At 53.8% G+C, this 282,264-nt stretch overlaps 6 protein-coding genes and 1 non-coding gene across 23 annotated transcripts in view; 4 read left to right on the top strand and 3 right to left on the bottom strand.

Annotated features, from left to right (window-relative positions):
* Window positions 1-108,292, bottom strand: part of PPP1R12B (protein phosphatase 1 regulatory subunit 12B) — a 204,967-nt gene extending 96,675 nt beyond the window's left edge. For 2 of the 10 annotated variants that reach the window (XM_059943491.1, XM_059943495.1), the window contains exons 1-13: window positions 107,882-108,292; window positions 54,477-54,607; window positions 49,492-49,610; window positions 43,306-43,465; window positions 41,993-42,137; window positions 40,889-40,963; window positions 39,085-39,164; window positions 38,222-38,415; window positions 33,474-33,586; window positions 30,305-30,505; window positions 29,245-29,327; window positions 28,137-28,262; window positions 22,233-22,415 (exon numbers count right to left, since the gene is read on the bottom strand). In XM_059943491.1, the coding sequence (XP_059799474.1) occupies window positions 22,233-22,415; window positions 28,137-28,262; window positions 29,245-29,327; window positions 30,305-30,505; window positions 33,474-33,586; window positions 38,222-38,415; window positions 39,085-39,164; window positions 40,889-40,963; window positions 41,993-42,137; window positions 43,306-43,465; window positions 49,492-49,610; window positions 54,477-54,607; window positions 107,882-108,172 (1,901 nt within the window). In that variant the 5' untranslated portion in view covers window positions 108,173-108,292. Of the gene's footprint in view, window positions 1-19,247; window positions 19,360-22,232; window positions 22,416-25,595; window positions 25,773-27,584; window positions 27,626-28,136; window positions 28,263-29,244; window positions 29,328-30,304; window positions 30,506-33,473; window positions 33,587-38,221; window positions 38,416-39,084; window positions 39,165-40,888; window positions 40,964-41,992; window positions 42,138-43,305; window positions 43,466-49,491; window positions 49,611-54,476; window positions 54,608-63,660; window positions 63,730-107,881 lie in introns of those variants that run through there. The other 8 variants (XR_009506602.1, XM_059943535.1, XM_059943523.1 and 5 more) reach the window with 8 other exon arrangements.
* Window positions 108,293-113,070: 4,778 nt separating this feature from the next.
* UBE2T (ubiquitin conjugating enzyme E2 T) lies at window positions 113,071-124,322 on the top strand. Its single transcript, XM_059906337.1, has 7 exons — window positions 113,071-113,123; window positions 121,032-121,202; window positions 121,770-121,839; window positions 122,864-122,969; window positions 123,081-123,179; window positions 123,314-123,391; window positions 123,967-124,322. Exons 2-7 carry the CDS (start codon window positions 121,094-121,096, stop codon window positions 124,090-124,092), a joined length of 588 nt encoding a protein of 195 aa, XP_059762320.1. The 5' UTR covers window positions 113,071-113,123; window positions 121,032-121,093; the 3' UTR covers window positions 124,093-124,322.
* A 9,217-nt stretch (window positions 124,323-133,539) lies between these two features.
* On the bottom strand, window positions 133,540-229,126 carry LGR6 (leucine rich repeat containing G protein-coupled receptor 6). The gene is made up of 18 exons (XM_059906324.1): window positions 228,927-229,126; window positions 203,871-203,942; window positions 201,593-201,664; window positions 198,097-198,168; window positions 169,496-169,711; window positions 164,700-164,771; window positions 149,746-149,814; window positions 147,660-147,731; window positions 147,428-147,499; window positions 146,490-146,558; window positions 145,485-145,556; window positions 144,571-144,636; window positions 143,606-143,677; window positions 143,208-143,279; window positions 141,850-141,975; window positions 140,964-141,124; window positions 137,624-137,704; window positions 133,540-134,780 (listed from the first exon to the last, which is right to left on the bottom strand). Exons 1-18 carry the CDS (start codon window positions 229,124-229,126, stop codon window positions 133,540-133,542), a joined length of 2,877 nt encoding a protein of 958 aa, XP_059762307.1.
* On the top strand, window positions 150,380-150,452 carry TRNAG-CCC (transfer RNA glycine (anticodon CCC)). Its single transcript has one exon. It is a non-coding gene; the product is annotated as a tRNA-Gly (tRNA).
* Window positions 229,127-243,128: 14,002 nt separating the features above from the next.
* PTPN7 (protein tyrosine phosphatase non-receptor type 7) lies at window positions 243,129-252,926 on the top strand. The gene is given in 12 exon segments (XM_059943483.1): window positions 243,129-243,192; window positions 244,035-244,272; window positions 244,274-244,350; window positions 244,759-244,942; window positions 245,230-245,314; window positions 246,456-246,532; window positions 247,647-247,784; window positions 248,072-248,182; window positions 248,823-248,980; window positions 250,338-250,451; window positions 251,243-251,383; window positions 251,544-252,926. Coding segments are annotated over 10 exon segments (1,086 nt in total). The 5' UTR covers window positions 243,129-243,192; window positions 244,035-244,224; the 3' UTR covers window positions 251,337-251,383; window positions 251,544-252,926.
* A 1,096-nt stretch (window positions 252,927-254,022) lies between these two features.
* Window positions 254,023-262,425, top strand: ARL8A (ADP ribosylation factor like GTPase 8A). The gene is made up of 7 exons (XM_059943472.1): window positions 254,023-254,424; window positions 258,656-258,736; window positions 259,033-259,106; window positions 260,215-260,308; window positions 260,513-260,580; window positions 260,826-260,896; window positions 261,356-262,425. Exons 1-7 carry the CDS (start codon window positions 254,302-254,304, stop codon window positions 261,403-261,405), a joined length of 561 nt encoding a protein of 186 aa, XP_059799455.1. The 5' UTR covers window positions 254,023-254,301; the 3' UTR covers window positions 261,406-262,425.
* Window positions 262,426-265,497: 3,072 nt separating this feature from the next.
* Window positions 265,498-281,833, bottom strand: GPR37L1 (G protein-coupled receptor 37 like 1). Of its 8 annotated transcripts, XM_059943455.1 has the most exons (9): window positions 281,701-281,833; window positions 281,176-281,403; window positions 275,306-275,523; window positions 274,044-274,500; window positions 272,208-272,383; window positions 271,461-271,760; window positions 271,127-271,194; window positions 269,107-271,023; window positions 265,498-266,781 (listed from the first exon to the last, which is right to left on the bottom strand). In XM_059943455.1, the coding sequence occupies exons 8-9, from the start codon at window positions 269,878-269,880 to the stop codon at window positions 265,975-265,977; spliced, it is 1,581 nt and encodes a 526-aa protein (XP_059799438.1). In that variant the 5' UTR covers window positions 269,881-271,023; window positions 271,127-271,194; window positions 271,461-271,760; window positions 272,208-272,383; window positions 274,044-274,500; window positions 275,306-275,523; window positions 281,176-281,403; window positions 281,701-281,833; the 3' UTR covers window positions 265,498-265,974. The 8 variants fall into 8 exon arrangements, with proteins under 8 accessions (XP_059799438.1, XP_059799430.1, XP_059799440.1 ...); XM_059943447.1 differs by lacking the exons at window positions 274,044-274,500; window positions 275,306-275,523; window positions 281,176-281,403; window positions 281,701-281,833 and having other exon boundaries at window positions 269,107-270,512; window positions 270,895-271,023; window positions 272,208-273,277; XM_059943457.1 differs by lacking the exons at window positions 274,044-274,500; window positions 275,306-275,523; window positions 281,176-281,403; window positions 281,701-281,833 and having other exon boundaries at window positions 269,107-270,465; window positions 270,895-271,023; window positions 272,208-273,277.
* Window positions 281,834-282,264: the final 431 nt, after the last annotated feature.

The following is a 282,264-nucleotide window of genomic DNA, read 5'->3' as shown; positions in this document are numbered from 1 at the left end:
TACCCTTCCCCTTCGGTAACCGTAAGTTTGTTTTCTATGTCTGTGAGTCTATTTCTGTTTTGTATATAAGTTCATTTGTATCTTTTATTTATTTATTTTTTTTAAGATTCCACATACAAGTGATATCATATGGTATTTGTCTTTGTCTAGCTTACTTCACCTAGTATGATAATCTCTAGGTCCATCCATGTTGCTGCGAATGGCATTATTTCATTCTTTTTTTTATGGCTGAGTGATACTCCATTGTCTATCTGTACCACATCTTCTTTATCCATTCATCTGTCGATGGACATTTAGGTTGCTTCTACGTCTTCGCTACTGTAACTAGCGCTGCTATGAATAAGAAACCACTTTCTTTGGTCACCCATAAGAAGCAACTCCTCATCCTTCAAGTTGTATCATGAGATTGCAGCAATTCAGTCACATCTTCAGGCCCCCATTTCTAATTCTATTTCTCTTGCTTTCTCCACCAAATCTGCAGTTACCTCCTCCACTGGAGTCTTGAACCCCTCGAAGTCATCCATGAGGGTTGGAATCTACTTCTTCCAAACTCCTGTTATGGTGGATATTCTGATCTCTTCCCATGAATCACAAATGTTCTTAATGGCATCTAGAATGGTGATTCCTTTCCAGAGGGTTTTCAATTGACTTTGCCCAGATCCATCAGAGGAGTCACCATCTACGGCAGCTATAGCGTGATGAAATGTATTTCTTTTTTTCTTTTTTCATAAATTTATTTATTTATTTTTGGCTGCACTGGGTCTTCGTTGCTGCGCATGGGCTTTTCTCTAGTTGCAGTGAGCGGGGGCTACTCTTCATTGCGGAGCACAGGCTTCTCATTGCGGTGGCTTCTCTTTGTTGCAGAGCACGGGCTCTAGGCGCATGGGCTTCAGTAGTTGTGGCAAAAGGGCTCAGTAGTTTTGGCTCACAGGCTCTAGAGCACAGGCTCAGTAGTTGTGGCACACAGGCTTAGTTGTGCCGCAGCATGTGGGATCTTCCCGGACCAGGGATCGAACCCGTGTCGCCTGCATTGGCAGGCGGATTCTTATCCATTGCACCACTAGTGAAGTCCCCGAAATGTATTTCTTAAACAATAAGGCTTGAAAGTTACTCCTTGATCCACAGGCTGCAGGACGGATGTTGTGTTTGCAGGCATGAAAACAACATGAGTCTCATTGTCCATCTCTATCAGAGCTCTTGGGTGACACCAGGTGCACTGTCAACGAGCAGTAATATTTTGAATCTTTTTTTCTTCCGAGCAGTAGGTCTCAACAGTGGGCTTAAAATATTCAGTAAACCATGTGGTAAACAGGTGTGCTGTCATCCAGGCTTTGTTGTTCCATTTACAGAGCACAGGCAGAGCAGACGTAGCATAATTCTTAAGGGCCCTAGGATTTTCGGAACGGTAAATGAGCATTGGCTTCAACTGAAAGTCACCAGCTGCATTAGCCCCTAACAGGAGAGTCAGCCTGTCCTTTGAAGCCAGGCACTGACGTCCCCTCTCTAACTATGGAAGTCCTGGATGGCATCTTCTTCCAATAGAAGGCTGTTTAACCTACACTGAAAATCTGTTGTTTAGTGCAGCCACTTTCATGAATTATCTTAGCTGGATCTTCTGGGTAACTTGCTGCAGCTTCTACATCAGCACCTGTTGCTTCACCTTGCACTTTTATGTTATTGAGAATGCATCTTTCCTTAAACCTCATGAATCAACCTCTGCCAAGCTTCAAGTTTTTCTTCTGCAGCTTCCCCACCGCTTTCAGCCTTCATGGAACTGAAGAGAGTTAGGGCCTTGCTCTGGATGAGGCTTTGTTGTTTCTGGTTTGATCTTCTATCCAGACCACTCAGACTTTCTCCATATCAGCGATAAGGCTGTTTCGCTTTCTTATCATTTGTGTGTTCACTGAAGTAGCACTTTTAATTTCCTTCAAGAACTTTTCTTTTGCATTTCCAGCTTGGCTAACTCTTTGGTGCAAGAGGCCCAGCTTTAGGCCTATCTTGGCTTTCCACGTGCCTTCCTCACTAAGGGTAATAATTTCTAGTTTTTGATTTAAAGTGAGAGATGTGCAACTCTTCCTTTCACTTGACTACTTAGAGACCCTCGTAGGGTTATTAATTGGCCTAATTTCAGTATTGTTGTGTCTCAGGGAATAGGGAAGCCCAAGGAGAGGGAGAGGGACTGGGGAACCGCTGCTGGGTAGAGCAGTAAAAGTACAGCATTTGTTGATTAAGTTTGTGGTTTCATATGGGTGTGGTGTGTGGCACCCCAAACAATTACAATAGTAACATCAAATATCACTGATCACAGATATCACAATAATGAAAAAGTTTGAAATATTGTGAGAATAACCAAATGTGACACAGAGACATGAAGTGACCAGATGCTGTTGGAAAAATGGCGCCGAGAGACTTGTTCGACACAGGCTGCCACCAACCTTCAATTTGTGAACAATGCAGTATCTGGAAGCGATAATATGAAGCATAATAAAATTAGGTCTACTTGTACCTATAGCAACGATTCTCAAACTGTTTGGTCTGAGGACCCTTTTATATTTTAAAAAATTATTGAGGATCCCCAAACAGCTTTTGTTTATGTGGGGTATATCTATTAATATTTACCTTATTAGGCAGTAAAGTTGAGAAATTAAACATGTGTTTATTAATTCATCTGAAAATGATAGCCCTATTACATGTTAACATCAATAACTTATCTTTTATGAAAAATAACTAAATTTTCTAAAAAAAAATTTAGTAAGAGTGGCATTATTTTACATTTTTGTAAATTTCTTTAATGGTGGCTTAATAGAAGACAGCCCGATTCTCATATACATTTTTGTATTCGATATGCTGCAATATGTTGTTTTAGTTAAAATATATAAAAAATACCCAGTCCTGCACAGATATGTAGTTGGAAAAGCAAGGAGTATTAGAATAGCTTTTTCAGATAATTGTGGACAGTCTTCTTTGATCCTACAGTCAAACACAAGTGGTACTTTCTTCAAGGTTAGTCGCAATGTGGAATCTGAAATGACGTTAACAGAATTTTCATATTCTGTTATGCCGAAATCCAGTGGTCTATCTTGTACTTTGGATGGAATGTCTTACCCAGGCGTGTCTTTGGTAAAATCTCCCAAATGGTGACACATTTCATTATGCAATAGTAATTTTAAAAATCACATTCTTCAACATACGGTTTAAGCTCCTTAACATCAGTCTTGGCAATGATTTTTTGGATTTGACACGAAAAACAAAAATGAACAAGTGGGACTTCATCAAACTTTTTGCTTCTGCACAGCAAAGAAAATCAGCAACAAAACAATAAGGCAACCTACTGAATGGGAGAAAATATTTGCAAGTCATGTATCTGATAAGGGGTTAATAGCCAAACTAGATAAAGAACTCATACAACTCAAAAGAAAACAAACAACCTGATTAAAAAATGGACAGAGGATCTGAACAGACTTTTTCCAAAGAAGGTATACAGATGGACAACAGGCACATGAAAAGATGCTCAACATCACCAATCATCAGGGAAATGCAAATCAGAACCACGGTGAGATGTCACCTCACACCTGTCTAAATGGCTATTAGATAAGAAATAACAAGTGCTGGTGAGGGCGTGGAGAAAAGGGAGCCCTCATGCACTGCTGGTGGGAATGTAAATTGGTGCAGCCACTCTGGAAAACAGTATGGAGGTTCCTCGAAAAATTAAAAATAGAACTACCATATGATCCAGCAGTTCCACTTCTGGGTGTTTATCTGAAGGAAACCAAATCGCAGTCTCGATCTGTACTAAATCTGTACCCCAATGTTCACAGCAGGACTATTCACAATTGCCAAGATACGGAAACAACCTAAGTGTCTACTGACAGATGAATGGATAAAGAAAATGTGGCAGGGGCTTCCCTGGTGGCGCAGTGGTTGGGAATCCGCCTGCCAATGCAGCGGACACGGGTTCGTGCCCCGGTCTGGGAAGATCCCACATGCCGCGGAGCAACTCGGCCTGTGAGCCACAACTACTGAGCCTGTGCATCTGGAGCCTGTGCTCTGCAACAGGAGAGGCCGTGGCGGTGAGAGGCCCGCGCACCGTGATGAAGAGTGGCCCCCGCTTGCCACAACTGGAGAAAGCCCTCGCACAGAAACGAAGACCCAACACAGCCAAAAATAAAAATAAATAAAATAAATAAATTTTAAAAAAAAAAATGAAGTTGTAGCACTGAGTGCAACTCTTTAAAAAAAAAAATGTGGCGTATGTATGTGTGTGTATACACACACACACACCCGCGCGCGTGCGCACATGTACATACCTAATGGAATATTATTCAGTCATAAAAAAGAGGAAATCTTGGGTTTCCCTGGTGGCGCAGTGGTTGAGAATCTGCCTGCTAATGCAGGGGACATGGGTTCGAGCCCTGGTCTGGGAAGATCCCACATGCCACGGAGCAACTGGGCCCGTGAGCCACAACTACTGAGCCTGCGCATCTGGAGCCTGTGCTCCGCAACAAGAGAGGCCACGACAGTGAGAGGCCCGCGCACTGCGGTGAACAGTGGCCCCCGCTTGCTGCAACTGGAGAAAGCCCTCGCGCAGAAACGAAGACCCAACACAGCCAAAAATAAATAAATAAATAAATAAATAAAAAGCCAGGCATTTTTTTTTTAAAAAAAAAAAGAGGAAATCTTGCCATTTGCAACAACATGGATGGGTCTTGAGGGCATTATGCTAAGAGAAACAGAGAAAGACAAATACTGTACGATCTCATTTGTATGTGGAATCTAAAAAACTGAATTCATAGGTACAGAGAACAGACTGGTGGTTGCCAGAGGTGGGGGGGTGGGCGAAGTGGGTGGAGGTGGTCAAAAGGTACAAACTTCCAGTTATAAGATAAATAAGTCCTGGGAATGTATGCACAACAAGGTGACTACAGTTAACAACACTAATGTATTCGAAAGCTGCTAAGAAAGCAGATCTTAAAAGTGCTCATCGCAAGGAAAATATGTGTGGTGCTGGATGTTAACTAAATTTATTGTGGTGATCATTTTGTAATATGCTTATCAAATCATTATGTTGTATACCAAAAAAGATTGTTTTATTTCAATTATATCAATAAAAAATAATAAAAGTTAAAAAAAAAACCCACATTCTCTAATATTATCTTTGGTCTCAGAACAGTCTTTCCACATTGGGAAGCAGTCAACAGTATCACCCACAGTGACAGGTACAAGTTTTCCAAAGTTCTAATTTCTGCTTTAAATGTTACAATTGGCAACCAGCACTCAGAATGACAGGTTCGCTTGGTTCATTTTCAGGAGAATGTCAGCCACATGCCTACCTCTGAATAACCGGTCTGAGCGGCCACTTTTCAGGAAGAAGTGGTGCCCAGGAGAAGCAGCCAGCCCTCACCTCTCCTTCTCCAACTACAGGTACACTTCTATTACAACTCGCTGGCCACCCTCCTATTATTTACTACACTTTTCCTGTATTTTCTATTCTCCTCTCTCTCTGGGTTTCATTCTGGGTGTTTTCCACTGTCCAATCTAATTAGTTCACAAATCCTCTCTTCAGCTGCTTTACTACAACTGAATTTCTTAATTTGTTATTTTATTTTTCAGTTCTAGCATTTCCATCTTTCCAAAGAGAGGGCAGTTCTCTATTGAAATTCTCTATCTTGTCTTCTATTTTCTTGAACATATTAACTGTAATTTACTATGATTATTTTAAAGTCCACATCTGATAACAATCAATATCTGGGTCTGTTCCTAGTGTCTGTATTTTCTCTTAGTCTTTTGTAAATCAGTCTTATTACGCAGTATGTCTGGTAATTTTTGAATTAATGCCAGAATTTTTAATGAAACAATGTAGTAATAACTTGCAGCTCTGGAAGATGTTGTCATCCTCCAGAGAGGATATTCTTTTCTCTGGCTTAGTTAGGCTAAGAAACTGGTTCTCAAACTTTCATTGCATCAGAATCGCTTGGAAGGCTTGTGAAATACAAATCTCATGAGGCTCTCCCCTCAGAAGCCCTGATTTAGCAGGTGTGGAGGGGGTCTGGGAATCTGCATTTCTGATTAGTTCTCAGGTGACGCTGCTGATGTGGAGACCACACTGTGAAAACCATGGGGTAAGCAAACCCCCTTCACCCACTTTGAGACTGAGCCGCCTGGAAGCTGGGCTTCAGTCTTTACAGAGCTGGCCATGTCTGGCAAGCCCCTCCTGCTAGAAGGCAGCCCTTCGATGGTCGCAGGGGAAGTCTGGGGTGTCCACTGGGGCCCCTGTTTCTGAACTCTAATTTCCGTTCCCTAAGCACTGGGAGACGGCTGGAAACCTCACCCAGCTTCTCAGCCTTGTAGCCACTGCCTCACTGGTCAGTCAGCACCTTGGGGGACAAGCACAGCCGGGTGCTGGGCTCGCCTCCTATGCTTTCCTTCTCTCTGGGATCTGGGTCCCTCAAGTCCTCACTTCCTTACCATCTCTCCAGTGCCGTCAAAGACTTTTTTTTCTTATGTTTATCCAGCTTTTCTGGTTATTCTCAGTAGGAGGGTTTGTCTATTACAAGATATGCCATAGCCTGAAACAGAAGTTCTCAACCAGGCTATATGTTAAGAGATTTTTTTCCTCCACGTGGATTAGTAAACTGGAATTGCCATACATGTCTCAATCCACTGTGAGTTCGGTATGTGTGCCTCTTTCCTTAATAGACTCCTCTTCTCTGGGTGAAGTGGAAAAACCTGAGTCCCCAGACTTGCAAAGCTGCGGACCAGCCCTGGAGTCGGTGAGCACACCGAGGACGAACCGCTCAGGCAATGCTGCCCGGCTCACCAGCCAGCGTCCTCACGCACCACCTCCGCCTGCAAACACGCAGCACCCACTGCACCGCTTCCTGACTGCCGTCTCTTCTCTGCGCCCTAGACAGACGCCACAGTGAGGGCGCGAGCTTCTGCCTGGCCAATCGCACTGCCTGCTCCGGCGAGTTGTACGGAATGAGAGAGATGGAGCTGGCAAAAACAGGTCTGGGGGTGAAATCGAGGGCCTTTTGCCTCACTTGGAGTCTTAAATATTTGAAATCATACATGCTTTTTCCGGAAAAAAATTAGAAAACAGATCAACATGTGAAAATAAAAATAAACTGAATTCTACCACGTGAAGATAAGCCCATTTTTATTCTACTACACGTATGCCTAGATTTTTATCTATGTATGTCTATTCTATACCTATATATAGTATATTATAGTCCATTTTTAATGAATATTATGTATATTACTTTGTAACCTGTGTCAATATATGAAACTTTTACTAAGTTGTAAGAAAAAAAATCTATAAAAACCAAACCCAGAAAACCCCAGTACTTGAGTTTTAAAGGTTTTTGAGGAGGGAAGGAACATTTTCATTCACTTTCGTTTACCCAGGTATGGATTCCAAATTCACAGAAGTGATGCACCTTAACATACGGTTTCCTGGGGGACACACTGCGTCTTCAGTAGAGCCTGAGCCCTTGTACCTTCTAAACCCAGACAGGGGAGCAAACTGTAGTCCTGGAGCCAAACCTGGCTGCCACATCCTGTAAATCAAGTTTTACCAACGACAGCAGCAGAGTTTAATATTTGCAATGGAGACAAAATGGCCTGCAAAACCTAAAATGTATGTTATCTGGCCGTTTACACACAAAACTTGGCAACGCCCGTGCCAGACCACACCCACAGCCAGCACACCATCTGGGCCTCGTGAACCTGTGCATCACGTGGCCCTTCACCGCCCTGAAAAGACGATGGTCTCGGCCCACAAGGTCCTGCGACGGAAGCACAGTGGCAGCCGTGGCTTCACAGCCATCCCTGCTCTGGCCTCCAGATAAAACTAGGCTAACATCCGCAATGCAGTGACAGAGGAAGGGATTCGATGCTGAAGTCTTCTAATTACCACGCCTGTCTACGCTGTTTCTGTCTACTCTGTTTCCTACTCCTGTTTCCTAGAGGGCAGGAAGCATTTTTCTTTGTATTTGCTATGACTCTGAGGTTACATGATCAGTGGAATTCAAACACTTAGCAGAGAATTTAAGCATGACTACACAAAAATAATTTGTTCTCTGCCTCTCAAGTTTACAGTGCTCCTTTACATACTACACAACGGCTAATTTTATCTTAAGAAGCTGTGCAAAATGCCTAGAGCAAATCATCACTGAACATCAAGAAAACCATCATCATAATAATAAAAGACCTAGACTATCTTCTGACAAGTACAGTGTGGTGATAAAGTACCCTGACATGGGAATCAGACCGCCTGGGTTTGAACCCTGGCTCCTCAACTTCCTTGCTAGGCGATCTCGGATAAAACGTTTACGCACTCTGAACCCAAGTTTCTTACGCAGCAAAGGTATCAGCAGCTGCAACAGGTATGAGCAGAAATCAGCAGGGCTGCTGTGAGGACCGGACGGCCTGGCTGTTGCTCTCGCATCACCACCGCTCCTGCTGCACTGTTTCCATCCTCACGTTAATAGCTCCGCGGGGCGATTTGGCAAAGAAAGAAAGGTGCTAGAATATCCATCCCACCTGGTCTAATAAAGAGCTCCCCTTAATTATTTTTCCCAGAAATGGATAATTCATTGGGAAGCGGTCTTAATGCCCATGAAAATATTCTCCATGCAGGTTTGAAGGGCTAAGTAAAATAAAGCTACTTTAAGTAGAAGAACGAAAGGAAAATAACCAAGAAGATTTCCAGGGAGAGTACAAAGCTGTTTTCCCCAGAATGATGAGAGAATAATCTCTCATCCAGAGCCCACTAACAGGAAACTGGTGTTTGGAATAGCTTTAGGGAGTCCTACATTTAAAATCTGTGAAGACAGAATGGTACTTAACGGTTAACTTCAAACGGGGCAGAAACCAAGTTGAGTGTATGTCTTTACAGCACTCGGGATGCTGCGGTCATTAATTACAGAATGCCTACTGGTCCTCTACCAGGGCCTGTCATTCCTCGGACTACATCCTGTGAATGAGGTTGCACAGGCACAGGTACATTTCAGAGAGGTGAGAAGGAACTTCCTAAAGATCAACCTGGAAGCACGCAGGGACAGCTACGGGGCAGGGGATGAGCCAGAGAAGAACAGAGCACGGACCTGTGGCTAAAGATGTTATGAGTTCGAGGAGCCACATGATCTAACTTCAAGACTTCAGGTAGAGAGGATAAAATCATTCCTGTTTTACGGAAGAGCTGACCGAGGCCCAAGGAAACACTGAAGCGCCCACCCAGGGTCACAGCGCTGGCAGGTGAGACCTAAAGGGAGCAGGACCGGCCGCCCGGCCCCAGCACCACACGAAAACGGGCTCTTCACCTAGTGCCACGGCACCCCAGCTGTGTGGATTCGTGCAGCAAGACATTCATTTTTCCAAATCTAGCAACATCAGGAGGGGGGTACTGTCTTATGTTAGGCTTCTCTTAGTGTCCCCTGATATTTTCCAAAAGTCTGCCATCAGCAACACTCCATCTTGGAAAAGGATGCTTTCGTATCTCCAGAGGTTGCCATTCACATGCAGTACAGCCATCCCGGACAAGCCGGAAGGGACAGGTGACAAGAGAGACCAAATTCTCCTGCAGAGGACGCAGCCCCCACGGCGGCCAGGCGTTAGTGCAGGTTTTCCTTGCCGTTTCTAACTAGGAACGGTGTTCCTGGGTTCTAGTGTCAGCTTAGCCATTAACTAACAAGAAAGGCTCTTTCTTGCCTTTTAGGGTCAGAGGGAAGGGAGTGGTTTGGTTTATTTGTTTATACCCTTGTCCTGAAGAGGACCTGGGAGCTAAAGGAAATGCATACCTGCAGCAATACTTTAAACAGATGAAGAAATATGCGGGAAAGGAAAAGAACGGCCAGATACAGCTAGAGTTCTGGGTGGCCGCCAGAAGTCAGGCGCCGCTGTACACATGGTGTCAGGAAGCTCCGCAGGGAGATCCAGGCGGGAAACAGAAACCCGAGTGATGCAGGAGGCGGCAGAGCAGCTCAGGAGGGTCCTGGGAGGAGAAGAGGAGGAAGCCCAGGAAGCCCCAGGTGCCTGCCGAGGCGGAAGGGCTGGAAGAGCACAGAGCAGGGGCGGCGGGGAAGGACAGAGGGGCAGGGAAGACTGGAACCAGAGGCCGTGGAAGACACAGGTTCCAGAAGGCAGTGGCCCATGACCAAGCGCACGGAGAGTCTGCGGTGGAGGCGCCGGACGGGCGAGGGGGCAGGGCTCCGATTCGGCAGGCTGGAGAGGGAGCAGGAGGTGGGGGACAGAGTGGGGTCAGAGCCCTCCCTCGAGAGCGACAGGGAGAGTGGGGTGAGGCGGAGGCCCGGAAAGGAGGGGCTCTATGAGAAGGTGGGAGGACAGGCACGAGGGCAGGTGCGCCTCCGTCCCCGTCACCAGTGAGCTCTTGGTGCTCCTTCTGGGAAGCACTGTGCGCCCCGGCTCTGGGATCCTCCCCAAGGGAAACTCCCTACGCCCAGCACAGAATGCTGGACCAGCCTGATGGCCGCCAAGACGATGCCTCAGTTGGTTTCCAAAAGCCCGGATTCCCCATTCGGATTCCAGAGAGGACGGAAAGCTTTCAATTTACTTTGCTTTCAGAAGTGGTTTCTCCCAAGACAGATACTCACTTCCTTCAAAAAACAAAACATCAAGAGAGCCTAACCCCTGTGCCCACAGTGCCAGCTGACGGTATCGCACGGCCCAGGGGAGACCGGCTTCTCGGACACGGACCGGTGGGGTCAGAGCACGTGGGCTGTGAAGTCCCAAAGACCCGGTTTTGAATCCTGGCTTTGCCACTTACTGGCTCTGTGACTGTGGGCAGGGCCCGTCATCTGAGCCTTAATTTTCTTATATGTATTAAAGAAAATAGTATTATTCGTCTCACAAAGCTATGAGGATTAAATGCATCTAGGGAGTACTGGCGTACGGTAAGCATTCAGAACGCTAATTCTCTAACCCCGTCTACACCTTTCGCATGTCTGAGGCCACCTGAGATGCCGCCACGGCCTCCCGTCTCACAGGGCCCGCCTCCTCCTCCGAGCGCGCAGTACGCCACCTACACAGTCTGCCCTCGAGGGTCCACCCCCCACGCGGCCTCGTGGTTTCCGAGGCGCGTACCCGGCGCCCTCAGTCTCGAGGGCACAAGGCAGGCAGGCCTCTCTCGTGTCGCACCTGCAGTCCTCGCACAGCACTGAACGCGCGAGCAGCAGGACAGCCACCTCCTAACTCCACACGGAGCGATTCAGAAGCTAAAAGGCAACCTCGACGCACAAGCTGTGCACTCTCAGCTGGAGAGCAAACCAGGGCTCTTGCCTGGCAGCCCGGGGGGCTGCCGCCTGCGCCTGCTGCTCTCACGTGAAGGAACGCCACCTGCGGGGACACACCTTCTCTGCCTACACTAGAACACCTGAAGTGGAATGGGGTTGGCGTGCTTACCCGCACCCCGAGCCAAACACAGGACGGGGCCTTGAGGAGCCAGCCTTCTGCGAAGTGGATCAACAGGCGTGCCTCTGCTGCCCCCCTCTGGACACCAGGATCACTACACAGCGGCTTGTTCATCCCCACCCATTTACCCGACTCCTTGCTGAGTAGTGGGCTCTGCGGTATGAAGAAAACCCAGCAGAAAGAGCACCTCCCGGAGCTCCCGATGCAGGGGTGTCAGCTGGACCAGCCCTAAGGACAGGGCCACAGAAGAACACCGGCAAGAGAACCCCGGCTTCAGCCTGGGGCTGGGGGAACGGGAAGGCGGCAGGGGGGTGAATCTCAGGGGCTCGTACGGTACGAACAGAACTCTGCTCAGCAGAGAAGGTGACAGAAGGCTGTCCCAGAAAGAAGGGTCAGCGCGGACATCAAACACGTTCAGGGAACACAAAGCAGCACGATCGCCAAAGATACACAATACAGGAAGGAGAGGAGGAGCAGGGAGAGAACAGTCCAGTTCTGGCAGGCTGGGCAGACGGTCCAACGAGCAGTCTCCCCATGGGGCTGCGATGACGGCCAGCCGCAGGGGCGCCTAAATGCCTGACTCAGCCCCATTTTGAACTGTCTACGATCTGCTCCTCTGAGCAACCAAGATCAATGAGGAAACTTCTTACACGTATGGGAAAACATTTATTACCATTAAGATTCAACCTGATTGGGACTTCCCTGGTGGTGCAGTGGTTGAGAATCCGCCTGCCAATGCAGGGGACACGGGTTCGAGCCCTGGTCCGGGAAGATCCCACATGCCGCGGAGCAACTAAGCCCGTGCGCCACAACTCCTGAGCCTGAGCTCTAGAGCCCATAAGCCACAACTACTGAGCACCCGTTCCACAACTACTGAAGCCCTCGCCTAGAGCCCGTGCTCCGCAACGAGAAGCCACCGCAATGAGAAGCCCGCGCACCATAACGAGGAGTAGCCCCCGCTCACCGCAACTAGAGAAAGCCCGTGCGCAGCAACGAAGACCCAATGCAGCCAAAAATAATAATAAATAAAATAAAAAATAAAGTATGAAAAAAATGAAATAGAAAAGATTCAATCTGACTGTACAGTTTGTAGTAAGCAAAGTGCTTTTACCCAGACCTCAATGAGTTAGTCTCTTCATTTTATAATTTCCTGTTCAAAGGCCAACTCAAGGAGCGATCTATGCCTTCACATACCCAAACCAGCTTCTCCCTGTAATTGCCCTAAATATCTGACATTTTTCCCGTCTTATTTACTTAAAATATATACTATGTAATATTTAAGCTATAAAGGATATAAACAATACAACCACCACCTGTGTACTACTATCCAACTTAAGTATAACATTACTGATACCAGTTTCCTCTTAAAAAGAGATGCATGTTTCTACTTCCTGAAATTCTTAACCGTCCTCTGCCACTCTAATCTCTTGGATGGGATCCTTAAGTCAGCGCACATGTTTAAATCAATTAGGAATAGGAAGAAAAACCAGAATAGTTGCCAACTGGTTATTCCAAACACTGCATCTTATTCTTACCATCCCCCCACCCCAACCATAGCGCCCAAATGGTGTGCGCAACCAGCCAGCTTCCCAAAGAACCACCAGGAAGAGACGCGGACGGAGAGCAGAAGGACGCTCTCGGCCATCAGAGCTGCCAAGCAGACACTCACCTGCGGCTCCTGCCCCTCCAGGCCCAGTGCTCACGGGTGCCCAGCTCGGCACACCAGTCGGCCCGCAAACCCAGAACACAAAGATCAACCTCCTGCGCCTCCCATTTCCATAAAACCGGGAACGGCAAGGACTCCACTGCCAGATCAAACCATCACAGGTGAGAGGTCAAGCACCTCAGACACACCTGCCACACACCTGTGCAACAGCTTTCCCAGAAGCCCAATTTGTTGAAAAAGTGCCCACTCCTCCGGCTGTCCTTCCTTAGTAAACACTAGAGCTCGTTTTGTGAGGTTGTCACAAGCGACCATCTTCTTCCAACATGGGAAAATCACCTGGTATGGGGGGGGCTTGAGTGAGGGCACAAAATTTTGGTCCCTCCCACATGTCACCAACACTCACAGCTCTGAAAAAAGAACCACTTTATCAGAAGGAGATTAACTGTAAACACACGGCTGATAAGAGCTTTGTGCAGCAGGTGTCGGGTGACTGCTGGCTGTACTCTGAAGTGGCTGGGAGCTGGGGCAGAGCCGCCAGAGGCTCTGCAGCTTCAGGCAGCCGGCTTCCTGGCCGCCTCTGGAATGCGTGTGTCCTGTGGGGGGGGGACATTTTTAAGCCGCCACTCCTGAAATGTTAGGTGGTGTGCTGAGGAACTGTGTGACAAACGCCACTGTCTCTGGAAATGAAGAGGGTTCATGTCTCAGCAGCTGTGTTTAGGAACAGAAATACAGAAAAAAGATAATAAGACTTGAAAATTCCAGGCCCTTGCATCTTACTGTAGTAAGTCTCAGCAGGCACCAACCAGGTCTTCTTTCCCAGAACTGCCGAGTGGGGCGAAATGGTCCGAGTGTTATTTTTAAACAGCTTTACTGAGATATAATTCACATCCCCATTTAAGTGTACCATAGTTACGCAATTATCACCATAATCAATTTAAAAACATTTTGATCACCCCAAAAAGAAACCCCACATGCATTATAGTCACTTCCCACTTGGTGTTTTTAAATACAGACCAACAGCATCTTTCCCACTGGCTAACTAGTGCCATCAGATCTGGCCCGTCATCAACTGCAGGACGCACCAGCACTTTACCACCGAGAAAGGGAAGCGGTGCCAATCAGGTGTCAATCACACATGCTCTTTTATCACCATTTAAAAATTACTTACTTTAATAGTTATTGAAAGGGCTCTTTCAGACTTATTTAGACACATTTAGTACCAGCAGTGCACATAACCCAGTAGAAGTAACGTGAGCACCGATGACCAAATGCACACACGTGTGGGGATGACAACTGGCAGTGATGACATGTCCTGATGGCGGAGCTTGTGAGACATGAAAAAAGCGGCCCCCAGAATCAACAGCACCCAACGCTGCACGACATGGCGTGTGCTCAGCGACAAAACAGCAGAAACTGACCTCCTAACTATGGCAAGAAAGGAGTCAAGCAAGCGTAATCTTTAACAGCTAATGGGCTAACATAATAACTAATCATACAAGCAACCCAGAAACCTCCAGCACGGCAATACTTAAGAGAATGTACCGACCGCTGCAAACATTTCACTCTCCTCCTGTTCCTAGTTAGGAAGAGAGAGAACTGCTTATACCAGCAGAGAAAAGCCTGGTAAGCTCAGCACTGCTGCGGGCTCTCAGGGAAAGAAAATACTCATTCCAGAACAAGAACTGAGAGAGGCTGGAGGAGCTTGAGAACCTCTTCTCTAGAACACCTCCTTGAATTGACAACTGCCTGACTTTAGCTTGGAGACAGGGAGATGAGTCAAACAACTTTTAAAAACCATGACTCAGTGTTTAATTACTTGTTTTAAATTTCTGACATTCCAAAGACGATGCCAAATTAATCTGCTGACAGCTTCACTTAGTGGAATAACTACCCAGCTTATAAAGACCCCAAAGGATTCAAGAAGGTCAGCACGTGCGGTATATATGACTCGGCCGTGAACAGACCAAACAAAGCAAGTCGCATGTGAGCTATCTGGGAAAGACAAATAACTTTAGCTTCTTGTAGAGAAAAACTGTTTTGGCCATTTCTACAAGAAAAGGAAGGGCACCAATAAAACAGAAGGTGTAAAATTCAGGGCTGGGGCGAGAGGATCAAAGGCGGGAGCCCGCAGACTCCAACATTAGCCCCGGGAGTTGTTGACACTGTTGACGCTGTTGCTGAGGAAAACCTGGGGCTTTGGGAATGCAGGCAGCTGCCACGCCCTGCGACAGCTGCTGCCTGCCCTGACACCCTGCCGCCTTCTGCCAGTTGCGTGCCGTGTGCCCTCTCCACCCTGCCGTCCGCCAGCCCGGTCAACCCCTGCCCAATCGGAGGACGCTGGTGGTTTCTACCGTCCTCAGGAGCAACCCCAAAATGGGATGCAGTGATCAGAGTGCCATGAAGGCAGAGACTGCCACGTTCGAGGCCACTGATGGAGATGGACTGGCCCCTGGACCAAAACTTTTTGTTAATCCAAAGGAAGAAATGGTTAGTGAGTTCAATGGGGAGGAAAAAGAGGCTTGAGTTATGGTCTCCACTGTGCCTGACTCAAGGTGTGATATCAGGCAAATCACTCCATGCTCTTAGGGCCTCAGCATTTCCATCTGCAAAACAGGGGCATAACTCCTCTTCCTTTCCATCAGGTAAAAGGAACACACTGGTCACAGGGGAGCTTTTCAGAAAAAAAAAAAACAAAGAAAAAGAAAGAAAATTTAAAAAAGGAACTTTGTAAATCCAAGACTGTGCCCTTCTCAAAAGTAATAAACTTTCAGAGGTCCTGCCCTGAGCTTATGTAACAAAATCACAAATTATCTAGAATCCTGCATAAATTACCTTGACTCGCTTGACTACTGTGTCTACTCTTCAATGACTGTGGCCATCTTCACAGACTTACATCATAACAGAGACTGTTGTCCACAGAATTAATTTTTTTTCAAGCTCACCTGCCCCCCACCTCCATTACAATGGTAATTCTTCATCACTCTGGAACTTTGGAAAATACAGGAAAAAATAAAAATAAAATAACAATTACCCATCATCCCTCAGAAAAATCTAGTGTTAACCTCTCCGTGTTGATCACGATTTGGTATCATAATGACCACTTGCATCCAGCCCTGTCTACTGATGAATCTGTAATCATATCTGTAGTTCACAGGCTGAGCGAAGGGCCACCCCCCACCCGGGGAGAGTGGCGCCCGCTCCCTGGCCAGCGCTGCACGTGCCCACTTCCCCCCTCTTCGAACAAAACCGGCTCAGAAAGGGAAAGTCAGGTGTGCCGGTTCCATGGGAAGACCCACACCCCAATGCACGAGCTCTAGTTACCCTGCAAACAGAGATTCTTTCTGAGATGACTTTTCCGCTGGGCAGGTCTTGCTATGGCCAGTTTGAAGACCCATTTGCCCGATGCTAATTGTTTCCAACGGGACCTGTCAACACAGGCTCCAGGCCTCCATTTCCCAGCAAGAGCCAAAATGCTTCCACAAGGAGCTGATTACAGAGAAAGCTGCAGCTTCAAGAGAAGAATTAGTACCCAGCATGCTCTTTCAGAAGGAACATTTAGTTGTTTTCAAAACATGTGCTTTTTTTTCAGCGTGTGTTTGTCTGAAGGAGAAACTGAACGGCTTTAATTCTGTAAAGGCTTAAATGACGTTTTATTTGATCAAGCCATTCTCCGGCTGAAAGCACTCCAGTCCACAGCTCTGAGAGCGGAAGTTCAAGTTTCTCAGCACAGCACAGACAGAAACTACACCATGTGGTTCCTGCCCGCCTCTCTCTAGCGCCACAATTTCCAAAGTATTCCCAATGGAGTACCAGTTAGGTTTCTGTGAAAAAACAAAACTATTCGACGGACACAGAAATCTGGCAACTGCTGCAAATTCTAACCAGCCCCACGCCCTGGAGAGGAGCGATCACCAGGTTTCGGAGCAACCATTTACCTGTGTTTAAGCCGTCGTTTCACAAATTCGCTGGGCCACAGAACACTTTTTTTCTGCATCTAAACCTACTTCACACAAGACACCTGCGGAAACGCTGCACTGGCCTTGCCCTCCTCCCAGTGCCAGGCACAGTGAACTTGTTCCCCGAATTTCTCATGTCCCTCTAAAATACCACCCTCCTGTTATGACCAGCCTCTCAAAACTCAAGCCCAGGCACCTCCTCTGCGGCCCCTTCCCTGCCCCTCTACTCCAGACCCCCTCTGTTCCCACATCAGACACTGTACTGCAGCTTCCGAGCTGCCTTCCACACGGACACGGGCTAGCTTTTCCCTGACCTTGGATCCTTAACGCCCCCGCGCTGGGCACACGGCAGCCTCTCACTAGACGGCTGTTAGACGCCTTACACACGCAAGTTCCCGTAGCAGCTCTCTACCGGATACAACAGTGCATGTGCAACACCTTCTGTCTCAACAGCGACTCCTGATGCACTTACCTCACTGCTCCTCTAGATTGCTTGCTCTATCTTTAGTACAGCTGGTCACTTCTAATTATTGTTACTGTGAAATAAAGTTCATATTTTATGGCAAGACCAGAACAATTCAGACATAAACACATCTGCTCTGCCCTCTGGCCCCCGCTCTCCCCCTTACTGTGCAGGGCGTATCTGCATTTTACGTCGACCAAACCTCCATCGGCAGGAACACCTGCTCAGCCACGAAGAGCAGCGTTCTCCCAGCACCAACAAGCAGCGCCTTAAAGATAACCTTCCTTCTTGATGGGGCCACGATGATGCTCAGACGTGGCTCGTGTGACCCGTCAATAAGACGTCATTTCGCGTACGGCCTTGTGTCTCAAAAACTTATGCTACTGTGCCGTGACCTCTAACGGGCGGAACAGTTCTTGGAGCTTGCTGAGACGTTCTTCCAGGTTATAATCCGCAAATCCGGCTCAAATAAAATTCTCCACTTCTTAGATCAACTGACTAATTTTTGTCAACACCGCCGACTGAAGTCACGGTCTGAGGTTTCTGTCTGCCGCTCATCTGCATCCTGAGCATCTAGACGCTGCCCCGGGAGCTCTCCCTCACGGTGCCTCTCCCTCTCCAGTGTTCCCAGTGTCCTGTGTGAGTTTGTCTCTGGTGGGGACTGTTGCACAGAAATCCCTTGGACCCCAGGTTGAAGATGTGTTTATCTTCAAGGTAGTTTTGAATTTGTTTGTGCCATGATGGCCCCCAAATTTTAAGAGTACAGACCTACTTCCTATGTTAAATTCTTGGCTTGGGCTTTCCAAACTATATGGGTAGTAAAAATATCCCATAAAAGATTTTTCTGACTACAAAGACTACTGTATAACACAGGAAACTATATTCAATATCTTGTAATAACCTATAATGGAGAAGAATCTCAGAAAGAATATATAAACATATTCTTTAAAAAATATATACAGTCTTTTTTTTTTTTAGGTAAGAAGTGGATTGATTGATTTTGGGGTTGCATTCGGTCTTTGTTGCTGCGTGCGGGCTTTCTCTAGTTGCGGCGAGCGGGGGCTACTCTTCGTTGCGGCGCGCAGGCTTCTCATTGCGGTGGCTTCTCTTGTTGCAGAGCACGGGCTCTAGGCACATGGGCTTCACTAGCTGTGGCGTGCAGGTTCAGTAGCTGTGGCTCTCAGGCTCTAGAGCGCAGGCTCAGTAGTTGTGGTACACCGGCTCAGCTGCTCCGCGGCATGTGGGATCTTCCTGGACCAGGGCTCAAACCCGTGTCCCCCGCAATGGCAGGCGGATTCTTAACCACCGTGCCACCAGGGAAGTCCCTATATATATTCTTAAGAAAAAAACCTGCCCGGACTCTTGACACATCTTTGGACCGTGGGCAAAGAACTGGGCAGCCCTTTGAAAATTCCAGCTCTACACAGGTTCTTGGTGATGGATCCAAGCCTAGTCAGGTCCACAGCCACGTGTCTTACATCCACACACGGCACTACACCGGAGCCTCCAGACTCTAGGTCTCATACCACCCTCGGCCACTCAGACCATTCTGGCTTTTGGGGTCTCTTCATTTTTGTCACCTGAGAGTTCCCTTTCATTCTTCTGAACTGAGCCACCCTTTCGTCTGTTTGTAATAGGAACAGGGCCCTTGTGGGCCTGCTTGCCATGCTGCTGGAAGCACCCCGTAAATAAACGTTGAGCACATTCACTCTTTTCCATCTCTTCCAACGACTACCTCAGTGCCAGCTACTGCTCTTCTTCACGCTCGCTCCTCTGCAGTGGTCTCCTAACTGGTCATCTCACATCCATTCCTGTCCATTCTTCCCCTGTCCACTTCGTATGCAATACTGCAACCAGAGTTTAAAAGGCAGAATTTTTAAAAATGTAAGTCACATCAACTTTTTTTTGTCTAAAATCTTCTACTGACAGATGACCCAGAAATTCTACTCCTAGGTACACACCCAAGAGAAATGAAAACATATGTTCATATAAAAACTTGCACATGAATGTTTATAACAACATTCTTCAAATAGCTGAAAGGTGGAAACAATCCAAATGTCCCCAACCTATGAATGGCAAACAAAATGCAGTGTATCCACGTAACGAAACAGTATCCGGCCATGAAAAGAATAAAGTACTGATGCACGCTACAACGCAGATGACTCTTGAAAACATGCCGCTAAGGGCAAGGAGCCAGTCACAGAAGACCACATTCTGATTCCGTTTAGATGAAATCTCCAGAGCAGGCAACTTGACAGAAACAGAAAGTAGATGAGTGGTTGCTTAGGCCTCTGGGGAATGGGCAGACGGGGTGGTGACAGCTAAAGGGTACGGGATTTCTTTTTAAGGTGATGAAAATGCTCTAAAATTGACTGTGGTGATGGCTGCGTTGAACTGGTGAATTACACGCTGTGTGAAGCACATCTCTGCAAAGCGGTTCAAAAAACTCTTCCAGTGGCTCACCATGGTTCTCGGCACATAAACCCACAACCTCCTCGCTGGGGGTGAGACTGCATCACGGAGCCCTGCCTGCGCCGCGGGCCTCACCGCAGACGGCTCTGTCCCTCACTCTCTGCACTCCAGCTGCCACGTCTCCTTCCGGCTCCTCCGAAGGATCGAGCACCATCCTCCGCTCGGTGTCTGCGGTGGCTGCCTGCTCTGCCTGGAACACCCGCCCCTGCCCCTCCCCTGGCTGTTATTTGCCCTGCAGTTCTCACTCGGGCATCACACCCTGAGAGTGACTTTCTCTGATCCCCCCAGAGAAGGCGAGTCTACGGTAGGCGGATCTTCTGTAAGGCACCAGGCACAGCATCTATCACAAGTGTAATTACCGTCGTTCCTCTTCCCTAGCGTATACACCTCGCGGGGGCTCAGACCATACTCGTCAGCTCACGGCTGTTCGGTCTGCGCTTGTCACGGTGCTTGGCAGCAGCAGGTGCTCAGAAAACTCTGGGAGGAATAAACGCTGCTGCAGATCGAGTGACTGAGTCCAACAGCTCTTTATCGAATACTCTCCCAGCTATTTATCTTGTGCCAGCTATATATTTATTTTATTATCTAGTAATTATTTATCTAACAAATATCTATCCCTATTTTGTGCCATCCCTAAAATGCTCTCATCTTGATATACCACATTCATATTACAATTCATTAATATCTTGACCTAATTCTTTTATTCTTACATTTGCTGCTCCTTGAGGAAATACATCCTAGTTCTATAAAACATGTGGCACACGGCTGGTACTCAATAAATATTTGTGGCTTGAATAGAACTTCTAAAACAAAAATCACAATCTGTAGCAGGTCATTGATCACACAGGTTATAAAATTCCCAGAAGACAGTAATTGTTTCTCCAGATTTCTCTAAATAATGGTTCATGCAACCAAATATTTAATAATGCAGTTTGATAAAGAACCTGGTTTACGCATCCTTCCAGGGACCATGATCTTAATGATGAATTTAACTCATTTCACTTGTCTCAGCTCAGAAGGAGTTTTTAAAGAGAGTTTTTTCCCCAGCTAATGAAAGACTGCTTTTGCATTTAGTTTCTAGATGAAACTAACAGTATCTAAGTAACGTCTGAGCTATGAAATACATAGACATTAAATATTGAAGATTGATTTATTAAAACTTTCCTGGCTGGAAGCCTATTAAAAGATGACGACTGTTAGCTCTACAATCTGTTAGCCCAGAAAATGGAATTTCTTCAAGTTTTACGTAAAGAAATGAAAAAAGAAAGGGAGGAAAGGAAGAAAAACACTATTTTTCAACTTAATATCTTCCTTCTATTTCTTCTCAAAATGCATGTCTTAGAGCTATCTTTATAATAAACGAACGTCTAAAAAGTTTAACTCATTGTACCTTGTAGATGAAAAGACACTCTGACTTGTTACACATATAGACACACTCAGAAATATAACACCTCCTTCCTTTGGATATTCAAAATAAAATGAAGTCAAAGTGAAATCTAAATTTTGGTATAAGATTTGACCTCTTTTTCTAGTCTTAAAAAAGGGATAATTATGGCTTCAGTCTTTATGTAGATCTGAAACTCCCAAATGGAATGCATTCTATTTTTACCACTTCTTCTAGTGGAAGAAAATGGCCTGTTCTCCTTGGTCACACCTTCCATGGTCTCTTAATCCTGATGCTCAGAAGGTTCTCTTAGCTTCTGCCTTAGATCTCTCTGAGGTCAGCTCACAGCTGCTCCCACCATCCCTCCAAGGAGCCTGCAGAACAGTTGGCCACCGTCCCTCTACAGTATCATCATGTGCCATCCACTTCCTTTTCTGGTATTCTTCTCAAATTAATCAAAACTGTACATCCTAGCTCTGTTTCTCTGAGCCTTTTATCATACCACTGCTTTTCTTTGCTGCCAGAAGTCATCGTGGACCACCCAGAGCAAAACCAAAGATGCTTCTCTCTGCTCAGGTGCTCCATCACAAAAGGGGGAAATAGTGCCTGACGGTGATCTCTCTCGTAAGACAAACAGAAAGAAGAAATGCCTAGATCCATAACAGAAGAAGTACCTATGTTAACTAATCAGAAAGAATTAAGATCTCCACCAAAAATCTCCCAGAGGCAAAATAGAAAACCCAAGCTGTAACATGAAGACCCGTTTTCACAGAAGTGTGTGCGATTGGGGGAAACACTTCCCGCCCACCCCTCTACCTACTCCCTCAGAGCAGAGCCCCACAAGTGACATCAGTCGTGACCCACCTCCTCCTCTCCCTGGCTTCCACAGAGGAGTCTGTCCCAGGAGTGGAGAGCAGAGCGGCAGCTGTGACCCCATTGGCAGTGCTAGGTGGGGCACGATTCGTGATCACACAGAGCGGGGTGCCGCAAGACACACTGTCTACTGTTCTCTCCGCTGTGGAGTCAGCCTGGGATTTGTGAGGAGGCCTGAAATCAAAAGGACACAAGCAGAAAGAGAGCGGTCAGGCACGCACACGTCAACGCAGTGGCAGAGACAGAGCTTCGAGGTGGGTTTACCCAGAGAATCTTCTTGCTCAGAATTTGTCTGTGGTTGGTCTGCTTTCTTAATTCTGAGCTCTTAAATCTTAGAACAGTGATTACGCTTTCCGTCTGATATCTTCTGCCCAAGCAGTTATGTTTTACGGAAAATATTTTTTACTTGAGATTAGAAAAAAATTTTTTTTTGATTAGCTATGGCACAAGGCAAGATAGTGACACATGCGAGAGAGCTCTGAATGAGTCCTGAGCACCATCTGGTCTCCACACACACATAACAGACACTGAAGTCACTTACGATCACGTCACTGCCCTTCAGTCCCGGGCAGTGAGTGCCTGCGGTGGCCTCACAGCGGACGGCCGTCTTCCTGGATCACCCAGACACACTCGACAGACACTCAGCAACCTCACCTAGCTTAGCAACTGCTCTCTTTCCACGGAACCAAATGCCTGATGGTCCGTATTCATAACTGCAGACAGGAGAGACTGAAACCAAAACTAACAGGATTCTACATGCAACCTTAACTACAGACTTTCCAACAGCAAGCTGTACAATTACATTCATTTACATGAAAACAAGACCTTTGTTTCTTAACAAAGAGTTGAGATCAACCATTGGCTTTCCACCCAAAAAGCTATCATTTGTGATGTCACAGCTTGTTGCTGGGGTAACAGAGATCCAAAATTGATACTCACAGAGATGGGGAAAGAAATGAAAATAATGAATGCTAAAAATCTGGTTTTTTCACCTACTTACAATTACCAGAATGCTTATAAGTAGCTATAAGCTCATTTTCAAATAATCACATTATTATAATAAGCTTGAAAGAATTAATCAGATCATAAAAACCGAAATATGGTACCTAGATGCCAGTATAAAATGAGAACAGTTTTGAAGTGGCATCTAAAAAATACAAGCCACTTCTCCAGAAGCAATTAATAGCTCAGAAAAAAGGTGAAATTTTACATTTATTTTTTAATTTAAAAAATGAAGGCAAATAATTCCTCAGACTTACAAGATGTATGAGCCTATAGGAAGCACTAATGAAATCAGCCAGGAACAAAGCTATAAAATAATTACACTTATCGAAACCTTACATGGAATTCTTTCTAGCTTAATAACATGCTTCGGTCTCTGCAATGTCTTATGCTGGAGAAATGCCAAGGATTTTATTTGTCAAATTACAGAATAGGATTCTTACTATTATTTTGAAATCTATAATTTTACAAGTAGGTTGTTAGGATCAGAACAGAAAAAGCTCCAGAGCAGGGATCAGAGGCTCTGGAACCACCTGGGGCTGAGTGTAACCTCTCCGATCTCTCCCCTGTACAATGGGGATAACGCTGCCTTGAAGTGCAGGGATCTTGTGATGATTTAAATCAAATAATGTCTGTGGAACACTCAGTATAGTGCCCACAATAAAAGATAAACTCAGTGGAAAGAAAATAGTGAAAAAGAAAAGAGCCCCAAAACGCACAAATCTAGGCTCCAATCCTGCCTTGGCTGTTCCTTCCTGGCCGAGTGACCTCGGGCAGATCATTACATTTTTGGTCTCAGCTTCCTCATCCATAAAATGAGGGTAAGTTCCATACACTGGAGGGCTCTTTAGGGCTATATGTAACGCAGCCAGCTGCCTCACCCATGTTCATGGCTCCTTTCCCTCCTTACTAACAGGACCCTACTATTCAGGGCATCAATGTGCCTAGCTAAAAATCTACACTTTTCAAAGCCTCCCTGGCTGCTAGAGGTGGCCAGGGAGACACGAGCAGAAGATCAGTGCGTTTGGGGAAATTCTCTGTTCAGAGGCATTCCCTCTTCGCATACTTCCCCCTTTCCTCCTCCTCCCTGCCTAGAATACAGCCATGATGGCTAGAACTCTAGCAGCTATTTTGGACCATTAGGCAACCCATGGAAATGGAAGCCACGATCTAAACACTGTGAAGCTGAAAGACAGAAGGAACACAGACCCTTTGGTGGCTCTGGAGCTACGTGCCAGCCCTACCTATTTCTGGACTGTCTTAACTGAGAGAAAAAAAATAAACCTTTAAAATAAACCTAGTCAGTATTATTTGGATACGCTGTTATGTGTGAGTAAAGCAAGTCCTGATGTAATTCTGTACGGTACGAGCCCCATGCCTGGCACACGCTGGGGTTCAACGAAGGGTGGCCATTACCATTCTTCCCCAGGCCTCGTTCTGAATTAATCAGTAGCCCCTCTGTGCTTCAGTGTCTCCATCTGTGGGGATAACGTTTACCATGCCTGTGCAAATGGATTGTTATGGGGCCTAGTAAATGTATAAATAATCATACAGTATTATTAGAAGCGGTCCATCATAAGCCACCCCACCTGGCCAAACAAATGAGCACCACTTTTGTCAGGAAAAGAAACCCAGCGACCAGTCGGGCACCAGTCGGGCACCACCACCAGCCGTGTCCTTGCTGCAACACTGGCCTCGATGACATTTTTCATTTTCTTTGTGTCAGCTGTAGAAACAAGACCCAGTGGAGGAGCACCTATGCTGCACCCAAAGGAAAAGGTCTCTGACCACATTCACGCCATAGTTACAAGCACAGCTGAAGTTCTGCTCCAGGTTCACACGACACTCTGCCCGTGCCACCCGTTGGATGAGCTAGAAACCAAGAAGATATCAGCCGGCAACAGAGTGGAGACAAACACACATCTCCTGCTTCCCACAACGGGTGCCGCAAAACACTCACTGCTGGAAACTCTCAGAAGGGGGCTGTAGGAGGCTTCTGGGACAAGAATTAGCGTTCCTTTCGATTTGGGTTGAATGCCATCTTCCAAAAAGAGTGAACAGAAGAGATCCCTCCTGATACTTCCTGGGAAATCAGTATAAATGACGTGTGGGCTGTTTGTAACACGCGATTTAGCACGATAGCAGGGCCCTTACACTGTAACCCAGCTGCGAGAGCTACTGGGAGGCAAGGCCTAAGCACGCCCTACGGTTGCCTGACGAGCAGCTGCTGCCTGGCCGACACAGGTCAGGGCAAAAGCGTCCTCGCTGACTCGGGGACACGCTCCAGGAGTCCGGAGTCTCCAGACTGGAGCCTGCAGACGTGACTCCAGCGGCCCCCAGCAGCCTTACCTGCGTGGTGCACAGATGCAGCAGTGTCTGCACTGAGTGGCGCGGGGCGCAGGCGGCGGGCTGCCACCTGCCGCCCCAGAGCTGGAGGAACCAATGGTAATGAGTGAGGCGGCAGGAGGTGGGTTGCGATTGGCTGAGAGGTAGGGACTTGAGGGGCCACTACGTCCACCACAGGACGCACTGCAAAACAGCACACGGTCACTTCCTTCAGGACACGCTGCTCGCCACCCGCCCAGCAACGCCGCCCCACCCAGACCACGCGCTTAAAGGAAGGTGGATGGAGAGAGGGCACGACAGCTGGGAAGTGGAGGGGCCCAGCCCGGCTCGAGCCGGGCCCGGCAGCAAGCAGGCCTCCGTCCATCACCCCACAGAGGGAAGGCGCGGGGAGGAGGAGAGATGAAGAGCAACAGGAGGGAGCGGAGTGTGCGCGTGGAGTGGGGCTGGGGGGGGACAGAGGCTTTGGTACCAGAAAAAGGGACCCCAACACCCCCGACACAGTCATGCAACCCCAGCTGCTTCCCTGAGACAGAAGCAACACTGCCAAAGCTAAAGTGAGCCCGAGAACCTGCAGAGCGTTTGGAGCAGAGACTCAGGATTAAAGAGTGGAGAAGAGGACAGAGGCCAAAACGCCTTGGGAGGATTTAAAGGTTTAGGTCTGGCAAGTAATACTGTACAGGCAACAGAGGACAGCTTTCCCCTGTCTCAGCTGAAGACAGGTAGGAACCATCTCAACTGCGGCAAAAAATTATTTGGATTAGAATTTTTTAAAAAACTTCTTGACTATAATAGTAATGAAACACTTGAGGCAGGGGTGACCCAAAAAAGCCAGGAAGAGTTCTTCGACAAAAGATGCATTTTACTGGGCTGTTATAAAAGGAATTTCTGCCTAAAAAATAAGAAGGAAACTGAAAATGGAAAGTATCTGAGGTTTGGCATAGTCCAAGAATGACAAATATCTATTCACACTTTCTGTTTGAAACAGTGATTGTGTATGATTCGTTCCTTGTGAAAGATCATAAAATAAGATTTGTAAAATAAAAAAGTGCTTTAGGATTACAGAAGAAAAGCTTTGGAAGTCCAAGGTATAGAGCAAGCTGTAGATATTTTCTCAAACATGCTCACCTAATTAAGCATGCTTCTCACCCTAAAGAGCAGTGTCCCCTCTCCTCTGTTCACCATGATTATGCCAAACGACATCTATGAAACCAAATACTACCCACTCCATCCATCTGCTGATGACTTGGATCCAGAAGGCCACCAACCCTACCACAAAATAACACCAGGCTTGAACATTAAAGATGAAGATGAAGATGGCACCTTCATCTTTCCTAAGTTCTAGAACATTCTTTTCTTAGAGAAGTTTTCTTGGTCTTGGATCCAGCTATAAGGAGTAATAAGTTATCTATTCAGACTAAGGCCTCACCCTCAAAGACAAACAGGCAACAGCCTCATTAAAGCCAAAAACACGGAGGCCGTAGGACGAAGCTTCAGTGACATCAATGAATTGTACTTGCTCACTTTCAAAGTTGAGCCCTCTCTTACAGGACGTATCTGCAGAACTGAAGGGCGTTAAAAGGTGACAGTGGCTGTTTGATTTATGGCACAGTCCCCACATTCCGACATTAACTGGTTGACGAGATTATTCCTATCAAGCGAAAATAGGTTTTGATCCCAAACACACAGTCTGTGGCCAAAGCCTGTGTCTAGGGTAGCCAAGAATCACCTAAAAACCTACTGATGAAGGCTGTGGCATGACAAGGCAGTTGGAGGGGTTTGGTTAAGAGAGTACAAGTGAAGAAAGAATTCAGAGGAAGCAATGAGAATCAGATTCCTCCACATCAGCAGCAAAGTTCAAGTGGAAATATTAATTAAGTGTGTCTTATAGCTTAATGGCTCTGGCAAAGGTGCTTTGCTTGCTGGCTGGTACATGGCAAAGAAGATAACTGCAGAAAGGGGTATACAGATGAGAAAAGGGGAAGGAAACCCAGGTACCTTCTCTGCACCAAACTTGCGAGTTTCATATCTTGATGGATCTGAGGGCCATTAAAGTCATAAAAAAAAAAAACAAAACTCAAGTCCCTAAATTAACAGGCTTCAATATGAAATTTTTTTTAATGCAATTAACATCTGTCCCCATCCTGCCCCCGCTACACCCTTCAGGTCCCTCCCTGCCTCCCCCCAAAGCGTGACTTGAGATGAGGAAGGAGAGCTGGGTGAGGGCAAGGGTGAGATTTAAATTCAGCCCTGCGCAGAGTCTACTCGAAGTCCTATCGGGTTGAAGATTTTACAGGACTGAAAGGATGGAGTATATATTCAGATCTGGCTGTGGGGAGAATGTGGAATTAGCTTACTCTGATTCAGTTAGGGAAAGAAATTAACTTTGATTTAAAATTACTTAAGATGTTACTCCCAAGAAATGTAAAAGCAATTCATTCTTGATTCGTTTTCGTGGTGCTAACTGGGTGTAAACAGGCATGCAAGTTACTGCCCATCTGCCCGTGGCCAGAGTGAAGGAAACCACCGCCCAGCCCTGGAGCCTGGTACCTCTTCAGGTAGGTTGTCACGTAGGTGGAAGGAGCGGCCGTCTGCAGAGATTCGTTCCCCTCCGCTGCGTCCCTCCACAGCTGGCGGGCAGGGGGGCCGCTCCGCACCAGGTGAGCAGCCGACTCTCTGTGGACGCAGGACGGACACAAAACAAAACACTGGCCCTGCCCTCTGTCCAGGGCACGGCATAAACTGGGAGGGGGGCCGGACAGGCAGAGCGCATGTGGCTGCAGAGACAGCAACGGGACCCTTTTCCAGAGATAGGTGTTCGTACACCTGTCTCCCCGCACAGACGGGGGACTGGTTAAGGCTTCCCGTCTGCTTCCTTTTAGCAACTTCAAAGCCAACCCATCTCAGTAGGTACCAAGTCCTCATGGTGAGGATCTAGAGCCCTTTCGTAAGGAGAGGCCACTTTGTTCCTCAGTTAGAAAGCCTGGCAGGTCAGCCCGGTGTGGGTCGCTCAAAGCACGCAGAGGAGGGGCGGGGGAGGCAGAGAGAACGTGCGCCGCAGGTGAAGGCGCCTCCTCAGCTTCCTACACGGAGCGACGCCCAGGAGCGGCCCTGGCACCTCTTCCTAACCACAGCTGGCAACCCGGGGAGGTCCCCCAGGGCAGTCCTTCCCAAGCTTTCACGTGCCTTTCAGCCACCGAGGGGATTTGTGCAAGTGCCCATCTACTTCAGCAGGTCTGGGTGGGACTGAGACTCCGCATTTCTGACGGGCTTCCAGTGGCCCCAGTGCTGCTGGGTGGAGGACCGCACCCTGAGAAGCAAGGCTCTAGCCCAGGCTCTGCTCTGAGATGCAGCGACACCTCAACATTCCCATATCCGTTTTAACTGATGAGGAAGACTTTACTTACAAATTAGAAGTTGATCAATTCAATTAAATAACCACATTTTTAGTGTTCACCAGGGGACAGGCCCTGTCCTGGGCACGAGGAGCACCTGAGACTCCAGTGGACACAGACCCCACAGGCACAGAGCCAGCCGTGGACTAAAGCGAACCCACACGGGAGGGTCGACCTGGAGGGCGAAGCAGCGGCAAAGCGCGGGTTGAGGGCTAGGGGTCCTGAGCGGGAGGACGGCCGCAGGGCCCCCGTGTGCGGAGTACCTGTTCTCCTTCTCCTCCAGGTCGCCGGCGCTGCTGAGCCTCCGCGGCCCCAGTGAACTGAGATAGCTTCTGTTTTCTCTCTCCTGTAAAATCAAAACAAGGAACGCACAGGGAAGGCACAGTACTGACACAGTGTAAAACATTTTGGGTAAAAAAGCAGAACTTAATATACCTATATAATCTTATTTCCAGATTCAATACCAATTCCAGTTTGAGTGGTATTAAAAAAGGTCAGCATTCAAAGGCTCATTCCCAGCTCTCCTCCATTAAAAACCAATATGTAGGGAAATAATTCTCATGGGAAAAGCCAGGACCATCAAACAGGAAAGAGCAGCACAAATTACACCAAGCAGCAGCCCTACAGAGACAGGGAGCTTTTGAAAAGCCACAGACAGCAACTGCACTCTGAAGTTCTTTTCCTCCAAATGCAGCCTCAGGTACAAATGGGCCCCAGAGCTAATCCAGCCAACACACCTCGGGCCCGAGTGTCTCCGGAAACCCAGCACCGAGCGAGGGGTCTGTGGTTAAAGGAGACCCAGCCCCAGAGAGGTGCACCAAGCGAGCCCTGTGAACTCTGGAACCAGAGTGAAGACACAGAAACGTGCTCCTTCTGGATGAACAGTAGATGAGAAGGTAGCCGGATCATACATCAATTAATGAAAAAATGAGACACTAAAATTTTTTTTTCTAAGTGCTACTCTGCCTGAGCCTCATTAGGATTGAATGCCCAACCAAGGAACTCTGCTTCTAAACATAAAAAGAATAAATTACTGTTATTGGTTCAGAGGAACCTTTTAGGCCATATCCAAATCTTCACGCTTCTGACTCACTTTTTTGCCCTAAGTAAGGAGGGTAAGGAAGAATGAACAGAGGGTATATGCCAAAAGGAAAAGGGGTTTCTTTCTTTCTTGGCCAAGCAAATAATAGCAAGCAAATAGCTACACGATTAATCAACATGCCTGTCTCCTTTTAAAGACTCTGTACTTCCAAAATCAAATTAGGGACTAAAGAATGTTTTCCTTTGTTCCCGAGGTTGAACTGTCACGGAAGGAAACTGCACCTTTTCTCTGTTGTCCAGCACAGCGGAGATGCGGGGGCTGGAGGCCGAGCGGTGGATGGACGCGCCCCGGTCCCGCAGGGCCTCCCTGGACCTGGCCGCCTCGCTCAGCACGTCCTGGCTGCCGGTCTTCCTGAGGCCCAGCCTCCACGAAGACGGAGACTCATCTCTGGGCTCTTCCGGCTTGTTGAAAAGGCCGGAGAACTACGAGGGACGAAGCAAAGGAAAGAAAGGTCCTGATGGTTCTTTCCACCCCCAGCTGAGCTCCGTGGGGCGATGTGGGGCGGAGCAGGGAGAAGCACGCGGCAGGCCAGGCGCCGCGGCCCTGTCCCACCTGGCAGCCGCCAGGCCCTGGCAGGGCTCCCTTTCTGCTGGGCCAGAGACAGCCTAAGAGGCTCCCACCTGACAGAGCTGCTCTGAGGAATACAACAGCGGGCTGAGTGCTGACCCAGGCCTGGTGACACGCCCTCTCCTGTCCGCTGAGTGCCTGGGGACAGGACACCTCACCTCTCCAGGCCTCAACATGCCCATCTGTAACCCTCTCCAGGCCTCAACATGCCCATCTGTAACCCTGGCAAAGAGCTTACCCCTCTTATACCACGTGGACACTGGAAAACACAGGGCGGGCCAGGTGTCGCTGTGTTTCAAGGTCCTGTGATGGGACTGCGGTAAGCTGGTGGAAGGTAACACGCACACAGATGCTAAAGGCCACTCCACTCAAATTCTGACTGCTTATTTCAAGACAATGGTTTATCTGATCGAGGGCAGCAGTTCTAAGCATTTCAGATTTCAGCGAGCAGCAAAATTAAAAAGGAAAAAAAAAATTGTACAAGTCACAGAGTTGCCAGTTTTTAAATTTTGCCAGGAGAACAGCTTTCAGAAATGGATTACCATTTCCGGTACCATCATTTCATTAAAAAAAAAAGAGAGAGAAGTAATTTTAACATTAGAAAAGAAAGCTTCATGGAAAGCTTACATTGTCCTTAACCATCTCATCTTGCTATAAACCACAGAAAACATCACAGACTAGTGTCAGCCTGAAGACCAGGCTGGGGCACATCTGGTCTACAGACCATCAGCCGTAGGCCTCTTCCTGGGCCGTGGGGGGCGCTGCTAGAAGCGTCGGTCTTTCTCCAGAACCAGGCCACCTCTACCGCCTGGCATAGTGAAAACGCAATAGAAATGTAAAACCATGCTTAGATTTTTCTTTTACCCGATCATCTGAACGGATATATTTACATACTCCTTCCAGCTTCAGAGAATCAATCCTGTCGGCTCTTTGTAAGCCACCCTGGTTCTGAGGGGAAAAAATGTCTTTCCCAGCATTCTTTTAGCAAAGTGGAATAAGTATGGGTGTGCGTTTGTATCTTTTTTAATTTAGTACTTTTCCTCTTAAAAAAGCAGGCGATTTAGTCACGCGCAGAAGCAAGGGGAGCGTGCAGGACTAAGAGGCTGGACGCTCCCAGAAACCAACGCGCAGCTGAGCCTCTACTTCCTCGTTTCCACAAGGACACCAGAATCCCACCTGCACGTTCACGAGGCTCTAAGAAGATCAGTAAGTTAACATGTGCAGAAGCACAGAGCTTTCCAAGAGCTGCACTCCAAAGAGCTCGGGCCAATTCTCCTCAACATCAAGCCCCCACGCTGTGGGGCGGCGTCATCGCCAGCGAGGAGCCCGCAGCTTCTGAGCGGCCTGGGGAGGCGGCAGGGGGCACTCATGTATTTCAACAAGTGCTTTCAACCTCTGCTCTCTACTCATCATCGACTGTAAAGACTTAACTCAGGAAAGTAAAATGTAACACGAGAAGTAATAAAAGAAGAGCAGCCATCAGAACAATCAAGGCTGGACGCTGGCTATCTTCCCAGCCCGATCTGAGCTTCACATACGCTCACCTCAACTTCAGATACGAAGAAAATAGGCAACTGACAACATTTCCTTGGTCCCAGGTTACTAGGGCCTGTGTCATCTAAACACACTGTAGCCAAATTTGTTTGGTGATGGCTTTATAGTTTTATTTTTTTTTATTAATTAATTTTTTTAAAAAATTTTTGGCTGTATTGGGTATTCGTTTCTGTGCGAGGGCTTTCTCTAGTTGCGGCAAGCGGGGGCCACTCTTCATCGCGGTGCGCAGGCCTCTCACTATCGCGGCCTCTCTTGTTGCGGAGCACAGGCTCCAGACGCGCAGGTTCAGTAGTTGTGGCTCACGGGCCCAGCTGCTCCGCGGCATGTGGGATCTTCCCAGACCAGGGCTCGAACCCGTGTCCCCTGCATTGGCAGGCAGATTCTCAACCACTGCGCCACCAGGGAAGCCCTATAGTTTTTTTAAATATACTGTGGGCAAAGTCATGGACACAAACATTGTGTCCACTCCTCCAAATCCATATACTGAAGCCCTAACCCCCAGTGTGATTATACTTGGAGACCAGGTGGTTGTCTGAGAGCCAGGAAGAGAGCCCTCACCATGAACTGAACCTGCCAGCACCTTGATCTTGGACTTCCGGCCTCCAGACTGTGAGACATAAATTTCTATTAAAGCCACCCTGTTTGTGGTATTTTGTTATGGCAGCTGAGCTGACTAAGGCAGGAATATAAAGATGTGGTACATATATACAATAGAGTATTACTCAGCCATAAAAAAGAGTGAAATCATGCCATTTGCAGCAACATGGATGGACCTAGAGATTATCATACTAAGTGAAGTTAAGTCAGACAGAGAAAGATAAATATCATATGATATCACTCATATGTGGAATCTAAAAGAAAGGATACAAATGAGCTTATTTAGGAAACAGAAATAGACTCACAGACATAGAAAACAAACTTATGGTTACCAAAGGGGAAGGGGGGAGGGATAAATTAGGAGTTTGGGATTAACATATACACACTACTATATACAAAAATAGATAAAAAACATGGACCTACTGTATAGCACAGGGAACTCTACTATTTTGTAATAACCTATAAAGGAAAAAAAAATCTGAAAAGAAAAAGATATATATGTATGTATAACCGAATCACTTTGCTGTACACCTGAAACTAACACAACATCGTAAATCAACTATACTCAATTTAAAAAAAAAAAAAAAAAAGCATGAATGTACCTTTAAGGCCTTTCTAACTGTATGTTACTGCAATAGTGGGAAATATCCAAATTAATTCCAAAATACTCACTCTCCTGGCTGAAGAGGTGGAGGAGGTGCTCTGCGCCGGTGCTGGTGTCGGCTCTGCGGCACTACTCTTGCTTTCAGAGTCGGAATGGTTGACGATGGCTCCCGGCTTTTTATCTGTTATTTAAGACAAGAGAAGCAACAAGTACAAGGATGAAAACCTTATCTGTGTGTATGTGTACTTTTCAGCTAACAGAAAGGGTTTACCCATTATCAAAACAGATCACTAGGGCCATGTAATGCTTGGATTCAAACTACTATGAAACCTCTGGCAACCACTGTCTCTTATAAGAAAACAGACTCAAGTGGAATTCCTGTCTTGAGAGGCGCCAATTCTAATTCCCACATGTAGAGCTGACAACCTTCTCCACACTATATAAAATTCACATATAAAATTCATCAGTAAGTACAAGGTAAGAATCTACTGTTTGGGGGGTTGGGCAGGAAAAGCCAGAGAAGGTACAAGACAGACCTTGCTTTCTAGGCAGTTACAAAAAGAAGAGACATACGATGCAAAATAACCATGGTAACAACACAAGGTCAAAGACGTCCGGCGCTGAACTGGTTGATTTAAATCAGCAAGCGCTCCGGGGGTTCAGAGAAGAGGCAGATCCCCTGAGGGAGGGAACGTAGGGAAGACGCTGTGGAGGAAGCTGGAGGGCACACAGCAGCAGGAGGAAGGGCGGGAGGGACGGTGAAGGGCCGGGAAATCACAACACCCACGTCCTCTGGTCAGGAAAGAGGCAGCCACCAAGTAACAAGGGCTCTTGGGGTCACAACAGGAAATAAAGCCAGAAGGAGGGTCGTGTAGGACACTGTGGTGACATAAGCGGGAGGGGTCCCTCACGGGGCGCTGACAGAAGCCCCGTCTGCCTGCGTCCAGTGGCTGCTGGGCCTCTGGTCCCTGGACTCCAGAAACACAGCCCCAGGGTAACCCCCTCATGAACTACGGGACAGTTTTAAGCCACATCCTAGATGTGGGGCACTGGGCAAGTTACTTAGCATATTTGAACTTCTATTTTCTCACTGATAAATCAGGGACTCAAATTCTTGTCTTGTGAGTTGCTGTACAGATTAGAGATAAAATGTTTTTAAATAGCATAACTCAATATTAAGTCCCTAGAAAACAGTTTATTATTATTAACGTCACTGTCTTTGTGGCTATTGTGAATCCTCAAGGCAGTCTTTGAATACAATCTGAACGTCTCTACCCCCAGGAAATGGACCTCACTGCCAAACCTCACTGACACTGTCACAGGCTGACTCCAGGTGAGTCCACACCCTGTGTGGTACCCCTCATACTGACTCCGGGCTTGGCCCTGTGACTTTCTGTGGCCCCTGGGACATTAGCAAACGGGACACAAGCAGAGGCCTGGAGAGTGCGTGTGCGCGGAGCTTGCCCTCTCTGATGAAGGCTGGAATTCAGCTGCCATGTGGAGCAGGGCCTGGCCTGCCTGATGGCAAGAGACACACGGCCCACTTGCCCCAAACGTCCCGGCAAGCCACCAGGAAGGGAGAAGGCCACCCCTCAGCCACGCACCAACTCATCGCACTCGTGAGTGTGCTGGCACTGCCACACGGACAACAGAGAAGCCGCCCCGGCAGAGCCCTTCCCAAATTACCAACCTGTAACACTGGGTGCGTACAAAGAGTTGTGTTACCTGCCACTAAGTTTTGGGATGGCTTGTTATGCAGCAGTAGATAAGTAATACGTCAAATAAGTAAAAGAAAGGGAAAAACAGAAATCCAAATCAAACTGCTTACATTTACCTCAAAATATAATTAACATTCCTTACAACTACGGTTGTATGTAACACACATGGAAACTGTCATTTTATGAGGCTGCACCTGTGGAGGTTTAAAAAGAGGAGAATGCACTCAACAAGGGCCTGCTCAGTGTGCGCACGGGTGCCAGGCGGCACCTGGAGGTTCAGGCACCACCCGCCCCCCACGCCCCCGCCGGGGTGTGCTGAGCACCGGCCCTGCACAAGGCCCGGCGTCGGGCACCAGGAAGGACGCGGAGGTCAGCAGGACACACGGTGTGTCCCAGTGCTCCCGCAGCTCGCTGGTGGGGGGAGAGCAGAGCAGACGAGAGGAGAACCGAGGTAACGCTAACGCTAAGTAGTCCAAGCAACACAAAGGCTCCGACCACAGCTACAGGAGTCAGAAGAGGTGAGAAAACCTTGTAGCTGTGACGACAGGGCTTCACAAAGGACGCTGCTTTGAGCCGGGCTCTAGTCAGGAGTAAAATGTCCACAGACAGAAGTGCGCAGGGAAGCTCACTGCAGTCGCCAGCTTCTGAGACTGACCTGCTGGCGCCTCCGGTCTCCTCCTCACTCCTGCCCGGCCTTCCTGACGCAGACACACACATCCTCTGGGAGCACCCCTCCTCCACCGGCTCCATCTCACCTCCCAGACCCAGTATGTAGCTCTTCTGTGACAACCCCTCCCCTGGGGAAATCTCGCCCTTGCCCCCAGCGTTAGCTTTCTGCCCCTGCTACTCCGAGGAGTCCAGGTCAAAGTCGGGGGCTCGGGCACACCACCCACAGGTGTGAGACCTAAGTCACCTCACTTGCGGTGTCACTTCCGTTCTAAAAAGTGGAGGCAATAATACATCACCTCGGAGTGGGGGTGTAAGGATTAAATAAAAATGTGTTACGTGTGTCGCAAATTAAAAAGCCGTATACAGGGACTACCCTGGTGGCACAGTGGATAAGACTCTGCACTCCCAATGCGGGGGTCCAGGTTCAATCCCCGGTCAGGGAACTAGATCCCGCATGCTGCAACTAAGAGTTCACATGCCACAACTAAGGAGCCCGTGTGCCGCAACTAAGGAGCCCGCCCACCACAACGAAGACATGGCGCAACCAAATAAATAAATAAATAAGCACTACATAAATGTGAAGTGTTACCATGTTCTGTGAGAACTGTCCCATGTGTAGATGTACTTTTGATGTATTCGTGGGAGGAGGTGAGCTCTGTGTCCTTCTATTCCGCCTCCTTGATCTCCACCCTAAGGTGTCACGATGAACCCCCAAACTCAATGCAGTTTGAACACCATACTAGTGAACACCATTGGCTGCGTTTACCTCTCTCACGTGACATGGGCTTTACTCATGTACACGCCTTCCTAGCCTCCTACGTCCCCGAGATACATTCAGCAAAACGTTCAGTGGATGTGGCTGCCTGTCACGTGCCAGGTGCGGTGCTGAGACCTGGGAGTGACACACTTGGAATTCCCAGCCCAAGGTCGCTGCAACCGAGAGGAATGAGCAGTGCTGGGGTCCACACGGGGTGAGCGCACAGGGAGGGGTCCCTCCTCTGCAGGTTCCCGTACAGGAGAAACCTAAAGAAGGACTCTTCAATCTGGCAGACCCTACAGCTTCTGCCAGAAACCATGCAATAAACATCTGATGGCCAGGAACAAATGCTACAGCATGAATAACTGTTCAGGGGTAGAGCACTCAGGCTCGTCTGGGAACCCCGGCGATCTGGCTTGGATAGCACACACCCGCACTTACAGACGACACTGGAAAGGTCAGCGGGAGCTAGACTACGAGAGGTCTTGAAGGCCGGGCCACAGGGCTTGGGACTCACTCTGCAGGCAGAGTCAGGAAGGTGGTCCTGGAAGGTTCCTGAACAGGAGTGCAGCATCATCAAGGGGTGCTGGGTGTTTCACCCCAAGAGCAACGTGGCGCGGGGCTGCGGGGAACAGGAGACCTGAGGCCTGGGGACACATCGTGGGTAATTCCAGCAGCCCCGGCGGTGCCCTCCCGTTCCGCCAGCGCCTCGGTAGCTAACACAGTGACCCGGCACAGAGCAAGTCTAGATGCTCGTTCCAGACAATGCTGGAAGCCTAAGACGTGTAAGCACCCAGTAAACAATACAAATATTAAAAAGATGAACATGTATAGATTTTGACAGATGCTACACTGGCATTTCCAGAGCAAGCTGTGCCTGCTTAAGAATAGCAATTCAAGACTCAGGGAACAAAAGGTCGTCTCCTACACTACAAACCTAGCTGGGGCCCGTCTGTTCTACAGAAGCAAGGGTCTCTAACTTCCTCTGAGAGACGGAGACATGGACAAAGGCAGTGCTCTCTTGCAACTGAGAGAAACCATGTCAGTAAAGGCAGACCCACTTTACGGGAGCTGGGGCCCAGGAAACAGAAAGAGCTGCACATCTTCGTGATGGGCAGCTGGCTAGGGCAGAGTTCAGAGGGAAACACAGACTTTACTATTGATATAAACTGAATGTGGACTCTTCCCTCTAACTCGGTCCTCTCACTGAAAACACTGCATCTTCTCGCGGACACCAGTCTGGAGAAATAACATGCCGGTGACTGCAGGACATGGGCACGGTGAAATCTTAGTTTATCACGAGCTCCCAATTATCCATGAGAACTACTCTGTGGCAGATGAACCTCTACTCAGCAAAACCCCCATGTCTCTTCTCTAAGTGTTTGCCTCACTGTGTATCAAAACCCCAGGCTAATGTATAGCCTGGCACTCTGACCGTGCTCAGCACCCAACTCTCACCGCTGGGGTTCCTGTCTCGCCACATAACAAACTTAAGAAGCTCCATATGATGTGTATCATCAATAAGAGTCACAAAGGTAAATATGATTTTGTTCCTTCTTCAATCCCCAAATCAGGAATTGAAGCAGCTTCACATAATGGGAAGGAAAAAGAAAAAGACTTGGAGGTTCTGTTTAGGGAATCGGTTCCACCTGAGGGCCCTGGCATCACCTGCCTTGTGACAAGCAGCGACCCGCCGTGCTCTGGGGACAGAGGGTCTCAGCATCACCCGCCTCCTTCTCGGTTTCTGACTCAGAAGCCTCATCTGCACCTTCGTCCTCGTCTGAGCTGGAGCTGCTGGATTCTTTGTTTTCATCCTCCGTTTCTTGGGGCTTCGGTGTCTCCTCCTCATAGAGCATCTTCTCTTTGCTAAATTAAAGATGACAATTTGAGCGTAATTCAGAAAGGACACACCATTTCCTACGCTCACTGGGGATCCGGTATGAGAAGGACAAGTCTATGAAGCTCTGTGTGGAAGCAGTAACAGAAATATATTCAAATCCTCCTTTACATCCGTATTCTTCTGAATCCTGGGTTTTCTGCTGACTAAGCGTTAGTATGTGATTTGAGAGTGTGATGGAAGAAGATCCAGCCTGTTTAACACACAGGAACAAGGAGGGCTATGCATCTTCATGATGAGTGAGCAGGTAAATATTTTTTAAAAATCATTTAACAAATGTTTACTGAGTGTTTCTCACACGCCAGGACCATGCTAGGCAACAGTATGGTGTAAACAAAACAGACACGGCCCCTGAGCTCAGACCTTCTAGTTAGGGAAGCAGTTGGGACTAAGAACCCTTAAGCTGGGAAAAAAGCAATGCACACAGTCTCCGTTAATTCACAAATTTAAAACACGTCCACCCACTCTCAGTGTCCCTCCACAAGTCAATGCCACTCACCTCCTTGCCCCTCAAACATTCCCACGTGTTTAAAGATCATTTGGCTACAAACACGGGGTCTCTTCACTGTATAAATTCTCAAGCTAAACGTGTCACACTCAGCAGGGCTCATCGCATTTCTCAAACCCAAATATCTTACTTCTTAAAGAGTCTACCGTGCAACTTGCTGTTCAGGTCTGACTCAATGAGCTTATTCCGTGTCTCTTTTTCACTTCGAAGCTGGAAATTGAGAAAACAGAAAAAAGGGAAGACGTTGACTATTGGTAAAAAATCAGCAGCCATGAGAAAAACTAAAATGGCCCTGTTACTGGACCAACACCAAAGGGGAGGAGAGAACTGGGGAGAAGGGAAACACATCAGCTGTGTGCTGTGTCTCCTTGGAAGATAATGACAGAGAAAGATCCTCATTCAACGAGAAGAGGAAATCCAAAGCGTTAGAGCTTCAGTGAAAACTGCCCCATCAAATATCCAAACCCAATCGTCCCAAAAAACCTAGGTGTAAAGGATAAAATGCCAGAAGTACCTCTGAAAGAACTCTTTATGATCCATATACTGAATTAAGTTGGCAACGGTTCTAAAGAAGAAGCAGGTGCCAAATGGGAAATAAGCCCTTGGAAAAAACTGTCCGGTACTTAGACACATGCTCTAGAAAAAATGTACTTAAATCCCTGGACCCCAAAGTTATGCAGGGGGCAAAGGCAGGCACCATTCCCAGTAGCATAGAAATGTTATTTAGTGAGGATATTACCCATGTTCAAAGACCGAACCACGCTGGGTAAAGGATACACGAGAACTCTCTACTATTTCCACAATGTCTTTGTAAGCTTAAAAATTATTTCAGAATAAAAAATTTGAGAAACAACAAACACCTAACCATGCAAATTATAATCTTATATTAGGAAGGCTGCTGCTGCTCAGAAATAGATTCCAGCTGCTCATCAGAGGAGACAACTGAACCGCAAGCTGCGCCTGCGCTCTGGGTCTGCAGCTTTCCCAGCCAGCCCTGAAGAAATGAGCATCTCCACTTCCCACTCCAGACGGTGCTGAGCACAGGGGAGGGCAGGACAGCTGATCTGTCCCATCACTGAACCACACGGGTCTTTCATTCAGAACTGCTCTCAGCTTCTCACATTCTCCTGACCTTGAGCTCATGTGCCCTGAGCCACAGCCCATGCAAAGGAAAACACAAGGAAAGCTAGTGATTTTTTTCTGTCCTACTCTGCTTAAACAGGAGATTCTCAAGCCCCTAATGTGATTGACTTTATCCTCCTCACCTAATTACTCCTCCCTCTTTCAGGCAGAGTGTGACTCACTCCCTGTTCACCCGCCCGAGTATTGGCAGGGTTTTCCACCCTGCAGTCTGGACGTGGGTACCATGCTTACATGGTCCTCCTGTGCTGCACTAAGCAGAAGGGCACAGACAACGAAACCATCAAAGATCTAGAAGAGGGAGAAAAGGACTGAATTTTGGATATTTGATGAATGGAATAAATATGAATCACTGACCAAGCACTGTCCAATGCCAAATGTTTTAGTTTTTGTGGGTTTGTTTGCTTTTTAAGAAATATATTCCCCCCTGTAATCGATGTTCTGTCAACAAAGAAGTCCTTTCAGTCCATAAGGAAAAGTTATGAGGGGTCCTCTACCCCTATTTGCAAAAACTTCTGACTTGAACACACCACACTCATTTCCTAGAGCTCAAGGGTAACTAGAGTCGTCGTTGTCATGTTTGCCTTTCAGCTGCTTGAAGGCTCTAAGATAATGAGGAGATAACAAGCGAACTTTAGCAACAACAGTGTCTGGGATATTTTCTTCTAACAGACTGTGGATATTCCTGGAGGGAACCACTGCCATTGCTGGAATGCAGGGACGTCCAACTCCACTCTCAGCGGACAAACTACAGCTGGTGTGGCCTGTGGTGAGGACTGTCCCCCCAGACTCACCACGCTCTGCTTCTTCTGCAGCATCTCCAGGTGCTCCACGAGGCCCTCGTCAGCCACATCAAATGGTGTCTGGCCCTGGCAGAGAAAAGGGGCGCCATGACCAATCGGAAGCAGACGCAGCGATCACGGGACTTTATCAGAGAACTAGGGGATGTCCACTGTATGCCTCTGACTCCAGTGACAGCTGCTTCACTGACTAGTCTACTCGACACCGTGGTAATACCTTCATCTATCACAGAGGAAACACAACAAGAAACAGCAAACCCTAAAATACAGGGCTTTATATTTTGTAAAGCTGGATGGAGGAAATCACCACGTTATTTCTAACGTTTATTGCCTCTTGGCAAATGATCAATTGAAATCTCTACTTGTACCTATTCTAAAATGCTCTTAATTGCTATGATAAATTCAACAAAGGGCTCTTAGAAGCCTCAGAAGGAGGTCCAGGGCATGGGTGCACTAAAGACTAAGTCACAGGAATCATCTCCCTTTAAGTGAGAGAAGGGTTACCTCAGGAAACAGCACAGTTAAGGACCCTAACCCATAATGTGAGAATGAACCCTGCGTCAGGAGAGATGGGAGGTAGATAAGAACATCTACTAAGTAAAAAGCCATGTCTCTGGATTCCTAGAAAATCAGTAGATGTAGGGATAGAAGCTGCAGGACTTCTATATTGCTTGAAGTGAGGCTGAATAAGACTACTTTCAGCCAAACTGCAGGATCTCATCATTATAACGTTTTTTTAACAACTGGATGTGACTAGGGCTCAGCTATTAAGTCTTTGAATTAAAAGTAAAACCAAAATATTTCATAGTTCACCACAGATAGTGGCCTTGGGCTTCCCCACTGCTCATTTCTGCTAAGGGGAAAAATATCTTTTTTTTTTCCCGTTTGTTTGTTTTAGGGGCTTCAGCATAAACAGAATCAGCAGACCGGCTCAGTGGAGCTTTATTTCACAAAGCCAACATGTCTGCGTGGATAACGGGGCGGGAAGCAGAACTACAGCCACCAGGGATGCCCAAGCCTGGCCAGCAAGCCTGGTCACTTAGCAGGGACCTGAAGCCTTTTGTTCCCGAGCCCCGTGAGAGGGTGGCGCTCACTAACCAGTTTGCTCCTGACGTCCATGTCACAGAGGGCTTCTGCCAGGATGGAGCACGCCTCCTTCACCCCCCAGTGTGCGGCGGCATGGAGCGGGGTCCAGCCGTCGCGGTCCTGGACATTGAGCTCATAGCCAGCCTGAGTCAAAAGTCTGAGGAGAAACCCCAAACCAGCCATTACGTGCTCGGTGGCAGAGCTCCGGGCCACACCAGCGGCCACCCAGCTGGCGCTTCAGGCCCTGCCCTGCGCCGCCCCCCGGCCTCTACGGCACAGTCGGTGCCAGCTGCTGCCTGAGAGCCGCCACGGGTAAGCTGCAACCACCCTGTCCCAGAGGCCGCGGCGCTCCCTGGCACACCCGCGTCATACCACGCAGGCACCCGAGGCCGGCCAGCGCCTAGCTCAGCTCCGTCGGGGGGGTGCTGTCAGCTTTGCAGCGCAGGCAGGGGCTTTCGGGCACCTGATTCTCTCACTCCCTCACCAGCTCTCTGGCTGGTCTTCCCCGGACACCACGCTCGCACCTCCGACTCCACGGGAGTACGTGCGGGGGCCGCTCGCTAACGCTAAGGCTACAGCCCAGCTGTGTGCGTGGAGGACCGCGTGACTCTTGAGGCCCTGGCGGCACCGGGCGGGCGCAGGCGGCCTACGCTGTGGGCCTCCAGACGCCGTCCAAGAAACGAGCACGTGAACACGCTGCCAGGCAGAAAGGTGCACCGACACTCACCACGCAGACCAGGAAGCTCGTACTGGGTGGAACACGAGGCAGTGAGAGCATCTGGCGACAAGGACACATGCGGTGCCGCCAGCAGCCCAGGTACCGGGCAAGCCCAGGAGCAGGGCCACACAAAGCGGGGAAGGATGTAAAGGGAAAGGGGAGCAGGCAGAGAAGAGTCCAGGTTCCTCGTGTACGTGGGACCATCCTGCTCCAGCTGGATGCTGCACGCTCGAGACCTATGTCATTAGTCTAACGAGCCAAAGAGGACCAAAAGGACTGCGAGTCTGCTCTGTACTGCATGTCACCAGGAGAGGAGGTGCCAGGGATGCTAATGACGAACTGTGGAGCTGGAAGCGGTCACGCAAGGTCCCCTTCAGGCCAGTCCAGCTCAACTCTGCCTCACGTCAGACCCGTCAGGAGAAGCTAGAGGGCGGTGTGGCGGGAGGAGGGAGGTGAAGAGTACCAGCAAACACAGAAGGAGAGACTGTGTGGCCCAGGAGGGAAGCAGCAAAGAAACGCAGCACAGCTGATGACCTAATCCATCCCGCGTCCAACCAACTCCTCTTCTCCCGGTCAGTGCAGCCCGGACCACGTGCGTGGACGTTACCTGAGGACCTCAGAGTAGCCCTTGGCGGCAGCCACGTGGAGGGCAGTGGCCCCTGAGCGCGCCTGCCTCACATCCTGTATCTTCCCGCTGTTGAGCCACTGGCGGGCGTCCTGCAGCATCTGCTGTTCCTCTGCCTTCCTCGACTGTTCGAGATCGACCCCTGCAGAGACCAGATCCAGACGGCCAGCATCACCAAAGGTCCCTTAGGTTCAAGACACATCCTAAATACAACCACTAATGGCAGTTTAGTCATCAAGTGGGGCAGTCTTCAGATTTATCTTCATTTAGAAGAGCCATGACATTTACCGACTTATCAGTAGTTTACCGACTTATCAGATGGCAGATCCACTAAGGGACCACACTTAACAGTGTTTTCAATTTTAAGAACATAAAAACCAAAGGGGATATAATTTTATATTATAGTATTTGTACAAAGTACACATTTCAAAGTCCTTTTACACGTTATACCATTTTAGTTTCCCCACAATCCTTTGAGGTAAATATAATAGATACTACTATCCCCACTTAACAGATGAGGAAATAAACATACAAAGGTCAGGTGCCTCACTCAAGGCCACAGGACACATCAGAGCTGTCACCAGAACGCTGATATCCTAGGTCCCCGTCTGCTCCTCTTTTCCACTCACTACTCCTTAGGATTGGTATCAAAAATCTTAGTTTCAGGTATAATATACTTTAAAAAATTAACGACCTCTGAAGTTCATCTCCCTGTGTAGGGAAATACGCTGACTGAAGCTATATGCCCTAGAGCCGAGGAGTAGGTGATGCACAGTGAAACTTCCAAGGGAATGTGGATTTTGTTTCCCTTTAAAACATTATGGACGAAATCCCAGGGTGCCTCCCTTTAGCCAACAACTCTGCAACCTCCGTGTCAGTGAAAAGGAGCTGGGCTGGGGTATTCCCTGTTGCGTAAGACAATGACCTGTTCCTAGGACAAACACACCCGCCCAAGGAGTCTCACACTCATTGGTAGGCTTTACCTGTGCACGGTCTGCTCCCCTCCTTCTCAATTCTTGAACGAGACCCTGGGAACTACCTGAGGATTACCTGTCTGATTTGAGGAGATGGATGGGGGGAAGAGGTAACTGATTTATTTTATTTCTTCTTTTTTTTTTTTTTTTACAGCTTTATTGAGATTTAATTGACATATAACTTTGTATAAGTTAAAGGTGTACAACACCTATATATTGCATGATTACCACAGCAGTTATTAAATACCTCCATCACCTCACATAATTACCATTTCTTTTTTGTGGTGAGAACATTTTAAGATCTCTTAGCAACTTTCCAGTATATAATACAGTATTGTTAACTATGGTCACCTGCTGTACATTAGATCCCCAGAACTTGTTCATCTTATAACTGGAAGTTTGTGCCCTTTGACCAACATCTCCCCCACTCCCCAGCCCTTGCAAACCACCATTCTGCTCTCTGTTTCTACGAGTTCTGCATTTTTAGGTTCCACATACCAGCAATATCATACAGTATCTGTCTTTCTCTGTCTGACTTATTTCACTTAGCATGATGCCCTCAAGGTCCATGCATGTCATCGTATATGGCACAACTTCCTTCTTTCTCGTGGCTGAATACTATTCTACTAGCTACAGTATAAATAGATATATATACACATACCGCGTCTTCTTCATCCATTCATGCATACACTGACACTCAGGTTGTTTCCTATCTCGGCTACTGTGAATAATGCTGCATTGAATACGGGAGTGCAGATATCTCTTTGAAATTCTGATTTCATTTCCTTTGGATATACACTCAGAAGTGGAATTGCTGGATCATATGGCAGTTCTATTTTTAATTTTTTAAGGACCCTCCATACAGTTTTCCACAGTGGCTGCACCAATTTACATTCCCACCAGCGGTGTGGAAGGGCTCCCTTTTCTCCACACCCTCACCAACACTTGTTATTTCTTGTCTTTTTGATAATAGCCATTCTAACAGGTGTGAGGCTCAATAGGGTTTTGAGTTGGACTTCTCTGATGATTAGTGATGTTGAGCATCTTTTCATGTGCCTGTTGTCCATTTATATGTCTTCTTTGGAAAAATTTCTATTCAGCTCTTCTGCTTTTTTAATTGGATTGTTTGGTTTTTTGCTATTGAGTTGTATGAGTTCCCTATATATTTTGGATATTGACCTCTTATCAGATATGTGACTTGCAAATATTTTCTCCCATTCCGTAGGTTGCCTTTTCATTGTGTTGATTGTTTGTTTTGCTGTGCAGAAGTTTTTTAGTTTGATGTAGAACCATTTATTTATTTTTGCTTTTGTTCCTTGTGCTTTTGGTATAATATCCAAAAAAATCATTGTCAAGACCAACATCGAGAAGGTCTTCTCATAGGAATTTCATAGTTTCAGGACTTACTTGACTCCATTTTGAGTTAATTTTTGTGAGCATGAAAATAAGGGTCCAATGTCATTCTTCTGCATGTGATTATCCAGTTTTCCCAACACCATTTATTGAAGAGACTATCTTTTTCCCATTGAGTCTTCCTGGCTCTCTTGTTCAAATATTAGTTGACCGTATATGTGAGGGTTCGTTTCTGGGCTCTGCAGTCTGTTCCATTGGTCTATGTGTCTACTTTTCTGCCAGTACCATACTGTTTTGATTACTATAGTTTGTAATCAGGAAATGTGATGCCTCCAGCTTTGCCTTCTTTCTTTGGCTATTCAGGGTCTTTTGTGATACCAAGTTTTAGGATTGTTTTTTCTAGTTCTGCGAAAAATACCATTGGAATTTTGATAGAAATTGCATTGAATCTATATATGGCTTTGGGTTGTATGAATGTTTTAACCATATTAATTCTTCCAATCCATGAACATAGAATATCTTTCCATTTATTTGTGTCTTCTTCAGTTTCTTTCATCAGAGTCTTACGGTTTTCAGCGTACAGATCTTTTACCTCCTTAAATTTATTCCTAAGTATTTTATTGTTTTTGATGCCATTTTAAATGGGAATGTATTTTTTACTTTTTTTCAGATAGGTTGTCATTATTGTATAGAAACGCAACTGATTTCTGTATACTGATTTTGTATTCTACAACTTTACCAAATTTGTTGATTAATTCTAACAGTGTTTTGTTTGAGTCTTTAGGATTTTCTATAATGAGATCATATCATCTGTAAACAAAGACAATTTTACTTCTTCCTTTCTGATTTGGATGCCTTTTATTTCTTTTTCTTGCCTGGATATGACTTCCAGTACTGTGTTGAATAGGAGTGGTGAGAGTGGGCACCCTTGTCTTATTCCTGATCTTAGAGGAAAAGCTTTCAACCTTTCACCACTGAGGATAATGTTAACTGTGGGCTTGTCGTATATGGCCTTTATTATGTTGAGGGACATTCCTCCTACAATCAGTTTGTTGAGGACTTTTATCACGAAAGGATGTTGTATTCTGTCAAATGCTTTTCCTGCATCTGTTGAGATGATCATATAATTTTATCTTTCATTCTACTAACTGGTGTATCACTTTCATTGATTCGCATATGTTGAGCCATCCTTGCATCCCAGGGATAAATTCCGTTTGATCATGGTGTGTGATCCTTTTATTGTGCTGCTAAATTCAGGTTGCTAATATTGTGTTGAGAATCTTTGCATCTATATTCATCAGGAATATTGGTCTAGAGTTTTCTTGTAGTGTACCTATCTGGCTTTGTTATCAGGGTAATGCTGGTTTTGTAAAAAGAGTTTGAAAGTGTTCCTTCCATTTCAATTTTTGGGGAAGAGTTTGAGAAGGACTGGTATTAATTCTTCTTTAAATGTTTGGTAGTGTTCACCAGGGAAACCATCTGGTCCTGGGTTTTTCTTGCTGTTTGATTACTGATTCAATCTCCTTATCTGTTATTGATCCATTCAGATTTTCTATTTCTTCCTGATTCAGTCTTGGTAAGTTGCATATTTCTGAGGATTTACCCGTTTCTTCTAGGTTATCCAATTTGTTTGCACACAATTGTTCACAGTAGTCTCTTATGATCCTGTGTATTTCTATGGTATCTGTTGTAATGTCTTCTTCATTTCTCATTTTATTTATTTGAGTCTTCTTTTTCTTAGCCTAGCTAAAGGTTTGTCAATTTGTTTATTTTTTCAAAAAACATAAAAGCTCTTCGTTTCATTCATACTTTCTATTGTTTTTCTGGTCTCTTATTTCCATTATTTCTGCTCTGATCTTTGTTATTTTCTTCCTTCTGTGAACTTTGGGCTTAGCTTGTCCTTCTTTTTCTAGTCCCTAGAGGTGTAAAGTTAGGTTATTTGAGATCTTTCTTTTTTCCTAAGGCATGCATTTATCGCTATAAACTTCCCTCTTAGAACTGCTTTTGCTACCTCCTACAAGTTTTGGTATGTTGTGTTTCATTTTTGTTTGTTTCAGGATATTTTTGGATTTTTCTTTTGATTTCGTCTTTGACCCACTGGTTGTTCAGTAGCATGTTGTTTAATCTCCACAGTCTGTGAATTTTCTAGTTTTCCTCCTGCTATTGATTTCTACTTTCATACCACTGTGGTCAGAAAATATACTTGGTATGATTTCAGTCTTCTTAAATTTGCCAAGACGTGTATTGTGGCCTGTCATATGACCTATCCTGGAGAATGTTCTGTGTGCACTTGGCAAGGATGTTTGTTCTGCTGTTGGATGGAATGTTCTGTATGTCTACTCGGTCCATTTGGTCTAAAGGATAGTTTAAGTCCAGCGTTTCTTTGTTGATTTTCTGCCTGGATGATCTATCCATTGTTGAAAGCAGGATACTATCATTGTATTATTGTCTATTTCCTCCTTCAGCTCTGTCAGTATTTGCTTAATATATTTAGGTGTTCCGATGCTGGGTGCACATGTATTGTATTCACAATTATTATATCCTCTCGATGAACTGAAAGGGGTAACTGATCTGGAACAGACCAGAATTCCACACACAAAGAGTTAACAGTGCTGCAAAGGTAAGCATACATATGAATACCTCTTCCAACAGAGTATACTCCTTAATGGAAGAGTCAGAAATTAAAATCAAAACTACTATTAAAAATCCAGTTTATTTTTAAAAAGTCATTTGTAAATTGTAACACCAATCTGAGGAGATAAGGCTGAGTGGGACTTGATGGTAAATTAGGCATAAAGTTCTTCAATTCAATAGGACACAAAAACTATACACAGTATTCATACAAGTATTTTCTGCCCTAGAACATCATTATTTTAAGGCAGGGGTCAGCATACTTTCTATTTAAGGCCAGATATTAAATGTTTTCAGCGTTGCAGGACATTTGGTCTGTCACAGCTATTCAGCTCTGCTGTAGGAGTGCAAATGCAGCTTTGGATAACATGTGAGCAAACGGATATGGCCAGGACTGGCCCTGACTGTTCTAAAGCATCATGTCAGAAAAGGTCACTGGAGAGAAATCTTTTGGACTCAACTGCAGATTGTGGGTAAAGTGGTTTAACAGAAAGACTACACATCACTATAAACCACGTCCACACAGTTTTGTGGTGGTTCTAGCAAACGCCCTAAGACCTGTCCTCCCTGCTAACAAGTGTTATTTGCAACTTTTTAAACTAAAAGAACCCAAAGACCTCCAGTAGCAGAATCCTGACCTATTCTCTGAAATGGATTCTTCTGAAAATATAAAATAAGTTCTTTCAGAGTTTATTCTTCTAAGTTAGCTTCCTTACCGTGACAAACTACCAGAATAATTTTCATGATTAGTATGGTTAAAGATCATTTCAGAGGTTGTAATAAATACCTCAACCAGCACCACTTTCAGCTCTCATCAAGAGAAAAGATGCAAAGTCATAAACAGAATTTGGCCAGTACTCAAAGGGACACTGTATCTCGTCCTTTCTTTAGACTTCACAGTGTGAAGCAAAGTCCACACCGTGTACACAGAGTAAGACACGCTCATGCCCCTCCTCAGTCTAACCTGCGTCATCAAAGAACAGTCAGGTCGCCTAACTGCACAATGGGTACACAGCCCCAGAACGGCAAAAACAAGGAAGGACTGGCCCTCCTTTTGGCATCTGGCCTATGCTTGTGTGAGTGTTAAGAGGGTATGTGATGTGGGTAATGATGACTAACACTGTGTGGGTAGACCCAACCTTCCTATCACACTACAGCCCACGGCCCTGCACAGCAGAGCCTCACCTGCCCCTCTAACCCCTTAGCTTACCTTGCTTCTTCACTTGCTGCAGAAGAAGATCCTTCATGGCAGGCTCTTCTGCGAGGTCAGAGGGGACTTCTCCTTCACTGTTCACAACACCCACGCTGGCTCCATGGTTAATGAAATACCTGTGCAGACAAGATACAGAATCAAGGTTCTCTCCCCAGTCTAACATCAGCTTACACTCCTATCCCTGGGGTTCAGTGCAGTGCACGGCCTCTGTTCTGGAGTTTTTAATGTGGTCCCATATAAGGTATTCCACTGTTAATTTCTAACTCCACTAGCCTTCAATAATTAGGATCAAAAGCTTCCCTATTTCTTGGTAAGAACAATGCCTACAAGCGGGATTCCCTTCACACTCATGTTCCTAACCCCACCCTCTCATTCCCAGTGGACAGCAAGAGACTTTCTAAATATCACATGGAAGACATGCAGCCCTAAAGCTCACCCACCATCCCTGGGGTCCAAACACAGGCTCCCAAAAGGACTTACTACACCTGTAATGTTGAGAATGAGAGTTCCCAGAAGACATGTAAAGAAGTAATTCTCACAGAAACTTTCCCAATGCCACATTAAGAGTATATTAAGTAGTGTTGGGGCATGAAAACAGAAAAATAAAGGATGAATTAAAATTTTCATGAATCTGCCTAAATTACGCCTCCATAAAACTCTCCCTTCAACCAGCCATATACATGAAATCTACACTCTAAGAAGAAACTAAATTCCTGAAGAAACAAATTGTTCTATTCTAAATGATTAGATTCTATATTGAAATATAATACTTGATCCTAAAGAAGAAAGGTCTGACAATTTTAATACCTTACATAGATCCTTTTTGATTTTCAAAGTACTTTCACGTAAAATTATATAATGAGTCTTAAACAATTTTATGAAGTAGGCAAGGTGGGTACTATTAGGGGGCAAATGGCAGAGGTTATGCTCCAGTCTTTTGAATTCAAGTCTAGTTCACCTTGGCACTAAATCAAGTTACTTTTGGGCCAGTGAGAATCCCAATTATGCTGGGAGCTCTATCAACTATAAGTATTTAAAGGAGAAAGAAAAACTGTTTAAATTAAACTTCAACGAATCAACAATTCAGTAAGCATGTACTGGTCCCCTCCTGCGTTTAAAGGTACTACATTTTAGACACTGTAGAAGATCTTAAGAGGATAATCAATGCATGGCCACTGTATTCAAGGAGGCAGAGGAGAATCAACAAAGATTACATCAAGACCACGTTTTTGCTTTCTCATTGCCTAGTACCTAGTATAAATAGAGCTTCAATAAATGTTTTTAACTTACAGATTGATTCCACATATATGAACTCATCTCATTTTCGGCTTTCTCCATCTTTCCCTCACAGACTCAGACGGAAACAAACTCTTTCTCCTCCAAGGCTAACGGCTAACCTGCTCCATGTGTTTTCTTAATTGTACTGAGGCCCAGTCCTCTGTCCATCTGTTGCCCCTCATTTCCCTAATCAAGAGCGCCTCTCTTTTGGTTTCTCCCCTTCAGGACAAAGAGGACATTCAACTACACCTCCCCAACCCTGAAAAATCAAAATGCAAATAATATACACGGTAAGCACTCGAGAAATGCTTTCTGGATGGAACTGTACCCTCTACTCCAATCAAACTCAACGCCTCACTGTCCCCAGACACACCCCACTGTCGCTCAGCCTCTCCCACAGCTTGAGTAGTTTCTCCCAACCGATGAAACACCCTCCCCTTCTCCTCTCCCTGCTAGAAACTTCTCATATCTTTCAAGGTCCATTGAAAATGCCTCTGCCTGTTCTCACCAACCACACCTTCCCTCTCCTTCCTTGAACTCCGTCCTCCCCGGCACTAAGTCTGCGCTTCTGTCATGACATACACGGATCTTGATGCAACTGCCCCACCAGGCTGAAAGCTACTTCAGGACAACAGCTGTGCCTTCCTCATGGTTATCACCGTCATGAGGTCTGACACGCTGTTTTTCCTCTTGGCAATCCACAAATATTACGTGAAATAAATAAAACATCTTAGCCACCCTGCTCTGACATCTATTCCATTCTTTACTGGATCAGGCACAATGTCACTTGGGCATACAGGCCCCTGCTTTTCCCTTTTCTGACAAGTTCTTAGACCCATGATCAAGAAGACACATTTCTAGAAAGTAATCTGGTTCAGAAGAGATTCTTCTTAAGTAAGGCTACCTTCCTAAACCATTTTAAGGGTGAGGAGGAAACAGGAAAAACCTCTCTAGTTTCACACTTTTACCTGAACAAGAATCAATATCAACCTATGAGGTAAGATTTTTTAATTTATCATTATTATTTTTTAATCTTTGGCCGCACCATGCAGCATGCGGGATCTTAGTTCCCTGACCAGGGATCAAACCTGGGTCGCCTGCATTGGGAACACAGAGTCTTAACCACTGGACCGCCAGGGAAGTCCCTAAAAAGTAATATTTACTTTATTCCTGAGAATCTTTATAGTTAACCTGAGGCTTCAGAAATATCCATTAGCTCCGTAAATATGCCCTTTAGAAAATAAAGCCTCTGTGGGAATTCCCTGGTGGTCCAGTGGTTAGGACTCACTGCCGAGGATACGGGTTCAATCCCTGGTCGGGGAACTAAGATCCCACAAGCCACATGCGGTGTGGCCAAGAAAGACAGAAAGAAAATAAAGCCTCTGTATTCTTTTTAACTCATCATTGACATAAGGTCTTTTTGCTACTATTCTAAGGGGGGAAGAAAGAAAATGAAACGTGTTCAAAAACTCAGAATAAATTAGCACCCCAATAAACTATAAAGCCAAACTAAATGCTGTACCCTTGGGTCAATAATCTGCTTCTAAGTTAAACACTTACTGGTAATAGAAATGGAAAACATCCCGTTAACTAGCAATAAGCCTGAACTCAAAATCAGGAATAAAGAGCCCCTAAACCTCTTTTTAAAAAATATGTCATACTGAGTTCAAATACAAGACAAAAAAAGGTCATCATAGAACATGGAACAGAATGCTCTTAGATTCTTCCCTAGAAAGCCAGTTTGCCTTTTCTTTGTTTCCACTCCCTCGAAATTTAGAGTTTCTAATGATTCCGGGAATAAGAATATAGAGTTTAAGGTCTTTAAGATACAAAAAGAAAAATGACAAAATGATCAAATGCTAATCGTATCTGAAACACTGTTCAGAGGCCCTGAGGTGAGCCAACCAACATGAGTAGCATAAGCAACGGGGTTCTTTCGTTGTCCGGAAAACGCTGCTGCACAGATGAGTACGTAAGGACGGTCAGGTGGATACCGTCTAAGGGTGACGCACAGCAGAAGGTAAGGAGGGCCGTTCCCACCACCCCACCACACAAGGGGGTCTGGTCCAGCTCACCTTTCCTGGCCAGACTTTCATGTCTGACTACTAATCACCTGTATGCGGAAACAGTAACTCTCACCAATTCATTTCACTCAAGGTAATATTTATTTGGGCAAGAGACACTTAAATTGTGAACTTATTTCCTAAGGAACTATGTTCATCCATAAAGATGAGATAAAGAAACCACTGTGAAAAAGCATTTACAATCATCCTCTGTACTCAGCTTCGCAAAAGGAAGAAAAAAGAGCCTCCGTGGATTACGCCAACACGAGGGGCCCTAATTCCAAGCGTGAGCTCTGCCTGTTACCTTCCAATGGAGAAAAGTGAAATCCTTGAATGTAATGAGATTTGGTAGCTCAAAATCACAAACAAGCCAGCTGAAGAGATAACCAAATATCAGTGATGAGGGACTAACATGTCCTATAAATGTTTCTTAGATACAGTTTTCAAGTGAAAATGGAAACCTCTGAGGCAGCCACCTTCACTCCTGGGCATCGGAACGCCGGCGAGTGGGCTAGGCTGAGAATCAGAGCCCTCCCGTTAGGCCCTGGGAAGGGGCAGCCTGGCAAGAGGGCGCGACGGATTCACGGAACCAGAACGGAGACAGGAGAAAACCGCACTGCTGACTCCTGCTGGCGGTGGGGCCCGTCCAGCCGCCCGCTTTTCAGAACAAGAAGCCCAGTCAACACCAGGGCTTCGGCCTGATCTTTCTCTGGCTCTGACCCTGCCGTTGTCTGACTTCCCCCACTGGGCACCCTCCCCCGGGACACCCGGGCAAAGCAGTTTCTGTGGGAGGCCATTCCCAGGCCTCTGCAGAGCTGTTTGCTGAACAGGAGAAATGTAACGGAGCTCTAATCCTACTGAAAGGGGCCTTAAGACAAGCAACCGGATCTTCAAAGGACCATAGCATATCATGATTTTATTTAGAGAACTTACCTTAGCAATCTACACTTACTCTCATCTAGAATACACTCACTTGCCTCATTTTAAAGATGTTTTAAGTGCCAACATCTCTTTCTATTTAAAAATAACCTCCCTGACCACTCCTTCATTCAACAGACATCAACTTAGCGCCCCTTCCAGCCCAGACACTATGTGGTTGGGATTCTTCTGCCCAGGGAGGGGCCCCGGCTGTGCTGGAGGCTGGTCTCAGTGAGGGCCGGGCAGGGGGGCACGTGCCCCTCCCACCCTTCCTTTGCTCGGATGCTTGGCTCTCACTCTTCTGCTACTACCTACGTGAATTCTGTGACCAGCAGCCAGGCATTCTCCACCTTCATTTGTATTAAGCACTGCTTTTTTTAAAAAAAAAACAATAAAACAGGTTTACAAAAAAGTCCAGAAAAATTCTCCAGGCCTGCCCACATGTGTCCAGCTATAGTCGCTCAAAAAGTCAACCCAGACAGTGCAAGAGACAGAAGCCACCTCTGCATATCCCAACAAATATGAATTACCTGAAAATAGAAGCAAACACAAAATTTCAACTAAAAGAACTATAGATTTAGCAGCTATGTAAAACATATTCAATTTCCTGCTTTTATAGTTTGTAGTAAAGAGAAGTTACTCCTATTTATGAAATTCAAATTCTTAAGAGTGGACGAGAACCAGAGGCTACCCTACAAGCACCGCACCCGTACAGGGACTCACTCTGCTATGTTGAGGTAGCCACAGGACGCTGCTGCGTGGAGGGGTGTCCAGCCCTCGTTGTCCTGCTGGTTTACACTGGCTCCGTTCTCCACCAGAAACTTCACCATGTCCAAATTTTCATCAATACAAGCCTGGAAAGAAAAGTCCATCCATTTACTCGACAAGCACTTACTGAGTGCTACACCGTGCCAGACACTGCTCTGGGCACGGACAATGCAGCAGCGCTGATGAAATACTGATTTCCATTTCTTGCATCCTGATGCAAGTGTCCAGAGTGTGACTTCTCAGCTTTGTGATCTTATGCAAATCCCTGAATTCTTTCCATGCCTCAGTATCTCAGCTGTGAAACAGGTATAATGATATTTAATCTTATTTATAGTGCTGTTAGGGTCAAACGAGGAAAGCGACTTCTAAAGTACTATAAGTGGGTGAGCTCTTTCATCATTATAAAGAAAAGAGGGAATGTTAGGAACCACTAATTTGCCCAGGAATTTTAGAGGAAAATAGTCACATCGGATCAAATGCAACTTTCTCAGTGGGAAGTTGCAGTTTATCTTCTAGGGTTGCTAAACTATCCCCACTTTGGAGAGAAAGGGTGCGGTGATCCTTCAAACAGAAGAAATGTATTTTCTTTTCATGTATCTTCTGAATAGCTGCAGACAATATGGCAAAGTATGTTTGCAGTTGTGGTTGGTTAGGCATCCTTAGCTGCCCAACTCACAGCAACAATTAGGAGAAGGCAGAGAAGCTTTCTGAATAAAGGCTTCAGGCCTACCAGAAGCCTAAAAGGAACAGTCACAAACAGCAATGAGGCCTGCCAAGACCCAAAGGCCATCTGGACTATCTACAGAGTAAAAGGAGGCAAAAAGCCCACACCGATAAAAGTGATCATCATCAAGGCTTAGGCGGATCCAAAACAGCTGAGACAATTCAGGACCAGAAACAAATGAGATTCCTCTTTCTAAAACTTGTCTCTTAACCCCCTCCTTTTCAAAAAAAAAAAGGTTAAAGCTTTGGCTGAGAAACAACTATCTGGATCAAAATGATTTTTATAACGATATTAATACATGATTTGCCTTTTCTGCTGTGTTGACATTTGCACTAACAATGCAAAGCCATGGTGGGGAGAACTCCTGGAGCCTCTGCACAAGTCAAGGGAGGCACCAGGGGGTGCGGGTGCTGACTGTACTCTTCCTGGCCACATGATCTCAAGCAAAACAAAACCCAAAAAAGGCCAGTTTCACTCAAGAATGACCTTGATGGAGCAGTAAACATTATTAATTTTATTAAACTGTAAGTGTTCTTAATATTCTGTGTGACAAAACAGCAGGCACACATAAAGCCTTTCTCCACGTGACAAAGCACAGCGCCATCTCTCAGCAAAAAGCTCCTGTGCATCTGTTTGAGTTGCGAGGTGGACGAGCAGCTTTTCCACAGATGCTGTTTTTCCTCAAAAGAGCAACCGACAGGTAAATTACGATGATTAAGACTTGAAAACGAACAAGGTGAGCCTGTTACTTCAAAGAAAAAAACCTAATATTTGTTGCCAATGATAAAATTTGACCATCCAATTAAAATCAGAATTTTGGGAAACATACCCACTACCATGAGCTTGACAGCTTCCTAATACTCAGTTTTCTGATGCGGTCAATGGGATTATCAACAAATGTGGTTTTTTGATATTATAGACTGAAACGTATTAACATCTGGAAGATGTGCATAACTCAATGAACCCATATTTTCCACATAATCAGATGCATGGTGTGAGAAAATCATGCATGGGTAAAAGATTCATTCAAAATACAAGTTAGACCACTGGATTTTAATATCTCAACGTAAGAAAAGTCCATTGACATGGTTTCAGATTCCACACTGCAACTAATATTTAAGAAACTACTATATACTTACTGGCGTTTTAGTATAGTGCCAAGAAGAATACCCATAATTGTCTGGACAGACTATTAAAATACTCCTCCCTTTTCCAAATAGACATCCATGTGAAGCCAGATGTTCTTTATATACTTTAATCAAAACAATGTATCACAAGACTGAATGCAGACACTAAGAGATTTGTAAAAATGTAAAACAATGCCACTCTTCTCATGCCACCATGACAATGGACTTACCTTACTTTGCTTTTGTTTTTGAAAGTATATAGCTCTTTTCAATTAAAATATGTGATTTATATGAACATATAATGGGTCATTGCTATTTTAAATGAATTAATAATAATAGTATTTTCAAGATTTTTCAGTAATATATGATAATACTTATGAACAAAAGCTCTTTGGGGTCCTGGATAAGTTTTTAGAGTGTACAGGATTCCTTAGATCAAACAGTTTGAGAATTGATGTCTTCAGTGAAATATACCAAGGGATATTTTATGGTGATAATGAGCAACAGTTTAAACAGTAAAAGATTACTGTGGGAAGAATTCAAGCCAGAATTTAGAGGGTAACTACTACACTTAAGAAGCACCTATATCCTACCAAGAGGACTTCAGGAAATCCCTCCAGATAAACGGCGTGTCAATCCCGCTTAGAAACAAAGGATGGATGAAAAGAGGTTGATTCAATCTAGAGGATATTTAATTAGGCAACCTTGGTTACAAAAAGACATCTTTATTCATTTCCCCCAAACCATTTGATACTCTTTTTACAATTAGTGAGATTAGCTAAACATCTCAACCTAGATTTGATTTGATGTCATGTAATATATTCCTCCAACCTGATCTTTTGAGGCCAGACGACTTTCATAGCCAGTATTCACGACAGTCTCTTTTTCAACAAGCAGCTCCAAAAATTACATTTCTTGTATGATGTTTTCTTGGGTTGATCGACTTCTACAAGCTTTCCCCATTTATACTTCTTTACCATGTAAAATATTTCATAACTATTCATAACATTATAAACTATTTCATAATTATGATGATCACTAAATCTCTCATATACTGTATGTCTGCCAGTCTATAATCCCGCAGGGCAAGATTTAACCAACCCCTTGCAGAGTACCTCACTAAAAACTATTAATACTTTAACTGCGAGGATGGAAGAGGACACTTAAAAAAAATTTTTTTTTTAATTAATTTATTTTTGGTTGTGTTGGGTCTTTGCTGCTATGCGTGGGCTTTCTCTAGTTGCGGTGAGCGGGGGCTACTCTTCGTTGCGGTGCGCGGGCTTCTCACTGCGGTGGCTTCTCTTGTTGCGGAGCACGGGCTCTAGGTGCCCGGGCTTCAGTAGTTGTGGCTCGCGGGCTCTAGAGCGCAGGCTCAGTAGTTGTGGTGCACGGGCTTAGTTGCTCCGCGGCATGTGGGATCTTCCCGGACCAGGGATTGAACCCGTTTCCCCTGCACTGGCAGGAGGATTCTTAACCACTGCACCACCAGGGAAGTCTGAGGGCACTTTTCAAAAAGGTGCTAAAGTCCAAGAGAAGAAAATGTTTTAGAGGTTAAGGACACTCTCTGCCCATGTAGTCATAAACTCCTGTGTCAGGAAGGTCAAATGTGCCATCTTGACCTGTGTTAAGCAGCTGGGCCAACTGCTCCTTGCTTGGCTGCAAAATGTATTTGGCTCTGAAAGAACAGCCTGAACACTTAGCCAATGGCCACATCAACACTCGACAGAATTTTGGAAGCCAGTGTTTTCAAGATGATTCTTCACCCTTTGCAGATGATGGCATCCAAATTCCAGAGGCTGAAATAACCCCAGCTAGTCCAGGTATCAAACAGGAGAAAACGTGTCTTTTCTTTTTCCTCCCCTCTTACTTATCTCCCTTCCTTTTCTTAATCTCCTTCACCCATCATAACTTTAGTTCTCTTCCTTTTCAGTTTCATAATTTCTGTCTATGCATCTTGAATCCCTGATACAGTATTTTATAAGAATGACACTGTGAGGATGTCCGAGACAATGACAACAAAAAGCTGGCCTAATCTGCAATGTAATCTGACAAAGCATCAATCTCCAAAGAATCATTTCAGAGCAAATAAAGCAGGACAACAGTGAGGTGATTCCAAACCCCCTCGACAGAGTGCAGGACAGTGTATCGCGAGAAGTGTCAGTTTTGGAGCCAGGCGGACCTGGGCTCGTGCCCCAGCCCTGCCAGTGCGCGGAGTCCTGAGCGAGAATACAACCTGAGCGCCAGCGGCTCACCTGGAGCACGGGAATGCCGCCCACCCCGCAGGCCTTAGTGAGGGTGTAAGGAGATGAGCCCTTGGCAGGGCGAGGGGCACTGCTGTTTTCAAGCCATGGTTTTAACAAGCAGCAACAACTTCCCCAGGAAAAAGCTGAAGTCGTACTTACTCCTCACCTACCACTGCCCTCCAGCTCCAGCGCCCTTTGGGAGGAAGGCAGCTTGGCTGCAAATGTCTTTGAACAAACAAGGTTTGGGAGCCTGTTTGTTAATCTGACTTCAGGAAACTCCCTCCAGGGCCCAGGATCCTGCGGGTTCCTAAGGTCAGGAGCCATAGGACTCAAACAGTACGTCCACAGTTAACTAAAGAGGATCGTCGTCGGGCAGACCGGTCAACAAATCTGTAGGACAGTCACTCTCATGACATATCTTGGAGTGACCGTTCTCTGTTCTTTGTTTTTGGTTGGTTTTTTTTTTCCCTCCAGAAGAAAGAATATGACTAAAGTCATGGGGGAGAGACAAACAGTCCCTGAAAACCTTCTCTACTAAATGAGGACTAAATTTAGACGCCCTCTGCCCAGTCCGTCTGCAGCTGTGCTGCTGACTCACGGGGACTAAGCGGGCAGGATGGGCAGACTCGCCAGCTACGAAAGCCGCGTCCGGGGCCGCGGCCCCCAGCAGCGCGCCTCCACACAGCGCTGCGTGAGCCTTCCCCACACGCGGCTCCTCCCTTCTCTTGAACCGGCAAAGAAGGCTAAGCAGCGTCCTCACGTTACTTCTGACATCAGTGGGGAATTCTTCTTTGCGTTTAACCCTGTTCTTTCTGCTGTGGCTTGTGTCCATTTCTTTGTTTTCCTCCCCTAAAGACACGCAGGCTATTACTAAAGTAACAACTTGTTCTAAGCTCCTTGAGAAAAGGAGATATTATTTAATTATTAGTCCAGAAAGCTATCAGAAAAATTGCCAGGTAATAATTTAAAGCTTCCTAAAATCAGCATGTCACATTTCCCTGGCAATGAGAAGCTATCTCCAAGGAAAAATCCTTGATTTTACCAGTAAAATGGGAAAGAGTACCACAGTCCCTCTACTGTACTTAGTATTGCTTTCTCTACAGCAAAGGCTGATGGTTGACCAGTGCCAGAGTTAATCTGGCAGTGCAGAGGCGGCCTTACAAAACAAAGCCTCCTCCGTTCCCAAAATAGCCTGCAACTGTCACCGCCACCAAGCGCCACTGGTCCAAGCGCTGACCTTGCTGCCGTGTCTCAGGACACTGCTCAGACTACCTGCCCGGGCCCAGAACGGCATCTCCCCAACAAAGTCCCGTCCACCCCAGCACAGGGGACATGCTGACGCTGGTCTTGGGGCAGCGGGACGCCTACTTGTTTGGATTTTTCAGCCCACGCTTGCCTTGATTTCAACAAATCATGCTGACAAAAGTGCTGGGAGATGATGATGCTTGTAATACATTCCCATTCCATACTTTTAACTATTTTGTCCGTTATACTCCCAAACCTGTATAATTCAATAATAATAATTTACATATAGTGTATATAACTCAAAATTTATCTAATTCCCAGAATTATATAATTTCAACTTTATGTTGAAAACCCTAAATGCTTGGAGATAACAGCAAAGAGCCTAATTTTGTTCACAAAAATATTTATCAGCCAAACACCCTGAATCACCTATATGAAATTCTCAAGTCATTGCTAGCAAAGCTAGAATGTAAATCCCACAAGGGCAGGAATCTTTGGCTATTTGTTCACTGATATATCCCAAATACCTAGAACAGCACTGGGCACCTAGGAGGCCACCAAAAGATGTTTGTTGAATAAAAAGAACGAATGCCCAAATGCACAGAAAGTCACATTTTCTATACATTCAGTTGATTCTCGGTTATCTGGATTCACCAAAGACCTCTCTCCAGACTAATCCCACCAAAATCATACAGCATATCCCAGTACCGGCTGGGGCCAGACTGAGGACGCTGTATGTTGCTGCCTCCCATACGTTTCGTTCTGTTCACAGATCTCCGTTCCTTTGATGCAGTGTGTTGAACAGTGGCCCCAAAAAGATACGTCCATGTCCTAATCCTTGGAACTGGAGAGTGTGATCTGACTTGGAAAAGGGGTCTTTGCAGGTGTGATGAGGTTAAGGTCTTGAGGTGAGACCCTAAATCCAATGACAAGTGTCCAACTAAGAGGTAGGCAGGCAGGCAGGCAGGCAGGGGGAGATCTGACAAAGGCAGAAGAGGAAGTGGCAGTGTGACCACGGGGACAGAGACTGGAGTGATGCGGCCACAAGGCACGCCAACCGTCACCAGGAGCTGAGAGAGGCAAAGAACAGGTTTCTGCCCTGGAGCCTCCAGAGGCAGTGTGGTCCCATCAACACCTTGATTTCAGACTTCTGGCCTCCAGAGCTGTGAGACAACAGATTTCTGTTGTTTTAAGCCACGAAGTTCCTGGTGATCTGTTACAGAAGCCGCAGGAAACTAATACAACTGGCGCGGAATAGGAAGTCAGAACCTAGAGAGCCTGCCACGTCCTCACCCCTTGGTACTAACAAAAGTCACAGCAGCGGGTCACCCTTCTTTGCCAGATGAAAACTGGTCAAAAACTTAATTATACCACTTCTTAAGATACAGCTGCATTTAACAGAAGGTTTTAGAAGGTTTTTCAATCAATTTTCAGCCCAAAGAGCAATTGCCCTGGAAGAGCGGACCAAGTGCTTGCGTGAGGCACGCTGCTGCAGGTGCTCTGGCCGAGGACTGGAGCTGAAGCTCGGGGGGCAGCGAGTGAGCGGACTCACTCGTTCGTGGTGAGTCCGCTGTGGACCCAGCGTGTCTGAGCTCAAAGCCCCCTTGCTCCAGCAGGGCAGCCGCGCCGGGTGACAAGAATTCAGACGAACAGATTCAAGGTGATAAAGAAGTCAGTACATTTGGAAATCTCAACCATCAGCAGATCAGCACGAGAAGGCTTTACCTTACTGTAGTTCATACCGCCTGACCCAGTGCTTGAGTCAAACCTTCCATTCCGACCGTGATACAGTGTAACCACTACTGAAGTGAGAACCATTAACAGCAGTCTGCTCCAACAGACAGGTGACCCAGCCACTGTCAGCTCTGTGTGAAAGACTCACAGCCCCACTGGCACGGACAGTTTGGCTCCCAGATGGTGAGAACTATATTTGATTATGTACTCAGTGGTCAGGCAGGCTCTGGACACAGATCTGAGGCCTTTCAGGAGAGAGAGCCAACATAGACAGCAGAAGGAAAGAATTTTCCATGGAGTGTCACACTAAGATTCTTGTTCTCGATAAACTGGCATATTATCCCCAGACTGTAAGTGTTCATAATTTGGGACCAGAGAACACCTTCCTTCAGTTAAGAACAAGTATTATACTGTCTAAGGGTTGACAGTATTTAGATTTCAAAAATATGTTCATTCTGGGTTCTAATACGACATCCTCAAAGTGCCACAAGCCCTAACCCTTCAAATAATGTTTCCCTCAACCTTCCCCGTGCATTTAAATGAAGAAAAGCCCATTAAGTTGTCTTACAGGTATCACCTTGGCAACTTCTGTACTATAAAGGCTATATACAGCTGACCTAACTTTTGTCATCAAGGCAGGTTTTTGAAAAGTCAAGAAGAAGAAAGAAGATGAAGAAAGGGCCCAGAAAATGAAAGCTGCATCTTCTCAAAGCCCATGATTATTCTCAAACAGAAGTTTTATAAGTTCCAGTCTCCAAACCTCTACCTGTCACTCATTGATAATCCTAATATTGAGGAACCATAAATGAGGCCTAATAATTGTGGTAAATCCCAAGAATGAGTTTCTCTCAGATCAAAAGAGTGTATATGGCTAAATCAGCCTGACACATGTATAGCAATAAGAAAGCCCTTGGAGAGATTATCTTCTTACAGATTGTGCACATAAGGGCTGAGGCATACCAAGTCATGAAATGATTCACCTTAACAGACTAGATCAAAAGAGGTTCCTTGGGAAAAGTAGACTATAACAAAGCTGTAGAAGGAAGGAAGGAATGTGGCAGCTGGAGCAGTCAGCATTATGACTTCACATTCTACAGATGCAGAAACTAGCCCAGAAAAGTTAAATGAATTATTTAAGGTCACATACTCAGTTGTGGAACCACCTAAGTTTTCTACCTACCAATTTAGAGGCACCCAAAACAGCATTCATGGGCCACGTTCAAGATACCACTTGGCCCATGGAACTTTTTTTTTTTTCTGGCTGTGCTGTGTGGCATGCGGGATCTTAGCTCCCCAACCAGGGATCGAACCTGTGCCCCCTGCATTGGGTGTGGGGAGTCTTAACCACTGGACTGACAAGGAAGCCCCTTTTGTGTGTGTGTGTGTGTGTGTGTGTGTGTGTGTGTGTGTGTGTGACGGAACATTTTTAATACCTGACACTATCTTCCTAAAAATGACGTTGCTTTAGCATATACAGGGTAAACTGACATTAGTCTAGCTCTGCAATAATTTCATATGAGGAATGTGGCCAACTGGTTGATGTGAGTTGGTCACTCCTGACTAGACTAAATGCAAAACACAAAGATCCCATTTAAAGTGCCTGGGTTACCATTGTTTATTAGCATGAGTCTAGATTAGAAACCTCCCTCATAGCTTGGCTACCTGTCCTAACCGCAGCCCAAGGTCCACCCTGCTGCCAGTTGGCATGTAAACTGCTGTCCCATGGAGAGGGATTTTTCTATTTAACTCCAGATCACTCTGTGCCCATAAACAAGTGTTTCACAAGCCGCAAGAGTATGTATGGTCTGAAAGCAAGGGCACGGGCAATGTTCCACGCTGTCAAGTAAGCCTCAAAAAAGGAAGGCAGGCAATTCTGGGACCTGAGCTGGGTAAGGAGTAAAAGCCACAAAGAAATTACAGGAAGGTCAGACTCTCAAAGTATAAATCAGTACAGCAAATTTTATTCCTAAAAGAAGACATTAAACAAGAAGTTATTATTTTCCCAGCATTTTCATCCAGAGTTTTGCATAGGCAAAGCTACTAATATATTAGTCCGTATCACTTACTGTCATGTCTTCCCACGGGCAGAGTCCTACACGGCAGAGGCAGCAGGGAACGCGATCACGCAGCCCTACCGGGTACGGTGCGGTAGTCTGCAGTGCGCACTATGGAAGTAAGACCGCCTGGTCAAACACCGGGACGACCAATCAGTAGCTCTGTGTTCTTGAAACAAGTGATCTCTGCATGCTTCCGTTCCCTCATCTGCAAAATTATCGTACCAATCACAGTACCTACGTCATGGGTCACAGATGAGCTAAGGTACACAAAAGCACTTAGCGCCCAGTATATAGTTTGATGCTATGGAAGTGTTAGCTGCTACTGTGACTATTATCAGTATATTATTATTTTTGTTTAGTCTCTAAGAGCACAAGAAAGGGCAAAAATTATATACTTCATTTAAAATAAACACAAATATAGTATAAACTCTACGTAAGTTCCAATAGGTGCCAACAGACCACAGAAGTCGGGTTCTGTTAATAAGAAAGAGAAGGAAGTAAATGAGAGGCGGGACTAGAGGAGAGGGAGACAGGGAGACAGCGAGCCAGGACTGGAAGAACAGCTCACAAGGGGGCTCCGGGGCTGCAGCCCGGGCTTTACGAACACAGCAGAGTCACTGCTGTAGAGGCCCATCACGTCTACTGCTAGCACAGGCAGAAAATCTGAGAAGACAGATTTAAGTTGCAGACCTGACACTGACACATCACCAAAGAACAGGTTAAGACTTCATCTTAGTGATGTGTCCCTTGAGTGTGAAGCACTTCTCATTTATTCATGTAACAAACATTTACTGAGGCCTATACTAGGCCAGACATAGTCCTTCGGAAGAGAGGCAGGAATCAAAAATGAGTACGACTTTACCACTCAGTGGTAGAAAAAGTCATTTAAATGATACATGCAAGAGGAATCATACTCGAACACAAAATAAGAGACGTACAGTGTTAGGGCTCAGAGTAAGACGTCACTAACTTTGTCTGGGGGTGACAGGGAGCACCTCCCAAAATGGATATTATTCACCCGCGTCATAAAGGAGGCGTCGCCAGCTGAAAATGCAGGGATAAAGAGAATCAGAAGAAAGGGAACAGACATACAAAGGTCCAGAGGAGAGGAAAAAAAACAGTTTTTTGGAATGGTGAGAAGTTTGGCATGTCTGTACTCAGTGGGGGGGGGGGGGGGGGGGCGGGGCATACATGAAAATCTGAACAGCGTTTCCATCTGCCAGACTGAAGAGTTTGAACTTGACCCTGCAGGCGAATGGGACATGGAAGGAGGAGAGGCTGGTAGGGTAGATTGGCAGCAATGAAGGCCCCGTATCCCCCTATAATTATAGACTTTAACCTTATCCTGAAGGCAGCAGGGAGGGCCTGAGGTTTTGAAGCCAGGGGGTGAGACCATCAAAACCGTCCGAGAGTGAGAACTGCAGTGGGAACATGAGGCCTGACCTGCCGGCAGGAGAAACTCCCGACGGAGACGCCTCTTGGGAACCACAACGGAGGCCAGAGAGGATGAGGTCCTGCGGGAACGTCCTGTCGGTGGAGACAGAGGAGGGATGGGTTTGAGGAGCGCTCCCGAGGCGGAAGGCACAGGGTGGCTGGTCAGAGCGCCGAAGGTGAAAAGGGGTACACAGGCTTTTAGGACCTTAGGACCCTGCGTGGACTGTGGCACCACTGAGCCAAAACAGGGATTCTAAGCAAGTCTTAGAAGTCTTTCTGTGCCTGGTTCCCAGGCAGCGCTGATTTCTCTCAAGGCCTCAGTGACTTCCATGTGCAGCGGGTACTGCCTGCTGCCCTTCCCCTCTGACACCGCCCCCACGTGAGCCCAGGAAAACCAAGGCCAAGCAGCCTGACCTCGCAGCTTCCCCGGCCCCGCAGCTAAGGCCCGGCTGGGTCAGCGTCAGGAGTGCTGCGGCCTGGCCCTGGCAAAGCATTACTGAACAGCAGCCCACAGAGCTGCGGAGCTGCGGTTACGGACCAGGTCTCAGCTGCAGCTGAAATCTCCCTAAAGTCACGTGTTAGTGACAACAGCGGTGGCTCTGCAACTCAAGAGAACACCTCCAATTTTTTCTCTGAAGTTTAAATCTCTGGGATAGGAAAGGAATTGGTAAATTAAAAGCATTTTGTTGGGCCCATGTGGCATTCTAAAAAAAGATTTTTCACATTAAAAATTCCAATTTGAGGCTTTTAAAAAACAAGAACACCTGGCCATGCTGGGGCCAGATTCCCACAAAGTGACGAGCGTTTGGAGCTGAGCAGCAGTTGCCGCCTCCGGGCAGAGCGTGAGCTCCTGACGCCCCACCATCCCCACTGGGTTCTACTCTGCCCGCTACATGCCCTAGCCACTTTCCCCAGATACTGTATCATGAAAACATTCAAACATACAGAGAAGTTCAAAGAACTTCAACTTCCCCCCGGGCTGTAGTCCACCACGAGCCCTGCGCTAGACTTGCTGTATCACACACCCACCCCTCACCGACTAAGACCTTCGTAACAACTCCCCGAAACCCTTCACCTTGCATATCATTAACTAGCGCTCAATGCGTGCGCACAGCCTCATTTTCTTTTGAAGTAGGTTCTGCACACGGGGAAAGCACACACCTTATGTGCTTCACTCACTGGGGCTGGACAAACGTCTGCACTCGTGCTGCCCACCGCTGTGGGTGTCTGAGCTGCATCCCTGAGGCATCTGACCCCTGACACAGAGGAATGCTTTCCAACTTGCTCTGACCTCTGCACTGCCTGTGGCCAAGGAAACGCTGGCTATGAGCAGAATCATAGTTGACCTTTCTTAAGGCAGCATCTTATTTCTGCTGGGCCTTAACAGACCAAATCTGGGTATAATCAATTTTTGTTGTTGTTGTTTTGTTTATTAGAAGTATTGTATTTTTTCAAATTGAAGTACAGTAGGGAGTTCCCTGGTGCTCTAGTGGTTAGGACTTAGTGCTTTCACTGTCGTGACTCAGGTTCAATCCCTGGTTAGGGAACTGAGATTCCACAAGCTGCACAACGGGGCCTAAATAAATAAATACATAAATAAATTGAAGTATAGCTGATTTACACTGTTGTGTTAGTTCCCTGGTTTACAGCCAAGTGACTCAGTTATACATATATATATTTATATATATATTATTTTTCAAATTCTTTTCCATTATGGTTTATTACAGGATATTGAATATAGTTCCCTGTGGTATACAGTAGGACCTTGTTGTTTATCTATATTATATATATTAGTGTGTGTATGTTAATCCCAAACTCCTAATTTATCCCTCCCCCCCTCCCCTTTGGTAACCATAAGTTTGTTTTCTATGTCTGTGAGTCTATTTCTGTTTTGTAAATAAGTTCATCTGTATCATTGTTTTAGATTCCACATATAAGTGGTATCATATATTTGTCTCTGGCTTACTTAGTATGATCATCTTTAGGTCCATCCATGCTGCTGCAAATGGCATTATTTCATTCTTTTTTATGGCTGAGTAATATTCCCGTGTGTGTGTGTGTGTGTACACCACACCTTGTTGATGGACACTTAGGTTGTTTCCATGTCTTGGCTATTGTAAACACTGCTGCTATGAACATTGGCGTACATGTAACTTTTTGAATTAAGAGTTTTCTCCAGATATATGCCCAGGAGTGGGACTGCTGGATCATATGGCAACTCTATTTCTAGTTTTTTAAGGATAATCAATTTTGCTGATAATATAAATTCACTATTGGGGCTCCAAGAGAAGGTAATAGCAGTTAAGACTTCAGAAATCTAAATAACTTTTTTTTTCCTGAAAGCATCAATCTAAATAATTTAAGAAACATGGCCTATAGTCCAACTCTCAGACTGCTATGTGCTGGAGGTAAGGCAGTGGAGTGAATAGTACAAATCAATAAATAACACAAACATCCCTTGAGGCCACACATGGAAGAGTTAGCCTCCACCCTCTCTGACTAGCTTAGTGGTATTGCCAAGGTAACAAGGAGAGCTTCTGTTATTTACTGGTTAAGAGAAGGCATTACTAAGCCCAGGAAAAGATCAGGAATATCAAAAAGAAACCTCATGTTCCAAAGGTAGAATAATGCACAAGTGAAAACCTGAAAAAAGGATTAAAAATTTACTTAAGTCGAAGACATAGCCCTGCTATGCAATGGCGTCCCTTTATGGAAATAAAAATGAGAAATGTCCCTGTCTCCTTTGATGGCAAGTGCTTACTTATCTGTAATCAAACCCCAGACTCCTGAAGCACTTGGCGGGCAGTGCACCCAGGATTAGGCAACCCTCGCCAAGGTCGGGTAGGTCAGCCGCTGCTGCAGACGTGTTGAAGGTGAAGGGCAGCGTGAGCTCTTTCAACAGGTCTCCATCAACTCATTCGTGGACGGGCCGAGCCCAGGCGTGAGCACGGGCACATCCAGGACAGAGGTGGAGGGCACATTTCAGAACAGAAGTGGGGGCAGCACAAGGAACGACACAAGCAGAAGATCCAACACAAATGCCAGAGCCCAGCCCGATCTCTCCACAGCGAAGTTTCCTAGCTGTAAGAGAGCGAGCACCAAACTGGACCCTCCTCTGACCGCAGGGTTGATGGGAGGACATGAGAGATAACAAATACGAAAGTAGGTGTTTAAAAAGGTTAGTACATAAATCCAAGTACTGCTGTTAACACACGGTCTTTGTGTGATTTTATAAAACAAAATATACTATGAGGCTCCATTGATTTAGAGCAGGGGATGGCAAACTTTCTCTGTAAAGAGCCCGAGAGTAAGTATTTTAGGCTTTGCAGGCCACATAGTCTCCCACAAACACTCAACTCTGCCTGCAGTGTGAAAACAGCCATGGACAATACCAATGAGGGTAGCTGTGCTCCACAAAAATTTTATGGATACTGAAATTTAGATTCCATATAAATTTCACACCACAAAATATTGTTCTTCTTCTTCTTTTTTCAACCAATTAAAAATGCAAAATCCATTTTCAGCTTGTAGGATGTACAAATCCAGGAAGTGGGCTGGATCTGGCCTGTGGGCTCTAGTTTGCTGACACCCAATTTAGAGCATTGGCCAGAAAGCTTGAGTTCAAATGCCAGCTGTGAAATTTAATGGCTCTAAGGCCCTAGGTAAGTTCCTTCTCTCTGCCTGGGCTAGCTCATCTTTAAAAGATGAATAACACTAGTATTTTTCTCACAGTGTTGTTATGAGGACTACCTGACTTCATATGTGTACAGAGGTTGGAACGGGACTGGTCAATGTACCCGCTCACGCATGTTGCTACCAGCTATTATATGCCGTTACCATGACAAGTCTCCAAACGTGCCACATTTCCACACAAATCTGCACACGCATTTCCTCTGCCTGGAATGTCTTCCCTGCTTAGAGCTTCTACGTGGTCTCAGTGACCTAGTCCACACATCACCTCCTCTATGAAGCCCGCCTTGCTGTACCTCCCATCCTAGCAGACTCAGTTACCACCACCCACGTCTCCAAGCGCCTTGCATCTTATTGTACTTATCGCTGACTGTCAACTTCCCCACCAGGCTAAACTCCTTCCAAGGAGACTGTGACTTACTAAGTATATCCCCAGGCCTTAGAATAGCACTCTACACACAGAAAGCATTCAATACACATTTGCTTAATGGTACCAGTAACTATTTAGAATGTAACCTAACACATCAAGCGTAACTAGGATAGAAATCTGCTGGTTATAGGGCAAATGTGTGACTTGAACCAAATACGAAAACAACTTCTAATATCCTACTTTAATACAGTCAGTCACGTTAACCTTCACCCCCAGGCACGTCCGGTGAGCACACAGTGTGTCCTGGCACCGCTAGCCGGGAGCAGAAGTGTCAGCGTCCACGCGGTGACGATCACAATACCAGCTTTAGGTAATTCAGAAGTTCATCTCCCACCTCAGTCTACACAAAGTGATCTGTGTTTGGTACCAGGGGAGAGAGTGGGTTGAACAACGAACTCTGAAACGGCACCAGCGTAGCACTGCACATGGCAAAGAGCAAGAAGGAAACGGGGAACCCTTTTCTGATCCTACTCTTAAACTCGTAAGGAAATAGTGATCAAAAGGCGTCACCAAGGCCACTGAGAGAGGGCTGCTTTCTGAGCTAGTCAGCACCACCACGCCTCGCCCAGCAGGCCTGGGGAATCTGCCCCTCTGCCCGACCTCTGCCAGGCAAGCTATGTGCTGCACCAGACACAACACCCCTCTGACGGAAGCGCCCCTGTCCCCGGGAATGCTGGGCTGCCCGTGCGCCTGGCACACCGTCTCTTAAAGAAGTCAAAACTGTTTTGGAAGAACAGGTTGGTGGGGGAGGGACTTCAAAGTAACTAAATGATGAACATTTCCTGAAAGGCAATTTAATGTCATCAAAATCAGTCAAATGTTGTAACAACTATGAAGAGAGTCCAGTGAAGACCCAGATCACCGTATACCAGGTGACACTAACATGATGTCACACGGAGTAGGAGCCTTTCATTTTCTAAGTTAACGTCACATTTCTAAAATCCCAGCTTGTTGCTGTGGAAATGACATTACAATTTGTCCTCGGTTTTTGTGTTTTTGCTTTTTCTGGTGTGTGTATGTGTGTGTCTGTGTTTGTATGTATGTGTGAATGTGGTGTGTGTGTGTGTATGTGCGTCTCTGTGTCTAGGTCTGTGTGTGTGTGTAATGTGTATGTAGGGGGGTGTCTCTGTGTGTGTATGCGTGTATATGTATGTGTAGGTGTGGGTGTGGGTGTGATGTACCGACTCAGAACTGTCAGTTTCTCCAGAGGTGTCTTTCCTTCTTTTAGGCCATGAGATCATATCCTATGAAAATCTGCTGAATTTAAGGAACAGAAAACAACATATAGAAGATATTTCTGTTAGGACTATGCTGAATTCTTGTCATTGTCATTGTTATTACTATTATTATCAATATCATTTTCTTCAGTGCCTGGAAACGGCTTCATGTATAGTGTCTGAACATTGCTCAATCTGGACACTCTGATGATTGCTAATTCTTAACAAGGTAATTCTAGACACATCATATCAACAACTTTTTTATTCCAATAATATATTACTGTAATAAAGTTGATCAATAGGATTGGGTTTTACTGTGTTTTAGAGCCAGATTAATTTCAGTGGAATAATAAGATATAAGTAAATTATAATATAATGCCATTCATTTTACCAAAATATTCAATATTTAAATATATTCCCATGGGTCTTCTCAACAGTCCTCTAAGGAAGGGAAAGGTTGGCAAATAATGTTAACAATGGTGACAGCAGCCAATATTTTTTGAGGACTATTTGAAGCTGGGCATGTGGACAAGAGATGGGAAGAGAATGGAGTGAAAAGAAGACCTAGCTCCAAGCTTTGAGACATTCCAGGGTGCACACCTTGAGTCTGGTGCCTTAGACCACTCGGCCATCCTGACACGCTGGGTGAGACATTCTAGCCTTTAAAAACCACGTAGAGGGCTTTCCTGGTGGCGCAGTGGTTGAGAATCTGCCTGCTAATGCAGGAGACACGGGTTCGAGCCCTGGTCTGGGAAGATCCCACATGCCGCGGAGCAATTGGGCCCGTGAGCCACAACTACTGAGCCTGCGCGTCTGGAGCCTGTGCTCCCCAACAAGAGAGGCCGCGATGGTAAGAGGCCTGCGTGCTGCGATGAAGAGTGGCCCCCGCTTGCCACGACTGGAGAAAGCCCTCGCACAGAAATGAAGACCCAACACAGCCATAAATAAATAAATGAATGAATTAATGAATGAATTAATTAATTAATTAATTAAAAACAAAACAAAACCATGTAGAAAAGGACACGCAAGCAAGGAAGGTGCAACCAGAGAAGAAAAGAGAGAAACACTGATCACGGAAGCCACAGAATCAAACGGTTTCAAGAAGGAAGGAGAGAGTGGCTGATGCTGCTGAGCATCGAGTGAAACAAAGAACAGAAACGTCAGCATCAGGCCCACCCACAGGCCCCAGGTGCCCTCAGCACGAAGTGCTTCGACGCAGCAACGAGGCAGACGTGAGACAGGAATGGAATGAAGAGTGAGTGGAAAGGAAAGCACGGCTAAGCCTTGGAAAATACAGCTAAGAAAGGGAGGGAAGAGACAGGGTGACAACTAGAGGCTGGGGAGAGGCTGGGGGGGTGTTACTGTACAATGGAAGAGGCCAGCACGGTTAATGTCATTTGGAAGGGTCCAAATAAAAGGAAAAGGTTGAAGAAAGACTGAATAGTGTTTGGTTGTGGAGAAAGGTTCTAAAACAAAGATGGAAGAATTAGATGGAAGAAACACCTTTGCCACTGCAACAGGAGGGAAGGAACAGAGAATGCTGTAGACAAAGGCAGAGTGGTTTGGAGGTGAAAAGGTAAGGAAATTCTCATGTAATTTCTCTGTTTTCTATCTTATCTGTGAAACAGCAGTAATAACCATAACAGTAATGGAAGTGGTGGCGGGAGTAATCATAATACTGGTGTTTATCATATTAAATATTAATCTATTTAATTAATATATTTAGTCAATATATTATAAAAGGTACTAGTAATTAAATATTTAATATAATGATTCGATGTTTATATAATTATATTTTATATAATGAACAGAATAGTAATTATTCTAATAAATAGTAATATAAAACAATATTAACCAGTTAACTTTTTAGTACTATGGGTTAAGCACTGTCCCATACGTTAATTCATTTAATCCTCCTAGAAAGCTTTTAAGGAGGATATTATTATTATTCTCATTTCTTAAAGGTTAAACAACTTGCCCAAGGTCACAGGCTAAAAACTAAGACGACAGCATTCAAACCCCATCAGCCTGCCCCTGAGCCTCCTCGCTGAACCAGCTCTCAGTCCAGCACCCCCACAGCCCCGCGTCAAAGCTCTTTAAAGAGCTCTATTTGGGGCAGTGCTGGAGACAAAAGCCAGGTGGGAGATGCTGTGCTGGGAGGCAGAGCAGTAGGAGGCGGCAGCAGCTGTGGAAGAGAGAGGACGAAGCGCGGTGGTGAGAAGGGCAGGAAAGCAGAGAGGTGTGAAATGATCTTTTCAGGGAAGGAGTGGTGAGCTGACCAGAGAAAACGTAGCAGCATTTCCAGACAATGGTAAGGACCTGTTTGAACTTGGTGACCATAAATGTAAAGTGGTAAAAATCTGTATTATTTTGTGATTTTTCCACCGCTTCAGTGGAACCAAAGAGAAATCAGAGACTTGGGTTCATCCAGAGTTAGGACGTTACCAGATAAATTCAAACATTTCAGAGATAAAGGAGTTTAGGATTCAGGGAAAGCATTACAGAGTGCACACAGAATCTAAGCAAGATAAGAAGGGAAGCTGATGTGAGGAGAGATGGGGGAGGAACTGGGAGTCCCAATAAGAACTAGGTTATAATGGGAGTGACTGAGTCAGCAACTACCGTGATGGTCAAAAAGCCAGGTGCGGGCTTCCCTGGTGGCACAGTGGTTGAGAATCTGCCTGCCAATGGAGGGGACACGGGTTCGAGCCCTGGTCTGGGAAGATCCCACATGCCGCGGAGCAACTAGGCCCGTGAGCCACAACTACTGAGCCTGCGCGTCTGGAGCCTGTGCTCCGCAACAAGAGAGGCCGCGATAGTGAGAGGCCCGCGCACCGCGATGAAGAGTGGCCCCCGCTCGCCGCAACTAGAGAAAGCCCTCGCACAGAAACAAAGACCCAACACAGCCAAAAATAAATAAATAAATAAATAAATAAAAATTTAAAAAAAAAACACGCCAGGTGCTTAGAGGAAGAGCAGTCTAGGTGAGAACCGTGTTGGGGGTGACTGGAAGTGGGTGACAGAGCAATGCGGAGGGATAAGTCACCCAAAACGAGGAAGTTAAGAAAATAAGAGGCCAGAGTGTCCGATGGTCTGCTAGTAACTAGATGGAAGTTATGAGTTGTCTTTGATGAATGAGGGGTAAGAAGATGGCACAGCTCAATGGCATGCAAATCAAAGGAGCAGAAAGTATTTTATTGTTACAAGAGGTACTGAAAGTAACGCTCAGGAAGTGATAATGGGGAGGAACATGGGTACCAATCCTCCTCCCTGACCCTGAGTTAGGTGAGATATGAGAATAAAATCACTTGATGGGGCTTAAGTGTATGTCAGCAGGGTTCCTAACTCCCAGCCCAAGGGTCTATCCACTACCAGCTTATACTACAGCCTTTTTCCTCCAACTCATTTTTTTTAAAGTAATCCAGTAACATAAGAGTATATTTTTATTGTAAGAATAAGAAAAAATGAAAACTATCTACAGTTTGGTGTATATCTTTCTAAAATGTTGTCTAAACAGTTATATACTTCTATATGGACAGATTTTTCTCTTTTAGGATTTTTTAAAGCATAAATAGGGACATATTATATGTATTTCTGTGCACTTTTCTTTCACAATATTTTTATAGACCTGCCATGTTAATACAGGTCTATGCAGGTCTACCTCTTTTGTTCACAAATGCAAAAGATTGTCACGCTATGAATATATAATTTATTTAACCATTCCCCTATTTATATAAATTTAGTTTTGTTCTAATTTTTTCTCACTAAAACAACAAATCAAAGAACATTTCTGTACAAACATCTTTCAGCACATGTGCCAGTGTAAGGAAAGAAAACTTGGGGGCCAAATAATTTGCATATATTTTTATAAATTCTGCCAAACTGCCTTCTGAAGAGGCTTTAACATTCACAAGACAGTGTTTAAGAGTGCCCAGTGTCTCAACTCCATACCAGAACCCACATTTGACAGAACCAATTTTTAAATTTCTATTAAAGCTTTGAACAAAAATAATGTTTCAATTTGCATTTTTCTGATTAATAATGAAAGTGGGCAGTTTCTCGTTTTTTTTTTCAACAGCTTTACAGAGACACAATTCACATACCATACAACACACCCACTTAAAGTACATAATTCAATGGTATGCTTACTTTTCAGCATTTTGTTTTTTTAAGTATAGTCACAGATAAGTGAATCCATCACCACGGTCAACTGTAGAAAATTTCTGTCACCTCAAAAAGAAAGTCCATAGCCTTTAGTTGTCACCCCTCTACCTCCGAGATTCCTTCCCCTCACCCCTAAGTAACCACTAATCTACTTTCTATCTCCATAGATTTTCCTATTCTGGGCTTTCATATGAATGGAATCATACAATATGTAGACTACTGAGCCTACGTGCCACAACTACTGAAGCCCGTGTGCCTAGAGCCCGTGCTCCGCAACAAGAGAAGCCACAGCAATGAGAAGCCCGCACACTGCAATGAAGAGTAGCCCCTGCTCCCTGCAACTAGAGAAAGCCCGCGCGCAGCAACAAAGACCTAACGCAGCTAAAAATAAATTTTTAAAAAAAATCAGTTGATCATAGATGGATGGGTTTCTTTTTGAACTCTCAATTCTATTCCACTGACCTATATGTCTATCTTTGTGCCCATATCACACTGTCTTGATTACCATTGCTTTGTAGTAAATTTTGAAATCAGGAAGTGTGAGTCCTCCTACTTTCTTTTCAAGATTGTTCTGGCTATTCTGGGTCCCTGGCAATTCCATATGGATATTATGTCATATATTTGTTAACCATACAAATAGTTGCCCATTTGCAGCCTTTCTTCATTTTTCTTTTGGATAGTTATTAAATTCTTAAAAATTGCTTGTATGAACTCAAATTCAAAAAGATACACGCATCGCCATGTTCATAGCAGGACTATTCACAATAGCCAAGACATGGAAACAATCTAAATGTCCATCAACAGATGAATGGATAAAGAAGATGTGGTACATATATACAATGGAATATTACTCAGCCATTAAAAAAAAAACAAAATGATGCCATTTGTAGCAACATGGATGGACCTAGAGATTATCATACTAAGTGAAGTAAGTCAGAAAGAGAAAGACAAATACCATATGGTATCACTAATATGTGGAGTCTGAAATATGACACAAATGAACCTATCTACGAAACAGAAACAGACTCACAGACACAGAGAACAGACTTGTGGTTGCCAAGGGGGAGGGAGTTGGGGGAGGGATGGAATGGGAGATTGGGGTTAGCAAATGTAAGCTATTATATACAGAATGGATAAACAACAAGGTACTACTGCATACCACAGGGAACTAACGATATTAAATATACTATGATAAACCATAATGGAAAAGAAAAGAATATATACATATATGTATAACTGAATCACTTTGCTATACAGCAGAAATTAACACAACACTGTTAATCAACTATACATCAATTTAATTAAATAAACAAATAAAAGTTAAAAAATAAAAAAATTGCTTGTATGAAGAATTCATTTCTCTTGATATTAATCCTTTGATCATAAACCTTTTTCCTAATCTGTCATCTGTCTTTCAACTTTTTTTATGATGTCTTTTGTCATACGGAAGTTCTGAGTTTCATTTTGCTCAGGAAGCCCTTTCCCTCCCACCCCTTCTTTCCTAGTTATAAAAATATTCACCTGTATTTCCTTCTTAAAAACAATTTTATATATATACGCACATGCGTGCGCGTGCACACACACACACACACACACACACACACAGTTCTTTGATTCTTTGGAATTTATTTTTGTGGATGGTGAGAATTAGGGGCTCTAATTTTTCCCCCCAAGTAAAGAACCAACTGTCCCAACACCATTGATAAATCAGTCCATTTTTGTCCTATTAATTTGAAATGCCACCCTTATCAAAATTAAATTCCCATTTGTACTTAAGTCTGTTTCTGGAATCTCTATTTCTTTCACTGATCTATAATATTTATCTATTCCTGTATCAGTACTATAGGATTTTAATTACTTTACTATAGGTACTATGTTTTGGCATCTGGTAGGGCAAGACCCACCTCATCGGGCTTTGGGGAATTTTCCTGGCTATTTTTGAAGACATTCTGATTGACTCTTTCAGATAAACTTCAGAATTATCTTGCCAAATTTTCATGGAAATTTTGATTATGACATGCCAAAGTCTTTATTTAATTAAGAATTAAGCAGAAAGAAACCCTTTCTCTTTTTGAGACCAAGTTTCACCTTTCTTGCTCTGAACATTTTTAAAAAGCTCAATGAGACAGCCTACATAAATAGTACTAGCCCACTCTACTTTCCAGAGCACCAGCTAATTTTACTTGTTAATATGCCACACTGACATGGTTGACAGTTCTTAAGGCTGAATGGCAATTCAAGGTCTTAAAGGAATTTAAAGTATCTGTTTTCAAAGGCTATGGTAAAGGCCAAGAGCAAAGTCATTTTTCCGGGTTAGCCGAGAGGGCAGTGGAAAGACCAGAGCAAAAGCACCAAAAAGCTTCTGACAGAAAACTGACAACTGCGTGCGAACACAGACATCATCAGCTCCACTTTCTCAGTCAACAGACTGTTTGAACTGGCCTTGAATGTCTCCTAAAACATCCTTCTCCCTGGACTCCTATTGCGCTTCTTCATGCCTTTTCATTTAAAAAAAAAAAAGGATGCCATGAAAAGTTGTGTAATTCCATTCTTCTAATTGCAGTTTGGAAAAGACCTTAGGGAAAGATATGCCTAGAAATGTTCTCGTGAAAATGGCCCTCTTGAAGACCAGTATATTATAAAAAGCAAATGGCAGTAAGATAAATATATCGCCCTTAAAAAACAAACAAAAACAAAAAAAGTGTCAAGGTGTTTGATACAATAGCACTTAAGCCAATTCTTAATTATTCAGTGCCTTAAGTTTGCCAACAAAGAGAGTCAATGGAACATGCTAAATACACAGGAACCCATTAAAGTATTCAGATTTACAGGTACATTTCTGAAATCAGTCATGAATAATACTGTAAATAACAGGTCTTAAGACACTCATAGCTCTCATAGCCACAGAGTTCTCCCTATTGCAAAAATCCCCCTCCCCCTATTACTACAGTCCCTTCCTCCCTTGCAAAAATCGTTTTGAATAGTCTCTCCTTATTAAAAGAAAAAAAAAAAAAAAAAAGCAGCTCTTGGAATAATCATTTAAACCATCATAATACTAACCAGAGGAAAAAGTGGCAATTATTATGACTGAAATAGAAAATACATTTAAAGGATCCAAGGGGGTTTTTCCCCAGATGTTCAGTCAGAATTAAAAAACAAAAACACCTAGTACAACATATAAAACTTCTTCCACTAAGAAGAAGCCACAGGGAACAAAGAGCTGCTACTGCATGAAATACCTGCTGAGGGAGCACGGCCGCGGGAGAAGATGTACAGGGTTGAGATGAGATGCAAACGGAGCCGCGCAAACATGAATTGTTGAGACCCAGTTGTCTGGCGCGAAGCTAGGAAGGTTTTCTGCAACAGACGTGTCCAATCCCCTCTTGACTTCCATAAAGCTTATGTGAAGTTAGTCACGCACAAGCCCCAAACATCAGGCAATATGCTCCCCGGGCTTTGATATTTTACAACTAATCACTAAGAATTCTATGCAGCACTGTTGACATTGTCTGAGAACACCAAGTAATCGATTTGGGAACCGTGTCAGTCTTGGCCTGAGAAGTCAGTGATATAGAGAACCTGACAGTAGCTGGTGCAGATGAGAACGTGGAGCCACAGAGACTTTCAAAGGCAGTTGGGAGCAGTGTAAGTTGGTGCAGCCAATAACCTGGAACAGTGCTATCCAGCGAAGGTGCACAAACATTTGATCTTTCACATAAATCCCAGAAAAACCTGAACACATTTACACACAGAACCTCGTACAAGAAAGTTCACATAGCATTATGAGTTTTTAAACTGTGTTTTTACAACAACTTCATTGAGATGTAATTCACAGACCATAAAATCCACCTTTTTAAAGCTTACAATTCAGTGCTTTTTAGTATATTCACAGAGCTGTGCAACATCCCCATCTATTTCTCAACATTTCATCACCCCAAAAAGAAACCCCACATCCTCAGCAGTCACCTACCATTCCTCTCTCTCTCCAGCCCCCGGCAAATACTAATCTACTTTCTGTCTCTGTGGATTTGCCTGTTCTGGGCAGTTCATACAAATGGAATCAATACATGGCCTTTTGCATCTGGTTTCCTGCTTCTTAACATAATGTTTTCATGATTCATCCACATGTACCACATATCAGGATTTCATTACTTTTTACGGCCAAATAATACTCCATTGTATAAATACACCATACTTTGTGTATCCATTCATCAGTGATGGACATTTGACTTGGTTCACTTTTTGGCTATTATGAATAATGCTGCTATGAACATTCATGTACAAGTTTTTATTTGGACATGTGTTTTCAACTACCTTGGATATATGCCTAAGAGCAGAACTGCTGGGTCATATTGTAACTCTATGTTTAACACTTTGAGGAACTACCAGACTTTTTTTCAAAGTGGCTGTACCATTTTACAATCCCACCAGCAAAGCATGAGGCTTCAGTTTCTTCCTGACCTCACCAATATTTGTTATTGGCCACCTTTTTTATTAAAACCATCCAAGTGGGTGTGAAGTAGGATCTCTGTGGGTTTTTTGTTTTTTTTTTTTTGATGTGGACCATTTTTAAAGTCTTTGTTGAATTTGTTACAATATTGCTTCTGTTTTATTTTTTGGCCATGAGGCATGTGGGATCTTATGTCCCCGACCAGGGATCCAACCCACACCCCCTGCATTGGAAGGTGAAGTCTTAACCACTGGACCGCCAGGGAAGTCCCTATCTCTGTGGTTCTGATTTGCATTTCAACATTATGTTTAATAGCAAAACAAAACAAAAAACACACAAACATTATTTTGAAAACAACTTACATGTCCATCAACAAGAAAAGTAAATACATTTTAGCATAATCATATGCTGGGCTACCATGTGACTATCAATGTGAAGATGAATGAACTAGTGCTACAAGAATCAACACAGACAAATCTTACAAATGTAATATCAAAACTGTAAAAGCACATAGCAAAAGGATATGTAGAATATGATGCCATTTATATAACTTTAAAAATATGTAAAACAATATTATAAATTATTTGGGGATACATTTATATGAGGTAAAAATATAAAGACATATTTAACTATATTGTTAATAGTTTCTTTCTTAAGCTGGTTGGTGGCTACATGGGTATCTGTTATATTATTTTCTCTAGTGTTTGAAAGGGTTTATTAAAAATAGTAAGTCAAAGAGAGGAAAAGTCTGGCTATTACACCTGGCCCTTCTGCATGCTTTATACTGCTAGCAAATACACAACCAAAGTTTAAGCTCAGGAAACAACTGAACATAGATGGTATCTCCTAAGACTTCTCAGTTGAATGAGAAAGAATCTTAAAAAGCAACAGGGCTTCCTCCTATCCAAACCCTAACAGAATCTGTTATCCCACACACTTTTTAAAATATGACCAATTTCATTTTGTTTTTTAAAATATGACGAATTTCATTTTGTTGTATAACTATCTCTACATAAGGAAATCAGTCTAAAAAAAATTCAGGTTATCAATAAGATTTAAACTTTATTGATATCACTATTAAATAACATAAAATATTCTTGGATTTTAAGTACACATTTCACAATCAACCTTTTTAAAGTTCTCGAAGAAATTCATTTTCCCCAACATAATATGCTTTGTTTTTCGAGTCATTCCAAGTTGGAAATTGGATTGTTTAAAAAAAGTCACATCACCTAAATTAACAGAATAAGCTTAACACAGCTTGGAAATTTAAAAATATAATTCCTGCTGTATCTTAATTGTGTTGGTGTTTACACAAATCTACACATGTGATAAAATTGCACGTAACTATGCACATACACACACACACACACACACACACACACTCAGTGTACATAAAACTGGTGAAATCTGAATAAGGTCTATGAATTGTACCATGTCCATTCCATGGTTTTGATAATGGAAAATAGTTATGTAAGATGTTACCAGTGGGAAAAAATTGGGTGAAGGATATACAGGACCTTTTTGTATAACTTCCTATGAATCTACAATTATTTCAAAATAAAAATTAAAAAAAAAAATTCTTGGGATCTGACATTAGATACTGAGAAATAATCTGCCTACATCTCTCTGAGCTCTGCATGAGACTCCTTTATCCAGACATTTTTCAGTCCCATAGTTGTTGGTTTACAGATTCCTCAAGTCCTTTGTTTTTTTGTTTTGAGACTAGTATAATTCTTTTTTATTGGAGTATAATTGCTTTACAATGGTGTGTTAGTTTCTGCTGTATAACAAACTGAATCAGCGCTACAAATACATATTTTGCTGCTACCCTAATAATTCTGGCCTTTAAGCTACTCACTGTCCACGAGAGGGTGAGGAGAAAGAAGAAAGGTGAAATTCTAATAATTTTAATATGCTACTTATTCACAGATACCACAAAGGAAGGGTTGGAATGATTAGATTTCCCTTTCTTAGGCTATTCCCAGGAAGCATGGACAATGCAATACTGACTATCCTACTTGGAAGGAGTCTTGAAGCTGGTCCAAAAGCACAGAGAAGGATACGCTGCTAAGCTAGATGAAGTTTTTCCATTAGCTCAGGAAAAAGACTAATGGAAATTCACAAGTCATCACTGAAAGCCCAGATAAGCAGCAACCTGGCCAGAAAGCACTGCCCCCTGAGTCTTGGCTGAGGTACGGGAGGCACACACACTCTCACACAACCAAAATAAAGATCATCAAAGCCACCCCAGCACTCATTAACACACAATACTGGACTCAGATAACCTGAATTAGGTTTAACCAAAAGGTGCATTTTCCCCCTTTTCTGTAAGAATAAGATGGGTTATCAGTACTGACTTCTGCTCCAATAAAGTTCAGAGAAGAAACAATTACTGTTTTACACTGAATAAGTGCAAATATCTTCAGGGCCCCTTGGGATTTTCATAACCTGAAATGCATGCATGTACGTATATATGTAAATTGGTAAAATCTGAATAAGGGGAATGCTATTAAGAAACAATTTATTAAAAAAAAAAAAGAAAGAAAGAAACAATTTATGGGGAGTTCCCTGGCGGTCCAGCGGTTAGGACTTAGCGCTTTCACTGTCGTGGGCCTGGGTTCAGCCCCTGGTTAGGGAACTAATATGGTACAAGACGCATGGCGCAGCCAAAAAAAATGCTGGATAGGTCTTCAAAAAAAAAAAAAAAGAAAGAAAGAAACAATCTATGTATACATCAATAAAAGATAGCATCTATGAATAAGATAAAGAACAGGGCTAGTCATTAGTAAAGCAACTAATTGCTTTACAAATTCTAATGCTATCAGTGCAATCCAATTACCCTAAGTGACCATGTGAGACCCTGATAAAAATGAAACAGTGACTTTCAAAGACTACATAATAGATACTTCAGACCTCAGGCCTTCAAGTGTTAGACCAGAGCAAATGTGACTCAAATATGAAGAATTCATATTCAAAAGGAATACACATAATCATTTCTTTGGAGAAGTAAGAGGTCTTAAAAGGGATGCACTCAAGTTCAGAGAAATAATCAGGACAGGAGAAATCTTGGAATAAGTCAGTAACCAAGCAGGCTACAGCAAAGCAGAGGGAATGCCTCTACTGACACCATGAAAAGAAGACCAGGAAGGACAGAACCAAGGGACAGGGAGAGTTTGAGAGCATAAAGCTTCAGAGCTCTGCTGTCAGGGGAAGAAGGGGGTGTATCCACTCTATAGGCGGATAGAAACAAGTACAGTAATCCAAAATTCCATTATGTTCATAGAAATTATTTGAAACACATTTTCCTCCTTATTTACAGGTCACATCAAAACTGCTTGATACATCTCTCCACTGGGGCCACAGCAGCCCTAGGCTGGAAACACTAGGTAAATAATGAAACTACTTCACCCCCACCTGAGCCTTCCACCTGCCAGTGTGACTCTGCAAACTTTGGACTTGGCAGACAGCCTGCAAAGCTCAAAGGCTCTGTGTCTCCAAATCTTGATTGTTTGGTAGTTGAGCAGAATTTACAATAATTAAATTTATGCATTTGGATGCTGACTTAGAGTCAAGTCCTAAGCTAATTTTTTTTTCCCATTGTTTAAAGCGAAGCATCTTGGGAATTCCCTGGCATTCCAGTAGTAAAGACATGGCACTTGCACTGCGGTGGCCCAGGTTCAATCCCTGGTCAGGGAACTAAGATCCGGAAAGCCATGCAGCCAATAAATAAATAAATTAATTGATTAATTAAAAATAAAACATCTTGGGACTTCCCTGGTGGCGCAGTGGTTAAGAATCCGCCTGCCAATGCAGGGGACACAGGTTCGATCCCTGCTCTGGGAAGATCCCACATGCCGCGGAGCAACTAAGCCCGTGCACCACAACTACTGAGCCTGTGCTCTAGAGCCCGCGAGCCACAACTATTGAGCCCGAGAGCCACAACTACTGAAGTCCATGCGCCTAGAGCCCGTGCTCTGCGACAAGAGAGGCCACCGCGATGAGAGGCTTGCGCACCGCAACGAAGAGTAGCCCCCACTTGTCGCAACTAGAGAAACCCCGTGTGCAGCAACGAAGACCCAATGCAGCCAAAAATAAATAAATAAAAAATAAATAAATTTATTTTTAAAAAATGAAACATCTTATATTTTTATTTATGTATCTTTTTTGGGGGGGGGCTGTGTCGGGTCTTAGTTGTGGGGCACGAGGGATCTTTTGTTGTGGCATGCAGGCTTAGTTGCCCTGCGGCACGTGGGATCTTAGTTCCCCAACCAGGGATTGAACCCGCGTCCCCTGCGTTGAAAGATGGATTCTTAACTGTTGGACCACCAGGGAAGTCCCGAAACATCTTTTATTTTAGCAGTAACAAATAAAATCTGAGAAAGCCACAATCCAGGCAATAAGTTATCGTTGACATTCATGCCTAATTAAATTGTGTTAAGATGGGGCTAAACAGATGCAAAATAGGAATGTTCTGAAGGCACTACCAGAAACTATTAAAAGCAGGATAGGGTAGACATGGGCCTCCTCATCTTTGGCCAACAACAGTAGTCATGAAAATGCAGCATCCAGTCAAGGCTTCCAGTCAAGATGTGGTCAGGCTTCCAAGCACACGACCCCCAGGGGGTCTGGGAGGGAGGTGGCATTCCATCACCCTGCTCTTCGTGAGTGAGACCCCACAGGAAAGGAATGGGACAATTCCCTCTGGTGAATGTGTTCAGAGAAAGTAGGTAAGATGTTCTCACTCCAGCTAAACTTTTCTCACATGATTTAGTTGCTTCCCCAAGTATCCCATCAGAAAAACATTATGATTTCTAAGACTGCAGAGTCTCTCTGCCTTCAGGTCAGCTTAACAATCTATTCCAAATAGCTGAGAAGGTCCTACAACCTTTTTGAAAATTCAGTTTAGAAAACTGGGGTCTAACTTTATCTAACCTACGCTAGCTGGACTTTACATCCTTAGGGAATAAGGAAAAATACAGACCTGAAGCCCTGTAGTGACCAAGGACTTGGGGGGATAGTGATGCTTACATACTAGTCTTATCTCCTCTGAGAGATGGAGATAACTGACCAGAACATAATAGGAAGACTCAATTCTAAACCTCATCAGAGGGAATTCCCTGGCAGTCCAGTGGTTAGGACTTGGTGCTTTCACTGCCGGGGCCGGTTTGATCCCTGGTCGGGGAACTAAGAGATCCTGCAAGCCGCACAGCACAGCAAAACAAAACAAAACAAAACAAAAATCACATCAGAAAATCAAGTTTTTTAGGATTTTGACTTTTCTGTTTTTCTATTTTAAATGCAAATGCACATCCAAGTTCTCTGCAGCACGTGATGTTCCTTGTTACCAAGAACCGTGCCCGACAAGCAATAAAAGCTCAATAAACATGTATCTAAGTAAATGCCTAGATGAATGAACGACTGAACAACACCTCTCTCCTTCTTTAGCTTCCGCAGTGTAGTAACTGGCTCCCGGCTTCCCCTCTGACAGCTCTTCCTCTTCCTTTCCTCAATATGCAAATTCCCCAAGGGCAGCCCCGGGTCTTCTGTTCTCCCCGACACTGAGAGAGCCCATCTTCTTCCAGAACCTTCCCAGGCACTGATTCATTTTTTTCAAGCAGTGTGCTGGGCACTAAGGAGAAAGGATGGTTGAGACGCGCTCTGCGGGCAGGGGCTCGTGGCCTAGCACAAGACAAGGCAAGGATGAATCTGTGGGAGACACTGTCACATGCGGCTGCTAAACCAGTATCACGAGCAAGATGCTATGAGAGCAAGAAGGAAGGATAAATTCTGACAGGGTTGACGTCACAGAGGAAGTGACATCTGAGCGGAGCCCTGAAGGATTAAGAGGGTTTTACAGGTGTAGAAGGGCAGAGGGGGCAACTAGGCAGAGAGAAAAGCACGAGCAAAAGTTCAGGAGGAGTGGGTGGGCAACGGTGAGGGATAACCTTGCAGGCCTGTGAGCGTGGCTGGGGAGCAGAGGGAGAGAAACTGGTGAGACAGGCTGGAAACAGTTTAGATGCCACGTTGTTAGCCTTTTTACCTGCGTTCCAAGGGTTTCAAAACAAAGCTGCATCAGAACTGCCTGGGACGCACGGTAAAAGTACAGATCACTGGGCTGCGCCCCAGAGCTACCGAACTGGAGTCTCCAAAGGTAGGGCCAGGCATCCATATGTTAATGAATGCTATGGTGTATAGTTAGATTTAGCAACCACTGAAAATGTTTTAAATAAAAGTTGCATTATTAGATTGGTATTTTAAAGATGACTCTGAAGGTACTACTAAAATGGACTGTAAATGTGCAAAATTAGAAAAGGGCAGACCTACAGCAGACTACAGTAATGATGCACTCATTTATTCCACAAGCACTCAGAAAACATGTGCCTACAGTTCACAGGAGAGAGGACAGCCCGAACAGGGTCCCGACAGTGTGAACGGAGACATTTAAAAGACAGAACTGGCAAGTCCTGATGATTCAGCAGATCACAGGGGAAGGCGGAGAGAGAGCAAATCCCAGTTTCCATCAGTGACTCCCAATGTGGATAAGCACAGAATAAAGGGTCCCTGGGTCCTACCCCAGACCTACCGAGTGAAGGGCTTTGGAGGGTTGGGCTCAGGAGTTTCTGTCTTCAACACGTGCCCCTGATGATTCTCATGCAGTCAGCCAGGCAGCAACGTGGGACAGACAACTGGGAACCGATGTCTTAGATGATAATTTCCTCCCCCGAGGACAAGACAGGAGGAACAAGTTTGTGACTGGCATGAAAACAGTTTTGCTCTGGAAATACCAAGACTGAGATAAACCTGAGTAACACATCTAGATCATGATGTCTAGTGGACAGTTAGAAATATATATCTGGAGTCCAGAAAAAAGATCAACTATACAGAGGTCAGGGTTGGACAGATCTGGACACCATTCGTGCATAAGCTATGGATGAGGCCCTGGGAGTGGGTAAGGTTACAAATGGAGAAATGATGGACGGAAAAGTGGGCTGAGAATGGACATCTGGGAAGAGAGTGGGCAGTGGAGGGTTAGAGTAAAGGAAGTGCAGGAGGCTGATTCAGGAGGTTAGAGAAGGGCTGGGAAAGCAATGCTTCAGAAGCCAAAGGACAAGAGTTTTCATTGATAAAAGGAATCATGTGGACAAAATATTATAAAATGGTCCAAAAGGAAAGAAACTAAGAAGAATGATAAGGTGAGGCATTTAGGAAGTCTGTGGTAACCTTTAAGAAAGCAGTTTCAGTAGAATGGCAGGAATTAATAAACTAGAAGAGCAGTTATACACCACTTCTTAAAGAGAATTTGACGACAAAGGAAAAAAAGATGAATCAGTGGCTTGAAAAAGAGAGAAAGTTCTTTTGGAGGCCATTTTTATTTTAAGAATGGAGACAACTTGAGGTGTTTTAAAGAAAGGAAGGAGAAAGGAAGGGAGAGAAGCATGGGGCACGTGATAAGAGATGGTGGACCGAGTAACATTCCAGATGAGGCAGGGAGGGTGGTACCAGCCTCTAAAAGGAGGCTGGAAGGAGGAATGACAACAGAGAGGGTCTGGAGGGACAGACAGGAGCACTGAACATGTCTTTTTTGTTGTTGTTGCTGAGTAAATGATGATTAGGTCACCATCCTTATTAGGAAAGAAAGTGAAGATGTGGCTGGAGCACGAAAATGAGACGCGGAGTCCCTGGGGATGATGAAAACACTGGCGGGTGGTAATGAAGGCCCAGAGGAGGGCATTTCACTTCATTTAACCAATACATATATAAGCACTCTTGGTGGCAGGCAGTGTTCTGAGCACTTCACATACATTAACTCAATTATTCCTCATAATAACTCTATGAGTTTGAAAGGCTCATTATCCTCATTCTACCTATGGTGAAACAGGCACAAAGGCTTTAAGGGACTTGCCTAAGCTCGAAAGTGGCAGGACCAGGACTGAAATCCGCACGGTCTGGCCCCAGAGCCCTGCTCTTGACCACTCTGCTGCTTCTTCAATACAACATCCATACGTCTGTAATGTAGCCAAGAGGAAATGGGATAAACTTCATCTTGCGCTCTGAGAAGGTTAGGAAAGCAGGACTGGGAGGAGGCAGCATAAGTGCTGTGAACAGCACACACTAAAGGAAGTTGGGGTCACTTATGAAAGGATGGTTGTAATAACAGTGGACTTCCCACCAGTCCAGCGGATTCCGACTTCAAAATACACCTCAGCCCCTAAACTCTTCTCCGAATTCCAACTGTTCAATGCACCTTAGTGGTCTGGCATCTCACAATCCTACCTCAAGCTGTAAATGCCTGAAGCTAAGCTCTGCTTCTGCCCCACATCAGCTTCCTCGTGCCTTCCCCATGTCTGTCACAGCACAGTGTAGAGAAAAAGCTGCACCAAAGAGGACTTTCTCACCATTTTTCCCCAGCACCTAGTTCAGTATCTGGCACACAATGGATGCTTAATAAATATTTGTTGAATTTCAGTTTATTCTCCAAATCTTAAAATTGTCTCTGACTTTGGCTTCTCCTGCTTTCTACATCCAGTAATTCTCAACATCCTGTGTTTTGCCTACATGCCTACTCATACCTTACTGTTCTCTTAACCCCTTTTCACCATTGCTGTAGAAGCTATTCTAATAAGCTACTGTGCATCTTAATTTTTGCTTCTCCCTCCTCAATCCAATACAATCTTACCAAATTAATCATTTAAAACACTATCCTTCTCACATTACTCTTCTGCTCCAAAATATTCAGTCTCTTTATTCAAGAAGCAGTTATGAGATGCCCAACCTGCCAGAAACTGTGCCCTTTCCAACTGAAAGTAACCCGTTTCCTCAGAACACCCACACTAATTGTCTATTCATCCCAGTTGCCCCGTCTTACACAGCTAGTCCTTATTCTCTCACGTAATAACGTCTCATCTCACCCGAAGGCACACAAGTTCTTGAGCGGGGAGGGTGTCTCTTTTGCTCTCCCCACTGGACCTGTGGCACGCGCGGGGCACAGAGCAGCCCTGCTGCTCCCGGCCAGCAGCGCCCAGCGCTCAGGAAGACAGCAGACACATCGCCCTTGATGGGTTCTGGTTTGGTCCATCACCCTATTTTAGTATTTGATGTTTATGTTATATTGAAAACACTTTAATGATTCTTTCCATATTACTTTACTACATACAACAACTTCCAGGGTAATTTTTATATCAAATAAAGACTAATTTTACTTAATTCACATATAATTTCTAAAAGGATGCAAGTCTTTTATCTTTACGTACAAGACTGAATTTACATTCCAATCCCCAAACTGTACTAAAAAAAAATCTGTTTTATTCTTATTACAACTCTCATATTTGTATCAATTCATTCAATTTAGAGTTTGCTTCAAGCTGATATAAAAGCTGTAGTACTTCTACTACAGCAAATCGTCTGAACTTTGCAAAAACTTTCTATATCAGAGACACTCCTACAGCTGTACTTCTCATGTTGACATACTGCTTGTAGGTCAAGGCTCTAAATTCTGCAATATTTTTAGCATCTAAAATCCTGCTTTATGCTCTCCTCCTTGTTCTGCTGGTCTTTAAAAGTCATAAGAACATGATATCCAATTCCTAATTATCTCTAAGACCTAACCAAGCAAAGTTTAACAAAACAAAAAAAAATCTAAAATAAGAATCAATTATTAAGAAAGAAAATCATATACTTTGCAGCAAAGAAAGTTATAAATAGGAACCCAAATTCCAATTCTGATTATTCTCATTAAATTAGTCTCTGGAACAACTCACTGCTCCTCCCTTGCCACCACCAGCTTCTTCTCATGAATTCATTCACTGAATAAATAGTTATTCCCAATGTCTAAAACTGAATAGATATTATGGTGGATGTAGCTAACATAATGGTGAATAACTCAGGCACAGTCCCTGGCTTCTCAGAGCTTACAGTCTGGTTAGGGGAAGACAGACAATTAAATGAGAAACTATAAGACCATATGTCAAGTGCCATGACAGGTAAGCTATCAGATACCAAGGGAAAGCATAGGAGAAGCACCTAACATGGGAAAACAGAGTATGGGTAAGCCATGGGGTGGCGGGGGCGATTAGAAGCAACGATGTTGAACCTGAGACCTGAAAGATGGGCAGGCAAAGAGGAGAGACAATAAGGTTGGGAAAGGGGAGACAAGAGAACACACCATAACTGAGGGAATGAAAGACAATCAATGTAGCTGAAGCACAGAATCCAAAGTTGGGAATGGTGAGAAGGCGACTAGAGAACAGGGCAATGACAACCACTTAAGGGTTTTAAGGGAAGTATGGAATGTTCAGCAACTCTTGGCTGAAGTATAGGAAATAGAGGAAACAAGAGGAGAAGCAGGGAAACCACTCAGCAGACTATTTCTATTACCCAGGTGAGAGATAAAGGCTTGGACTAAAGTAATGAAAAAGAGACCAAATGGAAGCAGACAGACTCTAGAGACATTTAGGAGATGAATCCGCAGGATCTGGTGGCTGGAAGCTCATGAGAGGACCATGTCTGTTTTGTTCCCTGCACACCCTCAGGCCTAATAAGCACCTAACACACAGTAACTGTGAACAAACGAATCAAGAAAAATAAGGAGCCACAGATGTTACCCAGGTTTCGCATAACAGCTGGGTAGAGGGAGGTGCCATTTACTGAGAGAGGAAACACAGGAACCCGTGAAGTATGCTGGGTTTGACGTACCTGTGAGCCATCCAAGGACAGACAATGAGAATGCAGGTGGATGGCCCTTACAAAGCTCAGGAGAAAAACAGATCTTCCTGGAAATGTTAAATCACGGCAGCCTCAGTGGCTCAGCTAAACTACAGTTGATGACTGGCACTTTTCTGGGGGGAAGAGGCACTTTTTTTTTTTTTTTTTTTGGCTGCGTTGGGTCTTCATTGCTGCATGCGGGCTTTCTCTAGTTGCAGCGAGCGGGGACTACTCTTCATTGCGGTGCGCGGGCTTCTCATTGCGGTGGCTTCTCTTGTTGCGGAGCACGGGCTCTAGACACGTGGCTTTCAGTAGTTGTGGCTTGCGGGCTCTAGACACGCGGCTTTCAGTAGTTGTGGCTTGCGGGCTCTAGAGCGCAGGCTCAGTAGTTGTGACACACGGGCCTAGTCGCTCCGCGGCATGCGGGATCTTCCCGGACCAGGGCTCGAACCTGTGTCCCCTGCATTGGCAGGTGGATTCTTAACCACTGCGCCACCAGGGAAGCCCAGAGGCACTTTTAAAGCATACTATGTGTGACATGACTCCAATCACCTTTTAAACTTCCCAGGGTTATTAACTAATGGCTCTAACATCAAAGGTATCAAAAAATTAATATTCATTCCTGATCTTAGAACAGTTAGCAAATAATCTTTCATTTCTTGACCAAGGGGATGGTAACTCAGGCCTTTGCTTTATAAAAATCCATTGATTATATATTTTTGTTTTACATATACTTTTCTGTATGTATATTAAATTTTGCAATAAAAAAGGTTTTTAAAAACCTTAACAAACTAGAAATAAATTGCTTAAATTAATCAAAAGAAGCTATTAAAAACAAAGTAAACATCATATTTAATGGAGACATATGAGAGACATCCTAATTAAAGAAAGACAACAGATGGAAGATGTCTTCCATCACAATTATTATTCAACAACACTCTTTGAGGTTCTGGTCAAAAAATGCAGACCAGAAAAGGAAAGGTTTAAACTTTAGAGTTTTTGCAACAAATGGTGCTGAGGCACCTGGATATTCGCATGCAAACGAATGAAGTTGGATCTCTACCTCACACCATATGAAAAACTAACTCAGAATGGATCAAAGACCAAAATGTAGTAATTAAAACTCTAAAACTCTTAGAAGAAAACACAGATGTGAATATTTGTGACCTTGGATTAGTCAATCATTTCTTAGATATGATATTAAAAGCACAAGCAACAAAAGAAAAAAACAAATAAATTGGACATCATCAAAATTTTAAACTTTTGTGCTTCAAAGGTTTAAATATTGGGGGGAAAAAAAACACCATCATGGTTCATAGATGCTAACATCTAACTAGAAAAACCAGCACTTGATAAAACTAATAAATAGAGTTCAGTAAGGAAATCAAATAAATACTATTTTTTAGAAGATTATTTTTATTTATTTACTTATTTATTTACTTATTTATTCATTCATTCATTCATTCATTCATTCATTTATGGCTGTGTTGGGTCTTCGTTTCTGTGCGAGGGCTTTCTCTAGCCGCGGCGAGTGGGGGCCACTCTTCATCGCGGTGCGCGGGCCTCTCACCATCGCGGCCTCTCCTGCTGCGGAGCACAGGCTCCAGACGCGCAGGCTCAGCAATTGTGGCTCACGGGCCCAGCCGCTCGGCGGCATGTGGGATCCTCCCAGACCAGGGCTCGAACCCGTGTCTCCTGCATTGGCAGGCAGACTCCCAACCACTGCGCCACCAGGGAAGCCCAATACTATTTTTAAAAAACAGCTTAGGACTTCCCTGGTGGCGCAGTGGTTAAGAATCCGCCTGCCAATGCAGGGGACATGGGTTCGAGCCCTGGTCCTGGAAGATCCCACATGCCGCGGAGTGGCTAGACCCATATGTCACAACTACTGAGCCTGCGCTCTAGAGCCCGCAAGCCACAACTACTGAGCCCACGTGCCACAACTACTGAAGCCCGCGCGCCTAGAGCCTGTGCTCTGCAACAAGACAAGACACCGCAATGAGAAGCCTGCGCACAGCAACTAAGAGTGGCCCCTGCTCGCCACAACTAGAGAAAGCCCACACACAGCAGTGAAGACCCAGTGCGGCCAAAAATAAATAAATAAATTAATTAATTTTTAAAGAAACAGCTTAAACTGGTTAGATAATATGAGGAAAATGCCATTCAGAACATCAATAAAACAACACAATACTGTCTGGGCAAACGTGCCATCATTATGTAAGATGTTAACAGTAGGGGCAGCTGGGTGACGGGTATACAAGCTCTCTCTGAACTAGCTTTGCAACTTTTTGTATCTCTAAAATCACTCTAAAATAAAAGGTTTATTTAAAAAAAAAAGATAAGAACATGACAAAACAAGCCACGGACTGGGAGAAAAATATTTATAATGCATATCAAAACAAGGACTTTTATCCAGAAAATATAAAGAATGTCTACAAATCAATAAAAAGACAAAAAATGTTTTTAAGTGCAGAAGATTTGAACTAGACACTTCTCTCTCTCTCTCTCTCTCTCCAAATGACCAAAAAATTCTGAGAAGGTATTCAACATTATTAGTCACTAAATGCAAATTAAAACCACAATGAGATAACAATACACAAACACCAGAATGACTAATATTAAAATGACTAAACAACAACAAAAAAAGACTGACATTATCAAAACTTAAAAAGGATGCAGAGCAAACAGAACTCTCATTCATGGCTAGGATAGTGTAAAATGCCTCAACCACACGGGAAAACTGCAAGCTGTTAATAAAGTTAGAATTTTACAACTCTGAGACCCAGCAATTTCATTCCTATGTATTTGCCCAAGAGAAATGAAAACATGTATCTATGAAAAGACTTACAGAACAACATTCATAACAGCTTTATTCATAATGGCCACCAACAAAAGAGGAAATAACCCAAATGTCAATCAACAGGAGGATAAGCAAATTGTGGAATAGTCACACAATGGAATACTACTCAGCCATACAAAGGAATGGATAAACCTCAAACACATGTTCAGTTGAAGAAACCAAACATAAAACAGTACACACAATATAATCCATTTTAAGAACAGTCAAGACTAATGCAGAATGATAGAAATCCTAAATATGATTCCCTGGGGAAAGGAGGTTCGAGAGGAACTTCCAAGGACGATGAAAATGTCCTGTTTCTTGATCTGGGTGATGGGCACATGGTTGTATACACTCTCAAAACCCATCAATTATAGACTTAATATCTATGCATTTTTACTACAAGTAAAATATACCTCAATTTTTAAAAATGAGAAAGTGAGGAAAGTTCATCTGTCATTTTTAGATAGGATGGCCAGGAAATGCTTCACTACAAAGGTGACATTTGAATAAAGACTCTGCAGAAGTCTAAAAAAAAAAAAAAAGCCAGCCATGGGGATATCTGACGTAAAAGGATTCCAGGCAGAAGGAACAAGAGATGCAAGGCCTTTTAGGGAGAGCAGCAACTGGGGTTCCTGAGAAACAGGGAGGCCAGTGTGGCTGGAGTGGCAGCCGGTGTGACAGAACAAGGGGGAGACAAGTTCCGAGGGATAACAGGGGATGAGATCATACAGTGCCCGGTGGGGCACAGTAAGGCCTCATTAAAGTTTGTGGTCTTTGTCTTAGGACTAACGGAACGTCACCCAAGTGCCTCCTAAGAATCAGGCACTGAGTTCAGATAGCTTAACACAAAGCTTAGGTAAGTAGCAAAACCAGGATTACAAACCAGGTATATCTGATTCCAAAGCTCATAATCTTAATCATTTTGCAATAGTAACTCAACATAGTAATAGCCAATATTTATTGAGTGCTTCTTATTAATATATTTAAGCTAAAGGACTTTATATTGGATCTCCCCAGTCATATATTGTATTACAAATGGGTTACAAGTATGACACAAAGATCTTTTGAATGAAATTTTGTATTGCTATTAAAAAATGTTTTGCAACCAATCAAAATTTTTAAATGGTAAAATCATATTTAATTTGTATGGCTCCTTCCATAAACTTCCTAAATTTAGTAACGATAATTCTGCTACATAGTCCACTGCCAGAGAGCATGCTACAGTGAGTCCACAAAATAGCCCTTTCTCTTCCTATTGAATCATTTTAATCTATATTTTTATTTTAGTCTACACTGTTCAACATCAGGGAAGATTTATGTTTTGCATGCACATGTAAAATATTTTGTTTTTCTACTGAATTTGCTCTAATTTTCCACAACTTTTCTAACTAGAAGATACGTATGGTTGTCATGATTGTCATCATGATCATCAACATCATCATTATTGATACAGCTGATATTATCAGATGTCCTTAAATAAAACATAACTGATTTTATTAATTTCTTGATTGTTACTTCTTGATCTGTTTACTTATTAATAGATTTTAATGCCAACACAACATTGTAATCAACTATACCTCAATTTTAAAAAATAGATTTTAATGCTAACAATTAGCCAAAGTCTGGTTTTTAATAGATTCTCTTATCATGATATATTAAGAAACTTAATGAATTTTTATACCAAACTCCCAAATCTCCACTTTACCAAGGGTGCTATACAAATATTGTCATTTTCTGTGTATGCCACGACATGAATGAGGCCTGGAAGCAATGTTTTTGGCATTATCTCACATTGAGCAAAGGCAGAATTATGTAAGAATCAAAGCAGCGAAAGAATGCAAAAAGAAACCTCCCCCTACAAAATAGTATGTACCTAAGAGGTCTTTTGAAAGTAAACAGAAGGTCTAGATGGAGAGGGGAACCAGGACTTCAGAAAAGCAGTGTATCCTAGGTAGAAAACCAGAAGCTTCTGAGTCAGACAGATCTAGGTTCCAAAACGGCATGACCTATGGTATCTAGGTTAGGGCAAATTGTCTTCTCTGATTCTACTTCCTCAATATTAAATGGAATAATACCATCTACCTGGTGGAACTGTTGAGGCAAAGATAATAAAAACAGCAAAATGCAGTTCAACAGTGTACACTCAGTAAAGAGCACTTATTATAGTTATGACACACCGTGAGTTCTACCAAGTTAAAATATTTGTAAAAATTAACGTGACCTGGGAAAGAATAAAAATAAAAACAGTTAATGTGTTAAGGTGGTATTTGTACTAATGAATTGTTTTTTCTTTTATATAATTTCGTTTTAATGTTATGTTCCTTAGCAGTAAATATACAGATGAATAAATCAAATGGGAAACCAATACTTAAAAGAACTCTTAGATTCATTTTCTGGAATGTGAATAATTATCCCATGATGTTTCTATTATATTGAAGTTTTTTAAAGAGAAATACAACCATATGGTATCATCCTTCTTCAAAAGTTCAAAAGGAGTTAGAGAATATTCTGCTTTTTCTTGAAGTTATCTTGCAAACAACCACATTTTCAGAGACAGAAAAGAATATCAAGCAGAAACTTGATTTGTCTTATAAATAAAACATTTCATTATATTTTATTTCTGTTCCATGCTTATGGTATTCTTTCAGCTTCTTTCTCTAGGCCTCAGATTGCTCATTTGTAAAAATGACAGAGGTGGATCAGATGTTGTCCTCTAAGGTTCTTTGTGCTATGGTGTCCTAAAACTTGATAATCCTATAACAAAACAATATATATGGCCAGTCCTGGAACTCTGCATTCAAGTTCCCCCCTAACAAGTCTTTTCCCCTAGTGGTAGCCCCCAGAGCTGAAGCCATTACTGACTCTTACCCCTGAGCCAGTGAGGCCAAAGGGAGCTGCAGGGCTCTTCCACAGAAGAGACAGCAAAATGATTAATGATTTGGAAACTGATCTTAAATTAAAGGGATGGGTATTAGATCAGAATAAAGAAGACTGGATTAGAGAAGGCTGATTATCTAAAAATGTACAAAGGCAAATTGTAGATAATGATCAATACTCTTTCTCCACTTACTATGAACAGGGTAATAGGAAATGGATTCAACGCTAAACAGGAGCAATAATGGACCAGACTATGTCTTTAAACCTGTGAGTTTCCCAATCCCTGAGGGCAGGGACTATGCCATCTTTGTATCCCAGCAGCTACTATAGGATCTGGCATCTAAGAAGTACTCAATAAATACTTGGCAAAAAAAAACCCCCAAAAAACTGAATAAAGGATCATTTAAATTTTTAAAGATCCAAACCACAAAAGTGCGTTATGGAGACAGAACAGGAAATTTCTCTTCTTTTGATATTAAAAAAGAAAAAGAAAAAGAAGATACAGTAATAGCCTTCTTAACAATAATGTAGATACTGACTTATGCTTCAAAGTTATTTCCCATTCAAAACCCTTGAGCCTTGGTGATCCTGTCATGGACGGGCTTTAGCAAAGAAAGAGCTTAAGCAAGGCACACAGCGTCTCTTTGCACCTGACAACTGGTGCCAACCATGACCATGAGTCCGTGCCTGCCATAAATACCCACTGAGCACTGAGAGCACTTCCCAGCAGGAAGACTCTCCTGATGCCAGTCCAGTGCCCAGAGCCCAGCGCGGCAGTCGGGAGATGCGAACGGATGGGCCTTTTCACCTGGCCCCTGTGCGGCAGGAGCTCTCCAGCAGGGAAGAAGGCTCTCAGCAGATGGAAAGCAGCTTGGTGACCCTTCAGAACCATTTCCATCGCCCCTAGTGATTTACAGTGAGGTGAGTCATTCTTCTGACCTCATTTTTCATGCTATTTACCATCAAAAGGGGACAATCTAAGCATGCCTCAATACAAGAGTCATGATCACAAAACTGTGAAGCTGCATCCAAAGGACCCAAACATAATGTGTTTGGCACTTTAAAGCCACATCTCATAGCTAGGCCAGCCGACTTTTAAAATGAATGAATGAAAGAATAAAAATAACTAACTAAAAAAAGACACCTAGCAAAAATGCTGCAGAGAAGCAGAAAGAAAGTAAACCTGCTTCCCATGAAATGCCCCATATAAATAAAACATAGTTTGTAAAACAATACACCCTGCTGTGAAATTCCCATTCAACTAGAAGGGCAGACCTCTCCTTGCCGACCAACCCAGTCTCCATTTGAATGTTCCAAATGTCACTTCCATTTTCAAAGATGAGCACATCATCTGCCCACAGCTGACCGATACACCCAGAATGGACACTCCTCTCTTCCTGCCTCCCCCCTTATAAGGCAGGGCCCTGGGAAGAAAGTCTCTCTTCTCCCTGTACAGCCAATTTACTCTAATTTTTAGTTTTCTTTGGATCCCTTCCTTCGAAGTTTTATGATGAAGCTCAAGGGCTGGTGGTGACCTTGGGGGGCAAGAAACCACAGTACTGAACTAGAACTTTGAACAATATTTCAAAATAGGGGGAACTTCAGCTAAGAGTTAATGAAACAGATTTGAAAAGGTGATAAAGTTTACCCCACGGTCATCGTCACTGACAAATCTTTACACACGAAGGCACTGATCTAAATTTGCCGAGCCCCACGTCAAGCCGTGCAACAGTCAATACACTACACTGACCTGTATGAGCCACTTTATTCACAAGGTTCACAACTTACATGCTTTGAACCGATCTTTGGTATCCCAAGTAGAAGGTCAACACAGGGAGATGTGATGATGATTAGAAGAATGTATTGATTAATAGAATTCAGGTCTAGTCAAGACTGGCTTGAAACTTCAAAATTCTGTTTAGGCCACCAACGGCCACTAAACCACAAAGAGATAACAACTTGGTATTAGGTACCTCCTGATAGAAGTATATACCACCACTTATGATGTACTCTTGCCAAAAAATTCAAATCTGAATCAGATCAAATCTCTGGATCTGATCATCAGTTTATAGAAAATACAGGAGACAAAGGAACATGTTAACATTATAAGCATGCAGTCAGCAGAATCAAGATTGTGGGAAACTCTACAGTACAAACAATTCAGTTTTCCAACAAATAAAATGCAGAGGAAAAAAACGAGGGGGAAACTATAGATTAAGAGAGTCTTAAGGTACCTATGAACCAATGCAGACCTTATTTGAATAAACCAACAGTAAAAAAAAAAAAAAAAAAAATTCATGAACCACCAGGGAAATTTAAACACTACTGAATACCTTATGATTTTAGGGAATGAGTGTTCAATTTTCAGGTGTGTTAATGAAATTGTAATTGTTTTTATTTAAATTCCTATCTCTTACAAATACATATTAAATATTTACAAATAAAATTATGTGATAATTAGGACTGGCTGTAAAATAATCCAGTATATTGGGGATGGGGAGCAAAGGATCTAAAAATGAAACAAGACTGGGCATGAGTTGACAACTTTTGAGAATTCATTATACTATTCTATTTTTTTATCTTGAAATATTCCATAATTTAAAAATTTAAAAACAAAAAGAAAGTGGGTCACTAGACCAAAAATTCATATGTAAAAGCCAGATATATCATGGATGTTCAGAGCGTGACACTGTAAAATATTTTCCGAAAATTGCATTAGAACATGATTCCAACAGATCGCCACAGTATTATGATGTTTAAGTATACTAAGAACAAAATCTTTTATAAATTCTTACATAAACTCATTCCGTAAGTACAATGTAGTACAACATTGCATCAGAAACTACATACAGATCAATTTTCAATATTGAAAACTAAGGCTTCAGTTTTCCAATTAACTTGACTTATGAAACAAATACAAACTCTGCATGCCTGATAAAACTTCAAGCCCCCCAAATTTACTCAAACTGGTTACAATCTAAAATCTAAGAAACATTTTTTAAATTATACTTCAAAAGCAGAAGAAGAAATAAATTCAAAGCCAAAAAAAAAAAAGGCAACAATTTGAGCGACCTTCGATTAGTAACCCAAATGAGCTTTCAATTCCTTGCCTTACATAAAACTCTGGGTCAAGATCGTTTACCTGGATTTATTGAACCACTAAAGATTAATTAAAGATCTCAAACTTCCCTCTTCCACCATCTTTAGGAAAATAGGATGATTTTCATCCTTAAGTATAGATGAAAACAGTTGCAAATACTGATGAATGTAATACTCCACTCCAACCTCCAAAAGCCAGAATGCTAAAATAGAAAATCACTACATGGGACTTCCCTGGTGGCGCAGTGGTTGAGAATCCACCTGCCAATTCAGGGGACCCAGGTTTGAGCCCTGGTCCGGGAAGATCCCACATGCAGCCGAGCAACTATGCCCCGTGCGCCACAACTACTGAGCCCACGTGCCACAACTACTGAAGCCCGTGCCTACAGCCCATGCTCCGCAACAAGAGAAGTCACTGAAATGAGAAGCCCACACACCACAACGAAGAGTACCCCTCGCTCACCCCAACTAGAGAAAGCCCGTGCGCAGCAATGAAGACCCAATGCAGCCAAAAATGAAAGAAAGAGAGAGAGAGAAAGAAAGAAAGAGAAAGGAAGGAAGAAAGGAAATCACTACATTGCCAATTTCCTATTATAAATGATAATAGTAACCAGCTATTCTGGAGGGCATTCCCCAAATTCTATTTAGATTCTAAGATGTATCAATTGCTATGTAACAAGAAGCACAGAGTCCAGCACATCTATTCATTCAGTAAATGAATGTCAAAGAATAAACAGCAGATGAAACAGTTTGCTGGCACTAACCTCCCTGTCACGGCTCCGCTAAGGCTGCCTTCCAGCGACAGTGCTAATGAGTGGGAAATGGGCCGAAGCAGAACTGGGAAATAAAATAACCTAAACTAGCTAGTCAGCCCTTCAGTAACAGGAATGCAACCTTCCTGCCAGGTTTAATATCCTAAAATATTCTTAACTCATAAGTAATGAAACCTCTTGAACTAACCAGAAACCAGCCTTTTAGGAGTCTTCTCATATATTTTGGGCCCTAATTTACAGTTGTAATCACACTGATGGTAGATGTTTCTTTTTTCCCCCTTCCAAAAGTCAACAGAAAGACTAACTTAAGTTATCCTTAATAGTAAAAATGTGATATAATCTCCATGAATAGTCCTCAAAACACCTTCCCACTGAAACTGCTCTTACAAAAATTATAAATGACCAAATCTAAGTTTTTTTCAGGCCTCTTCCTCCATTTCCTTTTACATTATTGACCATTCATTCCTGAAACTCCTCAGTATCACTTGCTTTCTTGGTGCTCCTCTGCATTAGTTTCCTCTTGCTGCTGCAACAAATGATAATAAACTCAGTGGCTTAAAAGTACACATATTTACCGTCTCACAGATCTGGAGGTCAGAAGTCTAAACTCAGTCTCACCGGCCAAAATCAAGTTTCTGGCCGGGCTAGCTCCTTCTGGAGGCTCTGAGGGAAGATTCTGTCCCCGTGTCCTTTTCAGCTGCGACAGGCTGCCCGCCCGCCTTGGCTCTTGGACCCTTCCTCCACGGCTCCAGTCTCATTTCTGCCATCACATCTCCTACTACTGACTGTTCTGCCTCCCTTTCACAAAGAGCCTTAAGACTACATTGGGCTCACCTGGATAATCCAGGCAACTCTTCCCAGCGCAAGACCCTAAACTTAGTCACACCTGCAAAGCCCCTGTTACCAGGTAAGGTAACACCCACAGGTCCTGAGGATTAGGACTGGGGCAGCTCTGAGGGGCATCACTCAGCCTACCACCTACCCTACAGCTCCAACCGGAACTTCTGCCTCCTCTGCTGCCACCGAATTGTGCTTTTTGCTCCCCTCTTTCATATTTTATCCCATCCTCTTCACACTCATCGCTTCAACTCTCACCTTTATGCTAATATCCAAGTCTCTCATTTTAAATGTGAGAGAACCGGAGCCTAGATGGGAGGTGATGACTGGCCTTGAATCACACAGATGTCGACAGGATATTTCTATGTGGATGTCTTCAGAGCAGCTCAGTCCAATGCGGGACTGAATCCTATTCCTGTCTGAATAACACAAGTCTCTCAGACTCAGGCTAGAACTGTATTACACTTTTCTCTTCTCTCCTCTATTCTCTCAGCTGGTTCTTTCATCTCTGTCCCTCCATCCATTCTGAAATCCAGTTGCAGCTTCCTATTCCTAAAACCCTGCTTTGGTTGGGTTACCTCTCCTGCTCAAACCCACCGTTCTCTACTAAGGACTGCATGCCCCCATCCCCACCCCTCCCGACACGTCCGTGCCTACACACCACACCCATTCCTACCTCTCACCCTGAACTGCCTTCCTCTGTCCCTCCACTTAGGAGTGAATCATAGAACGTACCCCTCTAAAAGGAATTGTTTTTTTATTTACTATCTCCAAACCAGACTGGGTTCCTCGACGGCAGAAACTGTGCCTATCGGCAGACATATACAGTAGTTCCCCCCCTTACCCCTGGTTTCACTTTCCTCAGTTACCTGTCATCGGAAAATAACAAATGGAAAATTCCAGAAATAAGCAATTCCTAAGTTTTAAATTGACCGCCGTTCAGAACAGCTGATGAACTCTCCCGTCCACCTGCTCCGCCCCAGTCTGTTCTGTCCAGAACACCCAGTCTGCGTACACTGCCCACCCGTCAGTAAGGAAATAACAGTACCATGGACCCTTGAACAGCAGGGGTTTGAACTGTGCAGGTCCACTTATAGGCAGATATTTTCAATAAACATGTACTACAGCACTAGACGATACCCAGGTGGTCGGATCCACAGATGCGGACCCCTGGCAATGCAGGACCGGCTGTGAAGTCACACACAGCCTTTCTCCGGCAGGGTCAGCACTCCAACCCACCCGGGGTACGTACATACAGGGTTCCACACTGCACACGGTTTCACGTGTCCACTGGGGGTCTGAGCTTAAATAAATTCCAGCTCTGCCATTCATTACCTGTGTGACCCTGGGCAGTGTCTCAGTTTCCCCATCTCTGTAAAATCCAGACATATCTCGTGAGTTCTTCTGAGTATTACTCACGAGTTAACATAGCAGAAGAACACAGAACAGTCCCTGGCTCAGAGTAAATACCATCATAAACAGTGGGAGCTATGATCAGTACTTTTACCACCTACTGCTGCTGCCACTACGATTACTACTAGTATTATAACTGTCATTGGAAATGAGTCACCACTACATGACTATTAATATGGCTTAAAAAAAAATAACACAGAGTACTGGTAAGGACGGGAAGCAACTAGAACTCAGACACTGCTGTTTGGAAGCAAAATGGTGCGGTCATTTTGGAAAACAGCTTGGCAGTTTCTTTTAAAGTTAAACATTCATTACCACGTGACTCAGTTGCCCCACTCCTAGGAATATAACCAAGAGAAATGAAAAATTATGTTCACACAAAAATGTGTACGTAAATGTTTATGGTGGCTTTATTCATTATTACCCAAAACTGTAAATAACCTAAATGTCCTTCAACTGGTGAACGGATAAACAAACTGTGGTACATCCATACGCGGAACATCCCTCAGCAATAAAGACCAATGTGCTACAGACACACACAACAACATGGAGGAACCTCAACACACGACAGCAAACGAAAGCAGCCAGATTCAAAAGGCTCCATACTGTGCGATCCGTCTACATGGCGTCGTGGTTACAGGAACAGGGAACTGAGGACGGGCTGCCAAGGGCTGGGGGTGGGAGGGGGAGCTGGCTACCAGGAGCACGAGGAAACCTTGGGGGTGACGAACATGCTCCGTATCATGACTGTGGTGGTCAAACAACTGTGTGCACTTGTCACAACTCACAGAACGCTACATTTTTAAAAGGTGAATTTTACTGTATGTAAAGTATACTTTAATTTAAAAATATGTAAAAATAAAAATAAGCAAGGACTTAATTTTAATTTACCAATAAGACCTGTCCAGCCCTCTACCTTTAGCAGAACTGTGCGTCATCTACACACGACTACAGCTTGGCTACTGGAAAATACAGAGAAGATTCCAAAGCCCAAATGATAGTATATAGCTACTCTACAGGACTTTAAGAATGGGGAAAAAAATTTGGCCAGGGAACAAATAGAAGTCACTTGCAGGGCTTCGCTGGTGGTGCAGTGGTTAGGAATCCACCTGCCAATGCAGGGGACACGGGTTCAAGCCCTGGTCCAGGAAGATCCCACGTGCCGTGGAGCAACTAAGCCCGTGCGCCACAACTACTGAGCCTGTGCTTTAGAGCCTGTGCGCCACAACTACTGAGCCTGCACTCTAGAGCCCGTGAGCCACAACTACTGAAGCCTGCGTACCTAGAGCCCGTCTCCGCAACAAGAGAAGCCACCGCAATGAGAAGCCGGCGCACCGCAACGAAGAGTAGCCCCCGCTCACTGCAACTAGAGAAAGCCCGCGCGCAGCAACGAAGACCCAGCACAGCCAAAAATAAATAAAATAAAATAAAATAAATTAAAAAAAAAAAAGTCACTTGCATCTGTACTCCCCCAACCCATTCCCCCCAAAAATAACCACCATAAAAATAAGCCTAATTTCCAAATCTGGCTTTGAGTTCCATTATGGCACGGCAACTTGAGACAAATACTCATAAGGCAAGTGGCCAGGTGGCCAACATGTTCTGATGCCTCCTATTAACCAATGTGAAGAGGTAAACTACCAAAATGACTCAGGATGACTGTAAGAAAGACTCCAACAGGATTTTCTTAATCCCAGATTACCTTGCTCCCCAACACTAAGCAAAAGTCACCAATATACAGGATAAGTCCCTTCACACATGCAACTATAAGACGAATAAATAATGAACTTGGAATAAAAGAGAAAAGGTTAAGAATACAAGTTTTATTCTAGTTATAAAATAAACAAGTCATCGGAAACAGACTCACAGACTTAAAGAATGAACTTATGGTTACCAGGGAGGAAGGGTGGGGGGAAGGATAGTTAGGGAGTTTGGGATTGACATGTACACACTGCTATACTTAAAATGGATAACCAACAGGGACTTACTGAATAGCACAGGGAACTCTGCTCAATATTATGTGACAAGCTAAATGGGAAAAGAATTTGAAAAGGGAGTGGATACATGTATATGTACAACTGAATCACTCTGCTGTACACCTGAAACTATCACAACATTGTTAATCAACTATGCTCCAATACAAAATAAAAAGTTAAATAAATAAATAAATAAATCATGGGGATGTAATGTACAGCAAGGTGATTACAGTCAATAATATTGTAGTGCATATTTGAAAGTCGCCAAGAAAGTGTATCTTAAAAGTTCTCATCACAAGGGGAAAAAACTAACTTTGCATGGTGACTAGATTTATTACAGTGATCATTCCACAGTGCACACAAATATTGAAGCAAATGTTGTGCACCTGAAACTAATATAATGTTAAATGTCAATTACACCCCAATTAAAAAAAGAATACAAGTTTTATTTTATAAGTTGGCACACATACATACTATTTGAAATTGAACTGAACATGTAATCATCTTAGTGTTCTTCTGTCTCACTCTGAATATAAACTGCTCTGCCTTTCTTCCTTCCCTCATCTATCCCTACCTCCACCTCTCTTCCAGGGAAATAGATAACTTTCATTTCCCTGAGGATACAGGGTCAGATTGAGGCAGCTCTAGAATGACAGAGGCTACTAGGAGTTGAATTCCAGTCTGGGGTGACCCTGAGGGTCCAAACGTGGACTCTGAGACTGTTACAAAACCAACCTGAATTCTAAGTCAAGCACAGTATCATTCTAGTCTCCTAGGTATCCCTCCAAATGAAGACTGATCAGCCTGGCCTCGTGTTAAGATCCACGTGTACTGACATTGGTGTCCTCCCCACACCCGTGTAAACATAAGTGTCAATATAATACACTCTGAAGGAAGAGCAGGCATCCATTTTAACAAATCCCAGAAAACCTCCTTTCCAAAAGCAAGCACTTGCCCCCTCAGTAACCTGATAATTTGGTAGATACAGTTCTAAGAGCCTGTATCTGGACCTACAGTACCCAAGATCATAATGCTAAGGATACAAGATAGGTGCTAATAATCGACCTTACAAAATAAATAAACAAATAAAAAGAAAATTTTAAAAGTACCAGCCCACACAGAATTATTAGCCCACACTTCATGCCCTGTAATATATACACATAAATGAAACGGGTACTCCTCTGTGAGCAAACATGTGCTTCCAAGGTTATATAATCAGATTAACGCCCTTTTCATTGACAGCTCTACATACACACCAAATCTTAACTTATTTGCCCAAGTTTGGTTAGACTGCATCAGTTTCCAAGGCTTTCATCAGAGTAGTTCTAATCTTTGAGATACTTCTTATCCCAGTCTATTTCAAGCATTATTAATAGGCCCCCTGGAGCTTATCTTTGACTCAAGCACCTCGTGGAAGAAGCAAAGGCTGCCAAGAAAGAAAGGTCTCTAAGTCAAAAGTAGCATCAAGGCACCACAACCTGAAGTGCAAAACATCTACTATAACCTTGTGGGAGAAGAAAACTCATCCCCCCAACATCTTCTGGGAGTTTCTTCCAATGTGCTCAGGTAATAGTGCACAGCTGGTCAAGAGGCTGCGGCCAGAACAAGAGAGATTGGAAGCAGTCATCCTGATAGTTCACATCACACTTGTACAGCAGGTGGGTATTTTAACTAAGTAATTCAGGGAAGTGTACCACTCTCCGCTTCACGGGACAAGCAGTCATTCACTCGATGGCTGTTCAGCCTCTGGCGGCTCCAGCCTCACATTTCGAAAATAATCTTGTATGTATCTTCAGAGTTCTTCAGACATGGGAGAAACATATTGTAACTCTGCAGAAACTGACTTGTAAAAGGATTCCTGAGCCAATAAACGCCCCTGTCTTGATTCAAACAAAGGGACGGTCTCTCAACATAAGGTTTGTTTGACCTCACATCTTCAAGCAGCCTAAACTTTAGCTGAATTTTCTAGTACTGAGTATACCTGGTCAACTCAACTCACCACCAGCCCTGTAAATAGGGAGGAATGCTATAGTGCACTGGCAGGTGTTTCAAAAAATTCCACAGCTGTCATCTCCTTCCTCTCCTATTTCAGGAGATTACGGAACGTGAAAGAATATTAACTGAGAGAAGTTGCACTTCACAATCTAGGGTGGTAATTAAGAGAGAAAGAAAGACACCAAGGGACCAGTCTCAGGAAAAGGGGTCAGAAAACTGCTTTCCTGGTGTGGGAAGGAGACCTACCAGGAGTAACCTCAAAGTAGGTGCTTTTCTCAGGGCATTGTTAAAATGTGTGTGGTAAGGGCCAGACTCAGCTAGCAGAGTCACCTTAAAAGAAACAGGGCTACTGAGTTATACTCAGAAAACTGTGCTTCAATAAAGAACACGTGGACTAGAAACAGGTTTCTACTCCTCTAGCCTCTAGGACCCCTTCAAGTGTTTTCTTTCAGAATCTACATCCCAAATACATCTGAAAAGTAAAAATTCATCCTCTCAAAGAGCTCAGAAATTTAAAATAATGCACGTGGCCCTCCTGAAACACAGAAGGACCCTGTGATCTATGCCCCCCATGTCCTCAGCCTGCCTTTTGTCTGTGGAATAACTTTAGTCAAAGAATAAGTTTAATCAGAGAAGTGACAAAATGCAGAAACAAAGGAAAACAGTCAAAGGAGACCAAATAATAATAGTTTAGTCCTTAAGCATGGTCAAGGACCTTCAGTCCCTCCTCAAGGGCTATAGATAATATTCTGAGCCATATCCTGTGAGCTGTTTACTTTGTAGATACTGAAACCCCCGCCAGCTGGAAGAAGTTAACTACATGATGACCAGGCTGTAGCCATGACCTAAGCTGCCACAATTCTGAGAATCGGCCTCAAGAAATGGGAACAAACCGACCCTGGAACTGAAGCCTAACTGTACTTAAAACAATCAAGATGATGCTGATGAGACCACCAATGACCAATTTGAAGATGACCATCAGAGCTGACTGTGCTGTCTCTGCACATAGCCCCCTCCCTCTGCCTGTAAAAGCTCTTGCCCCCTGACTGTCGGTGGGGGGAGTCGGCCTTTAGGCAGGCGTCCACCCTCCGCCCCGCCCCCCTCCACTTGCTGGCATCCAAAGTAAAGCAAACTTTCCTTTCCACCAAACTTGCCTCTTTATTGGCTTCTGAGCGGCGAGCGGCCGGACCCCACTTTCGGTTACACTCTTTGTGTCCATCTTATTTATATTCAGCTCTTTATTAGGTGAGATATACAGCTCTGGAGCTTAAATCTGAAAAATCCATGCCTAAGGGCAACTTCTAGCCGCTCTAATCTCGCACAAGCAACAATTTTCTAAGCTTCAGATTCCTCAACTGTAAAACGGTTATTATAACACTACCTGCCACACCTACTTCAAAGGATCACTGCTGAGATTACATGCAGTAAGACATATAAAATAATTTTTAAACAGCAAAGGACTACACAAATGTTGGTTGCTACCTTAGCTGGGGCACGGTTAAGAGCATGAAGAAATGCATATAACAGAGTGAAAAGAAGGTTCTTTTATCTGAAAAAAAAAAAGGACTGCAAACGTGGTGAGGACGACTTTTAAGGTACTGGCTAGTATGTTCAGGGAAGTGGCATGACGCGAACTTGAATTATTATTTAGAAGTGGATTCTCATGCCAACACATCCACTTCGCACAGACAGCAGAAGAAGGAAAACAAGAGAGATTAAGAGTGGGTGTCCAGCTCCCGGCTCACCGAAATAACTGATGGAGTTCCACGTGGAGAGGGAGGGTGGAGTTAGTCATGACAGCCACACAGAACATGGTTGCATAAGAGGGGGAAAGTGAAGGTGTTCGCACCAAGCACAGAACTAACTGTCAAGTTACCCACAGTCCACAGATTACAGCCCGATCCGGGGCGTGTCATTTCCACAGGGGGCTTTAGGGGAAAAGAAAGAAAGAAAGGCTATTCCACGAGCATCAAGCAAACCAGATGATTCCGCAGGTTGGTTCTCCGCCGGCGGGGGTAACGCTGGCGGGGAGAGCGTGAGGTCGGGGACTCGCGAGCTGGGCCCGCGGGACACGGAAGCTGCCTTCGAACCATCGCAAACCAGAGGACGCGGAACGGACCCAGACCCGCCAGCCCCGGCCCGACCCCGGACTCGCTCCCGGGAGAACGGAAAGCCGGCTTCCGAGAGGGCACCGGGCAGGCGGCGCGGGCGCGCACCGGGGGACACCGCGCCGACCGGGGGCGGCGGGATGCGGACACTGCCGAGCGGCGGGGACCCCTGCCGCAGGGGGGGGCGGGAGGCGGCTCAGCCACCGGCCCCGCGCGCTCACCTGGTGCAGGGCGGTCAGGCCGTCCACGTTGGCCGTGTCCACGTCGGCGCCCCGGGCCAGGAGCCGCCTCACCTCGTCGGTGTCCGCGCTAGAGCAGGCGGCCAGGAACACGGCGCCGTCCTCGAAGCGGACCCGCGGGCCCCCGCGCTGAGCCTGCGGCGGCAGCCCCGCGCCCGGCCGGTCGGCGGGCTCCTGCTCTGTCAGCGAGCCCCGCCAGCGCCGCAGCTGCTCGGCCCGCCGTGCCCGCGCCGACTCGGCCCGCTTCCCGCCCAGGTGCTCCATCTCCGCCATCGCCGCCGCTGCTGCGGGCCGCCGCCGCAGCCGCCGCCAGGCGCCTCAGCCGGGAGCGGAGGGCGGAGACCCGCGCGCAGCCATCTTTACTGCTCCGCTGCCCGCGCCGCCCGCACTCCCCCGTGGCCTCAGCACGCAGGCGCGGCGGCGCCCCGGAGGCATCACGGGACCTGTAGTAGAAGATCCGCGCGCTCCCCATCCCCCGGGCGCACCGGCGCCCGACGGGAACTACAAGTCCCTGGATGCATCGGGAAAGAGGCGCGGCCCGGGTTGGGGGGGGGGGTCCCTGCTTGGCCCCGGACGCGCGGGGTCACCTCTGCCCCGAAGCGGGAGCTGTCCCCCGCCCGAGTCACCTCCGCGGGCTTGTTGGGAGTCGTAGTTTATTCTTGTTCTGACTTCCAGCTAATCTTGGCTCCCTAATTATCACGTCAGTCTTTTGAAGTGGAAAAGGGGTCGGCAATTATCCCTACTTTCTATTGCGGAAAAACTGGACGGAAAGTACCCGAAACTCTCAAAACAGTGTCCTGGTTGTAAATCCAGAGCTTTATTAAAGTTGTAATTTAGAACGCATTAACACATGGCCCTGAAGAGGTCCTGGGAATGATGCTCGCAGGTATAGTGGGAAGCGCATTCAAGTTCAGTTCTCCTCCCAACATGTTACTTGACTTCTCCGAGCCTGATTTGTAAGATGGGAATAATAATACCTTAGGGAATTCCCTGGAGGTCCAGAGGTTAGGACTCGGCGCTTTCACGGCCGGGTGCGCCGGTTCAATCCCTGCTCGGGAACTAAGATCCCACAAGACCCGGCGCGGCCAAAAAATTTAAAAAAAAAAAAAAAATCTCACAGGGTGGTCGTGTGGAACGGATAAGATAATACATGCAAGGATATCTAGTACTATCTCTGTGCGTATACCAATTCGCAATAAATATTAATTTCCCTTCTCTCTCCTCTTCTACTCTTTTCATGGATCTTAAGTTCTTGGGAGGCATATGTGGGACATATGTCCCGTCTTCCATGATTTTTTTCCCAAAGCTACAAAAAAATACTATGGTGCAAACACAATATTGTAAGTCAACTATAGTTCAATTAAAAAAAAATACCATGCGCATCCTAAATTCCTAAGGCAGCACGCAGGCCATTTTCATATTCACAGTGAACTTGGTTATTAAAACCTGTCAGGTTGATTTAGTAACTTTTAACTCCCCAGGGCTTTAGCCCTGGACAAAACATAACTGTGTTTTCCATTATGAAAGAGAACATATACAATTATTAGGTTCTTTGAACTTTCCTGTATGGTTGAAGTTTTTCATTTAAAAAAATGTTGCAAAAACGATTAGGTCGTTGTAAAGGGAAACTTTACTATGTTCTATCATGTGCCTCAATTTCCGCTGAGACAAGCCAAGAATCAAATGAAAAGGGACATATAAATGTAAATTATTATGTCTAATAATACTACGTCTATCCATATATGCTTTAATTAGGTATCCTTGAATTCTTTATAAATACTAATTAAGTCATACATCTTTTTTTTTTTTAATGTTTATTTTTATTTATTTATTTATTTATTTATGACTGTGTTGGGTCTTCGTTTCTCTGCGAGGGCTTTCTCTAGTTGCGGCAAGTGGGGGCCACTCTTCATCGCGGTGCGCGGGCCTCTCACTATCGCGGCCTCTCTTGTTGCGGAGCACAGGCTCCAGACGCGCAGGCTCAGTAGTTGTGGCTCACGGGCCTAGTTGCTCCGCGGCATGTGGGATCTTCCCAGACCAGGGCTCGAACCCGTGTCCCCTGCATTGGCAGGCAGATTCTCAACCACTGTGCCGCCAGGGAAGCCCAGTCATACATCTTTGAGAACTGTGAAGAACAATGTGCATAAAAATAAAAGATGTAATACTGTATACTTTATATAGCCATATTTTCCTTGCATTAATTTAGTCACCATAGAACTTCTCATGCCTCATCATCTATTGGAATTAAAAATTCTGTATGAGGTTTACTTTATAACTTGTCAGCATGGAACCTCTTCTTATTCCAACTCAGCCTCTTGCTAATAATTAAAATTGCTCACAAGGTCTCAAATAGAACCGTCCCTATAGAATAAAAGAAATATTGATATTAAACAAGATAGGAGATAATACTCAGCTAGGAACCTAACCCTCTTCAAGAAACCATTATTAGCTGAACTCTGCTAGTCTGGCAAGGAAACAAAAAAGTAAGAGAAGGGCAAGTTTTCAGCAAATCGCTGAAATCTCAGGAAACAGATCTCTGACAGCAATCCACGTGCACCATTTTAATATTACGATCCTGGTACACAATATCGGCTCAAAAAAAGTATGTATAATTGGACCATATATTTTACATACTGGTTTTCTAATAAGGATTTTTAAACTAGGGTAAAATTTTCATGGCTCGATAATGTTATATTTCTTCTGGCTGTATTCTTTTCGCATTCAGAATCAGGAAAGAAGAAACATCTGGTTCCAGTTGTAAAAATAAGCTAAAATTGGCCAAGTCCAAGTTAAATCCATACTTTCCCAAGAGGTATGAACTTAAATTTCAATAGGAAGAATTCAGTCTCAGTACTAGGAAGTTCCAGGTAGTACTTCCTTACTGTATCTATTTTACTTGCTTTTTTCCTGAGGTAGTAAGAAAATGATACCCTCTTTGGAGATTTTAAAGAAAAATATAAGTAGTTAAGTTCCTTACATAGTTTAAGTGCAAACCTACCTGGAAGGAGATGAATCTTCCAGCTATGTGATTACGGAATGCAGTGATAATTATTATAATCTAATTAATTTAACTAGCTCAGCCAAAAAAAAGTTATGCCACCAAAAAAAAAAAAAACAAAACAAATCAATCTGTGTATAATGATTTGAAAAGCTTTTCAAAATTAAAATCATCTAAGTTTTATTCTGAAACGTCTTCCCCCAAGCAGGGCTCTCTGAGAGTAAACTTAAACAATAAACTTATACAATTGTTTACTACCATTAAACAAACATGAGAGTTTAGATTTCCTAAATATTCTAGAGAAAAAAATATTTTATATACAAGTGAATAAATCCTGACAAATAATCCTGTGTATAGGTAAAACATAATTTTTGTACTTTTTTCTTCCAGTTTTACTGAGATATAATTGACATACAGCACTGTATAAGTTTAAGGTGTGCGCCATGATGATCTGACTTACATACATCATGAGATGATGACCACGGTAAGCTTGGTGAATAGCCATCATCTCATATAGATAACAAAATAAAAGAAAAAGAAAAAGCTATATTTTGTGATGAGAACTCCTAGGATTTACTTTCTTAACCGTCATATATAACATACAGCAGTGTTAATTATATTTATCACATTGGACATTATATCCCTAGTACTTATTTATCTTATAACTGGAATTTGTACCTTGTGACCACCTCCATCCAATTCCCCTGCCTGCGGTAAACCACAAATCTGTTCTCTTTCTCTATAAGATTTTTTTGTTTGTTGAAGCATAATTAACCTATAAACTACGTCAGTTCCTGGTGCACAACATAGTGATTTGGTATTTTTACACATTACAAAACCATCACCACAATTTTTGAACTTTTAAATGTACTAAGTGCACCAGCTATGATGCACATACACTGTTGTATAAAGTGAGGAAACTTTTATTAAATAATAATTTCCCATACACTTAAAACATGAACTACAAATCAGAATACTCCATTTTTTAAAGCAATGACACCGGTACAGTTTATGAAAACCTTTCAGCGTGGCCTCTGTTCCCACCAGTTAACATACCTCCCTCTAGTGGACAAACAGAGACTGTACATTTAGCCTACGGAGTTCTTTCTGTTTTTCTTTTTTCTTTTATCCAATTCTTTCGGTTTGGCTTCCAAAACTACAGGTCTGTGCTTGTTTTATCATACTATCTCTCCTTTCCACCAGACTCAACATAGTGCCTGGTTTTTCTAAGAGACATTTTAAAGACTCGATTCTCAGAAAACCACCCAAGAAAGTAATCAATTTCAGCTCCGAGGACAGAACTGTAATTGTGACACAGTTACAGTTGGGGTGGAAAATAAGAGAAGACATTGAAGAGATTAAAGTAGAAAATATCAGTACTAAAATAAGCAGCCAACTCCAGAATTAAGACAGAAAACACTTCCCCACAATGAGTAAATGCTAACAGTAGGTGCGAACCCGACAGCTAACTGGACAGTAACAGGATTCCTGTGTGATTCGCAGCTCCCCGCGTGGCTCACTCCCACAACCGACGTGAGGCCCCGGGAGCGCCGCCGACCGTCCTGGAGAGCGCAGGTCTGCGGGGCAGAGAGGACGCCCCACGCAGCGGTCACCGGGAGCCACGGCTACTGAACGCAGATCTGGGCCGAACGCACAAATCCCGCAGCGGTCGGACTGTACCGGTCCGCAGGTTTAGGAGGACCGGCCGCCCCTCCCGCGGCCGGAGCAGGAGGCGAGGGTGGGTACGGCCTCCGGCCGGCAGTGCGGTCCGAGCACGACGGACGCTCCCCGCGCGGGAAGCCAGGGCCGCCGGGCCGCGCGCCCCAAGTCGGAACCCGGCTCCGAATCCCCAGTCCCTCAGATTCCGTTGAATTCCCGGAGCGCCCTCCGCGGGTATGACTGTCCTGGAGCGGCAGCCCCTCCGCGTGAAAAACCCCGACCGTAGCCCCTTCTCCAGATCAGATTCTCCCGGTTCCTCCTACCGCGCCTCTCGCTGGGACAGACGGAGCCAGAACCGAGCTAGTCCCCGCGCGCCGCGCCCCTGTTCAAAGCGCGTGGGCGGAGCCCGCTCGGAGTCCAGCCAATCGGAAGCCGCGCTCCTCCCGGGCAGCGCTCCCGACCAATCACACCCTCGCGGGCGGGAGGCGGGGCGACGCAACCGTCGAGCTCGTGCAGGCGCGGTGCAGGCTGGTCTGTGCCGCTGCACTGCGAGGGGCGTCAGCGCAGGTGAGGGAGCGGGTCCTCCGGCTCTTCTGCAGAGAGGCCGCCCGCGGGGGTCTGCGGTGGGTGGGTTGGTGGCTTTCTGCCTGTCGGGGGACCTTCCTCTTCTCCGACTATCGGCTGTGGAACGGAGGCTCTGGATGGATGTCTTGACAGCCGTGGCGGGCGCGCGCCCCCGGCCTGTCTCCCTGTCCCCCGGCCGCCCCAGCCATCTAGCTGCCAACACCACGCCCCAGCGGCCGCCCCCTCCCAGCCCCCGGGCCTCCCCCATCCCTTCCAGACATGCCCCTCCCCCCGGCCGTCCCGCTACCTCCTCTCTCTCCCCTACACATTCTCCCTGCCGGCCCCGCTCCCCCGCCTCCTCCCTGCCCCCTCAGACGTACCCCTGCCTCCCCCCGACACTCTATGACTTGTGCATATTTGTTTTATTGTCATTGATTCCCAGTGTCTGCTTACTGAGAAAAAGTGGTGAGGATCAGTATATAAAAATAGTGGTTAATTACCTAGTAAAGTAATTGGTCCCATAGATGATGGTCTTAAAGGTGTGGCTAAGGAAATTTGGAATAACTTACATGAATGACTGTTGTAGTGTAATTGATTCTATTTAACGTATTAATTTGCCTGTAGTATTACCAGTTCTATTTAAATATTTCTGAGTGTGTCAATTGTGGAGGAGCAACAGCCCTGGAGATTAGAAGGAGAACCAAAGGACCCTTTGTGTTTGCACCCCAGTTCAGGAGAGTACCTTGACCCAACCAATACACAAACTTAGTCACCTTTAAACATATGGTTAAGATAGCTGCCTCAATTTAAGTTTATGATTATCATAAGTTGCTATCGTCCTCCTAACTACAATCTATGACCACCAGGTAATCTTCTGATTATAATTAGTTTTCCAAGTAGGAATAACTTAGGGAGAGAATATGTGGAGTTAAAAATTTTACTGTAGTTTTACAAATTAATAAATTGACCTTTTAATTAATGTTTAAGTCTTTGTGAGTGAGCTTGGCATGAATTAGTACATCTAAGCCCTATCAAATCTAGGTTTACTGCCAAGTTGAAGTTTTAGACTACAAAACTGAGAACCAGATCCTGAAATGTGACCTTTTCCACATATAAGTGAGTGAGGTCATACAGTATTTGTCTTTGACCTATTTCACTTAGTATAATGCCTTCAAGGTCCATTCATCTTGCTGCAAATGGTAGGATTTCCTCTTTTTTATGGCTAAATAGTATTCAATTGTGTATACATCCCACAACTTCTTTAGCTGTTCATCCATTGATGGATGTTGTTTCTGAGTCTTGGCTATTGTTAATAACACTTTGAACATGAGGATGCAGATATCTTTTCAAGTTAGAGTTGTTTCCTTTGGATGTATTCCCAGAAGTGGAATTGGTGAATCACTTTATTTCTTTTCATTGCAGAATGATAGTCCATTGTATGGACATTCCCCGTTTCGTTTATCCATTCTTCAGTTGACAGACATTTGGATTGTTTCCATTTTTTGGCTATTATGAATAATGCTGCTGTGACCATTCATGTACAGATTTTTATGTAGATATGTTTTCAGTTCTCTTGATTATATACCTAGGAGTAGAATTACAGGGTTATAAGTTACTCCTTGTTAACTGTTTTGAGGAACTGGCAGATTGTTTTCCAAAGCAGCTGCATCGTTTCGCATTTCCACCAGCAACATATGAGGATTTGTGTCTCCACATCCCTCGCCAACACTTACATGCTGTCTTTTTGGTTATAGTTATCTTAGTGGTTGTGAAGTTACAGCTTATTGTGGTTTTGATTTGCATTTCCCTAGTGACTAATGATGTTGTGCATCTTTTCACGTGCTTATTGAATTATTTGTGTATCTCTTTGGAGAAATACCTATTCAAATCCTTTGTCCATTTTTTAATCAGGTTGTCTTTTCATTATTGAGTTATTTATATGTTCTGGATACAAATAAGTTCCTTATCAAGTGTATGATATGTAAATGTTTTCTCTCCTACTATGTATTGTTTTCTCACTTTCTTTTTTTTTTTTGGCCGTGCTGGGTCTTCGTTGCTGCACGGGCTTTCTCTAGTTACAGAGAGCAGGGGCTACTCTTTGTTGCCGTGCGTGGGCTTCTCATCGCAGTGGCTTCTCTTGTTGCGGTGCGCATGAGCTTCAGTAGTTGTGGCGCACGGGCTTAGTTGCTCCACAGCATGTGGGATCTTCCCGGACCAGGAATCGAACCCGTGTCCCCTGCATTCTTAACCACTGTGCCACCTGGGAAGTCCCTCACTTTCTTTCTTCATGATGTTCTTGAAGCACAAAAGCTTTTAAGTTTGATGAAATTCAGTTTATTTTTTCTTTTGTCTCTTGTGCTCTTGGTGTCATATGTAAGAAGACTTTGCCCAATGCAAGGTCGCAAAGATTTACTCTTATGTTTAATTATTTTTCCATTTTATCTCCTTAATTTTTGCCAGATATAGAATTCTAAGTCAACAGTTTTCTCTTTCCATATTTTAAAGATGTGGTTCCACTGTCCTCCGGCATGCATTGTCTCTGAGGAGACATTTGCTGCCTTTTTTCCTTTGTTCCTCTGTACATAATATGACTTCTTTTTCCTCTTGATGCTTTTTAAACTTTTTATCACTGGTTTTCTGCAGTTTAATAAGGATGTGTCTTGGTGTTTTCTTCATGTTTCTTATGCTTGTGGCTCCATGAGCATTTTGAATCTGAGTTTATAGTTTTCATCATATTTGAGAACTTATTGGCTGTTATTTCTTCAAATATTTTTTCTCTCCTCTTCCCTCTCCCAACTCAAGTCTGTTTAATGTTATCACTAATATTCTGTTCTTTTTTAATTTTTCTTTTTTTAGGACATACTTATACTAAAAACTTATTTATTTGAATTGAGATTTAACTGGGCATCCTGTATTTTATCTGACAACCCTGGTCTGGACTCCCTTGGGACATGGAATTTGCAAGCGCACCATTGGCTCTGTTCTTATGGGGTTTATGCTATTAGAGAAGCTGTCAGGATAGGGTTATGTTATTAGAATTCGGGTACTGGACATTTAGCAGGGTGAGCTGATGTTACATCTTCAAGCTGTTTTTGTTGAAGTTCTTACAATTGGTCTTAGAAAACTGGGATTTCTCTTGGTAGTTAAGAAATCTTAGTTGAGGGGAAATGAAACCTTGAGAAGCTGGAAATAGGGCACAACCTGGCAAACTCATTCAGGTAGATCCAGAAATTCTTTTTAAGGGGAAATAGGATGCTTTTTCCTATAATAACTTACTGTTCTCATTCTATAAATAATATAATCATTCTAGAAAAAAGTTTTAAAAGAAAGTTATTTATTCATAGTCACAGTGATCCAGAAATAACCATTAGTTAGTTTTTAAACAGAAAAATCAAGCCATTTCACTTGTTTTGTCTTATTTTTTTTTTTGTCTGTATTTTTAAAAAGTTGAACTAGATGATCTCTAAAGTCCCTTCAGTACTAAACATGTCTGGTGGATAAAACATACAATTCTTTAATGTGTTTATCTGACGTTTGTGCTGTCTGATCACTACCATGGAAGTCCTTGATTAAGGGTTTCACAGTATACACTTTTATCTGATGTTCTTGTATGTGGAATACTTAGAATGCTTATTGCCCTTATTCATCCAGAATGTTCTTACTACATATCTTTCAACCATTCTCTTTTGTGAAAGTTTAGCAGTATAAAATAATATGTCATTTAAGACAGTAACTCATAGAAGGGTCTGGTAGACAAACCCGCATATCCATATAAGTGAATTTTGGTCTTTTACATCTCCTTCACCTTGCTTAGGATGGGCAAAGATGTGAGGAGTGCTACCATTCCTACTGTTAGCCTCTGGGACACCCTCTTGACACTCCATCCTCGCTGAACATTTAACTTACGAGATCTTTAAGCTCCTTGGCAACTGACGGGCAGCCTTAGATTAAGTACTCGGAAGCCAGAGGTTTCCGTGTCCCCACAGGCACTTGATAAGGGTCTGATCATTTCTTTATGGTTTTTTACACTGTTTGGTTTTGGATTGTATTTATCACTGTGTCTTAAAAATCATTAATCTTCTACACTGTCTAGTCTGCTGTTAATCCCATCCATTATATTTTTAATCTCAGACATGGTGTTTTTCATTTCTAGACGTTTAATTTGCATCTTTTTTTTTTTTATATCTTCCATGTTTCTTCTTAACATGCTCATGCTCTTCTCTACGTCTTGAACATACAGAATATACTTACATAGTTATTTACCATCCTTGTCATTCTTGCTATTCTCCTAACATGCCTAGCCTAGGTGTGGTTTTCTTTGTATTTATCCTGCTTGGGTAGCTCCTATCTTCCTGGGTTTGTAGATTGTTATTTTTTTAATATTTGGAAATTTTTCACCCAGTATTTCTTACACTTTGACTGTATAAAATAGTAATAACAATGCCTTGTTGGATTTAAAGAAAATGATAGAATCAAAGTAGAAAACAGTATAAGTCAACAGTGAAGGTTGTGATCAGAGTTAAGTCATTCTAGTGTCTTTGTATTGTTTGGGAGGAGGCTAATGGTAACTTTAGACTTGAATGAGTTAAATATGCATGTTAAAATCTATGTGGTAACTTAAGAAAAAAATACAAATATGGTTTATAACTTTCAAGCTAGTAGATGGGAAATGGAATGAGAAAATAAATCAACCCAAAAGAAGAGGAAAAGAAAATTAGAAAAACGACAAATGGAAAATATAAAGTAAGATATGGAAACATATAAACATGTCAGTAATTATGACTGTGGTAGGTTGTTTGCAAAGATGGCCATCATTCCTCCCAACTCAGGCTGTGTGCCCCTTTTCAACGTGACTTTGCCGGTCCTCCCATCAGAGGTGGAAGAGAGATGAACCACCCCAGCTTAGACCTCCCAGTCCATTCAGCTGCCTGTAGAGCCCCCAGATGACTTCAGCCACATTGGTAATCCCAGACAAGACCAAAAGAAGTATTGTTAAGCTGAGCCCAGCTCAAATTGCTGACCCACAGAATTATAGCAAACAAAACGGTGGTTGTTTTTGTTCACTAAGTTTCGAGTGGTTTTATGATAATCGATAACTAATATATTGGTAAATGTAAATATATTAAATATATCAATTAAAAGATAAATATTTAAAGACTGGGTTTAAACAATCCAGACATATACAAGAGGCACATCTAAAGTGTAAAGGTGCAGAAAGGTTGAAAATAAAAAGATGGAAAATGATGTCTCAGCAAATACCAACCAGAAGAAAGCTGGAGTAGCTTTAACATGAGATACACTTTAAGAAAAAGGCATTACCGGGGAATAGAAGGGCTCTTTGCTAGTGATAAAAGCTATAATTTGCTAGGAATATGTAGCAGTTCTAAATTTGTGTGTATCTAACAGCTTAGCCTAAAATATATAAGACAAAAATTGATAAAACTACAAGGAGAAATTAAGAGATTTCGCATCAGAATGATCTACTCTCAATGAACATCACTCTCGTTACTGATAAATCACAGAGGAGGGAAAATCAGTAAGGCTGGAGAAGATTTGAGCAACACGACCAGCACACCTCTCTAGTGGGCGTGTAGAGAACTCTGAGCCTGTAACTTTGGGGCAGTCTTACTTATAAGCACACCTGGGACATTTATGAACACTGACTGCATGTTTTGCAATAAAGCAAGACTCAACACATTTCAAAGGATTTGGAAAGCTACATATTAGAAATCAATAGTAAATACAACTCTGAAGCTCCTGCATGTTTGATAATTGAGAAACCTGTTTCTAAATAAATTAAATCGTAATGGAAATTAGAAAATATTGAGAATAGAGGAATAAACATTCTACATATCAAAACTTTGTAATGCACTGGTACTTAGAAAGCAATGTATAGCATTATATGTCAAAATTGAAAAGATAACTCTATATAAATAAATGTAAAACAATGCAATAGATAAATTTGTAGAAAAATTTAACTTGCCAAAATTGACTCAAGAAGAAATAGAAACCTTAAATAATGCTGTAATATTTAAAGAAATTGGATTTGTAGTTTAAAATCTTCTCACATTGAAAACGCCATTACCAGGTATCATTCTGTCAAACATCTTAGAAACCGATAATCTCCCAGATTCTTCTATAGGATGTCAAACTAACTCATTTCAGGAGGCCAGCTTAACTTTGATAACTGATGACGAAATTAGGAAGGAAAACTATAGGCCAGTCTTACCCATAAGCAATAGTGTTGAAAGTTTTTCCTCTAAGGTTAGGAATAGGATAAGAATACCAGCTATCAGCTCTTTTGTTCAGCATTGTACTGGAAGTTATAGCCAGAATAGACGACAGGAAAAAGGTTAGAAGGGAAGAAATAAACTGATTATTCATGGATGATATATGTAGAATTACCAACCGCAGCCCATCTCCCAAATAGATTCATCATTAGCATTATAAAGTTTTGGTTAAAAATCTACTATATTTACATATATCAATAAGAAATGGGGAGAAAATAGAGTTTTAAAAAAGATAAAAATATAAAGTACTTAGGAATGAATCTAACAAAAGGTAAACTCTTTATAGAGAAAATTATAAAACTACTGAAAAGCATCCAGAAAGACCTGAACATAGCATGTTCATGAATTGTAGGACTCACTACCATAAAGATGTCAGTTCTCCCAAAATTGATCTGTGGAGTCAGTGGAATTCCAGTCCAAATCACAGCAGCTTTCTATGTGTGTGTGTGTGTGTATGTATATATTTGTAGACTTTTTAAACTGTTCTAAAATTCATATGGGAGAGCAGAGGACTAAGAAATAACCAAGGCATTCCTGAAGAAAAAGAACAAGGGGGAAGAACTCACCTTCCCATATACCAGGTCTTACTAATAATCTACAATTAAAGCAGTGGGGTATTGGCTGAAAGATAATACAGGTTGATCAGTGAAACAAATTCGATAATGCCAAAACAGGGCCATACATGTATGGAAATTTATGACAACATCAGCAGGGAAAAGATGGACTTTTCAATAAATGGGACTAGGACAATTGGTTTTTCATATGAGGGAAATAATTCAGACTTGGACCCCTACTCACACTATACACACAAATTGATTACTAGTGGATCGAAGACTTAAATGTGAAAGTATCTGAGTTTGGAGGTAAGGAAAATTTTCATACACAAAAGTGTGAATATTAATGTAATTGATTACATTAATATTATGTATTTGTCAAAAATGTCATGAATGAAGTGTAGAGACGGCAGCAGACTGGGAGGTGGTGTTTGTGACTCACCTGTGGAGCCAGAGGCGGCCAGAGGGGGGAGTGGGGCTGAGAAGGGGGCAGGGGCTTGTGTTAGATGAGAGAGATGTTGAACTTGTTTGAGTGTTGACGGGAAGAAGGAAAGAAGATTGGAAATACTAAAGAAAGGTGAAATTGACCGAGTGGACTCTGAAGGGTTGAGAAGTACGTGGATTCCAAACTACGTGGAGAAAACCCCAGACCTTGAAGCATTAGTTTATAAACCTGTCGTTGGAGTGATGACTGTCCCCCGTCACTGCCCTTGCTCTCCCCCCACAGCTAGTACTTGACCGTCCGTTTCTCTGCTGGGCACCTGAGGACGCAGTGGTGAGCAAAACTACACCCAGGCTCTGCCTCAGTAGTTAATTATTTATCGGTGGAGACAGACATTAATTTAAAGCATGTAGAGTCTTTGTAGAAATTTTTGCATTGTTTTATACTTTATTTTTTTAGATGTGTTTGCTTGAATAGATAACTAGAAGGAAATAGAAAAAACTCAGACTCCCATCTCAGAATAGAGATTAATATGAGGACTTTGTCCTTCAGTGAATTGAAACCGTGTGCTAAAAACTGGGGTCACTGTTACTGACCCTTTCGTGGGTGCCCCTTTTCTCCCCAGGGATCCCAGCCAGTGTTGAGTGCGGCGCCGGGAACCGTGTGTGGGTGCTTCTCCCTGGGGTCATGCAGAGAGCATCCCGTCTGAAGAGAGAGCTGAGCCTGCTGGCCGCGGAGCCGCCCCCGGGCATCACATGCTGGCAGGATGGGGACCGAATGGAAGATCTGCGAGCTCGTAGGTGTTGCACCAGGCGTGACGGGTCACGACCCTGTCAAAGGTTGTGCTGAAGTTTGAACACCTGTGTGTTCTTCTAAAGTAGGGGACAACTGCAAGGTCAAAGTGCCCCGCCATCTTTCTACCTGATTTGTTTACATTTATAAAAGGTTTCCATGACATTTCTTCTTTGGCCTTTGATTCCATCTTTTACTGATTTGTAAGCCAAGATCTGGGTATCAGCTCTGAAGCAGTGTTAGTACCAAAGCTCACCTTCTCAAATATCTGTGAGGCCAGATGGGAAACGTAAGTGTTCAGAACACTGCGTTCCAACCAAAGCAGAACTGCAGGTTGTATGTGATCTGAGGCCAGCGTTGTCCACCTTCTGTTTTGATCTCCTGTGTATTCTTTGTTTGACACCAACTTTGGGTACACTGGTACATTGCATGGGGACTTATTAAGCCCTGAGAGAGTTTCTGTCCCAGACCCAGCTTTTCCGTTAGGACCAGACTTCATTAGGTCCATGGGGTGTGGTAATTCAGATCATCTGATTACCTCTTGACGTTTTGTTCTTTTTTTTCTTTTAAGAGATATTAGGTGGAGCAAACACACCTTATGAAAAAGGTGTTTTCAAGCTGGAAGTTAACATTCCTGAGAGGTCAGTGTGAACTATATCCTAAATTTCCAGGGTAAAGCGCAGTTACTGGAAGACAGCAGTGTCGTAGAGTGTTGAATGCAGGAGTTAAAGGACCTGGATTTTAATCCTCGTCTTACCATGACTTAATGTGACCTTGGGCAAGTTATTTCATGTCTCTGGAGTTCGATTTCTTTTTCTTAACCCTGAGCTGGATCACATCTAGGCCTCACCCCCACCCCACCCCCTGCCCGTCACTGTAGTAAAATATACATAAAATTGACCGTCTAAACCGTTCTTAAGCACATGGTTCAGTGGCATTAAATGCATTCACATTGTCATCCAGCCGTCCCCCTCATGCATCTCCAGAACTTCTTCGTCTTCCCAACCTGAAACCCCGCACCCATTAAACACTGGCTCCCCCGGCACCTGGCAGCCACCATTCTCTCTGCCTCTGTGTTAAGGCCCTTTTAATACAGGTCTCCCGTAAGGCTCTAATCAGGGGAGTGGTAGCTGTAGTGTAGTTTGTGATTTGTAGACAGCTGTTCACCAGGCCAGGCTTGTTACAAGTCCTGAGAGAAGCAGCTCAGTAATCACGGGGGGCGTCAGTTCTGAGACCGATAGGGATTTTCCAAATGCAGTGTATAAATCAAAATTGGATCCTGTTTTTCAACACCCATCTGTAAAAAAAAATGGGGGGAAAATTGAGGAAATCTGAGTAGTAGATGATATTGGAAAATAGTTTTTATATTTTTTTCACAGGTCTACTGATAGTTTTGCAGCTCTATAGGAGAGGGACCTTATTCTTAGGAGAGACATGCTGAAGTATTTAGAGGGTGAAGGGGCTTGATCCAGGTGGTGGGTATAAGAGGGTTTTCAGTACTATTATTTCAACTTTTCTACTGTTCATAAATTTTTGTAATAAAAATTTGGCAAGAGCAAAGGTTTGCCTCTCAAAGGCTGTCGTCCTCATTAGTCACCAGCAGCTGTATATAATGTAAGAAGCAGTATTATAGTAAACCTTCCGTATTCTCCTGCGCTTTCAAAGGTACCCATTTGAACCTCCTCAGATCCGATTTCTGACTCCCATCTACCATCCCAACATCGATTCCGCTGGAAGGATTTGTTTAGATGTTCTCAAATTGCCGCCAAAAGTGAGTGGTGGGAGCAGGGGCGACCCTCTCGCCTTCCGTGGTGCTCGGCTCTAAAACCTCTGTTAGAGAAGCACGTTCTTAGGGCCGCTGTCTGTCTGTCTGTCTGCCTAGGGCGCCTGGAGACCGTCCCTCAACATCGCGACCCTGCTGACTTCTGTTCAGCAGCTCATGGCCGAGCCCAACCCCGATGACCCGCTCATGGCCGACATCGTAAGCGCCCCCGGCCCCCCCGCTCGCGGCCTGCTTTCCCCACGTCCTGCTCTCCGTTGGGGAGGGTCGCGTAGCGGCTGCAGCTTGGTTACCAAGTCCCTTCTCTCTCCATTGACTCTCTGCTTCCATCTTAGTCCTCAGAGTTTAAATACAACAAGCCAGTCTTCCTCAGGAATGCCAGGCAGTGGACAGAGAAGCACGCGAGACAGAAGGTAGGGTGTCTCTACAGCTCTGACTGCACTCCTGTTGTTGCTCTGTTAAGCGTGAATGTGTCTGTGTGTGTGTTAAGTGTTTATTAGATGTGCCAAGTTCGTACTGGACACTGGGATGGCCGGTTGATCTCCTACCGCAGCCTTCTACATCATTACTCAGCAGATAGCTCAACCGGCTGCTGCAGCCCACCCACGCCACCACAGGGCAGCCGAGGTCTCTTGTTTAGGCCAGAAGGAGCTCTTTGCAGGAGTCGGGGAGGGGCGGGAGGGGACATGGACGTGGAGGAAGGGAGAAGGAGAAACGTCCCCGTTTTACATTGATAGTTTCCTCATTTAACAAAAGACAAACTTGAGGAGCGGAGATGAGCACACGGGGTTTTCGCTGAGCTGTCCCGCGCTTCAGGCTGAGTTACGCAGCAGTTAGGGTCACTTGTGAGAAGAATTAAAAGTTAAACAGTACAGAGGATGGGGGAAGCTGTTTTCGGAGAGAATGTCCTATCCAGGAGGCAGCAGAGAAGGACCTGGGAGAATAGTCGGTGTGAACCTTGTGCTCTACCCCGCCTGCTCCTTTTTAGGCTGATGAAGAAGAGATGCCTGATAGCCCCCCCGAGGCGGGTGACTCAGAAGGACACAGCGCAGCACAGAAAAGGAGAGCCAGGCACCTGGGGGGCATAGAAAAGAAATTTTGCCCTGATGTTTAGGGTGGGGTTTGTCCTGGCCCGTCTTAGTTAATACGTTCTTTGCCAGCGTTCTTTGCCAGCGTGGTCCAATTTGCTTACATTTCTGGAATGTTTTTCTTTGTATTTGATGACATTATCATTTTTGTATCCTGTGAAACAGACCTTGTGTATTTATATGTTCTGCTCTACATTGATTCTCTGAGTGTAGTTTGTTTTATTTAGCTCATACATATGTATTCCAAAACTTGTAAACCTGGAAAATAAATAATCACTTAGTGTTTAGTATGTGTTTATCCTGAATGTGTGTCTGGGAGCAAACTGGCCAGAGAGCTATACAGTAAGAAGGTGAAAATATTTGGAATTGTCCTTTATTTTGCCAACTCACCAGCATCACTCAGGACACTGAATGATGGGCGTGGGGGTCGATAGCCTTAGAGACAATTCAGTGACCGTCACGCTTCCTGGATTCTAGGTTTTCAGAAGTCTTAAACACAGTGTGGGGATAAGGTAATTACCCTTCTGTTGACGTTTCTTGCAGCTTGCGCTTTCTGTGACTGACTTACATGGCTGTGGTATAACTTTCGTTTGTTCAACAAATAGTGACTGAACACCTGCTGTGTGCCAAGTGTTCTAGAATATAATGGTGAGAAAATCAGGCATGGGATTAACCAGATAATCGTACAGATTTACATGGATTTTCACAATCCTTTCTGTCTCTAGCTTCATTTCACAGCAAGTACTAAGGTTCAGGCTTGAATCCCTGCTCGTGACTTTACAGTACACTTGGGCTTGTGCTTATCATTCTGTTTAGATGACGGAGAAAACAGATTTGGGCAGAAATCGGCTGAAGTGGAACGAGGTGCCGAGTGAGAGCAGACGTTGGGGCCGCCTAGGCAGAGAAAGAGACTGTCATGTCCCGCCCGTATCCCAGGCTGGTAGTCCTGTGCCAGGCTGGGCACCGTGCACGCAGAGTGCATCCAGTGAGCAAGCAATTTCCCTTCATCCACTGCGGAACCGCCCTGCGCTCAGCAGTGGCCCGCCTTAGAGCACAAGTGGTAGCGACAGACGACAGCGTCAACCGAAAATGTAAATTTCCTCTGTGTCCCCCCCGCCCCATTTCATAAATTTCCCACTTCTACATAATTCTTGAACCCATTTCTCAAAATCAGCTACTGTTCTCTTGTTAAAGCCCAGGAATTAATTTTGTTCCAGTCTTGTCTCCTATACTTTGGCACATTTAAGTCAGATTTGGGGTTTCTAAATGCCATTAGTGTATCAGCCAGGATGCTTTCAGCTATGAGATCCAGCTGGCTGGTGATAATACCCAGGAAGTTCTCTGCCCTGTTTACCGGGAGTTGGGGCCAGGGCGGGCGTCTGGGTTGGTGGTTCAGAGGCTGTCTCTCGCAGCTGCCATCCGTCCTCACCGTCCCCTCCCTCAGCTTCTTCCCCTCCTGGAGTGACCAGCAGCCCTCAGGGTCGTGTGTTTCTTGTTCACATCCAGCGGCGGTGGAAAAACCAGCCGCTGTGGCAGGGAGACACCAAGTGCTGATGGTGCTGATGGGGGTGCAGGCCAGGTGTGAAGCGGGATGGCCTTAGGGGTTGTTGTGGGAAAGGACAAGCCCCCTCCACAGCTGGCCACCACCAGGTCTCTCACCTGCACTGCCGTCACGGCCGGTACCTTGTCCCCTGGCCTCCAGCCTGGACCCTCTGCGGTCCATGCTCCTCACAGCAGCAAGAACATCTTCAGATGATGAAAAAGCCAGATTGCACCTCCTCCTGAAACCCTCCAGTGCCTTCCCTGAGCCTCCCCTCCCCGCACACCCTCCGCTCTGTACACCGCGCTGAGCCGCACTGGCCCCCTCCAATCTCAGCACGCCAGCCCCTCTGGCCTGTGCCGTCCCCTTGACTCTACCTGGACCGTGATGGTCTCAGCCCATGTAGCTGCCCTGGGACGCCCTTGTCCGGCCCCTCTGGAGGAGCCGTGGCCATTACCTGGTGTACCTCATGGCCCTGTACCCGTCTGCCAGTGTGTCCACCCCAAGTGCTGGGACACAGTGGCCACAATGGCCTTTGCACTAATTGCAAGAAATACCAAAGCCAGGAGTCATTAGAAGCCATCCCTCCATCTCTGGGTTGACAAGTACAGGGGCCTTGGGCAGAGAACAGGGGTGAGAGAAGAGGGAGGTGAGGAAACCCAGCCCCGCCCCCAGCCCAGGGAAGGACAGAAAAGCATCAAAAGCATGAACACGGGTCCAGGAGACCCTGGCCCGGCCCAGGCAGTGCTGCTCGCCAACTGTGCGCCCCCAGAGCCCTGCTCAACCTCTCCACGCTTTGGGTTTGTCCTGTAGAAGGGGGGGACAGTTGTGGGGGCGGACCGGGGTGCTGCACCCAGAGCGCCCAGCACGGGGCCGACCCCGCGAGCTTAGCAGGGGCTGGGGGCAGGGACAACGCTCCAGCCACATAAGGCCCCAAAGCGCTGCTTGCCAGGACAAGCAAGCTGCGCCGTTCCCCCGAGTCGGAGAGGAGATGACGTCGTGACTGATCCCAGAGACCCTGCGGATTCCGAGTATCCTCTCCTGCTGCCCCTGCGGCTCCCCACATCTAAGTAGGAACAGATCTTAGCACCCACCTTGCGGGCTGAGGCTGGAGACTAGCTCTTTACCCTTCGGCTGCGGCGGGAATTCGGCACAGACAAATAAAGCTCCTTTCCCAGCCAAGTTATTCTTCCATCAGCAAGCAGCTCCCTGAGGTTGCCCTGTTTAGGTTGGGGCAGCCTGGGGGAGGGAAGGACGGGGGCAGGGGGGCCGGGGGGGGGTGACCCCCGGGCTGACTGGCCGCTGGGAGGCTTGGATCCCACACAGGGAGCCCGGGCGGCTGTGAGAGGCGGGGTGGTGGGCGCAGGTCTCTGTGCCCAGAAGCTACGCCTGCACTTTCTCCTTCTGCCCAGTCAGCATGGCTCCTGCCGGGGCCCCCGAGCGCCCATCCGCACCAGCTCTCAGCCTCCATCAGGTGACAGGTCCCCTCGGTTTCTCCCCCTCGTGGGCTTGCCTCTCCCCCGACCCCACCTCCCACTGGGCCGGACCTCCGTCTTCCCACCCATCGCTGCCTCCCTTTAAGCAGGACCTTGCAGCTCGGCTTTGGAGAAAGACCTGCTGAGCCGCTTTCCCCCAGACCCCCCATCAGAGGCGGCTGCCCTGGGGGTGAGGTTGAGTCTCCGGGTTCTCCCCAGACCCGGAGGTGTGTTTGAGGGACCACCTGGACACGTCCTCTCTGGGGAGCCCCCAGCTTCCCCCTGCTGACAGCTCACCAGCCACCTTGGCCTGTGCCAGGGGATGCTCCTCTCTCGTGGCCCGGGGCCCCCGGCACCGTCACCCATGGACCCCTGCGAACCCACAGCCTTCCTGCCAGGCTGGGAGCCCAGGTTGCCAGCCTCCTCGGGAGCAGCTCCTCTGGGGACCCTTCCTCTTCCTTGTCAAGTGTGCTCAAGGCTGAGCCAGAAGACAGCTCAGAGCCCCAGTTTCTCCTTGGTTTTTGGGTTAAGTAATAACATCTAACATCTCTCAAGTACTTACTAGGTGCCAGGAACTACGCTAAGCTCTTTACATGAAAAATCTCCTTTAATCTTTTCAATAACCTTCAGAGCTCAGGTACCATTGTCATTTCCATGTTACTGATAATGAGACAGAGAAGTCAAGTAAAACCTCAGGACAGCGGGTTGTCAACGGAAGGTCTGGGAGCTGAACCCAGGCTGGACCAACTCCACGACCCCATGTACCGACTACACAGACACTGTTCTGGCTTTTGTGCATCTGCCCCTCGGCCCCGGGCAGCTGTGGGGTGGTGCCTCCTCCACCCGATGAGGAGGGGGCGTGGATGCTCCCGAAGGCGTGTCCCTGTGCTGCCGCCTGACGGTCCTGTGATTCTGAAGCCACCTGTGAGCTCCCAGGGGAGAGCCTGCAGGGGTCAGGTTCAGGGAGGAAGCCAGGAGGCTGGTCTCCTGCCCCTCCGTCCTCCCCCTCCACCCTCCCCCTCCTCCACCCCTCCCCCTCTGCCCTGCGGACCCCCTCCCAGCACCACTCTCCCCACCTGACAGCCCACCCCGCCCACCCTCCTTGCCCGTCCAAACCCCATTCACGGCTGCCCTCTTCCCCCAGGGGTTGCTAAGAGGTGAGTGGGTTTACTCCGGGCTTTGGGCGGGGGGGGGGGGGGGGGGTGTTGAGAGAGGGGTCTTCTCTAGCCGAGCGACAGATCTTACACTCGCACCCGAGCAAAGGAATCATCGCTTCACAAACCGAGGGGTCCAGTCATGCTTTCCCCAGGTCGCTGGGAGCCCCGGAGATGGGAGCCCGTCCTCGGACCCATCGCGGTGGCAGAGAGAATAAGCCGAGAAGCCGGGGTCACGGCAACCACTGGACCCGGAGCCGAGTCCCCTGGCAAGCCGCATGCATTAGGGGGCGGTGGGGGCAGTTGCTGAAGTGGAATCGATGTTCCCAGAAGGAGGAAAGCGGCCACTGGGCCAGAGCAACAGGCACCCCAGGCACAGGCCCACCCCAAGGAGAAAGAAGCCACAGGGCGGAACTTCAGCCACCTTGGTCCCTCGGAGGGCTACTCCCTAGACAGAGGGGCGGGCACGCGGCGGCCCTTGGGTCTCACCGCTGAGGCCTCTGCGGCTCTGCCTCCTTCTGACGAGGCTGTGACAACAGACCCGAGGCTGAGTGTCAGGGTGGCCCTTTTCGGGAACGGGATGGCTTAGCTCCCATCCCCCTACCAGACGGCCCCTTGAGAGTAGGGTCTGCTTACATGTACTCGTTTCTTTTGATTTATTTATTGTTTTATATACGAGATACTTTACTGGGCACCTTTTTAAAAAAAAATCTTTTGGCCGTGCCCAGCGTCATGTGGGATCTTAGTTCCCCAATCAGGGATCGAACCCAGGCCCCTGCAGCAGAAGCTCACTGTCCTAACCACTGGACCTCCAGGGATGTCCCAGCACTTTTTATAAATTATTTTAAAATTCTTTTAACAGTGTTTGAGATTATTATTCCCATTTTATACATGGGGAAGATGATTAACCTGACAAAGTTCAGTCAACTAGTAGGTGGTTTAGCTGGGATTAAACTCTAGCAGGACCCCCACAGACCTGTCCACACACTGCCCTTCAGGGGACCAGGGTAGGGGCCTGGCCTGAGTGGTCAACCCATCAGTTGACCTTTGACCTATGATTTGGCCTGGTGGAGAGAAGGATACCCGGCTAGTCGGATTCTCACTCAACCTCTCAGGACGTTGCCTCGGAAACCCCAAGAGAAAGCAAGGCCACCAGCCCAGGAGCTGAAGCGAGGGATGCACAGTGGGGCCTCGAGGGAGAGCAGGGCTCACAGGGAGGCCCCTGGAAGCAGAATTTATGAATAAACACAGACCATTCGTCAAAAGGAGCTACGAGGTAAAGAGAAGATGTCGTGACTTGTAAGTGGCCTTTGACCCCACAGGTCCGCTTCTGGGAAGGTACCTCACGGGTGTATGACAAGTGCAGTGAAGGACACACGGCCAGTGGCTGCAGTGTCGTGTGTAAGAGCAAAAGATCAAGCAACTCAAATGCCCACGAAGGGGGATGAATAAAGTGTATGCTCCATCCACATAACAGGAGATCAGCTAGGATTCTTTGAAAATGAGAGCGTTTCTCCACTGATACGGGCTGTATTAGTAGGTGAACAAGCAGAAGCAGAAGTGCGGTACGCTGTGGTACGACGCGTAAGAACATACATGCTTGTTGTTTGTGCAGGAAAAAACTCTGGAAGGGTGTAGAAGAAAACAGTAGTGGTGGTAACCAGTGAGGGTCAGGGACGGTGGCAGGGTGCGGGCACGGGGGGACAGTTGAAAAGATACGTGCTCTTCAAAACACGTGAGTGTATTACAGATACTTATCCAAAACTAAGGAAAGGAAGGGACACGGACGAGGTTGCTGACGGGGCAGGGCCGTCGGGGGAGCTCACCCTCCCCCATCTCAGCGCAGCCTCACCCCAGCCCAGCCCTCGGGCTTCAGACACGTGAGCCCAGCCCCGCGGCTCTTCCTGGCCTTCGATTTGCTGAGATTCTGCCTCCTTTCCTGCTCCACGCGATTTCCTTTTAAGAAACACCCTTCCTCCCAACCCGAACAGTGTACGGAGGGCAGCTGAGCGGCCTCCCCGGCGGATGGGCCGGAAGGATGCGGGTCGGAGCTCCATCCTGAAGGCGCGGCGTGCACCGCTGTTCTCCCAGGAGGGAGTCGGGCGACGGCCGGGGCGGCTCATCCAGGGGTCGCAGCTTCTCCTGGAACCCAATCCGTTTCCCCCACCCTGAGAAGGGGCCCACCGGATGGTCTTGGGGACACCATCCCAGCCTGAAGAGAGGGTGGCGGAGAAGATTCCCAGGGCAGAAAGTAGGCCGAGACGGTCAGCCAAGGACAGGAAAGCGAGCGGAGTACTTGGGGTTCGCAGTGTCAGGAAGGGTCAAGGGTGCTCAGAGTCTGAGGATAGAAACCCCATGGCTCGGGCGTTCTCTCTAACCCAGTGCCAGGCGCACAAAGGCGCTTAAATCTGGGTGGGCGGGGTGACCCCGATCGCCCCTCGGCTGTGCCCCGACGCCCCAGAGCCCAGGGGACAGGGCACCCTCCTCTCTCAGCGCAGCCCCCGCCCCGTGCCCACAGACCCACCAGAGAGAAGAGGAGAGGGGCCGGGGGACCCGGGGGCTTCACTGGTGCTTCTTTAACAGAAGGATCCGATCGATATTCACAGCTCGGCGAGCCCGGGGCCCACCCGGGCGGGGTGCACCAGCACAGAGGCCAGAATGGGTCAGGGTTCCACGGCCGCGCGCCGTCCTCACCTACTCGGGCCTGCGGGGAACCGTCGTCAGTCCTCCCCGCTCCCCATCCCTGGACGGGGAAAGCTGGGAAGGAGGTTCGAAGCTTGAGGTGGTGGGGGCACGGCAAAGGGAAGGCCCAGCCTGAGGCTCCGTAACCGCGGCCTCGCACCCAGCCCTGAGCAGGGGTTTCCTCACGGTGTGGACAGAGCTGCTCAGAATCCTCTGCTGCAGGAGGTCCGGGGAGACGGGTGGGCACTGTGAGTGTTCCACGGCGGGACTGTCAGAGGCCAGGGCGGCAGGAACCAGCACCTCCACCACCACAGCCCCTGGGACGGACTCTTCCCCGTGGGCACCATCTTGGAATATGTCATCAATCCAAAACAAAGGCATCTACATGCATTGAATTATTTGGCTTCTGATGCTGAGTTTAATCGATGATATACCTATCTTCATAATCTTCTACTGATCACAGCGGAGAGAACCAAGGATTGACACACCGACTTGCAGGAAAGCCAGGCGAACACGAAGAAACTTTACTTCACCTCTCGTGTTGGGTGAACGTACAACATCTACGAGGCTTTTGAATAATAAAAACAGTTCCTGGCAAACACCTCTCCTGCAACCAAAAGGTGGAGCCCTGGCCGATGACCAGCTGGTTGGGAATAGAACACAGACAGCGGTGGGGCTGCCCTCGAGCTTGCAGCCCTGAAGCCCCAGCCCCTCCTCGTGGGAGAGGCCAATGCAGGTACGGGTCCCACGACTCCTGGGCTCCAACGCAGGGCCGTCCTCCCCCCGGCCCACCCAGCAACAGCTCCGACTCCGGGGGGACGGTGGTCACACAGGGAGGGGCCTGGACGGCTCCCAAAATCACACCCCCTTTGCTGTCCGTCCCTGGGGCGTCTCAGAGAACTCCTTTCTGACATAAGAGTCACTACTTCTCAGCACCAAAGTAGAGCGACCTGCTTCCACGAGAGGCTCCTGATCAACTCCGGGAGGTGGAGAGACCGGGGTTCTCACATCACCGGCTGACAAATGAATCCACCACCACTGGCGAGCGCCTGCCGGGGCTGGCCCCGTGCCTGGGCCCTGGGGCTCTTCTGTGGCACCAGGGCAGCACGTCTGGCTTCAGAGCCTGGGAGAGGCCAGGCGACTCAGCTTGACTTAGAATGAGATTGAAAATGTGCCGGTTCCACCGTGGTCCCCACCTCATCCCTCCACCCCACTGGTGGCTTTGGCGACTCCTGTGAGAATTTCCACTTCGAGGGGAGGGCAGGGAGACAAAGAGACACTGGGCCGCAGGCCATGAAACTATCAATAGAAGGACCTTCCCAGGCCATCCTAGGAGCGAGGCCCTAGGGGGCTGGCTCAGGACCATGACAGCGCTCGGGGAGCGCTGGGTCCTGCTGGGTCCCAGATTCCGACTCCCATCCCGACGTGGCAGATGTCGGGGTGCCCTGGACAGATCTCACCCTCTTCCGAGCCCCGGCTCTCACTCCTCATCCTGTATTTGGGGGCAGGGAGGGTGTGCCCTGGTAAAAAGTAAGGGAGGGAGGCCACGACGGGAAAGGCAGAAGGTCCCAGCCAATCTGGGGCGCCCAGGAGTCCCAGGCCTGGGTGACGCTTCCTGCAACCCAACACGCAACACAAATATCCCCCCAGGCGCTGGCCAGGCGCTCCCTGTGCCCCCTAGAGGGCAGGGCCTGGGGCACAGAGGAAGGGCCAGGCTTGGGGCAGAAGATGGCAGACGGAGAACCACAGGAACCACAGGAAGGCAGCCGGGAGCCAGGAACCCTCCGTCGCACGAGGGCGGAAGCTTCTCTGGTGGCTGGGAGCCCTTCCACCTGCCCCGTGCCGGGGTCTGAGGCTGGAGCACGGGGCAGCAGCTCACTCCCCACTCTTTTCAGGGCAGGACAAGAGGGACAAGAAGGTCACATCTGGTTGACAGGGTCCAGCTCCCAGGACCGGGCTTTCAGGACTGGTGGCCTCTTGTGATGTCACCAGGTGGTGCAGAAGGGGGCCCCTGGGAGAGACGAGGGCTGGTCTGTGAGACGCTAGTAGATATTCCACGAAAACCCAACCGGCAAACCAAAACCTATTGTTCAATAGTTTGGGGAACTGGCTTAAAGCAAGTTCAACAGATCTCACTGCTGTGGGATTCTCCTGTCTCTTTACCACACTGACGTGCACCCTGAATCTCTAAGAAAGGGGTACAATGTCCTATTTTCAGGACCTTATTTTCACAGGAGTCTTTCGAGCGGCATGTTCAGGACCAGTGGGGCACAGAGCACATGTGCATCCAGTCCCGGAGCAAGGGGAGACGCCCTGGCGGCCCCTTCTTGGCCTCTGTGAGGTCCCCTGCCCATCGCACCTGATCCTGGGCCGCTCGGGCCCCCACCCCCGTCACTGTCCCCTGCTCCTCTCATTTCCCTTAAGCGGACAAACGTCCAGACCTCTGGTCCTCAGCCTCAGACGCGACAGGGAAGAGGCCAGAGCAGGGCCGAGGGGAAACCAGGCCAAGGACACACAGCGGTGGCCTGGGAGAGCAGGGACATCTGCCGGGGTTTATTTTACAAGCAGCGTCCTTCACGGAGGGGGCGGGAGAGGAGGGGCGTAGGGGAACGGAGAGGACATTTACAAGTGTGAGGCCGAGGCAGAGCCCCCGGCCCCCGCCCGGACTCCCCCCGCTGGCACGGCCCCCTCAGCCCCCCGCGGCTGTCCGCCGTCCATGGCGGGTGGCCGGTTCCCAAAGCGGGTTCCCTCTGGCTCCGCAAAGTGGCTGCCCTCCGGCCGGGAGCCCCCGGGCTGCTGGCAGGGGGCAAGGGTCACGGAGGTGAAGCCGTAGGTCTCCAGCCCGGGGGGCCGGCCCGCCTCGGAGGCCTCCAGGATGAGCTCCACGTCCGAGAAGGCCACCAGGGCCTGGGTGGAGTCGCAGGAGCTCGGCTCCAGCTGGCCGGCGGCCTCCAGGGCGAGGGGCCCCGGGGCCCCGGGGCAGGGCCGGAGCCGCCGCAGGTCCTCCCGGAAGTGGGGGCTGAAGAGCAGGTAGAGCAGGGGGTTGAGGCAGGCGGGCAGGGGCAGCACCAGGAGAAGCACGGACTTGACAGCCTCGGGGGTGACGGGGAAGAGGCCCAGCGCGGACGCCAGGCTCAGGAAGGCCACGGGGCAGTAGAGGAGCCCGTCGGCGAAGGTGAGACAGGCCACGTGGCGCACGGCGGCGCAGTCCCACACGGCCTCCAGCTCGGCCCTGGGCAGGTCGCAGGAGAGCCTCACGTAGGCTGCGGCCACCGCCAGGAAGCAGATGGCGTTCAGCATCACCAGCGCCGCGGCGAAGCCCAGGGCGGCCGGCCGGCTGTCGGGCGGGGCGTACGGCAGGCAGAGCGGGGAGGCCCCGTACTCACCCACGGAGGCCAGTGGCAGGGCGGCCGCCAGCCCCGCCAGCACCAGGCAGCCCAGGGCCCCCGCGCGCAAGCTGCCCGGGGCCGGCGCCCTCCCTCGGGCCCGCACGCAGGCCACGGCCACGCTGCAGTGCACGGCGGCCAGGGTCAGCAGCAGCACCGAGGCCTCGCAGCCCAGCACGGCCAGGAAGCCCGTGGCCCGGCAGCCCGGGCCCGACTCCCAGCGGGCGCCGTACTCCGCGAACCGGCCGAAGGTCAGCGCGTCCACCGAGGCGAGGAGGCCACACGAGAGGCCAGTCAGGGTGTTGGCCCCTGCGATGGCCCCCACCACGAACTTGACCGGGGGCAGGGGGCCGGGCCCGGCTGCGGACAGGCTCAGCAGCACCAGCCCGTTGCAGAGCACGGAGAGCAGCACAACGGCCCACACGGCCAGGCGGACGCCCCAGCTCTCGAAGAGGTGCTCGCAGGGCTTGAAGGGGCCTGTGGGAGAGAGGACCGGACTCTAGCCTGGGGCCCCGGGGCTGACACAGCCTCATCCACCTGCAGGGCAGCGCTGCCGGCCACCGGGAGTCTCAGGACTCCTGGTGGGTCTGGGGGAGGAGCAGAGGGGACACAGAAGGAGGGCTTCTTCCACCAGCTGCAGGGGGTGGACACCAGCCCAGGACACAGAGGCACAGACATGTGAGAAACGCACACACGGTGCAGACTAAGGCAGCACGGACCAGCCTTGGGAAACATCAGGCAGAGCAGCCCTCCGCACGGAGCAGCGTCCAGAAGCAAGGAAGGGGCAGGCTAGCCTGGAGGAGCGGCCAGGGCAGCAGCCCTAGGGACAGGCTGGGGCCAACCCGCAGAGCGGCACCCAGGGCCCCGCCACGAGGAGCCTGGCCAGGTGGGCTCTCCCTGGTTCCTCGGCCACATTTAATGCTCACGACCGGGTCAGTGTTGGGGGCAAAGCCTCCTGAGAACATCAGAGGGCAGGCGGCCCCTGGGGTTTTCCCGTCTGGTTCTGCACTGGATGCGGGAGAGCCTGGCGTTGTCCATCTCTCTGTCCAGGCCCTGTCCTCAAACCACCTCGTAACTTTGGACACCTTTGTTTCTTCATCCATCTTGACCTTGGACTCCTGTTCTTCAATGTGCTGCTAAGTGGCTTGGGGATTTGAGAGGATTTGTGACAGCTATTTTTTAAACATTTTTTTTTCTGATTACCAAATAACAGATGCCAATTGTAGAAAAACTGGAAAACGTAACATGGAAAGATTAAAACTGCTTGTGGTCCCGCTCCTCAGAGAAACGCATCATTTTGCTATGTTTTCTATCAGTTTTAAGAAATACGTATAGATTTTTTTAACTACATTGGGACTTTACTGTATATAGTTTCTCATTCTCTCTTTTAAAATTTATTTATTTGGCTGCGTTGGGTCTTCATTGTGGTGCGCGAGCTTCTCACTGCGGTGGCTTCTCTTGTTGCGGAGCACGGGCTCTAGGTGCGCGGGCTTCGGTAGTTGTGGCACGTGGGCTCAGTAGTTGTGGCACGTGGGCTCTAGAGCGCAGGCTCAGTAGTTGTGGTGCACGGGCTTAGTTGCTCCGCGGCATGTGGGATCTTCCCGGACGAGGGACTGAACCTTTGTCGCCTGCATTGGCAGGTGGATTCTTAACCACTGCACCACCAGGGACGTCCCATAGTTTCTTATTCTCTTTTTTAAGTTAAAGTTTTATCATGCACACTTTCCCATATTGTTATATTACTGAAAAACATGTTTTAGATGTCTGTGCAGTGAATATGGGTGCACCAGAATTTATCTGGCAATTTGTATGAGCTATTGTAAAAGTGAGTGCAAGTTGGGTTTTGTCTTTTGGAGCTTCCCCTTTCACGTCATCGCTGCTGATCACCGGTTTTCAGAGGCCGCGTGAACACGCACCTGCCCCTCCAGGTGCGCTGGTGCGCTTGCCGCTGCGGGCACTAGAGGGCGCGCTACAGCCGCGAAGCGCGGGGCGCGTGTGCTGCGGGGCCTGGGCGGGGCTGGGGAGCTGGCGAGAGGGACGCTGTCCACTGCCTTCCACTCGTCCGACGGTTCCCGGCCCGGCTCCCGTGGCCGCTGCTGCCTCCGGGGCGGCCTGGGGCTTCACGCTAAACACAGAGGCTGGGCTGGACCAAAGGGGAATTCTATTTGTTTCTTGACAGCAAGATGGATTTAGGGGAGACTGAAGGAGGCTTCCTCAGCCGTTAAGGAGCGGACAGTGCTGGAAGGAGCCCCCCGGGACACCCGGTGTTTTACGCCCTGGAGAGCTTTACCTACGAGAGACGGCACCCCTCCTGGGGTGGAGTGGGGAGGGATGGAGAAGGGGGCCTTGCAGGGTGCTGCCCCTGCTCGAACTCTGCGGGTCTCAGACGAGCCAGCCCCGCACCCCCGCCCTGAGCAGTGGGGTCTCTTCACTGAGAGAAAATTTCCTCCTGGCTGCATAACCTCTGGCGATTCGTAAATGTCGCTTTGACTCCCCTCCCCTCCCCCCTCCCGCTCCCCGCAAGCAGCCACCGAAGGGGGACGACAGCCCCTTCCCCAGGAATGACCAGAAGAGGCTGAGCTCACAAAAGAGTTGGGGGCTCCGGAAACGGAGCAGGACCCTATGGTCCTCCCCACCCCCATGTCCTCCGCCTGCCTCTTGTCGGTTTTAACCAAAGAATAAGTTTAATCAGAGAAGTGAGAAAATGCAGAAGCAAAGGAAATAGTCAAACAGGACTAAGTAATAATAGTCATTGAGCAAAGTCAAGGAGCTTCAGTTCCTCCTCAAGGGCTGTAGATAATATTCTGAGCCATGTCCTTTGAGCTGTTTTATAGATACTGAAACCCGCCCCCGCCAGCTGGAAGAAGTTAACTACATGATGAACAGATTGTAGCCATGACATACGCTGTCACAATTCTGAGAACTGGCCTGAAGAAATGGAAACAAACCGACCCTGGAACTGAAGACTAACTGTACTTAAAACAATCAAGATGACGCTGATGAGACCACCAGTGACCAGTTTCAAGATGCCCGTCAGAGCTGACTCTGCTGTCTCTGCATGTAGCCCCCTCCGCCTATACATCCCTGAAACGCCCCCATAAAAGCTCTTGCCCATTGATTTCTGGTGGGGGGAGTCAGCCTTTGGACATGAGTCCACCCTCCCCCTCCCAGGTTGCCAGCCTCCAAAGTAAAGCAAACTTTCCTTTCCACCGACCTTGTCTCTCGAGTATTGGCTTTCAAAAGGCGAGCAGCTGGACCCCACTTTCCGTAACGCTCCTTCCCCAGTCCCTGCCCTCCCCCACCCGAGGCACCCCTCTCACCTGGAACAGGGCTGCACTGGACAGTGGGGTGTGGCCTGGGGTCCTCCATCTCCAGCTGGAGCTCGTCCGGGTCCACATCATCTGAGGGGAGACCAGAAACTGGCTCAGACCCTGGTCTTGGTGTGGGTCAAGCCCCACCTTTCTCCAAAACCCCACCCTTCTGAGATGTTGTCCCGATTCACCTGCTGGGCACGGGGCCTCCCAGCGGCCCTGCACAAATGTTTCTACCCTCGGGGGCAAACCTCTGGTCAGCTCCCTATTATCCGCCTGTGGCCCTTTACACCTAAGACCTGCTCTTCCTATAACTCAGACACCGAGTGCCCCCATGTCCTCCCAGGCAGCTGCGCAGAGTCAGGGGAGGCTGCCCTGCTGGTGGGGGCCCTCCACACGGGCCGGCCCACCGCTCTGACTCCGTGTCCAGCCGGGAGCCCTGCACACTGCAACGGACAGAGCAGCGAGCGGGACGCGCTCGGAGGAGGTGGACCGGGGACGGTGACGACGGCCGAGCCGCTGGGGGTGCTGGACTCGGGAAAGGCAGGGTGAGGGGAGGAACGCCGTCCTCAAAGGGCTGCCGGCCCGCAGGCATCATTACTCCCCGACGTGCTGATGGTCCCGGACGGCAGAACAACATCCACACACGGGTCACAGAAGGAGGCAAATCATGATCCAGAGGGAGAAGTTCTGGTTCTTCCTACACAAACAAGCTCCCACCATCAGAGTGTCCAACAAAGAGGTCGCGTGTGCTGAGCGCAGTACCCTGTGCTGGGCGTTGGGCACAGGTGGGGGGCACGTGGGGCGGACGAGACGCGGCCCTGCTCTCGAGGAGCCGTGGCCACGTACGCTGCACCCATGAGGCGGCCACCTGGCGCCAGGGCTGGGGCTCCCCCAGCTCTCATCCTCCAGGCCCTGCGCCTGCTGAGTCCTCATCCCCACCAGCTCACTGACCCTCCGCACAGCTGCAGGAGGCAGGCAGCCCCGGGCATCATCGGACAGGTGAGGGAACGGCTCCTTGAAGCGAAGACCTTGCCTTGGGTCTCACAGCCAGTGAGCGACAGAGCGGAACTCAGACCGAGCCTGGCTGGGCCGCAGAGCCAAGGTGGGGGGACGGGGAGGCGGTCGGGGGAGCTCTACAGATGCACGCGGTGTGCGTAACTGGAGAGAGAGACTGGAGCAGAAAGTCTCCAGTGTGAGAAGGGCGCTTCTCTGCTGCGTTAGCAGAGAGACTAGATCATCTTTAACCATCCTTCCAATTCTAAGTCTAGGCTCTGCCATCCTGTTAGTCTGAGAAAATAGGATTAGAAGGCAAATCCCTTGTTAAAGAAACTCCAAACGTGTCTGAATCAAATGGCATTATTTTCCTTATTCGCTCTTGTGCTGTTTCTTAAACCAGGGCCTGCAGTCTCCAGGGGGGTGGACATCTCAGGGGCCATAAGTTCTTTAAGAATATTGAAATGATAAATGATAACTAAACCAGTTTATAGTTTATAAAGACAAAACTCTCTCTTGCAGCGATAACTCATCATTGGGAGATCCCCCTCGAGGCTTGTGGGATCTCAGTTCCCCGACCACGGATTGAACCCGGGCCCCTGGCAGTGAGAGCGCCGAGTCCGAACCACTGGACCGCCAGGGAGTTCCTGGAAAGTTTCTGGAGTCGGGGTGGGGTAGGCGGGGGAAACTGCCTCTCCTGGAAGGTTAGGGAGCCGGGCCAGCGGGCTCTTCACCGCGTACAGGCCAGGCCCAGGCAGGCGACCGCTTGTCACACTTGTCCCCGCCTTCAGCTCACGTGTCTGCTTCCCGTGCGGAGCCTCCCTCCCACTTAAAGGGTAAACAGTTCAGGTGGGAGCTTTCCCTGGAGGCAGGGAGGCCCTGTGGAGCTGCCCATGGCCCGGGCGCTGTTGGGTGGGCAGGGGGCCGGGCTGTGCCCACAGCCTAGCATTCCATCCCTCGCCACCTTTCCTGCTCTGCAGAACGGAGCTCAGCAGTGCTTGGAAATCAAAATGCCCGGATGAGAGGCAAGAGCTGGGGCCCGTGGACTCCGTCTGAGGCTGTAAGGTCACGGCCAAAGTGCTAAGGACCGCTCTTCACCGAGGGGGAAGCGGGATACGGCTGTAGCCGCGGCCCTGGCCCCCTCCTAGGCTCAGCAGCTCCTCAGGAAGTGGGGCCCTGCCCTGGTGCCGTTATGGCAATGGCCGCCCACCATCCCGATGCCCTGTGGTTCTCCCAGACTCCGGCCTGGTGGAGTTTCACTTTCAGGAAGGAAGGTTTCCACTCCTCCTTCCATCCCTGCGGAGTGGACGGCAGACACCCAGACCGCCCCGGGGAAGCTGCTGCCCCTGCCGGGCCTCACACTCTCCCGGGAGGGCTCCAGTCCCCTTCGCCCGCCCACGGCGCCTCCTGGGCTCCCAGCTACACTCCTGCGTGTCCAGCCAGAGGCCCCTCCCTGGGCAGCCACCGTGGACGGAGGGCACACGCTTCTGTCTGTGGGATCTTCAACGCTCCCGACGGCCTGTGGGGCGCGAACGCCGCTCCCGGTTTACGGATAAGAAACGGAGGCTCCGCAAGGCCTTGTCCGCGGTGACCCAACCCGTGAGTGGTCTGCTGGAGTTAGAAGCTGGGTCCGTCTACACTGGCGTGAATGTTCTTACGCGTTTAGATCGGATCTTTCTGTTTAGCTTCTGCACTGACACATTGTGAAGAGGGACTTAGAGGCTGAAGGGAAACCCCAGAGTCGGGGCCCTTTCCCCTCCCTCCCGATTCTGCTCGTGCTCTGCAACAGGGGGCAGGCCACGGAGACCTTCTCTCTGCCCTTCATCAGAGACCCCAGCCCGTAGGTGTTCCCCTCTGGCCTCCCCGAGAGGCCCCCGGGTACCAGGGCCTCTGAAGTCCCTGGTGAGACAGTGGGGCAGACGGCGGGGGCAGCAGTGACCCCCAGCTGCTCCTTTCGGCTCTGAGACACAGCGTGAGAGGACTCTTTTCCAGAAGCAGGTTTAACTTAATTGACTTCGCCTGACCCCGCCTGGCTCGGGCTGATTGGAGAACGCTGTCTGCTCTGAGAGCGCCCGCCGCGGGGCTCGCGTGGCGGGGCGGGGGGCGCCGTGGAGGCGCTGCGGCCCACGAGGCCCACCAGGACAGGGCTGCCACGTGAGCCACGGCCTGGGGAGCGCCCTGGGGGCCACGGAGGGCTCGGCAGGCGGGAGGCGTGTCTGCCGTCAAGCCCAGCGCCGCCCTCGTCTCCCGGGCCTGCGGGACAGGCGTGAACAGGGGCAGCCCCTGCCGGCCCCCCTCGGGGTCCTGCGCCTCCTCCCTCGCGTCCCCCCCACGGCCCCCCGGGGTCACTCACAGCGGCTCTCGGCTGGGCCGGCAAGGAGGCCCACGGGCGTTTTGGGAGCGTCCCGGTCGTCAGGGTGAGGGCCGTGGGGCGCGCGTCGGCCCAAGGCCTGGAAGAAGCGGGCGCAGACGCCGTAGGAGCAGCACTGATAGGCGTAGGGCACCTCCAGGGTCCTGGGGGGCGGGGGAGACGGCAGCTGAGCCGCGGCGGGGGGCCCGGCAGCCCGCCCCCGCCCCCGAGCGCCCCGCTGGCGGCCCCCCAGGCTTCTCCCTGAGGGCTCTGAGCGCCGTCCAGCCCCCTCCTCCCTCATCCAGAGGCCCGAGCCAGGCTCCGACGGGCAGCAGCCGGGCCACGCAGCCTGGGAGCTCTGCCCCTCCGGGCGGCCTTCCTCTTCCCCTCGCGAGGACACCGGGTTCTCCTGGCGCCCTTCACCCTCGCCCTCCGTGAGGCCTGCGCCCCGTGCCTCTGGGCACGTCAGAACTGGGTCGGCGCCCTGCGGGTGAGGCCGGACCCCCATTGCTTTGCAGCAGACAGAGCGTGGGCCACACGGGCCGAAGGAGGCCTGGGGTCCTCGGCACCAGCCAGGGCTGAGCGGCTGTTTTCTACTCATCAGCACCCTGGGCTCGGCCCTGAGTCCAGGCGTGGAAGCTGCCCAAGCAGGCAGGGGGCCTTCCCACCATCTCACTTCTGTCCTCGCCAGGGTCCCCCAGGGCTGGGATTGGGAGAGGGAAATGCTACACGGGGATTGGGGGGGAAGGGGCCCTCCCCACTCAGGCTTGGCCAAACTCTGGGCCTCCAGGCTTTTCTCGGGGTGAGGCCCTGGGCTTCCTCCTGTCCCTCCCGGCCCGGCCACTGCCCTGAGGCAGACCTCTGTAGGTGTGGGGACGGGAAGCCTCACCTCAGTTTGGGGAAGCTGTCCTTGGGGAAGGCCTGGGACAGAGCCCAGTTCCCTTTGAGCTTCAGATGCACCAGGCCCCCAAGCCCGGCCAGGGGCAGCGTGGTCAGCTGGTTGTCCGTCAGGTCCCTAGGACAGCGGATGGCCAGGGTCACTGGCAGTCGGGGGGTGGCTGGAGGCAGCCTGTGCTGAAGGCGTGGCCAGCGTGCCCGGGATGGGAGCCAGAGGAGAGGAGGGAAGGAAGGCTCGGCAGGAAGGAGCGCGGACGCCGGGTAGAGGCGGCAGGGCCGCCAGGGCTCCGTCGTCCCCGCTCGTGGGACCGCGGGGGCCGACTGCACGGGGCTGTTGGAGGTGACGCCACGCCGTCCCAGCTCCTGGGTCACACAGCCGCTCAGCCACAGCTGCCGGGCCCCGTCTGAGTCCCACCGGAGGCCCTGTCCGCCCTACCAGGGCATCCGCCTGCTGTGCCGGCCCCCGGCCCCCTGCTCTTCTGAGGACGCGGAGGCCAGAGCTGGGACTGAACAGCGCGGCCGTCGGGCCACACGCAGGGGTTCGGTCACCCGTTCTGTTTCAGGGCCAGCTTAGCAGCCAGAGGTGAAGATGTGCATGGCCCCCCCGGCTCCCCTGGAGAAATATCAGAAGAAGCCAGGCCTCCAAACCAGACAGCGCGGCCACAGGCCGGCGGCGTGGAAACGGCCCGGGCTGGACGTCAGGGAACCGGGCCCCGTCGCCAGCTCCCCGTGAAGCCGAGGCGTGTCGCAGGTCTGCCCGAGCCTCAGTGGCCTCATCTTTCAAAGGGATAAAAATACCCATCCGACCGATGTGGCGGGAGCAGAGCGAACGGGCGGGAAGCAGAGGTGAGAGTGTGGCCTGGAGCCCAGAGAGCAGGGCTGTGAGCGCCGGGGTCCCGGCCCCTTGAGTGAGCACCCACCCCCCGCAGGCCAGGGAGCACCTAAGAGGGGAGGGGCAGGGCTGCGCGGTCTCCAGTAGACGCGCCCTCGGGACGCAGCGGAGAACGTGCTCCGCGGTGCGCGGCGGCCCCCCAGGCCCCTCCCGGCGCTGACGCCGGGCCTGCAGCGGCCCCACACGCTCCCCGTCCACATCCGGTGACTAAGGGACCCGGCTGCCCGGGGCTGAGGCTGCGCGTGGCGCTGCAGAGCTCGCAGGGGTGGCGCCTGCTCGTCAGGCCCCACGTCTGTCCAGGGGGCTGGGAGTGCCGCCGAGGCTGGAGCCACGTCCCCAGCATGTGTGGCTGACACCCACGCGTGTCCCACCCCAGGCCGGGCCCTCCTGCCCCCGCTGGGCCGCCCACAGGCCCACGGTGCTCCAGCACCCAGGAGGAGAGAGCAGTGGACACTCACAGCTTGACCAGGGAGCGCAGGGTCACGAAGGCCTCGGGGTGGATGGACCGGATGGCGTTCCAGCTCAGGTCCCTACGGGCAGAGGACGTGACAGGAGGGGACAGTGACACATGGAGGGCCCGTCGTTCTTACCCTGGGTCACCGACACCTGTGCCATGGTGCGGGCATGCAGGGAGGCTGCCCCCCCCAGGTGCTGGGTGTCCTCACGGGGTGCAGACGTGCAGGGAGGGCCCCCCGGGTGCTGGGAGTCCCCACGGAGTGCAGGCGTTTAGGGAGGGCCCCCCGGGTGCTGGGGGTCCTCACGGGGTGCAGGTGTGCCGGGAGGGTCCTCCCCAGGTGCTGGGGGTCCCCACGGGGCGCAGGCGTGCAGGGAGGGTCCCCCCACCCTGGGTACTCACAGGGCCTGCAGGGAGGTGAGCTGGCGGAAGGTGTCAGCTCTGATTTCCCAGATGCGGTTGTGCTGGAGGCCACTAGGGCAGCGAGAGAGGCTGGATGAGCCCAGAGGCCCAGACACTGCCCCCACCCCGACCCCACCCACTGGGAGGAAGAAAGGACCCAGCCTGCAGAATCACCAGAATTAAAGGGAGCATGGGGGATGTGGTTGCCTTGGGTAACTGGGTCAGGAGACAAAGCTACAAAGCTGTCCCTGTGGCCCCGAAGGGAGTGAGCTTCCAGGGTTCCCACCGGGCCTGGCTCCCAGCCCAGCTGGCCTCACTCCTCGGGCCCTCCAGACCCTAGTCCAGCAGCAGAAGGCTGCCCAGCCCCTGGCGGCCCCAGAGGGGCCCAAGCTGGGAGGCAGAGCTCAGCGGACGGGCTTCTGAGTGGGAGACGGACCCTGGGCCTCGGCAAAGGCACAGACCCTCCTTCCTTCAGTGTCAAGGCACCAGGACAGCCCTCACGCCCCCAGCCCTGCCTGGTCCCAGGGCGCAGGCATGGAGAGCCGGAGGCTCTGTCACTTGGGGAAACAGGAGCTGGGTGAAGGGAGCTCGGAGAATCTGTGAAGTGTTTCGGTCCCCGTGGAACCTGCAGCCCAGGTTTCCCTCCCAGACACGAGTGTGCACGTGCGTGTGTGCTTACGGAAACCGAGAGCCTGGGGCACTTCCAGTCCCCCACGGCCACCCCATGTCCAGCCCACCCGCCCCTCCGCTGGCCCTCATCACTGTCACGTTTCCTGCTGCCTTGACACCCAAGGAGCCGCCTCGAGACTGCTTTTGGGCACCATCTCCTGGGCTGTCACTACGAGTCATGGCCTGTCCCGGCCTCTGCCGAGCTCCCAGCCCTGACCTCAGGGTCAGCAAGCCCAGGGAGGGGAAGGTCAGAGTGCTGGCTGGCCCCGCCCTCAGGCCCAGTGCCCCAGACTCACATTTCCTCCAGCTTCTGACAGGCGTGCAGGCTGGGCAGCCCCTCGATCTGGTTGTGAGACAGCTCCCTGGGGAGAGGGGCGCGGGCCGGTTAGGGGAGCTGGGCCTCAGGGACACGGCTATGGACCTCGTCACCCCGGGCACTTCCCTCCAGCCCCCCGCTGGGCCCCTCCTCTCTGCAGGGCCCGGGTGGGGCTTCCTCATCCATATGAAGGCCCAGGGGACCCTGGGAGGGCCCCGGGGTCAGGGAGCAGGAGGTGAGAGGGGCACGACAGGGCTACACTGGGACGAGCCAGCTGGCCCAGGCTACCCAGGCGGTACCACTGTCACAGTACGGAGCCGACGCCCCTAGGGATCCCCCGGCCCAACCCCTCATCCGACTGAGGCACACAAAGGGGACAGGACCTGCCCACGGACACACAGCCTGTCGGTGGCAGGCTGGACACCCGTCCAGGGCTGGCTGTGCACATCTTGAGCCAGAGGCTGTGGTCCATGGTGAGCACCTCAGACCCGAGTGAGACTCAGGGGACAGGAAACTCCCTGCTCCCCATAGGACACTTAAGCTCCTCCATGGTCCCTGTATAGACTCGGGTAACCTATTAGAGCCACTCTGGGGGGACCTATGACGTGCCGGGCGCTTCCAACCCTCCTAAATGCACCCACGTTTTGCAGATGAGAAACCCGAGCTCAGAGACACAAAGGGGGAGGCGGGGTTCACCGGCGGGAAGTGGCAGAGCTCAGCCTCAGCCCCGGGTCTGACTTCGAAGAAGACTTAGGCTTTTCCCCAAACGGGAGAGGGCAGCCCACTCCCCCTCAGGCAGGTCTCAGCCCAGGCTGCCTCTCTCCAGGAAGAGAGTGACCAGGGGACGGAGGCCAGAGGGACCTTGCCAGGCAGGAGGGCGCGGGAGGCACTCACAGGACACGGAGCCTGGGCAGCTGCTGGCACATCCCCGGGGGGAGCCGCCGGAGGCCCGCACGGGTCAGGGTCCTGCGGGGAGAACGGAGCGGGGCTGGCACCGACCCGGGCCCTGCCGTCCCCAGCCCCCTCCCCCCGCCTCCCCTCTGGCCTGACACTGACGAGGGAGCACAGAGCTGACAAAAGAGAAGTGGGGGGCACGGGGCAGGGGGCTGCAGGGAGAGAGAGGAGGAGGTGGGTTGGGGTGGACAGAGGGGCACGGCCGGGCACCGCCTGGCAGGCGGTCCTGCAGCCAGACCCTCCCGCCCTCCCCTTTGTGTCCCCCCACGTCTCCTGGTGTCACCAGCAACACAGGGGCCGGACCCTTTTCTGCTCCTCGTAGGAGAGGGGGGCCATGCGCAGGCCGTGGATGGAAACTCCAGCCCCAGTGGGGCCCTGGGAACCAAGCCCAGAGCCCGTGCCCCGTGCCTGGGGCAGGGAGGATGCCGGGGCACCCGGGGCGGGGGCAGTGGGCTGCGAGCAGGTTGCAGAGCGGCCGGGCTTGGGACAGGGTGCTCCGGGGAGGACGTGAGGCCAAGGTCATCCTCGGGGAACTACTACTTCCCTCGTGGAGAATTTTCCAGCTCTGGGTGTTCGTGTGACTCTTCTGCTCACTCTCTTACAGTGAATCGAGGGCCTGCTATGCTCTGACCCCTCCCCCCCAGGACACAGTGGAAACCAGGAGGCACAGGAGGTGGGAGTCACAGCCCTCCGGCCGCTCCCGGGTCCTCCGTGCACCTCGGCTTGTGGTTAGGATCTCTGAGAAACCCCAGGCTGGGAAAGCGGGGAAGAGCAGCCCCTCCCCTGAACCACCTGCCAGCCCGGTGGGAGCGGCCATGGGCCCCGGGGCCGAGCCGGGCAGCCTCTGGGCCCGGCTAGAAGCCACAGCAGAAGGCCAGACAACGGGGACCAGAGTCTGGGGGCGACGGGGGGCGACGGGGGATTGGGGGGCCAGCGTCCACTCACAGGATCTCCAGACTGGTGGTGCCTTTGAGATCTGGGAACCCCTGGATGTCCGTGGCACCATTCAGAGATCTGAAGATAGAGCACCAGGTGCTGAAGGGGGGTCAGCTCTCAGGGACCCCCCCCCACAGGGACCCCATCTTCTGGGGACACCATCCTTCCCCGGCCTCCCTCCAGTGACCCCAGCTGCTCAGGCCCTGGTGGAGGCTGGACGTCTAGCAGGGTCCAAGCTGCCATTTCCTAGGTCAGCTCCACCCAGCCTGGCCGGACAGAGCCGGTCACCTGGCCCCCAGCCACCTGGCCACCCGGCCACCCAGGCCCAGTGTGCACGAAACACAGGCAGGGACCGTGGGACTCGCCCCGTTTGAAAGGCAATGGCTTGAGTGCTTCCGGAAAGGTGTTTGTCTGCTGGGGTTGCTCGTTGGAGCCGGGAAGCGGGTCTCCCCTAAGTGTCACCTGCCGGGGTTTCCCCCAATGGCCACCCCACCTCGGGGGACCACGTGGGCCTGCACGCGACAGGAGCCCAGCAGGATGGGTGCCGCCGGACCCTGAAGAGGACCCTGGGCTCGGGCCTGAGCGGGGGAGCCTGGGGTCCAGCGATGAAACATACGGATGGCACCAGCCTCAGGGGTGAGAGTGGGGTGCACAGGAAGGTGGAGCTTGCACCCCAAAAGACTCAGGGGCGTCCCTGTGCTGCTGCGTGTGGAGCGTCACCTGCAGGAGGTTTTCTGAAGACGTTGCACTTGGGATGGGAATTGAAAGAGCGGGAGAGATGAGGATGCCTTTGGGTGTCCAAGAGTCACAGGGTGTGGCTCTGGGGGCCCCGGAGAACCAGAACCTTGCCAGGTTGTTGCTCCTTCAGCTACGTGAGCAGGATCCTGACTTGGCGGGATTGGCGGGCGGGGGGTGGTGCCAGAGGGCAGGGGGAGGCACCAACTCACAGGGTGTGCAGCCTGCGCAGGTACCGGAACGCCGACCTCCCCACGAACTGGATCGGGTTGTCATAGAAGTGTCTGCAGGAAAGACACCGAAGCCCTTCATTCGCCCTCCCGGCTGGACCGAGGCAGGTGTCTGCTCTCCCCTCTCCGTGGAGACCAGCACGCAGGGAGCCCCTCTCCAGTTCTGCCTGCCAACCCTGTCCTCCCCCAACAGGCATCAGGAGCAAGGACTCACATCGTCTGCAGCAGAGGGTTCCCCAGGAAGGCCTTCTCGGGGATGGCCTTGATGTTGTTGTTATGGAAACCCCTGGGGGATGACACGGGCGTCAGGAGGATGCGGAGAGCGTGTGGACGGGGACAGGGGACCCCAGGACGCTCTCCGACAGCCAGGCAGGAAGGCCGTGGGCCCAAAGGGACATCAGCCTGGGGACGCCAGTTCCACATCTGCCTGTGACCTTCCCTCTTTGCTCAACGACCCGTGGAAAGGAGAGAGGGTGAGCCTGGGCGGGGGGGGGGGGGGGGGGGGGGGACTGTGAGGGCCACTCAGGGGAACAGGCTGGGCCCAGACCCCAAGGAGGGCAGAACCCTGGAGATCCCCAGGAGGGAGCTGAGGGTGCATGGGAGGAGGAAGCGGAAAAACAGGGGCCCCCGGAGGAGAAGTGGTCCCCAGATGGAGCCAGGCTTGGCCTCAAGGCCCTGAACTGAGGAGCCGAGCCCTGGGGGCGGGGGGGCGGCGCAGGGGGGACGCCCGTGACCGTGGAGGAGAAATGGGGGGCGAGGCCCCCACCGGGCGTCCAGGCTCCAGAAGCCGGGAACAGTGCATCTGGTTATCGGGGAGAACAGTTCAAAGTAAGTGTTGGACTGAAAAGCACAATCCACGCTGAGCAGCCCCCTCTGTCGTCCTTTTTTCACCAGAGACCCCTGGTTTCTCTGTGTCTTCCTGGCCTCTGGGACCCCTCCTCCCTCCCCTCATCACTTCCACGCTCATTCACGAAATTCACCTCCAGCCAAGGCCCACCCAGCCTGCTTTGTTCGTTCAATGTTCCTGCGTGAATTTGCTCGTCACACGTGTCTGATCACCCCCTTCGCGGCCGGTGCTGAGCCCAGCTCCGAGGGATTCAGAAGTTTACGAGACAGAGCCCGTCCTCAAGCTGCTTCTCCCAACAGACGTGGACGGACACACCCCACACGTGTGCCTTCCTGCTCCTGCTGCCCCAGGGCTCTGCTCTCTCCCCCAGCTTACGTTTCCTGCCCCCAGGCCTTTGCACACCCTGCTCCCTCCACACCCTACAGACCGAGTGAAACTTCTCCCTGTCTTTCCCTGCTCCAGGGGAAAGGCAGGCCTTGGTGATTCATTGGCAGTGGAGGGCTTGCAGCCGTTTCTCACGGACCCTCCCCTGCAGCTGCTCCAGCTCCCCTCCTGCTCCCCGGCGTTCACACTGTCAGCCGTCTGGACCAGGTGAGGGGGTGGCGTGGGGTTGGTGCTAAAGGTCCCGGGTGGCAGTGAGAACAGATTCAGTGCTGCCTGGAGGTTTGGGCTCTGGTCATAAACTTCCGCTGCCTTAACTGGTCCCGCTCAGCACCACGCAGATCCCGTCCTGCTACACGGTGGCCCCTCCTCTGCGAAGGCTGTCTTCCCACTGGCTCAGCGTCCCTCTGCCTTCTCACTGTCCCATCGGCTCTTCATCTCCACTGTTCTTCCTCCCCCATTGTCGCCTAAACCCCATCCATCCTTTAAGGCTGGTCTCAGACATGTTAGCCCACAGTGCTCTTTCTGTGCTCTCTGGACACCCAGACCGTTTTAGCTAAGATTATGTGATTTAGGGTCGGAGTTATATGCCAACCCTGAGCTGCTCTGTCCTGCCCCTGTACTCTGCATCCTCGACAGGCCTGCGGCCCTAGGGGACGGCTGGTGTCTGTCTCACCCCTGGTTTGCATTTAGCAGGAGCAAATGCATTTTAGAATAAAACGAGCAGTGGCCGTTGGGGGGTGGGGCAGAGCCAGTTCCTCGCTGCCCCACTAGGACAGGGGACTGAGGAGGGACCCCAAGACACAGACCAGCCCCCCGCTCTTGTCCCCTTACATCTCTGGACACACCCAGCCAAGACAGGGGGGTGCCAGGCAAGCCTAACAGGCGGGGCTGGGGCTTGCTCTCCCCAGGCTGGAAGGGCCCAGCTCCGCGGATGACTCAGCCCCAGAGATGCTTGGAGCCCAGCAGCGAGGCCTGTGACTGCTGACCTGGGAGGTCGGGACCTCAGGAGATGAGGGTGTGGGGGACCCTTGGGCACAGAGGACACCCCAAACCCCACAGAGGAGCTTACAGTTCCTGCAGGCGGCCCAGCGTCCGGATGGCCACGGGGAACTCGTGCAGCTGGTTGTAATTCAGGTCTCTGGAAAGAAGGCAAGACAGTCGCTGGAGGGCAGTCCCCAGGGCGTGTCAGAGGCTCCGGGAAACGGACGCTGGCTCTGGGTTGGCTGGAGAGAGGGTCTGCCAGCCTGCCGGGCCCAGGGCCAATGTCCGGAACACACTTTGGGCTGTTCCTCTCCCATTGCTGCCCCCAGACCTCGGCGGGGGCCTTCCCGGCCACAGACCTGTTTTGAGGGGACACTTAGGGGTGGATAGTGGAACCAACTCTCTCCAAACAGCCCCCCGGGCTGAGGAGAGTATCTCAAGCCTTTGGAGACACCAGTGGCTGGGGAGGGGGCCTGGGGAGAAGGGGGCAATTTTTGACAACTTGTCACCGGCACGAGGGATTCTGGAAGCTTCCTCAGGTGACCATCTTGACTATCTGTGGCCTCTGCTCTCATCTTTTGTAAAAATGGACAGGATGTCTTACCTTCTGGTGGTGGTGTGACAGCTAATCTTTATTTTCTCTCACCCTTTTCTGCATTTCCCCCTTTTTTTTAAACAGTGAACATATATCATGTGTATAATCAGAAAACATTGGAGGGACTTCCCTGGTGGTCCAGTGGTTAAGACTCTGCATTCCCAATGCAGGGGGCCCGGGTTCGATTCCTGGTCAGGGAACTAGATCCCACGTGCATGCCGCAACTTAGGAGCCCGCCTGCCGCAACTAAGACCCGGCACAACCAAAGAAAGAAAGACAGAGAGAGAGAGAGGGAGAAAGAAAACATTGGAAATGATGTTGAAAAGTGATAGCAACCCAGGTTGTCGAGGGTATGGGGAAACAGCGGTCCAACAAACCCTCAGTGGGAATTTAAACGTGCACAACCTTTTAGGCAAAATTTGACAGAGTCTTTTCAAATGAGAAGGTTCACACTGAGTCACTCCACTTCCAGGAATTCAACCCACAGAAAAGTCTGCAGCCCGGGGTGCAGATATTTGTAAAAGGAGGCTCGTCACAGCAGTGCCAGGCATTGTGCCCTTCACGGCGATGCGGCTAAGGGCAGGAGGAGACATGCAAGCGACCAAGAGCAAAGCTGATCGTCCTCGGAGGAGACTGAGAACCCAGCTCCCACATGGCGGGGAAGCCCCGCCAGAAGAGGGGTGCGCATTTTGAGGAGTGGAGACTGGGAGTGGAGGGTAGGTAAGGGCGACAGGGACTTTTAGAGGATGTTCCCCACCCCCCGCCCCACCAAGAGACTTCAGGACGGATGTCGGCTTTCAGAGCTGTAAAGCTGGCTTCTGTCTCACTCAGTAGCCAGTGCCTCGGCCCTACGTAGGATGCGCCTGATCTGGGAGTGCCATCCTGGCACCTCTACAAGCCGGTGGCTGTGAGCCAGGCTGGGACCTGGGCCCCTTTGCTGCAGTGCTGGCACCTGGACACATCTCTTCCTCGAGCCACAAAATACAAAGAAACTGTGTGGGACTAAAAATAACCGTGTGCGTGCACAGTTGGGGCAAATTCTGGACAAAAGATGCGAAGAGACCAAAAAACCCAACTGCCACCTCTGAAGAGCCTGGAGCAAAAGCAGGGAACTGCGCATGCCCCCTGCGCACACCACCACCTAAGGGGTGGGCAGACCACTTAAGCTACCCCTCTGGCCTGACCTCTGGACACACCCCTACCCTCACCCCACAAAAGGAAGAAGCTCGCCCCCCTTTCAGAGAGCGGGCCAGCACGGGAACCTGTTGTTTGTCCTCGCTCCCCACTGCTGCAGCAGGGGCCCCAGTAAGGCCTGGCCTGAGATTCTTGTCTGGCCTCTGATCAATTTCTATTGATAAAGCAGGCCAAGAACCCTGGTCGGTAACAGCTGGAGCACAGGGTCCCTGCTCTGGCAGGGGAGGGACGGCTCAGGGGCAGTGTCCTCTGGAGCCCCCAGGATGACCCCAGCCCACCTTTCCGGCCTGTGAAAGCCCCCCTTGCCCTGACAGCGTTCACGAGGCCATCCAGTGCCGGGACAGGGCCACAGGGAGGCCCTTTAATTAGTGACTTGCAGGTTTTGTGGTAAATACAGGTCAACACAGAGAAAATGACAGATTCCTCTGCATGGCAGGGTCATGACACCTAACAGTCCACAGGCAGAGCCAGGCGCCTGGCCCAGGGGCCAGAGGGGCAGTGTCAGTAGAGCTAGGTAATTGGCCCCTGACACACACACACAGACACAACTGCCGGGTTCCGCTCAGACTCCCCTGGTGACCTCGGGTAACCCCTGCTCTGCTCTGCTCTGCCCTGTCCTTTAGGCAACCAGACACCTTCCCCTCCCGTGTGCACACCTGGACTCGCTCAGAGAGGCCCCCCGGGCCGCATGAGGGGAAGGTGAGCCGAGGGCAGGGGGTTTGCAACGCACCTTCCTGAGACCAGAGGTGCCGCAGGAGTTTGCAGATTCCTGGGGTTCTACAGGGAGCGGCAGAAGGTGCCTGGAAAATCGGGCCGACAGGGTTGGGGATGGAGGCAGAGGCGGGGTAGGTGAATTTTTTTTCTGACCTTTGATTGTGCAAACGATTCACCCTCCCGTCTCAACGTCTCCAAATCCAGAGCCCCCTTCAGCCTGGCTCAGCCCATCCAGGAACCCTCCTCTGCTGCCCCAGGAGAACTAGATTTCCCACAAGTAACACGGGAGCATCTTCGCTCGGACGTCTTACTACTGCAGCATCATCTTCAGTGCAAAGGCCCGCCAGGTCTGGCCCCAGAGCTTCTGCTCACAATTTCATCCGCCTGGGACGCTCCAGGCGTCGGCACGGCTACTCCCGCCCTTCCCTCAGGCCTCTGCCCAAATAACCCCTCTTCAGGAGGCCCCCTCTGACCCGCTGGGCGCTGTTCCCTTGCCCTGTGTGGTCGATTGGAGGTGGCCCCGAGTCTCATCATCTTGCAGCATAAGTGAATCACATCATCACGTCGCGCACCTTAAACTTACACAACGTCGTATGGTGGATTACAGCTCAATCAAGCTGCCCGGAAAAGTGGCCCGAGTCCCCTGCTGCCTCGCCCTCCCGGCTCCCGGAGACTCGGCAGTGCCCAGCGGCACAGGGTGCAAGTGACATGGGGCCGCCCCGTCCTGAGTCACAGGAGCCCTCACAGCCTCTGCGTCCTCTGCGAGGGCCCTCACCACGTGTGAGAGCCCGGCTGGCCTCCCGCAGGACGAGGGCCGCGTGGAGAGGGTGGGTGGCCGGCACCAAGGCCCCACGCGCCCTGGCTGAGCCCCAGCGGAAGGCAGCTTTGTGACGGGCCCGCCGGACAGATCAGCAGAAGAGCGGCCAGCACACAGGTTCACGAGAAATCACAAATGTTGTTTTAAACCGTTAAGCTTTAAGGTGATTGTTATGCGACAATAACAACGAGATACCCTGCTTTCTTTTTCCTCATGGAACATGTTGACATCTGACAGATGTCTGTTTATTTTCTTCCCACCAAACTGGAATGAAAGTTCCTTGAAAATAGAAACTTGGCTGTTTTCTAATTGAAACCCCACAAGGGTCCTGGCACAGAGCAGCCGCTCAACAAACACTGTTGTCTGAGTAAGTGAGTCAGTGAAAGGTCTAGACAAGTTGATTAATGAGAAACATTAATGGGCTCTTACAGGAATCTGGAGTATTTGCGGGGACAGCCTTAAGATGCCGAGGTTGATGTCAAGAGGCACCAGACAGTCCTGAGCGGTACCCTCAGGGTTGCCCGGGGCCAGAGAGCCTGGGACAGGTCCCCTGGGACCTCGCCGTCGTTGAGCCCTTACATACTTCATTGGACTCATGTCCAGCAGCCAAATTGAGTGGTTCCAGCCCTCCTCGGTAGTTTCTGGTCAGGAATTTTACCAGGAACGGTCTGACAGACAGTGGGGAAAGACATGTGGTACAAGGCACATGAACTAAAAGGCTATTTTTGTAGAAAAATGTGGGAGAATAAAAATGGTGCAAATGTCAAAAAGAATTCTGCAAACCACATGCCAAAGAGGTAGCCTGATTTTTTCCAACTGGATGTCTACACAGATTCAAGGGTAACTGCCACGCCCTGCTTCATCCGGGCCGCATAGATGTCACCTCTATCTCACCTCTGGTCTAACGGCCCAGGAACGTCCCCGCAACCCTCTCTGCCCCCGAGGAATTCAGTTCAGGGCAACAGGGGTTTGTTGCTGGCCCCAAACACACAGAGAATCCGGCTGGGTGGAGCGGGAGGTGCAGAGACGGATGGGAGACACCCCGTCTGGGCGGCGGGATGAGCAGGATGTGGCGGGTCCCACGAACCCGACACCAGGGCCTGTGGAGATGGAGATGCACGCGGCTGAGAGACAGGGCTCCACGGGGATGCGGCCCCTGGACCAGGTGCAGGCAGCTGGAGGGACATCAGGGCAGAGAGCACGGTCTGCAGAAGGCGAGGGGTGGCCTTCGGGGCAGAACAAGCAACGCAGTTCGGTTGAGCAAAGGGCACTGTTTCCAGGTGAGGCCGGGGCAGGGGCCGGTGCGCTCTCCGGCCTGAGCCCCTGCTCCAGGTCGCCCCTGGGACAACCTCTCCAGCACCAAGCATCCACCCAAACGACCTCTTGTCCCGCAGCTGCCTCGCCGGGAGCTGCCCCCGTTACACCCTTGTTACAGTCGAGCGAAGTGAGCACAGAAATCAAAGAAGGTTCCTGACCACACCCAGCCGTCAACTGACCAAGGCGGAGAGCGCTGTGTCCCCCCAAACCCACCCTCTTCTCCCTCCGCAGCCACGCTGCCCGTGCCACAGCCCCTAGCCCCGTCGGCCACGTAAATGTATGACACGTGAGTAAAATTAAAAGTTCAGCTATACCGGCCACACTTCAGCCGCTTGGTCACGACGTGTGGCTGGTGGCCGAGGTGTCAGAAGCACAGACGGAACCTTCCCATCATCACGGAAGTGCGGTCCTCTGTAAGACGGGGCGCAGCCAGGTGCGGGCATCTTCCCGGCTCCCTGCAGCCGGCGTGGCCACGGGACTGGTCCTCCCCTCCGAAGGCGGGCAGCAGTGACGCCTGCCGCCTCGAGAGCAGGGTCTACAAAGCAGCCAGACTGCCCCCTCCACGGCCTCGTCACCCTTCTGCCAGCTGGACGCCCAGCACAATGAGGCCCTGCGGATGGCAGGACCCCAAGAAGCCGGATCTCTGCGTCACCACACGGAGGAGGGCCACCTGCCAAGGAAAAGCGCCTCCTGGGGCTACTACACGATCCAGAAATAAACTCCGATTATGTTTGAGCTATGGTTCATGCTTTGGTCTATTGGGGACAGCAATTTAGATCTCATTCCACTGACCTGGCGTCACAACCGGCCTTGAACCTGAGTCTGAAGCCCCCACTCAGCTACTACACACCTGCCAGAAAGACGCTTCTAAAATGCAAAGCTAATGCTGTCATCCTTCTGAACGCTCAGAAAAGGCTTCTCACGACTCACAGAACAGCGTTCGGGTGCCTTCCTGGGCTCCGACGCCTTGAGCGATCTTTCAGCTCCACCTGCCGTCTCACCCCCTCCTGTGTTTAGCTGTGGCTCTTCTGCCCTCAGCCCGACGCGCTCTCCCCACATCCTCAGCTGTCAAAGCCCTAGACATCCTTTGAATCCAACCCAGTCCCTGCAGTCAGAACGACTTACTCACTCTTCCAGAACTTTCCTGGTGTTTTCTCCAGAAACACGGTCAGGGTGAGATGGGTAATAACGGTGGTGGTGGCGACCATAACGGTGATGATAATAATAGTAATTACTGTGTAACAGTCATGGTTCTAGGTGACTTCCTATCGTAATTCATCTCATTCCCACGCCAGCCCTTTGAGGCAGGTACTGTTATCACCTCCATTCTGCAGGAGATCAACTGAGGCACAGAGGGAGACCATCCCTGAACCACAGTTCTAGGAAAGGAATCGCCAGGGTTGTAGCCCCAGCTGTTGGCGTCCAGAACGGGGTGGTCCGGGTACACACTGTCTCCCACGTGAGACGGGAAGCCTGTTGGCACCAGGAAGCAAATGGATTCCCTTGTGGATTTCCCCAAGCCCAGGCACCGGCCACGTGCATCAACGTCTGCTGTCAGGGTGATGGTCTGAGCCCCCTGCGGCTGGCCACGTGGGGCTGCGTCTCGGCCCTCGGGTCAGGCTCTGACCTGCAGGCTCCTGGGGACGGCAGGGAAGGCCTCCCCTGGCATGAATCTTGATTCTTCCGTCGCAGGTGATTTACGATGCCCTAAACTTCAGCTGGAAAACTCATCCGTGGCTGCAGAGCCTATTATATTTAATAACCCAGAGTCAGCCAGAAGCCCAGGAAGAGGGAAGTGTTCTGTCTGCAGCTGGGGAGGGCTGAGGTTAAAGAAGACCCGTTCCCAGCTCCAGCCGGAACTCGCTCTAGAAGCGCAGCTGTCTGTGGCTAATCCTCCCCGTCGTCTGCTCAGCCGTCCCAGCCACATCCAGCCAGGACCAATGGTGTCGTCAGCAAACGTAGCTAGGAAGGCGACCCCAGCCCCGTGACGCTCCAGGACCCGCAGCCCCGGTCTCTCCTTCCATCGGGCTGTGAGGAAACAGCCACTCCTGGGAACCCCGGGAGCCTCGCTGTGTATTCGGAGCACAGAGCTGGCAGGAGTTTACTGTCATCTTGTCCAGCCCCGTCTTTCTATTGATCAGGAAACTGAGGCTCGGAGAGAAGTGGTAGATCTCTGCCCGTCAGAGCCAGGCCCCGAAGCCAGTCCTGCTGGCTCCCGGGCCAACATGGGCTCTGTGCTACGCAGAGTGTGTCCCGCTGGGCTCCAGGTAGCAGGGCCAAGGGCAAGGTTTTGGGGAGACTGGGAGAGAGGGTGAGTGGAGGCGGAGTCAGGTTTCCCCAGACGCTCACCGGCAGGTGACTCCGAGCTGGAGGCTGGGGTCTTCTGTGAGTTTTCTGCTTTAGTGAGCGGAAGAGGTCTTGTCATCTGGGACCAGCAGCGCCACCCTGGACCAGTCACTGAACTTTGCTGTTTGCTTCCTCACCCGTAACTCAGGGACGCCCACCGCACAAGGCACTCTGTTCACCTGGTCCAGAGCCCGCACGGGAGGTGCTCACACAGTGCGATTCTCTCCCTCTTCCTTTTCCTGGACACGAGGCTCCAGAACAGACAGCGCACACACAAGTTGGTCTCCACTTTCCACAGCCATCAGGAAAGATTAGTATCACTAACTGGGTTTCCACCTACACTTTCATTCTCAAGGCTAATGTTTGTGTTTATCACCAGATCACAGGTAAAAGCATGTGGAGGAATGTGGGGGCCCAGCTCCCACACGAAACACAAAACCCAGACACTCGGAGCCACGTTTACCTCCCAAGGCCGGTAGGGAAGGCGGCCAAGCGCGGTGAGCACCCTGCAAGTCCTGACTGCTGAGCCCGGGCCCCAGGTCTGACTCCACACACTCGGGGCAGACGTCCTGGTGAGCCAGGAGCCAACAGAACTTCATGACTAACAGCACTGCTGTACTGTCTAAACAGCCTGCCGACCAGGCCACCCATTAACTAATGCAGCAATTAGTAAAACTGTCCTCAGTTTCCTTGGAGAGACGGGCATGCCCTCCTTCCCCTTTCCTCCACCCACACCCTCTTCTTTGCCAGAAAGAAACCCCAGAATGTCCCTGATGCAGTAGCGTGGCTGATTTTAATGCAGCTGTTGGTTCTGACACTGAGACTATATGCTGCCTGCCCTCAGGAGGCGCCGGGGATCGGAGAAACCCAGACTGGGAGGGAGGTGAGCGGGAAAGTCCAACCCGCCCGGGGTCATCCCTGGGATCCCGGTGGCCAGGGCTCTGCCTCTGCCTCGATCCCCTTGCCCGGCCGCCGCTGCCGGGCTGCCCTGAGGATGAAGTTGCCGTCCTCATCCTGGGCTAGAGCATCCCCTTCGCTTCCTCCTTGGCCCCCACCCCATCCGCCTGACGACCACCTGTGTGTAACCTAAGTCACGCTCCACCTCCGGTCCTCCCGAGTTCTTTGGGTCGAGGTTTATAGACATTTCACATTCTCACCACCCTCCCCGGAAAAGCCTGTCACTCTAAGATATGATACTCAGAGCAGGACCGGGTCCTGTAGAAGTGGGTGGGTCCCCGTGGGCAGCACCGCCTCACCTGGACAATCTGGACGCTGGGCCCATCCATGCAGGACACCGGAAGGCTCTGAGGCGCTCCTGGTCACAGCAGAATGCAGCTGGCCTAAAGGCGGGGCCCCGAGGTCCGGGCCACAGGGCTTGTGGGAAGGGGACCTCACGTCAGGCAGGGATGAGGGACCACCCCCGTGGGCATTTCTCCAAGTTAGAGAGCTTGGGGCACCTGGGCTACCTCCTGGGCTGTGGATATTTAAGTCTGGTTCGGCGAGAGCCCTGGGTACGGGTGACCAGAGCTGGGAAGAACCTTGTGGATGAGATGGTCCATCGCTCCCACAGCTCAGAGGGAGAAGCTGAAGCTCAGAGAGATGGATTTTCCAGGGGCCACAAGCCCATTCGTCTGTTCAACAAATACCTGCCCAGCGCCCTCCCTGCGCCCGGAGCCGTGCCAGGCGCTGCAGGTACAAGAATGGACAGAGCGGGGGACAGACCATGGATGACGTCGATCAACGAATAACGAAGACTATCAGATTGTGGAGAAAACTAAACAGGAAAAGGAGAATGCCGGGAAGAAGTTGCAAAATGGTGGTGGAGGAGGACCTCACTAGAGAGGTGACATCTGAGCAAAGTCTTGCAGGAGGCAGATCATTGTGGAAGGAACATTCTAGACACAGGAGGCAGCCAGGGCAGGGGTTGGGAGGCGGGACATACTGGCGTTTGCAAGCGCGCACTGTGGTGGAGCCGAGCCAGGCAAGGGTGAGGCCAGTGGGAGCAGGGGCTTGTCACCCGAGGCCAGAGTCGGACGGGGAGACACTGAGCGTTTGGACAGAAGAGCAATTGGATCGGATTTGTGTTTCAAGTCCCTGTGGCTGTCGCGTGGGTCGCAGACTGCAGAGTGACAAGGATGAGACCATGGCAACAACCAGGGGACAGACTCGGGCAGCCTGGGGACGGGGGCGGGCGTCAAGCGCTCAGACCGTCACTGTGAGCTGAAGACGCAGCTCGGATGCGGGACGTGACAGGAGAGCAGTTGCATCACGCAAGGTCCAGCAAAGCTGCCTCCGCAGAGCTGGGGAGACTTCCGGTGGGGGGGCTCCGTGGGGGGCTCTGCTGGCACGTCGGTCAGCATCCAAGTGAGCACGTCAGGAAGGCCTGCGGGCGTTAAGTCTGGAGTCCAGGAGCGATGACCTCCGTGCTGGCGGCATCGGCAGATCCATGGGACGGGAGAGGGTGGGGCCCGCGGAGGACGCAGAGGGAGAGGAGCCGAGCCTTGGGGTCGCCGGGGTCAGGAGTTAGGGTGCTGGGGGCAGACACGCTGGAATTAGTGGTAAGTTAAGAGGCGCTCAGGACTCCCGGCCTAGAGCCCCGTAGTCTCTGTGATGAGGGCTACGTCTTTCTTGCTCATAAATGTTCCCCCGGAGCCCACAGTGGGGGCCTGGCACATACTGGACACCCAGTAATATTCACGGAACCAGTGAACTAAAGAAACAGAAGGAGGAGGGTGGTGATCCTCGATTCCTGCCGGTGCCTCCTGCCCACGGGCCCTGGGGGCCAGACCTCAACTTCCTAGTTTCCTCTCCGCGGCGTCCACCCGGGAACCTGCTGCCCAGAGGTTCCGGGCCCTCCACCCGCATTGCACACCAGCTGGCCCGGGGGCTGGGGAAGCAGGACGCTCAGAGCCAGCGGGGAGCAGTGATAAGCGCGCTGACCTTGCCTGCCCAGCGCGAGGCGGCGGGAGGGTCTGCCCTGGCGGGGACGACTGTAACAGCCGTTCTAGCTAGGACACAGAGCAGACCCAGCCGGAGCTCAGTTTTCTGCCTGTCAGAAGTCATTAGTGGTTCTGCGGGAAAAGCCAGAAAAAAGAGTTTTATATGGAATGATAAATTCTTCTATAAGCCACAAACCCCCACTAATTTGCAGTTAATAAACCCACAAACGTAAGATGATTAAAAACTGGCGAGGAAAGGGTTCCTCAACTCCTACAAGGTTGGCCTCAAGCGGCCGCGGGCCTGACAGGCTGACGTCGGGCCAGAGGCGGGAAACCCTGGGCGCCGGCCAGCGGGCAGCTGGAGCGGATTGACCTGCAGCCCCAAACAGACATGTCCAAGTCCTGACCCCGGGAATCTATGAACGTGACCTCGTTTGGAAAAAGGGTCTTTGCAGATATAATTAAGTTGAGGATCTTCTCAAGATGGTTGGTTTACTGGGGTGGGCCGCGGAGCCAGTGGCAAGGTCCTTATAAGAAAAGGATGCTCGGAGAGGCCGTGTGAAGCAGAGGCGGAGACCGGAGGGAGCACTGACCAGCCCAGGGACACCAGGGACCTCGGCAGCCGCCAGACGGTAAGAGGGGCACCGGGCAGGTTCCACCACAGACGCTCAGAAGGAACCAACCCCTCCCACACCCTGACTCTGGCCTCCCGGCCTCCAGAGTTACGGGAGAGTACATTTCTGTTTTTTGTTTTTTTTTTTAAAGCCACAAAGTCTGTGCTAATCTGTGATGGCAGCCGCAGGAAACTAACGCAGTGGCTGTGCCCTGGCTGACCGGGAATCCCCGTCCACCCTACAGAGGAGGTGCTCACAGCTCGGGCCACCGTGAGAGGACAGCCGCGGACAACACTCTCCCTGCTGCCTTCTGACACAGCGCTGTGGGAAAGAAGGGAGTGAGGGAGACAGGGAGGAAGGAAAAGAACATTCATTAATTAAGGGGGAGGAAAGGCACACTGCTGTCTGTCCATCATTAAATGGGACGACAGGCTGGAGAAGCCAACATAAATTAAGCACCCACAGGGTTCCAGGGCTGTGAATTTCACTACACGAGTCGTAAAATATCTCCCCCGTTTTCCACGTGCGGAAACTGAGGCTCCTGAGAGCTCAGGTGACTTGCACGTGTCACACGCCTGTAGCAGAGCCAGGGTCTGAATCCAGGTCCACCAAGTCAAGCCCAGTCCCTGGAAGGACCTCCGTGGAAAGCCGCCTGGTTGTCCATTCCTGGCCTAAAGCTGACCGTCGGGCCCAGGACTGGGAGGTGGCGGGATGCTTTCAGGACCCAGTCAAAGCCGGTTTAGAGCAGAATCTGTTGGCCTGGGTGGTTTCATTGAGGCGGAGACAGAGGGACACATTGCAGCCTTGGCTGCTGGTGAAGTAAAAATGTTCTGCAGAAGCAGATCCCTGGGCCGCCTGCACCAGAGGAGGTTTTACACGGAATGTGCAGTTTTGGATCATAAGGCAGAATCTTCTAATCTCCGTCCTGCCCTGCAGTCCTCCCAGACCTCTGCTGGATGCTGGTCCTGATCTAGAGAGGGAGCTATAGCCCGGAGGTTTCTGTTCCTGCCGGGGCCCCAGGCTCCCCTCTGAAGGGGGGAGGTCCAGCCAACCCCGGGGGCTCAGTCAGTCTGATGCGTTTAATGAGGTTATAAGGCGGCCCAGAAGCCATCACCCAGGCCCGAGGGAGGTAAGGCGCTGTTGTCCCCAGACCCCTCCTAGCCCAGCCCCTCTGTTCTAGCTGAGTCGCAAACCCCAAATCCCCAGATCTGGGGGGCTGGTGCGGGGCGGTGCTCAGGTTGTAATTATGTTTGTTGGGCCTTTTCTTTTTTGCACAATTTTATTCGTAACTGCAGCTGGGTCTTCCAGGACCATCCGTGACAGTTCTGAATAGCAGCCCGTGGTCGCCAAGCGTGATTTCCAAACACTGACCTCAGGGCCTGGCGCGCCTGGTTTGGATCCCTGAGACCTCCCCGGAGAAACTTCCCAGGGTCGCTCTGGGTCACGCTTTCTCTCATTTCTCAGCCCAGGTACCGGGAAGTTCCGTAACTGGTCTGAGTTCACAGGAGCTGGCACTAAATGGAGCGATGTATCAGGAGGCCAGAGGCTCGGGTTCCACCATCACTTACAAACTGTAGAAACTTGGGCATCTCACCCCAAATCTCTGGATTTGGTCTGATCTGGAAAGTGGAGGAAACAGCACTTGGCAGGCAGGGCGCTGGCCCACCTCTGATTCCGAATTTCCCGCAGGGGCCGGGCATCCTCATTGTGGGAGCAGAAAGGAGGTGTGGGTACAGGATAGGGTCTGTCCTGTCTGCCTCCAGCTGGGCTTTCCTGCAGGGTCTGGACTGGCGAGGGCCGCGTGGGGGGAATGGCAGCCGCGTCCCCACAAGCCCCTCCCAGCGTGATCAGACTTCCTGAGCGCGCAGGAGGCCTGCACCCACCCACCCACCACCGGGAGCCTGCGTGCTTTGTGCTGCTCAGCGGGAGGGCGGGACGGCAGCCCCGGCCCCGCCCCTGCCCCTGCCCCTGCCCTGATCGCCTGGGTGTGCAGGCCGTTGGGGAGTAAAGGAGCGCCTCAGGGCGCATGTTTACCTCGGTTACCCCCGTGCAGACGAGGGGTGAAGCCTCCTGCTCTGGCTGACCCGCTGGCACGTGCAGCACCGGGGCTGGGACCCAGGCAGCCTAGCCTTCAGAGCACAGGTCACAACAGAAGCCGCGTGGCCACGGGTGTCCCCATGCTATGCTGGGGCCCCGCGGGACTCTGTGTGTGTGTGTGTGTGTGTGTGTGTGTGTGTGTGTGCCTGCACCTGGCCCCTCCTCCCCAGGTGGAAGGGTCAGGCCACAGACGGAGCCAAACCACAGCTCAGGCAGGAGGGTTTGATGAGAAGGGTCTAAGTGCAGAGATGCCGCCCCAGGGAGACTTGCCCTTCCAGAGAGACGCGCACACAAAAGCTCCAGGGTAGCCGCGGGGCTGTAGAGCAGGCCAATTACGCAACAATTCAAGGTTTGACTACCTCTCCTTCCCCCTTTCATTCTCCCAGCCACTCCCCCCTCTAATCTGGCTGCCCCTCCGGCCCCCCCAGCGAGCTCTGGGCGATGGAGGATAAGAATGCACTCTCCCCCTTTTTACTGGGAGATCAAAAGTTGGAAGAAGAACTCAGCCCTCAGGGGTGGGGCGGGAGGGTGCTGAGATCAAGGCCCCGGAGGAGCAGGGGGTGGGGCGCGGCTGTTCCCCATGGGGTGCCACCTCCGTCAGAGCTCTGCACAGGGCTCTCCTTTAATCCAGCGTCACCGAGGGTGGGGAATTGCAGATTGGGTCCCATGGCTGGGAGACTGGGTGTTACTGCCCCCGGGTGGCTGAGGCCGGGCTGCAGGCTTTGCCCCCGCGGTGCAGGTCTCTCAGCCTTGGCCTTCCCGTCTGTAAAGTGGACGCAGGCCCTGGGCTTTGTGCACTGAGCCAAGCACTGCCGCGGATGAAAGGAATGGGCGCCAGCGGCACCGGCTCTGAAGCTCAGCCAGTGCCAGCCGAGCCCAACGCCCTGCGCTGCCACCCAGGGCTCGCAGAGAAAGAATCAAGCAGCGCGCCCCGACCGTGAAAAAACAGCGCTCTCGGCTTTTTAGAGGTGCCAACCCACGCCCAGCATGTGCCCCCTCCCCAGCTGACTTCCCGGCAGAGCTAACAGCCCCACCCGGCCCCCGGCAGCCGCACTGGCCTCCCTGCTGCTCTCTGGGCGCCAGGCAGCTCCAAACCTGCCCCAGCACTCCGTATCCCCCAGGGAGGGCGGCTGCGGCCCAGGCCTCGAGGGGGTGCTGGCCACCCCTACATCCGGGGCCCCAGGCACCCCGCACACAGCAGGCTTGCACAGGTCACATGTGGCACAGAGACTGGGCACTGGCTGGGGCCTTCGGTGTGTTTTCTCAGTTAACTCCCCAGGTCTGCTCTGTCCCCACGGAGGGTAACTCCAGGGGGCCCCGCCAGCTCCCCAGACGTCCATTTCCCAGCATGTGACCGAGCGGCCTAGACTGTCCCGTTTAACTGTCCGGCCGCCCGCGACAGCTGGCGGGGGGGTTGGGGGGGCACGCAGCCCAAGCCACACGCAGTGGCAAGGAGATGCCCAGCTTTCCTGACCCCAGGCTGGGGCACCCCGGCCCGCCGGGCATCAGGTTGAAGGTGGAGAGGCTGGAAGAGCTGCGCCCCATCCAGAGAGCCCAGGACAGCCCCGAGCTCTGGTCCCCGCCTCCTGTCCGCTTCCCTCTGTGGCCACAAAGGCAGACAGCCCAGGCCCCCGGCGCAGAGGCCCCAGCCCAGGCCTCCTCCTCAGGTCACAGCTTGTCTCCCACATTTTCTCCTCTGCTGCTTCAGATGCCTGAAAACCCCTGCCCTCAGGAATGACACTTCGTGTGTTGGGGGGCGGCGAGAGGACCAGCACCGTGAGTCGGGGGCTCACCCTTGCTGGCCTGGGCTCCTGCTCCGCCCCGTGCCCTCCCAGGCCTGCAGCCGGCGGCTAAGGTGCAGCCCCGCCCCCTCCCGTGGGCCGGCTGTGGGCTCCAGGGGGGTGCATCCAGCCCGCTCTGAGGGGGCCGCGGGACCGCAGAGGAGGTGCTGAGGGCTTGGGTGCCTTCTGACCGCAGCTGAATTCCAGGACGATGATGGGTAAATAATGTGGCTTTTCCAGAGTCCACAGCTTGGGCGCTGAACCGGCGCCTCCGGCCAGGCTTTCCGCGAGTTAGAGCAGCCGGAGACCCTCCCTCCCAGCAGCCGCTCTCCCACGGTGGCGGGGGGGGGGCTAGGGGGTCACTGCTGCCAAGCCAGCCCCGCCCCAACCCAAGCCTTCCACTTCCAGGCTCAATATCCTCATTCTCCTCGCAGGTCCGTTTCTGTCTAAAATCTCATTGTTTTGGTCTCTCTGCGGGCAGTGCCACCCTGAACTCCCGGAGGCACAGCCCACACCCTGGAGGAGGAGGGAACCCCCTGGGAGCAACACTCCAGAGAAAGGCCACGTCCCAGCAGCCCAGTCCTGCCGCTTCCCCCCGCCACCCCACGCCAGGACTCCCAGCACTCACAGAGTCTCCAGGTTGTGCAGCCCCTCGAAGCTGTGGGTCCCCAGGTGCTGGATGTGGTTGTTATGGAGATGCCTGTGCGGGAGGAGAGCCAGGTCAGGACAGGGGCTCACAGCATCGGGCTGGGGCGGGGAGGCAGGTGCGCTTGCGGCGGAGGCATGGACAGTGACCCCAGCGGGTCAGCCTGTGCCTCCAGGGACAAACTGACGGGCCAAGAGGGACGTCGGAAGCCACAGTCTCCAAGGCTGGTGGCCAGGGGCTACGCCGTTCAGACTCCCTATCGCAGGAAAACACCAGAGGCGCTCCCCAGGCCGAGGCGAAGCAGGCTCCCGCCAGCCTCCCGCCAGCCTCCCGCCAGCCTCCCGCCAGGCTCGAGGGGAGAGGCCCGACGTCGGGGCCCCAGCTGGGGCTTCTCCTACAGGACCCAGCTGCCTGGGTCAGTGGCCAGACGCACTTGTGGGAGCCGGCAGCAAACCACTGCAGACAGCGTGTCACTACAGGTGAGCTTTCTGTTACAGCCGGCGTGAGCTGTGAGCCAGCCTGGAGATGGAGACGGGTGAGGCCAGGGGCGCCAAGGAAGGCTTCTTGGAGGCAGTGGCCCCGCGCGCAGGACCACAAGGTCGGGGACGCGGGCACGCCAGGGTAGGGCGCGCCATGTGGAGGCGATGTGAGGACAGAGGCGGCCAGGGGAGGGGGTGAGGGCTTGACCGGAGCACATGTGGGGAGAGAGGCCCGAGGTCAGTCTGGGGGACTTCCAAGGTCAAGAGCGAGTTGAAAGTAAGTGAATGTTCTTCTCCCAATTCCTAGTGAGATGAGCAAAAATAGCAGAGACAGGACCCCTGCCCCACCCCAAATACTACGAGTAGCAGCAGAGCAAGGGCAGAGACACAACGTAAATAAACAGCAAAGACTATGGCCAAGGAAACGTTCTGGGCTCCTCATCGGAATCTGAACTGGTGAGAAAACAAGATCCTGAGAATTCTCCCTGCAGTCCCCAAATCTGAAGAGAAGCGGCTGTGGATGTCCTTTTCCCTCCCCATTGCTGGCTTCCCAGGGAAGAGAGGAAGGGAAAGTAAAATGAAGGCTCCAGGCTCCTCATGCATTGAGGAAACGACTTGAAGCCCAAGGGAATTCCTGTGTGAAGGGAGCGAACTCCTGCATTTACCACAATCTGACCCTGCGAGGGACCAGCCCTACCTGCACCAGCGCACTTGGGTACCCACAGGCAGGTGGACCCTCATTTACCCACCGCTCTGGCCCACAAACTACAGCCTTGGGGGAGAGCTGAGGGGGCCAAGGTGATGCAGCTGTCCCAGCAGAAGCCAGAAAGAGAAATCACATGGCAATTGTGCAAACATACAACAGGAAGAGCAGAAGAGAGATGCCCAGGCCAGGTGAAGTCCCAAGCCTAGAAGAAAACGTAACAGATGAACGAGCAGCAAGACATTTATCACAGCTGCCTTCTGCTGCAAAACAACCTAGTAAAACATTTCAAAGACCGCATTTTTAAGTGAAGGAAAAAATGACATTGTAGACTAAGGAAATGAATTGAGGACCAAAAATACATCAGTAAAAAACCAGTCAGTGGGGCTTCCCTGGTGGCGCAGTGGTTAAGAATCCGCCTGCCAATGCAGGGGCCATGGGTGGGCTCAACGACCGGATCCCAACTGGTTCCCAGATCCCTGGTCCAGGAAGATCCCACATGCTGTGGAGCAATGAAGCCCATGCGCCACAACTACTGAGCCTGCGCCCTAGAGCCCACGAGCCAAAACTACTGAGCCCGTGCGCCACAACTACTGAGCCCACGTGCCACAACTACTGAAGCCCACGTGCCTAGAGCCTGTGCTCTGCAACAAGAGAAGCCACCGCAATGAGAAGCCCGCACACCGCAACGAAGAGTAGCCCCCGCTCGCCTCAACTAGAAAAAGCCCGCGCCCAGCAACAAAGACCCAATGCAGCCAAAAATAAATAAATAAAATAATAATAATAATAAAAAGCTAGTCAATAAGTTTGAGACAAGGAACAGTATAGACACTGCTGGCAGTGGAATGGGTGTCAGAGAAAAAGCCTGAGCTAAACTGGTGAGCTGGGCTGCATGAGAGCGAAAGGCTAAAACAGCTAGAAACTAATCGATGTGAGTCAACACTGGGCTATTGATGTCTCTGAGGGCCAGGATCCAAAAATGAGACAAAAGACGTATTCAAAATGTAACACAAAAGAAAACTCTCTACAATAAAGAATGACAGGTCAAAAGCATACATTGTTTCAGGAAAATTGGATGCAGAAAATTCCACACTGTGTCAATATTCTAGTGAAGCTATTAAAGTTCAAGGATTAAAAGACATCTTCAGGAAGGAAAAGGAAATCACGTACACGGGGAAGAAATCAGACTGGGCTCCAAGACGTTCAGATGGAAAGGCAACAGGCAGACCCCATCCTACATGGTGGGTAGGGCCGGGGGTCTTGAGAGAAGGGGGTCCTTCCCCACCTGCTCCATGCCCAGGAGGCAGACAGACCCACCGCAGGGGCTTGGATTTGATAGAGAGAACACAGCCCTGGCTTCTGGGAACGAGCCCCTCCCCTCCATGCTTCCTCCGCTGTCACCAAACCCCACTTTCCCGCACCTCCCGCGGAAGCTCATCTCCGTCCCCACCCCGTCCCCCAGCCCCGCCAGCGCCTCTGGTCCACAGCATCTTGCAGCCCAGGCGTCCAGACGACGACTCGGTCACCCCAGGCGTCCCGAGCCCCTTCTGCAGGCCAGTCTGTTGGGGCTGACGGTCCAGAGGAAGAGATGAGACCCCACACAGGGCAGCACCCTGTCCAGTTCAGCGCCCCTTGCTCCCCTCAGGGCCGCGCAAAGCAGCCTGACCAAGGCCCAGGGTTCGGGTTGAAACGAAGCCCCTCTCCACCGGCTGGTTGCCTCACGCCTCTGGCCAGATCCCCGTCCGCCCACCTTCTTCCTCTGCCTCTGCGCTTTCCTGCAGCTCAGCCCTCGGTCCTGGACGGCTTTCTCCAGCCCGCTCTGCCCTGCAAGGTCACCGGCCACGGCAGCCTCTCTCCCCCGTCCCAGGGCCGGAGGAGTTGAAGGGCAGGGGCAATGCTTCTGGGCCTTCTCCTCTCTCAGCATCGTGGGCCCCTGGGCCCCTCTCCTCCTGTGCCCGGTGGCCCCCCGGCCCCTCCTGGATCCACGGTAGCCGAACTCCCCCACTCGCGCCCCCGACCTTGGCCTCCCACCCTGTGAAAACCTCAAGTCGGATGGATTCTTCCTTCACAACGTCCCTCAGGGCCATGCCTCTGTCTCCTCCCTAAGCTGGACTTTGCCTCCTAGATCCAGTCTCCCCTGTTCCCGCCCATCCTTCAAACCATACTCCCAACCCCCTTCTCGCCTCCAGCCTCCCCTGCCCCGCGAAGGCCACAGCCAGACTCCTGCTCTGACTCTTGAGTCCCCAGACTCATCTGCCCGGCCTTCTCTCTGGCCAGACTGGCGTGCTCGCCTCAGCCAACACCCTGACGCCCCCATGTCTTTGCTGACACCTGCTTGGAGCCCCTGCTCCTCACCTGTCTACTCTAAGCCAACTTTCCGGCCCAGGACGGCCCCCAGGCCAGCAGGCCCCCCGCCCCGTTCCCTCCTCCAGCTGCTTCGGCCGCCCTGAGCCCCTGAGACGAGCCTGACTCAGCGTCCGGTCCCCTCGGCCTGAGTTAAGCGACAGCGCTGCCGTCCTTCCCGCCAGCATCCTGCTACTGGGACTGGCCCGCCAGCCTCTGAGGCAGCGGCCGGCTCTCCACCCCCGGACTCCGCAGGGCCTCCACGGGGCTCCGTACACCCTCCGCTGCTCACTTGTCGGGGGCCCATAGTGAGGCCCGCATTTTCCCAGTAGTCTTGTCTCTCAGAGACCTGACGCCGTTTATCCCCAGGGAACATCACGATGTCACAGGGCATCACCAAAGCTGGAATCAGCCGCCCCATTCTGCTTAGCCGCTGTCAGTACCCCCTACTGGCGCTCAGAAGGAGGACCGTGTGGCCGTGCTGACAGAGGATGTGGTTCAGGAGGATGCTGGTCCCGCCTCTCCAGTCTCCCAGGACAGAGAATCAGACAAACTCATGCCTGCTTCTTCATCTCTCAAACGGAGCCAAGCCTCATCCACTCCCTGGTTTGGAAAATCATACCAGATTTCCAAGAGCAGGGGAGGCCTTATGTCCCCACAGCAATTAGGATGTAACCCAAAGCAATCACACGTGACCTCCAAGCCCTTGGCGACTACCCTGTGAACTCTGCACCCCGAAGTTCCGGCGTGGGGAGGTGGGGGGGCGAGGACAGAGTTACCCCCGGGCTCCAGCTCCTGCCAGGGATGCTCTCTCCCAGGGAAGTACCTGACGGGGCTCTGCTGCCCAATTACAGCGCTGGCTTCTCTCTCCTTCTCCAGGCCTGGGGATGAGGTGAGTTTATCCCACCCCTGTGCCAAAGCCCAAGACTGCATCCACCCATTGCCCGATTGTCCAATATGGTGGAAATCATTCAGGAGATTCTTGGCATGCGTTCCCATTAGTGCGGTATAGTTGCAATATTTGCACATAATAGCAGAGGGAATCGCTGCTTAATTCCTCTCTTCCAGCCCCTCAGAGCACTTCTTATGTCGCCTGGCCTCACAACAGCCCCACGGGGTCAACAGGAGATGGTCATCCTCACGTTACACGGGGAACCGCAGGCCAGAGGTTCGGAAACCTCAGGGACACAGCCAGGAGGAAGCCGTCCAGGGTGGACACGCCGCCGTCCGGGTGGGGGAGGGGTAGCACTCACAGCACCACGAGGCTGGACAGGTTCCGGAAGGCGTGGTCGGGGATGTGGCCTATGCGGTTCAGGGCCAGGGTCACGGCCTGCAGGGCGCGGAGATTGCCGAGGGCCCTGACGGGGATCTCGGAGAGCGCGTTGTCGTCCAGCCACAGGTGGCGGAGGGAGGACAGCCCCTCGAAGCTCCTGTCCGGGACCAGGGAGATGAGGTTGGCATCGAGGCGCCTGGTGGAGAGAGGGGAGGGTCAGTGCTGTGCCAGTGCAGCCTCCGAGGTGCCTGGGGATAAGGGGCCCCGGGGCTCGCCTCGGCTCCAAGCCGCAGCTTTTGGCCCTTTACGCCCTGCATTCCCGTCGGTGACCCGAGGCTGCACCCACAGCCCGGTTGCGGACAACACTGCCCCCCGCCACGGTCAAGCCCCTCATCTGCGCCGCGGCTCCCCTGCTCTGCGGACGCTGTCCTCCCAGCCCCGTCCACTCTGAGGCCGGATAACAGAGATGTCCCCCCATGGACACGGGGGACAGCCCCTCCCTGGACGCGGCCAAAGGAAACGCCTCCTCAAAACCACCGGCCGCTCCCGACTGCTCGGCCCTGGAGACCCTGCTCCCCGGCTCAAGGGCCCGGGGGTGGGACGGGGCTCCCTGCTTGGCTGCTGGCCTACGGGAGGCTCCTGGATGTCAGAACAGGCAGACGGCTGGCGGGCGGTCCGGGCTGCCCACAGCCACAGGGCCCACGGTGGCAGAGGACTTCTGACGTGAGGTCTAGGCACCCTCGGCAGCCAGCAGGACCAGGAGGCAGCCCGTGCCAGCTCTTCACAGCTGTGCCCAAGCCACGATGTCCTTGACCAACGTGCCTCCTGGTCCAGGGCTCGGGCTGAAACCCCATCACCCCATGCAGCTGGTCCCACAGGGACGAGACAAGCTGGCCTGTGGCCGTGGATCTGCCCCTGGACTTTGCTGTCTTGAGGGGCTTTGCACTGAGGCCTGGTCCTGCGCGCGGGCAGATGGCACCTATGTCATGGAAACGCCAGCCCTCAACCACACAGGCCCGAAGGCCCCGTCACGCTGACCCTAAGGAAGACTGGGCGGTGGCGGAGGTGCCTTTCTTCCATCCCAGCAGCACGAGCCCACGTGTCGACAGCCGGCAGTGCTCCTGTCTGTTCCCTGAGCTGTTGCACCCGTGTCCCTCCCACCCCCGGGAGAAACCCCCAGGCTCACCAGCAGGGGAGCTGTGAGTGAACAGGCAGACACCGGAGCCTTGCACGGGAGAGCAAGCCGACCAGGACAGGCCCCGAAAGCTGCAACTAGGAAAGACCTCCACCCACGTCAGACCTGACCTGACGGCCACAGGCCCTTCCGTGAGTGCCTGTCACTCGGTCACTGTCGTCAGACCCTCGATGGTCTGACTGTGCTGGTGACCTGGGGACCACAGGTGGGAACAGACTCCAAGAGCCTCGCCAGGATGGCCTGGTTCAGAAGGCCAGGATGGGGCCTGGAATCTGTTTCTAAAGAGTGCCCTAGATGTTTCTATGCATAGACAGTTTGGAAAGTGCTGGATAAGCATCGGCTACAAAGAGGACGGTGTCCCCGCCCTTCACAACTCAGTGGGAACGTCGGAAGATGGTTCCAGCGCAGTGTGATGGCTGGGGAGGCATTAGGAGTGGCCTCCAGGTGGAGGTGATGTTACGTGGAGACCTGGCCGACTAGGAGGAATCAGCCAGTGGAGGAGGAGGGGGGCGTGTGGGAAATAGAGCATCTGGAAGGGGACCCAAGCAGCCAGGCCCAGGCGGGGCTTCAGGAAGGGCAAGGGGAAGCTGGAGGGAGCAGGGCAGGTGCAGCCGGCGGCGAGGCGGGCAGGGCTGGAGCTTGAGGGCCCTGCGAGCGATTCTGTGTTCTGTGTCAGGGAAACGGGAAACGGGGAGCCAGGGAGGGTGGTAAACAAAGAAGGACGTGGCCAGGTTTCTGGTGTTGAGAAGGGGCCAGCCTGGAGCTCCTCACTCCGCCCCATCCACCATCTCCCGCACCCTGCACTCACACACCGCCTCTCCACCCCATCGAGCAGGCTCGGCCACACCGGCTCCATCATCGGCGCCCCCCCCCCCCCACCGCCTCTGGCCCCGGGCATCAGTGGTGCATCAGATCTTCCTCTGGCAATGTGGTCCACAGACCGTAAGCTCAGCACCACCGGGGAGCTGGTCGGAAAGGCAGAGTCTGAGGCCCCATCCCAGACGTTCTGGGTCAGCACCTGAATTCTAACCTCCCAGGTCACTGGTGGGGTCGTAAGCACATTAATGTCTCCCAAGCACCGAGCCAGGCCCTCCAGAGCTTCTGACGCTCTGGTCGGCGGCAGGGACAGCTGGACGGGAGAGGGAGCCTGAACGGGGAGCCAGACGTTTCGTCCTGTGGTCAGTGCTCGGCTGGCCCTGGGGCCTTGCTCTGGGGTTCAGTCACCCATCACTCCAGGCCCCGGGCTCCAGCACCCCCTCCTGGGTACGTCATCTCCCGCACCCTCCACGACACACCGTCCACAGACAGCGGTGTCCTCAAACAAACAGGGGAGCGACCCCCCAGCCTGGGGCTGGCCGAGCCGCCAGTGGCCGGAGGGGACCCGGACAGACCTTCCTAGCAGGCGTGGTCTTGCTCCGACACCCGTCCCACCATGGTGAGACTCTCACCATCATCTCGCTCCCGTCCACAGAGACCCCAGCAGATGTCCGGAGGCTCCTCATGGTCCTGGGGAGACCCCCAGTGGGGCAGCACCTTGGTCCCAGCTTTCCCAGAGACCGTGGGCAGGTAGCTGAGCCCTGACTCCCACTTAGACCACATAGACCGCAGCCCCACAAATGGCCTTAAGGAAGGTAAGATTCAGACCAGGACAGTGGCGGGTGGGCATCATGAATGAGGGCCTCAGGCAGGGGGACACAGGGCCAGTGTGGATGCGAAGCGGGCACGGACTTCATACTCCCTTAGAAGGTCAAATCCATAAGCCCCCCTCTCCCCGTGGGACACGGGGGGTCCAGTGGGGCTGTAGCCTGGCTCTCGGCCGCTGCCTTTCCAGGGGGCCTGGGTCCCCGAGGCAGGGGTGCTCCCCCTCCAGTGACAACCATGACCCCGCAGTGTCATTGCTCCCACTTACGAGCCCTTGTCCTAGGCCAGGTCGGTACCAGGCGTGTGATCGGCGTCCTGGCAGCAATGCCACGAGGGGCTCTGAGCACCCGTTTCACAGAGGGACCAAGGTCGCTAGAGAGCTGGGGTTCCACCCAGGTGTCTGAGCCCAAATCCACGTGCCTCACCCCCTGCGACACCGGTCCTGGGGGCATGAGGAGGGTGAGGACCTGAGCGCCCGGGGAAACGTCCCGCTGAAGGACAGAGGACAGAGGCGGGTAGCCGGACGCGAGCCAGGGCTGGGGCCGGGCAGGGGGACGGCCTTCACTCGGTGAGCTCGGCGTCTGAGAGCTGCCTGTGTGTGCGTACGTGTGAGCACACACGTGTGTCCTCACACACGCCTGTACCCACTTTCACAGGTCCCCACGGCCCCGATTAGTCCTCCTGCTGCGTTGGGTGCAGCCCAGGGGCAGGAGGGCTGAGAAGGGCCACCTCTCCCTGGTCGGCCCTCCCATTCGCAGGGAAGGGCTGGGCTGGACCACAGAGAACACCCCGCCTCCATCCACAGCTCACAGGCTTCAGGCGCGGTAGGCGAGAGGCGGGGGGCAGCTGGGAGCGGAGGAAGTGTCTGCAGCACCTCCCACCCTGCCCCGATGCTTGGGGACAGGGACGTGCCCAAGGGGGAATCCAGCAAACTGGCAAGTGGAGGAGCTGGGACAGTTGTGGGCGAGGTCGGTCAGGCCTGCGCCTGCGTCTGGGCGGGCCTGGCACAGGTGGCCTCCGTGTGGGCCATGGACCCAGGGCAGCAGGGTTGGATTTCCCACACAGTAATCCATGTTGTCCACTTAAATTTGAATTTCGGGTAAATAACAAATCGTTTTTTGTATAAGTAGGTCCCATGCAATATCTGGGACAATGCCCAGTTAAATTTGAATTTCCAATAAACAGGAATAACTTTTTAGAATAAGTAGGTCCCGTGCAGTATCTGCACTTTATGTGGCAGCTCTCACCCTGGGGGGTCCTGTGAGCATGGACTTAGCCAGCAGGCAGATGGAGTCACAAATCCCTCATTTAACCTGTTGGGCCGGCCTCCTCAGCTGTATACGTTGACGACCCGCCCATCCGAGACTACTTGGAGGCGAAATGCACACAAGACGCACAGCTCAGAGGCTGCCCCCAGCTGCCTCTCTAACAAGGAGGCCAGGCCGTGCAGAGGGGCGGGGGAGCCCAGGGAGGGGCTCGGCACCTGGCGACCGCAGGCCCTCCTGTGGTTTCGGCTGTGAGGACAAACCCGCCTTTGAGGTGGGTCCCCAAGGCGCCCAGAGAGGAGTGGGGAGGGGGCAGAGAGGCAACGGAGCAGCACCGGCTTCCACTCCCCCTGCCCCTCTCCTGTGTGGGACGGCCCCCTGCCCCCAGGAACCTCTAGCCCCTGGGGACCCTCCTGCTGCCCCTGCCCAGCCCCTGGCAGGCTGGGTGTCTTCCAAGCAGCTCCCACCCCTCAGTCTGGGTTCCGGCTCCCGGGTCCCGTGCTCGAGGGTGGCCGGGGGCCCCTGCTCTGGGGAGGGGAGGCAAGGAGCTAGTCCAGCTCTCCGGCGGGGAGGAAGAGGGCAGTTACGCCACGGAGCCCTGGAGTAAAGCCAACAGCCCGAGCTCCCCCTCCTTCTCCCACGGGGGCTGGGCTCCGCTCCCTGGAGGCTGCTGGCTACACCAGGCAGGCCAGCAGGCACCTCACAGGCCGGTCCGGGCCTGCCTGGGCTCTGGGGAAGCCGCTGAGCCTCTCCAGAGCCAAACCACTCCCCGCGCTCCCCCAGGAGGCCAGGAGGGAGGGCTGGGCCCCTTCTCTCCAAGCCCCACAGGCGGTGGCCTGGTCCCACAGACAGAAGGGGAGGGAGGAGAGACCCCAACTGGGAGCAGGAGAGATGGAGGTGGGAGCTTGCTCACCGACAGTGACAGAGACCCGGAAGAGCAGGGGTGTAGACGCAGATCCTGTTCCCTGGGAGCTTGAAGGAGCCGCCCGCCCCGCTCAGCTCACCAGAAGGGCCAGGAGCCCAGAGAAGGAGAGAGAAATGCCCAAAGCGGGTAAGCGGCAGGGCTGGACTCAAGCTTAGGGCTTCTTTCCACCAGCCTGGGTCCCTATAAGGACTGCACGTCTCTGAGCTGCAGGAGGCACATTCCTATCTGGAGACCAAGGACGCTTACAGCCCGCAGAGCACTAGATCGACCGAACAGACCCTCTCTGGAATTTCTTTCTCTAATCCTTCCTATGTCCTACCAGATCTTAGTCAAACTCAAGACAGAGGGACAGATTCGGGGCTCCGAGTGGACCATCAGCTGATCCACTTGTTGCCACCAGGTATCCATTCAAAAGGCATCAGGCGTGGTACCTGCTCCCTGAGCGCAGTCCCCAGGGAGGGTCCCCTGGTCTATTCTGCCCCAGTGGCTGCAGGGTCGCTCCAGCTCTGAGCCGCGCCACGTGGAGGACCAGCGGCTGTAGGACAGAGCCCTTAGGAGCAGAGGGGGACTGAGACCCCTGAGGCCCAGCGGGCCCAGCAGAGAGGATGAAAAAGACAGGTGAAAGAAGGTGAAAATAGAAAGAAAGCAGCCACTTTGGACCCGGTGACCCTGTGCACGAGGCAGCCATTGACACCAGGGGGACCGCCGGGAAGGTGAGGGCTCGGGGACAGACTGGCACCTGCTGAGCCGCAAGGACGTGCCTGGGCCTCCCGCAGGCACTGGGCCCCAGTCTCCCACGTCAACACCGCCGCCAGTGCCGGCCTCCAGCCTCCAGCCTCAGCGGGAGGGCATGGGGCTCCCGGGCGGCAGGCTTGGCGGAAGGGCTCGTCCACCTGGGCACCAAGCAGACACGACCAGCTGTCGCCCAGGTATCTCTACACACGGACACTCTCCCCGCTCCCTGGGAGACCGCAGCCTGCACGGCGCCCCCCCCCCCCAGAAGGCCTCTGCGCTCTCCCAGGGCTCTAACAAAGCCACTACCGCAGCCCCCCAACCACCAGGCTCCTCAGATGCCCCTCATCACAGGAGTCTCAGTTCAGCCGGTAAGTATCAGTCCCTTACTCCTCGATTCCATCGGAGTGGATGAACTTCAATCCCGATGGACTGAGACATTCCATCCAGTGGAGTGGACGGAACCCGCTAAGCGCTCATCAGCGCCGACTGCTAGGCCAGCCCTGGGCTCGTCTCTGGGCTCCAACGTGAGCTGCACACAACCCCTGTCTGGAGAAGCTCTTAGACTATTTACTTTATTATTTAACGAAGCAACACAAAAACCTTAGCCAGCGTTTCCTTAGAGCTAGTCGTCACCAGGCGCGCTAGTATTTCACATACACTTGCATATTGAATCTCCACCCCAGCCCTGTGGAGTTGGAAGCTCGTACTTCTCACCTTGCCTGCAGGAAAGCGGGCTCGGAGGTGAAACCGTGCGTCTGACTCCAAAGTCTGTGGCTCCAAACCCACGGCCGGTACTTGGTCAAGTGAGCCTGTGGAAAACACTCTGCAGCTGGGACCCGCCCTCCGCCTGTGGGAAATCCAGTAAGGCCTCCCAGAGGAGGTGACATTTGAGCTGGTTCCCAGGGGAGGAGTTTTCTGACGGGCGAGGGGGCGGGCGCCTCTGGTCCCCTCTGAGACAGCACGTCTGATGCCGTTGCCCCCGGGGCACCTGCGGCTCTCGACCACCTGAAGGGAGGCTGGTGAGCCTGAGGAACGGAGCCTCTACGTTTATTTCATTTTAATTGACACACGTGCCTAGCGTTCTGTAGAGGCTTCAGGCAGCCAACCCCACCCCCGGGGCCCACAAGCCTTTCAGGACGATTAAAATTTTACCACTTGGACACTATTCTTTTTTTAAAGAATGGAAGTTGCCGATAGTGTTTTTAGAAATCTGGCAGACATTATTAGGTAGCCTTTTAATTTTAATGGAGATTATAGCTTTTTGAGAGAAACTTGTGGGAGTGGGACACAGACTTGGAATGCAGGGAGCTTTGGGCAGAAGGATGGGAAGGACGCCCAGTGTAGGTGGGAGGAAGGCCAAGGCCAGCTCTGGACCTTCGACCATTACCACGCTTTTCTCTGATCAGACGGGAAGACCCCTGGGGCCATGGGCTGTGTCCTCTCCCTGCAACTTGCCAAGTGGGCATTCAATCTGTGTGGCTTTTGTTTGTTTTGATGGAGTTCTGAGTGCTTCCAGCACTGTTCATAGGACTGCCTACCGAGAAGAGACCAGTCACAGGGTGAGAGCTGAAAGGGATCCCCGCAACCAAGGAGGAAAGGGGTCAAGGTCACAGAGTAAACAGAGGGCAGAGCCAAAGAAGGTGGTTGGCATGGAGCCAGTTTCCCTTCCCTCCTGCCCTGGTCCACTGGGGAGCGTACGGCACTCACCCTTCTCTGCCCCCCAGACAGGGCCCGGTTTAGCCTCCCAGAGACCCCAAGGCGGACGGCCGCTCCTGCCCCGCGTCTTGGCCAAGGTCTCGTGAAGAGCTGGGGTCCCACTGCCTGGCCTCCCAGGGTGTGCACGACGCTGAGTCCAGAAATGAAAACTCTTGGGGGTTGGAACCCCGAGCACGCCAGCGGGAGGAAGCGGCCTACCGTGACGGACAGCGTCGGGGGGCAGAGCAGACGCTGACGTCTAGGCCCCCAGAAGCTTAAAGTCGAGCTTTGCTGCAGGGGCGGGGGTGGGGGTACAGGAGACGGAGCCTTAATTAATCTCTGTGTCCCCCCCGCAGCGGAGGGGAGGGTTAGGGCAACACCGCTCACCGCCTCTCCCCACACAGGAAAGTCTGCGTCTGTCGGAGGACGGTGGTTTCATTAGCTCTGATTTATGTCACCTAATGAGATCCTTCCCCTCTCACTGTCAGCCTCTCAGCAGATCAAAGGGAGGATATTAAGACAAAGCCAATTCCAACCAGTCCTCTGAGCTCTGCTGATGCCCGAGCCACCCTTCCCCTCCACCCGCCAGGAGAGTGACGGATGGGCGAGAACCCCAGGAGCGGAGAGAGCTTCCTTTGTGCACATCAAAGGTGACACCTGAGCCTTCCTCCAGGCTATTCCGCGTGTTTAATCAGCAGCAATATATAAAAATAATTACCTGCCCTCCATGGGGGAGGCAGGGAGGAGCCCCCGTGTGCAGCCTTTCCCAGCTTCCCCTGAAGACACAGACCTACAGATCTGGGCAGAAGGCCAGCTCTGTGGGTGACCGTCCCGGAATCCGGGGTGGGGACTACACAAGGCACCCATCCACGCCCCCGCCTCCCGCCGCTGGATTCCAGACAGCAGGCTGGCTTCGGTGGGCCTTCCTGGGCCGTCTGAGAGGCGTTAGCCGGTCCTGTGGCTGCCTGGGGCCAGGGCGCCTGCCCTCGGCAAGGAGCGCTATGGCTGGTGGGGGAAGAGGCAGACGACCCCTCCAGGGAGGGGCAGAGATGTCCGAGGTTCAGGGAACACGAGCAACACCCCAGTGTCTTAAGGCCATCCCACCAGGCTCTGTAGTAACAGGTGCCATGGAAAAGGGTGCCGTGGGGGATGGAAAGAAGATGCCGGTTCTGCGTCCCTAACCCAGGGTCCAGTCGTCCCTCCTCCCGAGGGCCCCTGGCTCCCCGTGGACCAGTGTGGGAGCCGGGAGGCCACAGCTGCGTGGGGTCAGTCCTTTTCCCCCAGCCCCTACCTCCCGTCCCTCCACCGACCCCTCTGTCTGTCCGCCCATCTGTCTGTCTGTCCATCCATCCATCCACTCACACAGACTAGAGAACCACCCCCGTGTTCTGGGCTTGTCTTCCTCCTGCACAGTCACCTACGGCTTCTGGCCAACTCCGAACTCCTTAGCTTGGGCTTCAAGAGCCCGCCCCCGGAATGACTCTCTCATCAGCCTCATTTCTCAGAAGGGCCCCCATTCTCCACTTCACATGGGAAATATGCCTCTCTCCCCACTTCCTGTCCCGAGTTCATGGTGTATTCATCTCTGCACCTCTGTAAAGGTTGGTGCCCTTCCTTGCCCTAGGCTCCCCCTCCACCCCCTCGGGGGCCCCCGACACCCATCACCTGCTCGGGCCTCACGGATTGACCCGTGAGCACCCCGCACCTCTGCCCGCGCTGAAGCCCTCGACACGGGAGACTAGCCATAGGCCTCTCCCCTGGCCCAGGAGACAGGTCAGATACTCCAGTAGTTCCCAGTTAAAACAGAGGAAAATGTAACCACCTTCCCACTACAACACCTATGAGACACAGAAAAAGACGAAACCTTAGACCTTGACCAGAAGCCACACTTAACCAGAACCTGACATCTCTGCCGGCCCTGAGGTCAGTGGAACTGAGGAAAACAGCCAGGAATGAGTGGTCTTCATCTGTTTTGCTCTGTGAAACAGAGGAGCCCCAGCCTTAGATGGAAGGCGGAAGGCACGTCCCCCCTTCCCCGTCTCTTCGGAATCGCGTTCCAGAAAACGGCACAGCCGCCTCCCCTGACTGTGTGAGCGACGCGTTTTCAGGCAGCCAGGGCTCCAGCCCCCCCCCGGCACCCCAATCCCCACTTCCGTGTCCACTCAGAGACCCCGATTCCCGAAAACCACACGGCAGGAGGGAGGGGCGGGGGGCGGGGGCGCCTGCACCCTGGGAGGCCAGGGCCATCGCGCAGGAGGACAGCCTGAGTCAGGCATCTTGCGACAAAGCGGTTCTGGCCATGGCTCCACTGTGGCATCACCTGAGGAGCCGTTAAACCTCTGGTGCTTGGGCCGGACCCAGAGCCCCCGAGTCGTCGGGTCAGGGTGGAGCCTAAGCACAGCACCGTTTAACGTTCCCTCTGGTGCGTCTAATGTTCAGCCGGGAGCAGACCTTCACACCCTGCAGTCCTTGGCCCAGGGAATCAGAGAACCACCCGCTGGGTGAAGTGGAAGCTTCCACGCGGGACACCAGAGCTACGAGCCCCTGCTTAGGTGCTGAAAATCGGCCTGGGGATCACACACACCGACCTGTTTCTCATCCGTGTATCTGAGAAGGTGACTGAAACAGCCCCGGATGATGGAGAGCCAGACCGTGGGGAATCCACGTTGCCTCCTGGTGACAAACACCATGTCCCGATGAGATGCTGTCTCCTTAAAGATCAGGGGAAGCAGGACTCAAAGGGACATTCGTAAACCCACTGTCACAGCACGATGACAGCAGCCAAGAGGTGGAAGCAGCAATCCAACCGTCCATCACCGGATGATGGGTAAACAAAATGTGTACGTACACACAGTGGACTATTATTCAGCCCTTAGAAGGAAGGAAATTCTGACACCTGCTACCACGTGGACGAACCTTGAGGACATGATGCTGAGTGAAATAAGCCAGACACAAAAGGACAAATACTGTGTGATTCCACTTACATGAGGTCCCTAGAGTAATAAATTCACAGACAGAAAGAGGAAGGGTGGGGGCCAGGGGCTGGGTGGGGGGCTGGGGAGTGAGTGCTTAACAGGTGCAGAGTTTCAGTTTTGCAGGATGGAGGGAGGTCTGGGGATGGATGGTGGGCACGGTGACACAGTGATGTGATGCACTTAATGCCACTCAACTGCACACTTGACTATGATTAAGATGGAATATTTTATGTTATATAGACTTAACCACGATTTTTTTGGTTTTTGTTTTAAATTTTTATTGGCGTATAGTTGGTTTACAATGTTGTATTAGTTTCAGGTGTACAGCAAAGTGCATCAGTTATACGTATACATACATCCACTCTTTTTTAGATTCCTTTCCCATATAGGTCATTAAAGAGTATTGAGTAGAGTTCCCTGTGCTGTACAGCAGGTCCTTATTAGTTACCTATTTTATATATAGTAGTGTGTATATGTCAATCCCAGTCTCCCAATTTATCCCCCCCCTTACCCCCTGGTAACCATAAGTTTGTTTTCTACATCTGTGACTCTATTTCTGTTTTGTAAATAAGTTCATTTGTACCACAGTATTGATAGTTTGTGTATAACCACATTTTTTTAAATAAAATTCTTTGAAAGAGAAAGAAAGAAGTTTAAAGCAACAATTTTTTTAAATTCTGAAGAACGTGAACATGATAATAGCATCCTGAAACCCAGGAAAAGATCAAATCTCTAAAAATAATTTATTACTAGAATGAGAATAAAAACATCCTCAATAAGGTACAGGAAATGATGACGTCGGTGGAACAGGAGCAGACACGCGTAGGAGAGAAAAGGCGGAGACAGAGGAACAACAGCACAAAACGGGGAATAGAAAGGTACACTTCAAAGACAAACTGAAATGTGAGTGGAGCTGGGTGGGCAGGGAAGTTGCAGGAAGGGAAAGTTGAAAGAGCAAAACTGGGACATGCGTCCCAGGTGAGAGCGAGCGGAACCAGCACCGCAGAGAGTCAATCGGCCGTGAGAACAGGATGGGACGCTGCCCCTGACGTCACAACACAGGTCAGAACAACGAGACCAAAGTCATGAATGCAGAGATCAGACGGGCGGGAGAGAGAATTCAATCTGAGCTTGAGCACTGCAGGTATTCAGAAGATTAACCCACAACGCACGAAGCAGAAGCACAACACAGCTATAATTTTTAAAAATTCTTTGAAGCTGAAAAAAATGTATTTTATAAATGTTTATTGTGTTCCAGGCAAACTGAAGGAAAAGTGATTCATACCCAGACACATGCTGGCTAAACTTTAAATTGTAAAGATAAAGGGAAAAACTTCCACAAGCATTCATAAGGAAGACACATGCTCTTCTCTAAGGAAAAAATGATGAGGGCAACCTCCGAATTTTCTGGCACACCACATGCCAGGGGAAAACTTGAGCTACATCGACAGGATTCTGAGAAAAATACATAATGATCCATGAATCTTATATCCAGTTATTTTGACATTTATATGTGAAGTCCACAAAAATATATTCTCAAATATGTAAGGGATCAGAAAATGTACTGAATGGGATTTTTTGGGCCGGAGTTAGGTGTAGCCTCATAAAATAAAACTAAAGGCCATGTTATAAAACAAATAGATGAGCAAAATATAACAGAAAAATGGACTGGAACTTTCCTTATCAAACATTAAAATACCAAAAAAGAAAAACCAAAACAAAACCCCAAACATTAAAATACCTAATTAAACAACTATTTGAGCTTATAAATAAGTACAGCAAGATTGCAGGATTCAAGATCAATACACAAAAATCAGCTGTACTTCTACACACTTGCAATGACCAATCCAAAAGTGAAATTGAGAAAACAATTCATCTTTAGCAAGTGGTGTTGGGAAAGCTGGACAGCCGCATGTAAATCAGTGAAGTTAGAACTCTCCCTCACACCATACACAAAAATAAACTCAAAATGGCTTAAAGACTTAAATATAAGACATGACACCATAACACTCCTAGAAGAGAACACAGGCAAAACATTCTCTGACATACACCGGACCAATGTTTTCTTAGGCCAATCTCCCAAGATAATTGAAATAAAAGCAAAAATAAACAAACGGGACCTAAACAAACGCACAAGCTTTTGCACAGTGAAGGAAACCATAAACAAATCAAAAGGGCAATTTACAGACTGGGAGAAAACATTTGCAAATGATGCAGTCGACAAGGGCTTAAATTCCAGAATATACAAAGAGCTCATACAACTCCATAACAAAACAAACAAACAACCCAATCAAAAACTGGGCAGACATTTCTCCAAAGAAGACATACAGATGGCCAACAGGACATGAAAAGATGCTCAACATCGCTAATTATTAGAGCAGCGGTTCCCAACATTTTTGGCACCAGGGACCAGTTTCACGGAAGACAACTTTTCCACAGATGGGGGGATGGTCCAGGTGGTAATATGAGCGATGGGGAGCGATAGGGAGCGGCAGATGAAGCTTCACTCACTCGCCCACCGCTCACCTCCTGCTGTGCGGTCCAGTTCCTAACAGGTCACAGACCGGTACTGGTCCGTGGCCCTGGGGGTCGGGGACCCCTGTATTAGAGAAATGCAAATCAAAACTACAATGACGTATCACCTCACACCGGTCAGAATGGCCATCATTAAAATGTCTACAAACAATAAATGCTGGAGAGGGTGTGGAGAAAAGGGAGCCCTCCTACACTGTTGGTGGGAATGTAAATTGGTGCAGCCACTGTGGAGAACAGTATGGAGGTTCCTCAAAAAACTAAAAATAGAACTACCATATGATCCAGCAATCCCACTCCTGGGCATATACCTGGACAAAACCCTAATTCGAAAAGCTACATGCACCCCTATGTTCACAGCAGCACTATTCACAATAGCCAGGACACGGAAGCAACCTAGATGTCCATCAACAGATGAATGGATAAAGAACATGTGGTATATATACACAATGGAATACTACTCAGCCATAAAAAAGAATGAAACAATGCCATTTGCAGCAACATGGATGGACCTAGAGATTATCATACTAAGTGAAGTAAGTCAGAGACAAATATCATATGATATCACTTATATGTGGAATCTAAAATATGATACAAATGAACTTATTTACAAAACAGAAACAGACTCACAGACATAGAAAACTAACTTATGGTTCCCAAAGGGGAAAGGGAGGGGAATAAATTAGGTGTTTGGGATTAACATATACACACTACTATATATAAAATAGATAAACAATAAGGACCTACTGTATAGCACAGGAAACTATATTCAATACCTTGTAATAACCTATTATGAAGAAGAATATATATATGCATATATATGTATAACAATCATTTGCTGTACACAAGAAACTAATACAACATTGTAAATCAACTATATTTCAATAAAAAAAGAAAACAATTCAATTTACAATAACATCAACGCAAATAGGAATAAATTTAACAAAAAGTACAAAGTCTATACTTTGAAAACCATAAAACATTGTTGAAAGAAATTGAAGAATATCTAAATAAATGGAAAGACATATTCATGGACTGTTAAAATAGCAACACTCCCCAAACTGATCTATAGATTCAACACAACCGTTATCAAAACTCCCAGTGCCCCCCCTTTTTTTTTTTTTGCAGAAGTTGCCAAGCAAATCCTAAAAATCCATATGGAAATGCAAGGGAGACAGAATAGTCAAAACAATCATGAAACAGAAAAACAAAGTTGGATGACTCACACTTCCTGATTTCAAAACTTACTACAAAACTGCAGTCATCAACACTGAACGGTGTAGGGACTTCCCTGGTGGCGTAGTGGTTAAGACTCCGAGCTCCAGGGGCCCGGGTTCAATCCCTGGTCAGGGAACTAGATCTCACACGCATGCCGGAACCAAGGAGCACGCCTGCCGCAACTAAGACCCGGTGCAACCAAATAAATAAATTAATTAATTAAAAAAAAAAAAAACTGGATGGTCTATAAGGATAGATGTATAGGTCAACTGAATAGAACTGAGAATCCAGAAATACATTCATACATTTATGGAAAATTGATTACAAACAAGGATGCTAAGACAATTCAATGGGTGAAAGAACAGTCTTTTCAAAAAACAGCCTTTGGGGTGATGAAATGGTTTGTTGAACTCTCCATCTGCATACAAAAGAATGAAATTGGACCTCTATCTCACACCTTATACAAAAATGGACTCAAAACAGATCAAAGACCCAAAACTATAAAACTCTTAGAGGAAAACGTAGCTATAAATCTTCCTGACCTTGGATTAGGCAATAGTTTCTTAAACAAAACAACAAAAGAATGAAGAAGAAAGAAAACACAGATAAATTGGACTTCATCAAAATTAAAAACTTTTGTTCTTTAAAGGAATATCAAGAAAATGAAAAGACAAGACTCAGAATGGGAGAAAATATTTGCAAATCATACAGCCGGTAAGGGACTTGTAACTGGAATATTTAAAGAACTGTTACAAATCAACAATAGAAAAAGACAATCCAGTTTTAAAATAGGCAAAGGATCAGAACAGAGGTTTCTCCAAACAAGATGAACAAATGGCCAGTAAGCACATGAGAAGATGCTCAACACCATTAGTCACTAGGATGTGTAAATCAAAACCACCACGAGACACCACTTCACACCCACGAGGAGACTATAATTACAAAGACAGTACCAAGTGTGGACACGGACATAGAGACATTGCTGGTGGGAAGGTGAGATGCTGCAGCCACCTTGGAAGATAGTTTGGCAGGTCTTCAAACGGTTGTCCATAGAGTTACCATGTGACCCAGCAATTTCACTCCTGGTTATACACCCGAGAAAACTGAAAACACATCCACACAAATGTTCACAGCAGCATTATTCACAAAAACCAAAAAGTGAAAACAACCTAACATCTACCAACTGGTAACAGGTAAACAGATCGTGGTCTATCCACACAATGGAATATTATTCAGCCATCAAAAGGAATGAAGTACTGATAGATCCACGAATACACACATGGGTGACTCTTGACAACGTGCTAAGCGAAAGAAGCCAGACACAGAAAGCTAGGTTTTGTACGATTCCATTTATAGGAAATGTCCAGAATAGGCAAATGCAGAGAGAGAGAAAGTAGATTAGAGGTCTCAGGGGCTGGGGTGTGGGGGGCGAAGATGGGGAGTGGCAGCTCACGGGGATGGGTTTTCTTTTGGGGAGATGAGAATGTGCTGGAATTAGAGAGTGCTAATGGCTGCACAAGTTTGTAAACATGCTAAGAACACTCAACTGTCTACTTTTAAAGGGTGAATCTTATGCTGTGAATTATATCTCAAATTTTAAAAGTACTTAAAGCTAAAACAATTACCCCAGTGCTATGTTAGTACAGTCTCGAAGGAACAATAAACCAGGCCCCAACACAATTTGTAAATATTTAACACATCATGAAGGATGCGTGTGTTTGTGAGGGTATGTGGTTTCAGAGAGAAATGCAGACAAGTTAACAAGCATCGCGTCTGGGTGGTAGAATTGTGGGTGATTTCTATTTTCTTTTTATTTTCCGTATTTTCTAAATTCTCTACAATGAGTCAGAACGAAAACAAACATGTTTTTTAAAAACAAACTGTGTCAGTGTATAATTAAGTCCCAGGCTCTGTTGCGCTCGGCTGGGGATGGCGCCTGTGTGGGGCAGGGCTCGGGGAGGGGAGGATTGGGGGTGAGCAGGAGAAGCCTCATTCCCTGGGGCCCCCTCTCTGGGGCCATTGCTGTGGTCCAGGCTCTGCCCCCCACGGCCTCCTCACTGGCCTCATGGAAGGGCCGGCCCTCGCTGCAGAGCGGCCTCCTCCAGGCTGCCAGCCAGGCCTGCACCAAGGCTGCCTTCTCCAGGTCCAGCATTGCCCCCAGCCCCCCAGTTCACAGCCACTTCTCTGCTCAGCCTGCTCCCCTCCCAGCAGGGCCGTCCTTTCTCTCCGCTGCTCACCTTTCATCCTACCTTTGAAGCCCAGCTCGGGCGCTTCTCCTTGCGGGGCTTTGCTGCTCCTCCAGCCAGGAGGGACCCTGGCATCATGAAGCTCCTGCTCATCTCAGAAGCCGGCTGCCAGGCCCCCGAGAGCAGCAGCTCTGTGACTCAGTGTATCCTAACGGCCACAGTTAGACTCAGATGCCGGGGGTTCTCTAAAGCCCTAAAAGCTTTGGGCATTTATTTCGAGGCATTTTATGTTCGATGACAGTGTGTCCTTCGGGCCCTTGCTCTTGGCTCCAGGTAGATTCACGGTTACGCTGCCAGCCCAGCGATGCCCCCTTTCACTTTGGACCAAACCAAAGACCGTGTTGTCTGGAAACTATGACAAGATTGACGCGGAAAAGCTCCCAGTTCCCATTTTATGAAGACCTTAGTTTGGACCAACTGGAGATTATCGTGGCCGCAGAGGATGAATTTGGGTTTGCAAGGCCTGATACGGATGTGGAAAAGTTAACACGTCCACAAGAAATTGCAGATCACACCGCAGATAAGAAAGACGTACACGAACAAAGTACCAGACCTCTTCTCCACTGAGAGAGGACAGATGGTCCTGGGAGCGTCTGGACATGAGAACACATTGGTATTTAAGCTCCCCAGGTGTTTTGCCCTTTAAAAGTAAATCTATGGAAAAGGAGAGAAAAAAAGAGAAGAAACTAGCCATCAAACTCCTCACCTATGCAGAAGAGTGGAAGGACCTGCACTTCAGATGAGCTCAGATTCGAACCCCAGCTTGGACGCTCGTGCCTGCACGGACCTGCTGTGACCATGTCCTAACCTCCACCTGACGGTCACTCGCTGAAGCTGGTGTCTGACCGGCCTGGTGCGCGTGCTGACTGCCATGGAGGGAAAGCGGTGAGGGCCTCACACTCCCTCCGCACAGCGGCGACCGGCCCCTCAGGAGGACCCCACCTGGTTCTGCAGCAAAGCCTGACGGGGGTGAAGGCCCACCGCTCCAGCCCCCACGGTCTCAGGGTCCCTCACGTGGAGTCTGCCGGCCCCATGGGTCGGTCTAATAATAAGCCTCATCACAGCAACGCCCTGCGCGTGTACTTAGGACCCTCCCGGCAGGACACAGAGCATCACAGGAAGCTTCAGGGCTGTCACTTTATCATCCCCAGTTCGCAGCTTACAGAACCACAGCTCAGTATATGCAGACAACCTTCACCTAGAAAGAGGTGGAACTGGCTTCCAAAGACAAGCAGCAGCGATTTCAGAGAAAGACCCCAGAATCACACACACCCCTCGCAGCTGAAAGGAGACAGAGCCTCTGGGAGCCCCCAGCCCAGCCCAAGCCCACACGCCGTCCACCCAGGGTCGGCAGATACGTGAGGCCTGGCCGAGGGGAACGTGAGTGGCCACTGGCCATGCCCCCCGAGCCTCACTTCCCTTCTCCCTCTGACTCCCAGGCTCCAAGTGGCTGGGGCAGTCAGATCCAGGACACCGGTCAGGTCTCACCAGGGAGAGATGGGCCAAGAAGGGTCCTGTCTGCCTGGGTCGGCATGGACCAACCTTTCTCAGAACTCTCCAGACTTGCCAGAAGGTCATCACTTAGCATCCCATCCCCACCACGCGCCGCCCTGCCCCCCACTCTGAAACAGATCTGTAGATAATACCTAAAGGGTATTTAGTATGTCTGTACCCACACCCTGCCCTCCCCACCGATCTGAATTCTGATTATGTTCTCCTCCAGCCCCGGCAGCCAGTAGCAGCTGGCAGGCACCAGGTCAGCACCAGCAAAGACAAGAGAGCTCTGCCTGGATCCTTCCTGCTCTGCTCTGCTCGGGCCAGGGGGGCCAGGGCCTCCCCTCCTGCCGTCCTGGTTGTGAGAACTGAGGATGCCTGGTTCTGGTACTCAGTGTACTCAGCAGGCTCAGAGTCAGATGGAATCAGTCTAGGAGGACTTCCTGGAGGAGGTGTGTTGCATAGATTCAAGCAGTAGAGAGGCAAATCTTGGCAGAAAGGAAGAGGAAAAGCATCCTAGCCTGAGAAACAGCTCCAGCCAAGGCTTGGAGGTAGGAGAGGACAGGTTCAGGGAGCTAGGGACACGACAGGGTAAGTGACCTGGCTGGAGCGGGTCGAGGGCAGGTATAGGCACACCGACGTGAAAGCAGGTGTAACTCATAGGAAGACTTGTCCTGCTGGCCCTGAGGTCTGTGGTTTCTGATCAGAGGAGCAATATTATGAAAGTGGTGCCATCCAATGACCTGGGGGAGCCTTGGGCCCACCCTCACCTGGCCCCTCTGACCCATTCCACCCCAGCAAGCAGCAGGACTAAGAATCGGGGAGACAGCTGGCTTCCAGCACCGCCACCCCCGGCCCCCAGACATGCTCTCCCCCTCCGTTTCCCCCCACTCCAGATGTTTGGAGGGAGGATTTTACTGCAGGCCCAGGTTAGTAGATGTGCAGCTGAGGGGCCAGTTAACAGGGCCAGAGGAGCACGCTGGGCCTGGGGCTGGGGCTGGGGCTGGGGCAGAGGCAGCTGCGGCGGCCTAGAAGGCCTGGGGGCTCCCTGAGGAGGCCTGCAGCCCCAGCTGAGGAGCAGGAAGGAAGGGGACTGGGAGTGGGGGGTCCAGCCTCCTGGCTCCCGGCTGAGATGCATCGCATCCAGACACTGACTCTTCATTCCCACCCCTGCCCCAACCCTGAGCTCCGGAAATTATGACCCTCCTGGCCCAGCCGCTTCACAGAGTAAGGCCCCCATTGCCCACAGGGGCAGGGACCACCCCTAAGTGGCAGGTAATCCTAAGTAATGTCATTCTTGGCTTTGGAAGGCATTGCGTGGCTTTTTAAAAAAAATAACAAGTTTATTTCCCACCTCTGTTTTATTTGGGCAGATCCATGCACTAACGTGCAGATCCTGACAGCACACGGCCAGGGCCCGCGGCAGCGTCCACGCCAGGCCGCGACCGTGCTCTGCTGGCTCCAGCCCTCGGCTGCTGTCATTCCCTGACTCCCTTCCAAGCTTGGCCTGTCCTCCGCCTCCCCCGACAGGGACAGTGGAGGGCAGGAAGGACCCCAGGACGTCCTCCTTCCTCAAATTCCTGGGTGTTCTGAGGAGGCTTCCAGAGGAAGGCGGGAGCAGCAAGTGTTGGCAGAAAGACGGTCCACTTAAGAAGCAGACACACCCGAGTCTAAATTCCAGCTCCCGTTCTTACCCCTGTTCATCCCTGGCCGGGCTGCCTCACCTCTCTGCCCCCTTCTGCATCCGTTTGTTCATACGTTTATAAGCAAAGATGCCTGAGCGCCCGCATGGGCCAGGCACGGTACCAGCAGCGGGGAATCCTGAGTGACAGGAGGGACAGTGTCCGCCCTCATCAAACTCAGAGGGGACGGAGAAGGGAAGTAAGAGGATGACAGCAGGCGAGCGGGACGCTCTGGCAGTGCGGGGTGGCGGGGCCCTGCGGGAGTGATCGTCGGGGCAGAAAAGGCTTCCTGCGGGCAGCAGGGCCCCCCCGAGGCCTGGGCAGGGGAGCAGGACGCACGTGCTCAGTGGGTCTGCCGGCGGTGGCAGGGTGGCGCAGGTGGCACGCCCTGCAGCTCAGCAAGGAGCTTTGTCCTCAGGGTGTCGGGAGCCACGGGGATTTTAAGCGGGGTGTGTGTGCGTGTGACACGATCAGGTTTGTGTTTTAAGGTCCGTCGGACTCAGAGTGGGGAAGATCGGGATGAGTCCAGGACGAAGCGGGGGACCGGCTGGGAGGCTGCTGCACCCCGGGCAGGGGCGATGGCGGGCAGTGATGGGAGGGTCAGGGCGGCCGCCAAGTCGTGGATCAGGAAAGTAAGTGACGACACAGAGGCTGGGGCTGGAACGCCCTCAGGAGGGGCGTCGGGGGTGTTCAGCTCGAGGCCGGCTTGGCCACCCACGCGAGGCTCCACCGGCAGCCCCCGCAGCAGCCCAGGCTGCAGGCGTGGACTCGAGAGGGACGAGGAAAGAGCCCCCAGGAGTCTGACATCGATAGGGTGGCACGGGCTGGGGGCCTGCAGAGAAGACTGAGGAGAGGCCAGTCAGGTAGAGGGAGCTGAGACCCCGTGAGACAAGGGCTGGGAAGAGCCTGCTGGGCTTAGGGAAGGTCTGGACCTTGGTGAGAACCACTGTGCGGGACCGGGAGCCGCAGAGGCCAGCCGGAGGTGACAAACGGAACAGCGTGTGCGCTGTGAAGGGGGAGTGGTGGCTGGAGGGGCCTTGGAGCAGAGCCTCCGAGATGGCACCAGAGCCCAGAGCCCTGCAGCCCACGGAGGCACTGGGGTGGTGCCGTCACCTGGAGATGCTCAGAGCAAGCCCCTTCCCGCTTCCCCTCCCTCTGCTCCCACCCTCTCTCCGCCTCTCCTCCCGGTCTTGGCCCAAACTGCGGTGCCTCGGCTCCGAGGAGAGGGATGGGCCAAGGTCACTTCCAGCCCCAGACAAGTGCTGCGTTCCCCGCGCGGGGCATCGTTGGGGGGGGTACCCTGAAGAAGTCTCCGGAGGGCGGGCGTGGGAGGAGCCGGGGGCCAGACCTGCCCCTTCTCTCGGGGAGACAGGGCTCTGTGAGGGGCTGTCCTCTCCAGGGCTGCCAGGGCCCCTTGAGACTCACTCAGCTGGAGACACCGCGGCCCTCCCGCCCCTCCCCACCACCCAGACCCCTCCCGAGGGTCCACAGAGTCCTCCAGACCAGGTCCCGCCAGAACGGGACGGTTTTATCTCGGGGCAGGCGGAAGGAGGAGTTGGCTGCAAGTCCAAACACAGGTGTTGCGGCCAGGGAGGGGGGGCCGCCACTTTGGCCAGAGTCCCGGGGGGGCCACATTCCAGAACCACTGATCTTAGAGCCATCTGGCCAGAGAGGTCACAGCGGCTCGTAAAATGATGGTCCCCTTTCAGAAAGGAGCGAAAAAGCATCTGCAGGCCTGCCCCCATCTCGCTGGTGACGCCGGGCGAGTCCCCTCCCCTGCCTGGACCCGGTGACCCGCCGCCTCCGCCTGGTACTCTGAGGCCCTGCGCCTGGGCGGGCAGCCTCCACCCTGCGGCCTCTGCGGCGGCCCGAGCAGGAGCCCGGGCACCTGTGGCCTTTTCCGGCTGGCGTGCAGACTCCCACACGCCGGCGAGCGGCTGGCCACCACCTGGGCGCCAAAGGCCAGGAACAGGTGGACGATTACTCACAGACTCTCAAAAAAGATCGCCCCTTCCCAGCCCCTGACCAGTCTTCTCTCCCTGGACGGACGGACAGATGGACGGCCGCACGGTCGGGGAGTGGGGGAGGGGTGCAGCCAGCGGAAGGCTGGCGGCCGGCACACAGATGCCGTCCCCACCTCTCCTGGCTGGGATCTGGCCACCCCTCACCTCCCTCTGGGCTCTAAGGCTGCAGTGGGGTAGAATTCTGAAACGAGGCTGTGAGCTCCCAGCAGACACACTGTTTACCAGTTCTGTGATCAACACCCTGAACCTGCATTCCTCATCTGTAAAATGGGGATCATGGGACGTCCCCCAGAGATCTGTCACCAGGAGTGAATGAGGTGACGTCTGCTGAGCATTGGCCTAGATCCTGGTACCACAGCGGGCGTTCAACAAGCCTGAACCACAAGTGTGATTCTCATTACATACACTGGGGTTCACCTGGTCTTCATCATGTCCACCAGCTCTGCTTCGCTTTTCTACACCGACTTTCCATCACATTCACCTGCCCTCACTTTTCTGTCTCAGAAGCTTAAGTCCATGGTGTATGGGTGAGGAGGGGTAGGGATGGGGGTCTAGGTGTGCGATATTCCCACGCCAAAGCTCGAGCTGCTGAAAGGCAGGGTCCTCATTTTACTATTGAGCTCAGGCATTTCAGGCACTCGGCAAGGCTTGAATAAGCAAGTGAATAGATGGATGGAAGGATGGATGGATGGATGGACGGATGGATGGGTGGATGGGTGGATGGATGGACGGATGGTGGGTGGACAGATGCATGGATGGTTGGTTGGATGGATGGATAGATGGATGATGGATGGATGGGTGGATGGAGGGAGGGAGGAAGGGAAGATGGATAAATGGATGGATGGATGAACACCAGGGACTGGATCTCCTCTTCCCTCCAGATGTACCCAGAACCCAGGCCAGATCTCCACACTGGCGTCAGCTGCTCAGGAAGAGGCACTAATGCAGGAGGGAGGAACCTTGCCTCTGTCATCTCCCCATGGGGGAGGGGGGGTCACCCCACTTCTTGGCTCTGCCCGGGGCCCATGTGCACCTCATCTCAGTCTGAGTGGCCAGCTCCCACCCCCACCCTGGGTGTCCCTGCCTCTCCCAGGTCTCTCAGGCCTAGGCCTGTAGGAGCTCCACGGGGCTGAGGAGACCCACAAGGGCCGAGGAACCACGCTGCTCCTTGGTGGCCCAGCTTGGGCCAACTCTCTCCCAGACCAGCATTTATGGCTGAAAGAACCCTCACAGGATTCCAGGGCCCAGCCCACGCGGACACTCTCCTAGTTCTCCGGGAGCCAAATCACCCGTGTTGAGACCGTCATCACACGCAGGGGGCTGCCCGCATGCCCGCCCACCCACCCACCTCGAAGCAGCCTCTGCCCCAGACGCATGTAGTAATCAACTCCCGGAACCTTGGGGAGATCCAAATACAGTAGCATATAATCATGGGGCCCGAAATAGCCGTGCCAGGGAGGCCATCTGCCACCTCGTGGTCCCTGGGGACCCCTCGGTGGGCCCCACAGCATGGCCGGGCTTTGGGCTTTCTCTGGCCGGCAGGCAAGTTGGGCGGCGCTGACCATACCCACTGGATCACCCGAGAGCTCGGGGCAGCTCGGGGGCTCGTCCATGGCAGACCGGGCATCGCCATGGTCACAGCCGCCCAGACCTCCAGGCCCATGTCCCACCTCCCGCTGTGCCGGGCCGTGCGGGGCACACGCCGCCCCCCTGCCCAGCTGACTCATGGACCGCCACCCTGGCCGAGCCTCTGGTCTCCTTCTGACTCAACGCCCAGCTATCACCCTGCCACTCTCCGCGGGACCCTCACCGGCCCTCTGTCCCCCTCACACCCCTGGCTGGGCTGGGTGGTGCCTCCCAAGAAGGTGCACTGTCATCCTAACTCCCAGAACTTGTGGATGGAAGAACCGTATTTGGAAGAGTCTTTGCAGGTGTAACTAAGTTAAGGGTCTCAAGGTGAGATCACCTGGATTATTGGGGTGGCCCTAAACCCAGTGGCAAGTGTCCTGTGAGAGACACGAGCAGAGAGGAGGGGGCCTCGTGAGGACGGGTGATGTGGCCACGAGGAACGCTGGCAGCCGACAGCCATGGGAGGCGGCTCTGAGGAGGACCCGCCCTGCTGACACCTTCACCTTGGCCTGCGGCCTCCAGACCGTGCAAGCGTCCGAGTCTGCTATTTGAAGCCGCCCAGGGGGCTTGGGGGGGTCCCTTTCGTCCATAACTGGCTCTTACTCTTCCACGGGCATCAGAATCCACTGGGGTGGGGGGCTCGTGGAAACGCGATTGCGGGCCGCACCTGCAGAGGTTCTGATTCAGCAGGTGCGGGCGGGGCCTGGGAGGCCACGTCTGACAGGTTCCCAGGAGGTGCTGGCGCCGGTGCCCAGGGACCCCGCCCGGAGAACCACTGTGCGACACGGTCCCTCCAGGCGGTGTGAGCCCTCCTCTGCCTGGGCCCCTGCCCTGAAGACACGGTCCTTGTCCCCGTGATGCCCTCCTCCTTCCCCCGGCGCTCAGAGGCCTGAGGAGATGCTCCCCCGAGGGGCCGCCTCCCACGCACAGCCGGCTCCGCCTCTGCGCCAGTGGGAAGCCGCAGCCAGGCTCCCCCAGGCCCTGTGGGTCAGCGGGCTGCAGTGCGCGTGCTGCTCCTCGCGCGGCTGGGTCGGCGCTGTTCCTGGCGCCAGGGTGCTCAAGCTCTCCACGAGTCGCGGCTTACCGGGCACAAGCAGCCTCACGGCCTCTCCTGAGGAGCGTCTGGGGTCTGATCAGCACCAGGGGTCTCTAGGGATCCGTGGCCATGCCAGAGTGTCAGCAGCCTGGGCTCACCTGGCAACCAACACCGTCCACGTGTCATGGACCGAATGTTTGTGTCCCCTGAAATTCGTATGCTGAAGACCTGACCCTCTTCCATACGATGGAATTAGGAGGCGAGGCATTTGGGAGGGATTAGAGCCCTCACGAGCCAGGAGAAGGCTTCTGCCCATCTCTGCTCCCCCAACGCGAGGGCACCGTCTGCAGCTCGGAAGAGGCCCTCACTCACCAGAGCTCCACCACGGGCCCCGATCTCAGCCTGCCAGCCTCCAGCTGTTAGAAATAAACTCCTGTTGTTCATTTAAATAAACTCCTGAGCCACCCATCTATGGCACTTTGTTACATCAGCCCAACCCGACCTCACCCAACCCCAGAATCCCAGGGTGCAGACAGACGCAGGCCAAATCAGCGTCCGTGGGCATCCTCCAGCGGGGCACACGCTCCAAGGCCAGCCCTGGGAGGAGATGCACTGGAGACACCATGGTCCCAGAGCCCCCGATGGCCCACTGCCCAGGGCTCATCATCTGCCCACTCAGTGCCCTCAGCATGGCCCTGGGGGGTGGCTGAGTGTCACGGCGTGCGCGTGGACCCTGGGCTAGGCTGCCTGAGCTTTGACCCCGGCTCTGCTACGTACTGTGTCACTTCCACCGAGTCCCTGCACCAGCTGTGCCTCAGTTTGCTCATCTGTGACATGGGGTGACGAGGTTAGCGGTCTAACCATCCCAGAGCCGCAAGGTGAAGTGAGGTGTGAGTACCAGCGGCTCACACACGGAAGGGGCCGTAAGTGCTGGTCATCATTCGTCTGGGGGACAGCTGTCCCTCAGAGGAGGGTCAGAGATATGGAACAAGGGGGGTCTGCTCAGAAGCCCCCCAGGGAGACCTGCGATCCCTGTCCTCCAAGAGCCTGTGCGCTGGGTGGCATGGCTGGGCCACTTTCCTCCTCGCCCCACAGGCAGGTCCCCAGGAGACAGGCATGTTTGCAGAGGGACCACCCACTGCGCCAGCCCCCAGAGACCAAGCATGCGGCCGTCACAGGTGACTCGGGCAGGGGCGCCCTCCCCGCCCCCTCCCCCTCCCTCCCTCAGCACAGGCCCCGGTGTGTTTCAGATGGCGGCTGCGCTGGTTCTGACGGGGGTCTCGGGCTAGAGTCCGCACCGCCCTGGACTCGCTTCCCCGGCCCGGCAGAGAGCGGCGGTGTCATGGGGCTGCCCTTGTGGTGACGTGCTCCCCCCGGCGTGTCCAGGACGGGGCTGTTTTCTGTTTTCTCCCCTAATTTAGTCCTGCCATGGGGCCTTCCTGATGCCTCTCGGGCCCCACCCGGCCCAGGCCTGAGGTCTTTCTGGGCTGTTCTCTGCTCTTCCAGGGACTCCCCTGCCACCCCCGGCCCTGCCTCACCCCCACCCAGTTTCTCTTTTCCCCCAGGCTCCTCTGGCTGCCGTGGTTTCTCTTGGCCGTGGCTCAAGCCTGGAGTGACGCGTCTGGCACGGCCACCCTCGCCCTCCCACACCGGTCGGGGAGGAAGCAAGTGTATGCAGGGGATGGGGGGGTAATGGGGGGGCCAAAGAGCCTGGGCGCCACGTCGGGCTGCGTGCCTGGGCCCATCCCCCGCCCGCTCCCCCCACCCAAACCCACTTCCTGTCCCGTGGACCACGGGACGGAACCTCCATGGACGTTCCAGGAACGTCCGTGGGAGTTTGCCCAGGGGAGGCGAGGAACAGCCTTCCCGGGGACCTGAGCCCCAGGGGCCTGGCTGCTGCGGACCTGCCGCCCCCAGTGCCAGCTCTGACCGCGGGAGGCCCTGACCCGCTCGGAGCCTCTGTCCCCTCATCTGATGGCAGAGACGGCCACTGTCACAGGGGCGCGTGCGGACGGAATCGGATCACGTGGGTGTGGCGCCGGCACGCGGGGCGCTCGACGGAGGCCGTTCCCCCCTCTCCGCTCAGCCCGGCAGACTGGGCCTGCTGCTCCTGAGCCCTCCTGGGTGGAGGGGCCTGAGTCAGGTGGACAGCGTCTCACTCTGATGGAACACCCACCAAACAGAACCTTCAGGTAGGGTGACGCCCCCCTTCTCCCCAGCACACGCGCACGCACGCGCGCACACACACAGAGGCACGTGCACACTCCGATGTCCTGCAGGCAGAGTGACCCGCGCTCCATCTTATACCAGAGGCCTGGTCACCCCTCCGGCAGGTACCGCAAACCCAACATGTCCAAAGGAGCCTCGGCGTCCCCCTTGCCCTGTGCCCTCCCTGGCTCATCCCCTGGGGTTCACGACTCACCACTCGTTCAACACGTTCTCACTAAGTCCCCACCGCGGGCCAGGCTCTCAGTGACCGGCCTCTCTGTCCACCCAGGTGTCCAGGCCAGAGAGCTGGCGGTCAATGCGACTCTTCCTCTCCCTGGGCGCCCGCGTCCAGCCAACACCACCGTCCCCAGGAGTGACAGTGGTGGTAGTAGCCCCTCTGTGTCCTATCGAGGCACACAGACCCTTTTACTGAAACAGGAGAAGCACACAGGCCAGGAGGCTGCAGGCCTTACAGGGAGTAAACGAAGGAGCTGCGATTTGAACCCAGGCAGTCTGAGCCCAGAGCCCTGACAACCAGGCTTCTTGATACTCCCAGAGCCAGTCCGCTGCTCCTTTAGCCACTGCCCCCACCTCTCCTCCGGCCCCGTCACGTTCCCTTGGTGTAGGAGCCCGGCTCCGGCTCCCCGTCTCCAGGCTGTCCTCCTTGACTGCCGCCAGGGTGATCTGCAACGATGCAGACTCCGGCTGGAGGTCCTGTGACGGCTCCCCAGGGCCGTAAGCATAAAGCCTGAATCCTGGGCCGCAGGGCCTCCGTGTCTCAGAAAGTGCAGGAAGTGCCTGTGCGGCCCAAGTGTGTAAAAGACAAGACCCTCAGGGTCCCCAAGCAGGCAGAAGACGCAAGTCACAGCGGAAACGTTAACCTCAAAGTAAGTGTGAAGACGTCCAGTGGAAGTCTCTTCCCCCATGGAAACCTCTTTGAGGCTCTGGATGAAATGTCCCGCTCTCCCCCGACCCCCCATTTCTGGCTGCCCCTATTCAGTGGGCGCCCCAGCAATAGTCTGCCCTGGGGGGGGCTGGGGCGCAGCACGGGCCCTCCTAGCTTTTGACCCTTGACCGTGGCCTCGAGGGGCACACCCGGCCGCCTGCCCTGTTCAGCTGTGGCCTGAATGGAGGGAGAGGAGGTGACGGGGCCAGAGGCCCAGCACGTGCAGGGATGGAGGGGGAAATGGGGGGAGGGGGAGGATGGGGGAGCGGGGCCAACGGGCAGCTGGGGAGAGTTGGGTGTCTGGGCAGAGAGGGAGGAGACTAGCCTGGGGGTTGTGACCCGGCCCCCTCGGCCGGCCCTCTGTGCACGGTGGGTCCTGGGGAGGGGAGGACAGGGCAGGGACCACTGCAGGACCCACAGGCCAGGACACCAAGGCCTTTGTCTTGACACCGCACGTTCAGCCTGCCTCAGTTTCCCCCAGCTTTGATTCCCCCCAACTACCTATGTCCTCTCCCATCAGACGTAGATGTACCTGAAAATTCAGTTGGTTCAGGCGGCATGCATTAGGCCCTACTACATTCCAGGCCCCGCGGTGTGCACCCAGCTCCTGCCCAGAGGACCACGGCGGCTGGTCCCTCACCCATCCCCCCTGCTTCTGCTTCTGCCCTGGAACCACGACGCCCCTAGTGGACAGGACAGGAACTGCAGCATTCCATGGAGGGCTGGACGGGTCACCCGGGGCCAGTGAGTCTGGGACGCCGGGAGACGTGTGTCTGAGTTTGAACGCTCCCCCGCCACCAAAGCCCCGGGGTCGGAGCAGGCGAGCTGGGGGAGACAGTCCCTTCCTGACGCTTTTCTAGGGCGGCAGCCTCCAATGCCCACCCAGGCTCCGCGGCAGAAGGCCAGACATCCCAGGACGGCGGCCCCGGGGGCCCCACCCAGGGAGGTCCCATCCCCACAGTCCTCCACAGGGTCTGGGTACCTTCCTGCCCCGAGATACACACGCGCACGTACACATGACATATGACGATGACAGCCCCCTCAAGAAACAAAAGCCAGGAGCACACTGTTGGGATGGTGGGTGCAGGGAGGAAGGGGCGCCCAGGCCCGCCCCCAGCCCCCCCCTCCGACTCACAGAGACTGCAGGCTCCGCAGTTCCCACAGCGCCTCGGCGGGGATCCCTCCCAGCAGGTTGTTCTGCAGCATCCTGTGAGGGGAAGAGGCGGCTTGAAGGACTCCCGCCCGCCTGCCACGCCGGAGCCCAGCCTCAGAGCCCAGAGTCCTGTCCCACCCCTCCCTGGCTGGAGGTCCAGGGCGCTGTGCACGGGGCTGGGAGAGTGCCTCAGAGGAACTCTGGGGAAAAGGCCGGGTTGGAGAGGACCCTTGGAAGCAGAGGAGACACGGCCGGGGAGCGGAACGCGGGATCCTCTGGCCGTCTGCTCTGGAAGGACGTGGGCAAATGCACGATCTCCTCCCCAGGCCTGTTTCTCCGTCTGCAGCCAAGAGGCCGGGGCTTCTTCGGGGAGGGGGAGGATGTGCAGGGCCCAGGCAAGTCTGCCTTTGTGGTGTGCGTGTCTATAGAGACAACCTGAGGCACCCAGATCGGAGTGTCAGCACCATCTGGTGACGCCATCACACATGACCCCACAAAAGCAGGGACATGCCAGCCGGGCACACGATCCACTAGGGAGGCTGCCCTCCTGGACCCGCGGGGCAGTGAGTCAGAGAGCGAGAAGGGGAGAAACTGGGGTCTGGGGCCTTCAGGTGGCACTGCTGACCCCAGCCAACCCCGGCCACCAGAGCTGTGCTCAGAAAATCGAGGAGGCCACTCCAGGGCCTCGGGGAGTCCCCGAAGCCTCAGGGCCCTGGGCAAGGGTCCTGCTCGCCCGGCCGTAAGGAAGGACCTGGGTGGCCACTGCCACCGGAACGTCCTTCCCTGCTGGCCTCTGGAGAGGAGGAGGAGGGGGCACGTGGGGCGGGCCCCCCCGGGGGGTCAGGGAAGAGCCGGGGGCAGGAAAGAAGGAAGCCGCCCCACCCTGACCCGCACACCCACTGGGCGCTCCTGGGCCAGGTACAGCCCCAGGAACAGCACCTACTGCAGGGTGGGCTGCTCTGGAACTGGGAGGGCCCTCCAGGGAGACCTACTGTGCGCCGGTCATGCCGCCCACCCTCCCTCTAGGCATTACCCCATGCAGGAGCTCTGGCCACGTCTGCCCCTCACCTGCCCCGACGGGCACAGGGCAGGTGCCCTCAGAGGTCCAGGCATCTCCCCACACACCTGGGGCAGAAAGAGCTGTGGCTTCCCTGAGGACAGCTCTGGTGGGGGGCAGGTGCGGGCAGTGTGTCTGGGCTCTCAGCCTTCAGGACTCTGCAGGACAGGGATCCCCACCTACGGTCTCAGGAAAAGGCATGGGGCAGGGGCTGACCCTCTTGACCCAAGCCTGGCCAGAGCTTTGGAGAACCAGCGCAGGAAGGCGGGGACCCTAGCAGTAAGACTTCCAGGTCGGGTGTGGGGCTGGGCGGGAGGGACAGGGGAGGGGTTCTGCCACAGCTGCTCAGAGAGGATCAGAGAGGGAGCCCCCTTTTTTGGTCCTTCGCCTCCGGAAGGGCAAAGGGGAGGCAGAGTGTCCTGCAGGGACAGCCAGGCGTCACCCACCAAAAGGAAGATGAAGTTCAGACAGGGGCCCCTGGAGCAGCTAAAGTGACCGCCTCCCAGCACATAAAGAGGTTATCATGCTGATGGCGGGCTTTACTGCTCTGTTTTTCTCGCAGGTCTGAAAACAAGTAAGGGAAGGCACTGCGGAAGGAGAAACCGTGGCGGACGCCAGGAAGTACTTCTTGCCCAGATGCAGGTGGAATCCCTGCTGTGAAGACGCTGAGTAGGCGGGCACCTTCCCCGAGACCACCCACCCATCCCTGAAGCAGAGAAGTGGACAAGAAGGCTTTGGGGAACTGGGGTGTCCTCGGGGGGCAGCTGGGGGGCAGTGGCGGTGGGAACGGACAGCCCGGCTGCCCTCCTCTCCAGCCGCAGCCTCTCCTGCCACCCGACCTGCTGGGCCGCACCGTGTCCAGAGGGCGGGGCTGCAGCTTCCAGGAGGCTTTGATCAATTGCCTGACGCAGGCGAAGAAGAAAGAGGCTCGACCCTAAGCTGGGGGCTTAGGAACAGGACGCGAGTCTCACATCTTCTAAAGGCCCAGCAGACAGATCCCCCGCTCACCAATCCGGCTGCAGGTCTGGGCCTGCCGCTGGGCACGGACGCGCCACCACGCAGGCCGCCTGGGCCACGTCTGGCTCCGGGGGCCTCCCCATCCCCGGGGAAGCGATGCTGGTGGGAGCGGGACAGACAAACCGAGAGAAGAGGCAGGAAGGACTGAGGGCCGGCAGGATGGGAGAGCAGGGTCTGCAGCAGAGCGGAAGGAAGGAGGGACAGAGGCAGAGCGCCCACGGGCAGAGAGGGAGTAGGGCAGCACGAGAGGCCAGAGCCCTGGAGCCAGAGGCCAGCAGTGCCAGAGTCAGACAACGTGGAGAAAGGAGAAGGCTTGGAGGTGGTCTGGGGGCTGCTGACAGGCTGGAAGCCTGAAGCTCACAGGCCAAGTGGGCAGGGCCACTGCCAGCCTATTAACAACTTGGAGCCAATTAGAAAGATATTCCTTTCTAGATGGAAGTAGCCCCAAGGCTGGCACAGGGCTAGATTTCAGCCCCTTCTCACCCCTCAGGCGATGGTCTTGTGCAGTGAACAACCTGCTCAACTGTACAAAGAAGACCTGCAGGTCAAGTTGGGGCTGAGGAGGCAGGACAGTGTGGGAGCGGCTCACCACTTTAGGGAAATTTCAGATGGTCCAGGATCAACACCCGGGCTCCTCCTCTTCTTCCCAAGCCAGTCCCTGTGGTGACGAGCCCTCCCAAGGAACCTCTCTGATCCACCCTCAGACCCTCTGCATCCCCTTCTCCCACCTCCTTTCACCCACACTCATCACAAGAGCAGGAGTGGGGCCCGGGGAGGACAGTCGCAGTTGGGACAAGGTGAGCTGTGGACTGGGGTTGGGGAGAGGGTGCCGTAGCGTCCCCTTTTGTCCAATAGGCTGTGGGCTCAATGGAAGAGAATAACACAAGGTCCTTTTCAATTCTCACTTTCCTTTTGCTTCAGGGGCAGAGACGCCTAGGAACTGGAGGAGGGGAAATGTTTGCAGAGAGAATGGGACGCAGTGCTGTAGCCAGAGACCAAGCCTGGGGCTCGAGAGGAAGGGGGTCCAGAGGAAACCAGAGGAGATTCCTCCTCTCCAGAAACTGTCCTACCCTCCTGGCCTGAGAGGTCCGGGGGGCACGTGGGTCTGAATCTGACCTTGACCCTCAAAGACCTGTGCTAACGGGCACTATTCACGTTACGGAAAGGAGAGGAGGTCACTTCCCTACATTGTGGCCTAAGCATCAGGTGCTGTTATACGTTTGTTTACAAATCACAAAGTTTGTTACAGACAGGGCGAAAGCAAAGACATGGAAATAATTAAAATGAAAAGTGAAGATAAGGAAATGAGCAAGCCAGTGGCAAACCAAGACACAGGTTACAAAACTTCCATTTGCCCAGAGTTCTCCAGGCTGCATCTCCATGTAAAGTGGGACTTGGACTTACAGGATTTTCAGGCTGTAGAGACCAGAGAACGCCTGTCCCGGGATGTGCGAGAGGCGGTTTCCAGAGAGACGCCTGCAAGTCAGAGAGAGGGGCCGGTGGGTGATGGCGGCAGGGAGCCGGGCAGGGCGGTGGCCCTGGGTCAGCATCCTGGGCTGTGGGAGGGAGGCTGGTGGTGTAACTGCACTGCTAACTGCACAATGACCCTGCAGGGGGCCCACTAGGACCCCCAGCCTTCAGAGGAGGAAACCGAGGCTCGGGTCACAGAGGGTGCCTGGTGTCTCCCCGGACCCGATTACCACTAGGCCCACGTCCACCGCGTCCATCCACAGCGCTGACCTGCTTACCCACCATCCCCCTGCGTCGTCTCCCGTCACCAGTGGAGTTAGATCAGACGGGCGTGTCTGGGTCTCCCTGTGCCCTAAACTACACAGACAACCCCACTAGTCCAGAGGGCAGGAAATGGGGTGTCGGAATTAGTCTAACCCTGTGGTCTAATCAAGCGTTTCCACGTTTGTCATGGGTGACCATCAACTCCAAAAGGAGCAAACAGGACGGAATACGCCGATGCACGTCCTCAGTGCTAAGCCTGGCGGAGCAGAGTCTGCTGAGGACAGAGCAGGGTCTCTTAGGCATCACTGGGCGCATCGGTTCTCACTGAGAGGCCTGCCGATTGCCAATGTGGAAATCGTGCTGACACAGCTCAGAAGCCATTTTTAAAAAATATCTCTCTACTAGGGGACTTGCCTGGCGGTCAGGTGATTAGGACTCTGTGCTTCTACTGCAGGGGGCACAGGTTCGATCCCTGGTCGGGGAACTAAGATCCCTCATGCAGCATGGTACGGCCAATAAACACACACACACACACACACACACACACACACACACACACACTGAGTCTTTTTATTTGACATTTGTTGTTTTAAAAAAACACATGGAAAGGCATCGTGACCTTTGGGTTGCCTAGGTGGGCATCTTGCCTCTAAAACAGGCCCAACCCCCTCCCGGGCAGAGGAGGATGGAGGCCCAGCAGCCCCCAGGGCTCAGGCTGTGCCCGTGTCACCAGCCCAGCTCCTAGGCCTTCGTCCTCTTTTCATTCCCACCAAGCTGGGCCCCTCCACCTCGACGGCCCCTCCGCTGCCTCTCACTCTGTCCCTTCCTTTGAGAACAGCCTTCAAATTCCTCCTTGGAAGGCGTCCCCACCCACCCTGCCCACTCGCTGACGTGGCGAGCCCGGGTGCCCACGCCAGGCGCCCTCTCGTCTGCTCCGGGCAGACTGAGTGCACCCTTGGGGGGCCGTGTCTAGGGCCAGGGTGAGGAGGGCTGTGCAGGAGGAGTGGGTCAGGGCCAGGGGCCCCCAGTCTGAGAGTTTAAGCAAAGCCGGTAGAGCCCCAGGATCAGTGGTGATGCCCAAACAAGAACCAGCAGGCTGGGGGTCGGGTGAGGAGGGGGGCAGGGTTGGGAGCGGGTGACCTGGCTGCCTGCAGGGGACAGTGGACACTCTGGCCAAGGACATGACTCTCTCACGTGAGGCACTAGAGCACGAGGCCAGCCTGCAGGGTTCCAGGCCATGGGGAGGGATCAACCAGGGAGGACTTCCTGAGGGAAGTGGGCCTTGTGTTGGCCCTGACAGAGTGGAGACAGAGATGGTGGGCCTGCTGGGCTGGAGGGGAAATCTGCTCAGATGCAGGAGGGCTCCAGGGACGGGCAGGGGGACGGGCCTCCCTGGAGCAAAGCTGGCCGGGTGGGCTTGGGCCAGGTGAAGGAGGGTCCTCGAAGCGGCTCCTTTGGATTGTGGGGAGCCAGAGAAGGCCATGGAGCTGGTAAGAGGCACCCTGAGATGGGCAGAGTGTGTCAGAGAGGAGGTAGGTGGTCTGTCCTTAGGGGCTGGGGCGGCCCCAGGGGAGGGGACGTCAGGGCAGCAGCAGCAGCAGCAGGGATAGGTACGGGGGACCTTCAGAGGAAGAGCCACCAGGACCTGGGGAGCGGCCGGCGGCCGGACACAGGGGGCAAGGGCAGGTCAAGGATGACCCCAGGGAGAGGAGCAGCGTTGACAGAAAGCCGGTCGGCTTCAGGGCGAGAGAGGCTGGATGTCCGAGTTCCTCTGTCCCCACTGCCCGCCTCGGGCCCACACCTGGGCAGGTGGGGATGACCCCACTCAGAAGAGCTCCCCAAGGCCGTTTCCACTGGCTCCACCCGTCCCCCTGGGGACCCCCAGTTCCCTGTGTCAGAGGTCACAGTGCCCGCCTCCAGCCTCCGCGTCCCCCCCCCATCTACTCACAGCTCCTCCAGGAAGCGCAGGTTGAGGAAGAGGCCAGGCCGGAGCTCCGTGAGGTTGTTCATGCTCAGGTCTCTGCGGGAGAGAAGGGCGCGGGCAGGCTGTGAGCTGCGTCCTCCCCGGGCCGTGCTCCCCGTGGCTCCCCCTGCGCCTCCCTCCTCCACCCTCCCTCCACGGGACAGGCTGTGATGAGGGCCACAGAGGAAGCCGACCCCGTCGGGGATAGGCCAGAGAAAAATTCAGAGGATGTCAGAGCAGGACAGGGCCAATCAACACGCAGGATCCCTCATGGACGTTTTACCCGAGACCACCGCCACCCCGTGGGCTCCTGGAATCAGCCCCAGACTCACCAGGGGGTTGCCTTTTACTCAGTCCCTGAGCCCGTGGGATTCCACAGCCCTCTGAGGCCTGCAGTCTCTCTCCTGTTGTCTCTCCCCCAACCCCAGCAGGCTCCTTCTACTTTTCTCCAACCAGAGGGCCTGGCCCCTGGTACATCCCTGAGGAGTCCCACCTTAGACCAGTCTCGCCTTCCCATATTATCTGAGAGACCCTGAGGGTGGTTTCTGTGTCACTGCCCTCCAAGATACCCTGCACACAAAGGAATCACAATACTGTGGTGTGTAACAGCTGGCGTTTACTGGAGGCCCACTTTGTGTCAGGCACAGGCTAACCTTTATCCAAATACAGTAAGTCCCCTACATACGAACCTTCAAAGATGCGAACGTGCGTTCGCATGTCCAGTCACATAAGTTAGTTCACGCATCTGGTGTACATTGTCACGTGCGTGCATCCTCTACAAGTGGTTGTGTTTTTGTGTACTTTGCAGTACTGTATAGAGTACAGTAGTACAATACCTTTATTTCAAGCCCAGGATGTCTGAAGGCAAGCGTAAAAGCAGCGGTGGTGTAGCTGGTACTGCTAAGAAGCGCCAAGCGATAATGATGGAAACAAAAGTGAAAATAATTGAGAGAGTGGAGCGAGGCAAAAAGATGTTAGACATCACTCATTCTTATAACATGAATCGTTCAATCATTGGCACGAATCTAAAGAACAAGGACAAGATCATGGAACATGTGAAGTCTGCTGTGCCGACGATGTTGACAAAATATCCAAGAAGCATGGAAAAGTGATGGAGGAGATGGAGAAACTTCTCAGCGTGCGGATGCAGGATCAACATCAGCGCTGAGTCCTGCTCAACTTAACGCTGATTCAAGAGAAAGCTAAAAGCCTTTATGAAGACTTGAAGAAGAAACACGGCAAAGAATCAGAGGGCACATCTTTTAATGCCAGCCATGGCTGGTTTCATTGGTTCAAGGCTAGAGCCAACCTTCACAACGTAAAAGTAAGTGGAGAGGCAGCAAGTGCAGATAGGGTAGCTGTCCAGGAACTTCCTGAAACACTTTGAGAAATTATTGATGATGGTGTGTATTTACCCAACCAGGTTTTTACTGTGGATGAGACACAACTGTACTGGAAGAGGATGCCGGACCGAAGTTACATCAGTAAGGAGGAAAAGTTGACGCCTGGCTATAAAGCAGCAAAGGATAAACTAACTATTATTTGGTGGCAATGCTTCTGGTGATACGAAGCTGAAGCCTCTCTTAGTTTATAATTCAGAGAACCCAAGAATCCTTAAAAACATAGCCAAGGGCTCTCTTCCTGTTGTGTGGAAGCATAACCCCAAATCCTGGATTACACAGGCCACTTTCCAGGACTGGTTTTTCCTCCACTTTATCCCAGAGGTAGAGAAATATTGCTTGGAGAAGGACATCCCATTCAACATTCTTTTGCTGCTCGACAATGCTCCGGGCCACCCCCCATTCATGGATGACTTTCATCCCAACGTCAAAGTAGTGCATCTGCCACCGAATACTACATTGCTTATCCAAACTATGGACCAGGGAGTTATAGCGACTTCCAAGAAAATTATTTACATCACACTTTTTGTCAGGCAGTAAAGGTGAATGACAAATCAGGAACAACCTAGGGACAACTTTGGAAGGACTATAACATCTACAAGACCATAAAAAACATTGACTTTGCATGGTGTGAGGGTATGGCAGTCACCATGAATGGGGTTTGGAAGAATCTTTGCCCACAGTTCGTTCATGATTTGTGTGGATTTGAGAAGGTGGATGAGGAGTCTGAAGAGGTCTTCAGCAACGTAGTGACCCTCAGTGAGAAGCTGGAGCTAGATCTGCAAGAGGACGACTTCACTGAACTCCTTGCTGTGCAACACGAGGAGCTTACTGATGAAGACTGATGGAATTGGAGGCCCAGAGAAAGGATGAAGAGAGACAAGAAGAGGAAGAAGAAGTAACTGAAGAACTGAAGAGATTCACGATGCAGGAAATGGCAGGGGGATTTCTCTATTTGAGGAGGCAGTGTCAGTTTATGAGGCACAGGACCGACCCAAACGTAGAATGATACAAGAAGGCTGCAGCAAGCTACTCAGAATGCAATCCAGTGCTACCTTGTCATCTATGACGAGAAAAAACAGCTACTACCCAGACATCACTGGATCGTTTTTTCAAGAGGGTGGATAGAATTGAATCCAGCAAGGAACCAGAACCTGTGCCATCAACGTCAGGCGTGAGTGAAGTTGCAGCTTGCCCTCCGTCTCCTATTGCTGACGATCCTTCAGCTCTACCATCTCCCACCTCCTCTCCCTCCTCCAGTCAGTAACTCTTCTTGCCTGTTCACTCGATGCCAGCCCCTGGATACCAGCTATTGTACTGTAATATTGTCCTTTACAAGGTACTGTACGGTAAGATTAAAAATGTTTTATTTTTTGTGTTTGTTTTTTATGTATTGTTTGTGTGTAAAGTATTATAAACCTATTACAATACAGTACTCTATAGCCGGTTGCGTAAGTTGGGTACCTAGGCTAACTCTGCTGGACTTACAAATAAAATTTACAGACGCGCTCTCGGAACTGACCTCGTTTGTGTGGAGGGGGACTTACTCTAATCCCATTTAATTCTCACAACAACCCCAAGGTGGATTCCAATGTTACCTCCACTTTACACTCAAGGAAGCAAAGAGGAAAATGCTGAACATTTCTAATTTGAATAAGATTAAATCTATTTTCAAGGGAAAAAAAAAAAAAAAAGAAAGCAAAGAGGAAAAGAGCGCTGAGGTCAACTCTCTCCTTGGTTTACCTGCCAGACCTCAGGCTGTTGATCACTATGACCCTTGGTTCCCTCATCCGTAAAAATGGTTGAACACCGCCAGACTCCTAGGGTCCTCGTAAGGATTCAACGAGCCAGGGCTTACAAACCGCGTAGCAGCGCACACACATCAGTCCTGCCCCCCGGTGACCTGTGGGGAAGCGCCCCAGCCCAGCAGGCCTGCGGTAGGCAGCAGGGGTGACCTCCGCCTGCCGGCCCGGCCCTGCCCCAGCGTTTTCCCCCCAGTCTGCGCCCGGGCAGCAGCTGATGCTCGGGCCGCACATGTGCGTCTCGTACACTTGGGGTCCCTCCTGTCTCAGACTCCGAACAGCTGCTGCTCGCCTCCGCCAGCTCCCCCCGCCTGAGGGCACAGGGTGGCCCCAGACCAGCCCACCGTGTGGCCGGGCGCCACCCGCTGCCCTTCCTGCAGCTCCCTCCGCCCCAGGGGTGCACTTTCACTGCAAACCCCAGGGTCTCCATTTTCACAAGGAACGCGTGTGACGTGTGTGCTGGAGGTAGGGTGCGGGTCAGGGGCTCGGGGCCCAGCTCCAACCTATGAAAAGGCTGTTTAGGCTCCAGTGTTTTATCTCCGGTGAAGCCTGGCCTCTGGTCGCTACGTGCTCTGAGGAAGGAAGAATCGGGGGCAGGTAGAGCCAAGGCACCGGCAGGCTCCCGTCCTGCTCCACATGGGGACCGAGGGGCCGTCCCGGGCCTGCCCGTCCAGAAGGAGGGCCGGGCGAGCTGTGGCTGCTTGGCTGGCGGCCGCAGAGCCACAGGGTGCGCTGGATGGTGGCGGGAGGGGACGGTGAGGCCACGGGGGCCCAGGCCACAGACCATCCTGCCCGGGCCCGGCGCACAATCAGCCCGGCAGGAAGGCATGAGGAGCCACAAAAGCAGGTACCTCTGAACACGTACCCCGAGCATCTCTGGACGTGTCTCCACAGGCGCTCGCGGGCATGTGACTCAGGCCCCATCACTCAGCCGTCGCCCCGGGGGCCGCACCTCAGAGGCTCTGATGTGGCTCCATGCCCCCCCCGGCCCCCCCCCGCGACGAGCAGCCTCATTGTTCTCCTCGGGGAGGAGGGGGCCTGCACTCTGCCCGCCCCGCATCCTGCCCGGGACAGCGCCCAGCCCAGCTGCAGGGCTCCGTGAGGGGCAGGACGGGGGTCCGTCGGCCCTGCAGGAAAGGGCTGGGGCTGGCACCAAGGAAAGGGGGGCGGAGGAAGACGTGGAGCCGCGGAGGGAGACGCAGCGGGGGCTCCAGGCCCAGCCGCCGGCCTTGGGGACCAGGGGGCTGGCACGCGGGCCTCGGGAGGAACCTGCCCTCGGGAGCTCTGACCCGGGAGTCCGGTGAAGGTGGCGGTCCTGGGGGAGGTCACCCCGGGCGCCCAGCCGTCCTCGCCTGGACCAGGGCAGGGAGAGGGGCGCGGGCCGTGCGAACGTGTGAGCACTGCGAGCGTCAGGACTCGTGAGCCCCTGCAGCGCCTGTCTTGTGAGGCACCGGGCATGCGTGTCGCGGGAGGGCACGTTTGCGGTGTATTCACGAACGTCACAAGCATTCTCCAAGTATCCACACGTTATCAAGACAGAATCTCTCTGGGAGAAACTCACCCGGCTCGACCCCTCGGGTGGAACTCTTTTCGGCTGTGACCTTGGGCGAGCGGGGCTCCGTCCCTGGCCGGGAGGGCGCAGGCTGCTCGGGGGGCTGCTTGGGGCCCAGCTTGTGGGTGAGCTGGACGCCGAGGCCCGGCCTCAAACTCTGCCCCACCGCTGTCGTCCCGTGAGCTCAGCCAACGCGCGTAGACGCACGCACGCACGTTTAGACGCACGCACGCACACGTACACGCACACAACTGCTCTCCGGGACGGGCTTTGTGGGTGCCTGACCTACAGAGTTACACAGAGGGGCCCAGTCGGAAGGGCACGCTTGGTTTAAGTCTGAACACTTCTGGACGCGAGGCACCATGTTTCGTGGCGGGCACTGCCCGCTGCATCTCTCAACTCAACTGCAGGGGCGAGAGGCTGGGTTGCAGCCCCACCCCGAGGCCTCTTCCCAGCAGCCCTTGGGGCACCCAGGGGGGCTCTGTGTGCTGGGCTGGACACAGCCATGGGCAGGGGGACAGAGAGGATCGATGAGCGAGGCTGGCAGCCCGAGCACAGGAAGCGTTTTCAGAGCTCGACCCTGTGTAGCAAGTGGACCACCAAGGGAGCCGGGAGAGGCGGCGTCGCCGTGGAGACCAGGAAGATGCTGGGGAACTGAGGGGCAGAGAGCAGCAAGACCCAAACCTGGACGGGGTGGGGGGTAGTAGGAGACCCGCCCCCAGGGCCATCTGGCTGACACCCAAGGGCCCTGGGGGATTTGTTCTGTTTGCATTTTTCCTATAAGCGGGAGAAACAGCAGACGGCAAAGCCCCTGGGTCCTGCTGGGTGGGCCTGGGAGGAGTGTCCCCACCGGTTGGAAGAGAGACCAGGAATCAGGGCCCATCTCTGCAGCCAAGTAAAGAGCGGCCAGAGTGACCGGGAGATGAGCCCCTGTCCCCAGGCGTGGCTGTGCCCCAAGGCCACCTCTGTGAGGCCCTCCCAGCACCCCCCGCCAGAGCTGAGCAGCGTCCTGCGTCCTACGCGGTTTTGTTCAAGCTCCTGCAGGGGCATTAGCTGGGCTCCTGCTGTGTGCTTGGTGCTGCCCTGCCCCCATCACCACCCAGCGCAGCACTGATGAGCCCGTGGGCCTGGCCCTGCCACGTGACACCTCCCAGCCTCTGTCTTCCCATCTGTGAAATAGGGATCACGATGTACTTGCCTCACAGGAGTTGGAGTGAGAATTACATGAGTCATTAAACTGTACGAGTTAGTAAAATAAACTCAGGGCTCCCTCAGCATGACTTCTTATTAATGTGCTCACCAACTGAATTATGATGATCAGGACACAACGCCCCATGTGGCCAGGAGCTCCCTCAAGGCAAGGACTTACTCTCAGTGCTTTCTGCAGCCTCCAGGCCTGGGGGTACCTGGCACACAGGGGCTGCACTACACACCGAGTGAGTGACCACAGCCTTGCCCGGCCTCTGCGCCTGTGGCTGGCAGCCCTGGCACTCAGAGGACACTGGCTGACCTCCTGTGTCACTAAGAGGCAGGTGACAGGAGAGAGGGCTCGGATCTGGGGTCAGGGGCCTGGTCCAGTCAGACCCACCTCACCCTCCCTTCCAGCCCCCCAGATGGCTGGTTTCCTTTCCGACGGGCGGCTGTGGGCTCCGAGTGCCAGGCTGGGGGGGGACACGGACGGCGCGGGGCCAGCTCCAGGCCCAAGTTCACAGTGTTGCTGGGGAGCGTTGTTTATCACAGAGCGACGAACCCCTCATTTGCACCCTGCTCCCTGGTCACCAACCGCTCCCGCCGCCGCTCTCCCTGTTGGGTTCTAAACTGTCCGTCCGGACTCAGAAGGGGGAGGGCAGAGAGAGATGGCCTTGGGGGCAGAAAGGGGGGTACGTGGGACGCAGGCGGGTCTGGAACGGAAGGCGCCGAAGACAGGGGGGCTCACCGTGCACGCGGGGCCGGCCGAGGGCCTTGGGGCTCCTGCATCCCGGCCCGCTCCGCAGCGCTGGGAGCATCTGCCAGTTACTGTGACTGCCCAGAGCCCCTGCACTTCCAGACTCCCCTGAATGGCGTCTGTGCTCCTTCAGTCAAGAGGGGAGACAGACACCGAGGGGGACCCAGCCCCCGAGGCCCCGCGCCAGCTGATGGAATGGGGGCTAGAATTGCGTCTCCTGAGGACGGCACGTCTTCCTTGGTCCCCTGACTCCTTATCAGGGGGACGGGTACTGGCTGTCTTCTTGGAGGCTCCTAACTAGTCGACACAGAGTTCTCTCAGATTTCTGCAATTTTCACAAATTTCCCAACAAAGGAGTGGCTCCAACCAGGGCAAGAGCATCCACCATCACACACACAACAGCACAACCTCAGGCTCACAGGCCTTGCACAGACCCCTGTGTGAGAACAACACTGTATTTTTAAATTGAAGGGCTACTGCTTGATTCTGCCCTGTCTTGGCTCCGCTGTTTGTAAGGACATCTCCAGCCTGGCTGGGGGGGCAGGAGGACTTGAGAAGGAGGCGGGCGGCATGGGGGATGGGAAGACAGACACCGACGGGAAGGGCTGGCACCTGACTCGGGAGTCACTGGGGGTCCCCATGGTTTCTAAGCCAAGACCAGGCTTGTGCAGGTCAGAGGGAACCAGGGAGAGACGGGGAACCCAGAGCGCCGTCAGGTGACCTGGTCAATTCAGGCGGGCGGGGGGCACAAAGCAAGGGAAGGCGACATTCCTAAATGTCATGTGAGAGGGGAAAGGTAGGGTTTTTTAGCGCTGGGCTGTAAGACCACAGGAGACAGGGAATGTGGCTCACGGTAGCGTGATACTTCATCTATGGATTTGTCTCCTCAAGCTGACGGCAGTGAAAGGAGACCAAGGCCAGGAGAGATGCCCCCCACTTAAAGATGCTGCATTCGGGAAATCGAGGTTTGGCACCAACTTCAGGCCAAACCCTTGTTTCCACCTTCTGCTTCTTGGAAAAGGGAAAGTGCCAGCTGGAACACCAGGTTGAGGGTGTGGGTGCCCGGGTGGGGTGAGGGAGGGCAGCCTCGGAGGTGGAGAGGGTCCCGAGCCTGCCCTGACCCTCAACCCTGCAGGGGAACCCCTTTGTTGGGCAGCCGGCCGCTTCAGGCTAAGGGGACTTCGCTGTTCTGCCAGGCAAAGTGGCCAAGCTGGGGTGGTCCCAGAGACCCTGCCCTGATCAGAGGTATTCCCCCTGCCCCGGTGGTTGGTCCTAACCCTCCGAGCCACGCTGTGTAGGCCAGCCCTCCACCAAGCCCAGAGCAGGCGAAGGCACCGCAGAGCAAAGATGGGACAGGCTGCTTGTGTGTCTGCTTCCCCTGCGTGGGTCCCTGCTGCCTGCCCAGCCGAGCCCCCCACGCAGAGAGGCCGGAGGGTGGTGCTGGGCCCAGTCAGGGCTGCTGTGTGCAGCCCATGAGCACAACGGGCCAGAGGCTCCGGTAGCCGCACAGCTGGCTCTGCCCCTCCCCTCTGGAGATGGTCCAGACCTTCACCGCCCGTACTGACTGTTCACATTTCAAGTCACTGAAAGTAAATCAGAGTAAAAATTCGGTTCCTCGGCTGCGCTGGCCACGTGTGTCTACGACGTGCGTGTCCTTGGGTGTGTCCTTGGTGTCCTATCAGCAGCACCCGGACGGCCCTGCAGTTGGCCTGGACCGTTTCCCTCCCAGCTCTGCCGCCTGCCAGCTGTGTGACACGGGGCAAGTGACTTCGCCTCTCTCTGCCGCAGCTCCTCCCTGGTAAAAGCACTTTGCCAGCGTCTGGCACTCGGTGACCAACCTGCCGCCAAGTCTGCCGCTCACCGCGGCCCAGCTCGCATGCCTCCACCCTCCAGCCTCTCACGCCACCGCCCAGCCGTGTGTCATTCAACCAGCATTTATTAAGCGCCTACTGAACACCAGGCACTGCGCCGGGTGCTGAGCTGCCGGGTCCAACAATGCGGGGTTCCTGCCCTCCGAGCCCAGTCAGGTGGGACAGTGACAAAAGTGGGCGGTGACAAGGGCTGGGCCCGGGGCTGGATGTTACATGCCTGGGACTGACCTCTGACCTCTGCGGGCTCCACAGAGACTGTCATCGCCCGGCGGGGCTGGTCCCCACAGGGCGGCGGCCAGGCACCGTCCTCGTCGCACACAGCATCGAGGGCCGTTTTCTACGCAGCGCAGAGGGGTGGGCTCCCCACATGGCGGCCCTGGCTGGGATTGACCTGGAGCCGAGGGTCCAAAACTGCTCCGGGACTCGGTCCTGCCAAGCTCAGTGCCCTCCACTCACCAGCGTCCTTCCAGCCCTGCTCTGACCTCTGCTCCTCCGTCTCGGGGTGTGGAGGTGCGAGGGCGGGAGTTCTGTCCTCCCTGTGGGCCTGGAGCCCCTCAGAGAGGAGGGCGGGGACGTCCCATGGGATAAGAGCTCCCCAAGGGCGCCCAGGAGCAGGGAGCAGGGGCCGGAGGACCACGGCAGCCCCCGGGGTGGGAGGGAGTGCGCTTTGTGTGCGGAGCTGCCCGCAGCCAGCCCTGGCCCTGTTTGTTTAGCTGAAGCGCTGTCCTGCGGCCTTTATTTCACCAGATAAAGAGGCGGGTGTGCCTGGGGGGAAACGGGAGGACGCCCTCTATTCAGAGTCGCCCCCCACCCCACCCAGCTGGAAGCCTTCCTCTCACCTCAGGACCCCTTGCCCCCTTCTCATCCCAGCAGCTGCCCTCGTCCAGCCGCCACCCTCGCCCAGCCTTGCCCATCACGGCCAGATGGCGCTCTCAACTCTCAGCTTGAATCTAGCAGGAAAGAGCGGACGCTGGACGTTCAGAGCGTCTAAGAGCCCCCTTTGCTGGGACGGACCCGTTGTACAGACGCGGCTCAGGAAAGCAAGGCCCCTCCGGGGCCACCGTCCCGGGTCCGGCCCCCTCCGTTTGGGTGCCTTCTGTCGGCTCTGGCACATCCTTGGCCTCATTTAGTCTAATCCTTTTATCAGGCCGGGAGTGAAGCCTTCTTTATTCCCTTTTAAGTGAAGAAAGGGAGACTTGGAAATATCAAGTTACTGCCCGTCTAGTCACAGTAAGTGGCAGAGCCAACCCTGCGGGGTTGGTTCTGTTGAGCCCAGCTGGGTCCCAGCCCGCCCAAGGCTGAAAGGCGTGGCAGTGGGGTGGCAGCTCGGGAACAAAGGAGGGGATTAGGGGGAGAGAGGAGGGCCTCTGTGTCCCGCTCCCCCAGCTGCCAGGACCGGTGGAACTTTCCGGAGTCCGGCCCCCTCCTCCAAGTTCACCTGGTCGGGCACACCCTTCTCTCTCCACCCAGGGAGGTCCCGCCTGCCTGCGGAGCCTCACCTGTCCCTCCCATCCGCCCCTGAGGCCCCGATGCCTGGTCCCGGGGCGTTTCCTGCCACGTTCTGCGCTGCTGGTCACCTGTCCACCACCTTCGTCCTCCCCTCTGGCGGGCACTCCGACAGCCCGCCCTCTTCCCCAGCCCCACCTGTCTGGTTCATGGACTTGCAGGAAGGCTAAACCACTGTCTCCACTAGCATCCCCGCCCAGGGAGGAGTCCTGCCTGAGGTCCAGCCTTGCTCCCTCGTGCTGCGGTTGCACTGACCTTTTCCCCCGGGTAAAGTAGTTCGTGGGCTCTGGGGCCAGACTGCCGGGTCTGACCTTGGCCCGACCACTTCCCAGCTGCTTGATGTCAGCAAGTTGCTTTTCCTCTCTGTGCCTTAGTTTCTGCACCTACAGATGTTATTCAATAGCCCCTCTTCAGGGAATTGCTGTGCAGGAGGTCAGCCCTGCCCACCGGGCACACAGCATCCCACCCTCACCGGCATTCACCCCAGGGCCTTCATCTGGAGAAGCAGCTCTGCAAGGTTCCATCAGAGAGGGGGTAGGGAGGGCATTCTGGGTCAGCCCTGCCCTTAGGAGACACCAGCTGCTGCTTCTCTCTGCAGCCTCCAAAGTGTGCCACCTACCTCAGCCCTGATCTTCTCATCTTTGATCTTCTGATCTCTGGCCAGGGTCCCCAGCCAAAGGCATTCCTGTCTCCTGGCCTCCTCCAAGGAGAGGCAAAGGGCTGGGTGCCTCCCGGTCCCCTGGGCTCCCTCCTCCCTGTGCTGTGGGTGTAGCCAGGACTCCCACAGAGGCCCTGGGACCAGGATACAGCCCGGTCCCTTTGGGGGGTGTCTGAGGGAGAAGGGTCACAGGGATGGGCCGCCACTGGGCATGGTGCCCTGGGCCGGACACTGCTGGAAAGGTGCCTTCAGCTTGGTTCCTGCTCCTAGCACCCACGTGCAGAGCCGAGCCGAGCACGGGAGGTGTGTGTCCCCGTGTGCACACAGGGAAGGAGGAGGGCACACCCTGCCCTGAGGAGGCCAGTCTGAGGACACCTTCAGACCACAGGCACAGCTGGACAGAGCCAAGGACGTTAGTGTCGGAGGAGTCCCATGCCTGAGGACCAGGACACAGTCAGGGAGGGCTTCCCGGAGCAAGGCCAAGAGGGACAGGGTAGCCCTGAGAAAGTGGCTTGACTGAGAGTTTTGCAAAGGGTGGGCCTGGGCTGGGCTGCTTAGGGTCGCAGCGAGAGATGCTGCAGTGGGCCGAAGAGTGGCCCTCAAAGAGATGTGCCCAAGTCCTGATCCCTGGGACCTGTGCGCCTGACCTGACTTGGAAAGGGTCTTTACAGTGAAATTCAGTGAAAGATCTTAAAATGGAGGAGCTTCTGGGTGGGCCCTGAATCCAATGACAAGTGCCACTAGAAGAGACACAGAGACACACGCAGAGCAGGCAGTGACGAGGTGACAGGTGGTGGTTGGAGCGATGCGGCCACGAGCCCGGGAGCCGGCAGCCCCAGGAGCTAGAGGGGGCTGCGGTAGATGAGGCCCCGCTGACACCTGGATTCCACAAGAGAGTCATTCCTGCCGTTTTAAACCACCCGGTTTGCGGTGCTCTGTTATAGGAGCCACTGGAAGTGATGCAGGGAGCACGGACCACAGGCCCCTCCCACGCCTTCCCCCGCCCCGCCCCGGGAAACACACTCGCACCCCTGAGCTGCCTCTAGGATCCACTGTGACCCCAAGATTCCACTCCTGGGCGTCCGTGCTCACCAGACACCCATCCAGAGCTGCTCACCGCAGCCCCACCTGTAAGGCCCCAAATTGGAGGGCCTGTCCGCACGGCCCGTGTCCTCCCACAGTGAGGACCGGGCAGCAGTGGGAGTAGCATGGATGGATCTTCAAACACGGCGAGGGGGAGGGACCGACACAGCAGTGCTCCGTCCACGTAAAGTCTAAACACAGGCGAAAGGTGCTGGGGCTGCTGAAGCCACGGCCGGCCGGGGTTGCCCGGGGGGTGGGGTGGCGGGGGGAGACCGGGAGAGGCGGTCGACGCTGTTTTTTGGCCTGGGTGCTGGTTGTGCAAGTGTACTCAGCTTGTGGAAATTTACCAGGACACACTTGCCACATGTACTCTCTTCTTAAATGAAAATAAGTTTAAAAAATTAGGGGCGGGGCGGGGCGGGGGGGGGCTCTTTCTGAAAGTCCTCCGTGAGCCTGGTGTCGGCTAAGGGCTCCCTCTGGATTCCCTGGTTCTACTTCCCGGCCTTTGCCTCGTGGGGCTGAAATTGCATGTGTGTTTCCGTGTGTCTTTTCACCTCACTCATCTGCACATCCCCTGGCATGCAGTAGGTGCTCAATAAACACCTGCTGAGATCTGCTGCACAGCCAAGGGCACGGTGTTCTCAGGCTCGCCCCAGAGGTCCCTGGCCATCGGTCCCAGCGCCCTGGATCATCCCAGGATCCAGTAGGACACACCCTCCCCACTGCTGCCCCCTCCCCTGTGCCTGTCCCCACCCAGCACGTGCAGGGCGGTACCCTCTGACCCACCAGCCTGAAATCTATCCCGACACAGACTCGGACCTTCGGAGCCAGACACACAGTGCAGACTCGAGGACCAGCAGCCTCGGGTCCCTAGAGCGCTCTCTCCATCCAAGCCTGCATACCTTTCTTTGTCTTAGCTTGTTGGAAACTGGATGGAAACTTTCAAAAGAGGTTTTCTTTTTAAAGAAATGGTAAAGGGAATGACTAGGAAAGGCAAAAGCTTCTAAGTGGCAGGGTTTATGGGGCAGATGTCTCACTCTCATGAAACCCAAGCCGGCCGACGGGCAGCTTAAGTCTCGGCTCCGTCCTCACCGCAGCCGTCTGGGTGGACGCCACACCTCGGGCCTGCCGTAGAGCCAGGCCAGCACGGCCCCCAGCTGTGAGGGCTGCCCTCCCACCCAGCCTGCCTCTCAGGGGAGCACGTCTGCTCGGCTGCCACACCTCCCGCCGCTACCATTCACGTGTTCATTCACTGCTTCACTCATCCCAGCAATGTTCTTGAGCACCACGTGCAAGGGTGATACCAGCCCTGCTTTCCTGGGGCTGCCAGCCTGGTTGGGAAACAGACGAGTGAACGGGAGTTAGACCCAGGGGGGCTGAGTCCTAGGGCAGAGCCGGGAAATTTCCCGGAGAAAGAGAAGTCTCCGTCGGCCCCGCGTATCCTAAATCAAGCTGATGCTTCCGGGGCTGCGGGCTTCTTGCCTGAAGCCATTTCTTAACCACATCCTTGCAGTCAATCACAGTGATAGTCACGGGGCGCCACCTAAGTACAGATTAGGTAAAAGCAGAATCCCGGGCGGGGCGGGGCAGGGGTGCAGGCAGTGGCTGGCCAGCTGACGGTCTGACTTATTCCAACGAGAAGCTGGAGGTCGGTGCTGGGCACACTTCAAAATGCAGATGTGGCCCCAGCAGGTCTGGGGTGGGCTCTGAGCCTTTGCACTCCAGATGCGTCCCCAGAGGAGGAATGCTGCTGGTCTGGGGACCACGCGTTGAGTAAAAGGCTCTAGGATATCCAGGGCACTAGATGGGATAAATCTCCTTTACTCAACCCCTCAGAACCACTTTTTCAATCACTTTTTTGCTAAGTATTGAGCAGACTGACCCATGAAGACATCCAGCTGTGGCCTGGCCTGGACAAGGATGGCCGGCGGAGGGGCCGGCAGAGGCTGGGATTCTGCGCCTGCTCCACCCTCCAACCCCGCCCCCTCCCACGCAGTGGGGTCGCCAGGCGTGGTGGTTGGCTGCAGGCCGGAGGGCTGCCTGCAATGCCACGAGATTCCCACGAGGGGCAGGCCCAGGCCTTCAGCCTCCCCAGCAGCAGGACCACCCAGCACCCCCGTCTCCGGGATCCCTGGGGACCACCCAGCACCCCCGTCTCCGGGATCCCTGGGACCACCCAGCACCCCCGTCTCCGGGATCCCTGGGACCACCCAGCACCCCCGTCTCCGGGATCCCTGGGACCACCCAGCACCCCCGTCTCCGGGATCCCTGGGACCACCCAGCACCCCCGTCTCCGGGATCCCTGGGGACCACCCAGCACCCCTGTCTCCAGGATCCCTGGGACCATCTCCAGGGTTGCCTCTCTAGGCCCGCTGCACCCCCCCCCCCACAACCCGGTGCCTCCAGGGCCAACAAAGTAGGAGTAGCTGCCCCTCTCTCCCCTCTGAGCAGAACAGGAAGGAAACTGGAGGTATCATAGCAGGAGGGCAGAGGGACAGCAAATTCCTGGGGTGTCCACTCTACAGCAAGCAGAGGGGTCGGGGGGGGACTGATCTGTCTCGGGGGGCACAGCCAGGCAGGGGCAGGAGCTGCCGCAGGGCTTCAGGAGGGCCCCCAGGCCCAGCTTCCAAACCCACCCCTGGCATTCCACTCTGCCCACTGCGTCCCACAGGCTCCAGGGTGTCCTCAGCACGGGGCAGGCCAGGGTCCGGGGGGCCCAGTACTGCCCGGCCCCACTCCCCACGCTCAGCAGGGACCTGGGCCCACAGCACGGTGCCTTTGCGCCCCCCATCCCTGCGCCAGTGTGGGTGGTGAGGCTGATGCTTTCTGGCGGGTGGGAGCAGGGCAGGCACAGGGGGCGGGCACCCTGGGCTTCTGCATTCAGAGCAGGGGAGACGGCGCGAGGCGAGGGCTGGTGTGGCGTCGACTGGCGGCGGGGCGGGCTCGGGGGGTTCCTCTTTCTGCTGGCTGCCGGTGGTTAACGCGGGGCCTTATTCTGGCTGGGCGCACAGCCCCGGAGGTGCTGGGGGTGGCCCTGCCTCATCCCAGCCCCGGGATCTCAGGTCTCACTGGGGGACGCTGCACCTCTCAGGGACCGGGGCCCCTCCCTCACCTCGGCCTCACTCGCACCCCTCCTCCCACTCCGTCCCCTCTGCTTCTACAATCTCCTGGGACGCAGAACTACCCACCCAGCAGGAAACAGGCCCAGAGACCAGAGGACTTGTCCTCAAGCTCTCAGCAAGCTGGGGGCAAAGACAGAACTGGAGGCTGGGGTGTCCTGATTCCAATCCCACTGAACAGAGATGCGCCCAAAGCTGCAGCCGAAACCGGAGGAGGGCCCCGTCAACACCCCCATTCTTCCCTACCATGCAGCCCCGAGTGTACCGCCGCAGGAGGGGGGACCCGGGAGGGGAGGGGGCCGAGCTGGCCGGGCTCTGCAGGGTGGCGGCAGGGTGGGTGGACTGACACAGCCACTTGCTGAGTCCTTGTCTCCCCCTCGTTTGTGGTGGGGAATTGTCAGTGTAATACCAGTGCCCAGCACGGCCGGGCGCTACTGAGTATACACTTAATAAACTGTGGGATAAATAAGACCACGTCAAGTGGTTACCGTGTGTCAGGCACCTTTCCAAGCGCTTCCGTATATTAACTCGTTAACCGTCACCCCGACCCCACCCCGTTCGCACGGAGGCCTTGCCCACTGGAGCCCGACACCTGGCCGGTTCACAGAAGCGGGGGTGTGCGGGGCTCCCCCAAGCACAGCAGCCCGTGGTCCCCACCCGGCAGACGCCACTCGCAGGCCAAGGAGCCCCCCGCAGTGATGCCCACTCAGGCGCGTCTGGACAGGGGCTGCCTCCACGCGCGGCGTCCCTCAGAAGGGGCGCCCGCCCCATCCTCCAGCCCGTCCTGCCCGAGGTCATGGTTCATCGGGGCCCTGGGAACAGAAGCAGAGGATCGGCAGCCAGGGTCCAGGGCACAGCGCGGAGGAGGGGACTCACTTAAGTTACCAACACCTGGGATGGGAGGCAGGTGGAGACCCTCATTCTACCAACAAGGGCAGGACCAGCGCAAAATAAGCATGAGGCCCTTGTTCAAAAACTGTTAAGACCTCTGAGGTGGCGACAGCAGAGCACTAGCCCAGGATGGCTCCTCAGGCGGAAGGAGCACACCAGCAGCCAGCCCGGCTGCGGGGCGGCCCAGGTCACCGGCTCACCAGCGCTGGCTGGTCACCGTGCCGGGAGACCAGGTCCTGAGTCTGCCCCAAGGGGCCTGAGGGCGGGACCCGCCTGTCCCCACTCCCTCCGGCTTTTGTCCTTGACAATGGTCCTCCCAGCCTCCTAATCAGCACCCACCACAAAGGCAGGGGATTCCTTTACGGCCCTTGCTGCCTCGGTGCTCACAGCCCCAGACACGTGATCCACCTCCCGGTCCCCAACACCCACCCGGGGGCCCCAGACCTGAGCGGGGGGAGGGGAGGATGAGGGCAGTTCCTGTAAGTGCCGCTCATGCCCCGTCCAGGGCGCCCCCTGCAGGTGGAGGCCCAAGCCGGGTGGGCGCGCGTGTCTCTGTGTGTATGTGTGTGTCTGTGTGTGTGTCTCTATGTGTCTGTGTGTGAGTGTGTGTGTAAGTCCGTGTCTGTGTCTGTGTGTATGTGTGTGTCTGTGTGTGTGTCTCTATGTGTGTGTGTGTGTGTGTGTGTGTGTGTGTGAAGGGGGGTGTGATGTCCTGAGGAGAAGCGCACCAGGAGTGAAGTCCTGCCTGTCTGAAGGGGGAGGCCTGGCCCCGCCCTGAGACCCCCCCCCCCATATGAGAGACATCAGGAGCCTAAATCAATGAGGCAGGTGGACAGACGGACAAACAGATGGGCACCCCCTGAGCAGACGTGGGCGGCGATGCAGCCTGGTAGTTCTCAGGAAGGGAACACACCCCCAGTGTCAGCTCTCCGTCCCCCAAGCAGGGCCTGCTTGACACACGCTTCCTTGGGGGAGGTGGGGGAGACGACCGCCTGCCTTGCAGTGACTCCCCCAGGGCCTGCACGGGGGCGGCGGGCAGGCATGGGCTTTGCCCCTCTGTGCCCGCCCCCCGCCGCTCCTGCCCTGGACCGGCCTGCCGCAGCGTCACCCCCGCACAGGCTGCATGACGCGTGCCCTGGTCTCATCTCCCCCGAGTCCCCCTGCCTCAGCTGAGCGGGGAGCAGTCCGGCCCCACGAGGCTGGATACAGAGAAAGCCTTCGGCTCGGAGTCCGGGCAGACGGGGATGCTCAGCCCCGGTCCGCGGATGAACGAGTGAGTGAAGCTTCGCTTCCACCACGGCCGGGGGTGGGGGCGGGCAAGGGCTTTACCTCCGACCACTGGCCAATGGGCCGGGGCTGGGGTGCTGCAGCACAAGGGAGAGACGTCTGCAGAATGCGCACAGGTGCTCACGGCACCTGGGGCTTAGCCACCGGGACGTCCCTGCCCACTCAGCGTACTGCCCTGCGTGCGAGGAGCGTGAGGCAGATCTGGACTCAGACAGGTCACCTGGGGAGGCATCCGTCCCTCCTACAGGAAGTGTCAGGGGCCCTTGGTGGCGGCTGCCTTTGATGCTTCCCAGAGCCAAGGGTAACTCAGGTCGGGGGGCAGGCGGTGATTCAAACTTGCAGATCGCTCAGGGCATTGGAGTAAACCTTGATGTTCCTGGTGCCCGTAGGCCCCTAAGAAAGCAATGCACTGGGCTGGGGTGTAGATGGGGACGGTGGACCCCCTTTGCACCTCTGCTCCCCGTCCCTCCAGGAGGCCAAGTCCAAATCCCTGACACCCTGCCCGCCGCGCCATCTGGACACCCCCAGGGCCGCCCACCTCCTCCAGCACCCCAAAGGCCAAGGGGGAGGGGAGAGGCTGGGGGCTCGTTCCAGATCTGACTCTCTGGTCTTGCTCCCAGCAAAGCCCCGGCCGCAGAGTTGCGGGAGGACCAGGGCGCTGCAGGTCCGCCTCGGCTTCTCACCCCAGTTCCCCCCGGGAGGCCGGTGGGCGACGGCACTGAGCTGGGCAACTCCCCCATCCACGGGAGCTAAGGAGATGGAGGCCAAGGACAGGCAGGGGCAGCGGGCCCGGCAGCGGGCAGCACCGGGGCCAAGACCCGACCCTTCCTGCTGGCCAGGTGTACACCAGGCTTTCCCACCACAGCAGGGCCTCCGGCTGTGCATGTGCCAGGGGCCCCCAGCCTGGCCGGATGCTGCCTGGAGAGGCTGGACGATCTACCCCAGCTGCCGAACGCCTTGAATTGTGGTCGGTTGTTTTTTCTTTTTTTAATGTGCCCTGAGGAGAAACAGGCAGAAAGCCCTGCTCTGGAAGGTCCTGCCTCGGGAGGGACGGACGAGGCCGTGGACAGAAGGCCAGCTGCCCTTGCCTCTCCCGGGCTCGTCCCTCCTCCCCCCAGAGGGCCTGCCTTGCCCGCGACCGACCCGTGTGAATCTCCCGTCCACCAGGGCTCAGGCTAGGCCTCTCCCCTCCACCCCCAGGGCCTTCCCCGACCAGCCCGTCCTCTCACTCTTCCGAGGCCCGGACCCCGCAGTTGGTCCCCCAGACACACCCCCATGTCCACCAGCTCTGGAGGCCACAGCGGGCAGGAGGGATAGGGGCCGCCGCTGACTCTTCCCGAGAAAGGAAAGAAACAGGCTCTAAGGGGCTGCTCCAGAACCCCTGGTCTGCCCCACGAGGCGGCGTGCACGTGGTTAGGAGGCGGCAGCGGCTGAAATCCCAGCGTCAGCAAGCGCTGGCTGGCGGCCTTCATGGGCTCCTGAGCAAGGGGCTCGGTCTCCTCACCTGTAACATGGGGATGAAGCTGGTGCCTCCCTCAGGGGTTTACACGCTTAAATGGAGGCAGTAAATGCCGACTGTTACCCTGACAGGTTAAGGCAGCGCCACCAGCGTGATGGCAGCTGCCCAGGTACGTCTGCAGGGCTCCAAGAATGGGCCCTCCCAAGATCTAGTGTTTTCCCGAAGAAACTTCTGGACTTCCTGGGAAAGTGCAACCAGGAAGGCATTTCCACCACCCGCTGGAGTAGAGAGGGGAGACAGAAAGGCCGGCGCGAGCTGCTTCCCTGGCCCCAGCCCCAGGCTCTACACTTCACAGGTACTCAGAGGGGACCCCGATCCCCAGGCCGTGGAGAGCTCGGGGTACAAGCCCCCCTTGCTGGCTCTGGGGAGGAAGCAGGTAGCGGCAGGAAATGGGACCCAAAGGAAACCTCGGCTCCTGAGGCTCTGGTCTCAGGGCAGCCAGGGGCAGCCCCCGCCTGCCGCTGCCAGCCCGCCCGGGGCCCACGCTGGCAGGGCTCTGGGGGGCGCAATGCCAACCCCGAGCTCTCCTCCCCACCGTGTCCTTCTGCTGCTTCCAAAATAACTCTCTGCTCTCTGCCCAAGTTTGGCCTCTTGGGTGGTTTTCTTCTCCTGAGACCTGTTCTCCCATGTCTGAGGCGGGAAGACAGGCCTGAATTACCAGAAATTGGGGACCACCCCCTTTTACCAAGGGGCTAGTCAGCACAGAGGGGCCCCTACAGTTCTGAGAGCCCCCAAGTCAGCGAGTCCGTCTCAGTTTGGCTCAAAGAACTTGTCTTTTCCAACGTGGGGGCCGAGGGTTGGAAATTTCTCCTGCACTCCCGTCCCTTGTACCTTCCCAAGGGGCCCAGAGCCCTGCTCCTAAGGTCACACAGCCGTTAGGGTCCTTGGAGCCCCTCAGGGCGTGTCCCAGGGCAGAAAGGGAGCCAGATGCCTCGGCCCGTCCACACCTAGCTTTCCTTGTGCTGCACCGGAGAACCTGCTCATTCCACGGAGCTCGGTTTCTGGGGAGAAGCTGGACTCTCCAGACAGTAGTCACCTGGAAGTCCAGACTTTTCCTCTTGGAAGAGTCCCCACAGGTGCCAGGCAGGCCCATCTCCTCCAGGGAACCCTGCGAGAATGGTCACTTCCTCCATCCCCCCCTCCCCCCCCACCCGCCTGTCCCCACCAGGAGCCCAAGAGCAGAATGGGCTCCAGGGAAGGTCATTTCCCTGAAGGTCAGTGGGAGGGGGCTTGATTAGTAAGGAAGGAGGGAGAGAGGGAGGGAGGTAGGGAGGGAGGAAAGGAAGAAAGAAGGAAGGGGGCTTCCCTGGTGGCGCAGTGGTTGAGAATCCGCCTGCCAATGCAGGGGACACGGGTTTGAGCCCTGGTCCGGGAAAATCCCACATGCCGCGGAGCAACTAAGCCCCGGGCACCACAACTACTGAGCCTGCGCTCTAGAGCCTGTGCCCCACAACAGGGGAAGCCACTGCGGTGAGAGGCCACTGCGGTGAGAGGCCCGCGCACCACAATGAAGAGTAGCCCCCGCTCGCAGCAGCTAGAGAAAGCCCTTGCGCGTGAAGACCCAACGCAGCCAAAAATAAATAAATAAATAAATAAATAAATAAATAATAAAATAAAATAAGTAAATTTTTAAAAAAGGAGGGAGGGAGGGAAGGGGGAGGGGAAGGAGGGAAGGGGAGGGGAGGGAAGAGGAGGGGAGGGAAGGGGAGGGGAGGAAGGGAGGGGAGGGGAGGGGAGGGAGGGGAGGGAGGGGAGGGGGAGGAAAGAAGGGGGGAAGGGGGGAAGGGGGAAGGAGGAGGGAGGAGGGAAAGGGGAGGGAGGGGGGAGGAAAGGCAGCCCTATGGGGCTCCAGAACTTAGACTCTGTCTCCCTAAGTCTGCGCCCGTCACAAGCAGCTCTGTTACCCCTCCTGGGCCTCAGTAGGTCCTTTGCAGTTGAGGGTTGAGAAAAACAGCACCCTTGGTCAACGTTTTAAAGCAGTCACAAGGCTTTGCCCCTTTGTCCCGTGGCTCCTCCCACCACCCTTCCCAGTGAATGCTGTCGGCGTTTCCATTCTCAACATGAAGAAAGGGAAACTTTGGAGCGGGTGAGTGGCGGCCAGAGGACGCGCAGTCCGTAAACCGAAGTGCTGAGACTGGAGCCCAGGGCTCCGGCAGGGCCTCCCCGTTGGGCACCCGGCACCGTGCCCGCCCTGCCCGCTGCCTGGTGGGCACGGTCCGTGCGGAAGCCGTCGGGTCGAGCCCTCGGAAGGGGAGAGGCGGGGCTGGCAGGGCGGCCGGGCGACTTTGCTCTGAGAGCCGGGCTTTCTTCTCCTCTGCCCACCACCCACCCGCTGAGCCCGCACCGCTGCTGCCAGAGCCCAGAGGTTTCCTTTTTCTTTTGCCCGGGGCTGCTTCCTGCCTTTCCTTTGAACTGGGGTGTTGGTTCCCCGACACGCTCGCCCTCCTCCAGCGACCCCCCGACACTGGGCCTGCCCCGTGATGGGCCGACCCCGTCCCCCACCCCCGGCTCTGCTTCATAGGAAGGCTGGCACCCAGTCCCTAGGGGACCCTCCTCCTGGAGCGGCTCCCCGCTCTCCCCGGGGGAGGTCCTGAACCAGGACAGGAGGCTCAGAGCCAATCTCTCCTGCGTCTCCGGCCCCGTTTCTCAACAAAACCTGTGCGCATTGTGGTCTGGAAATGTTCTGGCACGGGCTGAGGGTTAGAACTCAAACCCCGAGTTTGTGGGGTGGGGAGAAGCTCAGGCTCTTAGAATCTATTAGAAAAGGACACTGAGGCCTGGCCCGGAAAGGGTGGCCTCTGAGGTCCAGAATGAGAAGAGGCCCATGGATCTCCCAGACGCAGCCCGCAAGGCCGCTGTCCTCCCTGGAGCCACATGTTTCTCTGCTTCTTCAGACGACAGACCCTGCAGGGACCAGCCGCTGCACTGGGGAGCGGGCTGGGGTATCCCACCCGTTGCTGCCTCACCACCCCCCCCCCACCGGTCCGTCCGCACCTGGCCAGGAGAAAACTAAAGCCTCTCCAGGCCCCAGAGGGCTCCTCCCGGCTCCCTGCAGCCACTCTCTCCTCTCTCATCCCCCAAAACACAGACGCGCCCATCCCGCACTTCCCACAGTGCTAGCCCCACACTTCCTCCTCCAGGAAGACCTCCTTGACTAACACTTCTTGGCCCCAGTCACCCTAATAACAACACCGCTAACACTGGGCTCTTCCCAAGGGCCGGACACTGTGCCAAACCCTTTACGAACGTTGCCCCAGTGAATGCAGACAACAACCCTGTGAGGCAGGCGTGAGCTCCGTTTACAGATGCGGAAAGTGGCCCAGGTCACCAGCTCGTGATGACTGCAGTCCTGCTCTGCTGTGACCAGCACCTGTGCTGGGGCCCCCGCTCTCCCCAGCACCCTGCCTCGTCTCATCACCCCCAGGCCGCGATGAGCAGGACGCCAACTACCCAGAATCTACACACACACCGCACGTGACCTTTCATCAAGCTCAGCGGTCGTCACAGCAGCCTCACAGGGAGTGAGGTCCCAAGGAGGCAGTAAGCTGCCTGACGGGGGTCGCGGAGTGGGGGTCCCCCTTCGCCCCGGCGGCAGAAGGTGAGGGAAATGGGTACTGAGGGGTCAGTGCAAGCGAACAAGGGTGATGGAAACGGGTGCTGAGGGGTCAGTGCAAGCGAACAAGGGTGATGGAAACGGGTGCTGAGGGGTCAGTGCAAGCGAACAAGCCTCAGGCCTTCTACAAGCAGCTCGGCCCCCCACTCACTTCCTGTCTCTGCTCAACTTTGGGGGCAAAGGAGGGACTCAGAATACTACCCAGATTCTCCAAGTCAGGGATAGCCCTGGGTATTGCCAACAACACATGTATATCTCTGTCCCCTCGCTGTGTGGACGTGGGACGGGATAGAGCAAGGGCCACCCCACCTTCCGGGTGCCCCAGAGCCGGGGGTCCGTGTCTCCCAGGTGAGTTCCAGGGAGGACATCCAAACCCCCATGAGTCCCCACGAGCCTCACTGAGACCACGGGTTGGAGAGACGCCAAGGGCCTGGGTGTTTGGTGTCGGTCCCTTCAACCCAATCAGCCGGGCATCCGACCCTGAGGGAGTGTCGTCTTTGCAGGTGAGGGTAGAGCAGAGACGCAGTGGGACCAAGAGGGCGGGGCAGCAGTGGGCAGCTCTTTGCACTGGCTGGGTGTCTCTTGGAGCCCGGAGTTCCTTGGTGCCCCCGATGGCTCCATCTCTGGCACCTTCTGAAGGTCATCAAGGGCACCCTCTGACCGGCCGCCCCCTGTACATCCACGTGTTCTCATCTGACCTTTCACCTTCTCCTCCATGTCAGGAAGACGTGTCCACTCCCTCCCACCCCATCCCCAGTGTTCACAGCTGGCGGGACCCCGAGCCCCACCCGGAGCAGCCAAGCACTGACTGAGGCCGGCACCCCGCGGTCGCCTCCCCTCCTCCCACCACAGCCTGTTCCCTTGGGTGCTGCGCTCACCCCGGGCGCCATTCTCCTCCCGTGTGAGGGTTCAGGCACTGCTCGTTACGTGTCAGGCACTGTGCCGGGGAGTTTACATGACACGTCGCCTCACTTAATCTGCCCACCACCCACTTGTCCCTACGTACAGACGAAGACCCCGAGGCTCAGAGGACTTGGGTGACTCCGTCGGGGGCAGAGCTAGGAAGGCGCCAGGGCTTGGGGGGCGCAGACGAGAGGCCCTGCGGGCCCCAGCATCCGATGATAGTGTGGGCCGTCCCCGGCCAGAGCTGGGCCACTTGGGGCTGGACTGGCATACCCTCACTTTGCTGAGGAGGGAAGGGGGCGGCCCTCACGCCCACCCTTCCTCGGCGCGTTTGTGCCTGGGCCGCCCTCCAGAGAGGCAGAGAAAGGAGGCCCACCGCCCTGCAGAGACACCCCAGTCACCACCCAGACAAGACCCTGCGCGGCCAAGGGGGACCCTGCGTCCTCCCCTCCCTGCAACATTCCAGGGCCTGCTGCTCAGGTCCCCAGGCCGCGTGGGACCCTCCCTCCTGCCCTGGGACGCACAGGCTGAGTCCTGGGAGAGAGGGGCTTTCTCAGGTCCCAGGGAGACTCAGGGTCGGCTCAGAAAACCCCAAATGCAGACGTGACAGCGCCAAGGGAACTGTGGCGAGACGGTGGGGACAACCCTCCAGCAGCGTGGATTCTGACGGCGACACTGTCCACTTTGCCCCACGTCCTCCTGAGACAGGATGGCTCTGGGGAAGGAGGTGGGACCAGTCAGCCCCTCAGCCTGGAAAAGGGAACTTTCTCCTGCTTCCCCAGAGAAAGGTTCCACAGAAGTCATTTCCAAACTCTTTTTAGCCACAGAACCCTGTCTTCAAATGAAACAAGGTCCTACCCACCTCACTCACACACATGTAAAACAGCTAAAGGGGCGCTGCCCTGGTCCCATTTAGTTCAACAAATACTTGCCTGACTCTAAAAACTAGCTCCCGCTTCCTCAGAGCCCCCAGGCCCTGGAGCCCAAAGCCGCAAAGCTCCGGGACCCCACCTCCGGGACAGATGGCCCAGACTCTCCTCCTCCGAGAAGAGGCCATGGAGGCCCAGGCGGGGCTGAGCCAGGAAGGTTTCCTCTCCCCAGAGCAGGGGGGAGGCAGGTGGTCTGGAATGTGCGCTCACTCCCTCCTCCTGCCCGGGTGGCCAGGCCAGAGCCCCCAGCCCCCAAGCCCTGCGGGGCAGCTGCCCCCAGTAGGGTCCCCTTCACACATCATCTCACCCCAACTCAGACTCTAAAAACGGCTCTCTGGTTTTCAGCTTGGCACTGCCCACAAATTAGTGTCTCCAACACGGCCTCTTGGGACGTGACTTCAGGGAGGCCCCTGGGGAGCCAGAGGCCTCGGTGGAGGGAGACGGAGCCAGCAGGTCCGTCTTGGAGGAGACGAGAGTGGGTTAGTTCCCTCTCCTGGCTTCTGGGACCCCCACCAAGGCCACCCAGCTCGAGTGACTGCTCTGCTCTCCTTGCCACGGCCGGGGACAGACAATCTTTCCCCCCACGGGGCCCCTCCCCTGTCCTCCACTGAGTCCCGGCCACTGTGCTGGGCGCTGCTCTGCAGGAGAAGAAACCAGCAAGAGGAGAAGGGGCAGCTGTCTGGGCCCCCCTGCTCGGGGCCCGGAGACCCACCTCTCACCTAGCCTGGGCTCCCACCACGAAGCCCCGAGACAGGGGCCAACTGGGAACCAGTCAGGGAAGCCCGGCCTCACCACTGGCCTGGCCTTCAGCCTGGGACTGTTCTCCCCGCCACGGCCCCGCAGTCCAGGACGGGGCAGAAGACGCCTGGGCCTCGGGGCTCCAGCTGCGCAGGTGCCCCAGACTGAGGCCGGCCCGGCCTCCGCGCGGCCAGGCGGGCTCAGGGAGAAGCGCGCGGTACTCACAGGTAAGCCGTCAGGGGGTCCAGGTCCCCCGGCACCGCCGAGAGCCCGCGCTCAGAGCAGTCGGCCGACAGCATGATGCCGTCCTCGTGGCAGCGGCAGGGGGCCGGGCAGGCGGGCCGCGGGCCAGGCTGGGGGGCGCACGGGGAGGCGCAGAGCGCGGCGCAGAGCCAGAGGGCGCGGAGCCCGGGTGCGCTGGGCATCGCGGCGGCCGGGAGGGCGGCGGGCACCGGCGGCGCACAGTCAGAGAGGAGCAGGCATCGCCGCGCGGTCTTCGCTCCTGGGTTTCACGGGTTGGGCTTGGCAAGGGAGGGCGACACGGCGGAGGAGGAGCCAAGGGAACTTTCTCGCCTCTCGCTCCCCTTCCCTCCTTCCCTCCGAGCTGGCAGGAATTTCATCCAGGAAAGAAAAAAGCAAACAACCCGGAGAGCGGAGAGCGGGACCTGCAGGCGTTTGGGCTGCGGGCTCAGGACCTTGTGCCCGAGGGGACAGCCTCGGGGCCACAGGGGATCGGAGGAGCGCCCCGGAAGCACCTTGTTTGTTCGAGGTCACCCACTTGGGGGGGAGCAGCCCCAGAAGTGCAGCTCGGGGTCACCCTCCGCACCCTGGCTCCTGGGGAGGGGAGCGAGGGGTTGTCTCGCCAGGTGAGCCGTGAAGGGCCGGAGCCGCGGGGCGGGTGGAGGTCGGGCGGCTACAAGGAGGAGCCTTCCAGCCGAGCCCCAGGCCCGCCACTAGAGAAGGTGTGACGTTCACCCACAAAGCGTCTTGCACGCGGCCGCAGTCAGGTGTGAGCCCGGGAGCCCCGGACCCTGCACCCGGGATAGAGCCAGGCGCCCGGCTGGGGGACGCGCCCACCTGGCGGTCCTGGCCGGCCTGAGTCGGCAGGTCGGCGCCACCTGGAGGCCAGTCCGGCAGCTGCAGCTCCACCAGCCTGAGGCTGGAAGGGCCAGGCCGGAGGCTTGAGGGGGAGAGACAGTGGCTGAAGCTGGGCTCATCCCGGCGCCGGGCCAAGCCCGGGGTGGAGTGAGAGCCGGCCGCGTCTCCTGACCTTGCTGTCCCCGCACGGTCCATCCTGAGTGTACAGCACCAGCCTGGAGGCCTCAGGGCAGCAAGGGGCCCTTCATCCAGGACCGCCACCCCCCAGGGCCACTCATCACCTCCCTCCCATTCTCTGCTACTGCTCTCACCTCCCGGGCCCCAGGGGCTGCACGGCTGGGCCAGGAAGGCGGGAAACCGACCCTTGGCCTCCGGGGGGTGGGGCTCGGCCCTGACGTAGATGAGCCCCCAGGGAGGCCTGGGTGGTCCTCGTGCACGGAGGGCCGGAGAGACCACAGGGGCACTGCCTGCCCCCCAGCTCGGCCGTGTTCCCGGCCTCACTCCCCACTCGCTGCGGCCCCCTTGCAGTCTGGTGCAGGGGCCCTGCTGCCCCCTCAGCAGGGGCGGGGCCCGGGGGCCCAGAGCAAGTCTCCAGCCGCCTACTGGAGGGTCGTTATGGGCCAACTCCGACTCCTGATAAACGTGTGTGACCCAGCCCGGGAGGCCCAGGTGAGTGGGAAGCCTGCCTCTCCTCCTGCTCCACAGGCCCGCGAGGGCCCTCCCGGCCTCCCAGCCCTCGTCTTTCACGAGGAGCTCGGGGTGGCCAAGGAGAGCCCTGCCCCCTCCCCGATTCGGGGTCTGACTCCTTTCGGGGCCTCCTGCTCTGGTTTGTCCAGGCTTTCCGTGTCCCCCAGGCCCTCTACCGGGAGCAGCTGGGGCCCCGCCTCTGGCACCAGCCGTCCACGGCCTCGTGGCCGATGAGGGGACAGATGGGCCATGGGTGATGGTGTCGCCACGGTGAGCACTCCTGCCCTCCTTTCTGCTTCTCCTCCTGGTTTTCCCTCCCCAGACTCCCGCACTGTGGTGGAGCGAAGGAGGCCGAGATAACCCGGCCGCTCTGGCCACGCAGCAGCGAGCCCCCGGCGCCTGCCGCCGGCGGCGGAAAACGGGAAGGCCGGGTCGCAGGGGGCAGGGCCAGGCCGGTCCTGCTGCACACAGGGCAGCGGCTGTGCCCCCTCGCCCCGAGTAACCGGCTCTGAATCCAGGGCTCCCCCGGACACTAGAGGCTAGATCTGAGGAACTGGGAAACCGGAGGGCGGGGCTGGGGGCTGCCCGCCCCGCGAAAGCCACCCGCCAGGCCCCCCCAGCCCCGCTCCTGTTTCCCACCAGGCCCTGGCATGGACGGACAGAGCGCACTCGGCCTCTGGCTTGACCACATCCTCTATTCCCCGACTCGGCCCCCTCACAGCACGGGGCCCGGCGCGCGTGCAGGCTGCCCTCCAGGGGAGCCAGGGCCGAGTGGGCCTGCGGGGCGGCCGCCGGCACCAACGCAAGCCAGCCCGTCCACAAGCGCGCTGTTGAGACAGTTGTAGAGGTGGATGAACTGCTCCTGGGGCAGAAGGGGAGGACGCAGCGAGGGCGGCTGGACGGTGCCGGGAAGGCTCCCTGTCCTCCACTGAGAGCAGCGGCCGGGCGCCACCTGGCGGCTGCCCGAGTGCAGCGGGGCACAGCCCTCCCACCGCACCCCACTCCCGCCCCTTCCCTCCCACGGCTAAGCCCGCCCCCGCCCCCGTGGCCTCTCACCAGCGTTGGGGTCATGAGCCCACAGGCCTGTGACTGCTGCAAGGCCACGGTGACGACGTCCACGAAGCCTGCTGCAGCAGCTGGTCCATGGCCAGGAAGGTGCCCAGCTGGGCCACACCCTTGCTGCAAAGGACCTCGAGTTGGAGGGGCCCCTGGGGGGTGGGGGCAGGGCCGGGTGCCCAGGCAGGCACGTGGGGAAACCCAGCCTGGGCCTGGGGACCGGGGAGGGGCGCCGGGCACGGCCACAGCCAGCCGGGGCCCCAGTGGGCAGGGGCGTCGGGGGACAGATTCCCGAAAGACGACGTCAGGGCGGAGCGAGGAGGGGGCTGTGTCCTGACCCTCACCCCGAGCCGCGGGGCAGTGAGGTCTCTGCCTGCTCCTCCCGGGCCCCGTCCAGCGGCACCTGCAGTAGCTGAGCAGCGTGCCCGGCTTCTCCACGCCCCGGGAGCAGCACTGGCCCACGGCAGCCAGGACGGGCAGCAGGGCCCTGGTGGGGAGCTCCTGCCCCGGCTCCCCGCACGGAAACTGCAGCCTCTGCACCGGCCGCTCCTTCCTGCTCCCGCTCTGGGCAGAGACGTCGGCACCGGTGCCTGGAGGGGCCGGGACCGCTCCGCGGAGCCCACCCCCCCCACGGCCCTAGCTGACACGTGTGACACTGAGGAGGGTGCAGGGCCAGCCTGCAGCACTGCTCTCAGCCACCCAGCGCACGGTCTCCGCGTCCCTGGCGACGGGCTGTGACTCCGTGGGCCAGAACTCCCGTGGCCAAACCGGGTCAGGGCTGCTCGGCCGGCCAGCCCATCCCCACCCAGGCCCTGGTCACACCACACCCCCATCCCAACCCCCAGGCATCCCACCCTCTGCCCCTGTTCCCTCACCTTCTCCCGGGAGTCTGGCAGGCACAGGGAGACCAGCACGCGAGCCCCGTGCTCCCACACCAGCTCCCAGATTTCTGCGGGCCCCGGTCAGCATGACGTGATCGCGGCCAGAGGGCCCGCCCTGCAGAGCACAGGGTGTCCCCTGCCCGTCTCAGCTCTAGGACCCCCAGCCCCCCAGCCCCAGACCAGGAAGCACCAACGGCCCAAGGGCATGGTCTCACGGGGAAGAGCCAGGCTTCGGGCATCTCTGCAGCAGGGCCGTCCTCTGCCGGAGGGGACCGCTCGTGACAACAGCCGTCTGCGGGACGAGGGTGAGGGTGAGGCCGCCAGAGGTCCCAGTCTGGCCGACGCCCGATGCCCGGTCCACCTGCAAGCCCACTGGCACTCACGGGAGGCCGTGCTGTCCTGCCCACGGCTGGGAGAGGGCATCGCAGAGCCCGCCTGGTCCTTGAGGGCCTGGAGCGGGAGCTGGGGAGGGTGACCGGCAGAGGGGCACCATGAGACAGGCCGCAGAAGTGGTGGCACGAGGGGACCCCGCGTCGTCGTGCCGCCCGGCCCGCAGCCACCTCGTGCTCCCCCAGGAAGCCAGCGTTGCCATTGGCTGCCCGCTCAGAGCATGCCCGGGCGAAGCTCCTCACGCGGATGGGCTGCGGCCTGGGCGGGGCGCGGGCTGTGTCGGGGGTGCCGGAGGCTGCCCAGCTCCCGCTCCCGGTCTCCTCGGCCGGCCCTGCGTGGACGGAGTTGGCAGCCTGTTGGTGGGAGGGACGGGGACCCTGCCCCCCACCAGACAAGGTCCCCGGAGCTTCACGTACTCAGAGGTGCCGGGGCCCCTTCCAGGATCCTGCTCAGGAGGCAGCCGTGCAGGAAGATGTACTGGCTCTGGGGGGTGGGGGACGGGAGGCGGTCGGCTGAGGGACCGTGGCCCAGCCGGGAGACTTCCAGGCCCTGACCAGCCAGACGGCCCGGGGCAGGCGAGGGGCTTTGGGGAGCCTTCCCGTGGGGCCCCCCCAACCCCGCATCAGAGCTGGCAGGGGCCCACCCACCTCCCACCCCCCGCACAAAGGGAAACAGAAGCCCCGATAGGAGGGTGAGTGTCCGAGCCCCTCCCCCGGGTCCTTCCCTGGCCCCTGGGGACGCTGTGGCCCGGCCGTCTGCCCCACCCCCTCTCAGGGTCCGCAGCCCACCCGCCTTGCCCTTATGGGGTCTGGATCGTGAGGGGCCGGTGCAGGCGCAGCCGAGCACACCGTGTGGAATACGTCCACTGTATCCTCCTCCACCGGCTGACAGGGCCACAAAGCTGCCCGAGCGGCCCACGCCTGCGCTGCGGGTCAGAGGGCCCAAGGCTGTGAAGGGGGGCCCTTCCCCACCCCACCCCCGCCACCTGCCACCTGCCTCGCCTGCATGCACCAGGATGGGCCCTGCGCCTCGGGCGGGCCGCGCCTGCTCCCGAACCGGGTCCACAAAGGCCAGCAGGGAGCTGGGGGTCTCGGGGACGCCGTGGTCTGGCCGGGTGGTGGACTGCAGCTGCTTCACTGGCCGCTGCGGTTGATGGGCAGCCTGGAGGTTGGGGGGCAGAGGAGCCGCTGCTCTGTCCCCTCCTAACCCACTGTCCTCTGCTCAGCCCTCACTCTGTCACCAGATCTTGAGGGCGGGGTGGTGCCCCCCACACTGGGATGCTCCCCTTGGCTCCTCCAGCCTCCCGGGGAGTCTGCCTGCAGGGGGCCCAAGGGGGAGGGGGGCACTGCTGCCCCAGGAGGTCACAGCCTGGGAAGGCAGATGGGGCCCAGGGGTCTGGGGTGAGCAGGGGCCCTGAGCCGAGAGCAGGGCAGGGCAGAAACCGTCCCTTCTCAGCCAACTTCGGATGACCCTTAGCCTTCCCTGTGCTTCCCTACCCTTCCCTAACCTCCAACCTCCGGGGCAAGGGGGAGGCCAGGGGCCCAAGAGGCGAGCCGACCTTCCAAGGAGTCACCCCTCCTCGCTCGTGGGCACACACGTGCTGCAGCTGGAAGTCCCTCATGGTCCACTCGCCCTCGGGCTCCTCGGCCAGGAGGTGGACGGTGATGTGACCGTGGGTGACAGGGGTGGCGTTGGCTGGCCAGTAGTGCTCACATAGCACTAGGGCCAGAGGGTCAGAGCGGGGTTGGGGGGCAGGTGTGGGCCCTCCCCATCACTGCCGCCCCTGCTGTATCAGCACCTCCCACCCATCCGTCTGTCTCCGCCACCCCGCTTGTCCGGAAGCCTCTCTCCCCCGGCCCGGCCCCAGCACCTCCACCCCCAGACCTCTGTGTGACCCCTGGGGCTTCCAGGCAGCTGCCGCGCTCCTGTGCAAACTGCATGGCCTTACTTAGGACCACCTGGCCTGGCCTCACCGCTCCAGCTGGAGGGGCTCGAAGGTGCTGTCCCAGGGCCCCGCACGGAGCAGGGCACAGGCGTGTTTAAAGCAAGGACGCAGACTGGGCCCGGAGCAGGAGAGGGTGGACTCGGTGAGAAACAGCAGAGGCGATGGAGGCGAGTCCAGCTGGGAGCCTGGGTACCCGGTCTCCTTCCCTGCCCCATCCTGGGCGGCCTCCCAGACCCACAGCTGGTCCTGTGGGGAGAGCCTGCCACCTGGTGGCCACCCCGGGGGCTGTGGCACGCTCACCCGCCCGTTCTGCATGCCCACGGTCGGCATGACGACCACCCGGACCTGCTGCTCCCGCACCAGCCGCCAGAAGTCCTCCAGGGTCTTCTTTAGAGGCCCTTGGGTGGTGATGAACCCCTGCGGGCGGGTGTAGCCCTGGGGGTGGGCAGGATCACGTTAACTGGGGCCCAGCACACAGCCATGCATCCCACGGGTGATCTCCGGGAGTGAGGACTTTGTGTGCAGGCCGATACGTGTGCACACACGTGAACACACGTGCACAAAGGACTTGGAGACAGCCCCACCTCGATGGGACGATGACAAGGCACTGATGGCCCTGAAGTAGCCTCCCCGGGCCACCCCTTCACCACCCGACCCACACCACCTGCGTTTCTCCCAGGGCTCCACTGCCCACCCAGCTCCCCCAGGCCAGCACTCAGTCCCTCCTCCAACAGCCCCATCTGCCTCTCCTGCCTCCACCCGATGATCCCGCCCCACTCTGTCCACATGTCCTGCCCGGCTCTTCTCTGGGTCTGTCCAGCGGCAATGTCTGCCTCTCTTTCTTCACTTATCAGGATTCTGCTCATCCTTCAAGAGACCAAATGCCCCCTCCTCCAGGAAGCCTTTCTTGATTCCTAGGTGGACTAAACGTTCCTTCTTCACGTGCTCTGAGCACCATACGTGTGCCCTTATTACAGCACGTGTCATGCCGCGTGGCAGGTGTCTCACACACACACACACACACACACACACACACACACACACACACCTCCTGCTCCTTTGAAGGTGGGAATCCGCGTAGCCCAGCCCTGCCTCCTGCGGTCCCAGCACAGTGACCAACACACAAGCTGGCGGTCTTCGTGGACGGCTAGGGCAGGACAGCGTGTCCTGCAAACCGGGCCCCTCCCGAGTGGACGCCGCAGCCAGCCCGCAGGCGGCTCTACCGGGATGACGCTGGCGTTGACGTAATCGGAGTGAGGCTCTCCGTCCAGCGGGGTCAGCCTGACCCGGGAGTGGCCATCTGCCGACGGTAAAAGCCGTGCATTCAGGGCGGGCACATGCAGCCCCTCCTCCGGGCCGAGCTCCGGCCCCGCACCCCCCTGCCCACCGTGCTCGCAGGGCAGCACGTGAGGGTAGCGGTTCTCGGCGGTGCCGGCAGGGTGCTCGGCCTGCAGCCTAGGCTGCTCCTCGCCCACCTCCCTCAGCTCCTGCAGAGACGGGGGCCGAAGCAGACCCATGTCACCCCCACACCGGGGGGGGTCGTGCACAGCTGGGCTCCCCCAGAGCCTGGGGGCGGCAGAGGCCTCACCTCGAACGCCTGAAAGCCTGCTGGGCACGGGCGCTCTTGGCCTCGTAGCCCTGTCGGAAGCTGTGGGCAGGGATGGGCTGGTGGGTCCACCTGGGGGAAGAGGGACGAGTAGGCGGCGGCCCTGGTGTGCAGAGTCCCGCCCTGGGTGCCGCGAGGGGGTGGGCCGCACAGCCGGGTCACCCAGGAGCTAGAAACCAGCCCTGGGCTCCAGGGGCCAGAGAGAGGGGGCAGGGCAAACAGGACCACGCTCGGAGGAGGTGGGCATGAGTCTCTGAGGCCCCGTCCCCGGGTCCTGAGGATGGCTCTGGGCACAGCTGCTCACGGCACCGCTCAGGGTGCGGTCAGCAGAAGGAGGAACAGGAGCGATAGAGCGTAGATTACAATCCAACATCGGAGAGAAAGAAGGAAAAGGAAGCGACTTGGCCTGAAACCGTCCAGGTGGTCAGTCGGGGACCGAGAGGACGGGAGTCTGGAGGCAGAGGCTGAGGGCCCGGGAGGAGCCGGGGGCCCCTGGGAGCAGGGTGACGGGGGTGTGACAGCGGCTGAGGGAGGACTCGGCTGGCGGGGCGAGGGACGCAGTCCCCGGGAGACCCCGTCATCACCGAGCCTGTGGAGGGCGGGCCGGCTGCCCCGCTCCACGGGGGCCGCACGCTCACTGCAGGCTGTAAGCTGCCAGCTCCCGGGAGCACAGGTTCTTCTCCGACCTGCAGAGGGTGACGGGGCCTGGGAGGCAGCCTGGGGCTCCCCCAACACGCCGGCCCGGCCCTCCCCGCCGCTCACCTCTGCCCCTGCACTCGCCTCCAGCACGGCACCAAGCGCAAGGACACCGCCCGCTGCGACGCCCACCGCTGCTGGGAGGGGCACTGCCGCCCGGGACACGTTGGCCCGGGGCTCTGTGGACGGTGAGGGAAGGGTGAGCTGGGCAGCCCTGACCTGCCGCCCCATGAGACATACCAGCTTCCCCGGGCCTGAGACCCCCTGGGTGGAGGGCGCAGTGACAGCCCTCACCCCGCAGAAGGAAGTCCCAGATGCCGAACCGAGGCCAGAGAAGGCTGCCAGGGGGACCACCCTGGACGGGCACCGAGAACAGCCTGCGAGCCCTCCCCGCCTCCAGCTCCTGAGCAGGGCCCACCCAACACCCTTTAGGACAAGAGGGCAGAGGCCTGGCCCCACGCCTTCTGCAGCTGCTCTGTCCAGTACGGTCGCCACGCACCCCTGGGCTACTGTGCACTTGAACCAGAGCGGCTCCAATTTCAGATTTGCTGCAAGCATAAGCTACACACAGGATTTCAAAGCTTTACTGATTTTTAAAAAAGGATGTAAAATATCTCATTAATCATTTAAAAAAATCGATCATATGTTGATATGATATTTTTAATACCTTGTTTTAAATAAAATGTGGCTGAGATTAATTGCACCTGTTTATTTTTCTCTTTTTAACATAGCTACTAGGAACCACAAATGTGGTTCTCACTTGCGGCTTGCCTTGTGTTTCTACTGGTCAGCGCTGCTCCAGAATCCGGCGGCCAGCCGGGAGCAGCATGGCGGACGGAAGCGTTGCAGGAGGGTAGACCAATCACAGCAGCAGCAAACCGTTTCCTCGACGCCTGTCTTACCCACTACCCCCAGCCCACCCAGGCCAGGGCTGCCACCAGGAGCACCTCCTTCGCTGGCTCTGGGGATCCCAGCTCTGTTAGGCAGGACAGGTCCCCCGCTGGTAGCTGAGCCTCAGAAGGGAGGTCCCAGCACCAATCCCCACCCCAGGACCCAGTTGGAGTCCTAGCTGGGTGCCCGCCTACCTGAGAAGGCTGAGAAGGAGAGGAGGGTCTCAGGGCTGTACCTGGTAAAGGCCGCAACACTGAACCTGGCACAGAGGAGCAGGACCTCTGAGCAGGAGCAGGAGAGAGACGGCCTTGCGGGTGGGCAGAGACAGCTGGGTCCCCGACGCCCCACCCTCCGGGAGAGGAAGGGGTGTCTGACCCTCCACGCGCGGAGGTGGACCGGGCCTCTGTGCTCCTGTGCGGAGGGGTCCTGGTGATGTGGTGGGGGTGTGTGTGGCTGGCTGCTGGGTGGATGGACCAGCTATGAGTGTGCGTCCCCTCGTGTGTGTCGCTTGTGGACATACACAGGCGCGCGTCCGTCCTAAAGGCCTTGAGTCCCAGTGATGGTAGGTCTAGAAGAGCCCTCTGGTTTCACGCCCTTGTCCCCCAGATAAGGAAGAAATATCCAGGGAGGGAAGAGCCCAGGCCCCAGCGTGAGGAGGGGAGCTGGGCTTGAACCTGGGACCTCCGACTCCTGCTCCCGACCCCCTAGGATGCGTGCTTGCCTCCCCCCCTCCCCTGCCCCCCGCCCCCTCTACCTAGACCCCCTGCCCCTCCCCCTCCCGCCCCCACCTGGCCGCAGGCGCTGCGAAGGCCCCGGGCAGCCTCCCCGAAGTCAGGCCCCTCCAGCCTGGAGCCAACGACTCACCTGGAACCGCTCCCCCAGAGCAGCCACCCCAAGGCAGCTGATGCAGGGAAAGGAGGGAAGGGAGATGGAGGAAAGGAAGCGGCTCTGGGCCCGGGAGCAGGCTCGAAGGCGGGGAGGCGGACGCCCAGCCAACAGGCAGGTACAGAAAGTCTGAACAGCTAACTGGCTTCCTGAGGACCCTTCTCTCAGGCCGTCTGGCAGGGAGCGCGGGCCTGCACGGGGACCAGCCCCGGCCAGAGCCGGGGGCTGCCTGCCCGTCCCAGCTCTGCCCAGCCCCAAACCTCAGAGCCACCCACCGGCCTCTGGATGGGGGCCTGGAAACTCAGCACTGCAGCCCCATCAGATTTTCCAGGCCGCGCGCGCGCGTGCGTGTGTGTGTGTGCGCACGCGAGTGCACACATGCTCTTTCAAAAGGGCTGGGGGTGGGGAACAACTAGGGAAACTGATCTGGGGCCAGTCTGGCCAAGAGGAGGGGGAAACACTGCACCTTTGGCCCTCCGCCTCACCTGGGCACCTCACTTTGGTGGACCCGCAGAGGCTGGAGAAGTGGGGTGGAAACACCCTAATTCGGAATCTAAGTAGAAGAGGTACAGCAGGGCACGGTCTTAGGTAAGGGGTGTGGTCTCAGACTGTTCCCAAGACTTCCCAGAAAAGGGGGTCCCGTTGGGGACAGCACAGACCCCTCAGCTAGTCCTATGGACGGAGCCTGGCTGAGGCACCTGGCCGTAGGGGCACACCTGTCAGCCCCCAGTCAGACTGGGGCAGCCTTGGGCTGGGGGGCAGGGGCGGTCTGGAGAGAGTGCTGGAAGGTCCCGACGATAGAAGCAGTCTCCCCAACCCAAGGCTCTCCATTCAGCAAAAAAGTACCACAAGGGCTGTGTCTCCTCCCAGCAGCCACTCCCACAGACAAACCCACATCCTCCACCGAGAGAGCCCCGGGGGGCCTCCCGAGCCCTCGAGCACCTTACTGATTCCTTCTGGAGAGAGCCAGCCAGAGGCAGAGGCCGGCAGGGGACAGGTGCAGGCCTCCCGGCTCCCGAGTGCGAACCAGCCCGTCTCCCCCGCTGCTGCCGGCAGCCCTCCCTCTTCCGGCCCCCCTTCCGCTCCCACTGCTGAAGCCTGGCCTTGGGCATCTCCCACGCCCGGGAAGGTAGTCCCCAGGAGGAGAAGGGCAGGGTGGCTCTCGTGGCCTGTCTCCCACTCTTCCTCCCACACCCCGGGAAAGGTCCCCAGGGAGCGGGCAGGCCTGGGTCCCTCTGACCAGGTTGTCGCGTGGGGCGAGGGCCTGTGCGTGCCGGCAGCCTGGCCGTGCGTGTGGCCTGACAGTGCACACAGGCAAGACTTGTGAGCCATGAGGGTGCACACACCTGCCCGAGTGCACGTGCTCGTGTGGGATCCAGGGACGTCAAGGCGGCAGGCGCCGGGTGGGGCCGGAGCAGGAGGGCCTCTGGAGAGAAGGGCCGCGTTGGGGAACACACGTCCATTTCGCTGGCTCTGGGCTTGGGAGGGAGAGGCCTCCCCTCTGTCCTGAAGTCCTCCTACAGGGGCCTGAGTTCCGGCAACCCGGCAAAGAACGGGGCTCTTCCCGGGAGGCCCAGGGCGGCTGGGCCGGCCTACTCGCGGGTCCTTCAGCCGGGGGCTGAAAAGTATGGGAAAGTCCCCACACCAGCCGGCACCCAGAGGTGTCAGGAAACTGGGTCGGGTGGGGGCTGGGTGTCTGGGGGGCGCCCAGAGCTGCTCGCACCTCCCACCAGCCCTCCCAGCCGGGCTGTCTGCGGTGTCCTCCTCCGCGCACATCCCAGCTCTCTGTGTCCCTGTCTCCCCTACGCAGCCAGGGACACGCGGCATGGAAGTCGCCTGGGCTGGCCCAGGATCTGAGGGCTGTGCGTGGGGTGCCCGGGATCAGGGCTTCTCCGGAGAGGAGCGGAGAGGAAGGCGGGGAGGGGCGCAGGACGCGGCCGGCGTGCAGAGCCCCCACGGCTGGCCCAGTCCCTGAGACCCCTGCCTTGGGGCTTTGATCGGGGGGCAGCCTTTGACCCCAGGGCGAGCAGGTGGGAATTCCCGGCACACCTGCCCCTCTGGGGGGCTCCGGACCCTGGGGCTCACAGCTCTGGAACCGGGGAGCAGCTGCAGGGGGACAGTGAGCCCCAGGCAGCCCTCCGCGTGAAGGCCAGGTGGGGAAAGGGAGTAGTGAGGAGGGGGACAGTTCCGGCGCCCTCGGCCCTCCCAGAGCCGCTTCTCCAGCTGACAGCTCTGAGCGCCCCAGTTCCACCTCCTGACCGATGTGGGAGGGGCGATCCTCGGCCCCTGGGGAGGGCGATCCTGAGAAGGAGCCCGGGCCCCGGGGAGGAGCAGTAACTGCCCAGGCTCAGCAAGGGCGCAGCGGCGTCTTCCTGGCTTCCTGCACCCCAGACCCGGCTCTGGATGCAAGTCAGCAGTTGGAGTGACGGCCCGAGAGCTGTGGGGGGCAGGCTCGCACCAGGAGAGGGGGAGGCTCCGGGACAGGAGTCACTCCTGGGGCATACAGGCCTTCTCCTGCTCCCAGCAGCCTGGATGGGGCAGAGCCCACCCCCAGACAGGGCACAGCGGGGCCCCCAGGCCAGGCTGCGGGGCTGTTGCAGGGCTCTGTCCTCTCTGAGGCCTGTGGCGGTGCCGCCCCCCGCCCCGCAGCTGTGTTTGCACCTCCAAAGATGTCCAGGCAGTTCTGAGCGGAAAGGGGCGAGGGGTGGGCAGGAGGCAAGGTGACTATCTGCCTACCGCAAACACACCTAAAGGGAGCTGAGAGACTCTCGGGGTCTTGCCTAACGCCCAGACACTACCCACCCCCCACCCCCCTTGCCCATTTCCTGGCCCCCAGCTTCCTTGCTCTCCACCCAGGAGCTCAACCTCAGGCTTCTCAAACCTGGGAGGCAGGCATGCTCCCAGCCAGAGGGCTCAGACCCTAAGAGCCTGGGGGCGCAGGCAGAGCAGTTTGGGGAGGGCTTCGCCCGCTTCCTCCTCCCCACCCCTGCGGTACCCTAGCTTCCTGTTCTCGATAACAATCAACAGCTTGCCCCAGAGGGGGTGGCCCTCTTTCCAATCCCCTCCTGCCCCCCTTTTGATCCCTAGGCACCCCCCATCCACTAGTGGAAACACTGACGGGGTTGAGGGCCAGCTGAGGCAGAGGTCACAGCCCACAGGTCCACCCAGGTTCCTGCGCCCTCCTCCCCGTCTGGGCACCAGAGCCAAGTGCTTCCTCAGCTCTGGACCTCCTGGGCCCCAGAGGGCCATCTTGTTCTCCACCTGGAGGCCAGCCCCTCCCCACCGGCCCCTCCTGCGTGCCCACCCCCGGGCCTGTTGTACGTCAGTGCTTTTTTGCTGTCACCCTTTGATGGCTGAATCAGAGAAGTGGGTGGAAGGGGAAGGATGGGATTGTGGGCGCCGGGAGCGGAAGGTGTCGGGAACGTTTCAAGGTGAAAGAAGCCGAGCAGGGAGCCAACAGGAGGCCCACTGGTGAGGCAGAGGTGGGCCAGTGGGGTCTTGGACTTGGGCACCCCCCTCCCCAGGCCCAGGCTTCAGGCACCCCAGGGGCAAAGAAGACACAGGGGTCCCCTGGTGTGAGAGCCAGAGGCTGTCCGCTCTCCGTGGGTCTCTGAGTAGACGTCAGGGTTCTGGGAGGAGGCCTGGGGGGCGGGCCTGGGAGACGGGGAAAGCCCCGAGACCCTCCTACAAGCTGTCTTTACTACCGACTCCCAGGGCAGCTGGCCCGGCTCAGGCCAGAGGCGGCTGGGCGCCGGGGTGTGGCTCAGGGCCTGGGATGACCCTTCTGGCCTGGCCCGAGCCTGTCCCCTTGGGGAGCAAGAACTCCTGCCTTCCCTTGCCCAACCCAGTCTGTGCCCACTTCTGTTTGTGCCTGGCACGATTCCCGCGGCTTGAAGGGGCAAGGGCTTCCAGGGCGAGGCTCCGAGGCAGAAGCAGAGAAGTGGAAATCAGTCTCCGGCCGAGGTCGGTGGGAGCAGGAGTGCCCGGGCCTCTGCAGGGCAGCCTGGAGCTAGGGTCGGCTCAGCCCTGCCCCACGAGCTGGCAGAGGCTGGACGCACCCAGGACCTGGAGGAGGGGGCCGGGTGGTCAAGAATGGCCCGGCGCCTCGGCCATTCCCGGCGAGCAGGGCCAGGCCCGTGGCGAAGGTGCTGGGACACGGCCAGCGGCCCCCAGAGGGGCAGAGGCGGGAGGCCGCCGACCCCTGGTGGTGGCAACAGGCAGCTGGGGCGTGCGTGGGTGGCAGCGAGGAGGGGCGGAGGGAGGAAGCTGGCTTCCTGAAGCCTTCTCAGCCCTCAAAGACAGACCAACAGACAGACAGACAGCTGGCAAGAGGCGCTGGGGGACACAGCTGCTTCAGTAAGTACCTGAGGGGGGCGGGGAGGAGCCCCGCGGGCCAGGGCTGTGCGAACCTGGGGAGACAAGCGAGGGCGTCTCGGAGGGGGATGAGCAGGAGGGTGCCCGGGGCCACGGTGCCCGGCTGGGGCGTGGGTGCTGACCCCCTGATGTCCCCGAGGGGCGGGCAGGGCCCCGAAGGGAGAGGAGAGGCGGACGAGGCCCTCCTGCTGCGAGAGCCTCTCTGCCCACTCGGCGCCCGGCCCGCTCGGCCCCTGCGGGCGCGGTGACCCCACAGCCCCTCCCCGACTCGGAAGCTGGGACCCTGGTCTGGAAGATGGGGACTGTCCCCCAGAGGAGGGCCCCCCACCACCTCTGCGCCCCCTCTTGTGCCCCCAGCTGTTGCCTCCCCATATGCGCTGTCGCTCAAGGGCTTGGTGAGGCCATTTCCTGTGACGGTTACCGAGGCGGGCTGGGGGGGGGGGGATGGGCAGAGGAGGAAGGAAACACCCCCAGCCTCCCTCCTTGGACAGAGACCCCAGAAGCCAGGATGACCCTGGGGCTGGAAGTGCCAGCAGCCGGGTGAGGGTCCCGCTGGGCCAGCAGCCCGCACGCCCGGGGCCCTGGCTGGCTCCAAGGCTGCAGGAGGCCTCCACCTTCTCGTCCAGAGGAGGCCCCCGTACACCCAGAGTGGGTGTGTGTGAGCCCTTCTTCCATCCAGAACCGCTATATTCCCCCCTCGCCCTCCCTGACCTGGCCTCCAGCGTAGGGCTGGGGCAGCGCCCCGCCCCGCCCCCTCCCCCCAGATTCCTTCCTATCTTCACCCACCGTCTCTACCTTTCATCTTGCCCTTACTCTAAACACAGGCTGCCGCCTCCCGGGTGCCCCTGCAGAGATCCTGGCCTTCCCAGGGTGAAAACACCGCCACTTCCTGGGGAACGGAAGACACCCCAGTGAAAACAGAGGTGCCAGAGGGCAGAAAGCCGGCCTGGGCCAGGCAGCCCAGAGGTCAAAGCTCATGGCCGAGTGAGCCTCCCCTGGGCCCAGCCCCCCAGCATGGTCCAGGCCTGCGGGGGGCACTCCAGAGCACAGCCGCCAGCCACCCGTTCCCCTGAGGGCAGCCATGACCCAGCTTCCACCTGACCAGGCGCCAGCCAAGAAGCACGTGCGCCTGCAGGAGAGGTGAGACCTTTTCCGGGAGGGGTTTCCCTCCTGCGGGACCCTCACCACCTCTCCAGGAAAAGGAAAGCAGATGTGCTCATCTGCATGTCATTTGCATGCCCTTTACCTGTCTGGGGCACAAGCTCTGCGTCAGCCTCGCACCTGCGCCCCAAGCCCCAGGTCGGGTTGAGCACCCCTGGAGGGGGCCGGGGCCTCCAGGCCTGGATACGGGTCGGAGCTTTAGGGGCCGGGCTGGGAACAGGAAGTGGGGGCAGCAGCTCTGGCTGACAAGGGGTGGGGGTGCACAGGGCCCGGGCCTCTGGGGCAAGGGGAGACAAGGAGCCGCCCCCCAGAGGTGCCCGTAACAATCATAACTGTCAGAGGCTGACCGCGCGTGGGCTCACGGGACACTGGCCGTCTGTGCTGCAGGCGCGGCTCCAATGTGGCTCTGATGCTGGACGTGCGGTCCCTGGGGGCCGTGGAGCCCATCTGCTCGGTGCGCACACCCCAGGAGGTCACCCTGCACTTTCTGCGCACAGCCGGGCACCCCCTCACCCGCCGGGCCCTGCAGCACCAGCCACCCAGCCCCAAGCAGCTGGAAGAGGAATTCTTGGTAAGAACGTGGGGTCCCCTCCGCATCACTGCCCTTCTGAATCAGGAGAGCCAGCTGGCACCACTCTACCCTGGCCTGCGGGCCTGTCCCCTTTGGGCCCTTGGGAGAGAGAACCCCGGGGTCTCCAGGAAGGAACCCGCCCAGGCTCCCTCCTCTGCCCTCCACCACATCTAGACCTGCGTCCTGATGCCAGGAGGGAACAGCTGGGTCCCAGCTCTACTAGGAAAGGTGGAGGGAGAGGAGGCTGGAAGGGGGTTCGCTGTTCACTTGCTTCCTCCCCCCGCCAGAAGATCCCCTCAAACTTTGTCAGCCCTGAAGACCTGGATATTCCTGGCCATGCCTCCAAGGACCGATACAAGACCATCTTGCCAAGTAAGGACTGCAGCAGGGGCCTGGGGCTGGAGGCGTTCAGAAGGCAAAACACAGCCTCGGCCAGGAGAGAGCTGCCGTCCGCAGAGGCTCTTCTTCCGGCAGAGGAATGCCCACACCCGGGCCTGGCTGGGGAAGGGGAGCCGTAGCCACAAGCAGCATGAGGATAGGACGGCACTGCCCAGTGTGACCCCAGGAAGTCGGGCTATGGTGTTCTTATCCCCATTTTACAAATGAGGAAACCAAGTCACAGAGAAGTTGTGTAACCTGCTGGAGGTCACACAGCCAGTTGCACCAAACCTCCTTCCTCCTCTTCTTCCCACGTGGGAAAGGGCCCACACAGGTCTGCGGGGGGAGAGGCCCCGTCAGGATGGCTCCCCGAGAGGGGGCTGGAGGATCTCAGATGGAGGCAGCGAGGAGGCTGCAGATGGGGGTCCCGGGATCAGCACCTCCTGTATTTCAGAGGCAGGCACAGGCCCTCTGAGCACGAGGCCCGGGGACACTCTCCCCCTCCCGCTCCGCTCAGAGCAGCCTTATCTGGCCAGGCCACCTCCAGGAACCCCCAGTCTGGAGGCCACAGCCCTCTGCCTGCCTGGGCCAGTCCGGGGGCTGTTAGCGCTCACGGAAGGGGGGGACTGCCCTGCTCCTGGCCCCGAGGCACCCTCCGTCCAGACCAGCTGGCCCTGGGGAGCCTGCTTCTTCATCCGGCTTGGACTGGAGCTGGGGAAAGGCCCCCTTAGACGGCCAGGCTGACTCGCCTTGGGGTGGAATGAAGCCTCAGCTCCAGCCCGGCCTCTCAGGAGACAATGTCTCTTTTTCCATTTGCATCGCTATGACCCTGTTCTGCGCCTCACTGATCTCCAGACTAGAATGTCGTTCAGGAACGGCCCTCTCCTCGCTTGTCCATCCTGCCCAGCACCAGCCAGGGAACCTTCCCAGTTACTTCTGTGACCATGGCCCACTGCTGGTCAGGAACATTCTGTGGCTCCCTTCTGCGTGCATATGAAATAATGCCATAGGTATCGGCCACCTGCTATTCGCAGGTGCCGTGACAAGCACAGGACTCTCCTCTCTCTGGCCCTGCGTGAGTTTGCTTCGCTGGTCACCTTTTGACCTGTGGTCTCTGCTGATTTTTACTTCCTAGACCCCCAGAGCCGCGTCTGTCTGGGCCGGGCGCAGAGCCAGGAGGACGGAGATTACATCAACGCCAACTACATCCGGGTGAGTCGCCGGCGGGGAAGCGGGGCTATGTCCAGAGAACGCCCAGCACGGCTGGTGGTTCGGGCACCTGGTGTCCCAGCTCCGACCCACGGCTGCCACGGCCCTTCCGAGCCAAGCCGGTGAAAACAGGCCAGGACGCCAGGCGGGAGCACAGAGCAGACGTCAGACGCCGGAAGGAAGACCCCGGTCTCCTTGGCGCACCCCGTCCTGCGGCCCCTGCCAGCCTCACAGCGCCGAGGGCGGCTCGGGCCAGGCCCAGCCTGTGGCTCCCAGGTCTGCACGGAAGGTGCAGCGCCAACTGGGGGCGCTCGGCCGGCTCCCTCCCCTCTGGCCTTCGCTGCTCCAGGCAGCCCCTCCTTCGTGGAGACGGCTTCAGTCAAGGAACCGGGAGGCGGGGAGGCCAGGTGGGCTCCATCCCCAGCGTCGGCCCGCAGGGGTGGGAGGCGGCAGGTGCAGACTGCGCCCTCTAGCGGCTCAGAGTGGGTGGGACCGCGGCCGGGCGCCCCGGTGAATAACCCGCAGCCGGAGCCGCCTGCGGGGGAAACGCGGCCCGGTGAAGGGGGGGGGGGGTCTGGATTTCACCGTCCCTTGAGGAGCAAGAAGCTGAGGATCCTGAAGGGGAGAGGAAAGGCTGGCAGGAGTGTGCTACGCCTCGCTGCTAAATATACAAAGTAGCATGTAAAAGGGAAACATCCGCTCAACAAATACTGAACTGTTTTCTTCGCCTCTTGCGCTAGTATTCAATAGAAAGCAGCGGGGGAGGAAGGGAACGTTCACAGAGGCCCTGAAAGATGCTAGACTCAACCCAACACACTTCGTAGAGTCTGGTCTGCACCACGTGCTGCTGGATGGCCATTACACCCCGTTTACAGACCAGAAGCTGGGAAACTCGCTCTCGGCTGCACAGGCAGTGAGCAGAACAGGGGTTGGAACCGGATGTTCTCACTCAGAGCCCGTGTCGTGCCCACCATGTGGCGTCTGGTGTGTGTGTCTGTGACGTGTGTGTCCGGGCTGCACGGTCCCTGGCTGCAGCCTGAGCCCGGCACCTGCAGGTCTGGCCGCCCCAGGGCCCCGGCCTCACCGGCCACCCTTCCCCGGCCTCCTCCGCCTGCAGGGATACGGTGGGAAGGACAAGGCCTACATCGCCACCCAGGGCCCTATGCCCAACACCGTGTCAGACTTCTGGGAGATGGTGTGGCAGGAGGAGACGTCCCTCATCGTCATGCTGACTCAGCTCCGAGAGGGCAAGGAGGTAAGAGGCTGAGGCGCGGTCCCTGGCGAGCCCAGACGGAGAGGCTGCACCCACCTCCGCAGCCCCCACCCCTGCTGGGGCAGCTCGGGGCAGGGGCCTCCCCTGGGAGCTGAGGACACCTGTCAGTCCCTGAGACACGTGGCAGGGAGGCCATCCCCAGCCAGAAGCAGGGGTGGGGGGCACTTTATCTGCAGGTGTCAAGTTCAGGACAGCCCAGCCCTCGCAGCTGGGGTCCCCGCTCCCATCTCTGCTGCCCTGGCCCCTGACTCCCAGCTCCCTCCCCCCAGAAGTGTGTCCACTACTGGCCCACGGAGGAGGAGACCTACGGGCCCTTCCGCATCCATGTCCAGGACGTGAGAGAGAGCCCGGAATACACCGTGAGGCAGCTCACCATCCAGGTACCGCCCTCTGGTCCACAGGGAAGTCGGGCCACCCTCACTCTCTGGAACTTCCCTGGGAGTCACAGGCAGGTCTGCTCAGGGAAACCTGCTTGAACCCACATGTAAAGAGCTGCTTGGGACTAGAAGAAGAGGGATGTGGGTGCCGCCCTCCGGGAGCCTCTAGTCCAGTAGGGCAGCGCCAACGATCCTGTGGGAACCGCCAGGAAGGCCCAGCGGTCTGTGCCAAACGCCCGGAGGAGGGGGCGGGGTCCTGGAGTCACTGCTGGAGGAACCGCGGGCCGTTTGACAAGATGCTTAATAACTTGAAAAAGTGCCTAAAAGCGCTTCTGTTATTGTGTAGCGTCTTCTGCTCCCCAAAGCGTTTCTCTGTCCTCCGCGCATCATGGCCCCATTTTCAAGGTGAAGAAAGTGAGGTCAAGGGAGTCACCCAAAGCCACGTGCTGGCTGGAGGCAGAGCCAGGACTTGAACTTGGGTCTTTCCGCGCTCCCCAGAGAGCGTCCGAGGAGGGGGCGGTGGCGCACAGTGAGCTGGACGAGGCTGGCGTCTTCTGCTCGGGTCACTCCAGCCCCAGCCCCAGAGAAGAGGACGGGCGGTGCCCTCATCCTGCCCCTGTTCTCACGCTTTGTCCCCACCCAGCACCAGGAAGAGCGCCGGTCAGTGAAGCACATCCTCTTCTCGGCCTGGCCTGACCACCAGACCCCAGAATCGGCTGGGCCCCTGCTGCGCCTGGTGGCCGAGGTGGAGGACAGCCCAGAGACAGCTGCCAACACCGGGCCCGTCGTGGTCCACTGCAGGTATGTGCCCCCTCCCCCGGAAGCCCTTCCTCCCCACTGGGCCCCTCCTGGGAAGGAGTCTAAGCAGAGCAGGGCCGGGCAGGCCCAGGTCTTACTTGGACAGGAATCTCTAGGTCATCCAGCAAGTGCTCTGTCCTTCCCTCTGGCTGCACAACCTGGACGTGTGGGCTGGACACCCAGGCACAGTCCAGAGAGGCAGCTCCCAGTCTGCTGAGGCAGGAGACGAACATGATCCCCGCTGTCAGGAAACGCATTTATTCACTCATGAATGTTTACTGAAAACCTGGTATTGCCAGGCACAGTGTTAGATGCTTAAGGAGACAGCTGTGAACAAGACAGTTTGGTTTCTGCCAAGTTTTATGGTCTGGTGGGAAAGACAGCCAATGAAACGAACAGGACGCAGCATGATGAGAACATAAAGGGGACTGGGGGGGCGGGGGGCACAGAACAAAGTCGCCCAACCCAGACTTTGGCCAGAGAACGTCTTCCAGGAGAAATGGCCTCTAAGCCAAGCTAAGACCTGAAAGGTGAATTAGCCAAGCGAAGATGGTGGGTGGGTGGGTGGGGGGGGGGGAAGCATGCCAGGCAGATGGAGCAGCACGTGCAAAGGCCCAGAGGTGCAGTTTAGAGACTGACATGACGCTGGGAGCAGAGCAGCGAGTAGGGGCCGGATGTCACACGGGAAGGGGGCAGGGATGAAAAAGCCTGGAAGATAAGTGACGAGGGGCCTCAAGGGACTGGCTCGGAAAACTGGATTTGCCAGTTACAAAGAATACTTAGGCCACAGGGTAAGAAGTGGATTGGGGTGGAGTCAGGGGTGATACAGGGGACAGACTTAAAATAAGGAAAGCATTTGGGATACACATTCCAGCTAGAACACAGCGGCCAAAAGCACAGGCAGAGGGGTCTGGAAGCCCCTCCCGCAGGTGCACCCAGACACAGTGCTGGGAGGTCAGGGGCTCACAGGGGAAGACTTCCTGAGGAAGGGAGGAAGTCAAGGGCACGACAGAGCACAGGGGACAGGACTGTGGGCAGGACCGAGTCGGGCAAGGGCGCCGAGCACCAGCAGCTGTGAGGACGCGTCACGGTTAGGGGAGGGCGTTCCGCGGGGTCATCCAGCCCAGCGTGGGCCCTGCCAGCAGGAAGCGGCTGTCCCCCACTGAGCAGGAGAGAGCTCCTCAAAACGTCCACAGGACCCGAGGGCGACCTGGACCGGCTTTAGGGTGAGGCCAGTGAGGGATGCAGACGCCTCCGTGGCCGCCCCCCACCCCGTGGAGGCACCCCTACTTCCCTTCTGTTCCCCACCCACCCGGCCCCCTGTGACCTCCCCGCCCCCTCCCTGGACCCCCGGACCCAGCGCAGGGATCGGCCGGACTGGCTGCTTCATCGCCACCCGCATCGGCTGCCAACAGCTGAAGGCCCTCGGGGAAGTGGACATTCTGGGCATCGTGTGCCAGCTGCGGCTGGATAGGTGGGTCTGCGGCCTGAGCGGGGCACTTCACCACCAGGCACTTCCTGTGGGAAAGGAAGGGGCCCCTTTCGCTTAAAGAGCTGTTCTTCTGCAGCTCACACCCTGGCGAGAATCTAGAATTTTAGCTCTCTGGCGGGGGGCGGGGGGGTGGCAGACGTGGGGCGCCTAGAGTTAAATAGGCCACCCTATGGATTTACCCGAGCTTTCAATCTCTTCTGTTTTTTGTCTCTGTTTTTCCAAATTCCCTCCTCAGGGGAAAGGTGGGGGGAAAGAGTACGGTTGGTTCTAGAAACGAGGCGGCCATAGGCGATGCACAGCAGCTCACTGGATTTGGAGACAGAGGACCAGGGTGCATCTCACTGAGCTGTCACCGTGTTTCCCTGGGTCCCCATTTCTTTATCTAGAGAGAAACAATGGCCCTTTCCCCAGAGAGCTGCCATAAGGAACGCGTTAACGGATGTGAAAGTATTGGGGGAAGACAAGCGCCTACTATACACATATATAGAATTATTACTTCTAAGGTTACCGGGAAGAGGAAATCTTGGGGCTCAGGAATGTTCCTGGCCCAGCCTGGGGACTCAGGGGCTGGTTCTGCCCCAGGAGCTGAGGGGCCAGAGAAGACCCCTGCCCGCGTGGGCCCCTCCTACCCCCCACCCCAGGCTGGGGAGGGCGCAGCGGGAGGAGTCCGCTGCAGAGAGGATGCACCTGGAAGGAGGAGCCGACAGGCCTTCGGGCAGGTCAGGCTCTCCCCTCCGGACCGCTGTTCACGGCCTGCGTGCCTCTCCCCGCAGGGGGGGCATGATCCAGACCGCGGAGCAGTACCAGTTCCTGCACCACACCTTGGCCTTGTACGCCGCCCAGCTGCCAGAGGAGCCCAACCCCTGACCCTGGCACCCTCCCCTGCCCAGGGCCGCTTCCCTGGGCCTGGGAAGGTGGGTTTGGGAAAGTGGGCCTTGTGACCTGGGGAACCCCCTGGGTGGGCATGGGAACAGGGTGCCCCTCGGGGTGTGTCTGGGGTCACAGGAAGCTGGACGGTGAGGACAGGGCTAGACACTGGCTCTTCAGCACTGCCCACTCCCCTGCTCCCTGCAGAGGCCCCCAGTGGACACCAGGGGCAACCCCCCCTGTCCCTCCGAGCTTACAGCTGGCAGCTGACCTTGACAACAGAGCTGGGGAAGAGGCCCGGGAATCCTGGTCCCTGAAACGCCGTGTGAGCCTCAGTCTCTTCCTCGGACGTGGACATCAGGTGCTTTACTGCCACCGGGGGAGAACAACCAGAGGAGCACCTAGAAGCCACTCCGGCTGTACCCCCTTCCTGGGGCTGGCGAGAGAGTGACCGCAAGATCACCCCCAACCCTGGCCCAGCCCGAGAACAGGCCGATGACCTGAGCTGGGAAAAGCCTGGTGCCACCTTGGCCAAGTCCTCAGCATCCTAGCAGGGACTCTGCCTCTTCACCCACATCTGTGAGGCTGGACACCCCCCAAAGGGAGCAAGGACCAGACTACCCCTGTGCCCACACGAGTGTCCGGGGAGCAGGCTATGGAGGTGACCTGGTGGGACAGCTGAAATCTCTAGAAGAGGGAAAGTGTGCGGACCCCTTGGAGGCCCAGACGGCTGCCCCTGCCTCCGTAACTGCCGGCCACCCACCCCAGCTACTCTCCAGGGAGGCCCAGCATCTTCTGCCTGCCTTCGGACCCCAGAAGGGACTCCGAGTACCCAGGGAGGACACAAGAGACGAGCAAGGAGCCGAGAGCACTGCCTGACTTTAGATAAGCAGCCCTGCCATGGCCTCCTCCCCGCAGAGCACGCCTGGATGTCTGGCTGTTGCCATGAGCGACCCGGGTTAAAGCACCTACACGGACCCAGGGGCTCAGGCTGAACCCGGACCCCCCCAGAGAGCTAACTCCCCTCCGCACCTCACATCCACACGATGTCCAGGGCCCCCCAGATCTATCTCAGGGCTGACCACCACACCCCAGCGAGGCGTCCAAATCCTTCGTCCTTGAATCCAAGATGGGCTGCCCATGGGGAGGAAGGCAGGCACCATCTTTCCAGGTGCTTGGCCCCTGGCGGCTGCCTTTGCCGGGGCCAGTTCTCCGAGGAACCCCCCAAGGAGCTGGGTCCCAGAGAACAGCTGGCCTTTCCCTCAGACAGCGCTTCTGGAAAACATGCAGCGTCGGAACCGAGGGTGACTTCCTTAATGCTTCTGCTGGTCCTCCTTCCTCACCGCCTGGGAATGGGCTCACCCCCTCCTGAAGCTTTCCTGCCCTATGAGAGGCACTCCCGGTGCCCGTGGCGCTGGGTGCAGGGCCATCAGGCGCCTGGTCCTCCCTGAGCTCAGACCCCACAGGAGGAAAGCCACCGCACGGGTGGCAGACTCCCCTCCCTGGGCGCTGTTGCCCCAACCCTGTCCCAGAGCTTGAGGACAGGCTCTGAAGAGTGAGCAGGTGGGAAAATAAAGACTTCTCAGATGATTGAGTCATTCCTTCTTTCCCTCTTCCTCTCAGGCCTCTGGAGCCTCTTTGCATCAGTAGAGAGAGTAAGAATTCACAGACCAGGAACAGGCTGCCTCTCTACCCCAGGACGTGCACTCTTACAGCCCTTCCAGGGACACATGAAACAAAGTGACACTGGAGTCAGTCTGGGAAACGGGCAAAGGTGTTCCTTAGGCACTAGAGAGGGACTCACAAAGGGCAAGGACTAGAAAGACCATGTAAGTTAATAACTTAATAACCCAGGATATTGCGCAGGGCCAGGACTTTGTGATACCTCCACTCTGGCAACTGATCGTTCGGGGTCATCTCGGCTGGGCTTGGCAGATACGGTTGACATTGAAACTTTATGCACCTTTGACTAAAACCACAGACGCCACGTGAGTGCCTGTGGAGGCCAACTAGGAAGGCACGCCCAAAGCGGGGTGTGGGATCGGGGGGTCCAGCAGCCCCGAGGTTGGGTCCTCCCAGGACCAGCATCTCCGCAAGCCCCACACCTCCTACCGCCAGCTCTCCTGAAGAAAACTTTGGTTTTTACCAAAACAGGCCAACTTTTTTCATTTGCCACAAACCTCCCTCACGGGGAAACCCCCCCCCCACCCCCCCCCGCCCAGGACTCTCTCTGTTTAGTATCATGGTGGTCCCAGAAAAAGTCACTTTGGGCCAGAGGCTTCCTAAGCAAGTGGTCCTGGTACCTCGTGGTTAACAAGGCCTCACAGGTGGATGTTCCCTTCCACTGGGGCTCCGGTACCGAGAGATGCTCAGAGGCAAGGACTCAGGGAACAAAAGATCTTAGAGACATCGTCCCCGCGTCCTGGGAAGCCACGGACCACCCTCCTCCACCCTGGAAATGTTCCCGCTCAACGGGGCCCTCGCCCACCTCGGGCCCACCGCCCTGTAAGAAGGAAGCGGGTGCCAATCGGGGCGCGGCAACCCGGGAAGGCGAAGAGCAATCGGAGCTCTTTCCCCAAGTGCCCCTAGCGCACAGCAGCCCGGCCGCCCCGAAGCCCGCGGGCGCCCCGCCCAGCGCACCCGCAGCCCGGCCCGCCCGGCCCAGCCAGGAGGAGCGCGCTCGCTCGGGGGCGAGCAGGGCCGGCGGCCGCGCGGGCGGAGGAAGAGGACGAGGAGGAGGACGACTGCGAGGAGGACGGCGACCGGGAGCAGAAGGACGCGCGGAGGCCACACCCATCGGCGCGCCGATCCGGCAGCGAGTCGTCGGCGGCCGCGCGCTCCAGCCGAGCCTCCGCCCGCACCGAGTCTGGAGCCGGGCCGCACCGGGGAGGGGCCGCTCCGGCCGCAGCGCGAGGGCACGAGGGGCGGCGGGAGGCCGGCACCGGGCGCGGCCGGCGCAGCGACCATGATCGCTTTGTTCAACAAGCTGCTGGACTGGTTCAAGGCCCTGTTCTGGAAGGAGGAGATGGAGCTCACGCTGGTCGGGCTGCAGTACTCGGGCAAGACCACCTTCGTCAACGTGATCGCGGTACGGGGCGCCGGCCGGCCGGCCGGGCCTCAGGTCCCCGCCGCGCCCAGCCGAGCGGGTCACCGCCTGGCGTGGCCGGCACGGCTGGCGCCGGCGGGGAGGCGCGGGCCCGGGCGCGCGGGGCCTAGCACGGCCCTGGGGACCTGGCGGCGCGCGCCCGGGCCGGGATGGCACGGCCGGGCGCAGGGGCGGGGGACGAGGGGACGCGGCCCGGGCCCCAGGACCGGTGGCGCCGAGGGTGTCACGAGGCCAGAGGGACCGCCGCCCGCGGAGACGGGCCTCCTCCGGCACCCGCACCCTGGCGCATGACGGGGCGAAAGTGCAGGGCCTGCCCGTGCGGCGCGCGGAGGGTCGCAGGACGGATGCCCGCGAGGCTGGGGGAGGGGGCCCGGGCCGGCCCGGCCCCACCCCGGGGGGTTAACCCCTCCTGGCCGGAAGAGGAAGCCCCGGTGCTATTGATGGGGGATGGGGGGGGGAGGGATCCCTGGGGGGAGTGGAATCAGCAGAGGCCCTGGGCTCCAGCCCAGACTCCTTCTCCACGGGGAACCTCTCCCCGACCGTGGCGTCCAGCTGGGGGTCCGGGGAGGAGGCACTGCATCCGGCATCCTAAAGGGAGCTCGGAGTCCCGGCCTGGCCCGGAAGTTGCAGGGCAGGAGGGGGTGCTTCGGACCCAGAGGATGAGTTGGAGGTGGAGGGGCAGGTCCACTCTGGGGACACAGGGAGAGTGGCTCTGAGGGCTTTGGGTCATCAAGACCGAGGTGGGCAAGTGCAAGCCTTTCAGCGCCAGGGCAGTGGTGGGGAGGAGTTAAAATCTGCCTCAAAGAAAGGGGAAGATGAGCTCTCTGGGTGTTTGAGCTGAGCTGCAGTAGCGGCTGTGGCCTGCATTTCTGAGAGGGCTGGGCTGGGCATGTGGGGCTGAGGAAGGCTTGGGCAGAGCTGAGGTGTCTGGGGACCCGGCCCTCGTCCGCAGACGGGGGTTTCTGAGAGCTGTGGGGCGGCCGTACATGACAGGGGTCAGCAGAGAAGTGTGACCTGCCAGCCTGGGTACCTCCCCTGCCTGCATCCTGCCCACCCTCGAAGAGAAGGGTGGAGGGAGACTGGGGGGCAGGTACCCCATGATGGCATGTTTGAGCACTGGCTTCCTTTCCCAAACATGTTTGCGATGACCTCTGCCCAGGGGCTCCTGGCCGCTCACCCAGCAGGACAGGCTCTTCGGGCCCAGGCTGGGTTTGTTGGCACGATGGTTCCTGGGCTCCCGTCTGCCCAGGCTCTGGCCCTTGGTCGCAGGCCCCTGGTTAGACCTGGCGTTGACTTGGGCTCCAAAAGCAGGAGCGCAACGCCTGGCCTCGGGTCCTGCGGGCCTGTGGCTTAGCTCCGAGGTGCCGAGATCTGGGAGCTGTCTCCAGGGTGAGGCCGAGGGGGGACCAGTCGGTGCTGCTGCTGCTCTCGTGGCTCAGCCTGGACATCACCTCTGGCCCCCAGGGAGTCTCTCCTCCTGGAGCGTTTACAAAGCTGTGTTCCTAGGCGGGGATCCACAGGAACCCAGGCGGTTCCGTGTCCTGGTCGTGTCCAGAGAATGGGATGCTCTGGCAGGTCAGAAACGGAATCCAAGAGTCACAGGTTTCACTGCCAGGGTCAGGAGTTTCTGAGGGGTGCAGCGAGGGCTCCCCTCCCCTAGCTGGGCCTTCATCTTTAGGACATAAATTTGCCACCTCAACTCACACATCCTAAAAGTGCAGCCTGGATTTCCCTAGAAAGAGGCTTCTCCAGAACACCCATCCCTTGTGGGCTGCAGTGGGAGTGCCCGAGTCTGGGTGAGTCCAGAGTTCTCAGCTCCTCCAGGGCCACAGCATTTCCGCCCACCAGTGTATGATCACAGTGGAGTATCTTTCAGAAAGAAATGAAGAGTCAGGACCCCGGGCTCTGTCCCATGCCCACCACTGACCTTCTGAATCCCCTTTGCCTCTTCTTTTGGCCTTTCTTTGTCTCAGCTTTTACCCATTTGGTTTTTTCCTACTCATTCTATGAGTCCGACTGTAAATAGAAATTGAGCTTATGTGTAAGCTGCTCAGCGGGCTAATGTGAGCTGGGAAACATCACAAAGAGACTCTCCAGTGCACCTGAGAACCCAAAACTCACTTTCTGAGTTCTGAAAAATTTGTGCTGCCAGAAAGTAGGAGATGTTTTGCCCGAGGGAAACAAGAGGACCATTTTCAAATACTTCCAAGTGTAAAAGACTGTCCAATGGAAGAACTAGTTTTGGGGTAGACTTGGGAAGATGGATTTTTGACTCATTATAAAGCACTTTGGAGTGTTGGAGCTGACCCAGGAGGGATGAGCCAGAGGGCATTCAAGTTTGAGCCAGGGGTTCCACCGGATGACTTTAGGGTTCCTGCTGACCTTGAATGAGGAGCTTGTGAGATCTGAGGCCTTAGCCGGGAAATGAAGTTGTGACTGGTTCCAGCTTAGCTTTGATTCACAGCTGAACTGGAAATACTGGGGCCGGGGAGCCTGGCTCCCTGAGGGTCCTCCTGGAACCCGCCTTTGTCCAGGATCAGATTCTGCCAGGCTAGGCTTTTCATTTCTAGGGGAGCCTGTGAATGTTCTGGGTTGCCAAAGAGCAATGATGGTTCCTCATGTATGGAAACCATTTCCAAGCACTTTGTGAGCCCTATTTGCCAATTGTTAGGAAACCAAAACCCTTTTCTGCCATTTCACAGAAGGAAACCCTGAGGCCCAGAGAGGTCCAAGTGTCTTGTCCAAGCTCCTCCACGATGAGTGATAAACAAGAGCTGGGCTTCCTTCCTCAGGCTCCACATTCTTCATCTGCCCGGTTGGGGATGGAGTGGGCTGGGGTCCAGTGGGTGCCCCATTCCACCTGCACCCTGCTGGGATTTGTGGAGTTAAACCATACATGGTTCTCCCTACTTAGCCAAAAGCAAAACCTCCTCAGGGCACTACCTTTTCCTCACGTTTCCTCACTTTTAGAGGCTCTTGGACCCTTTTGATATCCGATAAAAATCAGAGACCCTTTCCCCAGAGGCGTGTACATACAAAGAAAAATGTGCACATACAGATTGTGTGCACTTTCAGGGGGTCTCCGAAGCCCCTCTTTGGCCTCCAGGTTAGGAACCCTCAACCATCTTATCTTGAGCATCAGGTCTTGAGCATTCAGTGCTCACATCCGAGGGACTTGGTGAACGAGCTCAGGTGATTCCTGAAGATAAAAGGGAATCAATCCGTCTCACTGGGGTGGGGTGGGGGGGGTCTTCATTCAGACTCACAGGCTCTGAATGAGAAAACATCGTGTCCTACACTTTGGCCAATGGTCAGAGCCCCTGACCACTTTGTGTGGCCTTAGGCAAATTACTCCTCCCACCTGGTAGAAGACAATGACATGGTAACAGAACAAGGCTGTCCCCTCAGGTTCAAGGTTAAGTAAGCCCTATCTCCTTCAGCCTGCGTCTGGGGGAGAAGCAGAGGTGTCCTACATGTGAACGTGGAGATGACCTTGGGCGGAGTTTGGTCTGGCCTTAATAGAGGCCTGTGGCTAGTTTAGAACAATCTAGAGATCTTAGAGACAATTTAGAGGGGAGACGTGAGAATTGTTAGAATTTGAAAGTGGGTTATGGGAAACGGGATTACGGTTAACTGCTACTTACTGGGTGAACATTCACCAATGTCAGTGTAGACGTGGCTCCTCTCCCGAGAGCTCTCAGTCTAGTCGGGGTGCACGGTGAGGAGTACCCATCCTACAAATGGGTACAGTACAAAGAAACCCAGAAGTTGCTTGCTGCGCATTGCATTTGGGGCGTGGCTGACTTACCGACCCTCAGTTTGATGTGAACATTTACTACCGCGTGAAAGTGTAAACCTAGATTGTTTAACGTGACCTGCTCCACCGGAGGCTAGATACAGAAAGGGGGCTCTGGTCCAACAGAGAGGTGGGTTAGACCTCAGGAAGGACTTTCTCCATCCTGGTCGAGCGACTTCGAGGGGCCTCTTTGTCACAGGGGAGCTTGGGTGTGAGGTGGACACCGGGCTTGGTCAGGGCCCGTCTTGCTTGAAAGCAGGGGGCGCGCGGGAGCTGCCCGGGACCCCGGGGCGCCTGAGAGGCTCCGGCCTGGCCTCTGCTTCATTCCCGCAGCCTTTTGGTCCGTGGCGGCCGCGGACAGCGCATCTGGGTCCTGGCGATTTTTGCCCCTTTTCCAATTCTGACTCTTCCTTCCAGTCGGGACAGTTCAATGAGGACATGATCCCCACCGTGGGCTTCAACATGCGCAAGATCACCAAAGGGAACGTGACCATCAAGGTGCGCAGCCGAGCTGGCCCCTGGGCACAAGCCCACGGCCGCAGAGGATGTGTGTGCGTGTGTGCACATGTGCGCGTGTGTGCACGTGTCTGTATGTGTCGGGCCCCCGGAGGAGAAGCTAGAGGAAAGCAGAGGCTTGGGTCCGACCGGATAGTTGGGGAAAGAGCTCAGGTAGGCTTAGGAGTCAGGGACATAGGGAGAGAAGGAATTCCGTTGGGGCAGGCGGGGGGCACGTGGGAGCCGGGATGGATTGGGGGCCTGCCTGCTGCTGACACCCGCTCACCTCTCTTGCTCAGCTCTGGGACATCGGGGGACAGCCCCGCTTCCGCAGCATGTGGGAGCGCTACTGCCGAGGAGTGAGCGCCATCGTGTAAGTGCGCAGCAGGGCCGTGGTCGTTGGCAGGTGACTCACACCTGTGTGCAGCTGCCTTTGCTTTGACAGACGCTCTGGGCGCCCACCGGCCAGTCTGAGAACCAGAGGACTGACCACTTCATGCTGAAGCATCTGTGTGTCCCTCCTCATCTCCCTGCCTACCCCCAGCCCAGACTCACCCCTATCCTGAATTTTGTGTGATTTAGTGGTTCATTCCCTTGCTTTTTTTTTTTCCTTTCATTGTTGGCCGTGCCACACAGCTTGTGGGATCTTAGTTCCCCAACCAGGGATTGACCCCAGGCCCTTGGCAGTGAGCGCCTAGTGCTAACCACTGGACCGCCAGGGAATTCTCTCCCTTGCTTTTTAAAAATAATTTTATCCTACGTATGTATGTGCCCAAACAAAAGATCATTTAGCTTTCGTTGTTTTTAATCTGATTTTTAAATTTAAAGTTTTATGTATTTTTATTTTTTTATGCAGTTTTTAAAGGTGACACTCCATTTACAGTTATATCAAAATATTGGCTCTATTCCCCGTGTTGTAAAGTACATTTTTGTAGCCTATCTTACACCCAGTAACCAGATATTTTTTTATTATTCTTATTATTTAAAAATTTTTTTTGCCCGCACAGCATGCAGGATCTTAGTTCCCAGACCAGTGATGCAACCCTTGCCCCCTGCAGTGGAAGCTCCGAGTCCTAACCACTGGACCGCCAGGGAAGTCCCCAACCTGATTTTTTTAAAAAGCATTTCGATGCAGGAAAGTCTTCTGGGGCTTCCTTTGCTGTTTTCGCCCCCTTGTCTAGCCAGCCCTGCCCTGAGAACATAAGCGGGTCACTCTGGGAAGGACTTAGGTCTAATCCTATGGGGCCCAGCGCTGCCACGGGAGCAGCAGCTTCTCCAGGGGTCTGGGCGATGGGACAAGGGCAGGCCCAGCGGCCCCTGCAGGTTCTCACGCCCATCCGTTCAGAAGGCGTTCTCAGAGCACCTGCCTGAGCCGTCCCAGGTGGCCTGGGGACCCCGAGGGGCGAGCCGGAGCTGCTGCAGCTCCTCCCCCCGCAGCCCGCAGCCTGTGGTGTCAGCTTGTCGCCACCCGCCGCCCCCAGGTACATGGTGGATGCCGCTGACCAGGAGAAGACCGAGGCCTCCAAGAATGAGCTCCACAACCTACTGGACAAGCCCCAGCTGCAGGGCATCCCGGTCAGCCCCGAGTGGGGCGGGAGGGTTGGGGGCTCGCCGGGAAGGCCCAGGGACCGCTGGGGGCGGGTGGGGGGGTAAACACTGCTGGCGACAGGGGCTGGAGAGCGGGGTGCGGAGGCAACGGGGCTGCGGAAGCCAGCCCCCCTCCCGGGGCAGCCTGGCCGTTGCTGCCCTGGACCGAGCCCTGCCCTCCCTTCTCGGCAGGTCCTAGTCCTGGGCAACAAGCGAGACCTCCCGGGAGCCTTGGATGAGAAGGAGCTGATCGAGAAAATGTGAGCTGGCGACTCTTCCCTGTCCTTCCTCCCTGCTCCCCAGACTCCCAGGCGCCAGAGCGGAGGGCTTGTTGTTGCTCTCGGTGCCCACCGCTTGGTGGCGCTAGAGCGCGCCTGCCCGAGCCCCGCCCTTCGCCCCCATCCCCCTCCCCGTCCCTCCATCCCCGACCGCCCCTGCGCCCGGTCCCCGGACCCCAGCTCCTTGCTCAGTGGCAGCCTCAGCAGACAGCTCTGGTCTCCTGCAGGAATCTGTCTGCCATCCAGGACCGAGAGATCTGCTGCTACTCCATCTCGTGCAAAGAAAAGGACAACATCGGTGGGTCTGGGGGCGTCGCTGCGCTCGCGGGGAGGGGGCAGGAGGGGAAGGCATCCGGTGGCTCTCTCCTTGGAGCCCAGAGCGCCGTGGCTCTCCTGGGCAGGACAGGTAGCGGGAAGCCCCGATCCTGATCATCACGCCAGCTCTGCCGTCAACTGGTGTGTGATCTTGGGCAAATTCCCTCTCCTTGGGGCTCACTCCCCGCCTGTGACATCGCAGGGTCGGACCCTTCTGGTCTGAGGGACTCGTCCTGTGGCTCCGTCTCTTTCACCGCAGCCAGATGCCCTTGCACCCATCAGGGGCTGTTCGGAGCTTGACAGCTGGAAGCTGGGCTTGTGATGCTCTTAGGGTTGACCCTAGCTGCAGCGCGCCCCCTCCCATCCCTCCGCCGCCAGGTGTATGCTCTACCCTCAGGAGAACCAGCCCTGAAGCCCTGTAACCTCCTCTCTTGCCCCGCAGACATCACCCTACAGTGGCTTATCCAGCACTCAAAGTCACGGAGAAGCTGAGACTCCGGCCCCGCCCCCTCGGACCAGGGACCGCCCTCCGGATCTGAAGCCGAGCTCCCGCCCCCTCCCCCTGCCGCCCCCCCAAGCCCACCCCTCCTTACTTGGTATGGGGAGGGGCCCTCTGGGGGTCCCAGAGTCCTGTTCTGCTGAGGTTTGAACTCCCGATTTTATTGTAAAATAAATTGCTCCCCTCCGGTCCCCTAACCTCCCCCCTCCCCTCTCCCTTTGTCTCTCCGCCGCCCTGCTTCCCTCCCCTCTGCAGCCCCGCCCCACAGCCCCGCCTCCTCTCCTGTCCCGCTCCCTGCTTCCCTTTCCCACACTCTTCTGTTATTGTCCTGTGTGTACAGTATATATATGTATATATATTTTAATTTTTTAATTTAAGCAAAGACTAAAATCAACCATTTGATGCTGCAGGGGCCAGTCAGGATCTGGGAGGGGGCGGTCTGGAGAGAAGGAGAATAGCGGGGTTAGCTGGGGCCGGTTCAGGTCAGGAAAGGTAAGGCTGGCACAGGGGCAGGTACCAGCTCAGGCACGGGTGGCCGTCCCCACGTCCCGTTTGTCTCCACTTCCCAGTCTGGCCTGTCTCCGCAGTGTTTGAATGTCACAGGCTGACGGGAGCTTCCAGAGACGCCCTTCTCCGCCCCCAGCCTCAGCATGGCCACCAGGCTCAACCAGGCGCCGGAGACCGGGGGCGAAGGGGCAGGAGGCCAGCGCCCTAGCAGCCCCTCCCGCCTGTTCCTGGCTCCCAGCTCCTGCCCTTCCCTGGGCCCTCACCTCCACGGGCCACCTCATTTTCTGTTCTCATTTTGCAGAGTTGCACAAGGAGAGAACTCAGCATGGGGGGTTGGTTCTTTGGGTTTTGTTTTCTGTTTGTTTAATTTAATGATTTGTAAAGTGATGTCCCTCTTCCTTTTTTACACTTTTCAGCTCATATTTAACCTCTGTTTGGAAAATGATTCTTGTAACTGTACATTTTTTTGCCTCCTAACAACAAGAATAAATGACAATTTTGTGTTGGGGGGGTGCGCGGTGCGGGTTTTTTTTCTGTCCACAGCCCGGCAGGCTGGGGACTCTGGTCCCCGACCCTGGGCGCACCCAGCCGAAGGGAGGCACGCGCTCGCCCGGGCGCACAATGGCCCTTCACAGAGCAGCCCCCGCGGGCGTGCCGGCTCCTGCCCCGCCGCCTCCTCCTCCAGTCGGACTCTGCTGTGTCCCCAGCTCTGAGCCAGCAGCTGCCAGGGGAATGCAGGGGGTCTGCGTCGGGAACTGCCCGGCTGCACCCGGTGTGTGCGGGACGGAGCCTGCTTCCTGGAGTCTGGCCAGGCCCCCACCTGCAGCCAGAGTTGGCGGAGCCGGTGAATTGTCCTGGGCGGTGCGGGGGCAGTGCCGGGCCTGCAGAGCCCACGGCTTACCACCCTTGGCTGCTCCTCTGTTGGTGTCCCGGCTGCTGGTTTCCCGGGAGAAGCCGTGCCCTCCCTTCCCTGCCCACCCCCGGCCCCTCCCAGCCCACTCCACCCCTAGAGCTGGTCCCCTCTGCCCGCAGCCGTGGCCTCGGAGCCTTGCGCCCTGTTTCCCAAGTCCGGGGCCATCTTGACCCACTTTTACAGTAAGCCCCGCCCCCTGGGCTCCCCTCAGCCCGGAGATGGAGCGGCCCTGCGGAAGGCTCCACCCCTTCTCGCCGCACCTCTGCAGGGAGGAGGCCACTTCCACGGTCCTGGGAGCAGGGCCTGCCCTGGTGGCTCTGAGCTCGCCGGCCCTTCCTTGGTGCGTCCTCTTGGCGCCTCCTTGTGGTCATCAGAACCGCAGGGAGGAATGGCCTGCCTGGAGAGGGCTTCCCCACTGCCGGGGAGTTTGAGGAGAGAAAGCAGATGGAATTTGGCGAAGGGAGCTAGATGACTTTAGGTTCCTTCCAACCCCTGAAGAATAGGACACGTGCCCCCTGGTCGAGGAGGTCGAAGCTGGGGCCGGGCTGTCCCCTGGGCTCTCCTGGCTGCTGAGGTGGCTGGAGATGCCATGGCCTGGGAGGCTGGGACAGGACCAACAGGCACTGGTCTGGCGAGCAGGATGGGGAGCTTCAGGGATGACCTGCCTTTCTCGCCTCCTGCCTCCTGCGTCCTCTGACGAGATGAGACAGGATGGGCTGGTCACCAGCAAGCAGGCACCCTTCTGCCCCAGTGCCGGCACCCAGCACACACAGCAGGTGCTTCGTAGGACAGACTGTGTGTGTATGTACACCATCCTGGGGGGGGGGGGGCCTTTGCACTGCCTGGCCAAGCCTGCTCTGCAGTTCTGGAGGACTGAACCCCCAAAGGGAGGGAGGGAAGGAAGGTGCCAGGCATCAGGCATCGTGCCGGGAGCTTTATGTATCTTGTCTCATTCGATGACTCCAGGCCTCTGTGAGGGGGCGTTATTCCTGTTTAACTGATGGGGTCCAGTAACTGCGTCCAGTCCGGCCCAAGGGAGGCAATTCTCAGTGCAAGGTGCACATGCTGACGGGGTCAGGGGGGCTCAGTGGGTTGGCCCGTCTCCCACCTGGCTGACATCAGGGCTCAGGGTTGGTCCCCTAAAGACCCAACTCAAGTCCACTGCCCACCACTGCCAGGCTGCCCCCACACCCCAAGCCCAGGACCCCTAAGCAACAAATGCTGCATTGTCCCCCCAGCTGGCCTAGCCGGAGAGACAGTGGCTCTTTCCCAAGGCCCGCTGGCCTGCTGACTAATCCTGCAAGCCACTCACGTTGGCGGGGCCCAGGGCAGCGGTGGTGGCAGGGCCTCGGAGCCGCAGGGAGGGGCAGGGGCCGCTTTGTGGCAGAGCCCCCAAACAGGATGCGGCGGTGCCCCCTCCCCGCCCCCAGCCTCCCATCCTCAGCCTGCGCGTCCTGCCTTCACCCTGGCCCCCCTCCTCCATCCCATAGGAGGCTGCTGGTGCATCTGGGACTGGGGTTGGGGTGGGGGGAGAGAGGAAGTCAGGGGGAGGGATGCGGAGGGAAGGGCCCTGGTCACCTCAGCACTGCAAGCCTGCCCTTGGTCTCCTCTCCAGCCTGCTCCCCCCACCGTCTTAAGTTGCTGCAGACAGAGCTGGGGGCTTTGGTCACTGTGGCAGCGGTCGGCCGAGAAACGGGTGGGTGTCTCTCCAGCACAAAGAGTGTGCGCCCAGCAGCGCCATCGCCTAGCAACGGCCTCCCTCTCTCTTGGCATCACCCGTCCTGGGGGTGGGTGCCAGGGAGAGAGAACAAGGCCATTAAGATCCGCAGGAGTGGGGGAAGGAGGCTTGGGTCCGGGGCTGAAGCCAGTGGGTATGGGTGGGGTGGCCAGAGGGGAACGGAGCCCAGGGCACCAGGCAATGCCTGTGCCTCCCTGGCCCTGCCCTGGGGACCCTCCCCGGCCCTGCTCAGGTGATCCAGGCAGAGCTGGCAGCAGGAACTCCGCGGGACCCTGAGCTGCGCTTCAGATGGGAAGGGTGGGCTTGCAGGACAGAGAGTGGTCTGTGGCCTAGGCCGAGGTGTCCCTTTGGTTGACCTCATGCCAACTTCGCTGGGCCCGGACGGGGCTAAGGGGCCTCTGGAAGGGCCCCCTGGGCTGGGGGGGACCAGAGAGAGGAAAGAAGGCTCTGTGGGGCTGTCGATGGAACTCTGGCTGCCGGGAAGGGGGCGGGGTAGTGGCGGGCGGGGGCAGGCAGCTGGGCCGTCTGTAGGCTAAACAGTCTGTTCTAAGAAGCCAAACAAGAGCAGCTCTCAGAGTCAGAGAGGCTGGAAGCCCCCCAGGCTGCTGGTTGCCCTCGAATGGGGGCTTTGTGGGGAGGGAGGAAGAGCGGCGGGGGCTCCAGGGGAGATAAGCTTGCAGCCTTCTACTTCCCAGGGACGGCTGGGCTCAGGCCAGCCTGAGGACACAGTGCCCCAGCTCCCAAGCCCTTCCGTCCACTCTGCCCTCAAAGCCACAGGGCCCCAGGCTGGACAGGACACCAGCCACAGGCCAGGAAGGGCCAAAGGTAGCCAGGAGGGCAAAGCCCAGGTGCATCTGGGCACTGCCAGGATGTGGCACAAGAAAGGCCCGTGGGCACAGGGGTAGTTCTACCTAGTTTATTGTTTTCCAAGAAGGGTCTTCTACGGGGGAGCACCTGACCGGGATTGGGGGGGTGGACAGGGCAACCAGGGTACGTCAGAGAAGGAGGAGGACAGAGAGAGAAATGCTCCTGGAGAAGAGACGGCACCTGGAGGAGGCTTCCAGGGCTGGGCCCATCCTGTGCAGAGAAGAGCCCGGTTGCTGGCCCCCAAGGCCCCCGTCCAGGATGGGCGATGCCGAGAGGGGCAAAGTATAGTGTAGTCGGGCTCCAGATGGAGAGGGGAGAGTGAGGCTGGGACCAGGTGAGGTTCTGGCTCCCAGCCGGCGGGATGGAGAGTTTCTGGGCAGCTCTGAGGACCTGGAGGATCACCGCCCCCCAGCAAGAGGACGGGCGGGCCGGCCCCCGAGAAGGGGCTCGGCCAGGGGGCTCCGACATACCCAGACCCCAGCCAGGGGAACCAAGTCCATCTCTGGACAGAGCTCCCCCTGCCACGGCCGGCCAGCCTCAGCAGGGCGTGCCCAGGGCCAGGAGCGGTGGCGCCTCCCGGGGCTTGTGGAAGTAGACAGGGGCGGACAGCCCCGTCTGGAGCTTGGCATCTGGGCCGTCGGTGGCCGCCGCCCCGCCGCAGCCCTCGCAGCAACAGCAGCAGCAGCAGTCCAGGAAGGCGCGGCCCAGGGGCCGGCACACGCACAGGAGGAGCACGGGCGTGACGGCCGCCTTGAGGAAGGGGGAGAGCTGGCCGACCAGGCCCAGGAGGTCCAGGGTCCGGCGGGTGAGCGTGGCCGAGAGGTAGGCGGCCACGACGTTGCACACGTTCTCGGGGAGGGTGCAGAGGGCGTAGACGGCGGTCAGGCCCACCACGGTGCTGCTGAGCTGGCCCTCGCGCTGCTCCTGCTGGCCCGGCCGGCACTCCGGCTTTCTGCCGGGCGGGCCCCACACCCGCCACGTCACCAGCTGGCACGTGACCGTGAAGAGGATGGGCAGGCAGAAGTAGCAGCCGAAGGACCACCACATTCGGGCGTTCTGGTAGGTCAAGACCAGCGAGTAGAGGGACTCAGGCAGGCGGGCCGAGGGCTTCATGACGCACGCATCCACAGGGCCCGCAGCGGGGCCAGGCTCCTGCACCAGCTGCCAGAGCAGGAGCTCGGGCACAGCCAGCGTCATGGAGCCCACCCAGATGACCGCCAGCTTGGCCAGGATGGACGGGCACGGCTCGATGGGCCTGGCCTTGGGCAGGGTGCTGGTGGCCACGTGGAAGCGGTCAATGCCCAGGGCGCAGAGGCTGAAGGTGGTGACGCCTAGAGCGGAGACCTGCAGGGGGGCGTGGGGGGTGGGGGAGAGGCGGGGGTCAGCCCCAGGCAACCGAGGGGCTGGCTCAGACTGGAAGTGCACGGCAGGTGTGCGAAGGACAGTGGTGGCACCGCCATTCAGGGGCATTTCAGATCTCACGGCCAGCGTCTGACGGGACAAACCGGGCTCAGGCGGGACCAGGGCCTTGGTGGACGGCAGAGCTGAGGTTCCCCTGCAGGCCGCCCGACTCCCGCCGCCCGCTGCCTTGCCTCTGGGCCCAGGGATGAGCGACCTGGGCCCTACAGCCCCTTGTGCTCCTGAGACTTTGGGAAATCATCTCTGAGGACAAACATGGACAGAGACGTAGGGCTCCTGGGCCTGCGGGTCCTTGGATGGCCTCACCCACCACGTCCATGGGGGGAGTGGCCTTGGGGGACACAGGGCACACACTCTCCCGCCCTCCTCACCCTGCCCGGAGAGGCCCAGGGCCAGCCCGAGTGGGGAAGCAGCCCCTCCAGGCAGGCCTGTGCCCACCTCCCCGCAGGCAGCTCACAGAGCACACAGGAAAACCACCCTGTGAGCAGAGAGGAAGCCAGAGCAGCAGGGAGGAAAGTGCCAGAGAGAAGTGACGGGGCTGGGGGTACTCCCAGCTCAGATGATGTCTGGGCACACTCAGGGCTGTGCTCAGTTCCCCTCCGTCCACGCACTCCCCTCTCCAGCTGGCTCCCACCCCCTCTCCAGGCAGGCCCCAGGCCAGGGCTCAGGCAAAACAACACGCCCCCTCCTTTCCTACACCTCAAAAATGGCCCCAAGCTGTATTCAGCTGCCTCCTGCTCCCTCCTGGGGTCTCCTGGGGCCTCCCCACAAAAGGGTGCTGGGCGGTGCATTTGTCCCTCCACTCTCACCCGTCACCCCAGCCTCCAGGGAGGGCTCAGGGGTCACCTCTGTCCTCCAGGCCGTGGAGGGGGTTAGGCCGCGGCCTGCGTATCAGGTGTGTTGGGACCCACAGTCGGGCAGGGGGCAGGGCCGGGCTCTCCTCGGCCACCAGCTCCATGCAGACAAGCGCTCACAGGGGTCTTAGACCTTTCTCAGTAAAATCCACCACGTACTGAATTCTTTCAGTTCGAAGCCCTTTGTAGACGTCACACATGTGAGCCTTCAGGGACTCACTCAGCTATGGTGATGGCGGTCAGCCCCGACTCACAGAGGGGGAAGCAGAGGTTTGGGCAGGTTAAGTGGCTAACCACGGCCACTCAGCAGAGCCCGGGCTCTGACCCAGTCTGCCCCGTTCCAAGGCCCTGGGTCTGACCTCCCACAGCTCTCCTGGGCTCTGAGCGCCAGGTCACTAAGATGCAAGGGCTGTCCCCGGCCGGAGGGCCTCTTTCAGGTCTGAGCAACTTTGGGCCACCGTTAGGTGGTCTCCCTGGGTTGGGAAGGACAGGAAAGGGCTGTGCCACCCGCTGAGCCTCAGAGAGTCCGTCCGGATATGAAACCATCGCTAGGTCACGGGACGGGGGCAGAGCTGGGAATAGGACGGTGTCCAGACGCTGATCCTGATTCCTTCCCCACCCAGGCCGGCTGCCCGCTCACTCAGCATCTCCCATTCTCTCGGGAGGAAAGCAGCCTTTGGGGGGAGGGAGGCCACAGTCACCCCAGCGCTCATTATTCCTCCTCCCACAACGTAAGCAACATGAAAAAGGCTGCAGCCTGATTTCCTGTTCCTAGGCAGACATGTTGGCCTTGCTGTGTCCCACGTAAATGCACACATATTGGTATATTTTTGCACTGTTTTGATTAAGCTGTATCCGTGTGATCTACACATCTATCAACACCTACGTGCTCAGCCCAGTGTGGAAGTTCCCAGGGGTGGGGCCAGTGGTCACCTTGGAGCCGCAGCTGGAGGGCCAACTGGTCTACCCTCTGGTCAGGAGACAGTGAAATGGGAGAGGAGCTGTGACCTGCCCAGGGACACCCCAATATGCCAGGGACAGAAGCTGACACTAGAGCCCCAGCTTTAGCTCCAGCCCCAGAACCAGGTGTCTCCTTCCAGAGGATGGAGGAGGCGGCTGATGGTGATGGCAGCGACGAGGGTCGCAGTGAGGGAGGGTCTTTCCTTCCTTCCGTGTTTGCACTCCCGGGAGTGGATACAGACTTGACCCCAGGGCCCTGACACCCGCCTGCTCGCTCGGGTACCTGAGAGCTCCCAGGAGCCAATCCTGCATTTGTCTTGGGGGAGAAGCAGCGAGACAGAGCCCCAGGCCTGCGGGGCCTCGTGCACCCTCGCAGCCCACATCCGGCAGCGCCCCCCCACCCAACCCCGTGGGCTCTAGCGGGACACACACTCACCTCCACGAAGGGCACAGCCCGGCAAGACACGTCACCCAGCAGCCTCTGCTTGGTGATCTCGTGGAAGATGATGACAGGGAGGCAGAAGAAGAGGACCAGAAAGTCCCAGAGGGCCAGGCTGGCGAGGATGGAGTTCCAGGCGCTCTTCAGGTAGTAGCTGTGCCACACGATGCACATGACCGCCAGGTTGCCCACGATGCCCACGGCAAACAGCACCAGGGCCAGGAGCAGCACGGTGTAGGCCCCGTAGGAGCTCTCCGTCACCGGGTACAGGGGGTTCTGGATCTGCAGCCGCCGGCCCGGCGTCCCCGTCGTGTTGCCCCGAGGCTCCTGCCTGCTGCCCCCAGGGACCACAGCCCAGTCCGGGTGGGCGCTGGCGGCCACCTGGGGCTCGGTGGGCTGCGGCCCGGTGGGGCGGATGGGCCGGGGGTACTCAGCCCACTCCTCGGGCGCGTACTGCTGCACCCCCTTGGCCTCCTCCTCCTCCTCGGTGCCACGCCTGGACCGGCTCGGCTGCTCCTGGGTCGCGGCCTGTCGACCACCCCGGCGCAGGGGGACGCCCCCGGGGACCCTGCCGGGACCCGCCGCTAACGCCACGGCGAGAGAGATGGCCAGAGGCCACGGCCACCGCATGGCCGGATGAGCGGCAGTGGCTGCCCACGAGCGGAGGCGAGGCCGGACCGAGTGCAGGGCCGACTCGACGGGCAGCTGGCTGGTGGGCCCGCCCCCATCGGGCGTCTGGCATTGCCAGCCGGCTCCAGCACCCCGCTCCATCCCCACCCCTCAGCCACCAGGCAGGGCAGGGCTGGGCCCTCTGCTGGACACAGGGCGCTCTGTGCCATCCGCAGGACACGCCTCCCCGGGCCCCCGGGCAGCGGCGCTCAGACCTGTGGGGCCCCCAGAGGCCGGGCGCCCCCGGCCTCAGACGCTGGGGTCCTGGGGGCGCGGGGCGGGGGCGGGGTGGGGTGGAGGCAGGGCGCCGGCCCCTCCTCAGCAGACCGGATAATCACTGTCGCTGTCGTTTACTGAACCTGATGAGATCCCGCGCTCAGCCGGCTTCTGGATGAACCCTCACCACGGCCCTGCGGGGCGAGCGCCCTCATTCCCGTGTCTCGGGTTAGAGAGGTGGCCAGTCACTCAGAGCTAAACCTGGCCCAGCTGGCCCGGGGCCTGGGCCTGACTCCAGACCTTCTGACCATCGCTGTTCTAGGTGGGCACGGGTCCACCTGCTTCCTGCGAACCACACAAAGTTTCCCTGGAAGGAGCAGCCGCCCAAAACTTAAAGCACCGCATTCTGATCCGGACACAAGGTGGATGGACATTTGCAGTAACAGGTCTTTCCTGAGCACCTGCTGGGTTCTAGACACTCAGTACAAAAATGTAAAAGACCTCTGCCATCAAGGAGCCTTCAGTGCAGGGCAGGGGGGAATAAATATGTAAATAAATAATTATAGCTCAGGGATGGATGCTATGAAAAGCAAGGGGCCAGCCGCCGAGGAAGCCCAAAGGAGCCTGGAGGCACCTGGAGGGCCTCCCAGAGGGGGCGACTTTTAAATGGACCTTGAAGAGCGGCTTCAAGCTCCCCAGACAGCCAACAGGGAAGGAAGCGTGCTCAGGCAGAAGAAGCAACACTTGCAACGCCACGGGGGTGTGACAGCAGGGTGCAGCGAGGACAGCAAGGCGGGCAGCAAGGGAGCAGCGAGGGGCGTGCGGGCGAGGAGCCTGGGAGGCGAGAAGAGGAAGGACAGGGAAGGGCCTTGTACGCCAGGCCCGGGGCGTACGCCTTACCTTGGAGGAGCTGGGGGGCTGCGGCTTGCTGAGCAGAGGACGTGGCTTGAGCACATCCCTGGGGAGGGTCCCTGACGGCGGCTGGGGTCACGCAGCCTGGGGCAGGGGCACCTGTCGAGACGCAGCTGTCTAGAAGATGGTGAGAAACGGAGCTCAGGAAAGCCGAAGGCTGTGCGTGGGAGGGACAGGTCAAAGCTGAGCCCAGGCCTGCGGTGGACAGCGAGACACTCACCTGGGCAGGAAAGGTGAGGAGTCTGGTGGGAGGTTGGGCGAAAACCTCTGCTTGTGCAGGTGAGTGGTCTGGGTAGAGATGCAGGAAAGAGTCACCTGCGGCCTAAGAGAAAGGCTGCAGCAGGATGCAGAGATACGGGGGTTGAGGTGGGGCTGCGGCTGCCCAGGGGTGTGCAGACACTTAGCGGGGAGGGCGCAGGGTGAGGCCCCAGGAGCTCCCACACTCATGAGAAGACGAAGAGAAAGTGAGGAGAGGAAGTGGCTGGGTTCCCGCTCTCTCGAGGCCAGAGAGGGAAGGCGGGCCATCTGGGTGGCCAGAGTCAAAGGTAACTCACATAGTCAGTCAGCAGACACCAGCCAGGGCTCCCGGAGTGGGACCAACCCAGAACTGACTTTCCTAGAAGACCTTCTGACCAGAAAGCTCTGTCCTACCCGGAGGCCCAACGTGCTGTGTGAAAACAGGGGTCCAGGGAAAGGGGGAGGAGGAGGAAGAGGAAGAAAAAACCTCACGCACCCTCAGACAAGATAAGGGAAGCATCTTGGGCTTTTGGAAGATCTTACCTTTCTGCCTTCTTCTCGTTTATTCTTTGTGTTGGGACAGGGACATGTGGGCTGCAGGGCCGGGCTTGTCTAGGCTTCAGAGTGTCACAGCGAAGATGAGAGGTCCATCGAGAAGTCAGATCAGACAAGGACCAAACTGGCCCCTTCGTTGTCACCACCCCAGCCTCCACGGCGGAGGGAGGCCAGGCCTCCTACCTCCACCTCCCCGGCCTCAGGAAAGGGCCGAGGAAGGACTGCAGGAGATGCACGGAGTGCCCCGCCCTCGGCCTGAGCATCCTGGGGTCCACCCTCGGAATGTGCTTCCCGAATCCTGGAGGGCTGCCCCCCAGCCCACCCCGCAGCAAGTCAGCGCCTTCCCACCTGCGGCTCCCGGCACTTAGCTGCTGTCCTTGGAACCCACCACCTGCCTCGTGGTGGTTCGGGCAAACAGAGCCATCACCATCCATGTGGTGAGCCCTCGCCAGTGCCAGGCCACGGTAACCGCTTGCTAGAATCATCATACTTCACCTTTACATTCTTACCCCAGCTCAGAGAGGTAAAGTAACTTTCCCAAGGACACACAGCTGGGATCCAAATTGCAGGTTTGTCCAACTGCAAAGCTGAAATTCTTAGCCACTCCTTTGCATAGCCTGACAGAAGTTCCGAAGGGATCCTGAAGAGGCTCTACACCAACTCTCGTATTTTTCAGATGTGGAAACTGCAACCAGAGAAGTCGAGCGCCAGGGCCAGGCACACACCAACACAGCGCCGACCCCAGCCCGTCAGCCCTCTGCTCTGAATATTCCCTACTGACTGCACCTCGGCGCAGGAGCTCCATAAACCCTGGCCGCTGCAAGGGCACCCCGTCTGCCAGTCCTGGGCTCCCTTGGCTCTTTGGGGCATGGGGATGTCAGAGGCCACTAGGTGGAACCAGATGTTCAGAGATGGAAGTTCAGGGCTGCCTGCGCTCCGAGCCCTGCCCACAGACCCTGCGGCTGTCCTACACCGGGTGGGTTCCCCGGGCCGACCCCGGGGGCTGTGGAGATGCACCTGCCATTCCACCCCACCCTCCTGGGGGTGCCCAACTCGGCCCCCTCACGGGTCGGCCTCCCCAGCCGAGACTCCTGTCCTGGACTCAGAGGCAGGCCACGCAGAAGGCGAAGATTTCCCAGCCCTTAGGACCGTCTCTCCTCCTTCCCCGGAATTCCCCATCCTCCTCCCTGGGAATTCCCCAGCGAGCTGGCCGCCGGGAAGGTCCTGGGGCGGGAGGCGGTGGGAGCGGGGCTGGGGCTGTCCCCTGGCGTGCAGCGTGGAGGCGGGTGAGGGCCTTGGGGCTGCCGGGGAGGTGCCGCCCGAGAAGACAGTTCAGAGTTGACATTTTCTTGAGCAAGTTCCACTAGCCGGCATTGTCCAGCGAACGGAACCACACAGTCCAGATATGACTTCTTCTATGGTTCTGCCACTTACGAGCTGTGTGACTTTGGTCGAGTACTGAACCTCTCTGGGCCTTGGCTGTAACGAGGGGACGGTAACAGACTAAATGGGCTCGTCTATGTCCATCGCTAGAACGGCGTCTGGTACACAGGAAGCACTAGATGAGGATGCGCTGTTGCCATGGTAACTCACTTACTACCACAGCCTCACGAGGCAGATGCTGTTATTATCTGCACTTTACAGATTTGGAAACTGAAGGACAGAGGGGGAGGAGGCAGCCGAAGAGGTGGAGGGGGGCAAATTTGAGACAAGCCCTCCCCCACCCCACCCCTTCCCTGCCAGCTGGCACCAGACCTGGGTGGGGTGTCCTCGGGACCCCACTGTGCCAGCCCTCTGGGCTCCGGGCTCCTGGGGCCCAGGGGCACTGGGGGACAGGTGAAGGGCCATGGTTAGGTGTGCTTCTAAAGGTCAGAGGGGGGCTTCCCTGGTGGGGCAGGGGTTAAGAATCTGTCTGCCAGTGCAGGGGACACGGGTTCGAGCCCTGGTCCGGAAGATCCCACATGCCGCAGAGCAGCTAAGCCCGTGCGCCACAACTACTGAGCCTGCGCTCTAGAGCCCGCGAGCCACAGCTACTGAAGCCCACATGCCTAGAGCCCAAGCTCCGTAACAAGAGAATCCACCTCAGTGAGAAGCCCGTGCACCACAGCGAAGAGTAGCCCCCGCTCACCGCAACTAAAGAAAGCCAGTGCGCAGCAACAAAGACGCAGCAACAAACACCCAACGCAGCCATAAATAAATAAATAAATAAATTTCTAAAAAAAAAAAAACAATGACCATTTAAAATAAAATAAAATAAAGGTCAGAGGGTCAGGACCCGCTCCCAACTCTGGGACGAGCCAGCCATCAGTCATCATTCCTCGTCCAAATGCCCGCTGAGCACCTACCGTGTGCCAGGCATTGTCGCAGACACTCGGGAAACAGTGAACAGCATGGGCATGACCTCTGCCCCCCGAGAGTCACATTCAAGGAAGGAGGCAGCCACTGAAAAAACTAACCCCCAAATAGCATAACTATAAATTGTGAGGAAGGACACGGGAAAAGGAGAGGGTGTCGTGCCATCCTGGAATCTCTCTGCCCTTCAGTTTTCTCTTGGGTAAAAGGTCGGGGGTATCACCGGCACCTGAGGCCTCCCAAGGATGCTGTCTCAGTAGAATGCGGGCACTGTGAAGGCGAGGTTTCCACTGTCATGAGCGTCAGTGCTTCTCAAAGTGTGGTCCCTGGATCGCCAGCCCTGGGGAGCTGATTGACACGCTGGCTCAAGCAGACACTCGGGCGGGACCGGCACCCCACGCTTCAGCAAACCCTCCGGAGGATTTCGATGCAGTGCGTCAGGAACGCCCGCTGCGTGGAACAGACAGGGTGGAATGGAGGCTGAGCTTGTAGGAGGGGGCAGACACAGGGAATGCTGACCCTGGGGAGCTCCTGGACCTCAGACCCACCCAACTCCGACGAGCAGGGCCTGTCTCCCCGTCTGCTTCCTCAGCGCCTGGCATCCAGGAGCTGCTTGGAACGTGTGTGTAAGGAAAAAAGAACACACCGTCAGCAGAGGCACAGAACTACCCACCAAGTCCTCCCTGCTCGGGGATCCCAACCTCCCCTCAGTGAAGGAGCTGGGGCGAGGAAACCCCTGGCCTCCTCGACAGAAGGAAGACTTACAGCGGCCCAGATGGTCAGTGGGAAGACTTCCCACCACCCCAAGACGCTCCTTCCCTGGGACTCGCTATTCCTCTCCCCAGCATGGTGCTGGCTCCCCGAGACTGTCAGGTGCCAATCAGGTCTCCCCACCTCCCCGCTGTCTCCCACAGCCCAGCCAAGGCAAGGCTGGGATGCTCAAACACAGGGAAGGGCTCAGGATGCCACGGTGAGATAAGCACAGCCTGTTATGAGGAACCGATAATCTGGCCTGCAACGTGTCATCCCGCCCTCCAGACCCCAGGGCACCTCCGCTGAGCTCCGGCCAGCACTCGGCACCCTGAGCTCACCATAGACGATGCTCTCTTCCCGTGGTGAAGTCAGGTCCTCTTACCTAAAGATGGCCCTCCAGGTTAGCGTCTCCCGGTAAGGACCCTCCCATAACAGCATAACTTTGGGACCCAACTGGCTGGCCCCATCAGAGCAAAATCCCAAATTTTTATAAGATACTTACACACTGTTGGAGGCGAGTGAGTCGTGCTGGCCTTTATTTAACAGATGATTACTGATGCCCATTATGTGCCAGACTCAAAAGCACCTGTTACTAACGCACAACCAGCCATCTTTGAAGAGGTCACTCCATCCCAGGCAGCCCCATCCAGTTTTAGACGGCTCGAACGTGGAAGTTGCTCCTTTATTAGAAATGTGACTCCAGGAAAATCCACTTGTCCCCTGGAGGAGACAGAACACACCCAGGATCCAGGTGGGGGAAGCGGTCAGCAGACATAAATTCAAATCCATAAGGAGTAGAACAGGTGGAGGTGTGTGAGGGTGACCAGAACGGGAACGCTGGGGCCAACCAGCCGGTCTTGGGGAATCAAAGAAGGCTTCCTAGAGACGAGCCTTGGAAGGGGTTTCTCCTGGAGCAGAGTCCGGGTGGAGGAGGGGATGCTCCTTTGGCAGAAAGGAGGTGGAGCCAAAGTTCCAGCAGGAAGGTGGCTGGTGGGGAGGAAAGGTTGATTCCAGAAAGATCCCTCCAGCTGGTGGAGCAGAGGGTCACCCAGCGGGAGGAGGGAGCCTGGCCCCCAGCATCTCAAGACCAGGAACTGAGGGGCAGGGCAAGGGTGGGGTGAGGCTGGAGGAGCCTGGGAAACCCATGCAGGGCAACCCCTCGCCCTGTTCCTCCCCGTCTGCCCCTCCCCAAGTGATCCCGGGCAGGAGGGCACCTGAGTCCCTGCACATTCTGTAGCTTTCCCTACAGAAGCCTCTACAGGGTTCCCATCCTCGGGCAGCTAGAGGGCTCTCTGGAGTCTGGAACCTGGTTCCAGAGCCCTGGGGTGGGCGGGGAGGGTCAGAATGAAATCTTCGGGGAGAGCCAAGGCCCGGCTGTGACTGTGACAGGGGGGCCTGCAGGAAGCCACTGCAGCTTCTGCTTGGGGGGTGAGTGTCTGGGAGACAGGTGAGCTCCAGACAGCACAGGCCCCTCGCCCCTCGCCCCCAGGTGCTGGCACTGGCGCCCCCCTCCCACTCACACAGCCTCGGGAGGCGGGGCTGAGACAAGCCGATTACTCACTGCCAGGTGCCCTGGCCGTGTCCTTTGGGCCTTCTTGCCCTGATGTCCTGCCACAAGCTGCCAGCCAGGCTCAGCACAAAGGGACACGGAGCCGAGCCGAGGAGGAGGGCTCGGCCCTACCCGGGTGGCACCTGCCCGGCTGGCATCAGGGCACAGGCTGGGGTGCTGAGGGAGGATGGTTCGACTTCTGCTCCGGGGACCTTCTGAGCCCAAGAGTTGCTCTGACTTCCTCCCGCTCTGGGGTGGGTGGGTGGTCCGGACATAGCATGAGACGGAGGCACGCAGGGTTCAGGCTGTGTAGCCTGGGGCAAGTCACTTTACCTTCTGGCCCTCAGCCTTCCTGGCTGTAAACCCTACCTCAAAGTGTTGTACTGAACATCAAACTGCAGGGCTAAGTGGCGTTCCCGACACACAGTGGGCTCCTCATCAATGTCCACCTCCTCCTTCACAGTCACCTCATCCCCTGGTCCCAAGAAGAGCCATCCTCAAGTGGCCCCGGACCCTTATGTGCCTGCAGTCCCCCTGGAGCCCCCGTGTTGGGAGGTCCCTGGGCCTGCCGTCCCGCCTGCCTGGAAACGGGCTGTGACTCAGAGTGCTGAGGGCCCTGGGGCCACGCGGCCAGGAGCCCAGCACCTGAGGGCCCCTCCTAGGGTGAAAAGTCACTGCATGCCCTACTCAGTCATTGCCCAGATTGGGGTGAAGAGGGGGGCAGTGCTTCAAAGGAGGGGAGAAAGACGGGGTGGATTTCCTCCCTGTATGCAAGGGAGGCTAAGGACAAACTCGGAGCCCTCACCGCGGCCGGGTCTTTCCCACCCGGAATCGCAGCCCAGGCTCTGTTCCCAGGAACAAGCAGGGCCAAGCCAGCTGCCCCAGACCTAGGGTGAGACTTAACCTGTGGACGAAGAGAATGGTTTCTGGCCCAGGCAAGACCCCCCACCTCTGGACGTCCCTGGTTGCGGGGGTCGAATCTGGCCCCCTCCTGATTCCCCCTGGACTCGCTTTTTTTTTCCCTCTACTGTCCAGACCAGCACAAAGTCTGCGGGTCTGCAGACTGGACTGGATGGCGTCCTCAATCTTAGGAGCTGGGAGGAGGTCCTCTGCTGAAGCCGCCGACATGAGTACAGACTCAGGGAGGCAGGTGCCCGCTGACCCGGCCCCGGCCCCACCCCCGTCCCAGCGCAGCCCCTGACATCCTGACGCTAAGTGTCACTTCCTACACAGCACCGCGGGGCTGCGCTGGCTTCAGCCAAGGCCGTGCTCAGGGCTCAGGACTCACAACAAAAGCACCCCAAAACCAGGGGTCTTGAAAATGTGAGTGTGCGTTTCCTCAACCCCCCAGGGTTACCCCGAAACCGACCTAGATTGTGCCCGTCTCCCTGTATGGACATCCCTCCGCATGCAGCCACGTTCGTATGAACCAGCAGCAGCCCTTGGGCTCAGCCTGGTCCTCTGACGGCGGAACCGACAGGAGATCCCATTCTCCTGGCCCTCGGCCTGTCCCAGGATGCGTTGCCTTTCTCCAGGTCTCCCTCTGGGGGTGTCTGACTGCCACTGCCCAGGACGCCCTCCAGGGTGGGCCCATGAGGCCAAAGTCTGGCCAGGCTCCTGGAACTTGGACACGACACCCTGGCCAACAGCACGGGCCCCCTGCCTCCCCTGGGGGGAGGACCCTCACTGGCCCCCGGCCCTCACCTGTGAAACGTGGCTTTGCTAGGGGAACTCTCAGTCCCTTCCAACCCCAGAATTCCCTAGAGGAACTTCCGTGGACCACACCGAGTTGATTTTTTGCCTGTTTGCTTTTGTTGGTTGTTTTTTGTTTTTTCAGAGGATGAGGGAAAATTCTGGACCCCTGTTGGCCTAACGGTCCACAGAAAGCTGGCACTGGACACCGCAACCTGCTGGACCTTTTCCCTTTGCCCATCTCCACCAGGGGGTGGAGGGAAATGGAGACGGCGGCAGCCCTGGCAGAGGCAGGAGGGGGCACCCATCTCACTTGTGCAGGTGCGCGTGTATGCGTCTGTGGGCCTCTGTGCTCAGTACGGGGCAGTGTGTGTCGCCCTCCATGGCAGACTCACAGAGCTCGCCACATGCAGCTGTAAAAAGAGATTTATATTTCTCTCCGGAACGGCTGGGGCAGGGGTGTGGTCCAACAGATGGCTGGCATGTTACAGGTGTGTCTGGCTGGAAGAGGCATCTGGCCCAGCCTCCTGATTGGCTGTCAGTGAGTCACGGCGGTTGGGTTCCTGGAGCAGGCTCGCTGGCTGTCATGGAGCCGGGGTCATGCCCTGCCTTATCTTTACCGCCTTCTCTGCCGGCGCAGACGGACAATATTCCCCGTGTCGGCAGTGGCGCTCGCAGACTGCTGACTCCGGGTCAGTGGGACATGCCCTCTGGGTAGTCTTCCTGGCGGGGCGTGGGTTCACCTCGACCTCGCCGCGCCTTGACACTGCAGCCCACCCGGGTCCAACGGCCCCGCGTGGGAGCGATTCGAGGGGCCAGCTTGCCAGCTGACTGAAACCTGGCAAAGCCACAAAGGGGTTTCCTCAGTTCCCGAAGACCCACCTGAACTGACCAGCAGCATAAAAATGTTTGTGGGTAAACATTCTAGAAACCAGCTCCGGGCTCTGGGAAGGGCCTCCAGGGAGATGGGCAGGGAGGTGTTGTCATGGTAACTTGGCAATCTTCTGAGGCTCTGGCAGAGAGGAGGAGAGAGGCAGGTGCAAAGGTCCCGCACCCTGGCTTTTCAGACACAAGGGACCCCTGGGCTTGCGGCCCAGGGGACACGTCCTGCCTCCCAGTCCCACGTCACGTGCACCCACAGAGCTTTTCACCTCCCAGGCCCTTCCAGGAGGGCGGGCCTGACGGCTGTCCCCGGTCCCACATGGACAAAGCAAGGCCTCGACAGGGACGTGCACTGCCCAAGGTCACCAGGTGGAGGCCAGCGGCCAGCAGGAGCAGACACAGGGACTCCGCCTCACCACACCTGACAAAGCCCTCTGTCTGCCTGACTGCTCAACAGCTGCAGCCGCCAGGCCTCCGTTAGGGTCCTGGGGCCACTCGTCTTGGGGACGGGGAGGGGCTGGAACAACCACCTTGACCCAGGCCTGCAACTTCTGAGAAGCTCCAAGGTTTCAGCAAACCACCGAGAGCCTCGCCATCACTCCTCCTCCCCTCTGTCTGCCTACCTGAGCAGAACACAATTTCTGTGTCTGGCGGGGGTGGGCACTGAGCTGGGGAGGCCCTGGCCAGCTCCCTGTGGCTGCCAGACTGTCCGCTGGTACCCTAGGCCCGGCTCCCGCCCGCCAGGCGGGCACAGCGTCTGGGCAGAAGGCCAGGGGGAATTTTCCACCTGCCCGGCTCTGCCGCCCGCGCTGTGGTCTGGGGCGGAGGTTGTCTCGGGCCGCCCACACGGGAACGGCCAGCTCTCGCCTGTTCCACGACAGCCGACAGTGTCTGTCCCCCTTCGGAGACGCAGGAGCTATTGGCTCTGGGTCGTGAAGGCCCCCAGCTCACCCAGTGAGCCCCCGCCTTGAACGGACGGGGAGAATGAGGCACAAGAGAGCAATGACGTGACCGAGGTCATAGGGAGAGGTGGCGGCCGAGCCAGGCCCCAGACTCACGGCCCTTGACCACAGCTTCCAGGCTTCCCGAGCGCCTCTCCTGACCCTCCTCCACCCCAGCTGCACTTGGGCTGCTGGCCCCCTGCCCCCACCACACACACCCTGCCCTCCCTTCTTGGCACGGCTGGGTGGGTCTGCCCTGCCCAGCTCAACATTGAGAAGCAGCTCTGGGGTGTGTGTGTGTGTGTGTGTGTGTGTGTGCGTCCCTGCGCATGTGACAACTGAAACCACGATGGCCACAGAGGCCGGAAGATGGGGAGAGATTACAAGCAGATAGCCGGGGACTCCACACCGGGCGGGGGCGGTAGCGGGTGGAGGGCGAAACCTGCCGAGGGGCCTTGGCGGGCGGCACCCTCCGCTTGCCCCTCCCATCTCTCCCCTTGCTGGAGAGCCAGACCCCCGTGCCGGCCTCAGGCCACCCGCAGGGATGGGGTCAGATGGCGCCCGTGTCCCCGGGCTCGGAGCCCGACGTCTCTCCCGCCCGCGGTGAGGTGACCCAGGTCCACCTGCTCCTGCGAGTAAACAGCAAAGGAAAGGCCCGGGGCTGGGGCGGCCAAAGCTGAAACTGGGTGCCGGGAGCGCATGAGTCACGTTCTCGCTCTGCGGCCGCCAGGGAGGGGAGCGGGAGGGAGGGTGGGGGACCAGGACACTGGCGGGTCCAGGCCCACACTCCCTCCTTTGGGACTCCTGAAAGGTCCTCAGAAATCTCTCCTACAACCTCTTTGTTTCATCGAGTTAGGCGGCTGCACCCTAGAGATGGCCCAGAGAGGGCAAGTGACTTGTCTATAGACACACAGCATAGTAGTGGTCCCAGGACTTCTGAGCTGTGGGTTCAGATCCCAGAGCCGGGAACAGAACTCCAGCAGGCCTGCCCTGCCCTGCCCGGGTCAGACCCACTGCCCGCTGGGGAAAGAGACTTGCAATTGCAGTCATCACAGAGATGCGGTCAAGCCCCAGGACTGCTCTGGGCACTGGACTGACGTCAGCCGGGTGTCCCCCGTCCCAAGAAGCCCCACCCAGTGGTGTGATGTCATGGGCTGGGCTGGACCAGCTCTGCTGGGAGGAACTTTCCACCCGGGGGGAGAGCGGGGCGGAGGGACCCGGATCTGAGTTTGCATCGGCCCAAGACCTAGCTCCGCCCCCCGAAACTTCGTAGGCACCTCTCTGCTGCCCACCTCCTGCTCCCCTCACCTCCCGGTGCTGCTCCCACGGGCGACTGAGTCAGCTCCCGGGCCAAGTCATGAGTAGCATAAAGTCGGGCCTTCCCTGGCTGTGCTGGTATTGTGGTTAGGAGCAGTGGAATCCAGAGAATTCAGAGTTTCGGGTCATTCTAGCAGATCTCAGCCTGTCACCTCAGCCGAGCCCTGGGCAGGTGTCTGGCCTCACAGAGCCTCCTGTGTAAACAGGTCCCCCGCAGGGCTGCTGGGAAGATTAAGTGGAATGACTTGTGTGTAACTCCGGCCCAGGGCCTGGCATGTGGCAACAAGGGCTCAATTTTTGGACGATGGAACGTCCCAGAAGGGGACTCTAGCATTAATAAGCCAAAGCTCAGAACAGTGTAGGGTCCCTGCCTTCCGCTTACTCAGCCACCGACTCTGACAGCCGGGCGCCCTCCGGAAGAGGGCACTCGGGGTGGCAGTAGGAGGACGGAGCTTTCTGTTACCCCGAAACCAAGGCACCTCCTCTCCGCGCCTCTTCACAGGCTGCTGTTCTTACCGGAGCCGTTGCTGCTCAGTCCAACCTCTCCTTCCCGCGGAGCCCGAGGCTCACCCAGACGGCCGGCCCGTCCCCGTCCCCGGGGGGATGAGGGCCTCCTGCGGGCTCCCGGGCGCTCTCTCTGCTCCTTCCTTCTTGCTGTTTGTCGCGGGGCTTATCCCCTTTCTGATCCCAGCGTCCGCCGCCTCCACCTCCCGTCACCTCCACCTCCCGTCACCTCCCACATTTGACTGCAGGCTTCCCTGAGCCAGGGACCTTTTGCATCTAAGCTCCCTGCAGAGGGAAGAGGAAACCTTTGCGAATGCACGAGGAGCGGGCTCTCTGGGATCTGGGCCTGGGAGAGGCCCTGGCTGACCGCACAGCCCAGGAGCCCAGGACAGCCGCGCTGTGTGCTGCTGTCCCGTCTTGGTCATTCGTAGTGCCCCTGTCACCTGCCAGAGTGTCTGCGTTTGAAGAATAAATGTTATAGTCTCCCCACGCCTGAGAGGCCTGGACAGGAGGCCCTGTCTCGCCAGCCAAGGATTTCGTGTTACCCTTCCCTGTGGTCCTTTCCCAGCTGTGCTG

The sequence above is a fragment of the Balaenoptera ricei genome, chromosome 1, assembly GCF_028023285.1.
Source record: "Balaenoptera ricei isolate mBalRic1 chromosome 1, mBalRic1.hap2, whole genome shotgun sequence".
Lineage (NCBI taxonomy): Eukaryota > Metazoa > Chordata > Mammalia > Artiodactyla > Balaenopteridae > Balaenoptera > Balaenoptera ricei.
Note: the sequence above shows the minus strand (reverse complement) of the source record. Positions and strands in the feature narration are given on the sequence as shown.

What these genes read in the sequence shown, in the direction of transcription:
- GPR37L1 (XM_059943455.1), bottom strand. Translation starts at nt 269,880, where the DNA reads ATGGAGCGGGGTGCTGGAGCCGGCTGGCAATGCCAGACGCCCGATGGG. An exon ending in GGGCTGTGCCCTTCGTGGAG is followed by an intron (nt 266,782 to 269,106) that starts GTGAGTGTGTGT and finishes GCCCCCCTGCAG; the next exon opens with GTCTCCGCTCTAGGCGTCAC.
- UBE2T (XM_059906337.1), top strand. Translation starts at nt 121,094, where the DNA reads ATGCAGAGAGCATCCCGTCTGAAGAGAGAGCTGAGCCTGCTGGCCGCG. An exon ending in TTCTCAAATTGCCGCCAAAA is followed by an intron (nt 122,970 to 123,080) that starts GTGAGTGGTGGG and finishes CTGTCTGCCTAG; the next exon opens with GGCGCCTGGAGACCGTCCCT. An exon ending in ACCCGCTCATGGCCGACATC is followed by an intron (nt 123,180 to 123,313) that starts GTAAGCGCCCCC and finishes CTTCCATCTTAG; the next exon opens with TCCTCAGAGTTTAAATACAA.
- ARL8A (XM_059943472.1), top strand. Translation starts at nt 254,302, where the DNA reads ATGATCGCTTTGTTCAACAAGCTGCTGGACTGGTTCAAGGCCCTGTTC. An exon ending in CCTTCGTCAACGTGATCGCG is followed by an intron (nt 254,425 to 258,655) that starts GTACGGGGCGCC and finishes TCTTCCTTCCAG; the next exon opens with TCGGGACAGTTCAATGAGGA. An exon ending in CCCAGCTGCAGGGCATCCCG is followed by an intron (nt 260,309 to 260,512) that starts GTCAGCCCCGAG and finishes CCTTCTCGGCAG; the next exon opens with GTCCTAGTCCTGGGCAACAA.
- LGR6 (XM_059906324.1), bottom strand. Translation starts at nt 229,126, where the DNA reads ATGCCCAGCGCACCCGGGCTCCGCGCCCTCTGGCTCTGCGCCGCGCTC. An exon ending in CTGCGCAGGCTGCACACCCT is followed by an intron (nt 146,559 to 147,427) that starts GTGAGTTGGTGC and finishes CTCTATCTTCAG; the next exon opens with ATCTCTGAATGGTGCCACGG. An exon ending in ACCACCAGTCTGGAGATCCT is followed by an intron (nt 145,557 to 146,489) that starts GTGAGTGGACGC and finishes TTCTCCCCGCAG; the next exon opens with GACCCTGACCCGTGCGGGCC.